Here is a 288,358-nt window from a genome sequence, read left to right as displayed (position 1 = left end):
ATTATTAGTAGTTATTAAATATTAATATGAAATAATGCTTAATATAATTTAGTATTATAATATTAATCATATGAAATATTGCATTATTTAACATGTAAATTAAATAACAATTTAAAGATTCTAAGTTTGACTTTAATAGCAAAACAAACAAAAATAGTTTTAATATATTTTAAAGTATCAACATGTTGTTAAGAAATATTGTTGCTAAGAAATAAAAAGATTGCTCTTGCTATGAAATAAACTTTACTCCAAACTTTAATCCAAAATTAATATCCTTAAAAGACATAGGACATATTACAAAACTTTCTTGTCAAATTATTGTAAAATAAGTCCCTTTTTGTTAAAAGTAGATAATTTGAAGAAAGTTAAAAACTGGTCAAATTTGTAAATCATGTATGAGTCAATGGCTACCAGTTTAAAATATACATAATAATATATATATATATTTTATGGTCAACAGAAAAAAGAAAGAAACTAAAACCAGTTTGGGGTGAACTACCCCTTTAAATGATAAATTCACAAATAAAACGTAAATTATAGAAGATCAGATTAAACTGATCGATGTGCTCTTCTCACTCTATTGATCTCCTGACACTCTAAACACGAGTAGATCATGGGAAAACAGGCCGGCTGACAGAATAATATATTCTCAGCATAAAGGGCCCCACACAGTGTATACACATACCTTAAGCAAGCAAAGCTAAATATAATGTTGGAATGGGGAACACTGTGCCACATATATTTTTCTCTGGCCCCGTGGGATCAGCAAAGATTGCAGTCAATGTTTGGTCTTATCTGATAGAGACTGATGGATTTAGCTTCTCGCTCCAGTTTTACTTGCGAATTCCATGTTCAGCATTTTTTTCCCTTTGTGAATGGTTGTAGAATAAAATAGATGAACTGTTACTAACATTACTGCATGTGCAAAAGCACAATCATCCAAAAAAATGACTAGGTTTGCATTTCTTGCACTTGCTGAAATTACACTCAGCTTTGAGCAACATTTGAATGATTGACTAGCTGTTAAACTCAAGCTCTTTGAAGAAAATACGCCAGGAATAGAGTGATTGCGCAAATAAATTCACAGCCAATGTCCATATTTTACCAAGATAAAATTCACCTCCTCTCATTTTTCAAGAGCTAAAAATGTGTTTGTGAATATGAGCAGAGGTGGCCATGCTTACAACAGAATATTAGCCCTTTCTGGCACTTTCCCAAAGAAATGCACACGTTCTTTAAGGATGGGAAATATACTTTATCCCTGTGGCAAAACATCTGCTCCTCACGTACTGTATGATTCGTAATTTGTAGTGTTTTGAAACCAATAGAACATTTGTCCTCAACTCCTCACCTCTCATTGACATGAACAGGATCTCTTCTAACAATTTTAGCTGAATTGACTCTATACCTTTGAGAATCTGTTTACTGGCCACTGCCTGAGTGCTGAATTATTCTGAATAGTGTTTATTTAAAGTGAAGTATGGAGATATCAGTGACCTGAAGGCTTTAGATGTGTCAGTAGATACATCTAAAGCCTTCTATATAGTTCACAACTATATATAGCTCTATAGAGTGGTTTCCAGTTTCAAAAGTTAATATGCAATGTTCTGATAGGGTCATTTAAATCATCAATGGAAAACTGGTTGAGTAGTTTGACTTATTTTAATTACAGATGATGAATGGATCTTTAACGAAATGTGGGTAATAAATCATCAGTGAGCACCAATAATGGAATTATTTTCAATAATCAGAGTAAGGACTGAATCAGTCATTTTTACGCTACATGTTTATGTCATACAAACCTCATCAATCTTGTTTACATGTAATTGTCATTAGACTGAATATTCCCTAAGAGGTGTAATAATTTTACAACCATTATTCGCATAAACTATGGCACAAATGAGGATATCATATACTTACAAAACAAGAATATAACACGCATTAAAATCCAGCTTAGCTTTTGAAACAAAGAAAAGAATTTACCCAAATGATGGTTGTTTTGTGAAGTTTCACAAAATTTCCTAAAATGTTTGCAATGGACACTCATTTGTTTTGTTTTTTTTCTTTTAAAATAAATGTAGATGATTCATTTATTCTGATGGTTCATGAGCAAAAAATCAAATAAAAAAAGGTACAATTAGGGGAGCATCAAAAAAAGATTTAAAACCATAAAAAGTCTATCAAAAAAACACAACTTAACATTTTACTCTATGCACATATTAATAACAAATCCATGGAACTAAAATCACTTTAAAGTGGTCTCTTCCTCAAAGTAGTAAGCATGCTGGTACACACACTTGTACATAAACCTGTACAAGCATACTTATAACTTTTAAATGCTTATTATTTGTTCATACCCCACCCCAACCCTAAAACCAACCTTCACAGCAAATCTATAGCAAAAATTAAATGTGATAAAACCCTGTTAAGTATGATTATGAAGCATTTTAAATTACAAAGACACAAGGTGTGTCTTCAAAAACCACTTTAAAAGAGAAGAACTAGGTCATACCCATGTCATAATACAAATATCTGTCCTTGTAAACCACCCAAATCTGCACACACACAACAAATAGCAGCAAGTGGGAATATTTCTAAAGTGATGCTACAACAGCAAGTCATACAATATCCCATTCCCTGCACATAAATAATATATTAAACACTGTGGGTCTTTCGTTCTAGTATAAATCATTTAATCATCCAGAATTGAGCTGCTATTCCCTCCACTCTTATTGTGAGTTCAGTCAAATTATTAGTGCACTTAATTTGACATCTGATTAGTCAAAAAAATCTGCTTTCTTTGAAAGGTTCCAAAGTCACAGCAGGTCCAGAGTTCACATAACCTTCACTTAATTAGATTCAACTAAAACCGGGAAGATGAAGTAAAAAGGAAAGTCCCGAAAGGCCTAAATGATTGTCTGCCAAAAAGGACAGATTGTAAGAAATAAACTCTTGCTGCTAAAAGTAAATTAGGAAGTGCAGCACAAGCTGACATTATACAAATGCAATGTCACCAGACCCAGAGTACGATAACAAGGGTCCTGGGAAGAGGAAACCACTCAAGTGGTGTAGTCTGCGTACATTTTTTTTTTTGTGAATGAATGAAGGAATTTGCAGTGATCTATTTGGCCCTAACTGGCACCTTGACCAGGTGCTGACAGCAGCAATGTTGGGTGCCGAGCAAGAAAAACAAAGAACGCAGCCAAGAACATGCTCTGTTTGTAATGCCAATCCAATCCATGTCAACATGATTTCCTTCCTGACTGCCAGAAAACTAAAAAGTACAAATAGTTTTGTTCCTCTCAGTTACGTTTAATTGAAAAAAGCTACTTAGGTGTTGACAGACCGGTAACAACTGTGCAGGTAAAGATTCGGGACTTTAGACAGCCTACATTTATATCCATTGCCAAAATCCACAATGGACAGCTTTGGACATCCTGTAACATTGTAAATAGGCATTGCATAACAAGACCCTTCAAACAGTCATAAATCATTCCCTCCAATGTCATTTCACAGTTTATTTTTGGTTATGCTGACTTATTTTTTTTAATCTTCGGGTACAGTGAACCTCTAAGATGTCAAAAGCAAAAGATCTGTTACCTTCCAAACATTTCAGCACATTCTGTTCACATATTCAAACTATTATCAGATGATTCTTCCTGATCCTTCACATTGCACAATGTCCCCTCATAATAAATGAACAAGAGCAGGATGTGTCTCCAAGAGAGGATTGTGCAACTAATACAAATTTGTGCAAGATGTAAGATTGATCACAGTATGGCTTACATGACCTGCAGTTGATTTCTGAAATGCATGTCCAGGTGTCCAGTTTTCACCAACAGAAACAAAAAATCATAAAACTGGACATGATTCATAGCCTGTGACTCTGTCAGGGTGGATTTGTAGCTGGTTAGACTCATTTAAGTGTTAAACAGGTATTCTCTCTGGACCACTACAGTGAAGTTGCACAGCTTCAACCTTGATTCTTCATGACGTTACAAACTTTGTAGAACATGACTTTACTATGTTGGAACAAATTGGGTCTGAACCCTTGAGGTCTAGCTTAAGGTCTGATCTCTCAAGTTGCTTAAATGACAAAAGGTCTACACAAGCACTGTCCTTTATAATCAGACAAATTTATATATGTATATGCACTTGGCCAATTTATTTAAACCTAAGTAAGTACACCTGCTCTTTTACATAAATATCTGCTAATCTAACCAGCCAATCATATAGAAGCAGCTCAATGCATTTAGACATATAGACACAGTATGCTAAAGTTCAAAACAAGCATTGGAATGGGCTACAGCATCAGAAGAGCACATTGGTGACACAGAACAGAAGGAATCAAAAGCGTTGTGGAAATTCATTTGATTACAGTTGATCCAACAGTTTGATTCCAATTTTGGACTTTTGAAGATCTCAAGAGCATTGCTGTCTATGGTAGGTCAGAGAACTTTCAGATTTCATCTAAAATATCTTCATTTGTTGTCCAATGATGAATAAAGGACTCAGTTATTTGAACGACATGAGGGTGACTATTAATAACAGTACTTTCATTTTAGAGTGAATTAACCCTTTAAAATTCCATAGCCCACTTTAGCATTGCTGTTGACCATGTCCATCCCTATATGATCACAGTGCACCCACATTGTGATGGGCACAGGCAGTATAAAGAAGATCCACAATACATAGCTCAAATCATCTCAAAGTTGTTTCTTGCACACAAAAACAAGATCACTAAACTCAAATGGTCTCCACCGTCACCAGATCTCCATATTATAAAGCGCATATGGGTTCATGGATGCTTTGATGTCTATGAATTGTTTCCAGCACCTTGTTGAATCTCATAGATATATCCACTAGATATTGCATACGGACTCTGAGCATGCGTCAATAGCCCCGCCTCATTTGTACAGTGCTCCCAGCACAATTGTCAAATAAACCGCACTATTCAAGACAGCGTGCCAACGTGAAGATGCTGGACTTTAGCACTGTGTACGGGTGTAGTAACGAGCAAACAAAACAAAGCACAAAGGCAGAACATTTCATAGGAAATATTTTTTTGTTTGTTATGAACTTTTGTGCTAAACAAGTAACGTTATTGATGCTATTATATAGTCTCTTACTGCACTCACCATAAGGCAAAGTAGCACCAACTTGCACTAAATACCAGGCTTATGCTAGTTTTGTTGAATAAAATAAGCAAACAAAGCAAAAGAAATATGACAAGATGCTGTAGTGCCAGAAACTTGTATTATTGTCGGCTAAGTGAATGAGTCGTTCATAATTGAGATTCATTCACAAACGAATCGTTCGCTCTGTTAGAATGAGTACGGAAAGCAGGAGGGGGGGGGGGGGGGGGGGGGTGTTTCAGGACACGGATTAGATTTTTTTTAACAGGTAGGGTGGATAGTATATTTTCATGAACACAAACACATGCTCTTTGCCAGGAATGCCCATGCGCTCACTTATCCATCAATGTCAAAAAGTGATGTTAAATTACAATTTTCCTAATTTAATCAAATATTAGCATACTGACCACTGGGAAAACTCCCGATCATAGATATATGTATATATGTGTATACCTCTGGCTCTGGATGGCCTTTGTCCTTCACTACAGCTTGGTCCCGCATTCATTTCAAAGGAGCGCTACTACCCTGTACTAAAATAGCAGCTCTATTGACACGTTCCTTCCAATAGACAACAACAGGGTAACAACATCTAATGTAAATATCTATGGTTGAATCTATTCTTCAAAGAATTAAGGCACTTCTGAAAGCAAAAGGGGGTCCAACCCTGAACTAGCAAGGTATACCTATTAAAGTAGCCTGTATATATTTTAAATACATTCAAGCATGACAAGATCTAAAACAAAGTCCTCTTTTAGACTCCCAAGAGAACTTTTATTCATTTCATCATCCATGATTAATAAGAATAATATCAACAAATGTCAGTCAATGGTTTTTCTTGTGCTTGACAAAAGCAGCATCTGTTTCCTAGAGTCCAAGCGGGGCTCAGTGAACATTCACTAATGCTGGAAGTGAGGACAGAACTTTGGATTGGCACTCGACTGGACTTCAGGGTCTGTAGTAAATGATCTGTGACTGCTCATTTTTTTGACTTAAATAACTTGAACCTCAGAACCCATGTGGGCGCCCTGCCCTGGGCCAGACAGACAATCTGTAAGCCTTCAGTTTCTTCTAGACTTTAGAAAATATCAGTGGCTCCAAAAGCTGACATGGGCAAAAGACAGAACGATACGGGCGGACAGTTCTTTTGACCTGAGACCTTAAAGTCTGTGACTGAGTTCTGGGTAAACAAAAAGCTCACATGTTGATTGGAAGCGCAGGTCTGTCCCCATTCAATGGCATAGACTAATTGTCCAAACCCAAGGTTAAAGCTTGAGAAAACAGCCAAGGAAAGAAACACTGACCTTTTGAAATTGCAAAGACACCACATCAGTTTGTTTTCCTCAACATCGTAACTCCTCAAAAAAAGGATGTGTGCATCAACTCCTGTGTTGCAACCTACCACAGTTACATTTCCTGTAATCTATTCATGGGATCTCCATTGGGACGCTTCGTTTTTGCTGAATAAGTCACCACACTCCTGTAAAAGACAATGCCACACACATCTGTTTGTCTCATTAGAGATAATAAAGGGCAAGGTTATATCGGGGCACTGAACTCCTCTATTCTTGCATTTTGAGAATGATGCTCGAACATCAGCATTTCTGAATGATGAAGGCCTAATTTCTTCTGCTTATTGTAAAACACTAATTATCCTCATAAACAAAATAGCAAAGACTGCAATTACTTGAGTTAGCTGTATTGCTTCAAGTAGTCTACATACCATCGAGAACACTCATCTTTCACAATAATACATACATGTGTTTGTAAAAGATAACTAAAATGAATGATAGAAAAATGACAGTCTAAAACCTGTTAACTATACATTCATTCATTCATTCCTTTTCAGCTTAGTCCCTTTATTAATCTTGGGTCGCCACAGTGGAATGAACTGCCAACTTATCCAGCTTATATTTTTCCGCACCGGATGCCCTTCCAGCAGCAACCCACTGGGAAACACCCTAACACTTCAATTCACAAACATACACTACGGCCAATTTACCTTACCCAATTCACTTATACCACATGTTTTTGGACTGTGGGGGAAACCGGAGCACCCGGAGGAAACCCACGCCAACATGGGGAAAACATGCAAACTCCACACAGAAATGCCAACTGACTCAGCCAAGGCTTGAACCAGCGACTTTCTTGCTGTGAGGTAAAAGCGCTACCCTCTGCACCACTGTTTTTTTTATTTTTTTGATTGCATGCATTTATTTTTAGATAAATATTAGGGGTGTGACGAGATGCTTACACCACTAGACGAGACAAGACACAAGATTGGGTTCACGAGAACGAGACAAGATTTTTACACAATTTTTATGAAATCTTTATTGATGAAATGCATGAATGGAAAATATTTTATTCAACTGATAAAAAACACAAATTGCTAAATTATTTAGATGCTTTTAAAAATCAACTTTTAATGAATGTTATTTTACTTCTATTTTAATGAATTCCATGCTGTAAAGGACATGAAAACACTGCAAAATATTTTGCTAATATATGAATGAAAAATAGTGTTTATATAAAATTTGTAATATTAGCAAAACATTTGCTAATATATGAATGAAAAATAGATTTTTATTCAACTGAAAAAATTGCAATATTAATTAGGTGCTTTTTTTAAATCAACTTAAAATGAATGTTATTTTACATTTATTTTAATTAATTATGCCACGAATGACATGCAAACACTGCCAGGCGTGTGCAAAGCACTAGATGTGTGGTTCAAATCCAATCCTGCCTCCAATCTTAATAGCTAAATTCGCCCTCACGATCCATCATAACATCACAAATCACAAGACAACTTTTCTAGACAATCTATCTATCTATCTATCTATCTATCTATCTATCTATCTATCTATCTATCTATCTATCTATCTATCTATCTATCTATCTATCTATCTATCTATCTATCTATCTATCTATCTATCTATCACATTTGCAACTAATACAGAAATAAGCCCTCACGGCTAGCCATAAAACGAACTTTATCCATGATTGATTTGATTCTCCAGCACTCAGTGTGTAATACAGTATGTCTGCCGGCTCAGGGGGGTGTGATGCCTCATTAATAGTGTTGACACAGTGAATTCTTTCTCATAAAGGGAGACGTGAACACAAAGGGGAGGAGGCACATGGGAGAGGAGGGAAACTCTGTGAAAGCATGTTTCCTACTGCAGGAAGAGCTCTAAGCCCACAAGACCTGACCATAAAAGTGCCAAAGCTGTATTTAACACACTGATCCATTGAAGATGTCACACCTATATCTGCAGCCTTGCTTTTATTTCTCAATTAGATTTTACAAGTTACCTTAATGTTATATTTTCTTAAAAACTAATTAATAAAATGAATTTTAAATGATAGCACTACTAACAATGTTTTATTTTAACAGTATTTCAATTAACAATGTATGTACTGTATGTAACAGTTTTAGAAGTGAAAACCTGTATGATTCACAGAAAAACACACATTTACATATGGAACAGAAGAAAGTTCCATATGCTGGATAACATAAGCAACAGTTATTTTTACTATGGTGTTGCTGCTTATATGGAGAAGAAAGTATTACTCAAATCAAGCAGAAAAAGCTTCACTTTGCTTAACCTGCTGTACACACCAAGAAAACCAAGTCTATTTCCACATCACTGATGTCACTTCAAAAAGCTTAATTGAGGTTTGAAGCAGATGCAGACTGGACAGAACCTAAAGCCTCCACTGAGCAGAGTGGACACACTGATCTCAGAGCAGTGCCAACACAAGGAGGAGGAATTGGGCTCAGAGGACACAAATCCAGCAAAATGATTTATCTGTGGGCTAAATAAAATAGACTGAAATGTTGTTATTATATACCTGCATTTCATATTGATGATGTACTGCCGAAATATGGAGCTAATAATTTGCCAAAACAATCTGAATTTGTATTGTGTTAATTTGAATTATTGACAATTGTAATTTAATAAATCTGAATTTTTATATGCCGTTAAAAGAATTTAGAATTTAAATTTCTTAATTTGAATTTTAATTTCATAACTTGAATCTTGAACATCTGAAATGTAAGACAACTGAATTTTTCAAGGCTTCATTTTTTATAGACGTATTTTCAAACTTCAGATTTTTCATGTTCTGAATTCACTGCACATATCCAGTTCGTAAAAATACAGTTTCAAACTATCAAGATGAAGAAATTCAGAACATTGAATTCAATATTGTAAAATTCAAAACCAGAAATTCAGATTCAACAGAATGTAGGTCAGGGGTGATCAACAGGGTCAAACTAAGGTCTGAAAAAATACTCTTCACAAACCTGCAGGTGATTTCACACACACTACCACTTCTGTAAGAACGGGGTTTTTTTTAACTACAATGGTCCGAACTGTACATTTCTTGTCAAACCATCCTTCTGCAATCTTATACCAAAAACGTAAATAGAGGCAGCATTAATATCTAAAAATGTGGGAGAGCTTTGCTATTATGTGACTGCATTGCATTGAAGTATGAAGCAACTAAGTGTTGATGTTAAATCAAAAGTAATTCACAAATACTTGAAAATAAAATGATTTAATGGCAATAATTTTCTATGCTTACAACTGAATTAGTTACAAAATAACTACATAAAATGATAAAGCTTAAATGTAAAATAAAGTTACCTGTAAGAGAGAGAGTGGGAGAGAGACAGTGGGAGGGAGAGAGAGACAGAGACCAGAGAGTAGGCCTCAAATGGCCCATTTCCACTGAGTGGTACAGTACGATACGATTTAATTCGGTACATTTTTATGGCCGTTTCCACTGCCAAAAGGTACCTAAAAGCGAACCGTACCGTACCACTACCACAAATGGGTACCAAAAGGCGGAGCTATTGGTTTACAGAGAAATGTCACTCGTGCATACAAGCAGGAGAATGAAAACAAAGATACCGCCATTTTTAAATACACAGCCGAGACATTACATCGTAATACGTTATGCATATAATAACGAGCCATGGTCGACCCGAGCTTAAATAAACCTTGTCGTCGTCTTGATGAACAACCACAAAGCTAAGAAGAACAAAATCCGCCGTGTCCTGTTTTTGTTTTACGAGGCAATCTAAAAGTGCAAGCGGTTTCACTTTCTCCAGACAGCTCGCAATCGCTCGTGTGCGCGTCTATATTTGTAATAACGAACTTCTTGAGCTGATGATAATAACGTGATTATTGAAGCCGCGAGAGTGAAGCGCAAAAAAAAACCAAGGAGAAGCCTGAAAAAACAAAGGAGTGAATGATTCTTTCACCAACCTAAAACATGTAAAAACTGCCATGTTTAATTATTATCATCACCTTTTGGACTATTATGAACTCGGAATGACTCAATTACTTTCTAACAGAAGTTACATGTGCTGATAAAGATACAGATGAGAGGTCTGCTCTGACTGGGTTATGTGTTGCGTGTTATTTTTGAACCCAAATATGGACTAAATGTATGTTGTGTGTAGTTTTTGAACTGAACTTGAACACTACAAACTGAACTACACTGTTCCTATTTACTGTGACCTTTTATGTGAAGCTGCTTTGACACAATCTACATTGTATAAGCGCTATACAAATAAAGGTGAATTGAATTGAAATAGTTTTTCTGTAATTGGTAACATATCGGAGACTGCAAGGGGCTGTATGTGTTCATATATGTTGCATTTATTTATTTACTTTATATAATTGCAGACGTTACAGTAGGCTACTTCGCACAGTCATTGATCTGCAGTTATAATCAAATCATGATCATAGAAAGTTTAGTAATGAACATTTATACACAAGTATTTGTGTATAAAGCATCTGTTTTGTAAGGTTCTTCTCGTATGATATGTGAACGACCCGTACAGCTTTACTTTGAACATACATTAGGACACACAAAGGTTAAACCTTTGTATTTTTCTCTATCAAACCCCTAGGTTTTACCCACATTTGTCAACAAGAGATTTAAAAAAAAGAAATTATGCCATGGTATCCATAATCCTGGACCAGGCCGTATGCTGAGCTGATGCTGTGGTTGTCATGGAGGAGTGGAGTGCATGAAACTGATTCCTGAAAGACCCTAGTGACCGACAAGTCTACGCATTGATACTGTGGGCCCAACCTGAACACCTGCTGGTGTCCTATTCACACCTGCTGTTCTCCAAGATGGACGTCCAGCATTCTCCAGCCTCCGGCGCCTAGACTGCAGCTCCACACAGAAAGTTTGGCCAGAGGAAAAATAGTCTTGGCCAACAGAGCCTGGATTCTCTCAAGGTTTTTTTTTCTTCACTTCATCAATTGGTGAAGATTTTTCCTCGCCACTGGCTTGCTTGGTTTGGGACTTGTGAAGCTGTGCATCAATGGATTTGCACTTCAGTGTTTGAACTTTCAGCAGTGAAAATTTAAACCACACGGAACTGAACTAAACTGAACTTCAACTCTAAAATCTGGACTTTACTAGAACATCTATGTTAAAATGCTTTAACACAATCTACATTGTAAATGAAATATAAATGAACATTAATTGAATTGAAAATCATTTAAAACATACCAAACTGAGACATCTAATCTTTGACCTACAGTGCGTACTGCATTTCAAGAAAGAAAGAAACTCATACACCAACAGCTCCAATGAAATATCGTTTTAGGATGCAGCAGTTCTTTTATTCTTCTCCAAATAACCACTAAACCATTGGCTTTACACTGAATTATGCATCATACGTCTGTTCAGTGTCAGCGCAGCCTCAGACAGCAGACTGGATAGACATGTAGTGTTTTGGGTTGTGTGCACATATCTGTGGTTATTAATCTCAGGCCTTCAACTCCTCCGAACTGTAACCCCCTGGAGCTCAGCCGGTGTATGGGGTCCCTCCAATGCCATTGCCGAAAAGACAGCACATACATCAACCCCTCACACATAGTCAAATTGCAGCCTGGCCAGATGTCTACTTGTAATCATTATTTCCACTGCAGCTGCTTTTTCTCATGTTTCACAACGCGAACATACCTGAGAAAAGTATAACACAACGAGGCCCTTGATTGTGGCTCCAGCAAACTGAGGATGATTGGAGCCCTGTGAGACTCGGTCAAGTCATTTGTATTTCTGTAGTGCTTTATGCAATGATGTTCAATACAAATGCCATGGTTGAAGGATGTGATGTCTCTGCCAAAAATGATGACTATTAGATTTTTACCATGATTTACAAAAGACACCCACTTTAAATAACAATATAGTTTATGTAGCGAAAAAAAATCGACTCTAAATTAGCTTATCTGTCACTTTAAATTTCATCAAATTTAGTATTATTATTAATTTGTTCTTATATTTTAATAGGCACAGGTTTTTACATACACTTAACTTTTTTGCTACTTGTTCAAACTACTTATTTAAATGAGCTGAAACACAATTCTTAATATTTTTTTGGGACAACTTCATTGTTTTATGTTCAATCCACTTAAATTTGTTTTGTTAACTTTATCGACAACATGATTGAATTTTGTAGAACCCTGCATTTTTTAAAGTGTAAATATGTTATGCTGAATGACGATGAAACACTTCAAATTTTTTTTTACGAACATTATGCTTTCTAAGCAGCACAGTGGCTAAGTGGTTAGCACTGTCGCCTCACAGCAAGAAGGTCGCTGGTTCTAATCCCGGCTGGACTAGTTGGCATTTATGTGTGTAATTTAAATGTGGGTTTTCTCCGGGTGCTCCGGTTGAAGTGAACTGAATAAACTATATTGTCCATAGTGAATGAGTGTGTATGGGTGTTTCCCAATACTGGAATAGTTGGTGGTTCATTCCACTGTGCCGACCTCTGAAATAAAGACTAAGCCGAAGGAAAATGACTGAATGAATTTTGCTTTGCGTTCATCAAAATCCCTTTTGTTAATATAATTTGATGCAAATACCAATCATCTTCGACCAATAGCTAATTTTACATTTACATTTATTCTTTTAGCAGACGCCTTTATCCATTTATATTAAAAATTTGTATAAAAGAAGCACTTTAAATAACCAGAGAGCAACATTATATATAAATGCCGGGACAAGTCTAAGTTAGTTTAGCAGTTGAGTTTGCCACAAATACACACATACACATGAATATGTATTTTTGGAACAGAATCAACTTTTATGACTATTATTATTGAATCCTTAAGTGTTTGTAGAAAGTGTCTGGTGAATCCGCTTAAGTCGTGACGTATGGAATACTGTTTCCAGGTCCATACTCATTTGAACTGAGAAAAATATTCGTTTATGACCACTTTTTAGTCATATCACACATTAAAAAGAATTTTATATAACATCATGTTGTACACAACAGTCTCTGGACTTGCTGCATCACAAATAGCAAAATTCTAACAATTTCTACAAAAAAAAAAATCACTTTCTGGCCATCTGATATTTGGCATGGATATATATATATATATATATATATATATATATATATATATATATATATATATATATATATATATATATATTGTGATTGTGACTTTCGAAAGTATTATATCGCTTTGTCAATGTTTATTAATAGCATTTGTTGAATCTCCCCATACAGTGTGATATAGCAACTGGACCCAGTTGCTTCGCATGACGTCAGATATGGAAAGGAAAAGAGTATGTCCCCTACAGGTGGTTTGTCAAACCCACTCACCTACATTTAGAATTGAACAATATTCTCCCAGAAACATGGAGTGCTATTGTTGAACTATTAAATGAGTAAGTATTGATGAAACTGAAGAGTTTAGATGTTTCTTAAAAAAACGGCTCAGCAGTTGTCATAGATAACGTCATCAAGGTTTAAAGCCGCCTTTCCACTGCACACAACATTCGGACACGACTGTCGGAATACACCCCCTTGTGGCAGTCACACAGAATTTTCAGTTTTGATGTGCACTATGCGAGGGAAGCTGATTAATCGCTGTGTCCAGAATGAAGAAGTGCAAAAGCAAAAGATTTTATTCTCTGTGTGTTCAGCATGGTTGAATGAATGAATGACTACTTTAAACTCATAGACCGATAAAACTTTTGGAGGGAATTTGGAGACGATGTTTAAATATAATTTTATTATTTCTCATTTATGAATAACAAAAATTACAAAAAATAACAAAAAAACTACTATTTCTCATGTTGCGAGCACTGACCTGCTTGAACAACACAGAAATACATCACATCCAGGCGATCTGGTCGCATATGGTCTAGTCGCAGGAGTTAAAATATTTTAACGTATCCACAGCTCAAATCGGATCCGAATTCACACATACGGAGATGATCGGAACTTAACTCATGCAGCTCAATGGACTACTCTCCATTAGAAATGAATGCCTTCGGGTCTGTCCCTTGTCGTGTGCAGTGGAAAGGCAGCTTAAAACCCATTAAATTACAGGCAAGAGTCAGAAATAGTTCACGAATCAGTAATGACGTTTTTTCACTATGAAACCAGTTCAGTTCATAAGGCACATTCAGTTCCCAAGAATGCTGGCATTGTTCTAATTAGTTCACTAGTGATTCAGGTCAGTCTAATACAAATGTCATCATTGAAAGATGTAATTCACTATAGGGTAACAGAGAGAGCAAACGTAAGCCCTCTTATAATAACAAAGCAGTTGTCTCTCTTCTATGCTTTATTTCCCATTTGGCTATTATCAGCTATAGCCGATAAATGGGAAATAAAGCGTACGAAATGTCCTCCAGAGAGAGTGAATTGCTGTTTGACACTTCACTCCTCCACACCTTCATGCCTTGTCAACACATATGATCTGAACATCAGTTCAGAAGAGCATATAATGGTCCTCTCAATTCCTAAATAGCTTACAGATGGAATTTAACTCAATCCCGCTTAGCTAATGGACGTGATGCTACCAGCTCATCCAAGCTAAATATGAAGCAAAGGCTTGAGTCATTTATCATCATCAAACTCATGGCAAACCGTTCTCCGCAGCCTTTCCATATGAAGACTGAAGACTTTAATTACTACCATACAAGACGAAAGGACACGTGCTTTAGAGAAGACATGTTATGATGCATTTCTGAGTAAAATGTGTTAATGCAAGTACAGTGAACTGTTGATAAGTGTCCAATCAGTAAATGTAATTGAGCAATCAGGAACTAGTGATTATCCCCATGTGTATAAACAATTAATTCCTGCAAATCAAGACGTAATATGGAATAGTACGTCAAATTATTTCACAGGAAGTCCAGCCATTTGGTCATATAAACAATTTATGCGTTTGTAACTCAGATCTAAAGCAGAAATATTAGATCCTGACAGTGTTGTTTAGGGTTTAGGGATGGTTCACAGCGATCTTCTTACACTCCACCTGTCTGAACTGGAGTTTGTGAAGAATGTGATTGAAATGGAAATGTTTTGCTGCTTGCCTACAGATGTATGAGTCTCATTTCCTTGCCTAAAACTAATCTAGTGTTGGGGTAATATGGATCTATATAATGATGTCTTATAAAATGGCATAAATCTCACTGGACAGATCCCCAGCTCTGATTTCATAAATTATTATCTGTACATGATAAGGCAGACACTAACACAGCTGGATCCTCATTAGGGTCTTTTACACACAAAAAAGCCTGTAGTGGCTGAATCTCAAAAGTCTTGATGGAGTATTCAAGGTTCAAATTTAGCTCAGCAACACTTGTAGTCAGTGTTGGGAGTATTGCATTACAAGTAACGAGTTACTGAACGTAATATTATTACTTTTCTAAGTAATGAGTAAAGCAACACATTACATTTAGAAGATAAGAAATAATATTTGAGTTACTTTTTTGTTTAATTAGTTAGCTATTAAAACATAAATTGCTGAATTAAAATTAAAGTAGTCACAATGAATCACATGCAGTCAATTGTCACAATCACTAGAGATCCAGACTACAAATCCTGTCATGCACCACACACCCACACCTGTTCCAATTTTCCAGCTGATTGCTAACACACAGCTGAAGCTGTTCAGAATTGATTACATGGACTTTAAAAGCAGCACAGACACGGTTACTGTGATGTTATACTGTTACTGTGAACATTACCACACATTTCCCTTGCCTTGTCGTGCCGTGTACCGATCTTTGCTTTGTTTGTTTATGAATACTCTAGATTGCCTGTATACATCTATTTGTTCCTGTTTTGACCATTTCTTGCCTGACCATGCTGTTAATAAACCTGCATTTGGATCTGCACCTCCATTGTCAGCGTCCCCACCACATTACATCAATGAAAGAATGTGTTCATTATTTTGAACGCATCGAAGAAAGAAAAGGGGCTTGTCTCAATAGACAGTGATTTTACTTAAGACAAATAGTACAAAAGTAACAAACATTGCTTTAAACTTTCAATAACCATATGTACGGCATGTATACAGTACAGGGAAAATACAGGAATCAGAAAGTGACATTCCATACCTTTTAAGACCTTTTTTAAGACACTTTCCATATATTTTAAGACCTCATCGCCACTTTATTGCTGTGAGGCAAACATGCTACCCACTGCGCCACCGTGCTTAATTCATAAATATTCAAATATTAATTTTAACTGTGAAAATGTTTAGAACTTTATGCGTTATGCCTAAAAAAATATTTAAGGACAATAAAATGTCTTCCGTAAATTTGTATGTATCCTGTTTATATTTATTTTTGGATCAAAAATAATGACATTTAAACTGTTAAAAAAAAATTATTACATTATTAGCATGATTTGCCAATGCAGCAATAGTTTATGCACCTAGAATCCTAAAAATGACTGTAAAAATGATTTATTAATCTTTACAGCTCAAACAATAGACATGTGTAACAAAAAATAAATGTAAGTGCATTTGTAACATACCTGCACTGTAATCTTCACATTTATTTTTTGAATCCTCTTGTTTTTTATTTTTACTTTCAGTAATCATTATTATGCTTTGATGATTTCTTTTAACATTATTGGTCAGGAATATTCCATATACAGTAAATAGGCATTTTAACCACCAAAACCTCTAGAAACCAGTAAAATCAAGCAAACGAAAAACAAGCAATAATTGAAAATGTAATCGAAACAAAAAGACGGGAGGATTCTATAAAATCATAAGCTTGTTTTTGATGCATGTTAGCTCTGCTGTTGTGCTTAAGCAATCCTTACAGTCCTAAAACTCCTGTACACATCAAACACACACCAAAGAACATTCCTCTAAATAAAATCCCCAGTTGATCTTCACATCAGAAGACTAAAGCTTTTTCTATTTGGATTGCTCTTGAAGACATTGAAGACAGCATTGTGTCTGGGTGGGCATGAATGCAGGCCTATGCAAGCCCACCCATAGTTGTACATGCCTGCTTTGTGCACACACTTATGGGCAAACTCTCATTGCATCTGTGATGTGGTGGCAAAGATTTAGAGAAACGTTTGGGTCTGTGCACACATTATGTTTCCAAGGGGATAATGGCAAGCCAAAGGTAAAAAAAAATAAGAAAAAAAAACCTTACGGTTCACTTCATTTGCTTCAAAGAAATCACATATTAGTCTTCAATCTCCCCTACTGTTGGGGGGATTTTGGCAAGACTTAGTAGTGGTGAATCAAGTGGGCAGGGATTTAAAGTAGAAGTTGCCAATCTCTAGCTTTAGCATCATGACATGCCACAGTGACACACAGAATTCAAAATAAATTAATAATAAAGGCAAAAATGAAATAAAAGAAAGCAGAAATATATCCCTGATGTGGTTTAAAAATGAAGATTATTTTTTGAAATAAGCCTCACCTGACAATGAACAAAAACATGACTAACAGTAATATATAGATAGTTTATCTTAACTGCATTTTTAGTGTACAATTATGGAATTCTCCAGATTTATTTGAGCAATACATACTGTTTGCTTTATTATGTAAACTACTGATGACATTTCTACAAATTCAAAATAAAAACATTGTCAATTAGAGCAATATTTGTTTTTGCATAACAAAACAAATTGTTCACTGTTTTCAGACATGAACCTATACTAAGTGGTCTCTCAATTTTTATATCTTTTATATTGTCTAATATTAACTAATTAAATAAAAATGCAACATACAATATACAATTATATTATTAAATAATATATTTTAACAGTTTTATAAATGTATTGCTGTGATGGCAATCAAAATTTTCTAATTCAGACTTCAATTTTAAATATCAAAATTGCTGATTATCTTGTGTGTCACATGATCCTTCAGAAATCATGATTTAGTACTGCTTAATATTTTTGTAGAAACTGATACATTTTATTCAGAATGTTTTCATGAACACTTGTTTTGGTAAAAAAGTCTAAAATGAAACAATATATATATTTTTTATAAATGTCTTATAAATTAATCATTTATTGATAAATGCATACTTGAACAAACAAACAAATAAATTAAATAAATAAATTAATTAATTAATAAATAAACAAATAAAATAAAAAACATTGTTTGGATATAGTTTACACCATAAATGAAAGTGTGGCTGAACAGGACATAAAGGTGAACCACAACTGTATCAGTTTTACCACCACATTTCTGAAACCATCTGTACATAACGACTACAACCAATGCATTGGCTATACAAGATTTAAAACACTCAATAAACAGCTCAGATCTGCAGGCAAGTCAGATCAGGGAAAATTCCCCCAAGTACAGAGCAGGTTTACATTCCACTTAACAGGTCAGCCTTTGATTCCAAACAACTTTAAGAGCATATCACTTGCTGCGGTCATTCATTTGTAGCTCCACAGTTTATTTGAGTAGGATTTCGCCACCTGCATACATTCAATCTCACACCCAGAGCTACATCTACAGACTAATTCTAGATGCAATTCAAACATCCACTTCCCTTTTCCTACTCTGAGCTTCCCCTTTTCAACTCTAAAAATTCAGTTTGTAAATGTACCAATAATCATGTGTTCATTCCAAAGACTACAGAATACACAAGACATGTCACACAGTTTTGAATGGGGAAAAGTGTAACAGTCAATATGGCGAACGAAGCCCCGTCTACTAGTACAGAATCCTATCCCCGATCGTGATAAACTGACGATTCTCCTGGGGAGGGGTTCGGTCCAGATATGTGTTTCTGCAGATTTTGTGTGATTTGAACATTTATAAATTAAACTAAAGTTGTTTAATTTTATAGGTGATTCCTAATCTAAAATTGAATCGTAAGCTTGGCTAGCAATTTTGGAGAATTTGATGTTTTCCTATTCAGACAGAATGCACGAGTATACTGTCAGAGAAGCATTTTAAAGATGGCCGCCAAGTCAAATGTCTTGCTTTAAAGAGACTTTGGTTCATACAATAAGTGCTGATTCAATGAATCAACTGATACAGTCGATTAATTCATGAATCAGATGGAGATGTTTTTTTTAGTTTTACAATATTTAGTATAACAATATTTAACTACAGATGAAGAATAATGTATAATAATAATAACATGACGTTTAAATGTTTTTTGCAACAAAGTTTAAAATCAATGCTTAAACTTTGTCATTTACATTGACTTTTACCTTAAATCATTTGGCAGATGCTTTTATCCAAAGCAATGACTATAGAAGTAATCAAAGCAACAAAAGAACAATAACGTCAATAAAATTACGATTCCTAGTTAGTATAAGGCAATTTAGAAATCGATTTGATATTTTTATATATATATATATATATATATATATATATAAAGAGAAAATAAAATATAAAAAGTGTTAGTAGCATAGCAAAAGATGAATCGTTTGAGGATTCTGGAGAGTCATGACAATGAAAACTCAATGAAGACTCAAAATCAAGGATGCTATAAGAAGAAATAAGAACAGAAAGTGTAAGTGTTGGACAATATCGTGTTGATTTAGGACCTTAAATGACACATTTAGTTTGTTCAACATAATGTGTTAAAATGGAGAAGATTTATAAATAGATGGCAGCAGTTTTAAAACAATCCCTGTTCACACTGATCTGTAAAACTGCCTAAAAAAGCTGTATTGTGTATTCCAGGCCAGTAGTGATGTCACTTGTGTATAGAATCACTATATGCACATCTAAATATGGTTCTGCGGTTGACTACTGAGGTTTCTGTTGTCAAGTACTTATGGACATCTACAGACTGAACACATAATACACAAAAGCATGATGTCTGTTTTTATAAATTCATATTTATGTGGTTTACATAGATAAAAATAATTGTATCATATTCAAAAACCCGCTTTGTCAAATGTTTCTTATTTAGGTCTCTAAAAATGGCTTAAATGAACATAAAAAGTTGGAAGTTTTTAGTTGAAAATTTTCACATAAACCTTTTTAGTTTTACCACCAACTTCCAGTAGATAATGCAATTAAGGTTTATATTTACTGCTCATTGGGTCTACGTGACATATACAAAGTTCATTTACAATCTACAAACAAAAAGTTCCGCCATAACTCGCTGTGTATATTTGAACAATTTCATTGTTTTGTTTAGGATGCCTGTGCATTTGTGAATGGCTGACTAAGATTTTAATTAAATCCTGTTTATTTTGAACTTCTCTGTAAATAAACGCTATGTATAGAAGGTTTGGTTTTGTTCATAGAAAGCAAAAAAATGATATCAATCTATTAGGAATGAAATTTGCTAAATATGCAGAGCTGATGTAGCTGTGCCGGTTTTCAGCTTCACTTCCTGAAGGATTTGGTTAATAATACAAAGTTCATTCGAGGTTTACTCAGTTCCACACCAATCTATCAATAATCATCTGAAGCTCCACCAAGAAGTAATATTATCCCTCATATTGCATGAAGATCTAACTTTAGGGGTCAGAAAGTACAAAGCAAAGGAAAGAAGTGACAGTTAAATTTATGGCATCATCAGAGGCTCAGTGTTTGGAAGCAATCTAACCTAAGATTCGCACACACGGTCAGGATGATCCACTGAAGCCTCACAGGTGCTGCACAATACAATCTCAAGTGAAACATCTGAAAACAAATCATCACTAAACTTATATTTCGGGTCAAAGATGAAGGCTTTCAAGATTTATGATTTATGGATTTCAAGTTTTAAAAGCATACAAGTTTACATTTGTTACTACTTTATTTATTTAATCTATAAAATAGAATATACCCTGTTTATTCTTTACTGGCAAACAATTATTTCCATGATTTGCAGAAGACACTTGATAAAATGTAATTCATTGAAAAAGCAGCAGTTTATATATCAAAACTCTTGTTATAATCATTTGATTGCATTTGAAAAAAGATTCAATTATCACAGTGAATAATAAAAATATTAATTAGCTGCTACTTTAAATCTTTTTACCTATATCTAGGTTTACTTAATTTATCACAAAAGCATGTTTATTTACTTAAGCTTTTAACTACCCCACCAAGATAAAAAATGTTGGATTGGATTTCTTAACTCCTAATGTTGCTAGTTGACACACTCAATGCATTTTTTTCAACACATCCCATAATTACTAAAATATCAACCTCTACCAAATGGTAGATATGTTGGTTTATGGTAAAAGTACAGGAATTAATACATATACTATGAAAAATCTGAAAAAATATGAAGTGTAAGACCAATTTATTTAAAAACAAATCAAAATAAAAAAAAATTGAATACTAAATCATCTTTATTTTTTTGAAGTATGCCATAAAATATTTCAGATTTTCATTTAACATGTTTTCTTGTTTTGTTTTGTTTTGTTTTTTAACCAAAATCAAGTGTAGTAGTGCAACAGAATTATGTTTGTTTGATTTTTTTTGTAAACCAACAATGCTGTGTAGTGTACACCATTATTTAAAACAGTCATTCTTTAAATGACTTTAACATACATATATACATTATATATGTATATATATATATATATATATATATATATATATATATATATATATATATATATATATATATATATATATATATATATATATATATATATGTATGTATTTGTGTTGTTAACACTTTAGGACCATAGTAGGTATAGCATGTTTTTAAAAGATTAAAATAGAGTGTCAGTCATAATAAAGTCATTATTTAAAACAGTCAAAATAGGGTCAACCATTATTATTATAGTTATTTAACACATTTATACACATTTTTATGCTTTATTTGCATAATTCATTTTTGTCCCATTTCTTGTGTGTATAAAAAGTTTTTTTTTTTTTTTTTTTTGTAACATTCCAACTTCAGAAAAATGTCAGCAAATCAAATAACTTCTATGGACTGTTCCAATATTTAAGATTAAAAATATTACTGATCAGACATGCAAAGCCAAGAGATTATCTTGTAAATCACAGTTCAATCAATCACAAAATTCAAAAGTAGAACAAAATAATTGTAACTATTGATTGATACTTAAAATAAAGTACTGTGTAGGTCTTCAGTTTCACCATAAAGCATTTAAAAAGGGGAGATTAATCAAACACTGGATATATCTGTTAGTACCTAGTAATCCCAGGTTAATACAACGCCATAAATATAATTTCCCTCATAACTGTTGAAAGGAAACATGCAGGAATGGAAAACCTGCCATGTGGAAGAAAACCTCTGACTGCAAAACCCAAGGACTTAAGAACAATTGGATTTGGCTGGCATGATATCACCAGGAAAATAAGTAATAAAGTATCAAAGTTGAACACATCAAGCACAGGATATTATGGACTGCTTGTTTTCCTGGTCGCTTGCTTTGAAGCGTCACAAGCACTGTCATTCATTCTTTCGTCGGGCCATTGAGAAAAGACAAAAACACGATTTGAGAAAACACTGAATAAAACTATTGTACTTGCGGGATTTATTAGCTGCTTCACGCATCCCTTTGCCTCTTAATACGAAAGAACATCGCAGATGATTCTTGTGGCCTTTGCTGCTGTCGAAGTGTGGAAGCATTCGGGAAAAACCATGAAACTATTGAAAAATAAAGCAGTTAGCTTCCGCCATCTACTGACTATTCACTAGAATTACATAACATATTGCATGCAACCAAATGGCTCATATCAATACAAAATAACAGAGAAAGATTTTAATATTTGAGAGTTTTTTTTAGTATTATACTGAATTACTTAATATAGCTCAATGCTGCTACTGTCTAAAAAAAGAGACTGTAAAATTCTAATGTAGATAAATATTGAACTTCTAGCTCTAGAGGGCGCTGCCTGCTCTTGTAAGAAGGGTTCTGTATTTTATGTTCTGCGAAGCCATAAATATGACAATAATCGTTAAAGACTTCCATCCTAAAATGTTAACGGCATCAACATAGTTTTGTTATATAAAAAGAAATTTAATACAGAAACAATATCAAATTAATAACATAAATGAGATAGAATCATTTTTAAATTATTATATATATATATATATATATATATATATATATATATATATATATATATATATATATATATATATATATATATATATATATATATATATATATATATATATATATATATATATTCTCTTTTTTAAATTAATTCTATATCTTTATTTTATTTTCTATTTTTCAATTTATTCATTCATTCATTTTTCTTTTCGGTTTAGTCCCTTTATTAATCTGGGGTCGCCACAGCGGAATGAACCGCCTCAATTTATTTATTTTAATTTCATTTATTCATGTTTTTGTATTGATCAATTTATAATTATTATTTATTAGATTACTTTAACCTATTTTATTTTCATTTTTCCTATTTATTTATTTAAATTTAATTTATTCATATTTTTGTTTTTATCAATTTATAATTATTATTTATCAGAATACTTTAATCTATTTTATTTGTATTTGTATTTATTTCCTTGTCTTAAATAAATGTTTACTGATATTATTTTAATTATTTTAGTTGTCTTTTTGTTTTACATTTTTCTACATTCACACATTTCAGTTTGTTTTCAGAGATATTTTTGTCTTTAACATTTTTTAAATATATATATTTTTAAACATACAACTCAGGCACAGTAGATGTTATATATATATATATATATATATATATATATATATATATATATATATATATATATATATATATATATATATATATATATATATATATATATATATATATATATATATATATATATAAAATTCTACTATAAATAACAACTTCCAACTGAAAAATTTATTGAATTTTAACAATTAAGGCTATTAATTTTTCAGTTTGGGACCACAAAGAAATGTTTTAATAAAAAATAAATAGCTGTACATGGGTGGTTTATTTGTAGTCATATCACTGCCGGATATAATAAACCGGTCCACAGATAAAGTATCTGACAACAGTTCATCATAATATATAATGTTATCGATATAAAAAATTGCCTTTGTTTAATTGTGATTATTTTAAAACGCAATATAATCTAATTACAAGTACTGAATTTAGATGTTTGATGACATATTGCAAATTATAACTAATAATAACATATTAATATATATATATATATATATATATATATATATATATATATATATATATATATATATATATATATATATATATATATATATATATATATATATATATATATATATATATATATATAATTTATTTTATGATTAAAAGCGAAGACTCTCTGGACTTTTATTTTGACATGTTTCCTCGGCAGCTGACATGTACACGGTCACTTAAACTTTCTCCCTTCACAGTTCATTATGCAGTGATTGTATAACAAGTTCACATGCTAGACAGTAGTACACAGAAAATCAACTAAAACCGAGATTTTAATGGATTTCACGATAAACGAATAAATCTTTTGAAAGAGTCGGGTCGGTGTGAAGGTTTGTTGTTTATTATTGGGCTTTTTTAAGTCTGATTTGAGCTGAGTGTAAACAATAATATGCTAGCAGTTAGCATTTAGCAAACTGCACATACTGTTAGAAAAGACACTGGGTGTGTGAAAGAAAAGAATAAAATATCAACACAACCATGGTTGCCATAAAATGAATACGTTCATCGCGTTGGGTTTATGTTACGTAACTTAATGTTATTCTAGCAAAAAAAAAATGTGTAAGGTTATGTTTCTTGTTTTGTTCATTGACAGTCACATTAATTGTTCAAAACACATGTTTTTAGATATTTATACAAATCTTAAAGAGAGAAATACAATTTAAAATGTGACTTCATATAATACGAGCGATTCTTTCTATATAGTCATTTTTATATGAGCTTTATTGTTACTGTTATTTAAATACTGTTTGGTGTTTAGTTACTCAAAAGTTACAATCAAACTTTAGTCTTAAACCATTAGAAAATCAGTGTTGTACTGTAAGAAAAGACTGTAAAATACTGTAAAAAAATAATATATAGTCTTATACTGTAAAAATAAATATATATATATATATATATATATATATATATATATATATATATATATATATATATATATATATATATATGTCAACATAACCATGGTTGCCTTAAAATTACTCCGTCCATCGCATTGTTATTATGTAATATAGTAAAATCTGGGACTGTTGTAATGTTTAATAGTGTATGTCTCTTGATTTGTTCTTTGACAGTCACTGTAATTGCTCAAAACATATGTTTGCACATTTTTGTACACATCAGATACACATTTTAAAATTAGATTTTTGATACAAGCAACTCTTTTAGCTAGTTATATAGGCTAAATATTCTTACATTGGTGTTCAGTTGCTCAAATTTCACAATTAAACTTTACAGTTTTAGACCATTCTAATTCACAGTGACATAGCAATGCCAATAGAAGGTACCGAGGACCAGGCCCTGTCTCCCCTGTCCAGCCCTGTGAGTGCTCTTACTCCTGGAGCTCCAGAAGACAATGGCCTTTCCATCCCTGGAAGTAGTAGAGAAGAGCCAGCGGCTGCCTGTCCGGAGACTGTCGGGGCACAGAATTCAAGAAAATCACAACCTCTGGTCCAGATCAACCGTCAGGAAATCCTATCGGTGGACCACAGCTCTCAGGCCACTGAGCTCCAGGGTCTTGGTGTGGATGTTTACGACCAAGATGTCCTGGAGCAGGGTGTGTTGCAGCAGGTGGACAGAGCAATTCAGGAAGCCAACCAGGCTGCGGCTAAAGCTGAGGCCCAGAAAGAATACGAGTCAGTACTGGATGATGTCAGGTGAATTTATGGCTGCCTTACTTGCCCTTGTAATATTTTGCAATATATGTCAAAAAATGAATTGTTCAAATCTGAGGTTGATCTAATGTGATTGGTTTGTAAAACATTTCAGGTCATGTACAAGTGCTTTGAAACACATCAACAAAATTTTGGAGCAGTTAACCCCTCATGCTGCCTCTAGCAAGGACATCAGTCGGAAAATCGAGTCTGTCAAACGACAAAAGAGAATAAGGTAAGCATATGCTGGATTGTTACTTTTTTGCTGGGTTTTGCCTGTACCGCTGCATTATCTGAAATTCTAGTCGGAAATGCTGTCTTTATTTGATCAAAAATACGACATAAACATTATATTAATTTAAAATTGGCATAATACTATTGGAATCATCCATGCTGCATTTTGTGGACTCCATACAATTTTAAAAAAGTATGTTTTGTTAAGTACTACTTTTATTCATCAACACACTAATCAAAGTGACAGTAAAATCTTGTTAAATTATATTAGAACATATTTCTATTTCAAAGAAATGCTTTTATTTTGAAGTTTGTATTCAGCAAAGTTGCATGTATTTTCCCCCACAAAAATATAAAGCAGAAAAAAAATTATGACATTGATTATATATAAGGAACCCTTATTAATAGAAATATGCTATATATTTAATGATTTAACACAGCAGATCCATAAATTAGAATTCAGAATATTTCTGAAGGTCCATGCAATGCTGAAGACTGCAATAATGATAATGTAAATTCAGCTTTAAATCACAGGAATAAATTCCATTTCAATTCTATTCATAGATAACAGTTATTTTAAAATGTAATAACTCACAATATTACTGATTTACAAATAAATTTAGCTTTGGTAAGGAGAAAATAATTACTTTAAAGTAAAAAATGTTTGACTTTTAGTATATATAATTGGTTCGTATTAATTTAAATATATATATTTGAACTTTATTTTCTAGTGAGATAAGAGCATGCTATATTTCAATGATGCATTGCATTAAAAAAATCTTAGCGCACAATACTTAAGAAGCCTGTTATCCTTTTACAGGAGAAGCAGTTAAAAAAGATCAGAGCCAAGCAGAAGAGATTGCAAGCTCTTCTTGACGGAGAGGATATACAGAAGCTTGAGGCAGAATTATTGATTGAGGATGACGAGGGTAAGTTTGAAGCACAGGCCTTTATATGCATTATTAGCTTTATCAATGGTATTATCATCATATGCTTTTTTTAATCTTGCTGAACAATCACTTTGTGTATATGGGCACCATACATTATACATTTAGAGAATAGTTATATTATAGAAAGTGTAAATCAGTTCATTTATCTCACAGTTGTTGTTATGTTTGCTTTGTTGTTTATAGTATGTGTACAATAGAGTACTATAGACCATTTTGAGGGATGTAAACAAAAACAATGGTCCAAAATGATTCCACATATTAATAAATAATGTTATGATAGCTGTTTTAACATTAAGTTATGATTGAATTGACTCTTGTTACAGTTTTGAAATAGTTTGATAACAAGCAAGAAATGAAGGGTTGGGAAACACTGCCTTAAAGTGATAGTTTAGCAGGGTGTCCGTAGGGTCTTAAAGTTTTAAAATGTCTTAAATTTCAAAAACTAAATTTTAGGCCCTAAGAAAGTCTTAAGTTCACTGAAATATTGTGTTGTGTGTCTTAAATAATTTTAAACAGGTCTTAATTTTCCTCTGTCCAAGTAAAGCTATCCAATCGGGCTGACATCCATCCAATCACCAACAATCTATCTTAATAAAATCAGGGAAAGAAAACTAAAAACAATTATAGTTTCTTATGATAATAACAGAGCAATTTATCCCTTTACGTTATCTTCCATTCAAACAAAAAATATATACAAAAGGGCAAAAATATTTACAATATTTATAAACAGACAGGTTTTATAGGAGAAATCCATTAGGTTGAATAGAAGTTATACTCAATCAGTTTGGACCAAAAGCCAACAAACATATATTTTTGATTATTTATGTAATTGCCTCCACAATAAATGTATTTTTAACAATGTTAAACTTGTCACAAAAAAAAAAAGAAATATTATTAATGTATACAACTAGAGTTTTCTTGTTTTAACATATTAAAGTATGTCTCTACGAAATAATTACATTAGATTTTTTTGTGGCAAGCATTAGAAACAATTATTAGTGTTTAGCCTTGTATAAGTCTAAAATTTTATTCATAATGGTCTTAAAATGGTCATAAAAACTCTTAAATATGACTTGAAATCTGCAGAAACCCTGTTTAGCCAAGAATAAAAATGTACTCACCAATTACTAACCCCCCACTTATTTTAAACCTTTATGATTTTTTTTTTTAACACAAAATAAGATATTCTGAAGAATGTTGAAAACAGCTAGCTATTGGCATCCTTGTTGGAAAATAAGTATTATGGAAGTCAAAAGCTTTCTAACATTCTTCAGAATATTTTCTTTTGTGTTCAACAGTAGAAAGAAAAGTTTGGCGTATAGTTTGATGAACTATCCGTTAATTTTATCCAGATATTGTTTTGCCTAAATTTGCCTCATTGGATCAATAGTGGCACAGTTCTCTTGTGTCTCTTAGAACCAGGCCCATCCACCCTGGGCAGCATGCTTATGCCAGCTCAGGAGTCAGAATGGGAAGAGCTCATCCGCACAGGTCACATGACCCCCTTTGGTTCACGGATCCCCCAGAAGGAAGAGAAGAAAGAGCCTCGAAAGGTTATGCTCAGTGAAAACTCTGGATTCGACAAGTACCTTGCCGACCAAGCCTTGTTAGCAGATAGCAGGAAGAGACCCATCATGAAGAAGAAGACCACCAAGAAGCACTCAAGAGAGACGACTCCTAACAAAGAGAAAAAGAACGGCTCCCTCTCCCGCAAAGATAAAAAACTCCAAAAGCGAATGCGCAAGCTTCAGAGAACCGCTTTAAGGGCTCACCCCAAAGCCAGACCCAAGGTGGAGAAGGAGCCGTCCCGAGTCAAAAAGAGGAAAAGTGATTGGGAACATGCATCAGACAGTGAGGGTTCAGAGTACGTCCCTAGTGATGAGCTGATGGATCCTGAGGAACCAGAGAGAGATGATGATGATGATGAGTTGTGGGTGGATGATCATGAGGAATACCAGCTTAAACCATACAAGAAGAAGAAGGAGCCCAAAACTAGGAAACCCAAGAAGGAGGACGAGAGTGACGAGTACATCCCGAGCAGCTCAGAGGAGGAAGACTCTCAGAAAGGCGGAAAAGTCAAGAAATGTAAAGATGATGGAGATATCGAGTGTTACAGGCAAAGGATTAGGTAAGTTTAGTCTGAATGCACCATTTTAAAAATCAATACAGGCATAGGCCATTCATATTTTGGGTTATTTTACTTAGCATGTATGCTAGAAAAGATAGCCTAATCCACTGATGAAATTGGCAGCTGTTCCTTGACTAAGCAAATTCTATGCCTATTCATATTTTCTCATTATGGTATGCATGTATTTATGCCAGTGTTGACGTGCAAATAGATGGAAGCAAACCTAACAAGATTTATGCATTTATATTTATAGAAAGCAAATTGAGTTGGCATGCTCTTTCTCTCTTTTTCTCCGCTCTTGTTGGTTTAAATGTGAATGCAGATGCTCATTTCTGCTATGGTACAGCGCAGCAATGCCGAGTGGTGTAGGAAAAAAAACGTAATTAACTGAACCAATGCTTAGTCTTGACTTAATTACAAGTGCAGTCTCGGAAGCCCCAGATAAAGGGAACGGTTTCATTGCAGAGTGACAGGACCGACCCCAAATGAAGATGGATTTTTTTTCCCTACACTCCTCTCTCTGTACCTTTCTTGGGGAGCTCAAACTCCTAATTGTCGGTATCAATCTTAATTTGCTTTTCTGACGACACTGCCACTAACTGCTGTAGCTTTCCCTTAAGCCAGAAGTGGGTCAATTAAATCTGGCCTGCTGGAGTGAGGGGCAGAGAAAGGGAAAGGTCTCTCTCTCTCTCCTCTATCTCTCTCTCTTTCAGTCTGTCTGTAGTTCTTTGGCTAGGAAATTAAAAACCGAGGCCGGGGACTTTTGCTACCTGCCTGTAGCTTGCAAAACTTTCCCGTAGGATGTGTCTTTAACGGAGTCCGATTTTAAATGTCAGCAGTAGACTGTTTTAGTTTGAGAAGATTGTTAATCAAATTGAACACTATATGTGAAGTCTTCAGCATGTCTCTGTTGGGTCTGCTGTTCAGAGTGACACTGTGTCCGCATTAGTCGGTGGGCTGTTTCTATTTTTTGACATGCTGCATGCCTTCTTGAACCACTTTGTTAATGAACTTTGTGCTTAGTGGCTGACTGATTCTGGGTTTTTTTTTTTTTAAACAATGGCAAATATAGGGCTAATTAATATATTTGCATTTTCACACATTTTGGCCGGTTCACACCACACCAAGTGGAGTGTGTTTTTTCAGATGAAATATGTTGTATCTTTGTTTTGTTTTTTTGAATGCCTGAAAGGTTAGTTTCTGTACTGTACTGCACTGGGGGTTGTTATCTGGTGGTGGTCAGTATTTATGGGTGCAGTGTGAGTTGGCTGCATACTCCTATTAATATTTACCTCACATAGGGCTGGGCCGATAAACAACATTATATTGAAGATAAAATTTATGTCAATAACAATGATAAGCTCTGGACTTTTTTTTACTTTATATTGATCTAAGAGCCAATAACACAGCAGAAATGTTCAATAATGAGAATCTAAAAGTGTGTTGATATTAGAGCTGTACTGAATTTTTGGTCCACTGAAAATTTATCGGCTGAAAATATGTTATGGCATTTAATGGACCCTCTGATTTTTGTGGCTTCAGTCATTGTTGGGGACTGTTTTAAATCTGTAAGCATTAACAACTGATATTGAAATATATATTGTTATCATTTAATATGGAAAATAATTATCGAGATTACATCTTTGCCATATCGCCCAGCCCAAACCTCACATGATATTTAATAAATAAATGATTTAAAAACTATTCATTAAAATTGTAAATAAAAAATAATACATATAAATATTATTTAGCTCATGCCGTATCTTGAAGAACATAGTGGCCAAAAACATTTCACATTTCTCTTACAATAACCGCGTATTAAATAACAGACATGAATTAAATTCATATTTCAGGGTGTCCACAGGGTCTTAAAATGTCTTAAATCTCCAGTAAAAGTAAAATTTAGGCGTTAAAAAGTCTCAAATCTACTGAAATGTTGTGTTGTAGGTCTTAAATCTTTTTTAACAGGTCTTAATTTTTCTTTGGTCATGTATAGCTACCTAATGTAAAATTCAACACCCATGCAATCACCAACAATCTAACTTAATAAAACTTACAGTACTTACTTTCCTTACAGTAACATTTGCTATAAAGTTCCATTTCTTTACTGCTGAGGATAATGACCTGACCTATATTTTTTATTATTATTAAATTATTATTACTGTAGACTGAAGTAATTGACAGATATGTTTGGTTATAGGCTTTGTGAATGGATATATTTGAAAATTAATTAAAAAAAATTGAACTAATTAAACTAAATTAAACCAAACTAAATTATTATTATTGTATTATTAAATTTATTATTATTATTATTATTTTAAAAGCGTTAGTGAAAATCTTTACTAACTGGGATATTTGAAAAAAAAATCCTTAGCATTTAGCCCTGTTTAAGTCTAAAATGCGTTTTTGCATTACCTTTTCACAGCTGACTGCATATGCACAGCTGCTAGAGAAACAATAAAAGATTAATTATTTAATAAATGACTCAGATATTTACTTTACACTCGGAGAAAACAAAATATACTTACTGCTAAATATTTGTACATCATTAAAATGGCTGATCAACTAATTTGCCTTATTTAAATCATCTACACTTTTTATTCTAGTAATTATTATCATTTTTAGCAATAATGTCTAATTGATTCCTTTTCCTGTCATTTATTTCTCATTTGTTGTATATTTTATTAATTTAATGACGTTAATATATTGCATACTTTATACATATCTAAAATGCTTGCGCAATACTGTAAATGTCATGCCAATAAAGCACCCTTAGAGAGAGAGGGAGAGAAAGAGAGCAGCCTTTACCTGTCAGTGCGTGCACATGGCTCCTAAATAGCATAAAAGTAAGAGAAATAGTTGATTTGTTTTATTTTAACAGCAATTTTAATATAACTTTAACCCATTGAAAAGAAAAGGTGTATAACAGTGTAATAATAAATAAAAATATAGTTAAAAATCACAATATTTTTTGTTTGTCGCATGTAGTTGACCATTTATGTGCTGTGGGTAAAAGGTGTGTTTCAATCCGGCTACCGCAAGTATCTTTCAAACTTGTGGGAAGTACTAGATGATATTAAAAAACACACAGTGAATATGACATAGTAGCAAACTGGATAAATCAAAGCATAGTCTGAAAGCAATTGTCAATGATAATAAAGATCGGCCAATCAGGGAAAAAAAACTGCCCAATGCTAATAATTAAAAATACCAAATGCCAGCAAGGCCAATATTTTGGTTGACCATTACTCCTGCTTAGTGCTGATTGATCTGCATTGCATCTGTATGTTCAGTGATGATATGCCTCTTCAATGGTCTTTAAGCTGATGGCAGTTGCGAAGAAAGCATTAGAAATCTAATGGCAAAGTTGTGGTTTTGTCTTCTTGCAGGAAGTGGAAAAGGCAAAGACTTCGTGAAAAAGAGGCAAAGACAGAAGCAGGCGAGGAGGAATCTGACGAGAGTGATGCAGAGTTTGATGAAGGATTTAAAATACCTGGTTTTCTCTGGAAGAAGCTCTTCAAGTATGGCTTGCATAAATCACACGTACTTTTATAATAAAAGAAAGGAATCAATCGATAAGTCATGATGTTTTTGCAAATGCAATGTGAAATATTAAATGTGTGCGCAAATTACTTACAATTTAACTTTAATGAGTCCCGAAAGGAGGAGGGATGATGTCTTTTAGGCTTAGAAAGTAGGACTGTGCTGCGGTGTTCTGGATGTGTTTTACAGTACATCAATTGGGCAACACTTATGGCCCATTTATCCGGAATCAATAGTGATAATGGCTCTATGATTAATTCATCAGCCGCTGTGTTTGTGTTTGTGCTGGGGCTGCGCTTTGTGTGACAAAACCTTTGCTTTTGTTGTCCAGGTATCAACAGACAGGTGTCAGGTGGATGTGGGAACTGCACTGCCAGCAAGCAGGAGGCATTCTGGGAGACGAGATGGGCCTGGGCAAGACCATCCAGATAATTGCTTTCCTGGCAGGCCTGAGCTACAGCAAGCTGAAAACACGTGGCTCCAATTACAGGCAAGGGACCCTACATGCTTGTACAGTTTCATATCTACTGTATGTTAGGAAATCGGCTTCTGTCTCAGAGTAAGATTTAAATGATATAATATATATATATGGTTAACTATCCTCAGTTTCTCTGAATTTCACTAGGTATGGGTTTGAGTAAATAAAAATCTTGGTTTCATTCCATAAAGGTCTGATTAAATTTATTCTGAATTTCAAATATATAAACTGTCATTTAGAGCATTTTTCCCAGAAAATGACAACTGGACAAAATAACCTTTTCTGTTGTTAAAAATCAAGTTAAAAGAAAGTTAAAATACTGGTATTTTGTTGTCTAAAATATTCTATTGATGTCTGAAAACAAGGCACCTTTTTATTTTATAAAACAAAAACTGAAAATTGACTAAGTATTGATTTTAAATAGTGAAGTATCATCAGTAGATTTTACAATAAAGTTAATTAATTATATCAAATCATTATACTAATTAAGTGCTGGGCAAAAATGATTCATGATTAGTTGCATCCAAACTAAACTTTAGTTTTGAAATTATATATGTGTGTGCTGTGTATATTTATTATGTACATTGCTCAACATAAATGAGTACACCCCATTTTGAAAATGAATATTTTGATCCATTTCTCAGTGAATATAGGTCATATATTTTGATGCATCTAAACAAAACAGATTTGTTAAACATATTTATTTATCAAAAAAATAATTTATTCACCAAACATCTTAAGAAATAGAAATATATTACATTTAAATTCATGCAAAATATTGGAAAAACTACAAAATTGGAATTGCTACAAAATTTCATAATTGTTTTGTTTCTTTTTAATTTGACTCTTTCTACATTTTTTTAAATATTAATCCCTAACATATCAATTTGGGTGTACTTATTTTGGACCATTATCATAAGTTATTTTGTTATATTAGCTCTAGATTTGGCTTCAGTACTGACTAATCTAATGTAATGTAATGTAATGTAATGTAATCTCAATCATATGTATGCAGGTGTGCATATATATATATATATATATATATATATATATATATATATATATATATATATATATATATATATATATATATATATATATATATATAAGACACTTCTATACAGCTTAAAGTGAAATTTAAAGGCTTAACTAGGTTAATTAGGTTAACAAGGCAGGTTAGGGTAATTAGGCAAGTTATTGTATAATGATGGTTTGTTCTGTAGACAATCGAAATAACAATTAGCTTAAAGGGGCTAATAATTTTGACCTTAAAATGGATTTAAAAAAATTAAAAACTGCTTTTATTCTAGCAGAAATAAGACTTTTTCCAGAAGAAAAAATATTATCAGACATACTGTGAAAATTTCCTTGCTCTGTTAAACATCATTTGGGAAATATTTAAAAAAGACAAAAAAATTAAAAGGGGGGCTAATAATTCTGACTTCAACTATATATATATATATATATATATATATATATATATATATATATATATATATATATATATATATACACATATATATCCGCGTCATTCTATGTTGTTTAAGCTGCGATGCGTTTTTTGATGACCCTCCTCCACCCCAGCTCCACCTGTGTTTAGGTCTGCTACTGTGGTTGCATGTATGTTATGTTTGCAGCAGCAGCGTGTTATATTCTCAAACGGTATGTCTGTGTATATACTGGCAGTAGCAGGGCTCGTTACTTGCTCTGCCAGAATAATCAAAGGAGCAGCAGCAGCGTAACAGATCTATACCGCCAATACCCAATACATCAACATTGCCATATACATATTCATTACCATACTAATTCCCGAGAGTGTTCATGACAGAAATATTATTAAAATATGATATACTTTTATTTTGTAAATCTGTGTCAGAAATGTCCAGTGTATATATATTATATTTATATTAATAATGGTATCATATGTTACACCTTATTTTCTGGAAATCTTTTTTTATCTTTGTGTTTCTTTTAACTCATATCCTTTCCCAATCATGCTCATCTTATGTAGTCACACATGTACACATGCATGTGTGTACAAACACTCATAAACACAGACATTAGCCATCTCCCTCACCCCTCCCAGACTCAGAGTCTCAATCGCGATGAATATTTCAGCAGCTGGATTGCTGGTGGAGAGAGGTTTGGCGTGAATTATTAAAGACGTTTCAATTATGATATTCCTCTAATTCTCTTAGTGGCGACATCAAAGGAGAAACAAGGACGTGACATGAAAGAGAGACTATTTGTTGAGAGGGGAGGGTGGAAAATTAAACATGGAACCTGTAATTAAACATGTTTAAAGTGCTGCTATTTTACTTTCTTTCTGCTCTTCTTGGCATGCACTGTCAGGGTGGAGGCCCCCCTAGCTGGTCAATAAGCTGTCTGGCGTCGCCCATCCGCAAATTGATTGTTTGCAAACTCAATTATGGCTCGCTATCAATGGCTTTCACAATCCGGAATATCATATCAAGCCGTAATGCTCCCAAAGCCATTTAGTGCATTTCGTCAGTTCATCTCCTTTAGTGAACATTCACATAGAGAGGAAGAGCAGAACAGCTGGGGCAAAAGCTCATGGGGTTCATCAAGTTAAAGGTAAATGGTGAAACTGCGAGTAAAAAAAAAAGGTGGATTTAACAAAACAGTAATATGGAAAATATATTATTAGTATGTAAAAGGTAGTAAGCTAGTAAGATGGTGAGTCTCTGATTGATTCTACAAAGGACTGGGCCTCTCAATAAAGAACGACTCCTAAGAGAATGTGAATCGTAAAATGCTGGTGGTTGAGATATAGGTTTCCTTATTGAGGACAAATCAATAGAATGATCTTCCTTACAGTTATTTTTGCATTCTCTTTTTTTGTCACACAAAAATGTCTGATAATATGTTTTAGTATATAAATGATTGTTACAGTGAAGGACATCGTAGCATCTGTAATAGACTAATAGAATGGTAAAAGAGTCATTAATTAAATAATAAAAATTATTAACAAAATTCAGAAATCAAGTAATAAGAATTATATATTTTTTTTTATATAATTAAAAAGATAAAATAAGAAGTCGTTAATTATTATTATTAAAATAATTAACAATTATTAAAAATTTAAAACAACTTTAAAGTTATTAACAAAATACAAAAATAAAAGAATAATAATTATATTTATATATAATTAAAAATATAAAATAAGAAAAGAGTAATTAATTATAATTAAAAGTATTAACAATTATTAAAAAAAATAGAAATTATTAACAAAAACAAAAATCAATTAATAATAATATTTTATGTAATAAAAAATGTAAAACAAGAAAAGAGTCATGAATTATTATTAAAATTATTAATAATTATTTAAAAAATCGAATTATTAACAAAATACAAAAATCTATTAATAATATATATATATATATATATATATATATATATATATATATATATATATATATATATATATATATATATATTAGGCTTGTGCCGGTATTCGGTAATGCGATAAATCACGGTAATGAATATGCACGATATTGTTATCGCGGGCACTTCAAAATACCGTGAAAAATAATAGATCCGAATTTATATTCTTAGAACGCGCCTTAGCTTATTTTCCATCAACCGCTTGAAGAAACACTGCGTATATGCTGCGCACTCTGATGTAAACAATCCCCGCATGTAGAAGCCCTGTGTGCGCAGTGCGCGCCGCTGCTGCCACCGCACTATAATCCTCACACGCAGGCCATCTGGCAGACTGGGCACTTTCCCGGTGGGCCGACGTACTTTTTGGGCCGGGCTGATCATCGTCTTATGATCTGATCGGCCCATAAAAGGCTTAGCAGCCTATCGTTTTTTTCTGCCTTATTGATTGACGCTGCTGTGATCTGTGACTCTCTGAAAGTAGATGCTTTTTTCCCGGACAGACAGACCGGGCCGGCCCATGTGACACCCTGCAGCCCATTGGCTCTTTTCGGTATTGACATTGGGCTGGCCCAATCACAAACTCCTATTTTGGACTCCGTGTGAGCGTGCGTCGTCTGTGTGTATTTGTCAAAATAGTCGAGAGTCAGAGAGAAGAAACGCAAGGGAGGCGCAGAGAAAATGCGGGAAATACACCGGCGTTTCATTTAGAGATTCTGAAAAGTTCTCTGTTCATTCTAGCACACGGCTAAAAACGCAAATCACGTGACCATACACTCTCTGCCCAGAGCTGCAGCCACTAGTTCAGCGGGTGAGCATAAACCCCAGGTCAGAGTATAGTGCATGTCAGACAGTTCATCTGCTGGGTGATCTCATCTCACTATAGTTGTTAAATGTGATATTGAATTCATCTTGTTGTCTCTATCCAACAATTCTTATGTCTTTTGAATCACTTGTTCTCAGTTAACTGTTTTGGCTGAGTGCAAAGCTAATATATTAATTTATGTAACCACATACACTGATTCTGCACATTGACTGATTGCTTACCTTTATCGTTTAAATTTAATGTACGTTATACTGTTATAATGGCCATTATTGGTTATTAAAACTGATATTCTGCAAAAGAGACAGGGTAAAGTTCATTCTTTTCAATGGAAATGAAAGGAGACAGTTATATTTAAGCCCTGTTTTGTTATAAATATGCAGTGTGAAGATGATGCTCATAAAAATATGCAGCTACACGAGGCTGTTTGGTGTCTGTTAATCATAATATCAAAATGAAACAAATTTGACTTATATTATGTTTTCATTGTTTAGATAGTGAAACAGCAAGCAGGATGAGGTGAAAGAGGTTAAAATGTAAAACTGTTCCCTTTGAAGATTTACCCATGCATTAGCAGGCAGTTTTTGTTATGTTTATTATTGAATATAGGCTGAGTCAATAGTGTATTGAATAAGCTAAATTGGCTGTAGTGTATGAGTGTGTGTGAATGAGTGTGTATGGGTGGTTTCCAATATTGGGTTGTGGCTGGAAAGGCATCTGCTGCATAAAACATGCTGGAATAGTTGGCAGTTCATTCCACTGTGGCAACCCCTGATAAATAAGGGACTTATGCGAAGAAAAATAAATGAATGAATAGTGTATTTTTTTAGAACTCAACAAATATCTTTATGGACAGCATACAGAAATTAAATTGAGATTAAAGTTTGTATTTATTTATTTATTTCATATATAAGGCTTTTGTGTTTCATAGAATATGAGTTGATAAAAATATTGGACATGCATAGATAGATAGCATTTGATTGAATTTAGTGGGCCGCTCTGGCCCAAAATGCCAGGGCCGATTTTTTTTTTTTTGCCCCAGTCCAGCCCTGCTCACACGAAGAAGAAGCATGGCGGAAGGAGGAACGCTGCCGACAATTTATCCCCCTTCAAAAAGGTTAAAGTCAGAAGTTTGGAAATATTTTGGGTTCCAAAAAAATGCAGAGGGATTACGAAGACGGTTTCCCTTTTGCACATTCACTTTGATATAATTGCTCAAGTTTACTTTTATATTGTGTATTGTTTTATTTATATTTATTTGTATTTAAATGTTTGAAGTACTTCTAGTTAATTAAAAAGTTATTAAAGTTTTGTTATTGAAGTTTTTTGTGTTTTTTTACCTGTTTCTCTAGTAAAATTACAATATCGTGATAATACCGTATACCGTGATAAAAGCTCAATCAATTAATCGCAGCATGAAAATGTGATACCGGCACATGCCTAATATATATATATATATATATATATATATATATATATATATATATATATATATATATATATATATAATTAAAAATATAAAATAAGAAGAATCATGAATTATTATTTAAATGAACAACTGCTAAAATTTAAAAATAAAAAACATAAATTATTAACAAAACACAAAATAAAGTAATAATATATTTTTATACAATTAGAAATATATAATAAGAAGTCATTAATTGTTATTAAAATTATTAACAATTATTAAAAATGTAAAAAAAAAATTAAAATTATTAACAAAATACAAAAATCAAGTCATATTAATTATACATATATATTTTATATGATTAAAAATATAAAATAAGATAGGAGTAATTAATTAAATAATAAAATAATTAAGTAATAAAATATAAGATTATATATATATATATATATATATATATATATATATATATATATATATATATATATATATATATATATATATATATATATATATATATATATATATATATATATATATCAGAGCACATTGTAATATATAAAAAACACCCCCAAACTTAAAAAGTGGTTCAGGAATAGCAATTAATTAGGGATTTGGTTTACTGAAAAAAAAAAACTAGACATTAGAACTAGTAATCCAGCTCTCAAAGTTTCTCCAGTGTTGTGACCACATTTCTTTTGCAGGTATGCTGGACTGGGTCCTACGGTCATTGTGTGTCCAGCTACAGTCATGCATCAGTGGGTGAAGGAGTTCCACACATGGTGGCCTCCGTTCCGTGTTGCCGTCCTCCATGACACAGGCTCCTTCACCAGCAAAAAGGTACATCACTGTTTTGCTCTGTGTGCGCATTAATTTCAACTTTTTATACAAAAAAGCAACATGACAACAAGATTAAGATGAACTGTGTCGCTTCGGCCGGTAACGTTAATGCCAGCGTGAGATTTTCCCCCTTGTCAGCAAATATCCTAGTGTGTGGAGTGGAACTGGCTCCAAGGAAATGTTAAATTAATTAAAGCTAAGGTAGCAGGAGCTGCTGTGAAGTGTTTACTGTGAGTGGTCTTCACTGCCCCCCTCCCCGTCCTGCCTGACACAGTGATTAATGGGGGTTGTTGTCTGGCAGTCCGCGCTTTGCCCTCTAGGTGGAGAGCTGGTCTCAAGAGCTTGTGGGAGAGAGACAGAGCAACGTTTATGCAGCGTTGGCACCTAATGATAACACTAACGCTCCTGTAGAGCAGATGTACCTGATTAATTGGCTACAAAGTAAAAAAAAAAAACAGGAGTGTGGAGGGGGGTCTGGGAACAGAGGTTAGTCGCTTTGCACGTCTGTAATTGGAACACACTTGAGACCGTTCGTGTGAGACGTCAAAGCAGACGTATAGACTAGTCGTTCTGATGAAGACGCTATCTATCGCCAAGGGCCTGATGCCGGCAACCTAGCGCAATTTCCTCAATTTAATTAACAACCAAAAAAGACAGTGTTGTGTGAGTTAGTTTACTTTACTTTACATTTAATTCATTTTCAGAATCAGACAGTCATGGGTACATTATTGCTTTGATTCAGTAAAAAGAGCTGACTCATAACAGTCATTTATTTATTAATCGTATTATGTTGACTGAGTGGTTCTTGTAGCCTGCAAGGACAATAGAAATGTGTTTTTTAACGCATTTAGTTTTAAAGATGTGTGAGCTGACATTATTGACTTTATCAGTCACTTTGCAAAGAAAGAAAAGCATGTCCAAAGCATTCACTGCAGGATGAAGCATATTATAAGTATGAATGAACACGTTTTCTGTCAATGCAACATGAAGTTAAAATTGTTTTGTTAAAGGTGCAGTATGTAAGTTTGACACCCACCTCAGATCACAACAATCACCTCAGGTACACCTCATGTGCTTTATTTAGTGTTAAATGCTAATAATGTTAGTTTGAATATCATTTTACATGACATTTATTGCCATATACTGAAAGCAGCAGCAGGTAGTTCACCTCAGATCTTGAAAATAAAATAAACTATATACCATTTAAAATTGAACTTTAGAACTGTGACTTAGTGCAAGCCAACACATATCAGTGATTTAGCATGTACATGTAATAATGTTAAAGAGGTTTAATATCTATTAATTAGATTATAAACCTTACCATTTTGTTGGAGTGCAGTAAGTGCACTATTCTGTGCTTCTGAATGGATGTATTTAAATTTCTGTCGTGTTTCGTCTGGTGCAAAAAGCCAAATTGCTTATCAGAATCAGAATCAGCAAGAGCTTTATTGCCAGGTATGTTCACACATACTAGGAATTTGTTTTCGTGACAGAGCTTCTACAGTGCAACAGGATTACAGAGACAGGACAAAAAACAGATAATAAATATATTTTAAAAAATAGAAGTAAGTAGTGAGTGCAAATCTAATCACGTAGTGTGTTGTTAGGACACAGGCTCACAATGTAACCTGCTCACCTAATGTTTACATTCGTAATATTTATATTATTTGCTAATTAATAACCACCTCATGTGGAACTCTGAATCTGCGTCTCATTTCAGAGTCTGCTACTATCCAACGGAGGCCACAGTTCGGTCAAGAGCGCATGCTTTGAGAGCCTTCCTGAATGAATGAATGAAATACGCTGTTTTCCAGCAAGGCAACCCAGGATGCTGATATATAATTGGCTAAACTGGCATTGGGCGGGTTAAAGAACCAAAACAAAGACAGCATTCCGTCACATAACAGATATTTTCAAAGCAGAATATCTGACTTTAGCATTGTTTTTCAGATAAACAAAAATGTTCACCTGGCATGATTCTTAAATATCTGCAAACATATTTTGGTATTTTTATGCTTTAGAGGAGTCAAAAACTTAGTTACAGCACCTTTAATAAAAATAAATTGAAACAAAACCAGTGTAGAACTTTTGCACCTCAATGTTTCATATATGAATGAATTTGTTTTTGAATAAATGGAGTAAGTCAATAATTCATTAATCCATTCATAGTTACTTTTGAGTTGTACAAATGCCTTAATTCACTTAGTTTTTCTTATTATCAGGAGAAACTCATTCCAGAAATTGTGGCCAGTCACAGCATCCTCATCACCTCCTACTCATACATACGCATTATGCAAGATTACATCCAGAGGTACGACTGGCATTATGTCATCCTGGATGAGGGCCACAAGATAAGGAACCCAAATGCTGGCGTCACCACAGCATGCAAGCAGGTGATCTTTTCTTTTCTTTCTATAGCACCCGCTGCATAACACATATCCTGGAATAGTTAGTGGTTCATTCTGCTGTGGCAACCCCTGATAAATAAGGGACTCATGGACTTAAGGAAAATGAATAAATGAATGAATTTTTCAACTGTAGGTCAACTATTCATTTTTAAAGCAATGAGTTTACTCACTGTTTTAAGTAAAGTCAACTAAACGTTTTTTACAGTGTACAGTCAGGCTGTTGAATAAAGACTCATGGGTCTCGCAAAACATACAACTACATCTAGTAGACCTTTTAGAAATGATCCTTATGCTCAGTCTGCAGCGAGTTATATGAGCTCCAGTGCTATTGATCGCTATATTAAAAAAATCAATTGGAAATTTTGCAACACTTTGATTTGGTATTGAATAAACTGAAGCTAATGGAGATTTAAATCCATCATAACGGGGGCTTTATATTCTTGTGCAGGTAAGCTTCTAAAACTATTTTGATCGCTTGATCAACTTACATCTCATAAATTATGTCACTGATTTATTTATTTTTCCCTGTTCACAGTTCCGGACACCCCACCGTTTTATCCTCTCTGGTTCACCCATGCAGAACAACCTGAAAGAGCTGTGGTCGCTCTTTGACTTTGTGTTTCCAGGAAAGCTGGGGACTCTGCCCGTCTTTATGGAGCAGTTTTCTGTGCCCATCACCATGGGAGGATACGCTAATGCATCTCCAGTGCAGGTGAAGCACCCAGAGCTCTTATAATAATTATATTATTATTCATATATATATATATATATATATATATATATATATATATATATATATGTGTGTGTATATGTATATCTATATATATCTATATATATGTATATGTATATGTATATATATATATATATATATATATATATATATATATATATATATATATATATATATATATATATATATATATATATATATATATATATATGTGAATTTATGTCAAATATAATAGCATATTGAATGCAGGACACACTGTATATTACACAAGAGATGAAAGTGCCTGTATTAATTCAAAGGCATATAAAACCCTTCTAACAGCATAGTGATGGCGGCATGCTGAATGGAATCTAGATGTGCCATTATTAGGAAACCTTTTTAATAGCACACTTACTTTATGGATTTCATTTCCGAACTGCTTTAAAAGGCTATTGATGTTTCCTTTGCCAATAATAAAAACCTTTACTAATTATTAATGTTATTAAATGGTTGTAGATAGCTAACCCCTGACTCATGGCGCTCTCTGCTTTCCCAGCTGTCTGCAAAGTCCTGCTGACTGGCCTCATACCTTCATAAATTTGATTTTAGTGGATATTCATTTAAGAAATGAGAAAAGACTTTACAAACTTGCAATTAGAATTTACTTAGTACTTTATGCAGTATGCATTTCTTTGCTCCACAAATCCACGCACACAGATAAATATGTGTGTATTATAAAGTGTATTTACCAGTGTATGTCCAGTGCACTAATTATATCACTTTCTCATATGTATCTATGGTGGATGCATATTCTGAATAAACTTTAAAAATCGTTATTTCAGAATTTAATTATGGACGTTAAAAATGTTAGGATTGCAAAAAGTAATTCAGGTGAATTACATTATTTAAATGATTAAGATATTTTTAGAGATATTTTCCTCTCTACAAAATGTGCACATGACAGTTGACATACCACTGCTACATGAAACATTGACCACTTTTTATGTTTTTTATTTTTAAACTTTGAAGAGACTTTAAGTAAATATGTAGGTTTCGTAAATTTTGACCGGTTTAGAGCAATCATGATTTATAAAGTCAATAAACTTAAAGGTGCAGTAGGTCATCTGCCACAAAACTAACTGGTTAGCATAATATCTTTGAAACACAGTCCCTCCCCTGCCGTCCAAAGCCACGCCTCCTAAAACACGAGCACATGCACATTGAAGATGACAGCAGACAACCCACTAGATCATGTCATTTGCCAGTTAGAAACTTTATAGTACTTTATAATACTACAATTCCCAATGAAAAACTGTATTATGTGTAGCACATTTTCAGTTATGTCATAATGGGCAATATTTCATGCATGCGAGGATCACTGGTCTCACTCTCTCATGTGCTTTGTCCCAAAGTGATTACTGTATGCTTAGTGGCTAGCCGGCGACCTGCAGGAATTACACTTGTTACTAAGCCATTCTTACATGCTGTTTCAGACTGAATATTCAGAGTAGCATGGTAAACAATATAGGGCGTGCTCCACAGGTTGTTATTGTGCAAAAATGAACCAATATTATTCATTCATTCATTTTCTTTTCGGCTTAGTCCCTTTATTAATCAGGGGTTGCCACAGCGGAATGAACCGCCAACTTATCCACCACCTGTTTTACGCAGCGGATGCCCTTCCAGCAACAACCCAATACTGGGAAAGACATCCTGGGATTTTTCACGACCACAGAGAGCCTTTACTCAGTTTAACATCTAAACTGAAAGAAGGCACTCACTGAGCAGTATAGAGTCCTCTTCACTATACTGGGGCGTCAGGACCCACACAGACCACAGGTTGAGTGCCCCCAGCTGGCCTGAATAATACCACTTCTGGCAGCAATCTAGCTTTCCCATGTGGTTTCCCATTCAGGTACTGACCAGGCGCAGCCCTGCTTAGCTTCAGTTTGTGACCATGTGAGAGTTGCAGAGAGCTAGCTGCCAGCATTGAACCAATATTTTGTGAATATAAAACCAACTTCACCTCAGTAAAGCAGGCTAGGCAGAATAGCGCAATTTACTTCTGTTTTATTTTTAAGCTAAATGAAAATCAACATTATCGATGCTGTCAAAGGTCCCTCATGAAATTGAAAAAAGTTACATCAATCTTTCGCCGGAAGATTTCAGTGGTTGAACAACACTTCCATGCATATAACCCCTTTGTAAAACAACAAAATCTACATCAGCTTTGCGTGACTAAAATAGTTTTAAAACATAACGTTACCTGTAAAACAAAATACTTCATCCGTCATCCTTCCTCCAATTCTAAAATAACTCTAATATTGATTCTGGAGTTTAAAAAGTTTTGATTAAGCACTTGTTTTTACCGCTCTCATCTCTCTCGTTTGCATGTGTTGTGAACACGGTGTGCGCGCACGCGCAAATGTCGGATCTGCGTGAAGAGATGCGCAGATGTACAAATCTACATTTGTTGACAGACAGTTTGGGCTACTAATCAGAATAATGGGAATTGTCGGCCTGATGATATTTAATTGGATGAACAATTTTAGTTTTATGACTTAAAACTAAATATAAAATATAAAAATACATATAATTACATTTAGATCATTTACTTTATCCTTACTATTGGAATGTGAAGAGACGTTCTACCAGCACAACAAAAATATTTCTGAAGACAATCACCTACTGCACCTTTTAATAAAGGAAAATTATTGAATTTAAAAAGTCTAATTTAAAATTAAATCTGTCCAATAGGCTCATTCCTGTTAATTAAATGTAATTACTTATTTTGTTACAATCCAGCCCTATCTAAATAAAAACCAGGGATGGTTGAAACTGTGTAAAACATTTGGAAAAACTTTCTAATTGAATAATGACAGCTAAAAATTCCAATTCCAGAAACAGGAAACCTGCAGTGTTTTACAGCCAACTCCATTACTGAAGGATATGCTGTATCACTTATTCACAAGTCTGACCAACCCCTCCTCCCCTGCCTCCCTCTCTCCTTTTCTCTTCTCAAATGGGCCCTAATCCGGGTTCATTGTATGCCCTGCAGTGCTGTGGTTCTACTGCAGGCTTTCTTTTGATCTGCGAACCCCTTTAAATTACAGCTAAATGGCATTTGGCCTAACGCTGGATCAGGAGAACATTATTGATAACAGAGTGCAGCCCCCTCTGGAGTCCAGAAGCACTCTTATGAATCTTTAATGTGTCAATCTGCTGATAGGAGGAGAGAAAGAGAACAAGCGGCTGTTGACATGCCTCAGGACACACTCATTTGTTTGCCTTTCACAAAGTGTATTGAAGTCCATGATTGTTAATTGTCCAAAAATGTAAATAGACTTTGCAGTGCTGCTTAAGGTTTGGGGTCTGTTAGGTTTTTATTTTTCTTTTAGAGTATTTTGGTTGAAGTAAATTCAGCTTTAGTGGTAAAATAATCAAATAAATTATATATACATGTATATTTTTTCCACTAAATTATATAAATACTGGAAAAAAAAGAGTAAAATGGCAGAGGTGAATTTTCAATGTTAAATATAGTTGTTCTGCAGAAAATGTTTGTGTAAATTTCTATATTTCAAAAAACATTTGATAAAAAAAGAACATTAGAACATTTTTGTTCATTATTAACATAGGGAATATGTTGTTATTGATTTGACACAAATGAATTGAATGGATTTGTTTAAAATCTTCAGGTCCAGACAGCATATAAATGTGCTTGTGTGCTTCGCGACACGATTAACCCTTATCTGCTGAGAAGGATGAAGGCTGATGTGAAAGCAAACCTTTCTTTACCTGACAAAAATGAACAGGTACAATGATTATAACATGAATCCATACTTTATGAATGCCTTGCATGACTTGAAGTTCAAAGACAAAATAATTGGATTTTTTTATTTGTCTGAAAATAGAAAACTGAAGCATTTAAACACTGGAAAACATATTGTTAAAACATCAATTGCATCCTATAATGTTTTATTGTCCAAACAGGTCCTGTTCTGCAGATTAACAGAAGATCAGCGGCAGGTTTACCAGAGTTTTCTCGACTCCAAAGAGGTTTATCAGATTCTGAATGGAGATATGCAGGTAATGGATTGATGTGTAAAACACCAATGTGATTGTTCAAAATTTAATTTCTTCTGTTCCACACCATGTGAAAAAAGCCTTATTCATTATTCAACCCACTTAAAAGCTGTGACATCCTCTATCTATAAGTTCCCATACATGTTTCAAAGCGTATAGAAAGAGCCTCTTGGTTTAGTATAGTGTGTGTTGGAACACTCCATTTCCTGTTGTGGGATTCATTAGTTCACTTTAAATCATTTAAATATAATTTTTAGGATTTTAACTAAAAAAATGTAAGAAATAAATCATCTTTTGTTAGTCAAAGTAAAGGATCTTTTTACTGTTGATAACAAATAAGAAAAACAACCATAAATAGTAGTAACTTACATGTACATAAGTGATAGAATCATTTATACAATTATTACATTTAAATTATTCAGAAATACTTTAGAGTTTAGTAGAACTGTAGTGAAATTTCCTAATCTTTTTCATTTTAATAAATGAAAAATAAGAAACTTGCAATTGCATCTGCTATAATTTAAAGGTATTTAATTCTTAGAAATAAAGAAATAATTTACAGTTTAGAATTTGACTTAGATTTTGTCTTTTTTTACATTTAATTGAATATAAAATACAAAAATAATACAATTAGATCTGCTTCTCCAATTGATGGTTCTTTTTGTGTAATGCACATACTCTTTTGAGGCTGGAAAAACCTGATCATGGCTTCTACATTTGTTCAAGTCACCTGCCAGTGACAGGTGACAAAATGTTAGATTTTGGATGCATGTACACAGATGTATTTTCTTTACTGGTAATTTAAGAATAAAGGGCACCTATGATGAAAATCATCTTTTGTAAGCTGTTTGGACTGAACTGTGTGTAGGTATGGTGTGTCCACAGTCATATTGGGGTGATATAAAGACAATTAGTCTCCATTTTTTAATTTCCTGGCATTAAAATAGCCGACCAAATTGATTGACAGCCGCGTATTAACATGTTTCCATAGTTACGCGTATAATCATATTAACAAGACAGGACGTGCGCAAAGCAACCGGGATTAAAAGATCTGTTCATCTCTCTGAGATCATCAATCATTATCTAATGTGATCAAGAATGAGTTTACAACTTCAAAAACGTTTTTAAAACAGTGCATGTATGTAATGAATTACAGCGATTTTTACCATCTTTATCACCACAACCGCGTGACAGTACAAATACAAAACTTCAATCCTGGTTTGTGGGTGTTAAATCAGATTTATTTTGTACATTAACATACCGGATATCCACACAGCAGTGGATATAAACCCATTTCCTGTCACGTTTGCCATGCAAAAACAGTGCAAAGTTAAACACACACGCTGTGTGTGTGCGCATGAACTTTGTAACAACATTGTGTGTGACTCATGGTTGCAGAAAGGCTTGAATTAACTCCACAACAAATACATCAAATAATCATAGGGAAAGTTCTTACTGTAGTATTTCTCATAAACATTACATGAGATATGCTTCCTTCATGTTTGTCACTGTGCTGTTTATATGACACAGCCGGAGATTGAAGCACACTTTGACAGGCACATGGGAACCGTGGGTGGGGAGAACTAGCATAAAGAACTACATTGTGTTCAGAGCAGAAAACTCCAATATTCTAAAAGGTATAATAAATAATCTGATGGGGGTTTTGAGCTGAAACTTTACAGACACATTCTGGAAACACAAAAGACGCATCTTAAATCTTGAAAAGGGGGTAAAATAGGTGCCTTTAAAACTACAATCAGTCCACTGTATCTCTTTATGTGCAAAGTGTCATAGCAAGGAAAAGCTCTGTCTTCAACCAATTCATCACAATGTTCCAAATGTGTTTTGTGGATGCAAAAGCTGTGGGTTGCAGAGTAGTTTACAAACCCCTCTTATGTGGTCACAAACTCCATTAAGCCACATATATAATGCAAAGACCGCTGCATTTACTTCAAGGAAGAGACTTTACTTTGCTCTGGTCAATTACCTTCATTAAATTAACCAACTTTATTAATATTAAGATCTGTGTTTCCTATTCCTTACATGGAAAGAGAGCATTGGTTTTCTTCCTCCATTAAATGTATTAACATGCCCATCCGGTGTATTAATCTCCATTCCCCACCCTGTGGCTCTACTGTAGGTCTTCTCAGGCCTCATAGCTCTGAGGAAGATCTGCAACCACCCGGATCTGTTCACCGGCGGGCCGCGTTTGCTGCGAGGAATCCCTCACGATCAGCTGACCGAGGAGGAGCACTTCGGTTACTGGAAACGCTCTGGAAAGATGATTGTGGTGGAGTCACTGCTGCGCCTGTGGCACAAACAGGGTCACCGAGTGTTGCTTTTCACCCAATCCAGACAGGTCAGTGACAAAACAAAAAATAGACGAAAAGTTTGCAATGACGCAATTGGTCGACATTTCGCATAAGCAAATCCATCAAGCCGCTGTTGAAGTAAAGACGCGCGAATGAACCCACAGTATTGATGGATAAGCTGCACTCTCACCATCTCCAGCAGCACCACTAAAGGACCAATAAAGTTATTATGTCATTTTGCCCTCTAATAGAATTCATTAGGAGATCTTATTGCATTGTAGGGTGTCTGTCAGGACCCAGCTGTCTTTGTTCAATAGAAATGAGATTTGGCTTCAGAGAGAAACTAAAACCCACACAGTTGGTACTTCTGTACATGTAATATTAATCTCACTTAATCCTATTAGCACTAATCCTGTTCTCAATGCTCTGTCTCGAACCATTTCTCCCACACACACAGATGCTGGAGATCTTGGAGGTGTTCGTGAAAGAGAATGGCTTCTCCTATCTCAAAATGGACGGTACTACCACTATTGCATCCAGGCAGCCTCTTATCGCTCAGTACAACCAGGTAAACAAGAGGTTACAGGGTGTTGTTGTGTACTTTGTTGTGGTTTTGGAACTTTTAAACCAGCATGTTTTTTGTTTTTGTATCTACAGAACAAGGACATCTTCGTCTTTATTTTGACAACAAGAGTTGGAGGTTTGGGGGTCAATCTGACTGGAGCAAATAGGGTTGTGATCTATGATCCGGACTGGAATCCCAGTACAGACACACAGGTACACACTGCAGCTAAATTCAGTTGTTTGTATACTTTTTTAGTACTTCATTTTAAATTGAAAAGTTTTGTTCACACAAAAATCTAAATTCTGTCATTATTTACTCACCCTTGTTCAAAACCTACCTGAGTTTCTTTTTTCAGTTGAGCTTAAAAGATGATGCTTTGAAAATTGCTGATTGGTGGCACCCATTGACTTTGATAGTATTATTTTTTCTACTATGGAAGTTGAAGGGCATTCTTCAAAATATCCTCTTTTGTGTTCAACAGAAGAAAGAAACTCATAATGGTTTAAAACCACATCAAGGAAAAGAAATGTTTAGGTAATTTCAATTTTGAAGTGAACTAACCCTTTAAATAAGAGTGACAACCACGTTTTGCTACAATACATTTTTGGATAAATCAAGTGTCAACAATCACATTTACAGGAATTTTATGCAGTGTGTATGGATCCATGCTAGCTTTTAATAAGGCATTTAAACATTTAAAAATGACTTGGGGTAGCCAGATCTTCCTCAAATAAATGGAAAATGACAACAAGAAAACAGATAATCAAATGCTTTATCTGTGAACTAAGCCACAAATCAAAATATATGACCCACAGCTACCTGCTATATTAAGTCCAGAAACTGATTTTTAATTAGAAGCCTTATAATAAGAGGACATGGCAACACTTCAACAGTGCACTCTGCAAGCAACCTTCCAAGCATAAAGTCAACAATGATTTAGTTGAAATCAAACACAAAATGAGTATTTAGGGCTTGTCCAGATGTAAATATAACCATCACTGCTAGGCATGGGTTTGTATAAAATTCTAACAGTATCATAACCTTTTGATAAAAATATTGCAGTTTCATGGTATTGTGATTACTTCTCTAAAATATATTCTTTTTTAAATGTCTGGTAAACATTTTTTTTTTTTTTTTTTTTGAACACAAAAGCTGCGTCTAAAATCGCATACTTCCATACTACGTAGTACGCTAAAAACAGTATGCAAGCTGAGTAGTGTGTCCGAATTCATAGAATTTGAAAAGCAGTATGCGAGAAGTTTCCAGATGACCTACTACTTATGACAAGATTATGAAGTGCACATCTGATGGACGCTACACTATCCCATAATGCATCGCAATAGAATTCATGAATGGGAGTGACTCACATGATGATGACAAAATGGCATCTGTAGTACGTCTGAGCTCCATTCATACTACTCACATTCATACTGTATAGAACGTAGAAACAGTCGTAGTAAATTCAATCTCAAATGCAGTACAGACTGAGTAGTCGGCGATTTTGGACACAGCTAATATATTTCATTTTGAGAAACATTTCAAATGTTTTGGAACAATAAACATGTCAGGCTAATTAATTCAAATAAATTCAACCTTTGAGCTATCTTCATTATTTTCAAAAACACCAATTTGTTTACAATTTAAAACGACATCTTTGGATATCTTTCCTGCTGGAGATACTGTTGTCCTAAAAAACGAAGAAAAAAAATGTTTAAAAAAAAATCTTTTGTCGGTTTTAAAACCTTGACTTTTTACCGTACCGAACCACGGTATACCTTGAAAACGATTATCATCCTATAGTCACTGCTGAAACTATAGAGAGGTATATGGTGAGTTTGTAGCATGCAGTGCGGATGCGTATTGATTGAACTGTTGACCTCTTCCTGTAGGCTCGTGAGCGTGCCTGGAGGATTGGGCAGAAGCAGCAGGTGACGGTTTACAGGCTTCTGACAGCTGGAACCATTGAGGAGAAAATTTACCACAGGTTAGTTTCCTCAGATTGGGCGTTTGGATGGAGCTGGTAATGGTGAGGAGGACTATTACAATCCATAATGTCCTACTTCTGTCTGCAGGTGGTCAATAGACAGTAATTGAAATGCATTATTTTTTTAATTAGATATCAACAGAAATATGCTAATTGGTCGCTAAAGGCTGTCGTAGACTTCAGGGTTATTTGTAAGGAGGCAGTGGGAATTTTGAAAGACTGTGAAGAGCGGAATTGTTGGCATATTAATTTTGCAATTTCAAACTAACTTGAGACACACTATGCATTTGTTAAGAAGATAAAGCGTCCAGCCGGGTGAGATTGTGGCAGTGTTTGGGCTATAAGGGAAATAATTCAGGAAATGTGGGACTAGGGTGTATCATAATGACGATTAAAACAAAAAAACAATAGAGTGTTTCTTGTCTCTTTCCATAGACAAATCTTCAAACAGTTTCTCACCAACCGAGTGCTAAAGGATCCTAAGCAGAGGCGCTTTTTCAAGTCTAATGACATTTATGAACTTTTCACACTGAGCAGTCCTGACGGCTCCCAGGGAACAGAAACCAGTGCAATATTTGCAGGTAATTCATGGATGTGTTAACGTATTTCCTGTGCAAGAACAACTTTCATTTGGCTGATGTCACAAAGAAAAGATGCACTGAAGTCAGCCAGTGTAGATATAAAACGTTTTATTGATATACTGTCTGAAAAAATGTGCAAAGATTGTACTTTGAGTTATGAGCATTAAAGTGATAACTTTTGTACATTACTGTTAAAGGTGCATACTTTTTTTAGAAATACGATTTTTCAATTTCTCACACTTGTGTGCTGTTAAGTCAGAATTGTGAGATATAAACAGACAGAAACAAAAATTGTGTTTGTTGCTTGTTCAAACTACTTATTTAAAATGAGCTTTAACAACACAATTACTGAGGGTTTTGGGGGATAACTTAATTGTTTCATGTCCAGCCGACTTAAATTTGTAAAAAAACTAATAAGTTTACCTACCTGATCTATGTTTGGACAACATGAAGGGATTGTGCAGAACCCAGCTTTTTTTACAGTGTAGGAATCAGAGCTTTTAACTCAACTTATAAAAGTTGCACATTTGATCACAATTCTTACTTATTAAATCTGCATCTGCCAATTCAATCTGATTTTCATTTAATTATGACTATTTCTCTCAGTTACAAGTATATCCCTTCCAATTATGTCTTAATAACTAAAAAATGCGAGCTTATATTACAATTGCAAAATGTAAACTTACAAGCATTGAGGACTCTGAGGACAACACGTACACTTAATACACAAATACACTTCATTAAATGTACTCATAGACATCACCTATATACTATATAACTGCAGGTTAACTGTTTATATAAAATAACTTTCACTGTTCAAAGCTTTTTGTTACTAGTTAAATAGTTAAAGTTATTAGTAACTTATAAAGTTATGGTAACTAATAACCTTAACTTTTCTGATTTTGATTGTACTGCAATAATGTGCACCTTTTGTAACAATAATTATTGTTAAAAGTGCTTTACAAAGAAACTTGAATTTAATTAAATTGTGAGAGAGAGAGAGAGAGAGAGAGAGAGAGAGAGAGAGAGAGAGAGAGAGAGAGAGAGAGAGAAATCAGAGCTGTGAAATAAAAACGTTAAATTTACTCTTTGCACTTCTTTTATTGAGTGGCGGTACAGGCCTTCCATCTGTTCTTCCAAAATGTATTTTTAAAAATGGTTTGGTTGGAAATGGTATTGTCTAAATCCACTATCCGATTGACAAGAAATTAATTTATTATTAATTATAAATTTTTATGATTAATTAGTATTCATTTTAATATTTTATTTCTTTTGTTTTATAGGCACAGGGTCAGATGTGCAAGTTCCAAAACGACATAAAACCTCGAGTCCATCTCAGGGAACCACAAGACCATCACTGTCTCATTCCTCTGAATCAGGAAACAGAAACACTACCTCAGTCAATGGTCTCCCAAACAACAACACTTCTGGGTCACCAAACAACAAGCTTGAGCCCCGTTCCAATGCAAACAGCCTTATGAGCAGCACTAGTAAAGCTCAATCTTCAATGAACAGCCCTCAAAAACACAGAGAAAAGAAAAAACACTGTGAAACACCAGAAAAGGGCACAATATCTTCAGACGGACACAAGCGCAAGCATAAAAAGCGCAAGCATTCTGATGATGCCAGGTTTGAGGGCGCTCGGATTTCTCACCTTGTAAAGAAACGGAGGTACAAGAAAGAGGAAGATGAGGAGAAAGAGGAAGATCGGAAAAATGAGAAAAGGAGTGACGATTATGTGCTAGCCAAGCTCTTTAGAAAATCCGGCATACACAGCGTCATGAAGCACGACACCATCATGGAGGCATCGAACCCGGACTATGTGCTGGTGGAAGCAGAGGCTAATAGAGTTGCCAAGGATGCCCTGAGAGCTCTGAAGGTCTCCAGACAAAGATGCAGACTGCCTTACTCACGAGGGTCTGCAACAGCAACCCCGGCTCCAGTCAAGTACGCATACTTTGATTTCATTAAGTTTATTCATAAACTAATTTTGAGAGGATCACATGCTTATGATTTCTTGCAGCTGGTCCCACATTATTCAATTTATGATTCACCAATCAGATGATTCCTAAGCCACTATAAATACCCTAAGTTCCATATATCAACCATCTTCATTTTGAAGAATCCCCCCTTCCACCCCTACTCCTCCTCTTTTCCTAGATGGGTGCCACAGTGGTTTAGTGGTTAGCACTGTTGCCTCACAGCAAGAACGTCACTAGTTCTAGTCCTGAAGAAGCCAGCCGACGTTTCTGTGCGGAGTTTACACCGTGCTCATGTGGGTTTCCCCCGGGTTCCCCGACTTCCTCCCACCGTCCAAAAACATGCAACTTAAGTTGATTGACTAATCCAAATCACCACCATAGACATGCTCCTAGTAAGTAGTTATCTCTTAAGAGCAATCACTATCTGTTCATTAGCTACTACAGCAGGGGAGTTCTCGAGATCTACCTGAGCTCAAACTCCCCTCTCGCCTTGCAAACGGGGAGCCCAAGGCTCAAGGATCTTATGAGCTTAGGGCTCTCTTCCGGGACAGCATGCCAAACAAGCTTTATAATTAATGATCAGCTAAGTGTGAACTCTTGAAACTGAATGTGAAAAAAACTGAAATCTGTGCTATTATTTTCCACAAATTCAGATGTAGTTTTTCCCCAAAAATAAATTCTGCTAAAATGCTCAGAAAGTGACTCAGAACAGCTCTAGAAATTACATTTGTGGGCCCTATCATAATAAGGCGCAAGACGTGTTCGGTGCGATTTGTGGCTATTTTCAGACCAGCGCAACCCTAATTTTCTTGTTTTGCACCACGTTGTTTAAATAGCAAATGTATTTTTAGATAGATTCCACTTTGTGGACTCATGGGTGTGCCGGTCTATAAAGGAGGTTTGTTAAGGCACATTGTTGGCGCATTGCTATTCTGATAAGCTGAAATAGACAGCGCCATTGACCAAGTAAAAGCTGTTCTAAAGTCCAGCGCAGAGCACGTTAGTTATGCACCTATGCAGGTTCAAATGCTTAATTCACACAGGATGTACAGCAATTCACAAATATTATTACATATGAAAAAAAATAAAGGATTAAAATGTTACAAAAATTATTATTTAATTTAAAAAACACTACCTCCATGCCTTCTTCATGTCCAGGGGCTTTTTTAAAGTTTATTCATCACAATTTCCTTTTTTATTAAAATGTTATTATTATTATTAGCAGTATTATTTATTATAAGCATATTTATATTTGTTTTAATAAAAAAAAGTATAGATTTGTCCAGCTGTCAGTTTGGGGGCATATGAGGACATGTGTTTGGATAAAACTCTTCGTTATTATTGTTCATTTATTCGTTTGCTGGAAATTAGAACTGAATTTAGAAATAGTTTTGAAACAAATCTTAGCGCTTAACAAACTAAATTAAATATGTAGGCTAATGAATGTCTTCAGCAGAGTGTGTACAATAGATTTCTTATCCATAAAAGTAAAGGAGTAAAAGTAAAAAAAAAGTATAGAGGCTGAATGGAGGAAGCTCGTTCTTTATCCTCGCGCTGCAGATCCTCCGTTTACCTGTTTTCTTGCCAGTGAAGCATTCAGTTTTTTCCATTCAGTTTTTCCACTTACAAGTCCGCCATGTAAATAGAAAATGCACCATGGCACGACGCAAGTGACTTTTAAAGGGAATGGGAGATGAGAGTCTGATTGTTTTAATGCACGTTATGTTCAAAACACACCCAAAACTCATAAAGAGAATAAGCACAACCTTTTTAGACCATGCACCAGGGCGCAAACCGTATTTTTTCATCCTTAAAATAGCAAAAGTGGATTCAGACACGCCCTTAATGCTTTTGCGCCATGCGCTTTAGACTTTGTGCCTCGATCTTTAAAATAGAGCCCAATAACTTCAGTGTAATAAACAATACTTTTAAAAAAAGTGTAGAACGTGCAGACTTTTTATATTTGACGATTAATATTCAATATTTTAAGTTTGGATTAGGTGCACAGCACTACTTTCCATCCAAAATTGGTGACATTCTGCATTTTTTATTAAATTTTATTTTGAAAGCAGATATTGCAATTCCAAATGCATTTTTCCTGATTTTGGAAGTAATTAATTTATAACTACAGTAATACTACAGTTTATTAATAATAATATGCAACTATTTAAACATCTGTTTTCTTTTTAGAAAAAGGTTTGGCCAGAAGAAAAACTCACTTCTTTCTCAGTCTTCTGGGACAATGACAAAATCAGCAGAGAAATGCAAGGTACATCTATATGGAAACAATATCCTGTCAAACCCCTGAAGAATAATAAACTGTTATTAAACGCTCTCTTTTTTTTTAATACAGGATGCAGAGATTGTAAAGAAGTCCATGGTAAAGAAGCCAGGATCTGCCGCTCACTTCAGTGGTGAAGGAGCGGAGGATGAATCTGGATCTCTCGCCTCATCTTCTCTCCTCGCTCGAATGAGGGCTAGAAACCACCTCAATAAACCCCAGAGTCAAGAGGATGAAGAAGAGGAAAATAGTCAATCTGCTGCCGTGAATGCAGCTCCTACAGAACACGATGAGCTTTTGGTGGACCTGAGGAACTTTGTGGCCTTCCAGGCTCAGGTGGACGGCCAGGCCAGCACCAAGGAGATCCTGGAGTATTTCACTCCCAGGCTCACTTCCACACAGACGCCAGTGTTCAGAGAACTGCTGAATAATATCTGTGAGTTCCATAGGCTTCCTGGGAAGGAAGGGATGTGGAAGCTTAAAGCTGACTACAGGTAAACAGAGCAGAGCATATTAAAAGCTATTAACCGAGACGCTCCAATCAGAATGTATACCTCACCCTTGGGAATGCAGGTGATTTAATGCATCGGTTGTTTTTAGATTGCAAAAATGTTAAATGCAGTTTATTTCAATAAACTTTCCAGAACTCCAGGTTGGCTGTGAAAGGTACAAAAAAAGGTTTGTACTGGCTCAATTGTAGTAAAATGTTCATATTGTATGAAAGAAATGCATGTTGTCTTCATTTTTTATTTGCTGCTCTTTTGTTTGTTTTTGTACAATTCCTGGAAATTACTTGAACTTGTAAATGTGTTATTTGGGTACTTTTGATGAGAGCAGATATATTACAATACTGTTAGAATAATATTGTAATACTGTTGTATTTTTGGCAATAATGGAAAATGTACATTCATATAGGGATTCCACCCTATAAAGGTGCTTTGTGCCAGTTTTTTTGTTTACATGATATTTGCTATGGTTTTGAATTTAAAATCTGAAATGAGATTATTTAATGTCTTGAGAGTATCTACCTCTACCTCAACTTCCACTTACTATTTGTTCACTTAGAACAAATGAGATTTAATGTAATTGCGATGTGTGAAGCAGCCAGCGATGGTGTTTGGGGAATACTGTGTACATTTGAACAATTAAACGGATTCATTAAAAGTTACACAATAAACATCCTCCTTTACATCAACTCCTTAGTATGTTTTATTAATATGATCTAGGAAATTGAATGCATCACTAGATGATGAGCAGGAAGATGAACCACCTTAAAAAAAAACATGATTTTTGTGTTGTTGCACATTAATCACAGTGCCTTGGGCTCTCAGGGACCAGGGTTTATTGTAAGTTATTGCATCAAATTGCTGTTTGTCCTATAATGTTTGTCAGTGTGAGTTAGAACATAAGCAATGAAAACATTTTCACAATTATCTCGCATTTTTAGTTTTTAGAATTGCTTTTGTCTGCTTTTCTTGTCAAACTGCAGAAAATTAATATTTTAAGAAACTATATTTAAAATGCATTTTAATAACAAAATATTATTATTATAAATAAAGATTTTTTATTGGAATCTTTGATTAAATAAAACATTTTGTATAAGCACAAAAATATTTAAGTAAAAAAAAAAGATTAATGTAGATTATTGAAATATTCTTTACTAACCAAAAAAAAGGTTCTTTTAGAAGTTTTGTGAAAATAATAATTGAAAACTTTATATGTACATACATATACTTACATATGTCCGCTGGGTCTAAAAAAACGTCTTAAAATGTCTTAATGTCTAATTTTAGGCCTTAAAAATTCACTGAAATATTGTCTTGTATGTCTTACATCATTTTAAACGGATCTTAATTTTCCTTTGTTTATGTAAAACTACCCTTTTAATTCAACACACATCCAAACACCAACAATACATCTCAAAAAACTTTCATAAGACTCTATCATTAATATTATGCCAGTTTGTTGTGCATACATTTAGTTTATTAAAGTTTTTTAAGAGTTTTTAATTAGTATGTATACAACTAGGGTTTGCTTGTTTTGACATGTTATTTAAAATATGTGGCTGAGAAATAACTAATTAGAATTCGTTTTTTGATTGGGCAGGTAAATAAAAAAATATTCTGCTAGACCAGTTAAAAAATCCTTAACGTTTAGCCCTATACAAGTCTAAAATTTCAATCTTGATGGTCTTAAAAGGGTCTTAAAAAGTCTTAAGTTTGACTTTGTGAAACCTGCAGAAACCCTGTGTGTAAGCGCTCGATTTCCAACCTCACTTTAAACTTTTCATTCGTTTGTTGTAAATAAAAAAGGCTCAGAAAATAAATATGTAATTAATTATTCATTTGTAGCGTATTAATCAAAAAGATTCTTTTTAAGTTGGACATCTTTGTGCACGAGCATTTTCCTGTCGCTGGCCGTGGTACTGAAAGTTTCTCTTTTCTTTTCCTATGAGAACAAAATAAATGAAAAACAGCAATTATTCAGTCGCACGTGCACTTTTAAGACGTGAGCGCTTTATGACATTCATTTGAGCTGGCACATATATTACTGCAACACTCCCTCTCGTCTCTCCCCGCAGAAATCAGTCGATCTAAAGCTTGGATCTGTCTAAATATATCTCCGTTCAGAACAATAATACAAATGTCAGGAAGTTACACAGAGCTCGTCCCCCAGTTTCCGATGCATTTTGACGAGATCATAATACCAACTTTATTTTCAGCGGTGCATAAATTAATTACACGCATTTAATAACTAAAATATCATTATATTCCCCTCTTAATATCATAAACGTTCTACGCCAGGGAAGCACTTAATAGTGCAGGGGGCCATAACAGGCTATTATCCTTGTGTAATGCTATTAGAGAACCAATTATGCACCATTACACTTGCTTTTTTGCAGTTTATGTGATTTCATCCAATACCGTCCCGCACTTCAAAATTTCAGCTGCTACTCGGAGCCTCATTTCCAGCAGCAGAGGAGCGGCGGTGTCTGCGCGCGGCGTCCCGCGTGCGTTTTAAAAGTAATTGAAAGGGTCCCGCTGCATATCATTTAAGCGAGAGTGGGAAATAAATCCTCGGACCCCTTGCTGTGAACAAAATCAAAATTTGGACCTGCGAGCGCGCAGCCAGTGGATTCTCGTATAAAGTGGACCCCTAACCCATATAATGAGCAATTACTGGTCTGACAGCCAATTTTAAATTCAAAAACAGTCATCTAGATTTTTAATATAAAAAGCAACTGTGTAAAAAGTGCATCGCGCGTGTGCCCGCGTGTTTGTGTTTTGGGAATAGCATGCATGCATCGAGCTAAAGTTACACTTTTGGAGTAGCTCGAACACCTCGGAGGGTTTTGACGTTTACCACCACGTGCGCGATCCGAAGAACCTATCCAAACGACTTGAAAACCCAAATCTGATTAATTGCAATTACGTGTGAGATTATAAAGGCGAGTGTTGTCATGCTGTAAACAGTCACAAAGACATCTGGTCACTCCCTCCTTGCGCGCGCGAGAGCGGATAAACCGGAGCGCTCCGTGATTGACGGTGGGAGTGAAACTGCGGTTGAGCAGGAGACGCGAGGAAACCCTACTGCATACGGACCGTCCACTGGTACGGATGCGTTTTTTATTACTTTATGTATTGCAGAAATGTATTAGCGGCGTTTTAAGTTGTTTGTAAGACGCAGGTGAGAGTTGGAGAGCTTTACATCTGACGTTTGGCTGTTTTTCTTTGCAGAGTGAATTATTCTCTCCACTCGCAAAGCACCATGTTTTACTTTCACTGTCCTCCACAGTTAGAAGGAGAGTGCTGCAGGACCAACACATGTAAGTAAGAATCGAAAGGTTAACTTTGCAATTTTATGCTATTGGCCTATTTTAAAGCTGATACAAATGAAGCGCTTTCTGTTTGTGTGTGTTTTTCGCCTTCAATGTAACTCATGTTGTTGATGTGCATTATTAAAGTTACTTAATAATTATTAGCATGTGCTTTTGTTTTGTTTTGTGGACTTTAATGGTTAGCCACATGGTACTGAGATCGCGCGCTTGACAGCCGCCCAGCTGAGACCTTTTGTTGCAGTCTGTCTGAGAACAGATGTTATATGTCATGCCTTTCAGCTGGCATTTTGTTGGTCACGGTTTCCCATTGTGTAAAGTGACTCTGTGGTTTCCACAATGAATCAACTGCTCTCTGTGAATTAGTCCAGCACTATTAAGCAAGAGGCAACGAACGGAAATAATAGAAAACGCATATTATTGTCCTGTTGAAATGTTCTATTTTAAAAGTTTTGCGTTGCTATTTAAAACAGTGAACACAAATGGGTTCGGGAATCACGCCTCTGGAGACTTTGATGACGGTTTTCTGCGCAGAAAACAACGAAGAAACAGGACGACTTTCACCTTACAACAGGTACCAAAACAGCGAGTAGCAAAAATTACCGATTGATACTAAATTGAACTGTTACTTGCATTATAATGACATTTTTTAACAATGAATGGCATTTTTAAATGTACGTAAACAAACATTTACATCGCCTTTTGGAACTAAACTTTTATTTTATTGTAAAGCAAAAAGGAAAACCATTTTGTTAAACTCATTTCCATAATAACATACATGTAACATTTCCAAAAAGTTTATATATATATATATATATATATATATATATATATATATATATATATATATATATATATATATATATATATATATATATATATATATATATTCTACATTGTTTTTAGAATTGTTCTCTTTGAGGAATCTTCTATTGCATAATACGAAAATTCCTTTATTTATTAAACCTTTATTTTTAAAGTGTATTTAGGTTAAGCATTAATTGAAACAGATGGAAACGTAAGATATAAAGGCCGAAGTGCATGCAGGCCTAGACACTGTCAAATGTTTTTATTTCTTTATGTATCCATATAAAAAATAAATGCTATAATAATTGTAAATAATTGCGGTGTGATGACTTTCTACCACTTTGTCATCACCTTAATTGTACTAAAATGTAAGGCAGTTTTTGTAAGTTTTAACTAACCATTCATAATCAGGGACCGGATAATTGTTTCTGAATTATACAGCCTAAACTGACGCAACGAACACAATTCAATCTTTTTCACAGTTGGAGGCTTTGGAGGCGGTTTTTGCACAGACGCACTATCCAGACGTGTTCACGAGGGAAGAGTTGGCTATGAAAATCAACCTGACAGAGGCTCGCGTCCAGGTAAGAATCTTCCCACAACCGTCCAGATGCACAGACACATCACGTATAAAGGCGCTCACAGCACGTTTGGCCAAAGAAAATAAATGAAGCCACTCTGTCATTTTCGTGATGCGCTTTAATAACATCAACATAATGTGGAATATTAGATTAGGTTGATTAATCGGTCATTCATAATTAACTAGTGGTAATCTTCTCCACTAATTTGCCCTCGTCTCTAAGGTATAAAAATTGCTTAGATGCACTGCCATTTCCGCGTTTCAGCAAATGGAGCGAGGATGCGAGACAAACGTCCCGAGAAGGCTGCACCTGAAACCTCCGATTTCATATTCTGCGGCCTTGCAAATAACATCAAGTCGGCCACGTGTAATTGCATTCAATGTGTCTGGATGCAATTTCCTGCATTCCAGATTTGCTTTTGGGTTGCCTTCTGAGCTCAGATCTAATTGTCGGAAATATAATAGTTTCCCTTTTGTTCCCCAGGGTCATCTTACTATCGCTTAAAACCAATGACTGCGACGCGATAATGGAATTCGCGGCTGTAAATTAGGGATTGTAAACAAATTATTTCTCTCTAATCGGATTACCCGATTCCTATTATTAAATCTGAACATGAATCGGTCGCAGCATGCAGGGATATTAAACTTACGTTATTATTAGGAAATAAATTTTCTTTTTTTTGTTGTAGTATAGTGGGCGCCTCGCCGTTTTTAAAGTGTCAATTGGCTTGTGCTGCATTAAGAACAAACTGCAAATTGAGATTAATGGTGCAATTACGGAGCATTCAGTGCAGGGGGATCATGACTTCTAGCTGGAAGGTGCAAGGGTGAGATAATGTTGCCACAATTACATTGTGAATATTGTTGTCCTGCCAGTAAACTGTTGTGTCATATTATGTGGAGGAGAGAGCAGCAGCTATAGGCGTGTATGTGTGTGGCGTTTTGTTTGCTCGCATCATTGTACCTTTACACAATGCTGGCCAGGCGGTGGAGATATGGCCGCATTATGCAACCTTTCCCATTCAAATATGATTAATGCGTTAGAGAGCACAGACTTAATCGAATCTGATGTTGTCAAACAATCACTAAATAGAGAAATAAACGACTTCATCATGGTTCTCTCTCAGAAGCAGGGAGACTGTCAGTAGGAAGTCATTAAAAAATGATAATGAAAAATTGCTCAATTAAATGTTGTTATAGGCAATGACCTTCATTCAATTAACATACAAGAACTTCGCTGCATATGCTCAGCAGTTGTGTTCGTCAAGTTTGAAATAAGTCACTGGCTTTAAGACTACATGGGCGGCACATTTAAAAAACATTATGAAGCTTAAATGAAACAACTGATGCTTTGGGTTATTGTAAGTTTTTTTTTTTCTTCCTTGGAAAATAAAAATAAAATCCATAATGTTTTTGAAGAAATAAATTTGAATTAACATTTAAGTTTTAATGAAATTCAGAGAATAAATCTTTGTTACTCATTAGTTTTTATTCCTTGTCTTTAGGTTTGGTTTCAAAACCGAAGAGCAAAGTGGAGGAAAACAGAAAGAGGAACTTCGGAGCAGGATGGAGGCAAAGAACAAATGAATGAAGGCAATCCTCCTGCACGAAACCTCAACCAGTCTCCTGTTGACCACAGCAGAAACAAGAAAGAACCAATGGAGCTCCAGCAGAAGTGCGTACATCATCTAATCAAACATCATGTTTACATGCAATGCCTGTTTGTTATTCCAAAGAGGTCTAATGCCAGATTCTTTCCATCATGTACAGCATTAACAGAGTGGTGGGTTCAGGAGGACCTTTTTTCCCATCCTGTCTGCCTGGGACTCTGCTCAACACAGCCACTTACGCACAAGCTTTATCACAAGTGGCAACTTTAAAAGGTAAGACCCGCCATACTGACTGTCATCATGAAACCATTCACAGATGTTTCAGATATATTTGATATTTTGCATTTTTTATTTAATATGTTTTCTTACATACGACTAAAATGTAACAGTGGATAAATATTTAAAATAAATATGTTGTAACCCCCAGATAGATAGATAGATAGATAGATAGATAGATAGATAGATAGATAGATAGATAGATAGATAGATAGATAGATAGATAGATAGATAGATAGATAGATAGATAGATAGATAGATAGATAGATAGATAGATAGATAGATAGATAGATAGATAGATAGATAAGCATTAATTAACATTAGTTCATTTTATTTTCATACTAAAATCAACAGTGTAATCTGACTATTTAATGCATGAACATGAGTTTTATAACTAACAAGCTAAATAAATGCTGTAAAATATATACTTGTTAGGTTATTAATTCATTAATCAATCCTATATTATTATCTGATCTTAGTTAATCATTTATGAATATTACACTTATTCATATGATATGAATAAATGTGATCTTTTTGTAAATGTTAATGATTGACAGATTTTTAGACAGTGAATTAATAACTAATAGATTATATTTTAAGATGAACATTTTAAGATCAAATGTTGTGTAAGACTAGCGAAAAGATTGTGAATGGATATAATCCCATATCTTTTCGATAATCAACACCGACAAAAGTAAATAAATGTTGTAAAATATATTACTCGTTAGTTGACTTATGCAATTAAATTAGATTAATAAATGAGATCTTATTATAATCATATCGACAGACAGACAGATAGTTAGATAGATAGATAATAAGCATGAATTAATATTAGTTCATGTTAATCTCATATACTAATATCAACAGTGTATCTGACTATTGATGACTATGAACATGAGTTTTATAACAGTCTAAATAAATGCTGTAAAATATATTATTATTGTTAGTTCATTAAAGCATTATTAAATCATATTATTATATTATCTTAGTTAATAATTTATTAACGTTACACATTCATATTATATTAATAAATGTGATCTTTTTGTAAATGTTAACGATTGACAGATTTTTAGACAGTGAACTAATAACTAATAGATGACAATGGGCAATACTTCTACAGCATTTATTAGCAATAGTTTGTTAATCTCTGCATTTACTGATACATTTTAAGATCAAATGTTGTGTAAGACTAGCTAAAAGAAACTAATATAATCCCATACCTTTTCATTAATCAACACAGACAAAAGTAAATAAATGCTATAGATGGATGGATAGATAGATAAATAGACAGACAGACAGACAGACAGACAGACAGACAGACAGACAGACAGACAGACAGACAGACAGACAGACAGACAGACAGACAGACAGACAGACAGACAGACAGACAGACAGACAGACAGACAGACAGACAGACAGACAGACAGATAGATAGATAGATAGATAGATAGATAGATAGATAGATAGATAGATAGATAGATTAGATAGTTTACAGATGCACACATGGAATAAGACATGGATAAAGGACATTTTCCATATGCTGTCCTATTATGACCCATTACTGTGGTTTGCCTCATCAGGAAGTCCGCTGTGTTCCTGTTGTGTGCCTGACCCAATGGGCCTGTCCTTCCTGCCACCATACGGGTGTCAGAGTAACCGGACCGCCAGCGTGGCTGCCCTGCGGATGAAGGCCAGAGAGCATTCAGAGGCCGTGCTCCAGTCTGCCAACCTGCTGGGCACAGGGTCTACAACCGGGCCCGCAGCGGGGCCAGCGCTCGCCCTCAGCCAAAACACTGGAGGAGACTCCAGTCCAAACTCCAGTACCTCTAAGATCACATCACTACGGAGAACTCCAGACAAGCATCTGCACTGCCAAAAGGAGGGTCCGGATAAGAAATGAGGGATTCTAGGTCGATTGGTTTTGATTTTTCCTAATTGGAGGACAGTCTTTGGATGAAGGATTTATAATCAAGCATTGAATGCCTGCTGCCTTTTTTATTTTATTTATTTTTTATTTTTGAGTGCACTAACACACCCAGGCCTGGACTGGTGTAAAGTGCAATCCCTTCTTGTGTATTTTGTGCGTATGTATGTGTCAGACTACTAATTCCTTAGTCATTTTTCCTCTCCTCGTTCACTTTTACTCCTGATTCTTTGCTTTGGTTTGGGTGCACATGGGCGCCCCAATGCTGTAATACCATTTTCCTGGTGGAATGATGAATGATTTATGGTTAAAAAAAAAGAAATCTCCCTGGTTGCCAATGTGAACTTACTTAATTTTTCACAATCCACTTTGATGTTTGACTTGTGTACTGTGAAGTCAGGTGATGATAGACATTCTGCATTTTGTCAAGATATATGCCATGCCGAAATATAAATGTACTAATGTGAAATAATATATGTAAGATAATATCAAGGACAGAACTGTATATTAAGTGGTTTGTCATGTTTTATGATATGATGCGGGTTAACTCCTATTTATTCATGCTGATGGGATGACAACTGTCATCACATCTGTCCGTCTGCGATCGGTCGCACGAGTCCACACACTGGTTCTGTTTTGACATGTTCTATAAAACAATTAAACATGTAGGCAATCATGTACATCTCCTGTTGCCTATTGCTCACACCATCTGGCTGTGCTCAATTATTAATAAGTTCACATGCGGTAGGCCTGTAAAAATGGAAGCAATGGCTGCTCTTATTATTTATTTACCTTAAAGTACATTATGAATCTCTTGTATCATGTGACTATATTGCATGCATCCCTTGATGACAATGATAATTATGACATTACGACAAAGCTCTGATGCCATTAGGTTTAGTCATGCTGCTTTTAGAATTTCTTTATATTGCAACAAACAACAAAAACTCTTTTGAACAAAAGCATAAATGCAATTATACAGTACCGAGCGATCATTTATGAGCATATGAACCATCAAACAGATTATTAAAAACAAACGCGAGTAGCTGCTTTCATAGAAACACCTTACAATATTCCAAAAGCAACTTAGATTAAGAACACTTAACTGTGCTACCTTTGCAAAGAAAGCTGGGCTGATTAAATTCTTGTCCTTGAGGATTTTCAGGAAATTACTTTTGATAGTCAATAACACAATTGAGTAAACTGCACACACATTAGCATTAATAATTGATGCTGAATTATGTATTATCACAAAGTAGTGATTTAATTATTCATGATGTGACACCCCGGTGACAAAGCAGAGCCGGATAATGTCAAAAGTCTTGCCTGATGAAACCATGCAGCTTGGCATTTGTGTTTTAAGGCAGTACAGTATTATATTCTTTGCTTGAAATGTGTGTAGAAAATACTGTTATATTTCGAGCACATCCTCAAAGAAAAAAAACGAAAACTCTGTAGCACTTCATTTTTTAATGCGCCGTTTTGTGTTTGCATAGTTATCACAGTAATTGCATGAACTGGGTGATAACTACTATCTCTAAACCTAACCTTAACCCATGCATCACCCAGTACTTTCTTAGGTAAGTGCAGTTGAAGTCAGAATTATTAGCCCACATGAATTATTAGCCCCCTGTTTATTTTTTTCCCCAATTTCTGTTTAAGTGAGAGAATTTTTTTTTTCAACACATTTTTAAACATAATAGTTTTAATAACTCATTTCTAATAACTGATTTATTTTATCTTTGCCATGATGACAGTAAATAAGATTTGACTAGATATTTTTCAAGACACTTCTTTTCAAGTGACATTTAAAGGCTTAACGAGGTTAATTAGGTTAACTAAGCAGGTTGGGGTAATTAGGCAAGTTATTGTATAATGATGGTTTGTTCTGTAGACTATCGAACAAAAATATAGCTTAAAAAATCATTTTGAACTTAAAATGGTTTTACATAAATTAAAACTGCTTTTATTCTAGCCGGAATAAAACATTAAGACTTTTTCCAGAAGAAAAAATATTGTCAGACATACTGTGAAAATTTCCTTGCTCTGTTAAACATCAGTTGGGAAATATAAAAAAAATGAAAAAAAAATGCAAAGGGAGGCTAATAATTCTGACTTCAACTGTATATGCACTGTAAAATACATATAAAGTGCAACTGAAAAATACGTCACTAGTATAGTTAACATCAAATGCACTAATAAGATTCGAGAACATTAAGTATGATACAGGCTGCCCTATTGAAATTGGTTATATGTTAAAAAAATATATATTATTAATTAACTGTATAATAATAATTAATCGTTTTAGTCTATACCTTTAATTTAACATTGAATAAAAACTAATTTCACATATGAAAAAATATTAAATAAACATTCATTTGTCTAGACTTAAATAATAAATGAGAATCGTGCTGTACATACAGTTGAAGACAAAATTATTAGCCCTCCTGTGAAATGGGATTTCTTTTTTAAATATTTCCCAAGTGCTGCTAAATTTAAAGTATATTTGTTTTAATAACTCATTTCTAATAAGTAATTTCTTTTGTCTGTGCATGATGACAGTATATCATTTTTAGTAGATTTGCAAGATGCTTTTATTTAGTTAAAAGTGCAAAAGGAGGTTAATTAGGTTAACTATATGCAAGTTAGGTTAATTAGGCAAATCATTGAGAAATTGTGGTTTGTTCTGAAGACAATCAAAAAAAATCTAAATAATTTCTTAAAGAGAATTTAAATGACCTAAATTTGATCATTTTTACCCTTTTTTAAATTCCAGTCAAACTTAAAGAAATAAGACTGTCTTCAGAAGAAAAATATAAAGGGAAATACTGAGGAAAAATATTCTTGCTCTGTTAAACATCATTTGGGATTTAAAAAAAAAGAATTAAAAACGTTCAGGAGGGCTAATCATTTTTTAGATAATTTAGTAAAATCATATATTATGACTTTTTATATTATTACCTCTTTTTTTTCTTGCTTTTTTTCTTGCTTTATTTATTTGTCCTTAGACAAAAAGGTTTGTCCTCAAACAACACGAGAGCAACACTTGCAACTACAATTGCTGCTAAATACATCACAGAGACCTCTAGACCAATCACTGTTCAGTTTCTTCCATCACACAGACTGACATGAGACTGAGTGGCAGACCAGTTTCCACCATTCTGCGTTTTTGGCTAAGTATTCATTTCTACAGTTTGAGTGTGTGAGATTAGGTGTTATTGTGTGTTTTTTTTATGACTGAAATTTGAAACTCAAATTTGAAACAACATGAATCCTAAACTTTTTTTTTTTTTTGGTGGATATCATTTGAATTTCATTTTGGCTAAATACACTGAAAAAAGAATAATATTCATTGGATTTACTCTTAATATTTTTAAGGTAACTGATTGTAAACAATTGATATGGGCTGAAGTTAAACAAACCAATAAAATTTAGTAATGTTCAACTTAAAGAGGTTTTTCCTCAAACAACAAATAATCAAGAGCATTCATTCATTCATTTTCTTTTCGGTTTAGTCCCTTTATTAATCTGAGGTCGCCACAGCGAAATGAACCGCCAACTTATCCAGCATATGTTCTATGCAGCGTATGCCCTTCCAGCTGCAACCCATCACTGGGTCGAACCAGCGACTTTTTCGCTGTGAGGCGACAGCACTATACCTACTGCGCCACCGTGTCTCCCTTAAGCAAGAGCAACAGGTTTCAAATAGGGTCCAACTTGTAACTACAATTGCAGCCAAATTCATCACAGCACCCTCTAGACAAATCACTGTCCAGTTTCTTCCATCACACAGACTGACCGAGACAGAGTGGCAGAGCAGTTTCCACCATTCTGCGTTTTGGCTAAGTATTCATTTCTACAGTTCTTACATTTCAATTTTTATTTTTATTCTTTTTTCTTTAGATTTAGTAAAACCTGCACTAAATACTAAACTTTTTTTTGGTGAACTCCGACATTAATTGTGATATTATTTAAATTGCATTTTGGCTAAGTACACTGAAAAAAAAATGATTCATTGGATTTACTCATTTTTTTAAGGTAAATGGCTGTAAACTATTTATATGGGCTGAATTTGAATATACCAATTAAATTTTGTAATGTTCATCTTAATTTGTTTGTTTAAATTCAGATTATATAAAATGTTTGCAACAATTTGCAATGAACTATTTTTTTCAGCGTATTACTTTCTATAGTTTTTAACTAAAAGCTCCCTCTAGACTAATCACTATCCAGTTTCTTCCATCACAGACTAAAATGAGGCCAAGTGGCAGATGAGTTTCCACCATTCTGCGTTTAGGCTAAGTATTCATTTCTACTGTTCTTAAATTTTCTTTTTTACATTTATTCTTAATCCTTTGGATTTAGTAAGACCTGCACTCAATCCAACATTTTAAAAAACAGGAGAATGTCTGATTATGTGAGATTAGGTGCTGTAAGAAGTTCTTCTTGACTGAAAAAACTTTTGTCCTTTGTGACAGAAGTTCTATGAACTGAGGTGCAAATTATGTTGCGTTAAATCAATTGATTTAAGAAATATTGTTATTTTCTCTATAATTAAATTGGCCAAAAGACTTTTTAAAAATAAAATAGTAATTAATGTCCATCATGAACAGAAAGACAGAATACCCAGAAAGTTTAGCTTGCAGTGATTTTATGAAAATCTATTCTTTTATTTTTATTTGCAAAGTAGTCCATGGGAATCAGACAAATTGGGTTTGCTCCTCATCATAAACGGCACGTTTTTGTAATGATTTTATCAAAATATTGTTGAAAACAGGCGAGACGTTGGTCAAAATGATTATGATTTTCTTATATCTGAACCTAAAACATGTTTGCTCCACATGAGATGTTGTCCTCTAAAATAAAAACGAACTAAAACTACTATTATAAAAATACCATTGTAATTGCACATTGCATCGGCTGATAAAGATGCCTCCGCTTTGAGAAAACCCGAGTCAGGGGAAAAATCAATTTAGACACTGTTGCTGTTGTTAATCTTTTTTTTTTCCCCCAAAATGAATTCTCGCACAGCAAGCACACAGAAAAACAAATGGCCTGTAATAGTTTTAAGTCATTTAGAGTTATTGTAGTAGTATATTTAGAAGATTGTTTGTAACATTCAGTGCACGTGGATTATTGATTATTCAGTGTAGTAATTCATTCTATTATGAGAAGCATTGTTACATCAAATTAACTGGAGAGAGGCCAAGCAAAAACCCCCTAAACTAAACTAAATAATAACACAAATCATTTGTTTCAAATTGTGTTTGAATGAAGTTAATGAGTTCTTTTGTTGCATTAATGATACATTGTCAGTGAAGTCAAATCCAAACTCTGGCGCTCCAGTTGTTTGAGATATGCTTCTCCTGCATAGGTCAAGATACGGTCAACATCTGTGCAGTTATCAAAGCTGCATGTGCTTATGTTAAAAAACAGATCAATAACTCAATACATTTATTTTGACAGAAAGACAAGACAGAAATATTCTTAATGGATCTGATTGTCTTTCTTATATTCATTTATTCATTCATTTTCTTTTCGGCTTAGTCCCTTTATTAATCCGGGGGTCGCCACAGCGGAATAAACCGGCAACTCATCCATCATATGTTCTATGCAGCGGACGCCCTTCCAGCGCAACCCAACACTGGGAAACACCCACACACTCCCACATTCACACTCATACACTATGGGCAATTTAGCGTATTCAATTCACCTGTACCGCATGTCTCTGGACTGTGAGGGAAACCAGAGCACCTGGAGGAAACCCAGGCAAACACGGGGAGAACATGCAAACTCCACACAGAAATGCCAACGGACCCAGCCAGGGCTTCAACCAAAAACCTTCTTGCTATGAGGTGATTGTGCTACCCACTGCGCCAACGTGACACCCGTCTTTCTTATATTGTATTAAAAAGGTATTATGCACAGTTCCAGATAACATAAAAGAAAACTGTAGTTTTAAAATAATTACAAGTCATATCTGCAATTATTTTTTGTAGATACAGGCCTGTAGCTGGGGTGGGGGTTGAGTGGTTCAAAAGACCCTCCCACTGACAATGTCAGAATTTGGCCTCTATATGATCTCATTTGTCCCATTTTCGACAGTGTGCCATCATAAATTGTGAAAATAACCAACAGAAGAAGGCTTTAAGACAAATAAAAATTTTAATTATTCAAATTTACAAATTCTGACTGAGGAAATGAGCTGGCCAGTTTGTTATTTACCTACAGGCTACAGTTTTTAACATGTTCTTAGTTGGTTTTTAATCAGTTTTAATAGATTCCTATTTTTTTAATGATGGATAATAGTAAATTTGTATTTATTTATATAAGTTTTTTTTTCATACTTCTTCATTCTAAATTTTTAATTTAAAATTCTAATCTCATAACATTATTTATAAAACAGTTTAAATGCACATTTCTAAATGAATAAAATAGTATGGTAAGCACTTTGACAAAAATTGTAGGAAATATTTTTGTGCATCAAAAATTGTGGTTATAATCACCGTCCGACAAGCTAATCCAGCAAAGATTAGCGCTTGAAATGTCACTAAAATGCAGTATTTGAACCTCATAATTTGATATAAATTGAGGAGAATAACTCCAAAATGCTCCACTTTTTAAGAAAAAAGAACCACTCCTTTCAGTAGGCTGGCTACAGGTCTGATATATAAAAACTGTAGATCTCATTTTTCGAGATGTGCTCAAAACATAATTGATTTACTTCGGAATACATACAAAGTGCAATGCACCCTCTGTCCACTAGAGTGGTCTATTGTGCAGATACTGAAATCACTCAAACCCACTAAAATTTCTGTAGATCCACAGCAACTGGGTAAAGTGAGCAAATTGCAAAGGCCTATTCCAGAGTTTGTTACATCAGGTAATACCAACTTTTTTATATTTTAAAATACATTTAACTTTTTAATGGGTTTTGTGTGAGAAAGGCAATATATTTTTATTTCACATCTTTCTTTAATGATGTAATGAGGTTCTGAAAGACTATAGAAAGTAGTATATTGCAAGGAGTTGTTTATAAAGCAACGATTTCACAGCCATACATCAATGACGATGGCAAGGTAAAGACAGACTCCTCTTTTTAATATGTGATCTGCAAAAGAATATCAACGGATAAGTTGCCTTAATATGGCAAACAGCCTTAAACAAATTTTTTAACCTGACAAACTTTCAGTTTTGGCGACCCCTGATTAATAAAGGGACTAAGCCAAAAAAGAGAATGAATGAATGAATGAACTTTCAGTTTTCATGTACAATGAGAGCCATTAGGAAAACATGGCAAAATATATTTTTTGAAAGATCAATAAAGGTTCTGACTATAGGTTGTAGGGTGTATTTAGCATAAAATACTAAAGTCACTTCCCCTGAATGTATTGTGTGCTGCGTGGGTATGGTCTTTATTAATTCATTCATTCATTTACTTTTCGGCTTAATCCCTTTATCAATCAGGGGTCGCCACAGCGGAATGAACCGCCAACTTATCCAGCATATGTTATTAGTACTTCTAGAGCACCCGGAGGAAACCCACACGAGCATGGCGAGAACATGCAAACTCCACACAGAAATGCCAACTGACCCAGCTGGGGCTCAAACCAGCAACCTTCTTGCTGTGAGGCGATCATGCTAACCAATGAGCCACCGCACCGGGTATGGTCTTTATTGTATTATAAATAAGAACACTGCAAAATTATTTTCAACATAACATAATTCATTGGAATGCTTCGCAGATCTTCCCTTGACTTTTTCTGAGAATAAAGAGCCCATGCCCTTCCCTTCGGCTACAAAACCCAATGCAGTTTAATAGCAATCCTTGAATACAAATTAAACACCTTTAATTTAAAAGTCACATTTAAACAGCTTAGATATACAGTCATAAAATAATAGATTTGTGTACAAACAGCATTTACCTATTTAAACTATCTTTCCTTGTCATGTGCTTTCCATCGCAAAGTCCTCTAATTCACTCATAGTTATAATGTCTCTGTGTCTGTCATTGTCACCAATGTTGTTTTCGGCATACAAAGCTGGGTTGTGAATTTGCTCATGTGACCCATACTGTATTTCAGGGTATTGCTGAGAACCTCTGCTGTGATTCTGAACATTCTGAGTCCACGGTTCGCTACCCGTCTCAAGCGTATCCCGATGAACTGTTAGCGCAGCCGGTGTTGGCATTTCAGATGATGACCTCAAGGGTGATAATGAGGACGCAGCCATTGGCAGAAAGCCACGATACAGCATGTAAGGAGCATTTAACATTTCGACTGATGCCGGCTGCGTTAGAGCACCCTGAGACCTCTGACGAACATTCAACTGTACATATTTACCAGTTTCAGGGTCATAAAAAGTCTTTGTCTTAACTGGTAGAGGTACGTCCACCATAAAATACTGCCCTGAGTTTGGGTCTTGCAAAAGCTTTCTCTGTGTCACGGGGAAAGGTTGCGCCACTATACTGTGTGCAGGGGGGGAGTAATTTGGCTGGATGTCATATTGTGAAAGAGGGGGTGAATCTTGTACCTCTTGATGTGATGACGGTGCATCCGATGGTGCAGAGGGAACACTGGAGTTGATACTGATTGATTTGGATTCTGGTTGTTCTTGATTTTCAGGTGCTAACTTCGGAGTCTCTGACTTTTTCAGACGTCTTGTTGCAAGTCTTTGCGCTCGCCGAAGGGCTTTTTCAGATTTGGGGGGCACCACTGGAGGTTTACCCAATGATCTTATATCACTACAGGCTGATTCTGGCCTTTCATAGCAGACTGACTCTGGTCGTTCATAGCAGGCGGATGCAGGCCTTTGGTAGGAATCTCTGTAAAATTCATTCCTAGGCATGAAGGCCATACTTAGGTCGGCCAGATCTATAGGTCTTGCTGTATAGGTTTCCATATCTTCTGACATTGTGCTGATGACCGAATGAGTTTCTTCTTCCTCAAAATGTTGACTTCTTCTTTGATAGCTTTTTGATTTATTTGTTGCGTAATCTGCTATGGATATGTTGTTGTGGAGTGTTTCCTTTTCTTTCTGGAGCGGCTGGGTAGCAATAGCTGGCTCATGTAAGAGAGGAGGGTTAGAAGACTCTTGATGAGTTTCATCTTCTTTCTCTGAACCGCTCAAGTGTTCCTTTGGGGAACCAATCCTCAAGTCATCAGAGAATGACCTGTGAAAGCGTGGCTTCACGGTTTTGGTCACAGAAGACGGTCTGATGGTATTATCCTTCACTCTGAACATGGTGGGTTTCCCCATGGCTGGAGAAGAAGAGTTGGATCGGGGTCCTGTCATGTTAGCTTTACCATAGTCTGTTGGACTCTGCAAGGACAAGCTGTCTTCCTTTTTGTCCTCCTCTGATTTGTTTTGGGAAATTTTGGGACTTTCATGAGGTGGCTCAGGTGTGTTATTTGGCTTTGGTTCAATTTCAAGAGCATTCACTGTGTAATATTGTAGTTCTTCCATTTCTTCTTCTGGTGGTGATGCCATATTTATTTGGTTGTGTGCTGGTTTTACATTACCAGACACTTGTCTTCCAGAATGAGAAAAGCTAGTATTTTCCGTCATTTTATCATGAGCCGGTTGTCTAGATCGGTTTATTGTACTTTCAGCTTGCAATGCTGCAATATTGTCTCCTTGGGGATTCCTGGACTGGTACGTTTTGTAACTTTCTCCTGTTTTTGTTTGCTCCACAGTTTGTTTAGTATTTGATTTCCTATAAATTGCTGGAGTCCTTGGTTGAGTTGAAGCAGCTCTACCTTGTGAACCTGATGCTACCAATGATACAGGAGTTGTTTCAGCTATTCTTATACTGGGGTTGTGCTTTTGGGGCAATGATGGTGTTTGCTTGAGATTTTGACCTTTCTCTCTTAAAATGGCTTCTCTTTTTGATTCTCCTCGTATATCTTCTGACGCCTTTCCATGAGAATCTTTAGAAATTCTTGAAGCCGGCTGATCAAAACTGTTGTAGAAGTCAGTTTTTGGAAATATTTCAAGGTCTTTTGTGTCATCTTCTGCAGCAATAACTTTCAGTCGAGCATAGTCTGCAATAGCTGATATTTCAGGTCTAGTCACCTTCTTGTTCCTCTGTGTAGCCTCAGTTTTGGATAATATACCTTCTTTCTTAGCATCCTTTTGACTTATCTGAGCATGTTCTAGCTCATAGCTTGCGCTTCTTTCTGTTTCAGGCTCAAAACCTCTCCCTGGCTGATTCTGGTTTGTATTAGGTTGATGAGCTTGTTTTGTCTCAGTAGCTTCAATATGTTTTACTTGCTTTCCTTCGATACTGCTTCTGTTTTCATTTCGAACTTTAAAATTAACATCCTTTTGTCCATTCTGACTTAATACAGGCTGTTCTTTCTTCTTTTCCTCACTATTCAGTGCAAATTGTTTACTACCACAGACTTTTAGATCTCGAGACTGAACTGATTCATCTTGTGCATTAATTTCTGGATTTTCTGATTCACTTGGACAATCTTTCTTAAGTGGGTTGGGTGCCGTTTCACAGAGCCCTTTCATAATGTCCACAGTTTTGGGTTCATTTTGGGCTGTAAGGGTCTTTATTGGTAACTTCTTTGGCTCTGCAAAGTCTTTTTCACTCACATGTTCAGCCACGACAGTTCCCTTCTTTCCTTGTAGAGTTTTCCTCTTTATCACTTCATGTTGGTTTTTGTGGCCTACCATGAATTCTTTGTTTGATGACACTTCCTCTGTAGACACTTTTATGTCCTCTAAGTGAATTTTTGGGGCTTCAAAAGAGGCCTGGTCTTGTTTTACAACAGTACACACATCCTCACCAATACTGCTAACTTGCTCCTTGTAATTATTAACATGTGTTGCAGCGGCATCTTTTGAAACCATCTTCATCTTGTTTGTAATTTCATGACTCTTGTTCATTTCAACTTGTAACTTCTCTTGTGACCTTTTCCCCTCCAAATTCCCCTTTCCATTAATTTGCAGAGTTCGGGTATCTTTGTTTGAGACAGATTCTTGTTTCAAAGCAATTGTAGTAGCCAGTTGTTTTGCCTCGTGAATACTTTTCTGATCTTCTGAAATAAATCTTTCTCTTCTGTGTATTTTATTCTGATGTAGCATTAATGTATCAGTATGATTAAACAGTTTCTCTTCATCTTCCACCTCTTTAAGCTTCTTTTCAGCTTGGGGTATTGTCCTTCTGGGAATTTTACTTTCAATGAGCTCGGTGTTGGCAGTGTCCTTTGCCAAGGATGTGTTAGAAATGGATGTTTTTATAACATCAGATTTTGCTGCTCTTGTTGATTCACACATTACAGATTGTTTAGCCGTTAGGCATTCATTCTCTGTTTTCTTTGTGGACTTTGTAGAATTAGATACGTCATCAATAATGTTTCCTGTCTTTTTCATACTTTGTACTTTCTCACTCTTTCTTACTTGCTCTTCAACTTTCTTTTCCTTCGATTGAATATTGCTTCCCCTACTCTGACTTGATAGTTCAATTTTTTGTGTATCTTTGTCTTGTTCAACATGTCTATTTCTACTTTTTGGTATTAGGGTGGTATCACTGGTAGAATGGCCAAGGCTTGGTATACTATTTCCTGAACTCTGTTGCTTTTCAGCGATGTTGTTTGAAGGGATATTGTAGTGTTGCAATTGCTTGATTTTTCCCTCAGCTTCCTTTAATGGTTGATTTGTAACAGACGTCTTCTGACTGGAAGCTTGCCTTGAGTCATCTGAATGTGTTTGTTTGTCACCTGAGCTTTTTTCTTTGGGTGCCAGAGGTTTGGTAATACCATGTTTTATTGGTTTGTTTGAGAGTTGAGTTTCAGTGTCCTCCTTTTCTTTTCTCTCTCTCTCTTCTTGAGTGCATTTTGACATGAGATGACCATGGTAATCACTTGCCGGAAGCCCATATTTAGCTAAGAGGTCCTCATATGATGTAGTGATTCTTCCCATGACATTTGACTCATCCATAGTTGCCGTCGGTTCACATTTTCCAATCTTGTCTTCTTTTTCTTCAACATTTGAAGACACTTCAGTCTTTCTGCGAACAACCTCAAGCTCATTTTCTGCTCTGTCACCCTTTACACGTCTTTCAGTTCCAACAGAACTCTCCTCTTCTTGTTTGACTGAATTTTGTTGCTCATCAATATGACACTTACTTGACACGCATATAGTGTAGATCATGGGCTCATCATCTGAGGCTGCTTCCGTTTTGCTTGACACACAAATATTGTAAATCATCGGCTCCTCTACAGACTCCACTTTGCTGGGTGTAAGAATGTTTGATACATCTGCTGTAGATTCTACATTCTGTGTTGAAACAGGTTGTGTATTGTCCTTTTGAGCTGCACCCTCATCTAGTTTTACTTTATGTTGGGATGAAACATTTGGTTCTAGTTTATCTTTAGCTTTTTGGGGTTCAGAATAGCTTGGATTCTTCTCTTGAGACTCTGTTGATTTGTGATTGTTGTTCTCTTTTGATTTTACTAATGGTCTAGGAAGTTCTTTTTGTTTTGGACTTGCACTTTCTGGCCTTTTCTCTACCTGTTGACTGTTACTTACAGTTGCTGAAGCATCTATTATTCTGGACATGTTTTGACTTTTAGAAAGTTCTTTTTTGTCAAATAATACTAAATTCTTTGTATTTTCTTCATCTTTATGAAGTTCTTTTTGATGACAACTTTCCTTAGCTTTAGCTGATGTCTTGTGTTTTAGTGATTCCTTATCTGAAACTTGTTTGGACCGACTGCCCACCATTTGATTTGCAGCGGTAGTTTCTAGAGACTTTCTTTGTGATGCGTTGCTTTGTTGATCATCCAAAATATTTTGCTTTGTTTTATTATCTTTGATTATTAATGCTTGTCCATCTTCCTTATTAAAACTTAGCAAAGACTTTGTATTTTCATCATCTTGATGGAGATCTTTTTGCTCACAGTTTTCTTTTGCTTTAACTGATGACATTTGTGTTAGGGATTCTTTACTTGTTTCTAGTTTTGACAGAGTGCCCTTCTTTTGATTTGCAATGGAGGTTTCTACAGCCTTTCCTTGTGATGCACTGTATTGTTGGTTAACCAAAACACCCTCCTTTCTTTTAATGTTTTTCATTAATAATGCTTGTCCATCTTCATTATTGAAACATAGCATAGACTTTTTATTCCTATCATCTTGATGGAGTTCTTTTTGATCACAGTTTTCTTTTGCTTTAACTGATGTAATTTGTGTATATTTACTTGTTCCAAGATTTGGCCGACTGTCCATCTTTTGGTTTGCAGTGGTACTTTCTATAGCCTTTCCTTGTGATGCACTGTTTTGTTGGCTATCCAAAATATTTTCCTTTGTTTGAATGTTTTTGATCAGTAATCCTTGTCTATCTTCATTATTGAAACATAGCAGAGACTTTGTATTTCCATCATCTTGATGGAGTTCTTTTTGCTTGCAGTTTCCTTTTGCTTTAACTGATGCCATTTGTGTTAGGGATTCTTTGCTTGTTTCTAGTTTTGACCGACTGTCCAATCTTTGGTTCGCAATAATAGTTTCTGCAGCCTTTTCTTGTGATGCAATATTTTCCTTTGTCTTAATGTCTTTGATCATTAATGCTTGTCCATCTTCATTATTGAAACATAGCAAATACTTTTTATTTTCATCATCTTGATGCAGTTCTTTTTGCTCACAGTTTTCTTTAGCTCTACCTGATGCCATTTCTGTTAGGGATTCTTTACTTGTTTCTAGTTTTGACTGACTGTCCAATCTTTGGTTTGCAGTGGTAGTTTCTACAGCCTTTGCTTGTGATGCATTGTTTTGTAGGTTTTCCAAAACATTTTTCTTTGTTTTAATGTTTTTGATCATTAATTCTTGTCCATCTTCATTATTGAAACATAGTAGAGACTTTTTATTCTCATCATCTTGGTGGAGTTCTTTTTGCTCGTAGTTTTCTTTTGTTCTACCTGATGCCATTTCTGTTAGCGATTCTTTACTTGTTCCTAGTTTTGACTGACTGTTCAATCTTTGGTTTGCAGTGGTAGTTTCTGCAGCCTTTGCTTGTGATGCATTGTTTTGTTGGTTTTCCAAAACATTTTCCATTGTTTTAATGTTTTTGATATTTAATTCTTGTCCATCTTCATTGTTAAAACATAGCAATGACTTTGTAATTTCTTCATCTCTTTGGAGTTTGTTTTGCTCACAGTTTTCTTTTGCTTTAGCTGAAGACTTGTGTTTTAGTGATTCCTTATATGATTCTGGTTTTGACCGACTGTCCACCATTTGGTTTGCAGTGGTAGTTTCTGAAGACTTTCCTTGAGATGCATTGCTTTGTTGGTTATCCACAATATGTTCTTTTATGTTATTGTTTCTGATTATTAATGCTTGTTTGTCTTCATTATTTAAACATAGCAGAGACTTTGTATTTTCATCGTCTTGATGGAGTTCTTTTTGTAAACCGTTTTCTTTTGCTCTAACTGATGGGATTTGTGTTAGGCATTCTTTACTTATTCCTAGTTTTGACTGATTGTCCTTGATTTGGTTAGCAGTGGTACTTTCTTTAGCTTTTGCTTGCGATGGATTGTTTTGGTGGTTAAATAAAACATCTTCCTGTGTCAAATTGTTTTTGATAATTAATGCTTGATCATTTTTATTATTAATACATTTGAGTGTTTCTGGTTCCATGATTCTTTGTGATCCTGAATGGTTTGTTGGCATAGATTTGACTTTGGCTGTAATTTCCATCAATGATGCCTCTGAATCTGAACTGACCCCGGAATTATGTTTATAGGTTCTATTTACAAGCTGCTCTACATCTGCACTTAACGTAATGGTTTGAAGGTTTGAGGTGAGCTCTGATTTGGCAGATTCGGTTAGTGGTTTAGCAGGTGGAATTCCATTTTTAAACTTCATGTCACTTGATGAGGTTGTCAGTTGACTAGCTGTAATCTCGGAGCTATTTTTGATTGGTTCAATTTTAGGTTGCTCCACTGCAGCATCAATCTTACTTTTATGATGTACATTAAGTTCCTCAACTCTTGGCATGTTTCTCTCCAATCCCAAAAGGTCATTTTTATTCAAACTGCTGGTAGATTTTGAAGCCTCTGTGCTTGCAAAATCTTTTTTGGTTGTATCAGCAGGTTTAGTTGAAGCCTTTTCAGTATATTTACTTTGACTACTCCCATACAAATTTTCTTTCTGATCATGTTGAAATGTTTGCTTTTCATTATAGAGTACTGGGGAATTTTGGGATGTGCATTTCTCAGGTTTGTGTGCAGTTGTCATATGACCTGACATCAACTCGTGACTCTGTTTTAGAGATTCCTTGTTAGTGTTTATATCCTCTGAGCTTGTTACAATCATTTGCTTATCTTCAAAGATTCTGGGTTGCTGGTAGTCTTTCTGGGCATTATTTCTCTTATTTGACACTATTGTACCTCCTTGATGAGAAAATGTTTCTTTCATTAAAACTTTATCATCAGCTGGATGTTTGTCATTTTGCCTTTCTACAGCCAAAGGTATACATTTTACTTTTTCGTTCCTCATTTCAAGTGGTGATTTCTGATTATCTTCAACATTTAGAGGTTGCTTTTCTGTTGATGGTGGCGACTCATTCTTGAGATGATCATCTTGTGTTTTATTTTGCTCTTTGTACTGGGTTACACTGGAATAAGTGATATCTTGAAACAGGTGATTTAGCTTGTCTGCTGTGATTTCCTTCTTAATTGAATGACCTTCTTGGCCATCATTATTGATAGTCACACTTGGTTTTGTTGTATTTCTTGCAAGAATGCCTTGTTTGGCAAGTCCCTTTTCTTTAATTGCTGATATTTCCTTTTGGGCATGTGCTTTCAATTTCGACGTCAGTAATTCTTGTTTGCTTTGGCCTCTTTCTTTGTAAGACATGGCTCTTGTTGTAACCTTGTCTGTGTCTTTACTCATTATTCTATCTTTTCTGTCATTGCTGATATTTGTTGCATTGTGGAATTCCTTTCTAATATAGCCAGGTGATGGACTTATAACATCCTGCACTTTGTAGCCTTGTTGTTCTTGCTCCTTAGCAGGATCTGTTGTGGTTAGTTTTTCAGCTGCATCCAATTTAACTTGATTTTGTGAATTTTCCGATTTAGACATACTTACTGAATTTTCCTTTAGTCTTCTTGCCTGCTCGTTATCTCTGATGGCAAGAATATCATTAATGCTGAACCTGTCTTGTTTAGTTGAGTTATTTTGATCTGAGATGTCAGTTGATGACTGATGACTGATGGCTGATTCTCTGTCCTGCAATCCAGGATTTGGTGCACCTTTGCTAGTAATGAACTCTGTTGTACTTGACAATGTATTAGAAACATTATAACTCTTGGCACCAGTTTGTTCCATGGTCTCTAATTGTTTTTGCATCCACATGCTTTCCTTGGTGAGCCTGTCTTCACTTGTTGCCATGTGCCACTGTTTGTTACGCTCATACTTATATGGCTGATAAGAGTACAGTTCTTCATTCTTTTGGGCTTTATGGTCTTGTAAAGGTGCATACACTCTCTGATCAAATGTCTTTTGCATTGCCATACTGTTAGAAGACACATTCTGTTCTGGTGCTTTAACAAGATCATTTGTTACATTAAGGCTTTGTAAACCACCATAGACTTCTTTTGGAGGATGTGTTATAATCTGCTTTTTTATAATTCCATATGATTCAGCATGCTTTGAAAATGTGTTTAATTGATTGTCACTGTAAAATGTTTTCCTGGGTGATATAGTGTCTTCTCTGATCTCTTTCGCTTCCTCCTTTGAAAGTCGACCAAGTTTTATGTCTTCATTCACTTTTTGCATATAAGTTTCCTTTCGAACAGAATAATTATCATTGGCAGAATATTGCTTGGCGGTGGCCTTCCTCTGTTTGTCCATCTCAATCAGAGCTGCTATTTCTCCTCTAAATGGCCCTGATTCAGATCGGTCGTCTCTTTCCTTGACTGAATCAAATTTGTCCCAACGACATCTTTCTTTAACAGCCTCATTTTGGCTATGCTCAATAAAAGTTTTTCTTCCAAAATCATTTCTTTGTTGTGCATCATTTTGACTCAAGTTATCACTCTGGCCGTACTGCTCTGATGTCTGAGCGGGCAGAGAATGTGTTGGAGGGTAAGCCTTTGGAAGCATGTTTGCTATTTCTGGCCTTGCAGGACTAAAAGTATAGTTGAGGTCTTTTAATTGACCTTCTGAAGTCAGAGAGCTTTTATGCTGTGCTGATAAATTGTGTGTTGAGAGCCCTACATTAGCCAGCGATTCTCTGCTGGGAGAGTGACCCTCTGAACTTCCATAGACTGATTTGTAATTAGCTACTCTTTCCTGAATTTGAGGTGAAGTTAATGTCAAATTATCATATGATCCAAAGACATCAGTATAATCTTTAAGGGTGTTAGGGGCTGCACTGGGCTCTTGGATTGAGTTGCATGAGGCCCGTGCATCCGTTCCAGACAAATTCTCATGAGCAGTTTCTTGGGATACAAATATATCTGAAAATCTGGATTCCCGGCCCTCCAGCTTTGAGGTCTGCTTATTTCGGTCTGTTATTTCTAGCCCTTTAAATCTAGTGGGACTGTATGTACTCTTTACTCTTTTTCGATTGTCTTTGAGGTTGAACAGAAGACTTGAAGCTTTGGATTTGTAGCTGTCACGCAGATGTTTGACATCAGTCTGAAGTTTAAGGTCAGCTTCACTCTGCGAGGAATAATCAGAAACAGAAGGAGTGTGTGCAAACCGCAGGATCTCAGACGTCTCTGTTTCTTGTCTTGTGTGAATGACCGGTGTGAGAAGCTGAGTGATACTGAATGGCGTCACACTGCTAGGCAGGGTGCTTTCAACCACTATCTCGTGTGTTACTTTGCTATTGCTAAATAAGTTTGAATCCGGTCTACATGTCCTCTCATTAGAAGGTGAGACCGTGGAGGGCCGGTTGACTGGTTTGTTCCTTACAAAGCTGTTGTTTTTCTTCCAGGGTGGGTAGTTGGATGCTATCTCGGATTCGCACCTTTTCTCAATTGCAGAGGCTTTCTGGATGACCGTGGACCTGGAGCGCTGACTAGCCACAACATCCTGAATTTGTCGCTGACTTAAGCTCCTACTTTCGCACAGAGAGTTAGGAACTCTGTGGTTGTCTTTCAGCTCTTTGTACATGGGAGAATCATACCACCTTGGGAATTCATTAGCTGACATAAACCCTGACACGTTTGTACTTTCGAAGGAGAATCTGTTGTATTCTTCCCACAGCTGAAAGGGACTGAATTCACTATGAAAAAAACAGTTTGTGGAGTTCATTGTCAACTTACTTTTCGAGGTTTTCATCAGGACAGTTGTGTCCATCTGGCCCACTGCACTAGCCATTTCAGATGCATAAACATTGTTTCTGTAAGACTGAAAAGAGCCCAGCTTAAAATTATGATGGTTTTCTGAAAAGTCAGAGAGTTCCCTCTGGATGCTCAGCAGAGCTGATTTGTCCCATGATTCACTGCCAAAGTCTCTGTACCTTTCTCTTGCCAGAATAATGTCACATGTCCCACTGTCACGGTAACACTCCCCTGCACTAAAGGCTTTGATTAGAGATGACACTCTAGATGAGCTCCGGCCCTGCTGCCACGCCACCTCATTGGAGCCATTGTTCATGTAAGGCAAGCTTCCTTCTCTGAAAGCCTGTTCCTGATGGGTTACATCCACATAGGAATGCTGGAATGTTGAGGTCATCTCGGGCTGTGCGTCTGTCTCCCCATATTTCTGAATGCTATATGAAAATGTCTCCTGGGATGCTGTCTTTTGTTGGGTTTCCTCAGCAAATGCTTTATGTCGTTCGGTAGGAGATGAAGAGAATTCTGAGTCATTGTAAATGGCCTCTTCTCCAATGCACAGGCTCCTGAAGGCACGATCGGTAAGGTTGCTGACCTCCCTGTCCGTGTCATCCATAAAGCTGCCGCAGCTGGATGTGTCACTGAAGCCATCAGAGTATTTACGGTGGCCCTGCATGCTTTCCCGCTGGCCTGTGTGGCACTTTTCCAGCGAGCTCATTTCAAGTGCTTACTCTCATGGACAGGGTGCAGTTGTCCCTGTCAGTCTTGGAGGTGGCTGACACGGGGTGTCTTGCATTTAAGTAGCTCACCTTCTAAAAGGTGATCAAAATGCCGTCCTTTCCTGCAAGAGTAGCAAAGATGTCATAAACCTTCTGTTCACTGTAGTTCTCGGAAATCAGACTACTCCTGGAGAGTGATTCAGATGTCTAGTGAACATTTTAAAATTTATTATGAAGTATGATATCCAAACACTTTTCAGATCTTTGACCTTTGAATCTGATCATTTGTGAGTTGAGCCACATACCTTTGCCTTGCATACTGCAGATTCATATCACGTGAGTTATATTTAGAGAAGGAAACGGCTTCCCATTCTTACACAAGATCATATATTAGAATTTTTTAACACTTGCTTAAACACTAAAATAAGTCCCTTTGAAACCCACTGTACATGGACTTGTCATGGTATTGCTAGCATAGTAAATTGTTTCCAGCATTATGTTTTTATTCCTGAATACACCAGTGTTTAGTATCAACATACTGTTGTTATTTTATTATTTTTTACATTTTAGGAACTTGTGTTGCTTTGTTTTTTAATGCATCTATATTTTTTCTATTATTATAATAATAATTATTATATATATTTTATTAGTTTTAATTTGTTTATCTTGTGTTATGCTCAATTTTGAGTTTTTGTTTTTTTAATGAGTCTATATATTTTCCTGTTTTTATAATAATTATTATTGTAATTTAGATTTTTGTATTAGCTTGAATTAGTTTATATTTTCCATTTTGTTATGATTTTGTGGTGTTATGTTCAATTTTTTTGTTAGTAATAAGTAATTGTGTTTGCCTTAACTTATCAGAGCTATTGCGACAACTCTGAAGCCTATACTTAATATTTACTTAATATTACACTTAATATTCAGATTATCATTAAACCAAGTTTCAGATTAGTTATATTAGAATTTTTTAAATGACATATTCCTAAATTACAGGCTTAGATTAGGTTGCACTTAGTATAAATTTTATCTTTTATTAAAGCACAATAAGTAAATAAACTTAAAACCATCATGGCTTCATTGTAATGGAAATGTTTGATAGATTAAATTGACCTGGGTAATTATTAAACCTGTTTAGCATAGCAATTTCATTTCCTGATTAAAATTTAGAACATATATACTGTACACAAGCAATAATACATAAAACATATTCTGCATTGCTCAATTGCATCTGTCTATAAGCCATATTATAATAATATGAACATTGAAGATAAGTTTAGTCTTACCTTTTGCTCTTATATTTCATTTTTTAGTGGAGAAAGTAGATCTTGTGCTTCAGAAAGCCATTCCTTATTTGCAGCATACTATATGTGGCAAACAGCATCAAGAAGTTTCTTTGCAACAATTCGTTTTCTGAGCCCTCCTTAAGTTGACAAAGTGCAGTGGTAAAGGCCACTTAGTACAAAGCCCCTAAGAGAATTTTCAGAAGTAGCAACACTGGAACAGCAGTGAAATCAAGCAGAGACGATAGAGCTGGAAACATGGGACGATGGCTTGAGGCAGCTCACATATTGGAATAACCATGTGGTGTCAAGTGTCAAGCAGATGGAAAAAAAGTTCTGTAATTCTGTTGTGCCATGCCAGGTCTTAATAGTCAAACATCTGAACAAGTGAAATTTCTAATGCCAAAAAGAAAAACAAATCCCTGTTGTTTTGTAGCTTAACATGTATCCACTTGTGAGGTGGTTGTTGTGGTAGACAGCATGTATCTATCCAGATGAACATATGCCCACGGTGTAAAAATAGCTTGTTGCTTCACTAGCAAGTGTCACCCACTTCTTTTGGCTGAACCGTGCTTTAGACAAGTCAACAGATGATATGCGAGCCCTCCTTGGGATTTCATGAGTTAAACATGTCCATTAGTTTTTCCATTCTGAATTTTTATTTCCATTCAATTTTTTAATTATGCTTAATATGAAAGAAAGGCCAGTTATAAAAAAAAGCAGCACAGTCTCTGCTGTCATTTATGTTAATAAAAAGTTGTAATAAATGGGTCACAATAGGAGGGGTATTTTTTGAGCCGTCTCCTCCCCTTCTCCATTTTCGAATGTACCCCTGATGTCAAGCAGTCTCACTCCAGTCTTAACTTTGCAGCCAGCCACTGCTATAATAGGACATGGGTGCAGTGAGCTCTTTCCCAGGAGTCTTGGCTACTGCAGAGGGCCTGGTGTGTAAAGATGATGGACACTCACACATGGAGCAGCAGGGCCGCCCTCTCTCCTCTTTAGAGCTCTGTTGCTAAGAGCACTCTCGCTCACTACTTCCTCGCCACTACCAGCTGTACTTTACAGCACTGTCTGATACAGAGCCATTCATTATCCTCAGCTGAACAAGATGACATGTTATGTTCAAAACAACATGATCCTGACAGCTGAGAACACAGTTAAAGTATTAATACAGTATTAAAAATCTTTCATTTATGTAATTGTTGTATTAATGTTTGCAGTGGTGCTTCAATCCACTGTGGCAATCCCTGATAAAGCAGGGGATAAGCAGAAGGAAAGTGAGTGAGTGAATTTTTGTAAAATCATATTGGTTTTTGACCTCCGTGAAGTTGGCACCCCATAAAAACAAATAATCCTCAAAACGATGCCATTCGTTTGTGCTGATTTGTGCCGCAAAAAACAAACGTTTGTGCTGGTTTGGGGTCTGAGATATTAAGCATAATTTTTTTTGAACGTGTGATGTCACTCCCCCCCCCCCCCCCCCCCATGTTACTCAAATCACTTCAAATCAGCACAGGTCATTTAAAAAGCTCTCAGAATAACCTACATTGGACTAGGCTATTTTAATATCTAAAACACAAAGCATCATAAATGAAAATTCTACCAGCACAAACAAATTACAATATTTTAGAATATCATGCATGTTGTGGCTGGTGATGTCATTATCTTTAATTCAATATTTTAATAATAGAAGCAGCAATAACAAAACTTTCATAGGTACAATCCAGCACAAATGAAACACAAGCGTGACTATTTTGGTAAATATGAACCAACTAAGGTAAAGAAACCTCTGAATGATCTATTATTATTTTATTAGGCCTACTAATAGTATTTTTAAAAAATAAAAATACCAATATCAATATAAATATCTGATGTTCATTTCAACAGCACAAATTGGGCACAAACAAATGACAGCACTTTCTGTGAGATTTAGAGGAACTGTAGTGAACTGCTCCAGAAATATTTTGGTTATATCTAAACAATAAAAATAAAGTGTTTTTTTATTTATTTTTTATTGGCATAAGCATAAATCGGGCACAAAAGAATGACACCAGTTTTGTGCGATTTAGGAAATAATGGGGTGGACAGTGACGTCACGGCTCCTGAAATACTTTGATAAGGCAATATCTAAACAATAAAAAAATATAAAGTGTTTGTTTTAATGGCACAAACCAGCACAAATCGAGAACAAACGAATGACACCAGTTTTGTGCGATTAAGAAAACCTGGGAAGGAGAGTGATGTCACGACTCCCAAAAATGTTGGTTATATCTAAACGAGGAAAACAGATACGGTGTTTGTTTTAACTGCACAAACCAGCACAAATCAAGCACAAACGACATGTGCTGATTTGAAGTGATTTGTCCAACATGGGATGGAAAGTGACGCCACTCGGTAAAAAAAAAAAAAAAGCTTAATATCTCAGACCCCAAACCAGCACAAATGTTTGTTTTTGCGGCACAAATCAGCACAAACGTAGCACAAACGAATGGCATAGTTTTGGGGATTATTTGTTTTTATGGGGTGCCAACTTCACAGAGGTTCGCTCTTGATCATGAAAAATGCATTTTGCTTTACACTGCAAGAGTTTTTCTAAGTAAATAATTGCAAAAAAATACTTACTCCTTCATTTTTTTTGTTGTGTAATTTGCATATACATACAACAAATAATAATTTGTTTCATACAGTATAAGCACACTTGAAGTAACCCAAAACAGCAACAGTGTGAGTTTTGGGGCTGGACTATCCTACTAGTTGAGCATGACATTAGCAATGCCAAGATTGTGGGTTCAATTTCAAGTGAAAGCAAGGACTAATAAAATGTGTATCTTTAATGCTGCTTTAGAAAAATCATCTGCCAAAAGCATAACTGTAATGTAATGTTAACAAATGACAAACAGAGTGTGTTTTGCCAAGACAGGTAAATACACAGAAAATAATCCTAATTGGAGATGCAGAGAGTTCTTACAAATAAATGTATATAATAAGCATTTTGTTCCTAAAAAATGCTGATTTATTTATTTGAGTGCAAAAGAAACTCTGCATTGTATTCCGTGTGAGGCATTGCAGCAGTAACTGCCGCTATCACAAGATTTAAGATTTAAGGGGGCCCAGTGGAGTATACTGCACTCTTGTAAAAACTCTGATTATATTACATGTGTATGTTTGGTTCTGAAGGATCGGGTAGGTGCTGAACCCTATAACAGGTCAGAATGGTCTCTTCCAAACACTGGTCATTCCCTCTGTGAATCACCCCTCGTCGTGACATTTATGGGATCGTACTGCAATTACAGACCCTCTGCTTGTCAAACGTATCTGAATGCTTTATCAGGGACCAAATACCAGTTCTCTTTTAATACACTCCGTTTATTGTTGCACAGCTGCAAATGCAGAGTTGTTATCAAGGTATTAAGCCTCTTATTTTTAGCTAAAAATATCAGTCAATGCAGATGTCTATTTTAAAACCTTATAAAGGGCAGTGGAGTAAACCAGTTACAGTTAGCTCCAGTTACAACAGTTGTGAATGGCCTCTGATCCTGTTATAAATGTTAAAAGTCCTAATTCAGTTTAATTTGCATTGTGTTGACTGCAGGCAAATAAAGTGCAACAGTCTGGCTCCTGAAGTAAAAGCTCCATTTATTTTCTCCATTTGGAAATTGATTTTTACAAAACTAATAAAGCTTTAAAGACAGACCTCTTAAGGGTTCAGAGGTTGTTAATCAATGGTATATGCTTTTCTGGAACCCATCATATTATTTCAAGTTTTTTTTTTTAAAACAAACGACATTAAAGTGTAATATTGAAATTTGTACTGAAAAACTACATTACCCATGATGCTGTACAGATAACTGCATCACAGCACACCAAAAAGGTCTTTAAAACTACTGTGCCAAGGCATTTTAGTTAAATACATAGTCTAGATCCTTTGTCTTTTTTTGCCAGATATTTATATAACTTTTACTTCATTTAGTTCAGTTTGCAATGTGTTTCACTTCATTTTGATTGGTTGATTTGGTTTAGAACTCACAACACTTGCAAGTCTTTTTTTCCTCTGGAAAGTAGCTTTTAGCACTAGTTCAACCAGGAAGACCTAATGTCATATCACTCAACACAATCAGTTCCCACCAATAGCCACGAGACACAAGGAAAACCAATTGTCACGTCACTTATCACAATCAGTTCCAAACAATAGCCACGAGACCACAAGGAATCTATAAGTAATTCATTCATTTCATTCATTCATTTGGTTGCTGCAGATACTGATACAGACATTCAACCACCAATCATGATTCAACATTCTCCCCACCACCACCAGGTTGGCCCTGTCCAGGGGGTAAGCTTCGCCCCTGCATTCGTCCTCGCCAAAGAAATCCTATGTTTTTGTTAAATAAATCTTTTGTCATATAATACTCATCGAATAAATGAAGCGTTCAGGTACAAAAACCTCTAAGTGCCATCTGACATTTCTATTGAAAATGAAATTTTTTCTCAGCCTCCTTTGTATATGTTGAGTTATTTTACTTTAAAGACCAGGAAAAAGACTCATTCCTTGCCATAAAAGTGATATTACTGAACATACACATAGGAGCTTGATAAAAATACTAATTTTTGAGGAAAATTTGAGACAGCATTAAGAGGTTTTTGCATCGAAACTCTTCAAATGTACTTCAATATCATATATATCCTATTTATTTTCCTACTCTTTCTGGTAGAATCAACACTACTAAAAAAGTGGGGGGGAACTAAATTATGAATTTATAAATAGCAGAAAACAGCACCTTTGCCTCAACCAATGGCATAAATTGGGGGTATGACTATGTATTTATCTAGATAGGGAAACTGTATTCTGTAACTATTTTAAGCCCACACAATAATCTTAATAGAAATGTCTCCTGTTCTGTTATTTGCCTATAAAGGCAAATAATTAACACAGTCAGTTATCGCACTGACTGAAAGTATGCCATCAAATATTAAACTACGTCACCGTTTCCCGGCTCATTTACAAAATGCCGCTGAGAGAAAATAACGCATAGCCCTTCTTATGGCGCCTGTAATGTTCTCGGATATTGATTGTATCAGGGATATTAGCTGGTCTGTGACTTAATCAGCCACCGCCCCCATCTGAATAAAGCTTGAGCTAAACGAGTCCCTCCTGAGGGGCACGCTCTGTCTCTTTTTATTAAAACCCCACAGTCATTTCAATGAAAATGTCAATAGATCTTCTCTTACATGCCTTTTCAAGAGAAAGAACTAAATCCTAAGAGACAAAACACTTTGATATACGACACTTTCTTTGTTTAATTCAATTGGAGGCCGGCTACAGCAATTCAGTAGTTCACAGCTAATCAAACTGGTTCTAAATGTACCACATGATCACCGACATCCAAAGATCGTGATTCAAGAGTTTTATTCGCAGAAATGTGCGTCACGGTTTACTGATTCTGGAAGGCTAGTGGGAAACGGCAACAGGCTATAATATGTAAATAATCTAGGTCATTAAACCGTCCCATTTCCACACTGGGTGTTTTTTTAGAGTGCCACAATGCTGGTCTTCTGCACATCCAGTGGTATAATTATAAAACCAATTAACTGAGAATAATTTGCCCTAATGGCAGAGCCAATAAACAAACAAACTGAGCGAGTGATTTAATGGAAGGGTGTCTTTGCGTTGCTTTGTTGCCTTGCGAGTGGCCCAAATGAGTTTAACAAGAGCTCCCTCGAGATGCTACATATACCAGAGATATGAGAAAGCATCTCCTTTTGATTTCCCCTGATCCTCCACTCCCATTAAAAACTTTAAGAGGCATCTGTGGACGTCGGACGCCGAGCACCTTACTGTAGCCAACACTGACCATATCAGAGATGTCCACAGCAGAGGCCGGACTCTGAGGTTTTGTGCAAGGTAAGATGTTGTTGATGCGATGCGTTACTGTGCCATCTCTCCCGCTGACTCGTGTATTACATTAACAAGCCACTTACTGATTGACTGAGAGCTTCTCTCCATGAGCCCTTTTAATCTACTCTGATATGAAATGCATGATTTCGCTGCAGGAGTCATGTCTGCGGGTGGGCAATGTCTTAAAGTGTAATTGAATAAGTGAAAGAATCACTGTGTCTTACGTTATCTACAAGGGTAACATGAAATAAGTGATAACCATTCAACCTTTTTATTTGGTGAGCTCACATCCAACTGGGACCTTTTTGTAAAATTGAACACTATAAACAAAGTAAGTCATTTTATATCTTCATAAACTATACCCACCATACATATATTTGCATTTTTGTAGCCGTGTAAGAGGATCTGGCATCTTCTGTATTGTAGCCACATGGAGTCAGTGTAGAGTCCTGATAGCAGGAATGAATGTGGTATGTAATTATTTTACAAAGTGTTGAGTTCCTCTTGCATTAGCATCCTCCTGATTAACTGTTCATTCTAAAAAACAGGTGTTTTGCAAAATACCATATTAACTAATACCAATACTGTTTGCAAAATAGTCTAAAGCTGTTTAGTACAGCATTACAACACAGTATTCATTATCTACTGCAGAAATAGCATGGAATATTCAGATGACCTAATAATTATTAATTGCTGTATTCCACAATGCAGTGCACTCAAATTGATTTTACATTTCCAATATGATAAAGGAACCATTTTCTTTAAAGTTAATTAGTGACATAGCCTGTATGTTTTGCAAAATGCTGCTCCCTGAACTAAACATACAAGCTAATGCCATGTTTTAACTGCCACATGTTTTAACCGCCCAGGCTCATTCTGAAAACATTGCTCCATGTACATTTCTGGAGACAGCCAAATACGTGCCAGGAGGTATGTTTTTTTACAGTCTTTGTTTTTGCTAATCCACGAGAGTCCGCTGTGTACGCTTTTTGAGATCTCAAATTTCTCTCACGAGTGCCATTCGCGCCTGCTGTTCTCTCGTAAATCCACCAGAGGCTGCTGTCAACTGACTGAACGACTGACTGACTGATCGACTGACCCACCCTCCCCCTTCCCTGAACCCAACCAATAGTATTTTAAAAGCAACACTTGTTCTATCTGCTTTCTGGAACTGTTCTTCACCGGACTCGAACCCCGTTGTTGTTGTCATCTCCTTTCTGCATCTCAAGTCCACCGACATTACATGGCGAGCTACTGGACAAACTGGTAACAGCGGGAAAGCCGTACATAAGGAGATAAGCAGTCAGCTGGTAAGTGCGAAAAGGAACGGCGTCATACCATCCCATAGCGTTCGTTTAAAAAATAAAATGCAGCTGTATGTACTTCTGGCTACATAATTTACGATCTCCAGAAATGTATATAAGGCTACATTTTCAGAATGAGCCTATGTTGCAACATACAGTCAGTGGTTACTTTGTTAAGTGCACCTTTGCCAGTGTAACGTTGGCCACAATTGAGACAATTGAGTAATATATTGTAATATCGAGTAATACGTGTTCAGAGATACTCTTCTGCAGACATGAGCTGTTATTTTAATTACTGTAGCCCTTCTATAAGCTTCAACCAGTCTGGCCATTCACCTCTGACCTCTATTAGGGCATTTTTAGCCCAACGACTGCTGGTGTCTGTATATTTTCTCTTTTTCAGACCATTCCCTCATAAACCCTTAGAGATCCTTGTGCATGCAAATCCCACTAGATCACCAGTTTCTGAAATACTCAAACCAGCCCATCTGGCACCAGCAACCATGTCACATTCAAAGTTATTAAATCACCTTTCTTCCTCATTCTGATGCTGGTTTGAATCAGCAGATCACCTCAATTACGTCTATGTGGCTAAATGCAGCCATATGATTGGCTGATTAACACCTAATAAAGTTATCCAGTGAGTGCAATGAATAAAATTGTGCTAGTGTTCAATTATGATTGTAGCCAAAGCTGTGAAATACAGTGCTTATTCCTTATTTCTATCAGTAAGTTAGAGGCAGTCCTGAAAGCTAAGTAGTAGCATTTGTTTATACACAGAAATTCCTACTTGTTTAGACTGTCGAGACTCTGATCACGTGGCTTGTGTGCGTAGAAAGAATGAAAACATCTGATTTATGTACAGACTGACTGATTCCATCATGTCAACGTTTTGTAATAACTGGCATTTTCATGCCCATGTGGTTTGTTGATTCAGTTCGTGTTTTATATATTATTGTAGGCCGTGAAATTCACAACAGGCTTCGTCTCCAGAGAGCATATTATGGCATGTTGTGTATATGCTTTCAATTCATTCTTGATCCAGTAAGAACAAAGTTTTTTTTCTCAAACAATACAGAGTAAAAGACAAAAGCTAAAGTATTACACTGGCACGACACGTGTTAAGCAGTAGTCCTATATTCTGTTGCTATATATAAGCACATTGTGTAATTCAACTCCTCTTGGCAGCCGTTCTCAGTAGGAGAAACCACTAGCTCAGCACATTACCCTACCCAATAAACCATTATGCTTCAAACCACGAGATGGGTGGACAAGAACTGTGAAGACAGAAAACTGCAACTGCAGACTGTAGACATATTTTTATTAGTAAAGCTTATATTTTCAATAGTAAAGCTAGTTCCCAGAAAAAACTAAGTATGTATAACTTGTATCAATCACTTTTACACTTTAATGATCCTTTAGCATCCACAAACCTTAAAAGACTCAGTCCCAGTCATTCTAATTGCATGGGATAAATTAATAAACTAAAATATCTCCTTTGTTTTTAACAGAAGTAATTCAGTCATATCAGTTTGCAATTAGATTCATTTAGATTTTCATTATTATAAGTTATTATTTTTTGTACAGATGAATAAAAGTAGGCCACAATCTAAACACTTTCATAATAGATACAGACTTTTAAATATATACATTTTAAACTGGTTGAAAATTTTAGGTTTCTCAAGCTTGTTGGTTGCGTTTGAGTAAAATGTAACTTTTTCTATAAAGTACTGATGGCATTTCTTCCAAATGTCAAATAAAAATGTTATATTTTAGAAGAGACCACTTGACAATCCTAAGTTTGTCAAGATTGAGGGTAATAAATAAATTGAAATAACAAAAATATATACTTTTTTTAAAAAAGGTAACATTTTAGAATAATTAGCCATTGGTTTATGTTGGCTAATGTATTTACTAACGTTAACTAAGTATGAATAACCTTGTAAGACATTTATTAATCATAGGTCAACATTACCTAATGCATTATTAAAATCCAATGTTGTACTTGTTAATATTAGTTAATTCACTGTGAGTTAATATGAACTAACGTTATTTAACTTAACATTAACTTAAAAAAGATGAATAAATACAGTAATAAATGTATTACTAATTGTTTTTTTATGTTAGTAAACACATTACACACATTAACATACATGTTAGTAAACACACGTTAACTAAAAAAGATTAAAAGATCACTTGAAAATTCTAAGTTTTTTAAGATTGATGGTTGTGTTTGAGTAAAATGTAACTTTTCTCCAAGTAAAAAAATTACTGATGAAATGTCTTCCAAATTTCAAATAGAAATGTCATATTTTACAGCATTAATTGTTTTCTCTTTTTTGCTTGAAATAACAAAAAAGGGTTTTCAGATGTTTATATTCATTTTCGCCACTGGCTTGCTTGGTTTGGGACTTGTGGAGCTGCACATTGATGTATTTGCTCTTCAGTGTTTGGACTTTCTGCAGTAAAATTTAAACCACGCTCAATTGAACTAAACTGAACCTCAACTCTAAAAACTGGTCTGACACAGTTTCAAATTCAATTTACTAGAACTTCTATGTTAAGCTGCTTTGACAAAATCTACAATCTGAATTTAATTGAATTTTAAGACAACAAAACGCCAGTTTTAGCTTTCGAGAAATTAAGAAATCAGGATTTTGTAGAATAACCCAGATTTTCAAATCAACACTTAAAAACATTTTCTTAAAAAAAAAAAAAAAAGATATATTTAAAATTTGGATAAAAAGCTATCAGAACGCTATAGAGTAAACCCAATTTTAACATTTTACTTCAACCCAAATCCAACGAATCAAAGAATATCCAGAGGAACAGAGAATTTGTCTCCTCTCTCACGAGAAGTGGTCTCCTGATTTTTTACATAACTGTATTTAAGATTCTTTCTGCTTGTTCTAGACGGGCTACTCATTATCTTAGACAAGGATGTAAACCTGGCCTCTGCATGGTCCTACTTTCATATGGTGTAGGTCCAGCTGAAAAAAAAAATGCTACTTCCAAAGGTTTTTCACAGGAAATGACATTTCCTACGTATTTTTCAATGGCAGGGGGAGTGATTACAGGATAGAGAAAGAAAAAGAGAGTGGGTAAAAAAAAATAAAAAAAAAGACTGGGAAAGAGGGGTGTTTCTAACCGGGAACAGAGCATGCACTGTTTCAGATTACACACACAGTGAGAGGGAGAAAAGAGAAAGAAAAGGAGAGAAAATCCCTGGGACTCCTTTCTTTTCTTGACGTTTAGTCGGGTTTATGGAGCCTACGGGTCTGCAAAATGAAGCTCTCCGCTGTTGCGATAGTTCTCCTGACTAGAGTATTTATTGGAGGTAAGATGTTTATATTGGCCTTTTAATATGCAATGACGAAACTACTTGCAAAACAGCTTTCAGAAGGTACTTGAAGAGTGAGATGATTTTCCAGATAGCATCTCCATGTTTGTCACACACTTTATGCCGTGTTCATCTGCATAAAACTATTTTGCATGCTAAAACGAGTTAACAACTTTTTTTTTTTTCAACAAACTACTTTTACCTCATCTTTTACTCCTGCACTAAAAACATATATTACAAAAAACGTCCGACTGCATTATGGTGTAAACTAAGTTTTAACAAAGCAAAGACACATCTTCTGGTCAAGATGTTATTCAGCTTTTTTGTTTATGTGCAGAACTCTCTTATGATGTGGTTTAGCATTGAAAACAGAGCCCCAGTTGACCCCTGAGGGACGCAAGTAATTGGCACACAACATAAACACGACGAAGCCTTTTAACAGCTGGATATAATCTTGTTGTCGTGTTCCCTGCTCTGTCCTCTAGTTCAAGAAGGCAGACAAATGTTTTCCACCTGTAGTATCTGTTTGACAGGGCATATTGAGCCCAGATGCATTCAGATATTTTACACCCTAAAGGGGTCATGGATGTGGGCCAGAACAAAGATATCTCCTCCAATATGGGTCCAAAGCAAACTGAAGGATAGCATACAATTAACTGTAGATACAGATATCCTATAAATATACAATTGTGGAAAAAAATGAAGAGGCCATTTGAAAATTCGGTTTCTCTGGACTTACTAGGTTTTATATATATATATATATATATATATATATATATATATATATAGGTGAATTAGTGCACTGTGAATTTTCTTTTTCAATTATCTCCCAAATTAATTTAATTTTAAAAGTTTAAGCAAACTATTTCCTGTAATATTTTTTCTTCTGTAGAAAGTCTTTTTATTTTATTTTGGCTGGAATAAAATACGTTTTTTATCTTTTTAAAAACGTTTTTTTATTATTAGCTTCTTTAAGCAATATTTTATCTGATCGGCTGCAGAACAAACTATTGTTACACAATAACTTGACTAATTACCCTAACTTACCTACTGTAGTTAACCTAATTAATCTAGTTAAGCCTTTAAATTGCACTTTAAGCTGAATACTAGCATCTTAAAAATATCTAGTAAAATATTATGTACTGTCATTATGGCAAAGATGGGAAAAGAAATCAGTTTTTAGAAATGAGTTATTAAAAATATTATGTTTAGAAATATGTTGGAAAAAATGTTCTCTCCGTTACACAGAAATTGGGGGAAAATATAAAAGAATAAAAGTGACTTTAACTGCATACATTTATATTTATAACTGATAAAGGTCTTTTCTTAATTTGCTGGCAATTTTATAAATGCAGGTGTTTTCTTAAATTGCAGCAGGTTAAGCTCTCTCGGCCACCGTACCCAATTAATTCATTCATTCATTTTCTTTTTGGCTTAGTCCCTTTAATAATCTGGGGTCGCCACAGCTGAATGAACCGCCAACTTATCCAGCATATGTTTTACACAGGGGATGCCCTTCCAGCTGCAACCCATTACTGGGAAACATCCATACACACTCATTCACACACATACACTACGGACAATTTAGCTTACCCAATTCACCTGTACCGCATGTCTTTGGACTGTGGGGGGAAACCGGAGCACCCGGAGGAAACCCACGCGAACACGGGGAGAACATGCAAACTCCACACAGAAATGCCAACTGACCCAGCCAAGGCTCGAACCAGCAACCTTCTTGCTGTGAGGCGACAGCACTACCTACTGCGCCACCGTGTCACCTAATTAATTGTTGATCCTAATTGGAATGTTTATAAATAAATAAATAAATAAATAAATAAAAACTAAAAGAGTTTTCCTTTGTAAACTACAGTACTAATGACATTTACTTTATTTTATGTTTCAAAAATAATATTGTCATATAGAGAATTTTATTTTCTATTTTTGGATGTTATCAATATTTTAACTTCCAGAAGATAAATCTTTATTTGGTGAAATAACCACACCAAATGATAATGAAAATTATTTTGAAAATGTAATTCTGAAAAAATATTCCAATTAGGATCAACAATTAATTCCATGGGTACGGTGGCCGAGAGAGCTTAACGTGCTGCAATTTAAGAAAACACCTGCAATTATAAAAAACGCCAGCAAATTAAGAAAAGATCTTCATCAGTTTGCAAATCCTCACAATGCAAACACATTTTAAAAAAACGTGCTGCATTTTCTCACAATGCAAACAGATAAATAAAACACGCTGCATTTCCTCACAACGCAAATAATTTATAAAGCCGCGCTGCATTTCCTTACAACACTTTCAAATAGCAAGGAACACAGCGGAAATGTTTCAAGGGGACCCTTAAACATGACAGACCGGCTATTTAGGTTATGATTATTTAGGCTAATAAAATATAAAAGGCAAAGGAATCAGAGTGTTAAAATAAACAAACAAACTCACCTTTCAAAGATCACCCACAACTTCACTGAGCAATAGTCACGACACAGTGGTCAGTCACGTTTTTGGGTCCCCTTGAAAAGTGTTTCTGATGTTTTTGAGAAGATGCTGTGCGTTTTCATGAATTGCTTTTGTTGTGATAAAATGCAGCACATTTTATTAATTTGTTTGCGTTGTGAGGATTTGCAGCATGGGTGCTATCAAACGGATGAAGATCTTTTCGTAATTTGCTGGCGTTGTTTGTAATTGCCCGTGTTTTCTTAAATTGCAGCACGTTAAGCTCTCTCGGCCACCGTACATGGGTTTTACTCAATATCACTGCATTTGTAACAGTAAAAAATGTAAGCTTTTTTGTTTTTCTTCTTCCTACTTCTTTTTTCCCAGAGCTGAGTGATGCTTTAAATGTGACCGTCACGCCTGGCCCAGTCAGCATGTGTATGGAGGGAGACAACATCACTTTGTCCTGCTTAGTGTCTCAGAAGAAGAGAAGCAGCAGTGTTTTAGTTCTGCGCTGGCTCTACTTCCCCACCCCTGAAGACGAGCATCTTGTGGTGAGGATGGGCATGAAGAAAGCCAAGTATTATGGCAACTACAGCAAGCTCTTTCCTCAGACCAAGTTTCTCCTTTGGGAAGAAAATGATGGACAGATCTACCGTCTGCTGATCAAAAATGTGTCACTGGAGGATGGGGGAAACTACACCTGTAAAGTGCAGGAAATACGGAAACACAGAAACAAGTGGAGGGCCTCGTCCAATGGTACAGGGAGCACGGAATTACGAGGTAACGAAGAATTTTTTCCTGAGCTGTATCTTAAGTGAATTAATAACTCCACAAAACTAATATTGTCTAAAATATTTTTTTCCTTCTGCTAATTTAACAAATCCTCTGTGTTCATATAGCTTTAACGTGTTAGCTATAAGCTCTTAAAATGCTGGTTTGCATATTGTATTTAATCTTGAAACCTAAATCACACGGTGAATTGCTAGCTTCACCACAAAAGTTTTGGTAAGTGACAAGTCTACTATCTTGGTTTTTTGTTAAGCTAACATTGTGGCTTCATAGTTTTAATAGCATATGAAAGCAAACTACTGCATACTTTACATTCTACCCAAATGTGTTGAACTACAACATATTTAATAATACTACAGAACAAGTAGCCTTCACACTATGCCCCATGTAGTAGTATGCACACAGGAGGTTAACACAAGACACTGTCATCCTTATCCAGTGGCTGCGCTACTGCTCTCCAGAAATTATGATCAATGCAAATGCATTACAGATATTTTCAGTTGGAGTTGCATTTATCCCTCTCACCCAAGTGAGTGTCAATACACTTAAAATACAGGTTCCATGCTGGCATAAATGGCTCCATGAAGAACTTTACAATTCAAACCTTCTACTCCACAAGAGCTATTTATAGTGGAAAAGGGTCTTAGGTTTTTAAAATGTTATTCATATTATAAAAAACTGTGGGTAACCCAAAATGTTTCTTCTTTGGCATCACTGCCAGTCCTATACTATCCCTTTTAGCAGCCTTTATTTTCAAGAGTCCTCTGTTGTCATTTGTTGTCATTTCAACAGTCCTCGGTTGTCATTGCATTTGTATCTATTATTTTCATCTTTTGTGGAATCGTTGTGCAAAAAGTAGGTCTGCTCATATAAAGCATGCACATACTACACTGACGACAATATTTAAATCACACACATGCTACACAAAGCTAATGCAGGGCTTTTCAGGGGAGGCAAGAGATTGCTAATTGGTCTGTGGAAATGTTTGGAGAATCTATTTTTAAATGTAAAAATGAATGAAAAATAGTAACTAAATACTTTAATCAAATTAAAAGATTAAAATAATAAAGCATTCAAAAGCATGGTTCATCCAAAAATGAAAACTCTGCCATCATTTACTCTCTCCCCTTGATTCAAACCGGTTTGAGTTTCTTTCTTCTATTTATCAAAAAACATACTTTGAAAAATGTTAGAAAATGATATCCATTGACTTCAATAGTACTTTTTGTTCCTACAATGGATGTAAATGGTTACCATTTTTCAACATTCTTTAAAAAAATCTTTTGTGTTAAAATAAAAACCAAAAAAAAATCATCCACTTAAACAGTAGATGACGGAAACAAACAAACAAAAATAATTGAATTATTAATTCTACAAATTATATTACTTCTAAAATATTTGAAATCTTATTACAATTACCAGAACTGTATTTTACAAACATTTATATGATTAAAATAAATAAATTCAAATGTTATTCAATAAAAAAGGGATTTAAAAAGTAAATAAATTGATGCATGCACTACTATAGTAAGCAAAAAAAATTTACTTTATAGAAACGAAATGCTTCCAAAGTATATTTTAGATCTCTTTATAATATTAAGATTGTACAATATACATTTGGTTTTTATATAACAATCTACAGTGAAACATTTAGTATATATGATAGAGATTGTTAGTATAGATTGTTCTTTTGCACAAGGATGATTATATTTGGGGGTCCATGGCATCTAAAAGACTGAAACCCTCTACCCTAGCCACATATGCATTAAAAATTAAAATCAGTAAATAGATCAAATTAAATAAGCATACTTTATCTAGTGTACTTTTCAGTGTAAACACACTCCTCACACTACTTATAGTATATAACAAAATGTATATATAACATATACATCATATAGTAGAATGCAGATGTATGGAAAATGTAAAAATGAAAGCTTTTTATGCCAGCTAGCAATCTGGGCAATTCGAGAATAAAACTAATAGCCTATAGTCGTGCTTGGAAGAGTGATATCTTGCTACGGTCAGGGCTAACCATACAGCAGCTGTTTCCTTCAGTTCACTAATCCTTCAGTTCATCCCGCACAGGGTCAACTCCAATTCGACTATTAGTGACAAAGTTCATTGTTGGCTGTTTGTAAACGTCTCTTATAGAGGGGGCGGTCTGTCTTTACAGAACGTCACAAAAGAATGACTGCATCAGATTCTCATAGTGACATTACTCCATGCCAACGCTTCAAAGCCCAAATCCAAACAGTTTAAGAACGGCCCATAAATTGTCAAATAATCAACATGAAAATGCAGCGTAAACGTTCCCATTTCCACATTGCAGCTTTTTTTTAAACACATGCTAGGGTTCCACCTTCAATATATACATCATTTCTACTATAAATGTGTTCTGAGCCAACAAAAACAGACTATGAGGCTGTTAACGAGAGCAACTTGGACATGCTGAGGGGACAGAGTTAGGAGACTTGGCAAAGACACAACTGAAAACATTTACTCTGGCTGCAGTATGAGTTTTCCTAGGGTGTTCAGACTGCGAGAGGTCCCGATGCTTCAGCGTCCATTGGATTAATCATCTGTCTGATAAACACTGATTGGCTTCTGCTAGCAACAATAAAGAGAACAAAGATGTGTTTGTTGTAATCACTTATGGAACAGTTCAATCAAAAAATAAATATTCTGTCATTATTGACTTAATTGCTGTAATATGACTTATTTCTTCCAAGTTAAAAACCACTCAAAAGCACTATCAAAGATAATTCATCAGCTTTTTTTATAAGAGTACTTTGTGTGAACAATATTATGAAAAAATATAGGCTATTCCCCAATAATCTTCATTTTCGAGATGTTTATTTGATCAATCTACTATAAATTATAGTAATAAATAATAAATTATCCTGATTTAGCTAATTGAATTATTATTTATTTAAGTCACCTCAAAATAAGAACTTGATTAAAAAGCAGACAGTGTTAATTCTCTTTTAAAATGTGCCAGTGAGAACTGAGAACTAGGGCAGATGTAAAGATTTTCAGCGAGTAATAAATTACAATTCAATCAGTTTCTCACCCAAAGCTATTATTGGTTTCAGAAGACTTGGAATAAAGTGCACAAGTCATTTTTCTTCTTTAAAGCTCCATTGAGAAAGAAAGCCATAAGGGGTTTGGAACAACACGAGGATGAGTAAATGATGACACAATTTTCATTTTTGGATGAACTATTTCTTTAAAGTATAGCTCAGTTCTTTACACTGTCCAAAAAGTGAAATTATTTATGATTACCATTGGCAATAAATCCCCATTGTAACTTAATGTTTTCTTTGCATAACTGATGCCTTTGAAGTTAAATCCAATAAGCTAAAAGCAACAAGTATGTGAATTTGTTGAAAATGTAGAAAGTTAAACTAGAGAAAAGATAAACGTATATTCTAGTGGGGTCTTCATTGTTATGTTGAGTGTTGTGACTGCATTTTATTTTACTATTATTGTTTAGTTTCATACTGTATGTGTGTTATGTTTATTTGATCTTGTACGTAAGGAGCCCCTTAAAAATGAGATGCTACATCTTAAGGGGTTAGCCTTAAGAATAGCATTTGTTGTTGCAAATGTAAAAGTAAAATTATTTTTAACCCATTCCATCGAGTCTATATATATGTGGAGATTTATATAATGGAAAACACGCCTGTACAAATATGAATATGTGGTATGAGGAATATAAACAAAGAATACTGCTGTAGGGGTTAGACTTAGACACACAAAAGCAAAAGAGCAAACAAACAGCAGGCAATAAGGAAGGAAAGGAGGTCGTAGGTTGACTTAAACCGGGGAATTTGTCTTGTGAAAGATACAACTAAACAATGTCAACCAGCTGAGATACCCCATAAACACAGACCCAACAGGACCACAGAGCGGGGTTAACCACTTCAACCAATTCTACAGCCACAGGGTCGGCCAGCAAATGACTTAACGCTTTTCCAAAACAAAAGCGGCAGTCAAACATACACTGCTCCCCACCCGTTTGACTTTGGATGTAGCGTGCTCATTTTTTTCCTCACAGCATTTCTGCAGATCTGAAAATTCGCTGAACCCTTCAGTTTAGCAGGGGTTTTATAGAACGCCTTTGACTTGAAAGAAAATGTAGATCAGATGTGTAACAGTATACCTGGTGCGGACGCAGTCACGGCCGTTCTGGTATAAATTTGAAGTAGAGACAGTGCTAATGAAGTGCATGTGAGCAGACATGCAAACCTGGATCCAATAGGACCCAGAACACAGGCAATAAAAAAAAATAACTTAATATGCTGAAGCTTCTATAGTTTTTTTTTTAACCTTAAAGAATGAACGAAGATTTTCTCTAGAGTTCAGCTCCTGCATTTTTACTACACCAAGTAATTATCAAGCAAGGGATTTTATAAAAGTAACAGTGTAATTTCTGTTTTAAATACTTTCTGCTAACATAATATAGATTATTTTTTACAATAACATGCAAAGGTAACCATATTTGTAAATTGATTTCATTTGAAGTTTCTTTAGCATCTTGAAGGGAAATACTCAAAAAATATATGTTTGTTATTTACTTTAAATGAGCTGAAACAACAAAATTCTTGAGTTTTTTGGGGGGACAACATAATTCAATCCAATTAATTTGGAAAAAGTAACATGATTCCTTCATGTTGTCCCAACACAAATCGATTGTGTGAAACCCAGCATTTTTACAGTGTAGTTCACCCAAAAAAGTACAATAACTTATTTCAAGAAGTAGTAAAAGTAGAAGTAGATTTTAAGCTGAAAACATGGTCCCTGTTAATTCATTAAATGCTGCAGTAAAAAGTAAATGGCTACAGACACCAACAGTGACTTGTGGCTCTCTGAATTTACATTTTATTCATATTCGCTATAGCTATATCTAAATCTTATTCATCTCATTTGAAGTTTTTTCAATGCTTTTGAAGTTTGAGTTTGAGTGAAGTTTTGAAGTTGAAGTCAATGAAGTTTTTTGAAGCCTTTTTAATGAAATTTTGTCCAATGTAGCCCTCAACATCTGCAAGTACTTTTCCCTGACCTGGCATGTTTAAACAGAAATACTAGACAGCAAGCACTGCACTGAAAGAAGTCAACTTAAAGAAAGAATGAGCAAGAGTATGAGTCTTTCCCTAAATTCTCTGGACCAGGTAAAAAAATATTAACAGTAATTAATAGTGGCCTACGTTATTTAAACAGTGACGTAATGTGTGTCTGTTTACAAAGCTTTCAGTGATAGATTTATTAATGCCACATTTCTTAGGGTCAAAGGTTAAGTATTTTTAGAGGCCTCTAACACAACTTCCTTTTTAAGCTAAATGTCCTTGCCCGGTCATATTGAAGCCTCATCAAGCACAACCCTGCAGAAAATACACACAGAATACAAGATGTTGGGCAGAATTTCCAGGTTGTGCCTTGAACCAAATATGAAGTGATATGTTTATACAGTTCATTCTCGGGCATGTTTTTTTCCCTCTAGACTTGTAAAATTGCAATAGAAATGCAAAAAAACTCCCAAAATCATTTTGCATGTTGTAAAAAAAAAAAAAGCTAACCCTTAAGGTCAATAGAACCAGATTGATTGCAGTGCTTTTCTTGCTTTTTTTTAAACTTAAATAATATTTCTTAGAATTAATTAATTAATTAGTTTTTATTTTTATTAAATGCTTGCTTCATTTATTTATTTACTTATTTATTTCCTTTATTTTATTTTTTATTAAATGCTTGCTTCATTCATTTATTCCTTTATTTATTATTTTATTAAATGCTTTATTTACTTATTATTAAATGGTTGCTACATTCATTTATTTATTATTTTTATTAAATGCTTGCTTCATTCATTCATTCATTTATTATTTTTAATAAATGCTTCATTTATTTATTTATTATTAAATGCTTGCTTCATTAATTTATTCCTTCATTCATTTATTTATATATGATTTTTTTATTAAATGCTTAATTTATTTATTAACTAATGCTTGCTTCATTTAATTAATTTATTTATTTATTTTATCATTAAATGCTTGCTTTGTTCATTCATTCATTCATTTATTATTCTATTAAATGCTTCATTCATTCACTTAATTATTTATTTATTACTTTTATTAAATGCTTGCTTCATTCATTCATTCATTCATTTATTCATTTATTATTTTTATTAAATGCTTCATTCATTCACTTATTTATTGCTTTTATTAAATGCTTGCTTCATTTATTTATTTATATATTTATTATTTTATTAAATGCTTTATTTATTTATTTATTTGTTTATTTGTTTAATTATTTATTTATTTATTATTTTATTAAATGCTTGCTTCATTCATTCATTCATTTATTATTTTTATTAAATGCTTCATTCATTCACTTATTTATTGCTTTTATTAAATGCTTGCTTCATTTATTTATTTATATATTTATTATTTTATTAAATGCTTTATTTATTTATTTATTTGTTTATTTGTTTAATTATTTATTTATTTATTATTTTATTAAATGCTTGCTTCATTCATTCATTCATTCATTTATTATTTTTATTAAATGCTTCATTCATTCACTTATTTATTGCTTTTATTAAATGCTTGCTTCATTTATTTATTTATATATTTATTATTTTATTAAATGCTTTATTTATTTATTTATTTGTTTATTTGTTTAATTATTTATTTATTTATTATTTTATTAAATGCTTGCTTCATTCATTCATTCATTTATTATTTTTATTAAATGCTTCATTCATTCACTTATTTATTGCTTTTATTAAATGCTTGCTTCATTTATTTATTTATATATTTATTATTTTTATTAAATGCTTTATTTATTTATTTATTTATTATTTTATAAATGCTTGCTTCATTCATTCATTCATTTATTATTTTTATTAAATGCTTCATTCATTCACTTATTTATTGCTTTTATTAAATGCTTGCTTCATTTATTTATTTATATATTTATTATTTTTATTAAATGCTTTATTTATTTATTTATTTATTATTTTATAAATGCTTGCTTCATTCATTCATTCATTTATTATTTTTATTAAATGCTTCATTCATTCACTTATTTATTGCTTTTATTAAATGCTTGCTTCATTTATTTATTTATATATTTATTATTTTTATTAAATGCTTTATTTATTAATTAATTTCTTTGTTTAATTATTTATTTATTATTTTATTAAATGCTTGCTTCATTCATTCATTTATTTAAAATAATTTAGATTCTTCAAAATTATTTGGAATGTTTAAAATAAAAACAATGGCATTTAATTTTACTCGTGTCTTTCTTAATGTTTCAGTACATCATACACCGAGCACAGGAAAAGCTGATGTCATACGGCGAATGTTTGAAGGTAAGCTGTTATTTCAATATTGTAATAAAACAAGGCAACATGCCGTTTATTGCAGTCTGGCGTATGGTCTCTGTCACTGATAAAGACTACACATTTGTGTGTGCTGGATTGGATCATGACTTACAATGTTAGACAGCTTTTGGCCGGTGTGTTATATCTCCTCCCTTCTGGCAGAAAAACACCAACCAAATTTAACCAAGTGTAAACCAAGTGTGCTTGCAGTGCTCGGTTTATTTTTGTGGTCAGCTTTGCCCAAGCTTTTATTGGACTGAAGATTATTCCTCTGTTTATGACACATTACAACATATCCAGAGTATTATTACAAATCCACTATTCTGAATATGAATTATATAATAAAAAATGAAAAGTTTCTGTAAGAATAATTTATAGTCTGTAATAGAGTTGTAATATAGTTCGTAATGTTTAGTAATTGCATTAATTCTAGCTTTAAAAAAACGTTTTCTTCTAGGTCAGTGCTCTTGTAATTTAGTGTTTTATTGTGATGTTTTTTTTCTCAGATTTGTATCTGTGTGCTGTGCTCATCTGCTCTATTGGTCTGGTCTGTATGCTTGTCTTTGCCTTGACTATCACATGTCAGCATCTGCAGCACAAACGAAGACTACGAGGTGATAAACTTTTACCCTAGTGTCCAAATTATTTACATTATTACACATTCAAATCTACCTAATTTTTAACACAAGAGTGAGTCTGACAGTTTACCTTAAATCACCAAAGGCTTTTGATATCATTCACCTCACATAACTAAACAAAGACAGTCTGTATTTGGGTCAAATATGAAGGTATTAATACAGGGATGTTCAAACTCTGTCCTGGAGGGCTGGTGTCCTGGAGAGTCTAGCTCCAACTCTAATCGAACACACCTTTGGACACTCCTGTATTAATACAATAAAAGTGCAACAGCATGGTTTGTTTGTTTATGTATGTATGTATGTATGTATGTATGTATGTAGGGATCTATGTATGTAGGGATGCAATGATTAACCGGTTTTACTTTTAACCGCGGTTTAATTTGTCACGGTTAATTAATGGTAAAGGCTTCTCAACACCGCATTTCTGCATGAAGCAAAACTACTGCAACTAAACAAAGTTATGCCAACAGTGCACTACTTTAAAGTTAGCTAACCTACTACTTGATTGACTATAGCTGAGGCTATTAACTAAGGGTCATTCAGAAGTTTGTTATTTCTTTTCTTGCACGCATATTTGGAGTGACGTGTACAAGGTAAGCATGTGGCATGACGCGCTCACTTTTTCTAGGCACACCTAGTTCAAAGAATGGCACAAGAGCACCGCGAGTCTCGTGACAAGAACTGACCCTTCAGCTTCATATAGAATATACACATTTCTACTCCAAAGAGAGAAAACTACTAAACAAGTTCATAATATAGTTGATCAAAAGTGCCTTTCAGACAGAGGTTCAGCAGCCTTTGATTACATTTGTTCTCTTTAAAAGGTAAATACTTGACTTATATCATGCTTAGATTTACATTAGACAAATAATTTTTTTTAATTTGATCTTTTTTTATTTTTTTATTTTTATTCATTGTTCTGTCATTTATTGTCAGTGTAAAATTATTACTGTTTAAATGACAAAAAAAAAACTTTACTTATTTTTAGGTTCAAAGATAAATAAAATAAAATATAAGGAGTTTTCATGTGATTTTCTAAACTAGTATTCTTTAGAACTTAATGAACTCATAATAATGATGAAACAGTGATTATTCCTCAGACTACAATTATACAACCAAAATCTATAATCGTTGCATCCCTATATGAATGTTTGTATGTGTGTATGTATGTATGTATTTGTATTTATTGTACAAATATTTATTTGTATTTATGGATGTATAGTATTTATTTATTTATTTGTTGTTTGTAAATTAGAATTTTTCTTATATAATTGTATTTCTTTTTATACCAAAAAACTTGTCAGGCATATTTATAACACAAATCATTTGTTTACATATTAAAAGTCCCTATTTAAAGATCACAGAGCTCAAAATACTAATTCATTTTCATTAGTTGTCAGCTTCACTTTTTAAAAAAATGAAAATATGATCAAATTTTTTATGAAGTACAAGTGAAAATAAGTGTGTTGTTTCAGCATTACATAAAAATATCTATATATTTATTGTAATGTACATTTTTTTATGCAAACACCACCAAGGCACTCATATCTTTGAATCAATGTTGTTTTTATGCATAGTTATGTCTGTAGGCATGTCTGTAGGCATGGGTCGGTATAAGATTCTGACGGTATTATTACCTTGGATAAAAATGTCACAGTTTCACGGTATCACAGTTTTGTGATTACTGCTCTAAAATATATTTTCTTTTTAAATGTCTGGAAAAAACTACTTTCTTTCCCTTTGAACACAATATATTATATTTTAAGAAACATTTAAGATATTTTGGAACAGTAAACATGTCCAGTTTAATATTTAAAATAAATCATTGATGTCTGCTATCTTCATTGGTTTCAAAAACACAGATTTCTTTACAGCTTGAAAAAGCATCTTTGGATATCTTTCTTTTCTTTAAATATAAAGCCACTGCACTGTTTAGGTCTAGCATGCTTAAATGTTGGTGCATAAGGTTTGTTTTTTTAAAGTTTGCTGAATTGTGAGCTGGCCAATAGCTTTTGATGTGGAAGGTCCTTAGCAGCTGGATATACCGTTGCTAAAAAAATAGTGTAGTTAACAAAAAATTTTTGAAAGTTAATTCTACTAATTTAAAAAGAGTTTTGAACTCCGTGTTGAAGGTAATAATTTAATTAAATACCTGATTACCTTAACTCAAATGGATTAAGTTTACAGTACTCATTTAGATTCGTTTTTTGACTCAAATGGTTGGTAGCAATCGGTGTCCTCAAATGGTTTGAGTTGCCGTAACTTATTGGGTGTTCCTGTGCTCAAATTGCTTTATTTACTCAAATAGATTAAGTTCACAGTACTCATTAGGATTAGTTTTTGAACTTAAAAGGTTTGCTGCAATCGGTTTCCTCCAATGGTTTGAGTTCCCTTAAACCTTGGGGTTTTACAGTGTATAATAGAAAATATTAGCACTTAAAACGGTGACTTTTCCTTGAAACCAGTAATCATTCCATGCCTACTGTACATGTCTAGCAATTTCTTTACTCTTTACTTAGTTATAGCAGCTAATGAATCAGAAGCCTCACTAATTAAAAAAACAAAACAGCTCACTTCTGTTTTGCAAAGGTGGATTTAATGTCATTAACAAATAAAACGATTCTTTAATAAGCAAACTATTTTGTTATTGCCATTTTTTTTTCCGTGTTACACATTTATTTACACTTTTATGTTTGTTCAACTTTGTCTCCATCTAGCCAGCTATAACCTGGTCAAGTGTCCAGAAAACAGGTAAACTTATATAACAGGATTTACCACTGCTTTACTCTTATTTATGTTTGACTGATTCCATGGCTAACATTGTTATGTTTTATATCTCCAGTTCAGGAGAGACAGTAACCAGTGTGTCCAGCTGCTCTCCTACAATGCACAGAAAAGAGAAACGACACAAACCACAGTCCAGAGAAGTCATTGAACCACCGCCACCACCACAGATACCAGCTAAAGGTAGCAGATCACACATTTTCAAAGCTACGTCATAACACCAAATCACAGACAACTGGGTATTGTTAGATCATAAAACATTTGTTGGATTTAATCAATAATTGCACTGGGTGTCAACAATGAGTGGTGGGTCTTAAGTTATGATTTGCCCTTTAAAGACTTTTATTTTAGTATGTTGATGCACTTATTACATATTGAGTAGGGAGTGGAGCTTTATTTTTACAAATCAATTCCCTAATAGCAAACTAATAGAGGAGCTTGGTTAAAATTATTGTCAACAGAGAAGGGCTGCCACTCAAGGCGCAGAAGCAAATGGTCAGACTTTGAAAACTAACAAAACATTTTTTTCTCAGTAGATTAACTTGCGTAGATGTTTACTTAAAGAATAACAAAGTGTGCCAGCAAAATACACATTGTACGGTACATTTTGATTTTACAACTTTAAAGCCTTTGAAACTGTCTCCTATTTGAGGAGAAAATCTTACATTTATAAAGGAATGTCTTACTTCTTAATCCAAATTTTAATTTTAAGTATTGTATTCTGAGAAAGTGAACTAAATTTATGTTTACTAAACTTATGTTTGAAACAAGAACAAATATCTGTAAATTCAGATAGAAAATTACATTATCATTCTTGTCTTATAGTTCAATTCTTGTATTGCTAATGCAAATCATTAGCTACGTTTCCATCCACCTATTTTTATGCGCATTTTGGATATGCACATAAGAAATCAGTTGATGGAAACGCCAAGATGTGCATCAATTTTGAAAATGTGCTTAAAAAATATATACACATAACTGAGTAGGAAAAACTTTTTAATCGATAAGAAAAAATGTGCATAAACTACGATGGAAACACTTTTACCGCACAAATTCCAGTACGAGCGTTAAAAAAGGTCATGTGATTTTTTTATAAGAGATCATGTGATGATAAAAATGTGTGCAATTGGATAAACCAGCAGCCTGAGCACACTGTAAAACATCTGAAATGTTGTTTTGGTCATTCTGAAATGCCTTAACTGTTTCCGTATAGTGTTATTACATTATTAATGACCTCCAGAATGGTCAAGAGCATCTGTGCTCCGGGTCTCACCTTGGATGGAAACATAGCTTCTTTCTGCTCCCTATAAATTTACATTTAGAAAACACATTGACGTTTTGAGTTCCATACAGATTATTAAAAATATATACATTCTTTTCTTGGTAAAAAAATGTCTTTAAAAATATTTTTACCCTGAATTTTAACCTTTTTGCAACGCTGAATAAGCATTTTAAAAGGTTTTGCTAATGTTAATTATTCATAAATACAATATTGCGATCACGTTTTTTGTTGATTTTAAATTCATGTCAATTCAAACAGCCCATACCTAACATTAACCAATAAGTTAATACAGGTCCATAGCCAAGGGGGGTTCCGGTCGTTCAAAAGACCCACCCCCAAGTCCAGAATTTGACCCCTATTTGAGCTCATTTATCCCATTTTTGACTGCTATGCCATTATAAATTGTGAGAAAAAAAACAGATCGAAGACTTTAAGACAAATTACATTTTTATTTATAATTTTAATTAAGTAGGACTGAGAAAAATTTAATGAGCTGGCCATTTTTATTTGCCTATAGGCTAGTTTTTATTTTAAAACCGGTTTTACCAGATTGCAGATTTTTTTAAATCATGCATGACAATAAATCTAAAAATAAAATCTTAAAATCTTAAATAAGTAGTTTTTCATATTTCTTTGTCAATTTTTTGTAAATGCTAATTTCATAACAATATTTATAAAACTGGATTAACTTACAGTTTAAATCCAAATTTGTAAATAAATACTTCGTAGTAAAATAGTATGATAAGCACTTTGACAAAATTGTAGGAAATATTTTTGGTGCATCAAAAAAAAGTGTGGTTATGATCAGCATCTGACAAGCTTATCCAGCAAAGATTTGTTCTTAAAATGTCACTAAAATGCATAACTGAATAAAAATGAGGTGAATAACTGCAAAGAGGGACTATTAAGAAAAAAGAACCACCCTTTCAATTGGCTGGCTACGGGTCTGTATTAAATGCTTTATATTATTAGTATGCCAGCTATTTTTAACTAACATGATATTTTTCGTTATTACCTGCTATTTATTTTAACTACAAATCCTTAATGTAAATTGTTCTCAAATATTGAAGCTATTGTAAGTGTTTCATGATTTATTCGTATTTTGTTGGTCTGTCTTCTAGCACCTGCACCAAGAAAACCCCGCAGAACCAAACTTTTAAAGGCACAACCTACAAAAACGGTAATGCTAACTCCTATTGAACAGAATTATTTGATTTCATGCTAAAACATTCAAAAGATTAAGTGATGCTGATACAGTTTCATAATTGTCCTAAATATACATCTAGCTAAATCACTTGTTTTATAATTAATTTTTGCACCTATAATCCATTTATGCACAATTGTGTAATATTTGCATCTAACAATGCACTTTCTTTAGCCTCTCAATTGAATTTCCACGAACCAGAAACATGCAAGAGGGAAATAATGTGGCTTTCTCATACAGCTGCATGTTCGCCACAGTTATTGCTATACCTATCTCCATTTATGGCTGTTATAATTTTATTTACTATTATTGCTTTCCAAAGTGCGATTATTTATTTAACGTGCTTGATTCTTATTAGATTAGTTTCCAGGGAAATCATCGCAGAAAAGCAGCAAAAAATGGAGAAAATGCTTTATGATCCTGCATTGCGTGATCCGATTTAAATTCAGTAGGTCAACGATGACGAGTTTATGCGCTCTATAGTCAAACACAGACTTATTTAAATAACGAGTGTGATTCATACAGAATTGGATGAACATGAATATTATTTTGTTTATGTTACAAGTATGCTTTGACCAGATGAAATATCTGTTGTTCATACATACTTGAGATTCATAGTTTCAACCGTCTAGGAACAATCCTAAAATTATGCCTATAATTTCATGTTGTTCTGGCCCCAAATTCCCCAGTGAATACTAAACTCCTCTTTCAGACTTCTGACCACATACTGTAGTCTTCATATATCTGAAACGCCCTGTTCTCTTCTCTTTTCTCGTCCTCAAGTCAAGGGTTTTAGAGGACAGTCTGACATATGCAGAGCTGGAGCTGGTGAAACCCAAGCCTGTGCTTAAAACAGACATGACTGGATGTGCACAACTTGAGCCTAAAACACACTGCAGCGGGACTGTATACGCCCAAATACTCTTCGTGGAGAAGCAAGTGTAAATATGTATATTAAACGGAAATTATTTATGAGATTTTGTTTTATATTTTGTACCTACAGTACATACTGGATGTGTTAGGTATGCCACGTGTACTAGTTTTACTAGTATAAAATCTTTAATACAACAGTAGCATTTTCTTTTATTATGTATGTGGGCACATTATTGTACCTATGCATTTGATACCTTTTTTAAAGAAAAAAATAAAATGGTGGATTTATATCCAAACATGAATCGTTTGATTATGCATTTTTTAAAAAGAAAAATATGTAACAGTTTTATTTTTTGCTGTGTTGTATGAAATAAAGATTACTCCTCTAAAATCAGAGGACAATTCAGTATGAGCAAAAGAGAGCACTGATTTATTGTCTTGTTTATGCCAGCTTAAACAGGCAGTTGTCATAACGCATTGTGTAATAAAGCACACTGAAGAACATTTAACTCTCAGATGTAATCAGAATAAGATCTATTGTTACATTTCTGAATATACATGTCAAGCGGATGCCATGCATACGATTCTATATAGGGAAAATTGCATTTTACAATTATATTTGAACGCATGTTTTTCATTTTATATGCATAATATATCGTGCATTATAATACAGGATATATTAAAAGAATGTTTTTTAGAATGTTTTGTAGAAATACATATTACTAAATATGCAATTACTCACAAGTTGGTTCAGAAATATTTGGGCTTAATCCATTTAATTAATGGATATTAATGCTTTTAAATGGTAACAAATTTGGAATAATTTCTAATTGTGCAGTTATTATTATAGGAATTATACTTTAGGTTTCTTCATCATATATTGATTGCAGAATAATTATTTAATAAACATCAATTGGTTAGCTGTACATACAAATTACAAGTAGATACAAAAATTAAGTATAAATATACAATTTAATTTACATTTAGAGAGATTTTTATACACATATTTAGTGCATGTATATCTATGACATATCAAATAACTTTTACAAATATTAAGTGTCAAAATATGGGTAGAATTATACTCCAACATTTAGAGATGTATTTGTGTACAAGAACACAACATACTTATTTTGACCTGTACTTACTAAAATTGATAAAAATGAGCTTTTTTATTATTCTGCCTGATAATTTTGAATAACCTAATGTTTTGAAAGATATTGCCAAGGCATAAAGTTTAAAAATACAAATAATTCATATTATGAGAATGCAATATGATTCAAAAAAATGAAATTCAATAAAAATGACATACAAAATATGCCCGTCAAGATTTCGGAGTATAAAACATATTGAGCAGTATTTTTTGCAGTATTTCCTATAATATTTTTTCTTCTGAAGAAAGGCTTATATGTTTTATTTCTGCTAGAATAAAAGCAGGTTTAAATATTTTGAAAAATATTTTAAGGTCAATATTATTAGTCCCCTTAAGCAATATATATTTTTTGATTGTCCACAGAAAAAACTACTGTTATACAATGACTTGCCTAGTTACACTCATTAAGCCTTTGAATTGCACTTTAAGCTGAATACTTGTATCTTGAAAATATGTAGTAAAATATTATGTACTGTCATCATAGCCAAACTAAAAGAAATCAGTTATTACAAATGAGTTATTAAATCTATTATGTCTAGAAATGGGTTGAAAAAAAAATCTTTCCGTTAAACAGAAATTGAGGGGAAAATATAAAGGGCCGCTAATAATTCAGGAGGGCTAATAATTCTGACTTTAACTGTATATATGCACAGTTATTTTACTCCCTGTACATAAGAAAAGGGAAATTAATACAATAGAATAAAAATATGAACAAACTGTGCTTTAAGTATTCTCACTGTAAGAAAAAAGCTTTAATGATAGCTACAAAAATCCTTCAGTCAAGAGCAGTGAGTGATTTTGTCCAATTGTCGTTTAATTGATAATGATAAAAACAGTTGGCAGCAGGAATATTGCGCACTGTCACCTTAAGAGCAGTGCGGTTCTGATTTACGGTTTCACTTACACATGTCTTTTGATTCTCGTTTGTTAATTACATAAACAAGGGTTAATATGAATAATCACTAAACACCACGTTTTGACACAAATTTGCATGTATTTGACCATTAAAACTTTAGACGTGTGTGCTCTGCTCGTCTCTAAGGCTGAGCGCGCATACACACGACAGCATGCGATCTCTTTCGCACTTTTAAAAACATGAATGATTCGAATGTACATCAATAAACGATGCACATCCCATGCTGCAAAAGTCACATTACAGTACATGCTTTCAGTAATTTTCACGTGAAACTGAGCTTTGCGGAGCAACAAATGTGTACAACTGGAAAGGGGGCGGTTTATGATGCAATAATCGGATTATTTAAATAATTTTATTCTTCCTGAAAATTTTGAAAAACCTGATGTTTTTGCCATTAGACATTGACAAAGAATAAAGGTTAAAAATACGACTAATTCATATTTTGGGGACGCAATAAGATCCTTAAAAATAAAATCTTTTAATGTGTCATAAAATGAATTTTGTCCTAAATTTTTTGGGTATAAAAAAATTTGTTACACTGACTGAGTGATATTTTTGTTTGTGTGTGTGTGTGTGTTTGTGCTTGTAATATATGATCGACAATCTGTATAAAAAACAGCCTAAATTATAAGCAAGTAATAGACACAAAGCACATGATGAGCTCATTCTGTCCTCTCTCATCGTCCGCTCTTGAGTTTTCAGTCCGTCTCTCTCTCCCACACACAGCTAAGAGCCAGTGACTGTGATGAACCCTATAATGGTTACATTTATTAAAATCATACTAATTGTAATCATGCTTAATAATTAGCTTTACAGTGCATTATAATTGGGTTAGTCTACAAGATGGTTCTGCCTAGGTGCAATAATTTATTTGATTTAATTATTCAGAGGAGCCCAAATGGTTTGACATTTAATATCATAAAATCACCGACGTATTAAAACTGAGATGGCTATTGTCTTTTGAGAAGGTCATTTGCTTCTCTTTGTGAGATATATGGTGATTATTTTCCAGTCTATTAGGCGCCTCTACTTAGCACAATTAGCCGCATGCACAAAGGTTAAAGAGAGAGACTCTCCCCCTTCATTGTGGTCACAGCGCATATTAATGAGCAGATGCAGCATTCGTGAGGATGGCAGAGCGGCCTGAGATGGAGATGCAGAGGGAGTCGGAGAGAAAGATACGTTTCTCCTGCGCTCAGAAACATTACGTTAGCGCTAAACATAAACACAGCTATTCTTCATCAAAGCCTGTCTTGCAATCTTGTCTTGCAGTCTATGCAATACAGTAGTAGTTATTTTGATGCTACTAGTACTTATTTTTTAATACTAGTATGCTTTCCAGTAGCTACTAGTGGTTATTCTTTACTTAATATTGCTAATACTGCATTAATTTCCCTGTGAAATCAAAATAATGCATTTTAAGATGTTTCCGTTGCTACAGATGCTACAGTGTCCAAAACAGTAAAACAAAAATGCATTTAGAAGTTATAAACACCTAAAGTTTGCAGTTTGTCACTTCTGACATCACCTCATACTTCAGATTATTATCAAATCTTCTGACCAATCGCATGTTGTCTAGTATCTGACGTGTCCCGCCCCATTGAAGACGTTTCTCATTTGCTTTCATTTGATGTGCTTGAGCTCAACCACTCTCGCTGTCAAAGCTGTGCAAAAAACGCTACTCTTTGCTCTGCCCTGTCTTCATGGTTCAGTTGAAATTACTTCTCACATCGAGCAAAAAATGCACATTTCAAAGCAGTTGACAACCTTTAAGTAAAGTTTAATTTTAAGTTAAGTTCAAGACCTTTAAAGCATATTAGCACTTATTAATTGAATACTAGTCTTTATTTATTAGATTCCAGTACATATTCATTAGATTTTTATTCCTATCATTAGATTACTTATTTGTTACATACTGCTTATTTGAAACCAGGAAGTATGTGATAGATACTAAAACATATTAAATAGATGTTTACTTTTTCCCTTTCTTTTGAGACTAGACGCATAGTGACTAGAATTACACTGTAAAACCCAAAAAGTTCAGGTAACGCAAACCATTTGAGGAAACCGATTGCAACAAACTATTTAGGTTCAAAAACTAATCCAAATGAGTACTGTGAACTTAATCCATTTGAGTAAAAGAAGCAATTTGAGCACAGTTAAACCCAATAATTAAAAAGAACGCAAACCAACTGAGTACAAATCTATATGAGTACTGTGTATTTACTCCATTTATTTGAAGTAATGAGATATTAAATTAACTCATTACCTTCAACACTGAGTTCAAAACTCTTTTTAAATAAGTAGAATTAACTTTCAGTAAATTTTAAGTTAACTACACTCATTTCATTTGATAAAGTTGACTGTTGGGTTTTACAGTATTAAACTGAACTAAATCAGTTTTAATTTAACTAGAACTACACCAGTATTTTTCCACAACTCTACTCACTGCCTGATATGCTGGAATGTTCCACAATCCGAAATATTGTTAAACTGCTTTGACACAATCTATGCTGTAAAAGCGCTATAGAAATAAAGATGACCTGATTAGAAACTATGCTGAACTATTATAGAAATGCACTCGCTAACAAAACAGAATTACCAATTATTTAATATATAAGCAATTCCAGCGTTATGAATGTGGCATTTGCAGCAAAAACTCAAAACATAAATTCACAGAGAGTTTATGTTAACACTTTATTGAAACATCTGTTTATATTTTACAAAACATCTAACCTTCCAGTTGTGGGATCATTTTTTTTTTAGATTTTAAATGAGAAAAATAAACATGCATTATGGATGTGAACAAAAAAGTTAGTGAGTTTACAGTATACAAAATACTTTGTAGAAATTCTTTGTAGTGAATTAACCTGCATAACCTAAAATAAATATTGCTTATCAAAAGGATACACCTTGGCTTACTATAGAACAAAAATTATGGATTTTATTTTATTTTATTTGACATTTTTGCATTTATGAAAAAAAGCTTTGTTATGGATGTGACAAATGTGAAATTGGCACCTGTATGTCTTTGGGTAAATCAAATATAATTGTTTGAAAACATTTTTAAAGTACTGTAAAATACTTGCTTACACAAAAAAACTCTTTTATTGAAATCTTAATTTTATCATGTCAAGGTTGAGATTTGCATGGCTCCTTCGCATATCTAATAAATACAATTAATTATAAAGTATGATAAAGATCTAGTCTCAACTAGATCAGTGGTGAAAACTAAATTGATAGCTCACAAGCAGATCACCATAGAAATGAATGGCAAAATATATTAGATTAAGTCCCTTTAAGTGTATTCTTTAGTCTTTGCTAGTAAACAGAACAAATATAGTCACTTATGAAATATGCAATAGCATGACAAAAGCAGTAATAAGTGGCAGTATCTTCATTAAAGCTTGCCTGTCCGTCTCGACTCATCTAAACTTACGATGACCTTCTGCTGTCCCGCTTTGTTTCTGCTCTGCGGGAGAGCCATGCAGTGTAGCTGTCCGGATTTTCTCAGAGAAAAAGGCCTCTGTACACTGTTTTGTATGAAACTTGTGCAGATGTTGCGAGTACAAAAGCCCAGAACAAAGCGAGAATGTTCGCTGTTCTCAAGGGAGAAAAATCCACAACACAGCGTGCCACAAAAACTACAGAGACGCGTACATATTAGGCCATCAGAGCGAGTTCATCTGCTCTCAATTCTGCTTTGAACAACACCCTTGACCAAATATAAAGAAAAAAAACACTCGTTTTCCGCACTGCACTGCACATTCATTGAAAAACAAAAGTCTGTGATTGTTTACTCACGCACATGTCGTTCCAGAACACATTTTCGTTGAGGAACTCCAACGGAGAAAAGCTGAAGGTTTTTTACACAGCTCTTTTACTGACAACTGCAGTTCAAGTGTCCTATGAAAGAATTGTAACAGAATTATTTCGAGTCATTTTCAGTAACTTACCGAGACGAAACGTTTAAAATTGCAATTCTGTAAATGTCACCTTACCTTTCTTTCTTCCAGAGAAACTCCAAAAGTTCCATTTTTAAATTTGTTTCCTCAAAAGTATAACGCTTAGGCCACACGTTTCAGCAGAGACAATCGCGTTTAATTATGGGAGTGAATCCTGTAAAATGGTCTCTTAGTGTGTAACGTTTAGGGATTAATTCTAGAAACATTCTAGAAACTTTGACAGTGGATAGGCTACGTGGTGGTACGACACCCATAGCAACGTTCGACGTCTTGGCATTTGGTATGGCTGTTTTTGACTTAAGTAATATTCACAGCAACTAAAGACTCGTTATGGTAACTGATTTTGACTTAAAGGCAGCTTGTTTTGTTTGAAGGCTGCTTTGCTCTTCAGAGGTTGCCATGTCCACTTATTTTAGCAATAGCAATTAAGCGTCATTTAGCTTGAGTGCTTCAATTTAAGAGTTAAGAGAGAATTTAACAAATTAAACAGATGCATGTGGCAGCATTTATTTTTTTATTATTATTATTTTGGTTAATTTATTTGTTTTGGGCAGTGGCGCAGTAGGTAGTGCTGTCGCCTCACAGCAAGAAGGTCGCTGATTCAAGCCTCGGCTGGGTGGCGTTTCTGTGTGGAGTGTGCATGTTCTCCCTGCGTTCGCGTGGGTTTCCTCCGGTTTCACCTACTGTCCCAAGACATGTGGTAGGCGACAGGTGAATTGGGTTGGCTAAATTGTCTGTAGTGTACAGTATGTGTGTGAATGAGTGTGTATGGATGTTTCCCAGAGATGGGTTTCCCAGACAAGGGCATCCGCTGCATAAAACATGTGCTGGATAAGTTGGCGGTTCATTCCGCTGTGGCGACCCCAGATTAATAAAGGGACTAAGCTGAAAAAAAATGAATGAATGAATAAAGTTTTGGGGTTTATTATGGACTTACTATTTACTTATTATTTTTAATGTAGGCTGTTTTTGCACCTTAAGGCATCTTTTGTGTGTGAAGACAAGTACCTAAGATAGGCTTACTTAACAGATGAATAGGTAAATTCCAGTACGTTTTAACATCTCGGTTGTTCACTTACCTGCCCTGTCAACCATCTTGTTGTCATATATTCTCCACGTTTCTTATATAATTGATTTCCTACCATACTGTAGTTGAAGTTGCACCTTAACCTGCCATTTGCAGATCTTTAATGCAGAAGACTTGCACGTTAATTAATGTTGTTTGTTCATTACTTTTCACCATGTTTGTAGTTATAATCAAATTCACATGCAGAAGGCTATATTTTGTGGGCAATATTAGCCATTAGAGTGTGCATATCGAATTTGCACCACAAATATGTTAGTATACCATCTGGGTAACTTTGGATTAGTCATTTAATTATAGTTAAGGACACACTTTAAAAAAAATATTATTTAGGTAGATAGTGTGCAAATAGCCTATATCCACAGGGACTTTAAATAAGCCAATAGGCCAGCTCAAGCACTTCAATGAACTGTTATGCCATTATAAAATTGCAGCATTTAAAATCTGGTTTATTTAAAAATATGATCTTCATGGCCTGATTGACATACAATAAAAAGAGGGTCTCAGACTGGACAAGAAGCACTGAATTAATTTCCATTGTTTTCGCATCATGTCTTTAAATTATGGAAATTTATTTCACCACAGTATTTTCAATGGAGTTTCAGTGCTCTCCTGTTGCTTCTGATGGCGCTTGTGTTGAAACAGCCCTTCATCCCGTTTTACGCTTGAACAACTAAATGAAGGCTTTAACTGATTATATTTGAATTAAATTAAATTAAATTACATTAACTGAAACATAAAACTGAAAATAATCACATCAACCTTTTAATGGAAGTTTTTCCATGGCTGAAAAACCCTTTCTGTCCACAAAGTATATAGCCCAATGGGACAAAGCATGGTTTGCACTTCTGGTTTGGGGTACATCAATTAAAAAGAACTGAAACAAACTATTGAAAAATTCTAAATCCAAATCCAAATCTAAAGTAATCCATACAGTGAAATTGATGAAACAAATGAAATGTGTGCTTATTATCCACCATGAATTCACCATTATGCTTGTTTTTAATGAAAAAAAAGAAGACTCGCTTAGATAGGTAACTCACGTTGCTGTTGCGGCTCACTGACTGACAGAATGCACATTGTTTTATTTTCCGCATTTTAAAAGCAAGCACATTTACACCGATCTCCCCATTCACACCAATGCGCAGTGGAGATATAACCTTATGGAACGCTTGATCTCAGATTCCCCATTTTCTTTATGACCGACCCCCACCGCTGGATTATTCATGCTGCTTAATGACAGCTATTAGGAGAAGACAGTCTCCAAAGGTTGGAGGGGAGCAACAATTAGCCCTCTTCCCCAGAGAGCCAAGTGGAGCGTGGCCTGGTGGGAGCTCCCAGTAATCACAGCTCCTTCCCTGCTGTCTGCCAGACTCTCCCCACTCACATGAGCCAAAGAGACCCTTGGCTAACAGCAAAGTTACACAACACATCTGGTTTAATTTTTTTGTAGATAGAAAGCCTGTCCAACAAGTGAGTTCTGAAAAGCTCTAGTATAAGAATACAAGACTCCATGTTTTTAAATAATATATGAGACATAAATAGATGTATAATACATACAGTTGACGGCAAAATGATTAGCTCTCCTTTGAAATTAGTATTTTCTAATATTTCCCAAGTGATGTTAAACAGCACAAGGACATTTTTACAATATTTCCTATGATATAAAATTAAATAAATAAATTATTATAATTAATCGATTAAATTGCACTTTAAGAATATGATTAGTAAACTTAAAATAACTTATATCTTGTTTGATTTGAAAATTTAAAGACAGTGTAGCATTTTAAATTGACAAATGTTATGTACTGTTTGAAAAGACAATAAATTGAATAAAGACCATTGTGAGGGATGTAAACAAAAACAATGGTCCCAAAGTATTTCCTGTTTCACATTTTTAATTTCTAGCTTCTGAGAATCCAAATAGAGCCCACATATTGATAAATAATGTCATGATAGCTGTTCACATTAACATGGCCTCTTTTTACAGTTATGAAATAGTTTGATAACAAGCTGGTAATACTATTGGGCCAATGACATGATCACATTGAAATGGTCTATATGATTTAGATGCATTAAAGGGATAGTTCACCCAAAAATGAACATTTCCAAATATAATTAGGAACAATATGCCCGGTTAAATTTAGATTATCATCATCAATGGTCATTTCTTGATGCTCAAGGTTAACAGCTGTGCTTTATCACAAAAAAATATAAAACTCTTTTTATCTTTATTTTATTCAAACCCTTTAAAACCCAAAATATATAAATAAATGTGAAACTGTTCCTCAAAAACAAAATTGCATCTTTAGCTGAATATTAGTATCTAATAACTAGGAAATTATTATTTACCGTCAACATGGCAAAGACTAATAAATTAGTGATTAGAAATTAGTTAATAAAAGTATTATGTTTCAAATGTGTTGAAAAAAATCCCTCCATTAAACAACACTTGGGAAATATTATTTTTTAAATTTTAATTTCACAAGAGAGCTAAAAATTTTGACTTTGACTGTATATTCCAGTGGCAAAGACAGCTTAACGTGCTGCAATTTAAGAAAACGTGCAATTACGAAAAACGAGAGCAAACTAAGAAAAGATGTTCATTCATTTGACAGCACACATGCTGCAAATCCTCACAACCTATACACAAGTAAATGATAAAAATATCTGTTGTAAATATTACTCAAAGTATAAGTAAAAAGTAGCCCTTTCAAAAGTACTCAAGAGTATTGACTAGTGAGTATTACGCTGTAAAAAGCTGATGCATTTACATGTAATTTGTGGATGTGTGTAAACGTAACATTCTGTAGTGCATTTAGTGATTGCCCAGCACGCACACAACATCATAAGATGTTAATATTAGGTTTGATTTAGGTCATGACATCAGGTGACCAAATGATGTTGATATTTGGTTGATTTTAGGTTGTGTTACAAAGTGACCAAAATCCAACGTCGAGCCAACATCATATTGATGTCAAATACTGACGTTTATTCCTCAGATATGGCATCCAAAATCACAAGTCATATTGGTATTGTCCACACAACGTCAAGCTGTAACATCATTAGACATTGATATTTGGTTGATTTTAGGGACATTGACATCAGCCTGACTTTGAGTTCTAACCTCAAACCGATTTTCATTTTCAAACAAAACACAATGCCCCACGACGTTGAGGTACAACGTCAATCTAATGTCATGTTGATGTCTTCTGCCTGCTGGGTGATTAAAACCATTTCGGTCATTATACAGTAAACATCTGTCACTTGACTGATTTTTCTGATCACCATGGACAAGAAAAAATAAAGTAATGACTGCAGGTTGAAGGAAAGTAGTAGAGTAAAAGTACCAATACTGCACTAAAAATGTACTCAAGGGAAAGTAAAAGTACACATTTTAAAACATTCGCTACTTAGTAAACATGCACAACTAAGTAAATTAGAATTTCTGAGAAAAACTACTCCATTACAGTAGTTTGAGTATTTGTAATTTGTTTCTTTACACCACTGGCCGTGACTATTATAACTCTACTTCTACCTCTTTGCAATATTTGTATATTACACAGCATTTACAGTTTAATACAATGTAAGAATTAATTGTACGCAAATGCGCATAAAAGCTTTAAACATCAACTCCTTATCCAGGATCCATATTACAGTTCTGTTGTGTTGCTCTGCATGTAGTGACAGACATCTGTGTTGATTCTATGGATTTAACTACCGCAGTAGCCCAGACAACTACCAAAAACATTACATCAACTGCTGGATGCTGCCTGGGGACCACCTGTACAACTGGACAATTCACAGAAAGCCTAAACACGTTAGCATTTGTGTAGAATAAACACACTTGCTCATGACTCATTAAGGATGTCAGAAAATACCGGCTATTATTAATCGGGCTGCATGCAAACAGAAGCGTCATTGAAGGTCATGACTAAATGATGCTATTCGAGTCATAAGAATCATTAGTACTACTGGCATCTTTAATAGATGATGTTACACATTTACACTTTATGTGTTGACGACGCCGGTGAAATTAATAAGATTAAATATGCATTAGCGGGTTAAATAGATATATTTTTCATTCTAAAACTGGTGATTAAATGAACAATAGTTGCATTCGCCACAACAAGGCAATGTTTGATAATGTTGGGGTGAGGTTTAGGGTTGGGCGGATTGAGGGTAAGTAAAAACAGGCAGTACAAACATGTTTTTTGAAACTAACAATACAGAATGTAAAATATATTTTACCAAAATATGCATGAAGAACGTTTCATCGTCATTTAATGTAACAGAAACCTATTTATTCATTTAAAAAACAACCTTATTTATTCTGTACTGTGCTTAAAATATATAATGGAATATGTGAACAAAAAGCTTTATGTTAATTTTTATTAATGTAAACAAATTCAAACTTAAATGTAAGCAACATTAATTATTTACAATTAAAACAGCATATCACCATTTCTTCCTGTATGCCATAATTCAGTGGCATTTATTTCAGAATTCTCCCGATCGTGGAATGTGTGTAAATGCAGCTTCACAGATCCGCACCCTTCACGGCAGGAATCTGAGGCATGATGCCAATGGAAAGTCTGACTCTAATTGGCTGAGGAGGGTTGATTCAGCCCTTTAAAAGTAGCGCTTTCCCAGCCTGAGATAGCATGATCCCATTATAACCAGCAAACTATTTTATTTTGATTTCATTACACAGTTAACTAATAAAATCATACTGATATACCATGTATACAGCATTTGAAAAAATCTTGTGTGCAGCATAAAACACAGCTATTAAGCAGAACCCTGCTGCTTCACGAGCGCACATTCAGTACGTCCATCAGTGTGATTTAAAACAAAAATACCAAATGGCACACAAGCGACTGGCTTTGAAACTCCAGCATACCGGTGTTTATAAAATAAACATCCAGAACGTCCAGCGAGAGGAACAGAGCTACTATACAATAAAACCGAGACTGATTTTTCTTTCTTTCTTTTTTTTTAAATGGCATCATCTCTCATTTCTTAAATAAGCAGTGTTGTGTTTCCGGCCCCGGCCAGCGAGCCTCACCCAGTCCAAGAAAGAATGCGTCATCCCTGTAATTCACCAGACCCAGAGCGGCTCTCCTGAAGTCAGCAGTCCTGCTGGAAGTGGTGAGAGCAAAGTGCAGACGTCGGCAGCACTTAAGCTGGACTCTCTGCTGCCGTGTGGCTGCAGTTACAGCCTACGTGAACGCTGACTGACGGATGATGGATTGATCCTAGCTCTCGCAGGACCAGCCGAACACCCTGCCCCAGGCATCACCTACCAGCAGTGTGCCGTGCGTTCTGAAATCACATTAAAGCCATACATTCAGATTGCTAATCATGCTGAGCTCAAAAGTGTCATAGATTGAAAATATGGATCCTGTATATACCTATTCATGTCACCGTAGAATGCAAAATATGGAATATATATAGATCATAAATTTATTCTGTGCCACCCGAAGAAGCATAAGGTCTGTTTAACAGTATATTTTTTTAGTTTAACATTTATACTGTGAAAGTTGCCGATGAGGAAGCAGAGAGGTGCACTTATAAGGAAAACACATGTAAACTGCTCACTGTAAGTGTTTACTGAACATTTATGCATCATGTCATATCACTTAGCCCTTACTGTGATTTTTCTGGAGTGAAAGGACAGCAATAAACTTAAAAAAGGCATCTGTTTATGTAAAGGTTGATAGAAATTGCTGCCTGTGCTTTCATATTTCACACTACTCTAATTAAATCTGCGAATTAGTTTGTCAAGTGTAATTATGATTTAGCCTATATTTCATCCACAACTCAACTTAAGACTAAACTAGGTTCCTCTGGTGGCATAAATATAGCTAGCTCACTCTTAGCAAAGATAAACCTTACAACAATTTTTTATGACAGCTGAAAAGATTCTCATTTAACAAGGAATCCATCTATTTGTTGAAATATTTTTTTGACAACTGAACTATGATTATTTTGACCGCGTGTATTTCAGAGTACATCATGCTGTGTGTGTGAGCGTCAGTAACTGACAGTCACTGCATTATAGCAGAGCTCATTAATATTCACAACCCTTCCAAATATGGTCAAACCAACCATCTCATATTATCGCTTATTCTCAGGGTTGGAAATAGAACTGGTTTGCACTTACCTAAGCCACATACCTTCTATGTAGAAATCAGATAACAATTTAACATGTATCAGACCCATAGCTTTTCATGATTTTCGTGATTGCTAAATCAGAATCAACAAAAAGTCGCAAACTTTTCTATTATCCTGCAAAATTCTTAATTTTTTTAACTCAAAATAATCGCAAAAAATTTAAATAATCTCATAAAACATCCAATTCCATACCATATAATCAAATTTTATTTATTTCAGTTCGCAATTAATTGTTTTACATGACTAATAGATGTTGCAGCTACAATATGTATGTTGCGTTGTTTTGCGGCCTGTGCAGTGAGCAGACGCAGATGAATCGTGAGTGATTTACATGTGAAGTCAATGCAAAGATGGGATTAGACATCCTATGGCATTAATAGGGCATTTTGTGGATTTGACATGCTTCAGACTGCAAAAAAAATGGGAACAAACAGAGCAAAGGCACTGACAGAAAAACAAGCAGCCTACAATGATGGAGATTGGTTCAAGGATGACGGCCTCTGGATGTGGCCAAATTGAATGACATTATTTGTGCTTTACATGTATAGCTGGTATTATGGTGTGCATCAAATTGCTAAATGATTTTTTAAAACGCTTTCCCTGCAGTTAATGAGAGAAAACCCTTCCCAGCCAGGTGTTTTAGGTGTATTACGGTAGGAAAAGCCCTAACGCATGTCCTAAATGTGAGGTACATGATGTCAGATGCTCAGGGGAGTGAAATCTGAGGGAGAGAAAGTAGGATCGTGGATAAAAATAAGCTTTAACTTTGTCAGATTGCAAACCTACCATAGTAGGCTACCTAATATGATAAATAAGATTTCATTTATAAAAAAAAAATAATAATAATATATATATATATATATATATATATATATATATATATATATATATATATATATATATATACAGTTGAAGTCAGAAGTCAGAATTATTAGCCTCTCTTTTCATTTTTTTTCTTTTAAATATTTCCCAAATGATGTTTAACAGAGCAAGGAAATTTTCACAGTGTGTCTGATAATATTTTTTTCTTCTGGATAAAGTCTTATGTGTTTTATTTCGGCTAGAATAAAAACATTTTTTAAAAATCATTTTTAGTCCATAATTATTAGCCCTATTTAAGCAATTTTTTTTCTATAGTCTACAGAACAAACCACCGTTATATAATAACTTGCCTATTTACCCTAACCTGCCTAGGTAACCTAATTAACCTAGTTAATTAACCTAGTACTTCTCTCCGTTAAACAGAAATTGGGGAAAAAATAAACAGGGGGGCTAATAATTCTGACTTCAACTATATATATATATATATATATATATATATATATATATATATATATATATATATATATATATATATATATATTATTTATATATTATATATAACATATTAAATATATTTAAAATTATATATTTATATATATTTATATATTTGTTTACTTATTTTATTTTTTTAAGTATATTTAAAAATTGTCAGCAAATTTCTGGGAATTACCACCACAAAATCATCGGTCATTTTTATTGCAAAAAAAATAAATAAATAAATAAAATAAAATTAAAAAAAATCTACAAAAAAATTTGTGAAAAACTAGAGGGTCTGATATATTATTAAGGCATTCTATGGCACCTTTAAATGGAAGGTTCAATCAAAAATGAATAGTTGCTCACCATTTACATACCCTCAAGTAGTTTCAAAACGTTCCTTTTAGTGTTGAGCACAAAGGAACATATTTTGGAAACTGGTAGCAATTGACATCCATAGTAAAAAAAAAAAAAATCTATGAAAGTTAGTGGCTAACGGTTGGCTAAAACATCTTTTGTGGTCAACAGAAGAAAAAAAACAGGGTGAATGTTGAGTGAATTTTCATTTTTAAGTGAAGTATCCCTTTAATAACTTTAAATGGATCCAGCTTACAGACCACATTTTGGTCTGGCCTTTTGTCAATACCTGGATATGCCCAGAGCTGTAATGGCAGGGTTATTTTTGCAGCGTCGACGAGAGATGGCCTGATTGCGGTTTAACTCTCGACAGAGCACCAGGTGTCTTTCCCACCTCCACGAGCCGCTGTCTAAGAAAAGCAAAAGCAAGAGTGAGATATGAGACAGAGATTATTTACGGTCAGCATGCTGCTAAATTGAGAGAAATACATCTAATATAAAGCCTTCACTGTTACAACGAGTTCCCCCAATTTAATTTCAACGTCTTGATACTTACACGCGCTGACGCTGTGCTGTAACCAATGTGTACCAAATTGGATTTGGTTATTATTGCTTTCTAAATTGCATGCCTACATCAGCAAAATTGCTCATCAGTGTTTACAGGCTGTATGTTTAATAACTTTGCCCCATAATTCCTCGCAGCTAGCCCTAATGTGTCGCACGAAAACAGTAGATCATTATGAACTTTTCTTCAAATCGCTCAAAACCCAACCTCCGGCTGAGCGCTTGCACCATCACACTTAAAAAAAGACCTAATCCGATTTGCACAGCAGTTTTGAAGGATGTCTAGTATTTGTTCTGGCTATTTAATTTCAAACATTACTTGTATATTAGAAAATAACGATCCCCGTGACGTCATAAAGCGCATTGTTTTCCAATATTCCTGGCGAGTTCCTGTTATTTCACGCCGGCCATTAAGGAAGCTCCTATGACCGGAGGCGAGAGCAAAAGCACATATTCACGCTCTAGTTCAATTCTGCACTTAAGGTAAAGTGTATTAGTGTTACCTGCTTCCTCAGGAGCAGATGACAAAACATGCCCTTGAGACACCGAGCACTCCTCATGTCCAGGTAATTGTACTCTAGTATATTCAGTCTTCCATATCTGCAACAGAACCACACGGTTAATGAAAAAAAGAAAGAAAAAAAATCGAATGCAATTGAAGCTATATTCATAAATCAAATCTGCTGGCCAGTGATGTCGCAGGTCCGGGCTCCAATTGATGCCTAATTTAAGAAGCATTTTGATTTAATAACTGCTCCTCCCTCATCTAAAGTGAGCACATGTAACTATTAATGCTTCTGTGGGACTTCTCAGCCAAGCCTGTGAGCCCCATTTCAATATCCCAGTTACCATATTTTAATATTTTGCAGCTATATTACCTGACTATTAAGCACAAAACGCTACAGGAAAGATTTATTGCTTAAACACAAAGGTGTAGTCTTTGGAGGAGACTTCTCATTTAAGCGCTCTCATTATAAAGTTGGCTACTCGAAAGCTACGCCCCATCGTCTTTCAGTCTTTCTGAGAGAAATGTTTCGTACCCGGACGACGCCATCAGCGCTGCCGGTGATGATCACGTTGCGAGGGTCCCATTCATGCTTTTGACTGAAACAGCAGCACAGAATGTTTCCTTCAGGTTCATAGTAAGTGTTTAAGGAGGCCAGTAGCTGCCCCTTCATGGTCCACAGGTATAAATGTGTGCCTGCGCAGGACACAATCTCACCCTGACAGAGAAAGAAGAACAATTAATCAAGCATAAACCAGTCAATGATCTATTTATACATTTATAAGTCCAAAAATTAGGTCTCAGTAAAGAAATTAATATTGATAATCAAATTGAATGCATCTTTTTAAAATAAAATTACAGTAAATATTATTATCTTTTGAACTTTCGAATCACATAATCCTGAAAAATAAATGTATTCACAGTTTTCACAAAAAAAAAGCAGCACCTGTCACGGATTGGTCAGGCTCTCACGATCCCCACTCACGAAGATCACCATCACCTGACTTCTAATGAGCACACAGCTGCATCACATTCACGAGCACCAGATAAAAGCACAGCACTCCAGTCGCTCATTGTCCGGGCTCGTCTCGACGAAAGCGGACAACTGAGCGACCACTCAGCGTAGTCATCCTCAGCTAAAACAAACGCTTTACTTACCTGTTCTCTTTGTATTCCTCCTAGTCTTCCTGGTCCACCCGAATCGTCCTGTCTTCCAGTCCTTCCAAGTCTGTGTCATCCTCTGTCAGCTGTATCTGGTGTGTGCTGTCCATCCTCGTGTATTCCTGTTACCCAGCCACGGAGGAAAAGACCCCAACATCATTCCTGATCCTCCTGGCTATCCTTCATGTGCTCCTTGTTGTCATTTAATAAACACCCTAACGTTTCCTTACCTCTGTCTCCTGTCCGCTTCATAACAGAAGCCCGGACCAATAACGACGACAACATGAGCACCCCCGATCACTTTCAAGAGCTGGTGGACCAGTTGAAGCGGATTCTACAGCCACCAGCTCCACTTTCCAACGCACCACCAGCACCGAGCACTTCCGCCTCCACAGTTTCTTCTTCGGCCCTTCCTTCCAGTCCCATGGCCCGACCAGCGCCCTACTCAGGCGGAGCGGGGGAGTGCAATGGTTTTCTGTTACAATGTTCCCTCATATTCGAAATGCAACCTTCTCTATATCCCACAGATAAGTCAAAGATCGCCTACATCGTATCACTACTCTCTGGGCCTGCACTTAAATGGGCTGAGACGATCTGGAACCAAGCCGGGCCGGTCATGAATTCCATCACTACCTTCACGGAGTATTTCAAAGAGGTGTTTGGACGTTCTGATGGGGAAGTAGCCGCTGGAGAGCAGCTGTATCATCTAAAGCAAGGTACTCTATCTACACAGGAATATGCTCTCCGGTTTCGCACTCTAGCAGCTGCAAGTGGATGGAATGAGAGATCGTTGTTGACCACGTACCGGCTCGGCTTGGAACCCACTCTCCGAATCCAGCTGGCCACATTAGATGATACTATGGGTCTGGAGAGATTCATCCAACATTCTCTCCGATGTTCCGATCGTCTCCGTTCCTATCAACAGGACACCATCACCCCCTCGTCTGCACTCCTCCAATCGCCTGAGTCAACAGCCTCTCCAGAACCAGAACCCATGATAATAGAGTCTGGAAGACTGACATCAGCGGAACGACAGAGGAGGCTGACCCGGGGTCTGTGTCTATACTGCGGTGTCAGTGGACACACCCGTATGGAGTGTCCCCTTCGTCCCATTCGGACTTCAGTGAGTGTATTCAGTACGAATATTGAACAATGTAAACCACTTACTACCACCGTACAAATAACTACTGCCTCTATTTCTCTCCTTGTCACAGCCCTCATCGACTCCGGGTCAGCAGGGAACTTCATCTCCCAATCCCTCTGTCGTCAACTCCACCTACGTACTGAGGCGTCCTCGCATATATACCAGATACAACCGATAACCCAGTGCACTCGATCTTCGACCCGTATCCATCGACAATGCGAAGACATCCTTCTTCAAGTGGGGTTGTTACATCAAGAGAGGATTCAATTTCTGGTTCTGGAGGGTGCAAATATGGACATCATTCTAGGGCGCCCGTGGCTGGTGAAGCACGATCCCATCATCTCTTGGGGCACAGGAGAGATAAAGAAATGGGGATCTGGATGTACACCTACCTGTTTTCCAAATCTCCCTCTTCAAGGTCGGAACCCCATTTCTTTGTTTACAACATCGGTCGAGAGTCCTCCTGAGAAGCAGTCTATCCACATTCCTAAGGAGTACAGCTCCTTTCATGATGTCTTCTGCCCCAAGAGAGCTTCCCAGCTACCGCCGCATCGGCCATGGGACTGCGCGATCGACCTAGTTCCAGATGCCCAGTTGCCAAGAGGTAGGATCTACCCGCTCTCGCTTCCAGAGAATCAGGCAATGGAAGATTACATAAGGGAGGCTCTGAGTCAGGGGTACATACGTCACTCAAAATCACCAGCCGCCTCAAGCTTCTTCTTTGTGGCCAAGAAGGACGGAGGGCTGCGTCCATGCATCGACTACAGGGTCCTAAATAACGGTACAGTAAAATACCGATATCCCCTTCCTCTGGTACCAGCCGCTTTGGAACAGCTCCGAGAAGCTAAAGTCTTCACTAAATTGGACCTCCGCAGCGCGTATAATCTGATAAGAATACGTGAGGGGGACCAATGGAAGACAGCATTCGTGACCCCTACTGGCCACTATGAATATGAGGTCATGCCTTACGGTCTGGTCAACGCCCCCTCCGTATTCCAAAACTTCATTCATGAAGTCCTCCGGGAGTTTCTTCACCACTTTGTAATAGTGTACATAGATGACATCCTCATTTACTCCCGGAGTGAGGCCGAACATCGCCAACACGTTGCGGAGGTCCTACACACATTGAGAGAACATCACCTCTACCTCAAAGCGGAGAAATGCTCATTCCACCAGAAGTCGATTCATTTCTTGGGATACATCATTGACCAAACCGGTATACGTATGGATGGGAAGAAAATTGAGGCTGTTCTATCCTGGTCAGAACCCACTTCCATTAAGGAGCTCCAGAGGTTTCTTGGGTTTGCTAACTTTTATAGACGGTTTATCAAGGACTACAGCAGGATTACATCACCTCTCACTAATCTCCTCAAGGGTAAACCCAAAGGACTGGAGTGGACCAAAGAAGCAGCCGCAGCCTTCCGCCTTCTTAAGAAGGAGTTCACAAGGGCCCCACTCCTGACTCATCCTGACCCAAATCTTCCTTTCGTGGTGGAAGTGGACGCATCCACCACCGGCGTCGGGGCAGTATTATCCCAACATCATGATACACCGCCCCGACTGCATCCCTGTGCCTATTTCTCTCGGAAGTTGAGCCCGGCGGAGCAGAATTACAGCATAGGAGACAGGGAGCTTCTAGCAATCAAGCTAGCCTTGGAGGAGTGGCGTCACTGGTTGGAGGGAGCCAAACATCCGTTCCAGGTGATCACAGATCACAAAAACCTCCAATATATCAAAGAGGCCAAGAGACTATGTCCACGTCAAGCCAGATGGTCACTTTTCTTCTCACGTTTTGATTTCTCCATTTCCTATCGTCCAGGACCCAAGAATCTAAGAGCAGACGCTCTCTCTCGTTTACACGAACATCACGATCATGAAGAACTCCCAACGAAGATTCTTCCCGAACACATCTCCATTTGTCCGATCACCTGGAACGCTCCTCCAGTCGTTGCCACTCCGGAAGCCCCTGCTCCGCCGGGATGCCCTCCTCATCGGCAGTTCATACCACCTGAACACCGGGTAGATCTGATCCACTCCTTACATACCTCGCTAGGCACTGGACATCCAGGGATCAACAATACTCTCTCGCTAGTATCCCAACGATTCTGGTGGCCAAACATGGCAAGGGATGTGAGGCAATATGTTCAGGGCTGTAAGGACTGTGCCCAATCCAAGAGCCCACGTCATCTACCCGCTGGAAAGCTCCATCCCTTGCCGATTCCGAACCGTCCCTGGTCACACCTAGGAGTGGACTTTATCACTGACCTCCCCTCGTCAGAAGGTAATACCTGTATTCTAGTCATCGTAGATAGATTCTCAAAGTTTGTCAAACTAATCCCTCTGAAAGGTCTTCCCACAGCCTTTGAAACAGCCGACAATATCTTTAATCAAGTCTTCAGGTCATTTGGTATTCCAGAAGATATTGTGTCGGACAGAGGTCCACAGTTCATCTCACGTCTATGGAAAGCCTTCTTCAAGCTCCTAGGTGTGGCCGTCAGCCTCTCTTCTGGATATCATCCCCAAACCAACGGGCAGACAGAGAGGAAGATTCAGGAGGTGGGACGGTTCCTGAGGACCTTCTGCAGTGGTCACCAGAGCTCCTGGAGCCAGTATTTGGGCTGGGCAGAATATGCCCAAAATTCACTGCGGCAACCCTCCACCGGACTCACGCCATTCCAGTGCGTCCTGGGCTTCCAACCACCGCTCTTTCCCTGGGATGGCGAACCATCTGATGTCCCCGCAGTGGATCACTGGTTCCGGGAGAGCGAGAGAGTCTGGGACGAGGCTCATCAACATCTGCAGAGGGCAGTCCGTCGAAGCAAGGTAACCGCCGATAGAAGAAGGTCTGAAGAACCCAGATACACACCCGGACAAAAGGTGTGGCTATCCACCCGGGACATACGCATGCGACTGCCCTCTCGCAAGTTAAGTCCCCGATTTGTTGGTCCCTTCACCATCGTGGAACAGGTTAACCCCGTCACCTACAAACTACAATTACCCTCTCACTACCGTATTCACCCTACATTCCACGTATCACTCCTGAAACCCTATCACGATCCTGTTCTTCCCTCCACAGAGCCTGACCACGAAGAGGAACCCCCTCCTCCACTGCTCCTAGAAGAAGGAGCCGTCTACGCAGTGAAGGAGATCTTGCGTTCCCGACGTCGTGGTGGCCAGTTGGAGTACCTGGTGGACTGGGAAGGGTACGGCCCCGAAGAAAGGACATGGGTTCCCAGAGCTGATATTCTCGATCCTAGTCTCATGGTGGAGTTTCATGAGAGCCACCCTGAGTTCCCAGCGCCTAGAGGCAGAGGGAGACCACCACGGCGTCGGAGGTGTCGGCCCTCAGGAGCGGGCCCTGGGGAGGGGGGTACTGTCACGGATTGGTCAGGCTCTCACGATCCCCACTCACGAAGATCACCATCACCTGACTTCTAATGAGCACACAGCTGCATCACATTCACGAGCACCAGATAAAAGCACAGCACTCCAGTCGCTCATTGTCCGGGCTCGTCTCGACGAAAGCGGACAACTGAGCGACCACTCAGCGTAGTCATCCTCAGCTAAAACAAACGCTTTACTTACCTGTTCTCTTTGTATTCCTCCTAGTCTTCCTGGTCCACCCGAATCGTCCTGTCTTCCAGTCCTTCCAAGTCTGTGTCATCCTCTGTCAGCTGTATCTGGTGTGTGCTGTCCATCCTCGTGTATTCCTGTTACCCAGCCACGGAGGAAAAGACCCCAACATCATTCCTGATCCTCCTGGCTATCCTTCATGTGCTCCTTGTTGTCATTTAATAAACACCCTAACGTTTCCTTACCTCTGTCTCCTGTCCGCTTCATAACAGCACCACTGTTTTTAACATTTATAATAATTAGTAATTAATAATAGGGATGCTCCGATCAGGATTTTTGGAGCCGATACTGAGTACCGATTCTGATACTTTATATAACTAAGCTTTATATTACTTTAACTTTGCATAAAGCACATTTTCCCTCTAGTATGATACTTCAGTGGGGATCTCTCCTTACCTAAGAGAATAAATGAAGAATGTTGCATATAATCCCTTAAACAAGTCTCTTATAACAATATAGTGTGGACATGTCATGGTCAGAAGCAGCTTTACAGAAAATAATAGATAATACATAAAAAATTAAGAAAAATTACTAACAAAACAATTTGGAAACATTATGCATTTTTGATGCATAAGAAGTTAAAAGGGATTTTCTTCTGCTTGTATACTCCTAAACAAACACTTGTGATTGATTTTTGTGATTGGCCAGACTAGTGAGTGGATTGAGTCATAAAATGTGATAATTGGCTGATACCGATCTCTGGCCGATCGATCGGAGCATCCCTAATTAATAACAATTATTACCAAACTACCATATTAGAATGATTTATAAAGGAATGCTTTGCTTTGCCATGACAAAACTGGATTAAATTACATTTTGGAAAAAAAAAATTATAATAAAAAATTATATATATATATATATATATATATATATATATATATATATATATATATATATATATATATATATATATATATATGTGTGTGTGTAGTTGAAGTGAGAATTATTCAAACCTCTTTAAATATTTCCCAAATGATGTTTAACAGAGCAAGGAAATTTTAACAGTATGAAGAAAGTCTTGTTTGTTTTATTTCAGCTAGAATAAAAGCAGTTTTAAATTTTTTTCTAAACCATTTTAAGGTCAAAATTATTAGCCCCTTTAAGCAATTTTTTACGACTGTCTACAGAACAAACTATCGTTATACAATAACTTGCCTAATTACCCTAACCTGCCTAGCTAACCTAATTGGGGGAAAAAAATAAACAGAGGGGCTAATAATTCATGGGGTAATAATTATGACTTCAACTATATATTTTAATAATAGTTTTTTCTTTTACAATAACATTTTACTGTAATTTTGTCAAATGTATCAAATAAATGCACCCACAAAATACATAAGAGACACCTATCAAAAATAATAACGAGATAAAAATCAAATCTTACCAACTCTAAACTATAGAACACCATGAATATTTCTTTAGAAGATTATTCTTAATCTATTTATAAACTTTTTTAAAGACAGCTACTCTTGATAAATGTTATTTTTGTAGTTCAAAAATGTAAGTAAATTTTTAGAATCTCAATTTTTTTATTTTAATATGCGTATATTGTCTTACAAGGGATGTCTTCAAGTTCTTCTCAAGTTTTTTCAGACATTCGACTAATCTTTTAAGCAATCTATTAAGCACTTTTAAGCAATATTTAAAATGAATGAAGAAATAATACTAATAATAATAATAAAAAAGAATTGTTATAGCAAAATTTTTTTATTAAATTATCTATATCTGAAATTATTTGAAGTGTGTTTAGAATCACGCATCAACACTTTTGTGTTTTGTAGCAGTAGGTATGTTTCACATTGTGTAACAGGGGTTTAAGCGTTAAAGCAGGTCTGAAGGGAAGGATGTGCCCACCCTTCCTTCACACAGCTGGCTGAGGGGAGTTGCAGAAACCACTCTGCGGGTGCAAATGAGCCGGTATAAATGTGTCATCTAGATGGCAACACGAGCAGAACAGCCCTAACCAAATTAAATGTGCGGGAGTGAGATGGATGGGGAGAGATTTGGGAGCTGAAAAGTGCACGCTGACCTCAGAGCGCGCGTGTTTTTGCTGGAGGCTACTCACGGTCAGGTCATTAATAGCCAGGGCAGACACGGCAGAGGAATGTTCTGGTAACTGCGTTATGTAGCTGAGGTCCTCCAGGTCCCACAGGATGCAGGTCTGGTCCAGGGAGCCGCTAATAATCATGCTATGAGCTTCAGATGCTACCAGGCACGTCACTGTGTCAGTGTGTCCATACAGGGTCTAGGATGGATAACAACATGTCTGCTTTTAAAAACAATGAGGGGAAAAAGTCATCCTATTTGATTATTTACCACTAGTTTACATTTTGAAGTTGTATCTACTTTTCAAACCAAATCAGAGATCACATTTTAGAGTTCATATCAGAAGTTTCAAACAGCTCACCAAAACAAACTTTCTGGAATAGTTTGCTCCAGCTGGTAAAATCTTTCCCATTCACAGCAATTACATGATTGGTTTTCTCTGGTTTATTACCTTGGTTCAGTGTTTCAAGGTCAGATGTTCGCACGTCTGGCTTCCTGACTTCATAACAAACTTTGTTTTAACTTTTGGCCAAAACTTTTGTTCTAAATAATCAAACTAGCTCTCTATTTCACTGAAACTTTGCCTTAAGTATATCAGGGACAAGCGTGTGAACTTGGCTCTAGATCACTTGCTCTGTAACAAAACATTTTATTTGTTATTTGTTTGCTCTCTCAAGTCTGTGTTCTTCATACAACTACAGTTGCAATCAGAATTATTAACCCCCCCTGAATTATTAGCCCCCCTGTTTATTTTTTCCCCAATTTCTGTTTAACAGAGAGAAGATTTTTTTTCATCACATTTCTAAACATAACAGTTTTATTAAATCATTTCTAATAACGGATTTATTTTATCTTTGCCATGATGACAGTAAATAATATTTGACTATATATTTATTAAGACGCTTCTATACAGCTTAAAGTGACATTTAAAGGCTTAACTAGGTTAATTAGGTTAACTAGGCAGATTAGGGTAATTAGGCAAGTTATTGTATAACGATGGTTTGTTCTGTAGACTATCGAAAAAATATATATCTTAAAGAGGCTAATAATTGTGACCTTAAAATGATTTTTAAAAAATTAAAAACTGCTTTTATTCTAGCTGAAATAAAACAAATAAGACTTTCTCCAGAAGAAAAAAATATTATCAGACATACTGTGAAAATTTCCTTGCTCTGTTAAACATAATTTGGGAAATATTTGAAAAAAATAAAATAAAGTAAAAGGGGTTTTAATAATTCTGACTGCAACTGTAACCCAAGTGTCAAGTGCGAGTCCAGCATCATCTCATTGGTCAGAGCCACCAGTTGTATGTTCTGGGAATAAGCTCACATCAGTCAGCTTCCAGAATGGACAGACAGATGCTACACAGCCTAATGTGTCTTTGTTTATAGTTGTTCTTATGTGTGACTCTGGATCACAAAACCAGTCATAAGTGTACATTTTTGGAAATTGAGATTTCTAAATGATCTCAAATTTTCCATTGATATATAGTTTAATAGGACAAGACAATATTTTGCCTAGATACTGTACAACTATTTGAAAATCTAAAATCTGAAAATTAAAAAGAAATAAAAATGCTGAGACAATCATGTTTAAAGTTGCTCAAATTAACTTCTTAGCAATGCACATTACTAAACAAAAGTGTTTTTGTTATACCATACAATATTTATAAGTTTTAATATATTTAAACAAAAAATATCATTAAAAAAATCATCAAATTTACTTAATATTCATTCATTCATTTATTTTTCTTTGGCTTAGTCCCTTTCATCAGGAGTTGCCACAGCGGAATGAATCACCAACTTATCCAGCATTTGTTTTACACAGCAGATGCCCTTCCAGTTACAACCCAGTACTGGGAAACATCCATACACACTCATTCACACACATACACTACGACCAAATTAGTTTATTCATGCAAACTCCACACAGAAATGCCAAATGACCCAGAGAGGAATCAAACCAGCGACCTTCTTGCTGTGAGGCAACAGTGCTAACCACTGAGCCACCGTGTCATCTACTTTATATTGAATAGATTTTTGGCATAAGATTAAAAAATAGATAATTTTGACCCATAAAATGTATTTTTTGACAAAATTATTGATTTTGGTCTTGTGGTCAAGGGTCACATACATGTACCCTGCAGGCACAGGACATCAACATGACGTCATATTGACGTTCTACCCCAACGTCGTGAAGACATTGGATTTTGTTTTGAAATGAAAACCAGGTTGACATCAGAACCCAACATCAGGTCGACATCAAATGTCCAATGTCTAACCTAAAATCAACCAAATATCAACGTCTAATCACCTTGACGCTGTGTGGACGTTACCACTATGACATCTATCAGATGCTGGATTTTAGTCACTTTCCAACACAACCTAAAGTCAACCAAATATCAATTTAATTTGACGTCATTATTAGACGTCAAAATAACGTTGTCCTTTGACGCTGACTAGGCATTGAATTTTGGTCACCTGGTGTCATGACCTAAATCTAACCTAATATCAACGTCTTATGATTTTGTGTGCCTGCTGCGAATATATTTTAATAGTTCACTCATCACACATTAAGATAAAGCCTGGTTTGTGGTTCAGTTGGGTCATACTGCTTTTTCCACACCTCCAGATCCTCCAAGACCTCCTTTTTCTGGTGATCTTGTACCATTTTATTTGTTGCAGATCTGAACATGATTGCTATGTTAACTTATGGCCAAATGAACACCAAATAAGGAAGAAAATGCTCCAAATTCAAAAACAAACACTTCAAACAAGCTAAATGACTGAAAACCAGTGTAAGACTGACCTGTTTTAATCTCATACGTTTGAGTTTGTCCTTGCTAATTAAAACTTCCCACACACACACTACAGTGCTCGTCCCGGCTGTGATGATGGTGCTGTTGTTGGGACAGGCAGCACACACAGGCTCTCCCCAGTCTGACAGGCTCTCACACACTCCAAAGCTCTGAAGCAAAGGTAAGAAAGCAAGCAGACTTTAACAGCCAAACAGATTCAACCGTATTAAACAATAATTCATTGAGACAACAGGAAAATGTGAATGAACATAACAATTGGTGACTCTAGTTGTGGTGCTAGACAAACAATAAAAGCAAACCTTTTCTCCAGTGTAGCTTCCAAAGGAGCAGGTCTGGTCATAAGAGCCCCAGGAGAAGTACGTGTTCCACTGTGAAGGGATGAGAAGTTTGTTTTTTTCCACGACCAGCACATCCTTCTCTTTACACACTATCTGACCAACAGGCCCCAATGAGAGCTCTGTAAAAAGAGAAAATGGGAAAATCAGCATTATTAACATGCTGCAGCAACAATTTTAGGGCAGTTGGGGAAAAAAACACTGCAATATTATATAGCTGGACATTCTATAGACATTTCAATGTGGTCATGTCATCGGCCCATGAACATTTTCTGCTTGTTATCAAACTATTTCATAACTATAACAAGAGGCAGTTCAATCATAACTTAATGTTAAAACAGCTATCATAACGTTATTTATCAATAAAGTTATCAATAAACTACCAATCAAAGATTCGAGGTCAGTAAGACTTTATCATGCTTTTGAAAAGTCTTAGACTAAAAGGCTGCATTTTTTGGACAAATAAAATAATAATGTAAAATATTCCAACAGTTTAAAGTAACTTCTCTAATATACAGTTGAAGTCAGAATTATTAGCAGTTCAGAGCCCCCCCTCCCCTTAACAGACTCAAGGATTGTTTGCTATGGAACGTTTATTATCTGCTGTGTAAGTTAACAAGGCACCGACGACATCAGTTAACTTAATGAGATTAGAGAGATCAATTTGCTCTTTAGACAGTTAACGCTATACTTCATCTGTGCTAGTATTTCATGCACATTTTATGTATGTAAGTTATTATATTCAATTAATGATGCTCAAATGTTTTGCTATTATGGGGAAGTAATCTTAGGCTAGCTGTTAGTGAGTAAATTTTTTTTTAAATGGAATAACCAGCTCATATACTCTCTACAGAAAAATGTTTTTAGATCGATTGCTGATTTTAATGTGTAGGTATGATAATGGATATTTTTATTTAGGATAAATGTATTTTTAACTGGATCAGATGTTACCAGACTTTTATAATTTTGCATAGGGTCAGTTAAACATGAATAGAAAGGGTGAGATATCAGGCTTATTTATAAAGAAGCAAAAACAATGTGCTTTTTTCTTTTCTTTTCTTTTAAATCTAGGTCTGTTTGAAGACTGCTCGGTGTAATTGCAGTATTTTTTTTTTGTTTGTTTTTATTTTCTTTTACCCTATGTAAAAAATTGTAGCTCCGCCACTGGATATTTTCACTTCAGTTTTTTTAAATGTAAACAATCTGGTAAAAAAAATACAATAAAACAACCTAAAATAAAACTTTAATATCTGTGAGGTTGTGAGGTTATTAGGCAGAAGTAGTCTACTTTTAAATGACCTATATATGCGAGGGCAAGTAATTCCCACTCACTGACAGCAGAACAGCAACAGAAATCATAATGAAGCCTGAGATGATTGCAAATTTCACTCAAGACGCCCTTTAAATTTTTCCTTGTTGGATTTACTGATCAGAATGATAAAGTAACTCCAGATGTGAGAACAAGATATTGAGTGAGAGACAAGAGATGGAGCGGAAGCGAATCATCTCATTTTACAGAGAGATCCTTTTGGGATATTCCGATTATTAAATAAGCCTCACTGGCTGTATCATCAAGAGCGGCCTAACAAATAGCTGGAGCTGAATGGAGCTACGGCTGAGAAAATGAGCCTGCAAAAAGTCTAGCCAGCATCTTCTGCCTTGCGGCTCCTATTGCTCCCAGTAGACGTGGCCCCATCTTGTAAAAAATAATTGAGGAATGGAATAAAATAACAAGGTGACTATGAATGATTAAATGGAGTGGGGGGTTCTATCACAGAGCTGTGAATGTTCATATTAAGAATGCAGTGTACCTTTTACTGCCTGAGCGGAGGGCTTGAGCTTGTCCAATTTAAAGAAAAATGGGGTTATCTGACTGGATACCGAAGTCTCTTTCCCAGCAGTACTCTTGTTGGACGTACGGCTTGCGTGTGGTTTTGTGAAGATCTGGAAAAATAAAACATTTTATTATAGAATTTAATATACAGTACAGAAGAAATAAATGATTGAAAAAAAAAGTATAAAATGTTGTAATTTTAGCATATATATATAGCTGATATTGGCTACTTAAAGTCCGTGTGAAATCAAAATTTACAATGTTTATTGCTATTTATGTTTACAAAGCAATGTAATACTTTAAAAAAAAAATTAAAAAAAAATCACAAATCGCAATATATATATATCCATGCCTAATATCAGGTGGCCAGAAAGTGATAAATTTTTTATAAATTGTTAAAATATTGGTGTCTGTGATGCAGCAAGTCCAGAGACTGTTAAGACGTCACGTCTTAACAAGCGGATTGCGTTTCAGTTGGAACATAAGTACATCAATATATTGTAACAAAAGTCTCAGCAACTTCTGGTTCACATTGATTTTAATGGTGCATGCTCATTTCTCGTATTTCTACATGTAGATTACCTTTGCTGTATTGTAAAACTCAATTCATTAATCTTCAAAAATAGTAACAATTTAATAATTAATTTAGTTTCCATACAACTTTGCAAATGTAACTTGAACACTGTATCTTAATTTGAGACTTAAACACAATGTCTTCTCCCTGTGTTCAGTAGAAACAAAATCATCATAAAAAAATGCCGGCAGCTACCTCTCTGCAACTCTCACATGGTCGCCCACTAAAGCTAAGCAGTACCTGGATGGGAGACCACATGGAAAAGCTAGGTTGCTGCCGAAGTGGTGTTAGTTAGGCCAGCAGGGGGTGCTCAACCTGCACTCTGTGTGGGTCCTAACACCCCAGTATATTGATGGGGAATCTATACTGCTCAGTGAGCACCATCTTTCAGACGAGACATAAAACCAAGGTTCCGCTGCAACTGGAGATGCCATAGTAACTTTATTTTTTTTAAAATAAAAAGAATTTTGCTTATCTTGCATTCAGAGGCTAGTTTTTCCATTGTTTTATTCATGTATTTAAAAACAAAATCTGCCTCAAATGAGTGCATAAGTGTAGTGTTTCTTTAAATTTTATAGTCATTTATATGTCATGTATATCTGTGTTTTTAATCCCAATGTATGCATTCAAATATTTGGATGGATGCCTAGCTAACGTAATACTTCACATATTCTTTTGTTACTTCTAAATGAATATATTCGATATCTAAAATAATTTTAAACTGATGAATTACATTGTCTTATTTTTAAATATTTAGGCTAAATATAATATAATACAAGAAAATACTAAACATAAAAATATTGACCATTTATCCATTATTAGTTATGGATCAAAAAATACTCAATGGCTTGTCAGGTAGGAGTTGTAATAGTTACACATCCTTAGTACACTGTAAAAACTGCCGGGTTAAACACAATTCATGTTGTCCCCACACACATTTATTAACTTAACAAATTTAAGTGGATTGAACATAAAACAATTAAGTTGTCCCCCAAAAAATCTCAAGAATTGTGTTTTTCAGCTCCTTTTAAACAAGTATACATTTTTTGAGTGTATATAATGTTGTCAAAAGCACTTTAAATTGCCACTTCATATGTACAACAAAATCAACAGACAACAGTGTATTCAACTACCCTACCTGTTTTGGCATTTGGCCAAAGTTGTTTATGTAGCCAAGCACAGTGCTTTTCATGACAGGATCCTTCATGCTGGCTCTATCGTGTTTGTCAGTGTAAAAGTAGGGGTGAAAGGTGTTGAGGGCCTCGACTGCAGGCATTCCCTGCTGCTTGTAGCCGAAAATCAGATCAATCCAAAGATGCAGACGTGCGCTCACATAATCACTCTCAAGAGCCTGTGGAGAGAGAGCGAACTCTGTCAGTCAGCAGATCTGGACGGAGACTAATATGCTATCAGTCACCTCGTAACTTTTATATCCAAAGAAGTGCAGGTGGAAAAGCTGTTTACACATATCAGGTCAAAGAGATTGCACAATAATGCATTTAAAAAAGATATTATTCCATCTGAGCCACTGATTATGGTTCACAATCTTATCTATGAATTATAGTCTAAAAGTTTGTATTCCCATTCCGTGTTATTATTCCAATATTTGAGTATTTTAGAATTGGCTAAAGTGTCCAAACATGAGCAAAAAATCCTTAAAATAACAAGTATAATCAAAGCAGCTCATAAGCACTAAATTGTGGGAGATCCCTATATTTCTCTTTATTTGCATACGAAGGAAGGCGAGTAGACAGAATAGCTCATTTCATGCCATTTAGAAATGATACAAATATTGCTCTGTAGATTGGGAACAGATAATGCCTGGCCTTTATATGCCTGCGGGCGTAACATGGTGAGAAAGAAAGCATTCATTCCAATAACCAGCAGGCTTCAGTAATGGAGTAAAGGAGAGTGCAGATATTGTACTTGCGCTGAATTGGGCCTGTTATCTTCTAATTACAACGGCGTTAAACAGAGTAATGGGGCTTCCTTGATCAACTCAACAAGTGCTTATTATCTCAAGAAAGGCAAAAAAAAATTATTTAACTATTGCCAAGTTTAGCTGGGTATGAATGGTGCAATGACACTGATACTGTAACTCCTATGCTTGTTTTCATGAAGCGTGGTATTGTGCTCTAATTGCACTGACTCTCATTGTCTCATGTAGAGCCTAAGTGTATGTACAGTACAGCAGGAGTTGATTTACTGATGCTGGTGGCCTATTTTGAGTGTGACGGACATCTTTGATAGAATAAACTGACCTCTCTGTGTACTCTGATGAACTCCTGGGGGTCTCCTTTGGCCCATGGTGGCAAAACCACATCATTTAATAGTGTCCCATCCTGCATGCAGCCTATAGTATCAATACACATATTTAGAGGCTTATTATTCAGGTCATTTACAGGTGCTTTGATAACTTTACAATAACTTTGACATCAAATTATGGTCAAAAATACAACCAAAACAAATTTACCAAAGTCAAACTGGTTGGAATTAACAAGAAAGTCCGGGAGGTAGAAAAATTCTGGGATGAGCTCCCTGACATCACTCATGTTGTCCTTAGATGCAGATTCCCACTCGTTCTGAATGCTGTGGAACATCCGTTCTGGAACATCAAATGTTCCACCCTACAAATAAAGACATTGACAGTTTAAAAATGTAACTTGCTGATAAATGTACTCACCCTCTTGCCATCCAAGATTTAAATGATTGATTTTTTTCTTTAGAACTACATTAAAGAATTTTTTTAGCTGAAACAGTGGCCCTTATAAAAGGCAAGTCAATAACCATTGGCATTTTGACAAATATATGCACAAATGGTACACCTGGTACACTACCTGACAAAAGTCTTGTCCAAGTTTTAGGAACACCAAATAGTAACTTGACTTCTAGTTGACCATTTGGTATCAGAAGTGGCTTATATGAAAGGCAAAAGCCTCTAGATTACACTTATTTTACCAAAATAAAATATGATCATGCCTTGATTTTTAATTATTTAATTAGGACAGTAAGGTCTGACTTTGCTTAGACAAAAGTCTTGTCACTTAACAGAAATAATGTACAGTATAGAAAATAAAGTCATGGTGCAGTGGAAAAAGAATTAATATAGAGTATGATTTCCATGACATTGGATGACTGCATCTATACATCTCTGCAATGACTCAAATAACTTATTAATAAAGTCATCTGGAATGGCAAAGAAAGCGTTTTTGCAGGACTCCCAGAGTTCATCAGGATTCTTTGGATTCATCTGCAATGCCTCATCTCCATCTTACCCTAGACATGCTCAATAATGTTCATATCTGGTGACTGGGCTGGCCAATCCAGGAGCACCTTGACCTTCTTTGCTTTCAGCAACATTGATGTGAAGCTTAAAGTATGAGAAGGAACGCTATCCAGCTAAAGATTTTGCCCTTTCCTGTGGTTTGCAATGTAATGGGCAGCACAAATGTCTTGTTACCTCAGGCTGTCGATGTTACCATCTACTCTGCAGATTTATAACATGCCATCATACTGAATGTAATCCTTAAATCATGATTTTTCTTTCACCAACTTGACTGATTTCTATGAGAATCTTGGGTCCATGGGGGTTCCAATAGGTCTTCTGCAATATTTGTGATGACTGGGATGCAGTTCCACAGATGATTCATGTGAAAAATTGGTCTTCTGACAGTTTTCCAAATGATCGACTAAAAATCAAGTTTTTTTGTTGCTATTACAACTGGGATTGATGACAAGACTTTTGTCAGGTAGTGTACATTGAGGTCTTATAAAGTGAAAAGATCAGTCTGTGGATTGTTTACTACAGGGAGGACATGTTTGTTATACTGTTGATCTAAGTGGTATAAATTTGTGCTTATTCTAGAGCTGCAATCTATTTATTTTTGGTCTAAACCTGAAAGCCTCATGGGCAGAGAGCTGACATGCATGAATATTGTGCTTCAAACAGTTCAAGTCCCGACTAACAGGCTTTTCCCAATCCTGCACTGACCCCTCTCTATCTCCATCTTCACTTCCTGTTCAGATAATGACCTATCCTAATAGGCAAAAAAAAAGAACCAGAAATAGGTCTTTAAGAAAAATATACAATTCATGTGGTTTTGTACATTGTTAAAAAAGGAGAGGATTATTACTAATAATGTTGTACATCATGTTAAGTTTCTTCCACAAACTGATTACTTCGCTTTATAAGACCTAAATGTATGGTCAAGAGATGGGGGTATTCATTTTGTATTGCCTATATATATTTTTTGATCTTAAAAAGTGCCAGTTACTGTTGACTCACTTTATCTGAACCGGTTTCAGCCAAAAATCTTGGGTAATATAATAATTAAAATTTTGGGTGAGTACAAAGCCTGCATTTTCTAATTTAATCTGGAAGTAAAGTATCTGAAGGAAAAACACCATAAAAGTGATAGAAAAAGAGCACAAAAAATAAAGAAAAATTACACAAAGGATCAAAGAAAGACTTGCCATCATATATATGTTTGTTCAATGCATATGTAAGGCCGAGGCTCTACTGGAAGCAAGACTAGAACTCCAAAATGGCCCCATGAGTGTATGAATCACAATCAAAAAAACAATTGCTTAGATCCAAGACATTTTCAAGCAATTGATTCAGGCTTTTTATTTTTCAAGGGAGTTTATCCATCCACACGAAAATCTCTGGAGAAGTTATGTAATTTGCAGTAAAAGCAAATGCCCTCATTGAATGAAAGTAATATACTGTTAGTGGCACAAATCTGATTATGAATATTACTGTACGGAGGAAAGCTGCTCAAGTGAAGCAAATATCATTGCAAAGTGTTATCCTGATGTTTGCATTACGTTACATAGGGTATCAAATATGCATGACATTTTTATTTTAATCAATTGGTTCCATGTGTACAAATGAGATATTCTTTAAAAACAAAATGTGGTTTTGCGCGCAACTGACGTAACAGAATTTATTTGCATACATATTAAAATCGTACCCTAATTCGGTTTGGGAAAGGAAAAAATAAAAAGCGTGCACAGCCCCAAATAAGGCCAAAAACAATGAAGCTCATTTCATCAAGTAAGTTCAATTTAGAAAAATCTGATTTTAGGGGAGAAGCTGACATGTTTGTGCTTGATTTGGTAAAGAACAGGCCAATGGAGATGTTATTATTTCAGTTTCTGTAATTCTGCTTCAATATAAGAAGTGCGATATAGGAGAGATTTGTGAAGTTTACCTGCAGCTGGAGGAAGGTCTGGGAAAAAGGCTCCATCCTCACCAGGTATGAGGCCACTATGATGGCTGAGGAATAGTGTGTGCAGTAATGACACTGAGCTGACAGATCACCTGCGAACATGACGTTCAATATATAAGAATATATATGAAAGTGTTATTTAATCACACAGTGCACAAAACTGTAAAATGTAAACATTTAAATGTTAATAAAATTTATTATTATTATTATTATTTCATTTTTTAAATTATTATTAATAATTTATAACTTAATGCAGTTATCAAATCAAATCCTTTTTATTGTGACATCATCAGCAGCTCATGTACTATGATGAGTGAAAAGCTTAGGTGCTGGCTCCAGACAGTGCAAAATATAGACTCCAAACACAAAAACAATATACTATTAACAACGTTGACAATAAATATGAAAAAGACAATAAATACATAAAGAAAAACACACATTACACACATGTAAACACAAAGACAAGTACACAGTCAAAAAGGTGTACATATAGTTTGACTATTGGTGGAAAATTATTGTAGACAATATTGTTTTAAGTACTGCTGCAGGTCACTGTTTAAAGTTGCTCTTGCAAGCCCTAAAAGTAATAGGTACAAGATAATGGCTGTTTATTAATCATTTCATTAATGCAATTTACTAATTGCAATTATTATTATTATTATTATTATTATTATTATTATTATTATTATTATTATTATTATTATTACAAGCAAATATAGTGGTAGCTGATATAGTAATAATCACAGGATAAAATTAAATATATCACTAAAGAAATATCCTCATAATACTTCTGAACTGCAAAGTTTTACATGATAATAATAATAATAACAATAATAATTAACCATTATTAAATAACTATTTTTTATAATATTTATAATAAATAACTATTATTACTATTACTATTATTATTTTTATTTTAAACGTATGCAATAGTAAATATATCCTTTATTATTTTTACTCTTTAACTTTTGTCTTCTATTTTTACAAAGTTTGATTTGAAATGTTAAAACAGCAAACTTGTGCTTTTGAAATGACTCAAATTAACATTTGGTTCATTTAGCACTTGGCAAGTATAAATTTCAGACTGGTATACCGAATCAGAATTGTTCTTTTAGAGTTTAGTAACAAAACACTTGTGACTTTCTAAAATAATTGCATATGAAAACAGAAAATTAGGGTAGTTCATCTTGCTGGGGCGACCCCTGATGAATCAGGGACTAAGCCTGAAAAGTGAGTGAGAACAGAAAAGTACATAAACAGTTATGGTTTACCATCATTATTTTCCACTTCAAGGTATCTCTGAATGAACTTCTCTTTTCTCTTCTCAGTTTGAGCTCCCATTGGTTTAGACAGATCTCTGAATGTAGCAGGACTGGACAGATCCAGAGTCTAACAAGTTCAACAAACAAACAAAACAATTTCCAGCATCACAAAAAAAAAATCTTTACAATTTAAGCATCTCAAGTTTTCATGCATGTTCATTTTACCTCTGATTCATAATCAGCGATGATCCATGGGAAAATAGGATACTGCATCAAGTCATTGTACGTCCGTCCAGCAAGTGTGTTTAGATGCATGAGGTATTCAAAGTTGCTGATTTCACCCCTCTATGGAAAGAAATAGAATAAACATGGTCAAAAACAGTACAGATTAAGACAAAATATGTTCAGATTAATGTAAATCAGAGAGGAAAAAATATAGGATTCATTTTTACTGTAAATGCAGTATGCATATACTGTAATAAATAACAATTAACAGGGCCGTCACGGTGGCGCAGTGGGTAGCACGATCGCCTCACAGAAAGAAGGTCGGTTCGAGCCCCGGCCGGGTCAGTTAGCGTTTCTGTGTGTAGATTGCATGTTCTCCCCATGTTCGCGTGGGTTTCCTCCGGGTGCTCCGGTTTCCGCCACAGTCCAAAGACGTTGTATAGGTGAATTGGGTAGGCTAAATTGTCAGTAGTGTATGTGTGTGAATGGGAGTGTATGAGTGTTTCCCAGTGATGGGTTGCAGCTGGAAGGGAATCTGCTGCATAGAACACATGCTGGACAAGTCGGCGGTTCATTCCGCTGTGGTGACCCCAGATCAATGAAGGAAAGAAAATTACTGAATGAATTACGGTTAACTATGGGAGATGTAACTGATGGTTCACATTACCTGCCATTTAATTAAGACAGTCTTCTCAACTGCTGATGTTTTTCTGTAAGAACAGAGCAAGACAAATTTTATTAATTTTTTTATTGTTATGCAAAGAAATGTGCTATCTAAATAAATCTGACTCAATAACAAATGTGCTGTTAGGCCCATTGCATTTGTTTACTTCTTTAAAGTTAGTGAATTTTCTAGTCATCTAACCCAAGTCTGCTATGGCTGCATAGCAACAGGTTGAGGAACAGAGAAAGCTCATGGTCTTTCAGCAGACAGAAGAGCCAAAAGAAACATACACATTCTTGTGGAAACAAGGGCAAGATTTTTCTCCGTCATCCCACTTCAGCCCTTAAAAGGAGTAAATACTGCCATCTATAGGTTTTTGAAAATAACTATAAACACAAAGTATTACCATAGAAGATTGTTTTGTCGTTCACACACATAAGCAGATGACAAAAAGAGACCCCAAACATGCAAAATCACAAGTGATTTGACATGCGTGCAAGTTGATCATGCATTTCTCACTACTCCCACATGTAAAGAATGAAAGACAGAAAAGAAAATATGAAGTTTGCTCATGGCTAATGGGTGAAACTATTAATGTCCTGGGCCTCAAATAACATTCTGGAAATGTAATCTGAGGGAGTGTGAAAACACAAACACTGCAACACTTCTTACTCCCCTTTCTTTTGTGCAGCTCTGGTCACAGGACAATAAAAACTCCTGGAGCTCTGTGCTGGCGTTGCTTGGTAACTAAAGTTAAACAGGACAAAGCTTCTTTTTGGTCTACAGTCTGAAGATCCTCCCCAGACTCTCAAGCAATTCTGTTGTGGACCTTGTATAAAAACCGTGAGTAAACGAAACTTATTTAAGTCTTCATTTACACCGGAGAGGGCATGAAATTAATCCTGAGTAACAATAGTGGGTTGGGGCAAAATTATGTTATTTTCTACACTTTTTTGTGTAATCCTATTAGCGTTAATTATTTTAACTTTTCTGAGATTGTCATAAAGTGCTAAACTACAGAAAAAATAACAAAGGTCACACAAAAGTTAAAAGATAATAAAATATGTTTCAATGCATCTATATTGAGTCAATCTAGCGTCATATATACTTGCAAATTAAATAAAAGTTTTGCAAACAAAAAATAAAGTATTGAGCAAAAATAAATAAAGAAATGCAAATCTACAAAAAAAAATCACAAAGCAAAACTATATTTTTGAGGAAAAATAAATAAATTTGATAACAAAAATAAAGAACTGCAAAGGGAAAATTAAGTTTTGAGAAATAAAATGAAGTTTTCAAACAAAAAAAAATAGCAAAGAACAAAATAAAAATAAAGCAGAGAGAAAAAAAAATTAAACATTTGCAATAAAAAACTACATATATTTGCAAAACGTTTTTTATAGCATTGCCTTTAAAAACCCATCACTGATTTGACAAGGGGGCAGAGTCAAGGGAACTTGGGCATTTACGGCAGGCCCGAACTTACTGAGCTGTAAGACCACCTCAGTGATACTGGGGCCACAAAGGGGCCACAAAGTGAAACGCGCAAAAACGTGAGGTGCAAAGTGAAAACAGCATTGTGAACTCATGGTTGAATATATTTTATTTATTTAATTTTTATTTATTTATTTATATATTTAGTTATATATGTATTTATATATTTATTTATTTATGTGTGTGTGTGTGTGTGTGTTTTGGGTTTTTTTTTTTGCTCTGCTTGATTTTGCAACTCTTCTTTTTGTTTTCAAATTAAATTTTTATTTCTCAAAACTTAATTTTCCCTTTGCAGCTCTTTATTTTCATTCATTCATTCATTTTATTTTCAGCTTAGTCCCTTTATTAATCTGGGGTCGCCACAGTGGAATGAACCGCCAACTTATACAGCATATGTTTTACGCAGCAGGTGCCCTTCCAGCTCCAACCCATCACTGGGAAACATCCACACGCACTCATTCACACACATACACTTTGGACAATTTAGCCTACCCAATTCAACTATACCACATGTTTTTGTAATTGTGAGGGAAACCGAAGCAGTTCTTTATTTTTATTAGCAAAATACATTTTTATTTCTCAAAAATACATTTTTGCTTTGTGATTTTTTTTTTTTTGAGATTTACATTTATTTATTTATTTTTTGTAAATACTAAATACTTTATTTTTTGTTAGCCAATCCTTCTTTTATTTTAAAAGTATATATGGCCCTAGATTGACTCCATACATCTACGAACTGATATAGTAAAGTGACTAGAGATACAAGTAGTGGTACAACCATCAAAGACAATAAATGTTAAACCATCATATTGTTTATATATATATATATATATATATATATATATATATATACATACATATATATATATATATATATATATATATATATATATATATATATATATATATATATATATATATATATATATACACACATACATACATACACACAAAAAAGGAAACTATTTTAAACTAGTTATTCGCATATCATTTTAAAAGCAACAAAAAAGTTGATAATATTGGACACAATCAGACTTTCTAATGTTTACGTTTCACATAACATATAACATTTTTAAAATCACTTTTACTGAATTAAATTCCGGTTTACACTAGCCTCACTAAACAATTCCTCCAAAAAAAATCCATATTCCTCAGTTAGAAAGTATATCCCATTTACAAACGATTCCTGCTTCGAAATCATGTAGTTGTGACATCTATTATATTCCATATGTCACGAAAAATAGCAAACATCGTCCAATTTTCTCTGCGTTTGGAGGGGTTCAGAATCAGCGAATCACAAACAACATGAAGATGGATCGCGCCGATGGTCAGCTCTCTGTAATTGCACCTCTCGGATGCAACGGATTCAAAAACAAAAGGTCTAATAGAAACAGTACGAACCGTATTAGCCCATCTACCAATGTGATTAATGAGTCGCCAAAGGGCTTACAATGCAGCCACTCCTCCTTTTTAATGGGAAGATATGAAGGGAGCAAGTTTAAATCTCTTTCTAGTGTCATTTATCAAAGCACTGATTTGACTCTCTCCATGCAGTCACATGGATAGCTAGAGCCGCCCCGGATCAATCAGACGGAAAACACAAACAGCTTTTCCCTAGATATGTGTTGGCCGCTGTTATCTGGTTTAGCCTTAATTAGAGAACGACATTATCCTAAAAGATACCTTTAGGGTGAGCTGGGTGAGTGAGTGAGTGAGTGAGTGAGTCGGGTGTAAATATTAATGGCCAACACCTTCGCGGCCCCCAATCTCGCCTGTGGGCATACATGATTTCCTCTTTCCCAGTGCAAACAGCTAAACTGTCCCATCATTAAGTCGTACATGTTTAAAGCTACAAGGTCCTGAGATAATAATTACATGACTCCAGTTAAGACTTAATCAAATAGATGCTTCAGAAGCGTTTAACCATTAATCTGTGTCTGTGCAGCTCCATGGCTAAAGGGAAGAGAGCGGCAGGAGCCAAAGGTACGAAGATCACATTGAAAATGGCTAAAAATGCCCTAAGAGCAACTGCAGAAGGAAAACTACGACTTGATCTGAGCAACATAGGCATTGCCACATTTCCCAAATGCCTGCTAAAGTTACGAAATGTTGAAGAACTTGACCTAAGCCGGAATAAATTGAAAACAATACCCGAATTCATTGGCCAGTTCACTGGCTTGCGTTGGTTAGACCTTCACAGTAACCAAATCGAGCGCCTTCCTGAAAACCTCGGACTTTTGAGATCATTGATTCACCTTAACCTCTGTAACAACAACCTGGATTCTGCTGGTTTATCACCTGAAATAGGAAGTTTAAAAAACCTGCAGGTTCTAAACTTGGGTATGAATCGTCTAAACACTCTTCCTCCCACTTTGGCTGGGCTGACAAACCTGACAGAACTCGGACTTTTTGATAATTTGTTCACACAGTTGCCTGAATGCACTCGCGTACTGCCTAACCTGACGAAGCTAAACACCAAACGCAACCCTGTGGTCTCCAGGCAGCGGGACGGACAAGATTCCGATTCTATGAAGACGACTGGAAGTCTGTATTTGGCAAGAGAGGGAGATTTGTGCCACCCTTGTCTAGAAAGGTGCAGAAAGAAAAAGCTAGATAGCTTGCAAAAGAAGAGTAATTTTTCAGGGCTGATCTCGCCAAACTCTGTAGCGCGAGGTAGTCAAGAAATCTGGCGGCAGTGGATTACTACCTCACCTCCTGGTTTTCACAAAGAGCAAGCCAGACCTGCCGGAGATACCAATAAAACAACCTTTACACATAATGACAACACTCTTTAAAAACGTCTCCTCCTGTAATTTTATGGAATTAACTAAAGGTTTTGCAGGGTTTCACCAGTCATTGATTGATTTCAATCTATCTTTAATGAAAGGGGAAAAAAAAAGAAATGATGTGTCAAACTAAACTTTGTTGTGCCTCTAAAGTTAGAGTGAATGGTTTAAATGGAATAAAAATGTAAAATATACAGCGGGGAAAATAAATATTGAACACGTCATTGTTTTTCTCACACAACATATTTCTAAAGATGCTGTTGACTTGAAATTTTTCCCGGATGTTGATAGCAACCAAAGATATCCATATATGCAAAGAAAGCAAATCTAATTAGTTTACAAATTATGTTATGCATAATAAAATGAAATGACACAGGGAAAAAGTTTTGAACACATGATGAAAGGGTGAAAGGGAGGTGTAGAGAGGCAGTGAAAGCCGAGACAGCAGCTGAAATCTCTCAGTAGTTATTCAGCAACCCTCTGCCCTTCATCATTGTACATTAATATTAGCTGCTTCAGTCCAACATCTACAATATCAGGATGATGAAGATGAAACCAGAGTGGACATTTCAGCAAGACAAGGATCCAAAACACAGCCAAGGAAACTGTCAACTGCTTTTAGAGAAAGAAAAATCAAGCTGTAGAATGGCCCAGCCAGTCACCTGACTTAAATCCAATAGAAAATACAAAATAAAGATCAGATTTGATAGCTGAGACCCACAGAACCATCAAAAGTTTTACACTCTGTTGAAGTCTGTGAAAAACTCACCCCTGAGCAATTAATGTGGCTTCATTCTCCATACGAAAGGGGTCTTTAAGCTGCCACCATTAAAAAAAGCCTTTTTTATAGAGTTTTAAATACATTTAGCAGTTCAGTACTTTCTCCTTGTGTCATTTCATTGTTATTACACATACAGGTAACTCATTTTTCAGATTTTTTCATTTTGTTTTATTTTTATGTTTGTATTGCTCGGGTTTTTACAAAAATCTAGTTCAATTCCATTTTTTCAGCTCCTTTAAAAACATTATTCTCAAGAAAAAAACTTGACATGTTCAATACTTATTTTCCGCACTGTATATTTTAAGATGTTAACACCAAGGATAATAACTGTAATGATAATTGTAAAATTAAAAATAAATCATGCCTGATGTCATCAGCTGACGTGGACACAATATTTCATTCTAATAGTGAACGGGACTTTAAATGACAACAATTTTTCAAAGTATGTTTCTATGCATCTTGGTCCTTGGATCTGTAACCTGTACAGCATCGTTAAAAATACATGCATTATATCACTGTACAATTCTTCAACTTTGAAGCCACTGGGAAACACTGTAAATATTAATTCCGTTTCCTCTTCATCATGTCAAAAACTGAGTGGAACTAAATATGATACATCTTACAAGAGTAGAAATTAAAACCCTGAATGAAGGAACTATAATTTGACCAAAGCAACATCTGAAATAACATATAGGTAAAAGCTTATTGCACCCTCGCAGATAATTAGCAACTATAAAATTCAGGGTTGTATCGGCTGTTTATGACTTTGAAAAGTTACTGAGGTTTTTTTAATTGGTGGGAAGTGCTGAAGATGCAGTAATTGTAGTTTCACTGTAATGCCGGGATATTGTTTAGGGGATTGAGAGTCTTACTGTCAATATTTAACCGCGCACGTACGAGAATGTGTTTTCTAGAAACTTTGAAACCACAAAACTCTGGTCTGTTTCAATTGAAAAGCATCACAGACTCTCTGACTGAAGTGGCAGCTGTCTGCGAAATGCTTTTGACACTCACCTCACATTAAGCACAGTCTCTCCCCTTCCCTTTAATGAGGAGACCACAGAGCACAACCTGGAAACAAGACAAAGAAAGAGAGAGAGAGAAAAAAAGATAAATCAATTTAGCTTGTGCTGCCTTACAAACAGTTCTTTACCTGCTTAAATCACAAGCACTCTCTTGTTTCACCTTTTATATGCATTGACGTGGTCATTGTTGAAGAAAACTAGAAACACTGAAGTTCCGTTCTTTAAAAATATTTCCAGAGCATTGTCCTGAAGATTTAAGAAATTAATTAGTTGAGCAGATATATTTACGTAGACATGCGTGTTTGTCAAACATCAAAAGGAAAATCATGATTTGCACTGTGAAATAATTATTTGAACTGATGAAATGAATCTCACCTCAAGCAGAAAGCGCATGAAATTGGCCTCTTTGATGTCATCATATGACCAGCGCTTGCAGCTCGGTGTCAGTGAGTTTTTCTCTTTATTCATCATGCTGCAGATGTATGAGTCTCTCACACTATGATAAAAATAGAACATTTAAGATGTTATCTGTTGTTGTACCTACTGTATGCACAGAAATAAATTCATCTTAATTGTTTTAACCACTATGCAGTAACAGAGTAATTAATCTTTTGGTATAAACTTATATAAATGTACTTATATATTTAGTTACACTTGTAGTTCATTTTCGCATTAGAGATATAAATACACCATATTAAGGGGCTTTTGCAATAACACATGAAAACAATAAGCACACTGTACCAAAACTGCATGTAACATTATAGTAATCAGACGCCTTATTTAAAGATCGACAAATAAAGCTCTTTGATCACAGTAAAACAGTAATGTTACCTTCTTATTTACAACGTTTTATTAAGAAAATGACCAATTAATACATAATTATATACACAAAGACCTTCTACTGTTATATATGATATACAATTTTTTTTAATTACATAATTTTATTGTCATGTATGTAAAAATTCAAATATATAATAATAAAATAAAAATAATGTCCAAAAACATTGTGTCTAAAGACTTTAAGTGTCTATATATCTCTTGGGTGCCTGTATATACGTATATGTATGTGTACATGTATATGTACATATACGTACATGTATCCTCACCTTAGAATTATGAGGTTCTATTTCACATTTTATCAAAATTGAGTTATTCACATATTCTTATTAAATGACAACTAATTTACATTATGTGATGTTTTTTTTTTTTTGTAAAATGCAAGTTGTTTACATTTTGAGACTTTTTATAAAAAAAAAAAAAAATTAGAAAGGTTTTTTCTACAACTCTAGCTTGGCTCTATAAGGTTCTTTCTGTGAGCCAATCCGCATTTTAAATGCACGCACAAGGACCAATCAGGATCAGCTTTCATTGTCATTTTTTTTTCAATTGAGATGAAATGTTGAATTTTACATTGTTAAAAAAAATGTTACATATTAAATGTGAAATATTTTTATTTGTATATATAGTTAGTGAAGTCAGTGTTATTAAACTCATTTGCTCATTGTCTGTTTTTGAGTCCATTAAGTTTGTTTCTTTAATCTTTAAACTTCATATTAATCCTTGAAGGGCAAATACGTAATTTAATTCATGGGGCATAAAATTCATTAAATATAATTCAATCATTCATTTAAAGCAGATAATTCAATAAATCTTACCATAATAATTACATAAAATTAACATCTGCACTGGACAAAATATTTAGTACAGCCTTGTACTGTATGCTTAATTTGAACAAGAAAAAATATTAATCCTAAAACAATAACTTTTTCAAACATCAACATATTGTTAAAACACCCATTAATAAGCAGACTGATTGTATTTCTTAAAAAGTAATGCTTCAATGTATGACCTGCCAGACAGAACCTTATAATTCCAAGTGTAAATTGCTTTTTTTTTTTTCCCCAATTAGCAAATTTAAGAGAGTTTTGATAATTTGCACTTAGAGTACATTTAGGGTCTCTGTCATGTTAATGTATGAAAGAGAACTGCTACACATACTGTTTGTTATATGGAATGCAAAAATTATGAAGCTCAATATCTCAAAATCATTTAGAACCTATAGCCTATAACCTATAACCTCATAATTCCAAGGCGATGGAATATGTATATGAATATGTACATGTACATGTATATGTATATGTATATGTATATGTATATGAATATGAACATATGCAGCACTAAAAATTTTGTAAGGTTTTGGTAAGTAAAAAAGTTTTAGTTTTATTTAGCAATGATGCAATAAATAAAATACCAAAACATTAATAACGTAGCAAAATTATTCTATTCCAAATGTAACTGTACTTTTAAACACCAAATACTGAAAATATTAATAAAAAATAATAAACAATTAGTATGATGTAACTAAGCAAACATTAAATTACAATAATATCTCATCATTACTAATTCACTGCATTAGATATCAAGAAAATGCAGCCTTGTTGAGCATATGAAAATTGATTTGGTTTTTACTTGGTCTGATGATGGTTTCTGCAGCACACATCTCCTGTAGAGGTCAGCGTGAAGCCTTCACATATGTAGAGGTCAGCTTTACCGAACAGCAGCGCTCCTTCAGTCACCACGTGCCCACTGACCACCACCACGCAGTGTTTGGCTTTGACCTGAATTACAGACAAAGTACAGCAAACAGTGTTGAATATCAATCAAGCAGCGTACAATATACAGGAATTCCCATTGCGCATTCAACTGTTCAAACTAAAGCTGTAACGTGTTTTACAATCTGCCGAATTCAATGAATGAGTAAACACCACGTCAAGCCAAGTTTTCAACAGTCGCACAAAGTGTCACCACCAAATTGAGCCCTTGGGCAAAGGTGTCAAAGAAGCAGCACCCACTTCGTGATTGATCACTGTTACCACTTCATTATCCAAACAACACGGCGGAGAGACAAAAACGAAGGGGAGAAAAAAGGCAAGACGCTGAATGGATGGGGTGTTTGTGAAACAGGGCCAATCGTCCGCAGGCGGAGTTCGCACGAAACCTCTCGATTATGTGCGGCTAATTGTATTGTCTCCCTTCATTTCACACCAAGCAGCTGCACCTGGACTCGGCCCTGAGTCACCGTGACTCTGGGCTCCGGGGATCTGCGTCCCCGAAACATATGGGGTCCAGCCGTACCGCCAGCCGCTCCACAATTAATACAAATCAAATCAGAGAGAGAGAGAGGGGGAGAGAGAGAGAGAGAGAGAGAGAGAGAGAGAGAGAGAGGGCCCCACTGTTTATTACCAGAATTAATCAATGACACAGCAACAATAGCAACATGCTAATTGATTAAGGCCCTGTTTAAATATATGGTCCACCTGGTAGGGTTTTGGTTTCAAACAGGGCTTTAAAACAGAATCAAGCCTGACCCTGAGTCGGTCCTAATTCTGTCTGGTCTTGGGGATTTACAGCGGTGACATATTACACCCTGCTGGAGGATGTGTTTATGAGTGCACTGCGAGAGATGAGGTCAGAATCCCTCCCACACACAGCCTCAGAAAAAAAAAGTAGTGAACTAGAGTATATAATCTGGATTATCTACATTTAGTACTTGCAATTAAATTAATATTTCTAATTACTTTTTTGTTGATAACGTGATTATCTATTATTGACAAAATTGGCAGTACATTATTTATAATTAATTGATTCTGCCTGCTTCAATGGCTGTGTATTTGTCTAATGTCTCATTTTGTCTTTCAAACGAATAAAACTGCATTTATTAAATGCTATTTTGTGTTTGTTTATTTCTGGTCATTCAAACTTTTCTGCAGCTCAACTCAATTTCTTTGGCAGGATTAAATATTTTATAAGATTTGTCTTTATTCATTCTTCTGTATTTTCAATATGGTACAAGACTATCCAATATTACATTTGCTTAAGTTAAGTAAAATATAATCAGAATACAGTTGCAATCAGAAATATTAAACTCCCTGAATTATTAGCCCCCGTTTTTTTTTCCCAGTTTCTGTTTAATGGAGAGAAGAATTTTTCAACACATTTCTAAACAATAGTTTTAATAACTCATTTCTAAAAACTGATTTATTTTATCTTTACCACGATGACAGTAAATAATATTTTACTTAATATTTTTCAAGACGCTTCTATACAGCTTAAAGTGACATTAAGGTTAGGGTAGGGTAATTAGGCAAGTTATTGTATAATGATGGTTTGTTCTGTAGACTATCGAAAAAATATATAGCTTAAAGGTGCTAACAATATTGACCTTAAAATGCTTTTTAAAAAAATCAAAAACTGCTTTTATTCTAGCCGAAATAAAAAAATTAAGACTCTCCAGAAGGAAAAATATTATCAGACATACTGTGATAATTTCCTGTGATAATTTACTTACTGTAATAATTGACTGATTTATTAAACATTACTATTTTACACCCCTTATTTCAAGCAGCTATATAATTTATTTCTATAATGTTATTATCATTATGGCCGCCATTATCCATTTGGAAAATTCTTTGCTCAGGAACTCAGACCTGAAACGTGCTCAATCTAAATCCAGCATCCATCATGAAAACTATTATTATTATTATTATTATTATTATTATTATTATTATTATTATTATTATTATTATTATTATTTCTTTTCGGCTTAGTTCCTTTATTAATCCGGGGTTGCCACAGCGGAATGAACCACCAACTTATCCAGCACATGTTTTACGCAGCGGATGTCCTTCCAGCTGCAACCCATCATTGGGAAACATCCATACACTCCCATTGACACACAACCGGAGCACCCGGAGGAAACCCACACCAACAAAGGGGAGAACATGCAAACCCAGCTGAGGTTCGAACCAGCAACCCTCTTGCTGTGAGGCGATCATGCTACCCACTGCGCCACCGGGAAGCCCATTTTTATTATTACATATTTGTTAATCATTATAATTATTATTGATTATTACTGGAAATAGAAAAATTATGGGCAGGTGAAGGATTGATGAATAATATGCGATGAATTAAAACACACATTGCCCACACAAGCACCACGGCTCACAATACAAATATGCACTAAATGTCACACCTCGCCTCTGCATAAAAACAACAAGTAATTTTAACAAGTAATTCTGCATCAGTGAAGTTATTTCCTGTCTGAGCAATAATGAAAAGCTAAGCCTCTGAAGGCCTGATGTCTGTAAATTACAGTCATCACATTGCCTTTGGAACTAAGGCGTAGGCCGCATGAAGCGTGCGCATTTCTGTATTAATAAGCATGGAGAGGGCCATTGGGGTGACACGCAGCACAGCAGGACACACCACCTACTGAATGAATACAAGACAGCAGACATCAACCCCTACTGTTCCTTATTAATACTTCTGACAGACGCTCTCTGCCCTGTTAATGCTGAAGTGAGCTGTCAGACTCCACACACACACATATAGGCACACACACACGCATGCACTCACAGAGACAGAGAGAGAGAGAGAGACAGAGAGAGAGACAGAGAGAGAGAGACAGAGAGAGAGAGAGAAACACCCCCCCCACACACACACACACAGAGAGAGACACATATACACTGAAAAACACATACAGATATACACACAGAGAAACACAGACAGACACACCAATAGACATACACACACAGAAGCACAAACACAAACATACAGACAAAAACACAGACACACAACCAGATAGACAGACAGAAACACACAAAGAGACACACACACACACACACACACACACACACACACACACACACACACAGAAACACAAACACACAGACACATAGACAGACACAGACAGAAACACACTCACAACCAGACAGACACAGACAGACAGACAGACACACAAACACACAAACAGATAGACACACACATACAGAGACACACAGACAGCCACACACACCAACACATGCAACACACAGACACAAACACAAACACACACACACATAGAAATACAGACATACATACATACATACAGACAGGCAGACAAACACTCACGCGCACACACACACACACTCGCATACATCCACACACACTGTACTTTTTTGCAAACTGCTACAGATTTTCAGTAAATTTTGGGAACTTTAACACACATTCAGCCCACTAGACGTAGGCTATGTGCATTGAATCAATCGCTAAACTGCTAGTTGCTATGCAAACTACGCATCTGTCAATATCAGATAGTGAACCAGCACACACCCACACACACTTTCTGTCTGTGAGAGTGGGAAACTTTCAAGTTTCAATGTACTTTTGTTTCTGACTGCACTTCTCGGTTTTTATATGTTTAAATAGCCGTCAAATAACACTTAAGCCTGACACTGTACATCATATGATATCTAGTGAGAATATGGAGGAAAGAAATCCTTTCTATTTAAGACCACACATGGAAATCAACTATAGTTTCACAAACTTGTAGCAGACTACTTCAATAAAATGCATATACTGTAAATATCCAAGTCCCTTTAAGGCAAGTCATTTCACTTGGTGGCCATTGAAACACCTCTTTGACAGTATGCTCGGGCATTCCTGTGGGGAAACCTCAAATTCTCCAAAACTACTTGCCAAGCTTACTACTAAATTTCACATTACGAATAACCAATAAAAATAAACAACAACTGTCTATGTAGTTTTATTTCTAAATGTTCATATCACACAAAATCTGCAGAAACTGCTTCGAGACCCTCCCCCGGAGAATTGTCATTCTATAACAATCGCTGATTGGCTACTGTACTAGAAGGCAGCCTTTATTCACCGTATAGCGATTGCTGATTGGCTCCTGTACTAGAAGGCGGGGCTTCATTCACCATATTGACAGTTACACTTTTCCCCATTCAAAAGTAAATGAGTGACATATCTTGTGTATTCTATAGTCTTTTGTAAATTTACACTCATTGGCCACTTTATTAGGTACATCTGTCTAACTGCGCGTTAACACAAATTTGTAATCAGCCAATCACATGGCAGCAACTCAATGCATTTAGGCATGTAAACATGGTCAAGACGATCTTCTGATGGCTACTTCCAGCAGGATAATGCACCACGTCATGAAGTGCAATCTCAGACTGGTATCTTGAACATGATAATCAGTTTACTGTACTCAAATGGCCTCCACAGTCACCAATCATCTCAATCCAATAGAGCACCTTTAGGATGTGGTGGAACGAGAGATTCGTATGATGGATGTGCAGCTGACAAATCTGCAGCAACTGCGTGATGCTATCATGTCAATATCATGGACCAAAATCTCTAAGGAATATTTCCAGTGCTTTGTTAAATCTTTGCCTCGAAGGATTAAGGCACTTCTGAAGGCAAAAGGGGATCCAACCCAGTACTAGAAAGGTGTACCTAATAAAGTGGCGGGTGAGTGTATTTTTGTTTCCCTAATTCTACCAATAATCTTTGACTTTCACGAAGACATTTAAAGTTTTACAGTGAAAACAAAACACCATTTATATTGTATTCGATAAAAATATTTGTGTATGATTTTGGTAATGCTAATATTTGGCTAATATACAGGAGATACCTATATGATTAACAAAAATAAACTGTAAACCCTATTGTATCATAGGTAAACACTTAACTTTCTATTTGTTTCTCCCATTGTTCCCTTTATACAAATTATAAAGGTTGAGGTTAAAAAGTAATACATTTATAAGATTGTTATCTGTATTATCTCTGCAAAACAACACTAGAAATGTTGGACACAGGGTCACCCTCACCTCTTCACTGGGCTTCAGCTCGTTCAGTATGAGCTGAGTGTCCATGCACTGCTCTGAGAAATCATCAGGGGTCAGTGAGGCATCGTTCAGCACAGGGAAGAAGGTCAAATGCTCACAGTCTAAACCAGGCTCCTCCTCAACCACCCCGCTTGCCTCACACAGGATCCTGGGGTCTGGAACACACACAGACAACCCAGTTTGAAACAGTACTTAACATGTTATTCCACCAATCACAAAATGGACATTAAAATACACCTGAATCTGCATCAGTTTCAACAGGTCCTTTGCTTTCTTCAACAAAATTCTTCTGGATGAGGCCAGACGTCAGTGTTGGAATCTATAATAAATAAACAAATAAATAAATAAATAAATAAATAAATAAAGAGTATTATAATAGATGGAAAGCTTTTTATTTTAAATGTAATAATTTGATTTTAAAGCCTGATTATTCTACAGTGATGTGAAACAACTATGAAAGAAATGACAATAAAATATAGCATGAATTGAAAAAAAAAGATGACTGTGAATCTGGCATAACGTGCTTTGATTTTTTTTATTTGAATAATAATCAATTATTGTTGTTTTCAAAAACTGCAAAAAAATAAAAATAAAAGTGCATCTAATCTTGATTTACTGTTTTCTTTTTTATTTAATTAAAACATGTTATGATGTCAAAATTTGTTATCTGAACATTATTATTATTATTAATATTATTATTACTATTATTATTATCATCATCATCATCATCATCATCAATATTATTATTATTATTATTATTATTATTATTATTATTATTACCATTATTATCGTTATTGTTTTTATTATTATTATTATACTATTATTATTATTACTTTTGTTATTTTTTATATTATTAGATTATTATTATTATTTATGATATTATTATTTTTATTGTTATACTACTATTATTATTTTTTTATTATTATTTATTATTATTATTATTATTATTATTATTATTATTATTATTATTATTATTACTACTACTACTACTACTACTACTACTATTACTACTACTAATACTACTACTACTACTAATACTACTCAGTGGTGGAAAGGGTACTGAAAAATCATACTTAAGTAAAAGTACCATCACTTGCCTAAAAATGTAGTGCGAGTAAAAATATCTGTTGTAAATATTATTCAAAGTATGAGTAAAAAGTAGACCTTTTATACATTTACATGTAATTTGCGGATGTATGTAAACGTAACATTCTGTAGTGCTTTTAGTTATTGCCCAGCAGGCACATGTCATAAGATATTAATATAAGGTTAGATTTGTCAGGCAACCAAAATTCAACGTCTAGCCAGCATCTAAGGACAATACTATTTTGATGTCCAATAACCATGTCAAATGATGTTGATATTTGGTTGATTTTAGGTTACTAGGTGTTAGAAAGTGACCAAAATCCAACGTTGAGCTAACATCTTAAACCAATGTAATATTAACGTTAAAAAATCCGACGTCTGATAGACGTCATAGTGGTAACGTCCACACAACATCAAGCTGAATCATCATTAGATGTTGATATTCGGTTGATTTTAGTTTGAACGTTGGACACTGACCCGATTTTCATTTCCTAACAAGATGCAATGTTCCCACGACATTGGGGTACAATCTGACGTTATGTTGATGTCTTGTGCCTGCTGGGTGATTAAGGCCATTTCGGTCTTTACATAGTTAACATCCAAAATCTCTGGGTCGATGCGTGTAAAGACTTTGGACATCTTCTTGGACACTTTTAATGCTTCCAAACAGTTTGCTGCAATTATAAATCACCCATGTCTTGAGGTAGTTCAGTTTGATATGATTTACCTCTTCTATGTGTGATTTAAATGGACAGGAATTACAGGACTGAATTTTTTAATCCCCATAGACAAGAAAAAATAGTGACTGTAGGTTGAAGTAGTGGAGTAAAAGTACTAATACTGCAATAAAAATTTATTCAAGGGAAAGTAAAAGTACACATTTTCATAACTACTTAAATTACAATTCCTGAGAAAAGCTACTCAATTATAGTAATTTGAGTATTTGCAATTTGTTACTTTACGCCACGGCTACTACTACTTCTACTACTAATACTAATACTAAAATTACAATAAACCAAAATAAAAATAACATAAGGTCTTTAATTTACTTTACTGATAAGAATATTATGTTGTCAATATTTGTAACAATAATAATAACTGTTGCTGTCATTGTTATTCTTATTTCCAAAATTAGTGATCACTTTTTCTTTTGCTGTCAAATATTGGCAGAAATGAATATGAGGTGCAATTAACAGCTACAGCAGCATTAAAAATCCACCTTCTTGGAGCGCCGGTGTTGCTTTCTGCGAATCCGGGAGCGTGTGCGGTTGCGGCCCTCAGCGGTGTCCTGCACCCAGCCTCGCTTGAGGAAAACTCCAGGACCAGGCCCAAACAGACCTCTCTCTCGGAGCAGCTCTTCCTCTATTCTCAGCCACTGAATGGCCATGCGATCATTCTCACTGTGCGTCATCTACACAAAACAAACAAGCAAAATAATCAAAACTGTCAAATTAAACAACATTATAAGTACCAGCAAACTAAAAACACACCTGTATGTGACTCCTCAGCATGCTGTCAAAAATAGTCTCACAAGTTTGCCAGTACGTTTCCATATCCAACACGAAGCCCTAATGGAAACAAACACACACAAAAGGCACACGCATTATAAAGGTGAAGAAGCAGACAGCTATATGTGTGCAAACGCTCCTCTGTAGCTATTAGGTTTGCACACAGTTACAATAACATTTCCTAAATTGCATTCATGTGGGAAAAACAAGCTAGTGGCTATTTAACCATACAATAAAGCTGTCTCCAATAGTCCTCAGTGTGCTCTAATTAACTTAAAGTATAATATAAGCGCAGTGTGAGGTGGCTGCATGCTCTGTGTCCTGCTGATTTATTGTACTGATAGGCATTAGCCCTTCAGGAAGCCTGTGTACTTCACCGCCGACCTGCTCATATCCAGATTTACTTAAAGCCTCATTAAAGCAATCATCACAGTGGTGTCCTCTCAGAGACAACACAACACTGACTGCAGATCAGAGACCACGACTGAACCCGAAGAGGACCGGACTGCCACAAGATAAGACTAGGATTTAGTTTTTTCTTACTGAAATTGACTGGAGGGTTATTGGTTATTGATGTTTACTAGGGTGTGATTGTCCACAGTTCAGTACCATAAGTCACTGTGAAGTCAAATTGTGTCTATAAAATAAATTGTAACTTTATTATGGATAAAAAAATTGCACTTTCTATGAAATCTGTATTTATAATGGTATTTTTTTAAGGGATAGTTCACCCAACATGTAAAAAACATGTCGCATCACTTATATCATTCACCCTTGACTTGTTCCAAACCAGTTTGAGTTTGTTTGTTTTTTTGTTCTGTTGAACACAAATGAAGGTATTTTGAAGAATGTTGAAAGCCACTGACATCCATAGTAAGAAAAACAAATACTATGGAAGTCAGTGGTTACAGGTTTGCAACATTCTGCAAATTATCTTCTTTTGTGTTCAACTAAACCACTCAAACTGTTTTGGAACATGTCAAGGGTGAGTAGATTATCGCAGAATCTTAATTTTGTAGTGAACTATCCCTTTAATGTGTTATAATTCATGCATAATGCCTTACAAACAAAGTGCTGTGTTCTCCTGTTTATAATCATAACAACAGTACTGAACATAGGGTTATTTACTTTAGTTATAATGAATTATATATATATATCCCTTAGTTTCACATCTTCTGGTTTCCTAAGTGATCACATCTTGACCAAGCGGCAACCTCCCGCTCTTCCTCATGAAGCAAATACGTAAGTAACTGAAACTGCATTTCATCGAAATTCTGTTAGTCCTGGCTCCATAAAAGAGCAGATTTCTATTGAGCCCAATGTTAAAATGGCCAACTTTATTGCAGAAAAAAGGTGTTTACAGTCTGGTAAAAGAACGATTTTGGTTCTAATAGTTTGGTAGCTAATATTACCCTTCATGACAGCTGTGAGGGGGTTGATTTTTTTATAACTCTCCCGTTTCCTTTATATTAGGTTATATTAAGTCTGCATAATTAAGGGCGTGGTCACTTGAGTGACAGCTAGGTCTTGCTGGTCGCCGTCACTTCACCTCAGCTGATTCCGGCTGATTAGCCGCTGAACTCAGCATATACAATGATATTTTGTGTTGTTTTATGTGGCTTTACACAGCCAGTTGCTTTTTGGAATTATTTCTTACAATTATCAGATGATATGGCATGCTGTGGGCACTTAATTGTGCTCACAAACCATTCACGTGACCTCCATTTCCCAGGTGAGTGAAATGATAATCTTATACCATCGCTATAAATGTATTTTTTATTTAAGATAATTTATTATTTATATTTTTCTTTATAACTGTAATGCACTCCAGAATCTGACAGACTGATTAGCTGTAGGCTCTAGAACAGTCATCAGAAATGTTGTCACACAGCATTATGATTGGATTTCATAAATAGCCTTGCATTTACTAACACAGACTATATTTGAGGTATTTGGAAGTCATTTGCGTTTTCCTCCAGTGGAAAAACATTATATGAACAATGCTTTAGTGGCTCAATGTAATATATCAGTATTTTTAAAGGACTAAACACTTTATTGCTATAGTATACAACCAAGCACATGTGGTCAGAACACAAATGAGTCACAGTTAATGAAGTATTAAGCGTTTCTCCTAAAAAAAAGTCAGTCTAAGCAAAATGCTAGCAGGTGTCTGTAGCTCCGCCTCTTTGCCCTGATTTGGTTACCCCCGGTTGGAGTGATGACGCGCGAACAAAATGGCGCCGGTTGGCCACGCCCACTTGTAGCTTTCAGAAACCTATGGGTGACGTCACGGATACTAAGTCCATATCTTTTACAGCCTATGATCTTGACACATGTTTTCTTTCTAGTGAGATTTTCATTTATGTTTATGTTGTGCTAGTAGTAGTATTAAGAAGGAAGAAATGACCACGGTCACTAGTTCTTTTGCTGCCACTTGTACTGATGTATGATTATTGAATAGTCTAGTTAAGTTTTATTAATATAAAATAGAAACAGCATAGACTGAAAGACTGAACTTAGGATTTAAAAGTTAAAATGACGATATATAAAATACTAGACATTTCAAATGATCAAAAAGACAAACTCTAATTGAGTTGGTGAAAACAACACTGCACATGCATACTGAATCAAAGAGTGATCCGATGCTTGAACTGTTCCATTTCTAATATTTACTATTACTATGAATAAAAAAACACTTGAATGCGTAATTAGGTAACAATAAATTCTGAACAATTTGTACAAATGACATTTTGACATGGAATAATTTTTTCAATTTTTTTTGTGTAAAACAATATTTTAAAGTGATACAACATGAAAATGTCCTAATGAAAAAAATATATGAACATACATACATACATACATATATATATATATATATATATATATATATATATATATATATATATATATATATATATATATATATATAAAACATCTAAACTATCTGACTGCATTGCATGCCATAGCAAAATGAAAAAAACCCTGAAAAAAATGCAATTTGGGAAAGTAGAAATAGTGACAAGTTATAAAACTAGAGAAAAAAAGAGAAAATTGTGCATTTGTGACTGCCAAATGGATGGCGGGATTAAGAAGTGTTACAAAGGAGTTCACAGGAGTAATTATGGCCCTGTGCTGACAGATAAACACTGAATCATGGCCTAATCGTATTCCTTTATTTAGGGAATCATAAGTAATATATAGCATTAATTACTCCATTTACCCAAACAGCAAACTTATTTGCCTTGTACGCGCGCCACATTAAACAGCAGCCCCTCTGCAATTAACATCACATTGATTTCCATTTTAATTACTTTCCGCAGAAAAAGACTACCTTTGATGATAACATAACATAATGTCAGCTTCATTTTAGGCTGTTGGTGAATGTGTAATAAACTTAACGTGATCATTAGCTATGTTAATTATCTTTCCATTATGAAGATATAATTAGTTCGTAGCATATATCTGAAATGAATCCAGAGGAAAAGTTTGCCCTATGCTGTGCAGCAAGTCCTCTGGAGAACAGGCAAATGGATTAAACTGGGTTTCAAACTGAATAAATGTTTGAAAAAGGACTGAAATTGATTTATCATGTATTAGAAACAAATGAGGTAATAATAACAGAAATAATAGGTTAACATCGTCAATTAAAAAATGAAGCTTTTTATTACGATTTGCTAGTAAAAAGGGAAATGAATGGAGTAATCTAGGTAACTAACATAAACATTTTTTACTGTTTAATCTACTTAAATTAGAGAAAGAATCTATTGTATAGTTAAATATTAAACATCGCATATTTGTTTTACTGATTACTCAAATTGAATTGAACCTTTACAGTGAAGATCAGAAAAAAAAAGAAAAGGAAACAATAAATTTGGTGGGAAAAGAAAATAGATTTGTAATGTATTGTGGAAACCAAAGAACTGATACCAGCTATCAGCTATCACTGATACCAGCTATAAGAACTGATACCAACAACAGCACACCAGCTATAGGGGGACAGAGAGGCAGTGATACAGATACATTCAGTGGATGGGGATGTTTGGAAGACCATGATCTCTATAGGCCGATAGAGGGAATTTGGCCAGGACACTGGAGTTACACCCCTACTCTTTACTTGAAGTGCCATGGAATTTAATGACCACAGAGAATTAGGACCTCGGTTTAACGTCACATCCAAAAGACGGCACTCACTGACAGTGTCCCCTTCACTATACTGGGGCATTAGGACTCACACAGACTGCTGGCAACACCAACACCACTTCCAACAGCAACCTAGTTTTTCCATGTGGTACTGACCAGTCTCAGCCCTGCTTAGCTTCAGTGAGTAATCAGTCTTGGGCTGCAGGGTGATATGGCTGTGGCTGTGACTTGATGGAGCTCTAACATTCCCACAACCAAATATTAATATTTTTTTAAAGTGTTAAAACAACTTAACTGATATTAAAGGCAAGCTTTGTTATTGCAAGTTAAATAATCAAATAAAAATATGAACATAAAGGGAAAAAATAATTTCAAATTATTATCTTGTTGGAAAATATTTAGGATGTAAAATATTTAAATATTAATCTTGTAGGCACCAATGGCATAGCGGTTAGTGCTTCGACACATGCACTTCGGTGCTCACAGCAACCAGAGTTCGATTTCCACCTCAAGGTCCTATGCCAATCCTTCCCTTCTCTCTGCCCCCCATGCTTTCCTGTCAATACTCTATACTTTTCTATCCATTAAAGGTGAAAACCCTGAAAAAGTAATTATTTAAAAAAATCTAATATTCATAATAGTTGCAAAATAATTATCAATGTTTTGACAGTAATAATAGTGTTTGTAACAGCATTTTAGAGCAAGAAATACTATGACACCTGACATAGCTTCAAATCAATCTTAACTATTAAAATAAATACTTTAAAGTAAAGGTAAAGGGTTTTAATGTAAATCTTTCTCAATTGACCAGGAGTTGCTAACTGTCAATTAAATAAAAAAAAACTACAAATAAACAACCAAATAAATAAATAAATTAATACTTAAGATTGATCTGAAGAATCTCTGTACCTCATGATGCGTCTGTACAGTTTGACAAAAGAAAATCAGAATCCACAAAACTCACAAAATTTCAAGCGGCACATTTCTGAGCAGGACAATTCATCAAGACAGCTGATAGGCTGTCACAAGCTGATATGATACAGAGTAACACAAAATGAATGTTTTCCATCTGATCGGGACTGCCTATAATTACCGCCCCCTGTTTCTGAGGCGGAGACGGAGATAGCAGCAGTTGCAAAGAAACAGCAATTTCATGCCCTTGTGCCTGAGTAATATCTCTGTGCATCTTTTCCAGATGGCGACGTCTTCAGCAGTGGGAACTAATGATGTGGGCCGCGTTTCGGGGGGGAAAAACAACAATAACAGCGTCTTTAACCTTCAACAGCAAACGCAATGTTCTAGTGAGTGTTCCCATGGAAAAAATTAACAAATATCAATTACATTGCCCACTGAGGTGTATTCAGCTGTAATAATCCAAATTGATTTAGAGACAGGATTGAGACAGTGCCACAGGGTAGGTGGCGCTTTCCGGATGCGGTGACATTGGGATGGCGTGAGGGCACCTGTGAAGGGATTCTCATTGACTGGACCACTTACTTCCTGTCTGTCTATCGTATCCCTCATATACAGTGCTGCCAGAGTTGCATTTTTCCCTCACAATTGGGCTCTTTTAAAAACGAAGTTGCAGGAAAAAATATGAAGTTGCGGATTGTGTTTTTTCAGGCAACTTTTATAACGTGTCACCACCACTAAAGTATTTTTTTCTCACGATTACAAAATCTAAACAGAATTATTTCTTAAATGACACTGATCTCAGAATGCATACCTGGCAACCCAAAACCCATTGCAACAAAGTATTAGGGAAGATATGGAAACCCAGCCATTGACTCTGATAAGGTAAGAAACAGGTACATGTAAAAAAAATAAATAAATAAATAAAAAAGTGGCCTACTTTTCCTTTCTTTTTGGGAAGGTGTCATTGTGCTGGAGAATTTCTTGGACCTGGCAACCCTGCTCATGAATGCCTTTTCTACTAGCATGAACTGGTGCTAGTTTAGAGATTTTTGAGTCTTGTTCAACTGGAAAATCTCCGAAAAACTGGTTTGCTTTTCCACTGGCTAGAAACCCATCATAGTGTCTTACATAACTGAATACATGCTATCTTTTACACTAATGCTTGTGTGAAAGCGCCAAATGCAAATACAGCATCAACAATGAAGGATGCTGTCGGAGCCAACGGTGTAGTGGTTGAACCCCGGTGCTCACGGCGAACTGAGTTCGATTCCCGCCTTGAGGTCCTGTGCCAATCCTTCCCCTCCTTCTGCTCCCCACACTTTCCTGTCAATACTCTACTGTACTATACATTAAAGGTGAAAATCCCGAAAAAATAATTATAAAAAAAAAAAAGTTGGCACAATAGCCTAGTGGTTAGCGCGCCGACATATGGTGCAGTAGCATGTCAGGGCCTCCCGAGTTCGAATCCCAGGTCGAGGACATTTCCCTACCCTACCCCCCTCTCTCTCCAACTATGCTTCCAGTCTCAATACTGTCCTATCTAATAAAGGCAAAAATCCCAAAAATAAAAAAAAAAAAAACAATGGAGGATCTTGCTATGTTCATAGTTTTGTGAACCTACATCAGCAGCATCTAAATGAATCCAATGTGATTGTGTACAACCTACAATAATTTGTAATGACAGAGATTACAAGCGTGAATAAGGTCAGAAGTTTCTGATTATCTTTTTGGTCATTCTAACTCCGCCCACATGCCCTGACTCAAGCTGTTCTTACTTCTTACTTACAAACCACTTTTCCTGGTTCATAGCTGGTGCTTTGGGTGTCAAAAGAAAAATAATTTGGAACTAGGCTCTAGTTACAAATTATACAAAGGCAAAAGAATACCACAAAAAAACTAAATATATAAAGTGCACACAAAATACATACAGTGCCTATAGAAAATCATCATACCCTGTGAAAATGTATACCTTTACTCATTTCAAAAGCCCATTAGGATAAAGTTGTAGAAAGGCACAGGTCAGTAGAAGGCTACAAAAACATTTCAAAGGTTGGAAAAGTTATTTGGAATGTGATTTGATTTCAGGTTGTTTAACAAATAAAGCAATTCTTATTCAAATTCAAAGAGGTATGATGATTTTCTATAGGCACTGTATGTAAAATCTAAAAAAAGGTGCTTTTCTACCTCAGCACTGCCGACTGAATCCTTCCCAAACCTCTTTTGAACAGATTGCAATGCGCTGCTGAGAAGTCCTGGCCTCTTCTGGTGACTGTTATTTGCTTTTTTCTTCTGAGAGTCTGAAGGAAAAGTTTCAATGTAATTATATGCATTAGCATGTACAGGAAAATCATACTTTTTGCACAAACAGTATAAAATGAATAGGACACTTTAATGTATTATCTTATATCAGTCAAACGCAACAGAAAAGATCGGTAATCTCAGATCTCAGTGGCTGACCTATAAACAGCTGCCAAGATTTGGTTGCCTGTTCCTCCCACAGAGGACTCACATCAGCCATAGAAACCTGGCCCTCCTTGCCAGACGATTTAGCGGACAGGTCGATTTTATAGGCCTCTTCTAGTGTTTGTCTCCGCTCCAGCATAACTCTGCTCCAGGTGCTTTCCACAAGCGTCATCAGCTCCGACTCCACTACAGATATTAAACATATCAAACTTTTACTACGGTGCATTGAAGATTAAGATAAAATACTAACTAACAAATGTATTCATTCATTCATTCATTTTCCTTCCGCTATTTTAGAGGTCACCACAGCGGAATGAACCGCCAACTTATCCAGCATATGATTTACGCAGCAAATGCCCTTCCAGCCACAACCCCGTATTGAGAAATAACAAATATATAAACAAACAAACCTTCTGCTGAATCAGCAAAGTCAGTCTGTGACATCACCCGGTTGCTCTTGAGGGGGAAGAGATGCCTCCAGATGTTTCTTGAGGGTTTTTTATGGACTTCACATCCAAAGCCTTCAGGAAAGCTAATGTGAGAATGTGAGCACATATATTTTTATCTCCAGAGTGGTCACTTTACAACAATTTTAGCATTTTATTTAAGAAAAACTATTGTCATTTTCCAACACAGATCTTCACAACCCATTAAAATAAAAGTGTGATTTCAGAAATTGTGACAGAAATATACTACTGTTGAGCAGTATAATTTATGTCTAATACTACTATACTAATTACTTAATACAGATCTAATATTATTATTATAGACTTTTCCAGGGTTAAATCACACATTTTAATTTTAATAATAATAATAATAATAATAAAGTTAAAAAGATAATGATCAGTGAATGGAGATGCTGAACTGAAATTGTTGATCAAAACTAAATATTAAACCAGTTGCTTTATTTGACATATTAGATTTAGCACCCTATTCAATGACTGGAAAACATACAGTTTAACCATAAAACATCATAATTTTTACATTTTATTTATTTACTTGAAAGACACCGTGTCCAAGTTTTACAGTTTTTTACAACAAATTTCAAACCATAAATAAAAACAAATCAAAACACTAGCTAATAATTATTTATAATCTCATGTTTTCCATAACCTAAATGAATAATTGTTTCAGAATTTTGTTAAAACTATTTCAGATTCAAATCTTTTTCTTATCATAAATCTTTTTAGTCACACTTTATTTTAATGTACAATTTAACCATTAACTAAGATTATTAGTTAGACTTTTTTTAATTTTAAAGAGCTATGTTTGCACCATTTTATAGATATAGTTTACTTAGAGTTCTCTACTGCTTTAAAGAATAGCGAAATGAAAACAACTATTCTGCAATGAAATTATTACCCCCTTATTTTTCAACATTTGTATATTTTTCTTTTGATTTTTAAATAATTTATCCTGACATAGGAGTAGTTTTCTTATTTTTTTATGTACAGATCAAAGTCTCTTCTTTTTTATTTATTATTATTTAGTTTTACTTGTTCTTACTTCACACATAAAATAAATCTGGCATTTTTGTCGTTAACCATTAATATTGGCAACTTTGCTTATAAGAAAAGCCCATCAAAATAATTTGATGTTAGACTTTCATAATCTCAAACCCAGTGATATTTACACCCACCTGCCAGAGCGAATAAGAACGAGGCAGTGCATGAGGCAGTTGATGAAGTGGACATTGGCATTGTATGTTGCCATAATCACATCCCAGTGCTCCTGTAGCACATGGAGCGTCTGGATGATGAGCTCCAGCTCGGCTGGAGTCTGTCTGGTGCGAGACAGGAAGTACAGCAGGCCTCGATTCAAGCTTTTGTACAGAACGCTGACTGTTACCTCCCGATGACCCTGAGCTCTTTCCAGCGCCTGATGTCAATGCAAATATACAATGTAAATACGGATTTATTCAAGGATACGGTACAGGGGAGATTAGAAGATAAACTCACCACTGCGATCTGTTCGGCTATGAAGACCAGGAGGTTTTGCGGTTCGACCACAAACATGCCAGAGTAGAGCTTTTGAACTAGCTTTTTACTGAAGAATGACACATTCTCGACCAAAACGGCAGCTTTTCTTTCCTGCTTGGACTTGGATTGATCTTTGGGAGAACATGTGATATATGAACATTTGTTTGGACTAACTTTATGTATTTTCAGTGTAAAATAATAGTTAAAATATAAAATTAGGATCAGTAAGATCGTTTAATGTTTTAAAAGAAACCTATTCTGCTCATCAAGGCTTTATTTTTGTGATCAAAAATAAAATAAAAACTGTAAATATTAAAACTAAAACTTAGTTTTACAAAATGTAGTTAAAATTGTTATTTACTCTTGTTATTTAAATAATTTTTGAAGGATCATGTGACAATCAATACTTGATTGAATAATGATTCTGAAAATCTAGCTTTAAATATACTTTAAAAAATTAATTGAAACTGAAACTATACTTAATAACAAAACAGTTCATTTAAATTGTTATAATATCACAATTTTACTGCATTTTGTGATTAAAAATACAGTAAAAACTAAATACTAAAACTAATACTTTAAACTTTTTTTAATTAAATGTAGTTTAAATTTTTTTATATTTTTGTTATTTAAATAATTTTTGAAGGATCCTGTGACAATGAATACTGAATGACACATTGATGCTGAAAATCTAGCTATAAATACACTTTAAGTATAAATTGAATATTAAACTACATTCAATAGTTCATTTAAATTGATACAGTTTTACTGCATTTTTTATTTTTAAAAATTTGGTGGGCAAAATTAGCCTCTTTTAAAAACATTTCGAAATCTTACCAATCCAAACTGTTGACCGGTAGTGTTTATGGTGTATGTGTGTGGTGTATTTTACCATCTCTGGCCACATGTGTAGACTGGCCCTCTTCCTGTCCTGTCATGTGGATGATGTCCATCACAAACTCCAGAAGTTCAGTCTGAAAGCTCTGCCTCTGCTCTTGACTAACACCATCAGGGGAAAACTAAAAATGAAGCATTCAGAAAGCTAAAATAACACATGGAAATAAGGTGTTCACTACGGTCCACAAGGGTACCACTGGCTTGAGTGTATAAACCACATGTTATTGTCCTCCTGTGAGCAGTGAATCTCATCCTCAAAACTGAGCAAAGAGTGGCACCTTATGGAGGAAAGATTTTACACACAGCATCGGATGAGTTTAACAGCTTGGATGTAACTTCTGCATTATAAGCGCTCTACTTTATTATTAATAATTTATATTGTAAATTAAGAACATTATGTATAGTATGCAATTATTTAGTGCATAATTTTATTATAAATTAAAATATATGATTTCATAACATAGCAATACTAATTATTGTCATTATTATTAAATAATGGTATGACTTACTATATTTTTGCATACTATTTAATTCCCAGAAGGAATTGATGTAAAAATGTAATAATATAACATATGTTATTATTATTATTATAAATACATACATAAATGCTTTATTATTACCAATAAAAAAATAGATAATAATAATAATAATAATAATAAATTTAGAATATATGCTTAGCAATTTATATAAACAAAATTTTGTGCAGTTTGATTAAATTTCTACACCTATATATATATATATATATATATATATATATATATATATATATATATATATATATATATATATATATATATATATATATATATATATATATATATATATATATATATATATAATGAATATAGGTAAATACATGTTTACATTAATAATTAAAAACATTTCTATGTATTATATTATTGTTTTTCCTAAGGTCCTTAGTATAATTACTTTATCACAATCTTGTACAAAGCTGATTGATTTATTAAATGTCATGTTTTTACATCTATAGCAGTATAGCAGTCTAACAATCGATTGTATATTATTATTAACTAATATAATTACAATAATACATGCATGAATGCATGCATACATACACTCACTGGCCACTTTATTAGGTACACCTATCCAACTGCTCGTTGGACATGGTCAAAATCTGCTGTGGTTCAAACCGAGCATCAGAATGGGGAAGAAAGGTAATTTAAGTGACTTTGAATGTGGCATAGTTGTTGGTGTCTCAAGGGTTTACAGAGAATGGTCTGTGAGCTGCAGTTCTGTGGGCTCAAATGCCAGAGGTCAGACGGGAACGGCCAGAATGATTTGAGCTGATAAAAAGGCAACAGTAATTCAAATAACCTCTCATTACAACCGAGGTATGCAGAAGAGCATCTCTGAACACACAACACGTCTAACCTTAAGACGGATGGACTACAGCAGCAGAAGACAACACCGGGTGCCACTTACGTCAGCTAAGAACAGGAAACTGAGGTTACAATTCGCACAGACTCACCAAACTTGGACAATAGAAGATTGGAAAAACGTTGCCTGGTCTGATGAGTCTCAAATTCTACTGCAACATTTGGATGGTAGGGTCAGAATTTGGCATCAACAACATGAAAGAATGGATCCATCCTGCCTTGTATAAACGGTTGAGGCTGGTGGTGGTGTGTAATGGTGTGGGGATATTATCTTGGCACACACACTTTGGGCCCATTAGTACCAATTGAGCATCGGGTCAAACAGCTCAGCCATGCCACAGTATTGTTGCTGACCATGTCCATCCCTTTATGACCACAGTGTACCCATCTTCTGATGGCTACTTCCAAAGGATAACACGCCATGCCATAAAGCGTGACTCATCTCAGACTGGTTTCTTGAACATGACAATGAGTTCACTGTACTCAAATGGCCTTCACAGTCACCAGAGCTCAATCTAATAGAGCACCTTTGGGATGTGGTGGAACAGGAGATTTGAATCTGCATCAACTGCGTGATGCTATTATGTCAAGTGATAAGGCCGTTCTGAAGGCAAAAGGGGGTCCAACCTGGTACTAGTAAGGTGTACCTAATAAAGTGGCCTGTGAGTGTACATACAGTACATACACAAAGTGCATCTAAATCATATTTTACATCCTCACCTCTAGCAGTTGCATTAAAGGATGAAGACCATCTTTGGCGGGGATGTTAATTAGGCTGTCCATCAAGAGGATGCGGATGAAATCACACACCTGTTTCCTGCCTGGGTGAGGGGGGCGAAGGGGCTCCCCCATCCCCTCGCTACTGTCTTTCACAGCCAGGACACCTGTAGAGCTCTGCAGGAAAAAATGTTCAATATCACTTCTGTAATCTACCCAACAATGTCTCTTGAGTATATGGTAATGTACGACACAGTCCAATAAAGTCTCACCTCAGGGGTCTCAAAGGGGAAAACAGCACTAGCAAGAGAGCTGAGGAAATCAGGGGATGTCCAGAGAGGATCTTGAGGAAACAAACTGTTCACCAGGCAGAGAAACTGCATCACGCTGCCTGGGTAATGGACTTCCCAGCCATCTGCACTTTCTGTTACAGGCTTTATAGAGGAAAAAACACATTTACAATTAGAGAAAAGCTGGATTTATTTGTACAACAAAAATGCTTATGCAATGGATTATTCTACCTGTTCACAACAAGAAACTGCCATCAACGGTCAGCCAGATGTTATGTACAAGATAACATCAAACACACATTCAGCTTTGTGTCCATCCATTTTAGCAGTGCCTTTTTTTAACACTAGGTGGCACAGTTGTAGTCTTTACTCTTTACTATCTAATAAAACTGCTGCAACGTTCAATAATATCCAACTACAGGAGCGCAGACCCACATGTTTCAGGCCACACTAGATTCAGACAACTAGATGTAGGCTTTCAAGTGGGAGGGACTTACACAGCAAGCAGGTTTATTAGTGTTTCAGCTGGGGATACTGAGAATGTGCACATACATATAGTATACTGCTGTTTTTGTAATGCAGTACAGCAAAAAACACTGTAAGGGGTAGGTTTGGGGTAGGCGTAAATGTAAATATGTAAATGTAAACATTAATAAAACTTAACAGGATACTAAAAGGGGTAGGTTTAGGGTTAGGGTTAGTATCTGGCTGCAGACTTGCCAGTGCAAGCTGAGACACACAGGCTCAGACATTAGCCGCAATCTCAGACACAGTGCACTCAATGGAGCTAGTGATGTCACTGTGTGGGGTAGGGTTAGGGGCGGGGTTAGGTGTGCACATTAAATGCACTGCATGCAGCTCAGCTTGCATCTTCACCCAGTCTGCAGCTAGACCCTTATTTGATAGGGCAAGTGTAGACAGTAATAAAATAAACATGAACTAAGTATATTATTGAAAATGTTATGGTTCATGATATTGATCAAAATTATTATCAATAAAAAAATCTAATTATGTATTTGTAGTATTGTGTGTATTTTTAATAAATTGTGTAATGAATACACAGTAATTCATGTTGACATTCTTGGGATAGCTCAATTAGCAATATAAAACCTTGAACGATATGGTTCGGCCCAGCCTAGATCTAGTGGCCTGAAACCTGTGTGGGTCTGCAGGTCTGCAGCTGGATGTATCTCGCAACATTAGGAAATAAAAAATAAAAAAGTTATCTTGATGAGTGTAGATATACTTACCTTAGTGAGAATAACCTTAATCAACTCCAAAAGGACACAAGCTGCATCTGTACACAGGTGAACACCCTCGGTTTTGTCACCACAGCTGTCAATCAAAGTCTGGAGCACCAGGTCAACATCCGCCTACCATTCAAAAGACAAAGCATAAGTATAAATCTTCCCATATAAAAACGAAAGGTAAGTAGGAAAAATACATTTTTATACATGAAATCTACCTTTCACTCACAAGCAACTTTTTAAGCAAAATTGTTCAAAAGCTTATTAATGCAAATAACTTATAAGTCCAATATGGCAAGGACTCAATGCATTTAGGCATGTAGACATTATCAAGCTGATCTAATAAAATTGCAAACAGAATGGGAATGGATGTGATTTTTGAGAATTTGAACAAAGCACTGCTTTTAGGGCCAAACAGGCTTGTCAGTACAACCATCTTTAGTGTTTCCAGAGAAAAGTGAATTAAAAACATTTCCAGTGAATGACAGTTCTGCCAGGAAAATTACTTGAAATGTTGATTTCAGAGGAATGAATGTATTTATATACTGATTTTACTGTGTATTGCTAAAGCACTTCACAAATAAACTGTATGAGGGGGTCTCTCTCCTCAACACCACGAGTGTGCAGCTCCACCTGGATGGCGTGATGGCAGACACAGTACATTGGTCCAGTGCACACACCACACACACTAGCTATAGGTGGAGAGGAGAGGAGAGGAGACATCGTGGAAGTGCAGGCTTTAATTTTTTTTAAATCAATACGGTTTAAAAACCTCTGAGAAATGTTTCCAGTACCTTGTTGTTTTGAAAGCAACCCAATACATTCATTCATTCATTCATTCATTCATTCATTTTCTTTTCGGCTTAATCCCTTTATTAATCAGGGGTCGCCACAGCGGAATGAACCACCAACTTTTCCAGAATATGTTTTATGCAGCAGATGCCCTTTCAGCCACAACCAAACACTGGGAAACACTCATACACTCTTGCATTTACACACACACACTGCGGCGAATTTAGCTTATTCAATTCACCTGTACCGCATGTCTCTGGACAGTGGGGGAAACCGGAGCACCCGGAGGAAACCCACGCCAAAACGGGGAGAACAAGCAAACTCCACACAAAAATGCCAACTGACCCAGCGACCTTGCTGTGAGGCGATCGTGCTACCCACTGCGTCACCGTGACGCCCCAACCCAATACATATACAATATAATATAAATACAATAGCAAATTGAACCTGATAAAAGTGTCCTGTTATTGTACATTGCAACAGAATAAATGTTGGTTAACACTTTATAATAACTGCACACTATCAATTATTCATTAAGCATTTGCAAATAGTTAATTCATCATTTATTAAGTCTTAACTCTACATTAATATTCATTAGTAAGTAGCTACAAATGCTGTATTCTTTACTTATAAGCACATGTATAATAATATAATGATACTAATTATAATGATATAATGATTGTAATTTCATAATTTGTAAATGATTCATTTTCCATTTCTAAACGGAATATTTTATTAGTTACGAACCATCAATTTAAGAGTAGTTTGTGGTTTTAATGCTATTCTGTGGTTTTTAATGCTAATCTTGATTTATAAGAATATGCATGATGTGCTTAATGATTGTCTCTTCATACTATGATTAATTTTTCTAAAAAAAAATTATAATAATTTTTTTTTCAAAAAATATTGTATTATTTAAGAGTAGTTTGTAGTTTTTAAGTTAATTTAGAAAGAGTAAATAAATGATTAATAAACTATTCAAATTAATATTTGTATATCTTATTATTCAGGCATATAGTAATAATTACTTTATATGATAATAATTGCTTCATTAACACAACTTCATGCAGTTTAGTGACCTAATCTAAAGTGAGGACTATTTATGTTCTGTAAATCCCTTAAAAATCCCAAATGTTGTTACATCAGACACAATGCAACCTCTACCTGTCCAGCAGGAACCTGGAAATTAGGTTTCCCAATAAGCAGTGCAGCGAGAGCTCCATAAATTTGAGGCAGGTGAATATGATTGACAAGAAGCTTCTGCAGGACTTCAAACCCAGGGCAGATACAGCTCAAACACTCAAACGACCAGGAGCGACACTTCAGATTATCTAGAAAGTTGCGAAAAATATATATACAAATGTTCTTGCATTATTTGAAATATTTGCACATACTGTAGCAATCACAAGTAAACATGATGGGCATCCAATTTCATTCAGAATTACCTGTGATACTGGTGGGCATGTCCATGGTCTCCACTAATGTTCCAGGTGACACCCCCTCTCTGAACTTGGCCAGAATGTTGGGAAATGACAGGAAGTGAGTGAGCAGTGTGAAAACCAGCATCACAGTGCTGGTGTGGATATGACCCTGTAAAAAGAGGAGGAACCAATCCGAGCCCAGTGCAAAGTACACCTCCTCCTGGTTACTGCCATTTGAGAAACATGAACACTTTTAGAATACATGATTCAATATACACTCAAAAAAATAGTTTTGCTTCTTGTTCATTCATTCATTAATTTTCCTTTGGCTTATTCGCCACAGCAGAATGAACCGTCAACTATTTCAGCATATATTTTACGCAGCGGATGTCCTTCCAGCCACAACCCAGAACTGGAAAACACTGCTTGTTCAAACTACTTAATTAAAATAAGGTGAATCAACACAATTCTTGAGGTTTTTTTTTTTTAGACAACTTAATTGTTTTGTGTTCCATTCACTTAAATTTAACTTTAAACAATTAAGATAACAATCAATTTGCGTTGGCACAACATGAAGCAATTGTATGAAAGCCAGCCTTTTTAACAGTGTACACAATTCCTTCCTGTCGCTCCAATGCATATAAATTAGGTTAACTTAATAATTTTTACAGTTTTAAGTTGACTGAACACAAAATAATTAGGCTGTCCCAAAAAAAACTTAACAATTGTGTTGTTTTAGCTCATAAGTAATTTGAACAAGTAGCAAAAATATATATTTTTAATTGTATCTTTTGGTGGGATGATGAAAACAAGGAAAAAGAAAATAAAAGTGCATCCAAAATTTGTATTTGCACTTACTTAGTGACGGTTAAGGACATATGTTGTATGAATATGAGTAGACTGAATGAAATCTATATATAATAGAATGAAATTATATATATATATATATATATATATATATATATATATATATATATATATAAAATACTATATTATAATTGCCTCAGTAGCTTCATTGGTATTTGGTAATAAAGCATAAAATACTGTTGGCAATAAAGCATAAATTAAATGCGAACTTCTAAATCGTGATGGAATCAAGTGGTTCATTTAAAGTGATTCAGACATGCTTTTGCTGTATTTCTCTTGCAAGCTGTAAAACAGGAAGTTTATTTTGGACACAGCACGAAACTCTTCATTTGTCCATTTCTAAACGGGACTCACATGCTAGAAGAATTTGAGAAGATTAGAGAAGACATCATGGAGAGTAACTGGTTCCTGATCCAAACTGATCTCCCAGGGGTTTGACTCCAGCCTAGAGTGTTTAAAAGCATTTAAAGAGTGAGGTTTTTCCCCAAGAGTCACCATTGTGGAAAAAAATACATATTTAAAATCACAAATAAAGATTTGTGTGCAGGTCTATTGGAAAAACCGGTACCTTGTGATTGATCATCAAAATCCAAATCAGAGAAAGCGTTTTGCTCATTCAAAGTCGGAGGCAAAAGACTATGAACTAAGAAGAGTCCAAGCCTGATTGAACAAACAGAAATGTCAAGAAATCATTTTACTTTTTATTAATTCTTTTTATTTAGTTCTGTTCATTCTTTTATTAATTCTTAAATGCTTTGCAGATTGACTTCATGAAAAATGAGTTGCAATGATGATTCAACTAAAACTGCACATGCAGAAGTTGACAGACTTGCCTCTTGATGTCTGTGGTGTTGAAATGTTCCTCGAGGAGTGATTTGATGATGGTACAGATGACTGACACCTTCCTGCGGGTCACGTTGGGATCATGCAACAGGATCAGGAGTTTGTTCATCATGTTGAGTCTGTGCATGATGTCAGCATTCTGTTGACTCCCACTAAAAACAAACTCGTCATCAGATGTGTATCTACAGCAAACTGGCACAGCATGTTTCCAGTAACAGTTTATGCGTGATTGAAAAACAGGAAATGAGCCAAGTGTTTCACATCGCTTTATGCTGCACTAAATTTAAATAACAACTTGAAATCGAAAGCCTACAATGTACCTTGATGACGTCAGGATGTCAGACAAATGATTTAAAACACAAACGTCAAGGTTATCTGGAGCCTTCTGCCACACCTACAAACAAAGAAAACTGATTTAAACAAAAGTTGCAGATTTTAAAAAGATGCTTCATCTCTCCTCATCATTTACTCATGCGATATTAATTTTTTTTGGAGCCAGATCAGTCTCAATAATAAAACATTTGCATTAATAAAACTCATGAATGCACAACACTATTCATAAATCCACATCTCCAATTCGTTAATTCAAAACAATTCATCAATTCAAAAGTAAAAAGCAAAAATATTTCCTAAATGCTCACACATATGCATCTTACATAAGTACATTTATAATGTAAATATTAGTAATATTATATCAGTATGTAATATGTATATATCAGTAATGTTATCAGTAATATTGAGTACAATGACATTATGTCATTTGCAAACGGCGGGATTTAATGCATTCAGTAGCAAATCTTAGTGAAGACTGATATATAACGTTACTCAGCTTATTAAATTTTTTACAAATGTCTAATAATACTGCTAAAACAATTTATTTTATATCAAATAATAATAAATAAATGGCGGAGCTTCTTCAGTTTGTTCAGTAAGGAGTACTTTGATTGGTAGATTAAAAACTCACTGCGATTGGCTAAACAGAATATCCTAAAAAAAGACATCTGGTTTACTAGGGACTTTAGCCAGAGACATTCTTGCTGTGAGGCAACAGTGCTAATCACTGGGCCGCCGTGTCGCCCATCTGGAAAAGAGGGGGAGTAGGTGTGGGTAGGGGGGATTCTTCAAGACAAAGATATTGAGATAAGAAAACTCTGGTTATTTATTGCGAATTAGGAATCATCAGATTGGATAATTAATCATGAGCTGACACGGGACCAGCTGAGAACAATCATAAGCACGTGATCCTCTCAAAATTAGTTTAGAAATAAACTTCACAATGTTCAAAATGATCATTTCAAATAAGTGCTGATGGGAATTCAGCTTTGTTATAGCATGGGTAAATAATATTTTACAATCTGTTAAAATTTAAAACAGTAATATTAGGTTAAAATAATAAATCACAATAATTTTGTCCCATTTTGATACTGTCTATGATTTTACCAATTATAAAAAATTTTTTTTACAAGTGTTGTTCACTCAATTGCACATCATTGATCATGTGTGACCTTGTTCTGCATACAGGAAGTAGGGTTAGGTTATTTTTAAATTTGCTAGCCCATGTATTGAATAAATGAAAAAAAAAATTCATGAACAGAGCCACTGAGCGCAGTTTTAAAAAAGTGAATTTCTATGAGGCATCCACTGTCATTCACAAACGGCGGGATTCAATGCATTCAGTGGCAAATCTTAGTGAAGACTGATATATAACGTTACTCAGCTTATAAAATTTTTTACAAATGTCTAATAATACTGCTAAAACAACTTATTTTATATAAAATAATAATAAATAAATGGCGGAGCTTCTTGAGTTTGTTCAGTAAGAAGTGCTTTGATAAGTGGATTAAAAACTCACTGCGATTGGCTAAACAGAATGTCCTCCAAAAAAGACATGAACGAATCATGTCCTGCCAGGAAGGTCTCAAAAATACAGCACACAAATTCAAAGGACTCCATGCTCGTGTGAGAACTTTCAAAAGCATATTCAGTGCAAATGTATTATTACTGAGACTGATCTGGCTCCATAATTTCTTTTTTCAGTTGAACACAAAACAAGATATACTGAAGAATCTTGGGGAAAAAAAACATTGACATCCATCAATGTCTCAATGAACTCCCCCCAGCTTATTTCTGGCAAATGACAGATATAGGATGGCTGAGGAGAGGGGTACTCGCTATAAGCTTGGCTATGGTATCAATTTGGTATGTTCAGTTTACTTAGGTTGCGTGTTTTTTGGACTGTGGGAGGAAACCAGAGAACACGGGGAAAAACCATGCAAGCAAACTCCGCACAGAAATGTCATTTGGTTTACTAGGGACTTTAGCCAGAGACATTCTTGCTGTGAGGCAACAGTACTAATCACTGGGCCGCCGTGTCACCCATCTGGAAAAGAGGGTGAGTAGGGGTGGGTTGGGGGGATTCTTTAATACAAAGATATTGAGATAAGAAAACTCTGGTTATTTATTGCGAATTAGGAATCATCAGATTGGATAATTAATCATGAGCTGACACGGGACCAGCTGAGAACAATCATAAGCACGTGATCCTCTCAAAATTAGTTTAGAAATAAACTTTACAATGTTCAAAATGATCATTTCAAATAAGTGCTGATGGGAATTCAGCTTTGTTATAGCATGGGTAAATAATATTTTACAATCTGTTAAAATTTAAAACAGTAATATTGGGTTAAAATAATATTTCACAATAAGTTTGTCCCATTTTGATACTGTACTGTATATGTTTTTAACAAATATTACTTTTTTTTTTTTACAAGTGTTGTTCACTCAATTGCACATCACTGATCATGTGTGACCTTGTTCTGCATACAGGAAGTAGGGTTAAGCTATTTTCAATTTGCTAGCCCATGTATTGAATAAATGAAAAAAAAAACATGAACAGAGCCACTTTTAAAAAAGTGAATTTCTATGAGACATTCACTGTAAATAGAGTGTTTTTACTTTATTCACAACCTTGGTGTTTGAAGATGATCACATTTGCTTTGTAAAGACACTATAAAAATTCCTCTAAAAGCATTCATAATGCTAATAACCAAAGCAAATAACATTGTAGCTATCAAGTAAAACACTACAGCTCTCCAATCTAAAACCCACCTCAAAGTCGCATAGAACATCTTGAAAGGCAGAGACATTTGGTATGCAAACTGTTACAATGCCCAGCTCCATTGTACCCACGATGGCTAGAATGAGCTGAAAAATCCTGTTGGTGATCAACTGAACCTTCATCTTCAGCAAGAATGATAAAAGCTGCCAACAAACAAACACACAAAAAATCCAATCTCTATCTTGTATTTGTTACAGTACATCTCTAAACGTAATTTATTTGACAGCACTACCTTATACCCATTTGTCCGCTTCATTTCCTGCTCCATTGCAGGATTAGTCTCCAAAACTGAGAGCAGAACTTTGATAGAAGCATATAAGGAGCTGTCGTCAGAAGCCATCGCCACCAAACTCAAAATAGCACCAGGACCACCAATATACTGGAAGCTACTAGAAGCACTGTATGATTTGAAGGTCCTTACACCTAGAAATCAAGAACAAAAACAAACCAAATTCACAAGTTTACTTCAAAAACAAATGCTGAAAAATCCTGTTTTACTACAGAGCACATGGCTGCATGATATTGAAAAAAATCTGACATTGCGATATTTAGTTTTTCAGTGAAACATATTGCGATACGAGTACAATTTCACAAGATTACTTAAATATCTCTATTTAGAAATTGATTGGGATGGTTCTGTATGGGAGTACATCTGCATGAAATATACTAAACCATTTACAAGCATAAATAAATACAATAAAGATGTATAATATGTAAAATATAAATGAAATAAACAGTTTTATTGTTTTCCTGAGAAGTGTAACAGCATTTAGATAAGGTAATTTAATAACTATATGTAAAATAACACTGCGTAGTCTTCGTTTTATAAACAATTCAATAGAATCTTTTAGAATAGTTATTAAATTAACATACGGGTACAATTTCTTATCCCTGAAAGCTTTAAAAATCCTCATATGGCCTCAAGACCCCCTACAAATGATAAAATTATAATCCAGATTCAACATTGCACATCATGGGATATGAGTAGGCCCACACTGAATCTGCGCTCACAGAATTCTGCAGATTTTTTGCAGATTTTCCGCAGATTTCAGCAGATTTTTAGCCCATCATTAATTCTGTTTCTTTACTTGAGTAAATGTATGTAAATTTATATTTATTCAATTTTTTTATTAATTTCAGTAATATTATTGACTAATATGAAAATGTTCATCTGATTTATGTACAATGCAGTTTGTACAGTAATATTTTCTGTCTTTTAGTAGATATATTATATAAGAGACTTGCTTTGTTTACCAAATACAGTAAATCTAATTGGATTTGCATTGTAAACATTAAATAAAAATTAAAAATGTATTACATTTTATTTCACATATTAAGGTTTTAGTCATGACAACCCTAAAATCATTCCGCAGAAATCTGTAGATTTTTACCAAAATTCTGCAGAAATAGCAAAAAACGTCTGCAGATTCCGTCTGGCCCTACTGTAGATATGACTATTGAATGATCACATTGCAATATTGATGCTGAAATTATATATTGTGCAGCCCTAATTGAGGATATCTGATGTTACCAAAACAACCAACAAGGGCTGCCCCAATCGTCCGGGAAGTTCCACTAAGGTGCTGACTGATATTATGAGCCAGGAAGACAGGAGTGCAATTGTCACGTGATGTAATCCCCATCTGCAATCAAAAATAATACATTCATTAATCATGACTGAATAACCAAAACGATTGATTTTGTGAATGGAAGAGAAATAAAATCACCTCTTTGGCTATAAGGCGACAATCCACTTCATTATATGTATCTCTAATATCCACTACAGTAGTGATAGTGGATACCGCTGGGTTTATGGCAAAGGAAATCCTCTCTGGAGAAACCATCTTTGTATGGGACATCATACCATCTGTCTTGCATCCTAAATAAACACTGTAATGAATAAAGATTTCCATAAAATTGAAAACTAAGACGGAACATCTTTCACCTTGAACATTAAGAGCGAGGTAGTTGCCGATGTATTTGGTGCCTTGTCCATAAATAGTCTCCACCTGATCAGGACTTAACACTTCCTCAAACAAATATGTAGGGCCGACCCGCCAGACTAGAGCAGCATGCTGTTTCCATAGGGATGGAGTGCCAATAATTCCACACACATCAATGACTGCAGAGGGGTCCATTGAGATGGACTGGCCAGGAAATGGCTGAATGTATTTGATCTGAAAAAAAAAAACAAAAAAAAAAACATGAAGATGTTATGTCTGTTGATGCTGCCTAACATTTATTCATTTTGGGAGACGTATTTTTTCCTTCAAAGTGTCCATTTCAGGTTATGCACTTCCTGGGAATCATGCTTTACTGTTTGACCTACACAAATCAGTCAGAAATAGAAGTAACCCCCGATACACAAACAAACAATTATGTCATAGTTTACTCATATTTGCATAACAGTAAGATTCAGTAAAGACATTTCTCAATTAATGTGGGGAAGCTTCGAAACATCTGTTCATTTGTCTAAAAATATTATGCAAAACAATACAAAACAACCCTTTTTTTAATATCAAACCTTTTGAACCGTCTCTTTATCAAAGAAAATGTATTACAGCTTCCTACAAATTAAACAAAAGTGCAGTAAAAAAAACAGTAGATGTCTCTTGAGCACCAAACCAGCATATTCAAATTATTTCTAAATAACACATTAAAATATATTGTAAAATATTTTATTAATCTATTTTAATTTGTAATTTAGAAATATATTAATCAAATATACTATTAATATATTTGATTAATATATTTCTGAATTGCACATTAAAATGTTAAAACTTTATTTTAAAATAAGATTTTAATAATATTTCACATTATTCCTCAGTTAACTGTATATTTTAATATAATAATTATAACATAAAAATTTTATATAAATTTAGCTATTGAGAAGTATAAGTCAATATTATTTTACTAGGATCTTACTGATGTAAAAATTTTGAATGGGAATACATTTGTATTTTTATTTATTTATTTTCTCGCCAAATGTCATTCAAGCTCATATTACATTACATGGAGACGAGCAAAAAATTATGAATTCAAAATGTTGGGTATACCATCCTTTTAAAAATGATAAACACTAACCTTTCCTGTTCCAATTGCTGTTGCATTCAGATAAACAGTGACTAAACAGCTCTTCTTGATTCCTTTGGCCATAACCAGACAAAGATGGTGCCACTGGCCTGGGATCAGGTGTTTGGCACATTTAAATCGCACTGAGGCTGGTAGTGTGGTGGGAGTCTGCACCTCCGGCTCCATCATGTCTGTACAGCAAAATAAACAACGTTAACAACACAAACTAGTTCGAAAAGTTTTAAGAACAATTAATCTCAAGGAAAAAAAAAACCTAAAAACTGGTAGGCTTCCTCCTCAGTGGAGATCACCAAGCAGCCGTCAGAAGCAGAGATACTGACAGACAGGCAACTGAACTGCTGCTCGGCACGAGACATGTGGCGCACCACTGTTAAAAGACGCACAGGGTGGGATTCACAAGCCGAGCTGAATCTACAGATCATAAACCAGCAGGAGAAAGACAGGCCTGCTGAAGGAGGGAAGCCTCTGCAGTCTATGGACACAAAATGTATATACGATAAAAGCATTTATACATGCTCTAAACATTCCTGATAATGCAACCTTGCTGAAGCAGATACATTTATATTTATATCTGATTTTTAAAGCAAACATTGTACTTTTATCTCTTATGTTATTTTCAATGGGGTATCTCTTTCAATCTCTGGTTATATTTAGTAACAGTGTACTGTAATTCTGCTGTATCTCTTACCAGTGCCCAAGCCTCCTGTGGAGATAAAGTCTGCACTGACACCTTTCACTGTGGCAAGGGATGGCAGAAAAAGACAACTGTGGAGACAAAAGAATACTTGTAATTTAGAAGATTAAATAGGGCTATGTAAGAATATAAAAATGAGAGCTATTAAACAGTTATAAAAAATTTTTTCACTTTATAAAACACTTTATTTAAAAAAAAGCAGTTTGCAACCTTTTTGATAGCCATACCATAGTCTCCAGTCTCGCATAGCCATACCCAAGACTGATGGATGAAGGTCTGGGAATTTTGGCTGCTTTAAATGGTCAAGAACCACACACTATGCTGACTGACAGGTTAACAAACCAACCAACCAATCATGTTGTTTTGTGATTTAAAGTTTTAGAGGTTTAAAAAGATGTAAAAAAATTCAATACCTTTCACCAATGTAATCAGCGCATTTAGGTGTTATATTTAAATTGGACTATTATTTATTTAAGGTGCCATAGAATAAAAATCTGGATATACTTTGCTAGCTAGCTAGGCAAGGCAAGGCAAGTTTATTTATATAGCACATTTTATACACAATGGTACTTTAAAGCACTTTATTAAATTCAATTTAATTCATCTTTATTTGTATTGTGCTTTTACAATGTAGATTGTGTTAAAGCAGCTTCACATAGATTATAGTGAATTGAAACAGTGTCGGTCCAGTTTTCAGAGTTTAAGTTCAGTTCAGTTTAGATTAGTTCAGTTCAGTGTGTTTTAATATTCACTGCTGAGAGTCCAAACACTGAAGAGTAATCCATTGATGCGCAGCTCTACAAGTCCCAAACTATGCAAGCCTGTGGCGACAGCGGTAAGGAAAAAACTTCACCGATTGGCGAAAGTGAAGAAGAAAAAAAAAAGAACAAAAAACCTAGAGAGAAACCAGGCTCAGTTGGGCATGACCATTTCTCATACGGACAAACTTCTTGTGCAGAGCTGCAGTCTAGGCACCGGAGGCTGGAGAACGCTTTACATAAACAACAATAAAAAATAGCTGAATAATAAGAGTTCAGTACGTGTAAATGGCATGGTATACGTTGAGTTAAATAACTATGAAAGTCAATGGGTCACAGCAAAAAGCAATGCTTTTGGATTCAACTGAAATAACTCATAATTCAGTTTTCAGTGAACTAACCCTTTAAGTCCCATACGTACTATGTGGATATCAGGGAACAATTTAAAGGTCCCGTGAAGTGCTTTAAAATGTGCATTTTTTATCCGTTATTTGCCGTAATCTCAACTGAAAAATTAAGAGAGTAAATAGCATTTCGTTTTTATCACAGCTCTGCCATTGAGAGTGGTTGAGTTCAAGCGCATCAAATGAATAGCAAATGAAAAGCGCCTTGAAGTGGGCGGGGCATGTCAGATACTAGAGAGAATTTGATTGGTCAATATTTGATGAGAAACTCAAGTAGTAAAAATCATTGATCCATTTAGGTGGAAGTGACAAGCTTTGGATGTTTATTTCAGTTTTATTTTTTCTAAACGCGAATTATGTCTCTGTTTTGGAGCACACTAGCTAATGGAGATCCTTAAAACTAACAGACTGAAACTAAAAAATGTTAATTTCACAGGTTCAACATATTGAATCCATGCACTCTATGGCACCTTTAATAGGAATACTACTGTTGGACCCTTTTTTTTTATTTTCTTGTGTTTCTCAAAAGCGGAAGTTGTCATAGCTGGGTAAACTTAAGAGCACAGTGAATTAGAGAGTACAACAAATCATTATTTTACAATCCCATTTGCTGAAATAATAAAAGAAAAACTCCCCAATGGTGTTATCAAGACTTTCAGAAACAGGAAAAAGAAAATAGCGTGAGTCTAATTTCAACGTCAAATTTACTGTCCCACCCATAGAAACGGCATTAGAAACACCTCACATAAGCGATTGTTTTTAATTTTTTTATAAAAAGATGATATAATGCATTTTAATACATTTGTATAATGCATTTGCATTCATTTTAAAAACAAAATCTACATATTAAAAACTTTCAAGGATTTAAGATGCTGATGACCGTTAAACACGCCATAACAGTCTTGTGAAATGGACCATATTAATTGTTTATTAAACACTTACCCATAGCCACTGTCGGTCATGTCGAACTCCACAAAGGAAGGGGAAATGGAGACTTTGTGTGGCTGAAAGTTCCGTGGTGACGTGATGGAGACAAGACTTATGATTCTGTGAAGAGGAACTACCATCCCACTGTCTAAAGGTGTTTTCAGTAAACTAAAACTTCGTTTCATTGCCCTTTTCAAGGATTTCTTGTTGTTAACCTCAGAGTCTTTGGTCTGATCTATGAAAGAAAAAATCAAAAACAATGGCAATTAAACCATCATTATTGTAACAAAATCCAAATGGATGTAACAATGAGACCAAATGTTTTTCACGAAACAGGAAGTAATCCAAAAAGGAAGTGCAAGAGGACTAGGAGGAACTATACCTGTGCAGTTGGCCTCTTCCAAGGTGAAAGAAGGCTGATTTTCTCCACAACACATCAGAGGATCCCCAAGACACAGGAAGTGCCTAATATAAAGCAAAGCATACTATTTAACAGCATACAATCATTTAATCATCTATTTATCATTATGCATTTTTCAAGAGGATGTTAACTGCAAATGAATGCTGACCTCAGGCACTTCTGATCCATAGACTGAGAGGCAAGTTTCTCAAGGATCCGGACAATGGGCAAGTGTAGCGAATGGGAATTGTCGATGAGGATGTGTTTGCAGTGAGTCAACAGTGTAGACAACAGACCAAATTCACACATGATCTGCCTGTTTCTCTCAGACTTCACCAGAGACTGGACATGATGAGCCACAGCCAGCTGCAGCTCCTCTGACAACTACAGGAAAGAATGGCTAGCATTAATGTAGCTTATTAAATAATTACATAGTTGCATATTTAGCATAGAACAATTCTGAACTAATTAATGCGTTCTTACAGCAAGGATGCATTAATGTGATTAAAAGTGGCAGTAGGGACATTTATAATACAACAAATAAATTGTGTTCTTTTAACTCTTTCTAACAAATGAAAGAATCCTGAAAGAAATTCATCATAGTTTCTACAAACAAATTAAGCAGCACATCAGTTTTCACCAATTCAGCAAACTTAAATAATATATTATGGATTATTTAACACTGAGCACATCCTGCCCTGAGGAGCTCAAGATATTCATTTAAAAATATATATTTTTAAAAATAATTAGGTTACTGTATGAGGTTGTGGTTTTACTTACACAAGGGTCACTGGGACAGTAAATACTAGGCAGAAGAGTCATGATGAGCTTAACAGCTCCAGGATGAAGAATTGTAAATTCACCGTAAATCCTGAATACAGAATGTAATGTTTAACAAGTGAAACAAGATAAAGCAAAGCAAAACAGTGGATTCGTGGATCCCAAGCATTTATTTACTTTTCTGGTCCAGGCAATGGCAAATCCATAGCAAATGCATACCATATTGTATTGCACAAGAAATCAAATAAAATAAAGTAATAAAAAAACAAAACAAAACAAAACAAAAATAAAACTAAACAAAAAACTGAATTAAATAAAATAAAAAAATAAAATAAAAAACAAAATAAAATAAAAATTTAATTTAATTTAATAAATTTTATTAAATAATAAAAAGTAAATTAAATAAAAACTAAAGTGAATAAAAAATAAAACAAAACAAAATTAAAAAATTAAAAATTTAATAAAATATTAAATAAAACTAAATAAAACAAAAAAATTAAATAAAATAAAAAATTAAATAAAACAAAACAAAATAACATAAAATAATAAAATATTAATAATAAATATTATCTAGAAATAGTATGCTATGAGTGTACCAACCTCCCTGATTCTATAGATACTACAGACACACTTTGAGCCCTAATGTGATTCAAAGCTTCATCCGTATTGGTCGATTCCTCTGGTGTCTGACATGAGTCTGTGATCTGAATCTCGCCAGCTTCATTATTATCCTGTAAGCCTGTGCAAGGATCTGTAGCCAAGCTCACACCAGTAGCAAACTGTTCTAGGAAGCCCAGCAGCTTAACACAGTCTCCTAAAGGTGCTGGCAGCTGAGGTCCTGGCTTTTCCACTGCCTCCACGAACTGCTGGAAAGTCCTGTAGGCCGAACTGTCTTTGTCTGATTCCACAGGATCCCCTTTCTGAAAACAGCCAAGATGCAGCAGGGCCTCACCCAGCTTCTCACAGACTCCAACTGTGTGGAAAAAGTGTGCGTTGACTGGATGGATGTGTACAGCAAAGGCAATGGTGTGTAGGGTGAAAAGAAGCAGTTCAACGAGGCTCTGGCGGCTCAGTGAAGCCCACAGACCCGCTGGGGTTTCCAAAAGGGATCCTTCCATGTCCACAACGATGGAGAGCAAGCCGGTAAATCCTCCAGCAGTGCGGAAAGCATTCCAACTGTTTGGGTTTTCCAGAACTTTCATGATAGACTGTGCATAAACAAGATGGAAAGGAATTATTACAAAATAAACTACAGTAAGTTTGGGGTCTGTCAGAATTTTTGATTTTTTTTTGATGAAAGAAATGTTGGTAAACCTTTAATATAAGGGAGCCTTGTTTTACGTTCCATGCCCTTACTTACTATGGTAATTGCAATTAATAATGCATAATTACATGCAACTTAGCCTAGACCAAACCCTCATCCTAACCCTAACCATATAGTCTGTACATGTAATTAATTAGTTTTGCTCAGTAGTTAAATAAATAGTTACACTGTAGGACATCTTAAAATAAAGTGTAACCAAATGTCTTATGATCACTAAGGTTTTGTTTACTTATATGCTAATAAAACACAGATAAATGTTTTTGAAAAAGCATGTAATTTATGCCTATAATGGGAATCAGAATTTTCCGAATAATTACTCCAGTCTCCAGTGTCACATGATCCTAATTCAGATATGCCAAATAGGTCCTCAGGCAACAATTTATATTACTATCAAAGCTGAAAACAGTTTTGTGGGAGCTGTAATACATTTGTTTAAGACAAATTTCTTTAGTCTTACTTTTGATTTATTTAATGATTTTTTGCTGAACAAGTTTTGATTATTTAATTAATCATAAAGAAATATAACTGACCTCCAAACATTTCAATACATCATTTTGAGGAATGTAAACAAATAACAATGATCCTAACGTATATATATCGTGTTTGACATTTTTAATTTCCAGAACTTCCAAGAATCCAAAAAGTTCCACATATTGTTAAGCAGTGCTCGAATTGAGGGAGGATGCAAAATAACAGAATGCATTGCATCCCCTTTGTAAAACCACCATCCCCCTTACCATCCCCTTTAGATTAACAACACTGTGTGTGTTGTAAAGCTTATCATGTAAATTAAATATTAAAATTCTCTATTTATGGTAATTTATGACACTCACTCTAAAACACATTTATCAAGGCTTGCTAACATTTACTTTAGCGACCCAAGTTTTGCCATTAATATCTAAGCTACAGCAGATTCTAGGTTCCCCGTTTCTAAAATGAATCATTATTGTTATCCCTAAAATCAGAACGCAAATGATATGAGGCATTTTTTGAATCACTGTTGTCCAAATGTTACTCCGCTTTCTCGAAAATGCTTCCAAACAGCTCAGCCGCTGTACATCTCCATACTATATTTTGTTTATGAATGAATCTTGAGTTTGATATGAGACAATGATTCAGTCATCCATTCAGAAAGACATTTGTGAATGAATCAGCTGTTTGAACAACTTAATTAAATGAATCGTTCAGTGACAAAGACACAGACTTCACTTACTGGCTGTTTTAGTTTGATTTAAAAAATAATATCGCATGAACATTTATATGCATTTATGAATGTATTATATCATCTTTGCACCAAATTACAAAAAACAAATTACTGCTTGTGCGATGTGTTTCTAATGCAGTAAATTTGACATTATTCTCTCATCAGTCTCACTCAATTTTTTCCCTTTTTCTAACAGTCTTAACACCATCGTGGAGTTTTTCTTTTATTTCAGCAAATGGGATTGTAAAAAAAATATTTGTTGTACTCTCCCATTTACTGCGCTCTAATTCTACCCAACCATGACACCTTCCGCTACTGAGAAACCCGGAAATGTGAAAAGGGTCTATTATTAATTTTATTGCTTATCTAAATGCTAACTTTGTTTTTTTTCTCTGCCATCTTTGTTGTGTCAAGAGGAATTTTGTTGATTTAATCAGATTGTAAGATATTCTACCTGATATTATTCCAGTTTATATAAAAAAGATCATGTAGTTGGGCCACATATTGTAAACAAAGTAAATAAAAAGGTCAATTTATGTTTGGTCAATCAAACAGTTGCTGGTAGTCAAAGACTTACATAGTCAATTAAATAATTGTCTCTTTTAATTTCATGATTTTCTTAAACATGGCATGCTTAAGATTATAAATGGTTGGTGGTTATTAAAAAAGGATTTTCTTAAACCTATTTTGTTATCATTGTGTGTGTAGCTACAGGACACCACACAAGCCCCCCACCACCGTACCATCGCCCTCATTTTTTTTTAATAATTCGATCACTGTTGATAAGTAATGTTATGACAGCTGTTTTAACATTAAGATGTAATTGAATTGTCTCGTGTTAGTTATGAAAAAGTTTGATAACAGGCAGGAAATGTTCATGGACAAATGACAACACCACATTCAACTGGTCTATATTAGTTTCAGATCATAATCCTTTTAAAAACTTGCATTTTGAAATCACAAAAGAGGCTAAATTAGTTACTAGGCTTTCTTATTACAGCCTAGGATACTGTGGCGAAGTCAGATTCAGTTTTCAGTTGAAACAGTTAAACAGATTTAAAACAATAGCAGCTTGATCTCAGGTATGGTAAATGGGTTTGGTGGGCAGATACGCATGCATTGATTAGTTTGAACACACAGATGTTTTGACAGCACTAAAGTTTACCATTTGCCATAGAATAGAAATGCACAATTAGAAAAATCACAGCTCATCCACCAGCATCTTAACTCATGTTTTTGAGCAAATGTCAGCAATTTCATACATTTTTAAAACGTATGCATCAATTTTCTTCCTTCCCACAAAAAAATAAATAACCTGTCTCATTTTATTAGGTGCACAAGCCATCAATCTGAATGGGCCGGTGCCACCCTAAAGTCTCACCATGAGTCGCAGTGTTAGGATGTGTTCAGAATACTATTCAGAAATAATGCATCATACGGGAGGGGTCTCATGTTTCAAAGAGCCTAGCACAAAATGGATTAGCTCTTATTCAATCTACCATGCTAATACATCAAAGAGCTAATGTGTCATAAAATGAAGCCCAAACCTAATTAGGACCAATAGAAGTAATCAGAATGGCTTTGACACATTTCACAGAGTGGTCGGGGTGAATCCAATTGTCAGCAGCCTTAACCCAGTTACACTTTAATGGTCTGCAGGTTAGTATTCCTGCGCTTGAAACTAAAAAAATGGACATGTACAGTAACTGAATAACATAGTTATGCATAATTGGATTTCTCTCACATTCTCTGATCCGATATTGCTCATAATTTTGTGTGTGTCGCACCACAAGGCTGCAGGCTTAATCGAATGAAGCCTGAGTTAACAGCTAAATGTATATTAGCAAATCAATCTGAATTTGGCTATAATGGAATCAGCTTCCCAAAAGCTGATATAATAAATTCACTGGCTCATTATGCTTTAAACATGTTATAATTTGTTAGAATTAGGGATGGAAGCTGAATTTACAGACAGGTAAAGGTTACCTGAGCTCACTTTTTAGTTTGTAGTACAAGTAGGAGACTTCTGTTATTATCCCATCAAGATTTACAATAAAAAAAAAAAACTGTTTCTATTTTAACATTTCTAAATGCATAATATAATATAATATAATATAATATAATATAATATAATATAATATAATATAATATAATATAATATAATATAATATAATATAATATAATATAATATAATATAATATAAGCGTTTCATTCCGCTGTGGCGACCCCAGATTTATAAAGGGACTAAGCCGAAAAGAAAATGAATAAATAATGTAATGTAATGTAATATAAAAGCAGCCCAAACCAGGAAGACCTAAATAAAAATGCAAATGCATATGGTGTATTCAGCAGCAATCGAGAAATGGAGGAAATGGAGTAAAATACCTGTAAGAGATCCTGTTTGAGTTTGATCTCACTCTCAGTAGAGGAGCAAAGAGCTCCAATGGCAGTACTCATGTATTCCTCTGGATTCACCTCAGAAAGCTGCTCCAGGATGCAGAGAGCGGGACTGCGGAACTGCTCAACATCCAGAAAGATTTTCACGTAGGGAATCATCCCCAAGTCCCTGATGAACACTGTAAAAACCCAATGAATCGATCAGATGCCACGACTTTAGATGTACTGTACTTTTTCAAACTTTAAAGGGGTCAATAACTGAGAAATTACATTTTGACATTCTGCATGAGAGATCAATTTAATATAAAAACACCTTTTGAGATTCATATTTAGTCCCAATGTGCTGAAAAACACTTCTTTATCATTATTCCCACCCTCTGATTCACACATTTAGCAGAAACAAAATCAGTAACACAAGACAGATCTTTTTTAAATCTTTGCTTCGCCTTATAACACTTTTTGTACTAGGCATGAGCCGGTATAAGTTTCTGACGGTATGATAAACTTGAAACCGGTTATAGTCCCATGCCTATTATGTACACCAGACGCAACCATTGATGTGTCACATGACAGTTATTTCAACTACATAATTCTTGATTTGTCTAGACACTGTGCACTGCATTCAGTGTAAACAGAATCACTGAAAATGATGTGTTCTATTGGGTTTACACAGCAATAAATGCTTTTCTTATTTAGAGTTTTTGTCTTAAATTTAAATTTAGTGCACATATCTAAAAATTATGAAATCAAGAAGCATGAATTATTTTAATGAGAAAAAACACCTTGTTTTTAGAAATAATAAGTCAAAATTAAGTATGTTTTACCTTAAAACAAGCAAGATAATCTGTAGTGAGCCCTGATAATCGGGGACTAAGCATAAGGAAAATAAATGAATGTTAAGGAAAAACTCCGCTAATTTTGACATATTTCTGAAAATAAGACAATATTTTTGGCTTGTCAAAAAATTCTTCCTGATTTAATAATGTTTAGATATTTGGACTGAAAACAAGACAAAAACTATAAGTAGGAAAAGCATTTTTTTCCAGTGTAGTTGTGTTGTGCAGCTCGTATCTGTTGAACACATAAGATAACATTAAGAAAATGTGCTCCAGTTCATGTCAAAAATAGCTCTTTTTCATTTGCAGGTACAGTTCATTACAGCTCACTTTTGAGGGGTTTTCCTATTGTGTACATTACCTAGTATCTGTTACTTTTTAGTACTACCTCGGTTGAAAGCCGCATCGATACTAAAATTGGAAAATCAACTTTATTGCACTCTTTGTTTCTTTACTTCAGATTAACGCAAACAAATTTTTTTAACAAAACAGTTAAATGCATGCTTTTGAGAGCGAGTGAATGTAAAAGATCAGCGTATTAACATAGCGGTGACAGCTACTGTATACAGTACTGCATCCTACAGAAATGTCAGAAAACAAAAGTGTGTGCTTTTTACCATGCAATTGCAGATTTATCTGTTACAGATCATTTGATATGATATCATATGTGACATGATATGTATTTTTTTAGAATACATCACAGTATCAATCTATTATTTTTATATGCAAAATCGTTCACAGACGTGGGAGTTCTTTCAAGTGCTGAATGCAACACTCTCAAAGAAAATGACTTATTAGTTCTACTGTATTATGATACTGTAGAATTTTATCATCTCGCTAACACTCTCAGGGAACATTATAATATATAAAATTCAGTTCATGACCCCCTTAATTGGTACTTGTGCTCAAATGCATGAGATAATAGAATTTTTTTGTATTATTTATTTGAATTTTGTTTAATGAATTTTTTTTTATTTACAAACGCATTTTCTCATTTTAAATGAACTTTAAATTAAAGTGATATAGTTCACCCAAAAATTAATTCTTTCATCATTTCCTCACCCTTTGCTTGTTCCATTCAAATTTAAGTTTTTTTGTCCTATTGAATACTAAAAAAGATATTTTGAAGAATGTTGGAAACCTGTAAGCACTGACTTCTATAGTGAAAAAAATAATAGTATGGAATTTAATGGTTACATTTTTCCAGTATTCTTCAAATATCTTCCTTTGTGTTCAACAGAACCAAAAACTTAAACTGGTTTAGAAGAAGAAAATAAATCATTTTTAGGTGAACTATCTCTTTAAGAGCAGCACAGAGAATGTGCTACCAAACAAATTAGTTCCACAAACCAGTGTTTCTGACTGACTGCAAGGCCAGGGCTGCAACCACGTTCAAAATGTTGGTTGTCAACATCTTCTGATAGTCGTCAGCCTTCTCTTCGTCCTCATTTACTGTTAGTAAATAAGATATCAAATCAGGATGATGCTATTAGATTTCAAACTGTCTTGTTTTTGTAATTTATAAAGCTCACCAGCTGAAAACTCACCAGCAACACCTGCCTTTCGGATTATCTTGGCCCTTCTTTTAAGCTCAAACAGCAGTTGCTCCATCAGTCCTCCATCACTCAGCACTTCAGACAGCAATCCACTGTTCATGATTAGTCTATAGAAGCAATCCAGAGCTGCGACATTGAATGTCTCCGAAGAGCCCTGTTTTAAAACAGTTTGGACCTTCTTGAGGGTCTCGTGTGGGATGTAGGAGAGCTGGAAGATCACCGTCTCAAGCAGTTCAAAGAAAATAAAGTGAACGGGTGGTGATTTCTGCCACACACACTCTGCCAGCTGTGCCAGAGACTGCAGAGTCCACTCCAGCAGGAAAAAGTTAGCCTTTTCCCAAGACCAGATCATCTGGACGGTCCGCAGGATTTGGCTGCAGATCACAGTGTTGCTTGAGCGCAAGAATGAGGATTGGATGATTTTAAAGGCTGTGAGGTTCTTCACTGTTGAACCTGAAAATACATGCAGATACTTAAAATGAAGGGAATAAAATAAAAAAATAAATAAAATAAATAAAAATAAATAAATAAATAAATAAATAAAATAAAATAATTGACTAGACAAAAGGAATGTTTGATAAAAAAACAAAGTAATATTAAAAAGTTCCAAAAATATATAAAAAAAGATAAATAAAGCTAGATAAAAATAAATAAATAAAAAAATAAAAATAAAAAACTTTTGTTGGTTTTCTTCACTGTCTATAAAAAATAAGAATCGTCTTCAAGGCATCATTAATTTGTGCTCAAAGATTTTGGGAGTTCCCCTGCGAAGTCTTGCATACTACTAAGAACAGCAGGTGTTGAGGATGGCACATAAAATACTAGGAGACAGTACACACCCCTTAAATAAACATTTTGAGTGGATGCCCCTTGGTCGACATCTAAGGAAAATAAGATGTTCCACAAATCGTTATAAATTTACTTTTGTGCCCGAAGCAATTCAGTTACGTAATAAATGTAGTTAATTGAAAAATTTTTGAACTTGATGTTAAGTGTTGATGTGTCATTCTTGTTATATGTGAAGCTCCACCATGTCGGAATGAATTGCCCCAAGGGGATTAATAAAGTTTTAAACTAATAAAATAAAATAAAATAAAATAAAATAAAATAAAATAAAATAAAATAAATAAAATAAAATAAAATAAAATAAAATAAAATAAAATAAAATAAAATAAAATAAAATAAAATAAAATAAAATAAAATAAAATAAAATAAAATAAAATAAAATAAAATTAAATTAAATTAAATAAAATAAAATTAAATTAAATTAAAAAAGACTGGACAAAAGGAATGTTTGATAAAAAAAATAAAACATAAAAAATAAAACATAATGATGTTCCAAAAATATAAAAAAGCTAAATAAAGCATTAAATAAAATAGACTGGACAAAGAAATGTTTGATAAAAAAAAACACCATAAAAAGTAATATAAAAAAGTTCAAAAAATATAAAAAGGCTAAATAAAGAAATTAAATTGACTTGACAAAAAGTCATAAAATAAAAAGTCATAAAAAATAAAACTTGCAATAAAAGATAAAAAAAAAAAATTGCAATAAAAGATGCACTGTAACAGATTGTAACTAGACGGGACAAAAGAGCTGCATTATTTTTGATTAACCTTAAATGACTTAAATGACATTTTTGATAATAGTACAAGCTTATGCAAATTATAAAACTGCATCTACCCAGTCATTATTCACTCTTATGCTGGCAGAAACTATGTTATACGGCATACATCAAAGAGATTAAAACCAAATTTGCACCTATACCAACATTCAAATGCGTCAACATATGAAAAACGACAGATTGGCTGTTTGGACAAAGGTGCACTGATGTTTATGGCAAATAACTATAGCTGCAGAGGGTAATAGGATTGAAATTCACCCATAATTAAAATCACATCAAAGCCAAATGAAATAAAGCTTTAAAAAAGTGGGCTCGGGAGTGAGGTGCTCTGGTCATGATGAATGGAGAATTGCTGTACGGATGAGGAGAATGGATGCTGGGCGGCTTAACCGGGTTAGTGAGGAGAGCTACACTTCATCATCCCAGACATAATTGCCTTTCCGGTGGTGGAGCAGAGATGCAGAGTGCCACTTGCTGTCTGTCATGGAGGCTTACCGGTAGTCAGGGTGGGGTCGAACCTGAAGTTCGGGGGTTGGGGGTTGCTCACACATATGGCCACCTTTAATTCTGTCTTGCCAAAAAGTGTGAATGACGCGATGAGGCCCAGAAGGTCTTGAACAGTCAAATAGTGCTCCGCTGTCACTTCCTCCTCACAGCTGCAAAAGGAAAATAAATATTAATCTCTAGTCTAGTCTAGAATGGAGTATTTATATCTGTGCATGGGTCACAGATGAAGCATCGGAACTATAAAAGCGAAACACAGCTTACTTTTTCTGGTTAATGGGCTCTATGCACAGCTAAAGTTGTAAAGCCAACGATAAACTTCTGGTGTTTTTACAGCATTGATGTTGTAATGTAATTACAATACATTCAGTTTAATAGACTTATGCATTCATTTAGTTGTTCAAGCGTAAAACGAGATGAAAGACAGTTGTAACCACTAGCGCCATCAGTAGCAACAGGCTAGAAATTCCATTGAAAATACTAGGGTAAAATAAGCTGTCATATTTTAAAGACATGGAGGAGGGAAATGGGATTTAATTCAGTGCTTCTTGTCCAGTCTGAGACCCACTTCATATCATATATCTAACAGGCAATGAAGATCGCTGATTTTCAAAGAAAAAAACATCTTAAACGTGACAATTTTGTAATGCAATGAAAGTTCACCGGAAGCCCTTGGGCTGCCTGGCTGAAAATTAAAAGTCTGTGTGCATATTATTTAATTTCTGCATTTATTTTCTGCGCAATAATGAATGACTACCATACATACTTGTACCTTGATCGCTTTCTAAAATATCATTCAGTGTAATTGCAGTTTAAAAAGGTCATAGATGAAGCATCAGAACAATAAAAGTGAAACAGCTTATTTTTTTCTTTTTATATGCAGCCTGTTTAGTTTAATTTCTGAGCAATAATAAATCCTTCTTGTACCTTGATCAATTTCTTAAGTATCATTTAGTGCAATAGCAGGTTATACAGTACATTTATTTTACTTTATGACACAAATACAATTTTTATTTAAGGATCATCCCCAAAGTATTAATTATTTTATACCATTATAAATATTTATACTTTGCCACTATTCTTTAATATTTGAGGTTTAAAAATTTTTTTTTAATAAAGCATACCCTTTATTTGCATTTAAAATGCTTTCTATGAGTCTAAAATAACTTTTGTAGATTTTTTTTGATGGTCTGTTTGTTGAATTTAAGTTACATTGCATCTACATGCCAACCAAGGTTGGGGTTAGGGTTGGGGTTGGGGTTAGTGTAAGTTGACATGTTCTTGCAAAGTTTCTTATAGTCAGTTAACCTAGTTAATGTCTATGGAAGGAGCATATCAACAGATATTAAGCAGACAGTCTACTAATACTCAAATGGAGCATCAAAATAAAGTGTTACCGATTGATGCAGACACCAAAATGGAACGTCTCACACATTTCACAAGAGTCTAAATATATATAGTAGTCAACATGTGGATCATAAAAGTTTGTCAAAATTGTGACAAGAATGAGAGTTGTTTAGTAATTTTAGGATCACATTGATAAAAGGTTTTGACCCACTTTTTTTTGACTACTGTATATATACACATTCATTCATTCATTCATTCATTCATTCATTCATTCATTCATTCATTCATTCATTCATTATCTTTTGGGCTTAGTCCCTTTATTAATCTGGGGTTGCCACAGCGGAATGAACCGCCAACTCATACAGCATGTGTTTTTACGCAGCGGATGGCCTTCCAGCTGCAACCCATCACTGGGAAACATCTATGCACTCTCATTCACACACATACACTACGGAAAATTTTAGCTTACCCAATTGGCCTGTACCACATGTATTTGGACTGTGGGGGAAAACGGAGCACCCGGAGGAAACCCACATCAGCACGGGGAGAACATGCAAACTCCACACAGAAATGCCAACTAACCCAGCTGAGGTTCGTACCAGCAACCTTCTTACTGTAAGGCAATCGTGCTACCCACTGCGCCACAGTGACGCCCTTATTTTTGTTGTATATTTATTTATTTAGAATGATATTGAGCAAAGACATTGCATTACATTCACTTTTGCCACAACAGAAAAATTTAATTTTTAAAGTGTATTTTAGCAGAAAACAATTACTGAATATTAACATTTATTTAATTATTTTACTGTATTTGTGACAAAAAGAACAGTGTTACGACCCTTGATGGAAAATGTCTAGTAAATTAAAAAGGAGCAACACTGAGATGACCAAAAGAATAAACTAATGGTAAAAGTGGCAAGAGAAGCACAGAACATCAAATATAGCACCGCAAAAGATTTATTGCTCCCACAAACCATACATTTACAATATGTACAAACAATAATAATATAAAATGAAAAACCAAAACAAACAGGAGAGGGAACTGAAAGTAGCGCTAAAATATTTCCTCCCATTTCCTCTCTCCTCCCATTCCTCTAAAGAAGAAAATATGCGCCCTGAACTTACTCAAACTAAAAAACACTTTAGTTTATTCTTTTGGTCATCTCAATGTTACTCCTTTTAATTTCCTAGACATATTTCCATCAAGGGTCGTAACATTTAAGTAAATTAAAGACTTTATAAAAAATGAAACCCAAAATTATTTTGGTATTCAGGAAGCAGTGGTTTCATATGCTAAGTGTGCAAAAAAGATACAATGCACAATCTATGCACAAACAAAATAACATCCATCTACAGGTTTTACATATAAGCACATATAGACACACATATAGTGAATGAGAGCCATTGTTGACTGAAAGCGGTCTTGTCCTGCAGTGACCCTCGCTGTGAGGAAGTGCAGACACACAGTGCGTTAGAGAGAGCTGGCATGTTCCGTAATGTGATTGAGCTCAATTTTCTGCTGATCTCATTACGAGCTCTTTAATTATTGAATTCTGCAGCTTTAAAAAAGAAACTTGCAGCAGGAAAGAGCTGAGAACGAGAGGAAGAATGAGAGATGAAGAAAGGACTGTAAAGTACCTAAAAGACAAGCGCTTCCTGGAGGTGGTTTCATATCTGCAATATTTGCTGACAATCCTATCTATAAGTGATGATTTTCCAAATAAAGGGATGTATTTACCGCAGTATGATGGTCTGTAAGATGTCGTAGCCATCGTTGTTCTCAAACTCCTCAAAAAGAGCAGAGTTGATAGCATAGGAGTCCTTTACGAAGCTGAAAACACTCACAGCCACCTCAGCTAGAACATGAGCAGGGATGTCCTCGCTGATCTTATGCATGTTCTGGATGCAGATCTTCATGCAGTTGCTTGCTGAAGGAGACAAAGCACCAAGTGTAAAGATGCTTGAGTATATACCTGAAGTATATTCTAACATTGTATATTTTGACTAAAGAGGCAGCAAAAAGTTTTATGCGTTCCAATATCACATATTGTCTAACTAGTTGGTCCCAAGCCAGCTCTAAAATCACTTCAATCACTTCATAAACAGACACTTAAGTATTTGATCAGAAGGCTATTAGATATAATCATTGTAATTTAATACAATGCTCATTATTTATTGAGATTTGATAATATTAAATATTTGACTGATCCTTGTATGAATTTTAACATTTTAACTGGATATGATCCACCTCTATTAGGTGAGTTTGTGACAATGAAGAATATTAATGGCAGAGCATCATGATCTATTAATAGAGGAGACTGTGCTGTGCAGTTTAGAGGTTAAGGTGGTTTAACAAATTAAGGGGTATTGCACATTATTCAACATTTAAATACAAGTTAAAGAAACGTCTAAAAGCAAAACAAGTTTGTAATCATGTTTAACTTGAAATTCTTATCAATTGTTGTATATTTTGTTGTATGTAACTTTACTGATATTGTATGTGTAATAATGAGTTTTTCTAGGTTGCCATTTTGTTTGTTTTTTTAATCTGGCAGGGGGCAACAGATGAAAATTAGCCCTTGCGGTTAACTCAAGCTTATTTACAGTTTTAGTATTGATAAATGAGTACTGTCTCGGTTAAATAAAATAAATAAAATAAAATATATACAATACAATCCCAGTTCAGGAACTAAGGCACTGTTTCCACCTGGTGTCAAAAATATTGTTCACCCTACAATGCAAATCTCCTCAGCCGTTATTTACACTTGAGTGGTTGTAAATGTTTAGCAGTTACCTTCTTCTGCTATTCAGATATTCTGATGAATGTTGGAAACTAGCAGACATTGACATTCATAGAAGAAACAAAACATCTTAGAGAAAGTGAATGGATGATTTCCAGCATTCTTCAGTATTTCTTCCTTTGTGTTCAAACAGGTTTGGAACAAATTTTCATTTTTGGGTGAACTATCCCTTTAACTAGTTTTCAGTGATCTGGTAAGGTACATTCTTGTTTTCATCCAGTATTAGCATGTATTCCAATGTGTCTGTTGTGATCATTTATGTTCACAAGGTCCTTTTTTTTAATGATGCTCAACATCACTTTTGTAGGCACACACATTGGGACACACAACAAGAGTAGAAGTGAACGAACCTGTTAATTTACCTGTAAATAGGATAATTTCATTTATGTCAAATACTCACATTAGTACAGCTGCTTTTGTCCCAAAGACATTGTGAAAAAATGAGAAAAATGTTGTCGCTAGCATCTGAAGACAGAGGTGCTATGCAAACACAGAGCTCTTTGTGAAGTACAAGGCAACATCATCCAGTACAGAGGAAATACATATTATAGGAGCCATATTGCTTTCATTAATAATAATGTTTATTTGTTTATCGATTGGTTTGGTCTTTTCACGGTGACATATTATGTTTGGTCACATAGGCATACCTAGCGCCTGCTAGAGCTAATAAAGCACACACACTCACACAGGTGGTTGGAGAAGAGAGTGGGATAGCCGCAATTTATGTTGACCGCAACAGGCGTCCAACAGCTCACAACCCCCATTTTACATCTTGCGGTCATATACTGTATGAGCCGATGTCATATTTCATGTTTATATAAAGTTTTGCTATTTACATTTTGGACTCAGGTGTTGTCTCAAGTTGACTACAGAGTGACATAACTGACTCTCTACTTCTTAAGCGTAATGGAATAATGGAAGCGATAATGGAAGTCGCAATACATCAATATGTTCTGATATTGTGCATGCTCATACAGGTAATGCGATTTAGAGTACATTATATTATAACTTCTCATATTTGTAACTTCCCAAAACTAAATTTATCAGTATTTTTTGAAATGGTTCTGTTTGCACATGATATCCTAACAGTAATTATCTGTAAACACTGTGTGTGATAAAAGGGGCCTGTCAAAGAAATCAAATAAAATGCATTTTGACTACTGTAACTCTAAAAGGGGTCAAAAGTGGACATGTGCAAAACATTTTACACCTTGGATGTGTCTGGATGCATATAATGTACCAGATCAAACTTTCTAACATAGATTATTAACACACCATATCTTAAACTGGTGGTTCTCCAGCTTTTTTACGCACAACCATCTCTAGGGTTTACAGAGAATGGGTTTAAAAGAGAAAATATCCAGTGAGCGGCAGTTCTGTGGGCGCAAATGCCTTGTTGATGCCAGAGGAAAATGGCCAGACTGGTTCGAGCTGATAGAAAGGTAACAGTAACTCAAAAAACCACTCGTTACAACTGAGGTAAACAGAAGAGCATCTCTGAACACACAACACGTCCAACCTTGAGGCGGATGGGCTAAAGCAGCACCTGTCAGCTAAGAACATGAAACTGAGGCTACAATTCACACAGACTCACCAAAACTGGACAATAGAAGAATGGAAAAACGTTGCCTCGTCTGATGAGTCTCAAATTCTACTGCAACATTTGGATGGTAGGGTCAGAATTTGGCATCAACAACATGAAAGCATGGATCCATCCTGCCTTGTATCAGCGGTTCAGGCTGGTGGTGGTTGTGTAATGGTGTGGGGGATATTTTCTTGGCACACTTTGGGCTCATTAGTACCAATTGAGCTTCATGTCAATGCCACAGCCTACCAGAGTATTGTTGCTGACCATGTCCATCCCTTTATATTGACAGTGCACCCATCTTCTGATGGCTACTTCCAGCAGGATAATGTGCCATGTCATAAAGCGCAAATCATCTCAGACTGGTTTCTTGAACATGACTGAGTTCACATTACTCAAATGGCCTCCACAGTCACCAGAGCTCAATCCAATAGAGCACCTTTGGGATGTGGTGGAACAGGAGATACGCATCATGGATTTGCAGCTGACAAATCTGCACCAACTGCGTGATGCTATCATGTCAATATCATGGACCAAAATGTCTGAGGAATATTTCCAGTACCTTGTTTAATCTATGCCACGAAGGATTAGGGCATCTTTAAAGCCAAAAGGGGTTCCAACGCAGTAAATTAAATTCACAATTGTTTTGGGGATTCCAGTAGTTATATTTAATCCACTATGTGATAATATATTTATTTTTAGTATTTTTCATTACAACGACAATATTATAACAGAATAATAATTAGTTAATAAAAACAATTTCGGGATAATTCTTTTCCAGTAGTTATATTCAATCCACTGTGTGATAACATGTTTATTTTTAGTATTTTTTTATTACAATGACATTATAATAACAGATTAAGAATTATTTCATTAAAATACTTTCCGTAGAAAATATTTCCAGAACCCCAAACTATTGCCACTGTCCTAGACCAAGGACCACCAAAAAGGGGAGAACAATGGTCATTTTTGTACCGTGCTCTCAACATTTTCTAACGGCAGCCCTGTCTACACTCAGTGACCGTCTAAAACCAAAATGTTATGCAATCAGAAGTCTGGCACAGCTAAGTAACTCAAATCAGCATCATGTGAAAGTAAATCAATATTACCGTCATCTGACAGTGTACATACAGTGCCTATTCACATTTAGCCAAAACAAAATAAATGTGTTGATAAAAATAGATATTACCTAAACCATTTATTACGAAAAAAACAAATCTAATAAGACACATTCGGATGGATGAAGAATAGTCTGGGTTTTGCTGACCTTGGAGTGCAGATACAGTGTTGTGAGCTTGTGCCGTAGACACTGATCTAAGGACTCGAGATGCCTGCTGTCTCCATGAAGAGCTGCACTGATCCCACAGTAGAGTAAGAGAGATGATCACACTCGACAGCTCCTGGGTCTCCAGCAAAACCTCCACAAAACACACACGCCTGCAAAGCTGCAAAAACCCCTATACACAAAACAAAGAGACACTCAGTATTAGACATACAGTAGCTGCAAACTTTGTACACAAGTTAATACACTGAATATTATTATATAAACAAATACATAGCATTCAGAAACTGGATGTGCTAATGGAGAAACATTATCAATCTGACCATTTTATTATTGTTATTTATATTTCGCCAATAAAATTGTCCTTGATTCCATTTTTCCAACATTAATTGTTTCCATATGGTGAAATATGCTTTTTTTTAACATCATTTTTCTTTTTTTCATTTAAAATCATGAGAATTTGTTACTTTTTATTAAAGTATTTTTAAATATAGTTTATATTATTTCTATTGTTACAAAAAAATTATTACTAAATTAATAAGGGGAAGATTCTAATGATTCTACTGTACAATGGTACTTCTGTCACAATTTCATGGACGAGAATTTATTAGTTTTAAACAAATATTTGTAAGTTTAGTTTTGTATTATTGCTATGATTACTATAATTATTACTAAATTAATAACTGTTAGAAGTACTTTGAGAAGTACATTTTATTGTACAATGGTCCTTATATTTCTGTCACAATTTACTAAACTTTAATTGATGTCGCCAAGTTGCTTGACTTCCTATGTTTACATGATATGACAAGTTTTGTTTTGGTTGTTTTTTTATGAAACAAATTCTCATGAAGTGGCTTGAGCAGCTCTGGGGTTGAAGCGTTGATGTTAATGTAATCATATCATCATCTATGTTTTAGGATGTGTAAAAATGTCATTCGTTTACACAAGGTCACATGCAGACTTTTTGCTTCAACATATTTACAGACAATAATACATATAACAGTTTGCTTAAGTGAACAGCACTACTTTGATATATTAATCTAAAATTTGCCAAATTTAGTGGCATGCCACATTATACAGCATAATATTTTTAAATGACTCCGTTCCATGATTCTATCTTCATTTTCCAAATTGCAGAAGTGACGGGCCCTACATAACAAAAGGATCTAGGGTGCATCTGCTTCGCAACATCAAACAATACATGTAAAAGTGTAAAAACCTGAATAAGAGTGTCCTGAAAAGAACAGTTGACATCCTCTTTGACATCTTTTGGAGAAGATTCAGAACTCTCTTTTCGGGGAGGCAAAGCTACAAACAGATACAGAGATTTGACTAGCGCCGCAGGCAGACCCGTCTTAATCATAACACCAACCTCCTGACAAAAAAACACAACAACGGCCTGTCAAAACATGACTAGACAGGATAGAGTTAAAGATAGGAATGCTCTCAATGACATGGGCTGAAAACTAAATTGTGCAATAAATCAATGACAAAAGGGTTTTTCAAAAGAAAACAGAGTAAATCGAATACACTTTTGTCTCAGCAATCATCACCGTTGACTTACAGAAACTTAAAATAAAACTACATGTTTAAAACAAATGTGTAAAACACTACAAATGTAATTATGGAGCTGCTGATTGCAAAAATGTAGGGTTAATAGTGTAACTTACAGCATCTCGGTTGGACAGGAAAGATATTGATTTAAGCAGAAGCCATCCTTGGTTGCTTTTGACCTCTGACCTCTCAAAAAACTGCTCCAATTCATACCGGGCTTCCTCTGTTTTAACAAAAAGCATATGAGCAACAGAATCAGAATTAAAGCCATTCAATATTACATCTGCACAGCACTGACAAATAAAGAAATTAATTCCTTTGACAGATTCATTTTATTAAATAATGTATTTTCAACCATGTATAAAAATGAGAACTGAAAATGACTGCCTAATATAGACAACAGTAAGAATCGACAATGTTACCAAGCAACTCATTTTGTTGCATGTTTGTGAAATAAAGAAGTGGGCAACTTCCCCTCAAACACAGACACAGTCTCTCTGTTTGCTTTTTATACATTATGACTTTCAGTGACTTCACTAAAGCCACTAATGACTGCCACTTTATTAACACATTATGATAAACATCATTTGGGGTACCTGCAGGCTTTTCTGCTACTCTCTGCTGTACATGAGAGACGAGAGCTTCTCCGACCTGCAGTGCCAAGCCCTGAAGATCCAGATCATCGAGAACGCTGCCACTATCTGACACCTTATAAAATATTAGCAAAACAAATTGTTATTCTAAAACAAAAACACAGTACATACACTTAGTTGGCCCGCCTATAACTTTTAACTTTTAACTATTTACAGCATATATTCACCATGACATAATTTCAATTATATGCATCGCGCAACATTTATTATGGTTTAGATTTGCATTAATCTTTCGCCAAAATTTTGTTTTACTTAATAGGGTTAGGGTCTGGATTCTGTGGTGGCCAATTCATGTGTAAAATAATATCTCACACTCCCTGAATCACTCTTTCACAATGAGCCTGATGAATCCTGGCATTGTTTTCCTGGAATATGTCCATGCCATAAGGCAACAAAAAATCAATTGATGACCATTTAGTATATTCAGGTAGTCAGCTGATCTAATACTTTGGGCACATAACATTGGTAAACTTAGACCTGACCAACTGCAGCATCTCCAGATCACAGCACTGCCCCCATCGTTTGTTTGGTAGGCACAAGGCATGATGGGTGGATCACTTCATCTGTCTCTCTTCTTACACTGAATCGCCCTCCACTCTGGAACAGGGTAAGTCTGGACTCATAAGACCACATGACCTTCTTTCATTGCTTCAGGGTTCAATCCTTATACTTCCTAGCAAATTAAGCCTTTTTATTTAGCCTCGCTGATATAAAAGGTTTTCTTAAATGTTTTAGTTCCAATGCCTTGAGTTCCCTTTGCACTGTGCATGCGTAAATGCTCACTGTTAAACACCTGTCAGTTTTCCTGTTGTTGTTTTTTATTTCACCATACAGTGCATCCGGAAAGTATTCATAGCGCTTCACTTTTTCCACATTTGAATGTCCTTGAGTGGCCCAGCCAGAGCCCAGACTTAAATCCTATTAAACATTTCTGGAGAGATCTGAAAATGGCTGTACACCATCGCTTCCCATCCAACCTGATAGAGCTTGAGAGGTACTGCAAAGAGGAATGGCCAAAAATTCCCAAAGACAGGTGTGCCAAGCTTGTGGCATCATATTCAAAAAGACTTGAGGCTGTAATTGCTGCCAAAGGTGCATCAACAAAGTATTGAGCAAAGGCTGTGAATACTTATGTACATGTGATTTTTTTAGGTTTTTTATTTTAAATAAATCTGAAAAAACTTTTTTCACATTGTTATGATTGGGTATTGTGTGAAGAATTTGAGGAAATAAATTAATTTAATCCATTTTGGAATAAGGCTGTCGCATAAAAAAAGTGGAAAAATGAAGCACTTTGAATACTTTCCACTTTATGTTTACACTATCAACAATCTTGATCATTCAACTTTTGTAGCACATTTTTAACTCAAAGACGATGGTTTCCAACTATCCCTCCAGTTTTTAATAATGCAATGGACAGTTCTTAACCCAATTTTAGTTATTTCAGTAATCTTATTAAATGTTTTCTTGGTTTTAAGCATGCCAATAATTTGATTCAGACCTTCCGACATGGTTGTTTAAGAAATGAGTAGCACCAGATAGGGTTAAATACACTCAAAATAATATTTTCTACTTGTACAAAATAAGCTAAAACAACATATTTCTTGAGATTTTCTTGCGACAACTTGATTGTTTTATGTTCAGTCCACTAAATCATTAATAGTTTACTTAATCGGTTTGTGTTGGGTCAACATGAATGAATTGTGTGGAACCCTGCATTATTACAAGTTAACTTGTTACCTGTTGTTAACTATTTGCTTAGTTCAATCCAGATGCTGTTATTTTATTTTAATTTTTTAACATGCATGTTTGATGTGTTACAAAAACAACTACCAGAAGTGAAAAATGCAAAAATTTACATTTTCATGACACAAGTTTAATTTTCCTAAGCTGTGTAAATATTTCACCCAACATTCTTTGCTTCAATCCTCGTTTGTTGCTTTTTTCAGGCCGATGTGGTGCCTTACTCCTTACATTACTATGGTTGGTTAAATCCAAGCAAGAATGCAGGAGGTGTGAGTCAATGAGTCACACGTGTGTAAACCCCCTTAAACATGCGCACACGCACTAAGCCTACGAGTGTGATTGCGTATCAGTAGGTCATCATGAGTGTCCGTCAATGCAACCAAAAATGAGATCAATAGTCTCACAGTTACAGATAACTGCAGGAACTGAAACAGGAAATGCAACATTTTATTTGTATCGGGGTCCGTGTGAATCTGGACAATTTAGTTTATTCAGTTCACCTAAAGTGCATGTCTTTGGACTGTGAGGAAACAAGAGCACCCAGAGGAAACTCACGTGAACACAGGGAGAACATGCAAACTCCACACAGAAATGCCAAATGACCCAGCCTGTACTCGAACCAGCGACCTTCTTGCTCTAAGGCAACAGTGCAAACTACTGAGCCACCGTGTCGCCAAGGTTATTACAGTTGTCCATTTTAAATGTTTTTATTATGATACCATTTTTGAATTTGCTGTGAATTTCAGTTTAGTTTAAGTTTGTTTCATTAATGTTTGTGTGCATTTTAGATTAGTATTTATTTTGTGAATACATTTTTATATCTATAATTACTAAAACTAATTATATTTTAGAACACATACAGTGTCGACTGAAGAACATTTAAATGTTTGCATAGCTTACAATAATGCAACAAATAAAAGTAAAAATTATGAAGTATTAGGAAAAATGTCTTCATATTAAAGATCATGTATGTAGTTTAACATGCTTAGTTTACTTTTTTTGGCAAATTAAGAAAGGTTTGAACAGGTCGATTTTTTGTTTTATTTTAGTTATTAAAATTTTTTGACCAATAGTTTTTGTCTTAGTTTTAGTTTAAGTTCACTAAAATAACTCTAGTATGTATCAAGTGTCAATTTCCCAACATGGTTTGTTGATTAATGCTAAAATTAATGAGGCTAAATCACAAAAACAAGCTGCTAATCACATATAAACTGGTCAAATTGTGTATTTATTTGGTTGTCATTGGCTTTACTGTCAAGTACAATTTATGTTTGGTAAGCAGCAAGAATCAACTCTCTTCACTTTTTTAAAACCATGCATGTACAGTACCTTCCATTCAAACACACAAACACACACATATAGTGAAGTCACTAAAAACTTTGTACAATAAAAGTACAAACTTTTCACATTTTCTCATGTGTCGCTCTTCAATAGCAAAGATGTAAACCGCTACAACTGTGATACAAACTTATTATTCAGAACCAAAAACCAACGTGTGAACACAGTCTGGGTAGGAACTGAAGTATGGACAAGTGTTCAAAACCAAGAGAAAAAGCACCTTAAGTGTTATTTCCCATGTTTTTCCTCAAGATAATTATCAGGGAAAGGCTGTTAGTGTTTAATGCTTGGTTATGTTGGAATTTATATGGGTTTCTGAGCTGTCTGTGTTTTTTAAGGTTACTACTGTGTTGAAGAGTAGATACTGTGGTTAGGGTGACAACTAGCCAAAACCCAGTAATAATGCTTTATTTAAAAGGAAATGAGTGTGAACACTTCAAAACAGTCTCTTTGCTAAACAGAAAAACAGAAGCTAAGAAAATTAAATTATTAGCTAGAAGCTAATTTAATTGAGTTGCACTTGTACATTTATGAGGAATTCAAATGTAATCTTTTACTATGTGGACACAAATGTAATAAGTTTACAGTAGGGCTGCACAATATAACTTTTCAGCATTGATATCGTAATGTATGCATTTGCAATAGTCACGTTGCAGGATTAGCAATGTGGATTTACCGTTAAAATTATAAAGCAGTTTATTTTATGTGTAGCCTTGCTCTACTGTATTTATTAATGCTTGTTATCGGTTTATTATAGTTTATGCAAATGCTCTACAACATAAGTCTCAAACTCAATTCCTGGAAGGCCACAGCTCTGCACAGTTTTGCTTCAACCCTAATCAAACACAGCTGATCCAAATAATCAAGGTCAAAGCTAATAGACACTACTAGATCAGCTGTGTTTGACAAGGGTTGGAGCAAAACTGTGCAGAGCTGTGGCCCTCCAGGAATTGAGTTTGAGACCTGTGCTCTACAAAATTATCGCAATTACTCTAAAATTATTTTTTCTAAATCGAGTCATTGGAATCATCTGGTGAAATTATACTCAATATCGAAATGTGTATTGCCGTTTACAGTACTATACTTTTTAAATGGTTTAAGATAATCTGTTTCTTGTCATTTTTTGAGTTGCCTTTATTTGTCGTAACTATGTGTTTGTGTGTGTTACATATCTTTAGATAATATTGTTTATACTACAGTTCTGTCTAGTTCTCGAATCTGAATGGCTGATAGCCGTGCTATATTCTGCAATATCAGAACTCGTACAGCCTCCTCACCCTTCTGTTTTACTCCGCCCCCAGAGAGTGACAGCAGATCAATAGACTCTCTACAGTTTGACAAATATTGCAGCTGTTGGACAACATAATGTACTTTTGAGGCTTTTCTGGCGAGAATGTTGTTGTTTAGATTGCATCTCTGCAGTTTATTTATATGGATAGTGCCTATTTTAAATATTTCTCATTTCTGAGATACAGTGCCTCGGCGGTGATTAACCTGTCATTGAGCAGAGCAAAGACGGTTGACGTTCCGCCACAAGATGGCGACACAGGCCGCATAATAAGCCCTTAGAGGAAAAAAAAAGATTGGCGTATTTTCAAACTACAGCTGATCAAAACATTATAAAATTGGTGAGTGACTTTCTCTCTCTTTTTATGTTGTAGTGCTGTATTTTTACCATAGTAATTGTAGTGTATTGAGTGTGAGATGGGACTCACTTATCAGGAATGTACGCATTTTGTGTTGGTCACTATTTGTATAACCCTGTGTTACTTTTTGGTTAGCTATCTGTTTGTTTCTAATGCCGTCTCCTGTTTTCGTTGCTGCAGACTAGTTCAGTAAAAAGAAAGAAAGAAGAAATGCCAGCATGTGTTTAGCGTTTTTCTTATCACAAACACAACAGTAATCTGGTAGTGACTGCATTGCTTTGTCTTTTTCAGGGTTAATTATTGTGATATCTCGATTGCAGCAGAGAAATACTGGGAAATCTCTGTAGACTGATGGTATTTCATGCCGTTCAGGCTTATAATCTTAAGATGTGAGCAAAATCACCTGTTTTTCATCATTTTAGATATTGCGCTAGAGAATCTCTCAGATACTAGCTCTAAAGTGACGTTGGTGAAGTAGCAATGGTTTCTGCTGTTCTGACGTCAGCTGCAGATGTGAAGGAATAGCGGAAGAAAGAAGTTCGTCATACAAAAAGGTTTTTAGACTCTCGTGTTTGATTTTCTTTTTTGTATAAATGATTATACCATCAAAATGTTGTATAAACGCAATATCACACTCGTAGCAGTGCGATGTGGCTGTATATCATCACTGGTGGGACACCAGCATCACCATATCCCACTGCTACTCGTGTGATATTGCTCATGTAAAATACGAAGTTGTTTCTGTGACAAAATAACATTTGTGCCCAACATTTTTATTTAGTTGTCTCACTGATTTACTGTACCTGAATGAACAGACCCAGGAGTCGGCTGAACTCTTGCTCTCTGTGTTCTGGTGACTGTTGGTTTATGGTATCCAGCAGAATTAGCTGCTCTCTCAGAACCACCTCTAGATCATTGTCTTCTTTCAGGTCCCCATTTTTATCAGTGCTGATTTGGCTGGCTTTCACTTCTATGCTCTCTGCGCTCTCCCCTGATGCACTGAGTTCCCCATTCTCCTTACCGACTCTGTCCATTTCCCCACCCGGCTCCTACACAAATAAAAAATAAATAAAATTACAGGAAGACACTTACTGTTGATATCAATAAAAGATATTAAAACATTTACTCGATCTTCAAGAATGTACCTGCAACAAGGAAATTCTTCCACAAAAAGAACCTTTTAAGATTTTTATCCATCAAATTCTTCCCGAAACAAATGATCTGGGCTACTTTTACAGTACAGACCTGAGACTTTAAGGTAAAACACACTCTCTTGAGTTATCTGAAATGTTTTAACACTAAAAATGAGTACAGTACATAAATATTCACCATAAAAATCTCAAAAAAAGATTTTCACAATATAATAAGATAATCACAAAAAAGGAAGTGTTTGACAATCAAATACTGATCTTCAACTGTCTTCCTTCAAATGCCAAATCACAGCAGTAATTCAATGGGGTTTCCAGCATCTTACAATCAGCTGTTCGCACGTTAATGTGATCTTGTGATGTCAAGATGTGGGCTTGTTTTGCTACAGGGAGGACAACTCGCATTCCAGGAGAAATGACATGTTTGCACTGCACAATCCCTCACTAGTTTCTTCGCTCACTATCTAAATACAGCACTTGAATGTCATCTTCTTACTTTATTTACAGCCATAACTGCAGTAACGTTTCTTGACGCTCTTCATCAGTTGCCTTGGCTCTTATGCAATGAAATCTGTCCAAACAAATCAGTTTGAGGCAAACAAATGAGGCTTATGAAATACTTAGCTAAAATCGGCCAAGCTTCCTTGTTTATCTCTACCTTTAAGCTGAGTCTCCAAGTGACAGAACAGGTTTGAATGCACTTACAGTAAAACAAACGCCTCAAAATAAACGGCGACCTCTCAAAATAAAGCTGTCAACATCTGTTGTTATTATACTCCAGATATAGGAATTAACTATTGTAAGTATTATGTGAAACTTCAGTTCAGCAGGCTGCAATCTAAAACATACCTGTTGTTTAGTAGGTGGCATCTCAAGTCATTGATAAGGCTTGTGTACGTCGTTTTATGGCTGGACCGAAGGCTTTCCTCTGGCTTCCCATGTCACAACAACGCTAAGTGAGTGAATGGCCAGTTCATACATGCCTCCTAATCTGCCTTATCCACACCGGCTGGTTGAACTTTGCACAATGTGAAACTCTGACATCAGCTGCGCCTGGTCATGTGCTTCACTTCCTAGTAAAAAAAAAGCAGAAGAAGGATTTTCAAAGCGCATATGTGCCTGTGTGTTTTCCACACTTCAGTAGACTCACAGCAGAAGACAAACATGGCTGTATTAGTTGTATTATTCCAAAATGAATATTCTAAATCGACCAATCCAAAAATTAGTCTGAGGATATGTAAATAGCGTCTATGCCCTCTGGTGTTTAAAGTGATTCTAGTAATTGACAGTAAGCGATTGTAAATAATTCAAATGTTGAGCAATGGCGACATCTTGTGGTGATTTGAGATATTACAAAAATATTACACTGCAGAAGGGGTTTCAAATATATGGGGTCCAACTATGAAGGGGACACAACAGGGTTATATTATATGAAACTAATAATGTTACAAAAAATAAACACTATGATATAAGTAAGTGAAAACCCAAGCAATAATACAACTGTTTTATCTATGAATAGTTACAAATACATTCATATGTTTAGGGAACAATTAAAAATGAATGACTAAACGAAATAATAGCTTAAATATTTATATCATTTTAGAATAAGTTCCTTGTGATTTTAAGATCATTGATCTGTTGATCGAGATGTTATTTTATGTTTTAAGTATAAGGCCCTGATTTAACTCCACAGGGTAATGCTTAATTTATCTGAGAATGGGATTTTGGTTGGTTTACTTCTGCACAAAAACCAATACCAACATGCATACGTTCTGTCTTACCGTGGACATGAACAGATGTAAACAGGACAGATGTGTTACAGAACAGATATAAAAACAGTCCGGGCCATATAGAACGATATATACAAAACAATGCCAGAGGTATACAAAAAATGGAAAGTATTTAAAAAATGATATAGAGGTACAAAAACTCAAAAGGTAAAACTAAATAAAATAGCAAAAAAATATAATAAAAAATATTACAAATAAATAATGCTAGGCCTTGCTAACTCACAATTACTTAAAGTGTCAAACAAATGTATGGTTTTAACAGCTTTTTTTTGTTTGTAGATACTCTCCTTAATGGTATTTATATAAATATTTAGTTATTTTAGTACCACTAAAAACAGAGGTTTCTGATTGCTAAACTTACATCGATGGGTACGTGACGCTTCGACGTGATCAAGGTGGACCAATCAGCGTATTTAAGGTTTTATTCCTTATAAAGCAAATCAATAATTGCAAGCAAATATATTTTAATCGAGTTTGCTTATTACTATTGCCTTGGGTGAGTGAAAACAAGTACTTTGGGCCTCCGGGCGCCCACTAGAGGATGTTTAGGCATTACAGACGCTCTGCTGATTGGTAGAATCCACCTACAGAAGGCGGAGCTTTCCTCAAATCAGAGCTGTATATTTACATATTATCAGATTGGCTGTTTTGTCGGATCGGATGACTGATAATCTAACGGGACGAGTATTATGATGGACGGAGACTTATTGTCCGCAATAAACAAACAAAACTTTTCAAATATCATTTAATAATGAATATCTTGCTCTTAGGCATGGGTTTCTTCAGCCGAAAGAAGGCGTAAATGAACGGTTGGCAGAATGCTGCAGGTTTCAGGAAGTTGTATATTTGAATCGGTTCAGCGGGGTGAGATCGATCGAGTTTCCCATTTATTACAGCAGGATCGAGGAGTCCTGAAACAAAAAGGTGAGTGTTGTGTTTTAAAGAAGGAAGATGCAGATCTACAGTAACAGATGAGGATGATGGTGAAGGGAGAGATCGTAACGTTACTGATACTCAGTTAACATTTCACTTTCTCCTTCCTGATCCTGTTCAGTTCATTTTTCTACTCTATCACCCACACACATCGTTTACTTTATTGTGTATTTCTGGCCTTATGTGCTATTTTAACAGTTTGAGTCTGTTTCTGATACCTGTTACACTTAATACATTTACATTTTCTTTGGAAACAATACTTGGTAACCATACAGTATAATGTTATCTTTTCTTAATTGTAGTAATAATAATAAGAATATATTTAATTTTAAAACAGAAACAAACTGTTTAGTCTGTTTATAAATAAACTTAAAATACATATTTGATTATGCAGGTATAGAATGGTATAAAAGTTGATTGGTTATTCATTAATTTCTTTTACAAATATTTTAACACGTTAGCATTTACTGAATTAGTTCAGTTACGGATATAAAAAATGAATCAAAATATACAAGATCATGTTTTATAATGAAATGTTAGCTAAGAGCAATAAACATTTATGAGTACAAAATAAGAATCTGTTAGTTCTGCTTTAACTTTTGTTATAGATTACTTCAGCTTTAGTTTTATGTTTGCCAACATTATTCAGGTTCACACTTCAAAACACCATAGAACTTATGAAATTTGTGTTTAATAATGTCTCAGCTTTGTATTTGCTGTTTTTTTTTTCATACTTGCTCAGACTGTTTTCCCATCAAAATTATGTCACTTTCTGGTAAATCATGCCATATAGAAATGTATTTTTTTGTTTCCTAAAGGCAAATCAGAAAACTAAATGAAAAGTGAAAATTAGGAAAATCCTATCCAATCGTGATTCCTAATAAAATGGTATTTCACAGAAAATAGTTTGCTTGAAGTCAAGAATGGAAAATATACAGAAGCATTGAAATATATCTTCATAAAATTCAACCCTAATTTTACTTAATATTATATATGTCTTTTAAAATATATATTTTTAATTATTAGTTTATTACATTATTAACTATATTAACAGTAACACTTACTGCATACTAGGAATCACTGATATTAGTTCTCTTTGGTTTCTCAATATACTATATATATATATAAACTATACTATCAGCCAGCTCTAAAATGTGCTCTGTATGGACAATTATGCATCCACATCATGAAATTCAGTAATGTGAAAAGACTTGACAGTACATTTTATAACTAATGAGAAATACAGATAAACCACCATGACATTTCATGAATTTGTTGTAAACCTTTCTCATTTTCCCAGGTTGGGGAGGTTTCACAGCCCTCCACTTTGCTGCTCTGCATGGAAACCGGCCGGTAGCTGAACTCCTATTGAACAGTGGTGCTGATCCAAACATCCCTTGTGATGCAGGACAAACCCCTTTTCACTTTGCTTGCAGGTACAGTAGCTCTGGCCCTCCTTTATCTGATGTTTGTAAATTTAATTACAACATCCATCATAAAATATTGCTTCTTCTAAAAGATAATGACACCGGTTTCCTATGAATAGGGCTTACTGTACTGTGTTATTACTGCGTTACAGAAATGGCAATATTTATATCATGCACAAGATGATGCAGCAAGGTGCAGATTTGCGCATAGCAGATGAGCAAGGGAAAACGGCTCTTCATCATGCAGTTAGTGGTGGAAGTGTGTAAGTAACTGTGCCTTTTACATTAGTGGCAGCAAGGTGTCCGCTGGGTCTTAAAAAGTATTAAAAGTTGATAAATCAATGCAGAGAAATTGAAGGGCCTTAAAAAGTATTAAAAAGTCTTAAATGCTATTTTTCAAGGTATTACATTTTATATTATTTTTGATTATGCAATGTATGGTTGTATGCTAACGTATGCCTGAATTAAATCTGTGAATATCTATGCTGTGTCAATGAAGTCAATGAGTCAATGAAATCCTACTAGATTTGACATCATGCTGCTTTGTTTACTGCAGTAACCAAGGCAACATGTGTCACTGCTTGCTTTCGCTTTGACCATTCTTTGAACAGATTATTAATTGGCCTAACGTTAACTGTGTGCGCGTGATCATCCTTTCATTATCAATCACGGTATGTTTTTCACCTGCTTTCTTTTGCTTATAGTTTATAGTTATTTTTGTTAATATGGTTCAATTATCATTTTTTTCAATAACATTACTTTAATATGAAATTAGCTCCCCGTCTATGTGTAGTTAACTGGTGATCTGGGACATTTAGCCTGCATAGATTACTGTGCATATTTTAGATACATGACTATAATTATTTTTAAAATGTCAATTGTTATTTTGTTTGTTTTTTTTTTAAAGAAATGTCTTGTTAAATATAAAGTATACTATGCTGCTATATTTAGCTTGTTTTGACACATTTAAAATTTGTGGCTAAGAAATAATGATGTATTTATGTTTGGTGTGGTCAGCGATAAATTGTTAAATCTTAAATTTTGAGCTCTGCAATACGACATTATAAAAGCATGACCCATTTGCTCATGCACATTAAGCAAACTATACGTGACACAAAAAGTGAAATGAATGAGGAGGCGTCTGGACATAACACAAAATCTAAATCAAGTCATTTTAGCAAGTCATATTTATGCATATGAAATATATTTTATAAAATATATTTTCCCAACAACAAAATTGTGGCTAGTGAAAATGCCGAGTGGCTAGTGATGTTGCAAAACTACTAGCCACAGTGTCTGGTGAAAAAAGTTAATGTCAAGCTCTGCTACCATAGTATGGGTAAACCGTGCAGCTCTACTATAAACACTGTAAAAAATACAATACCTTCATGTTGTCCCAACACAAATCACAGTTTTTAGAAATTTAAGTGGATTAAACACAATATTTAATAATGAAGTTGTCCCTAAAAAACCTTAATAACTGTGGCGTTTCAACTTATTTGAAATAACTAGTTTAAACAAGCAGCAAAAGACATTTTTTGAGTGGAAAAAAAGTGAAAAAAAGAAATAAAAAGTTTTATGGTTTTCTGAGTATTCAGATACAGTAATTAAATAATCACATGTAAAATAATAGTGCATAGTCTATGCTGTATAAATAATTCAATAAAATTAATGATATAATTTCTTACGCAGATCCTGTGATGTGACTATTGTGAATGATCACATTGTGATATCGATGCTGAAATGATATATTGTGCATCCTTTATTTTGATGCCTGTTTTTTTGTCTCTGTTTATCTATTGTTTTCTTTTTTAGTATTGCCACACAGTACCTGTGGGAGACTAGAATGTTTCGTTTCTCAGATCCAGATAACTATCAGGTCACCCCACTGCATTTGGCAGCTTCCACAGGCAATACTGACGTCGTCCGATATCTCCTTCGAGCAAAGGTAAGCACTTTTACTTTTCCTTTTTTGAAGCAATGCTTTTAGTACAGTGCACAATTAAGCTAAATGGCCACTAAAACACTAATGTAGAATGCTTGAAAATTGCTATAAAGTGCTCTTTTGCTATGGAATTTCATTGTATTGTACTTAATAAAATGTTTTTGTTTTAAGTTTACTTTGGTAGATTAAAAAAAAATAAAATTTGCTGATAATTTGCTCAAAATTCATCACCTACCTTCCTCCAATCTCATCTTACTATATCAAGTTAAGCATGCATAACTGTAATAATAATAATAATAATAATAAAATAATAATTCTTTCACTCATTCATTTTCTTTTCGGCTTAGTCCCTTTATTATCTACTATTAATCTTTATTATTAACCTGGATTTTTATATAAGACATTAACATATTTATACACATAGCTAGGCCTGTAATCTTTATTGGTGCTGTCAAACGAATTATTGCATAAAAAAAAGTTTGTACACATGGATGTATAGAAATTTTTTTTATTACATGCGGCATTTTCTTCTGTTTTTCAGCCAGTTTCTTAAACTTTCTCGAACCCTTTATGAGCTAAAACTTTTGGAAGTCTATAAAAGTTGTTTGGCATTTCTTATTTTGGCCGATTTAAACAATTATAAACAACATAAAACAGAAACATTTTTCCGTTCTGATAGCGATTACTATGTAGAAGAATCACTTCCTGCCTTCCATCTGAATTTTGTGCATCATCAATGATGTCATGTGAAAACAACCTATTTAGTGCTAAAATAAGAGTAAACGAATAGCAGATTTTCATTCATTCATTCATTTTCTTTTCGGCTTAGTCCCTTTATTAATCCGTGGTCGCCACAGCGGAATGAACCGCTAACTTATCCAGCACATGTTTTTACACAGCGGATGCCCTTCCAGGCGCAACCTATTACTGGGAAACATCCATACACACTCATTCACATACATACACTACGGACAATTTAGCTTACCCAATTCACCTATACCACATGTCTTTGGACTTGTGGGGGAAACCGGAGCATCCACAGGAAACTCACGCGAACACAGGGAGAACATGTAAATGCCACATAGAAACGTAGCAGATTTTCATTTCTAGGTAAACTATCTTTTTTAGGACTATTCACACCAAGTATGATGACTATATTAAGTTATTACAGCAATGTCAGACTAACAATATATTACCCTAAAAGGAGGTTTTAAGCAGCATTGTGCACTTAAACATATTGTTGTTATTAGTTACTTAGAGTTAGCTGCTCTTTTCCTGAGGTTTTCTTCAATTGTAATCTAGAACAGACTGAGATTAAAGAGACTTACAATAATAGGCTTTGCCACGGCACCATCTTAAACTCATTTATGCTTTAAAGCTGGTCTTTTTCATTGCAGTGACAGTCCGAAATCACGATTTCATGTTTTAGATAAGTATTTAATCTGTCTATTGTTTGTATAATGCATGTGTTTGGGGATTTGCTTTATCTGTGCATCTGATCGGCAGTCCTTTTTGCCTGTTAAATCTTTAATCAGAGATGCTCACCAGATGCCGTGGACCATCAGGGGGCAACAGCGCTTCACGTGGCAGCAGAGAAGGGCATGATTGAGGTGTGCTGGCTACTGTTGAAGAGTGCCGGACTCCACATTTTACACATGACAAACCACACCGGCCTCACGCCTCTAGACCTCTGTAATCAAGGGAATACTTTTAGGTCTGTTGAAAAACAATAAAAAAAAATGTTAAGGCTCAAATAATTCAGTTGTATAGATCTATATATGCATAAATATAGTCGTAAATACTGCTAAAAAAATCAAGATAAATTTCTGATGTCCTGCAGTTGACAGTTATAACGATAGTTCTGCCAAAAAAAATTGCTGTTAATTTACTTACTCTCAGGTCATCCAAAGGGAAAAGATGTAGATTTTTTTTATATGAACCTGTGTTCTTGGTGATTCATAAAATCAATACAGCAGCTACCAACACTTTGAGAGTCAATAAGTAAATAAATAAATAAAACAAAACAGCAATTTTTCATTTTTGGGTGATCTATCCATTTAATGTATATTTTTAAATGGGACACACATAAAATCTTGCTGTATTGTATGTCGTAGGGCTGCACGATATTGAAATAAATCTGACATTGCGATATCTTGTTTTTCTGCAATAAATATTGCGATATGAATACACTGGGTTTTGACAGGTTTTATTAAATCATATTTAAGAATTTTAGGGCAATTTAAGACCATAATGAATGACATTTCAGACTTACACAAGGCTAAACGCTAAAGATGTTTTTAATGGGCAAGTTAAAACATTTAAAAAACATTAAAAACAAATGTTATTGTAAGGAAGATAATTAAACCATATTAATAAGTAAATAGAGTTAATAAATAAACGTTTCTTAAAACTTTTATTGAAATAGATTGTTTGGATGAGTGATTGGATGGGTGTTGGCCCAATTGGGTATAGCTTTACATGGACACAGGAAAACTAAGACCCGCTTAAAATGATTTAAGACCTACAACACATTTAGAGGATGTAAGGCTTTTTAAGGCCTAAAATTTGGTGTTTGAAATGTAAGACTTTTTAAGACCCCACATATAGCCTGATACAGTTTCATCAGATGCCTTGAATAACTAATTTGAAAGTGTTCACTAATTGCACGAGATTTAATCATGCACAAATATAATAAACTAATTACAAGCCAATGTTACTTTAGGGTTTTGTAAAACAGTATTCAGGTACAGAAATAACACTGCGTCGTCTTCATTGTATAATTAATAAAATAAAAATGATTGGGTTTAGTTACAAATGGTATAAGTTTCTTGTGCCTGAATGCTTTATACTATCTTGAAATGTTTATATAGTCACAGGCCTTAAAATACAGAGAGATAAAGGCAGACTTCCACTTTAAAAAGCTAAATAAAAACAACTATGGCTCCTGGTCAACTAAAACCCAACTCAACATTACCAATCCTCTGATGTGACTACTGCAGATGCACAAGTTGTGATATCAGTGCTGAAATTATATTATATTGTGCAGCCCTAGTATGTTGTGACTATTTGTATTTTATGTAATATTCATATTTCTTAATTTCATACTATTAATTAAACTACATTTTCTTTTGTCCTTTACTATTTGTCTAGACATCAGCAGCTCTCCAGGATTTTGACGGATTTCAGTCAACAACCAAAAGATCAGATTCCTAAGGATTCATATGGTATTGTTGTTTTGCTTCCTGTGGGTTTGTTGTATAATGATATGTCCATGGGCTGTAATAATGCTTATTCATAAAGTGGTCTGTTCTGCAGTGATGTACTTATGGATGCTGCTTTTGCCGTCTCTCAGCGGGGTTGCGGTTCTCGTTATAGCTGCTGCTCTTGGTGAATATGGGGCAATCTTCTCTGCGGTGCTTTTCCCCTTCATGGCAAAAACCATTCTGTCTCAGTATCACAGACTGAGCAGCTTTCAGAGGTTAAACATTATGATTTGATGAAAACTGCATTGCTTTGTATGATGCTGTTGTGATCTTATTGTTACTTTTCCTTTTTGTGTGTGTGTGGATGTTGACTATAGGTTACCAAATCCTGTTTACCTGGGAACTCTGACTGCAGGCCTAATTCATTCCACTGTTTGCTTTCTCTATAAAATTGTACCTAATATCCTTTGCATGTCAATAGCCACTTAGAAAAGTTAAGTTTTATTAATGAAGTTTTATGTCAGTGTTTCCTTAACAGCTTACGTTTCTGGCCAGCTCATACACTCTTACACATTTCACTGGTCCATTTTTGTGTGCTCGTTGGACTTTTTTGGAAGGTTTTAAAGCAGAGCCCTGGACAACTCAAAGACGCTGATACTGATTCCCGGTTTTCCAGCATAGGAGACTTAATGGAAGCTGGACAGAGCCCAGACAGATTCTGTATTTACTGTGAGGTGAGCACTTCATTAACCAGCGCTGGGTCTGAATCTGCTGACTTTGCTGATACTGCATCAAAATGTTTATTTGTTAAGGGGTTGAAGTATGAGTACAAAAGAAATCTTTAAAAAAAAAAATATTATTATTATCATTATTATGCTTAATTTTGTACTAACATTTAATAAGTAATAAGTTACATTTTTATAAAAGTCAATGGATGAACAAGTTAGATTTTTTTAATTTACACTAACACATACTACATATTTTGAGATTTTTTTACTGCATCAAAATGTTTTTTTTTTACATTAGTATTATTATTGCTGTTACTGATACTAATCATTGTTAATAATAAGTACCAATATTTAACCAAAAGGTCTCTCTCTCTCTCTCGCTCTCTCTTTCTTTCTCTCTCTCTCTCTCTCTCTCTCTTTCTTTCTCTCTCTCTCTCTCTCTCTACACACACACACACACACACACACACTCACTGGCCACTTTATTAGGTACACCTTACTAGCCCCGGGTTGGATCCCCTTTTGCTTTCATAACTGCCCTAAACCTTTGTGGCATAGATTTAACAAGGTACTGGAAATATTCCTCAGAGATTTTGGTCCATATTGACAAGCTAGCATCATTCAGTTACTGCAGATTTGTCTGCTCCACATCTATGAGGCATTGGTGCTCTATTGGATTGAGATGTGGTGACTGTGGATGCCATTTGAGAACAGTGAACTCATTGTCAAGTTCAAGAAACCAGTCTGAGATGATTTGAACTTCATGACATGGCGCGTTATCCCCCACACCATTACACCACCACCACCACCACCAGCCTGAACTGTTGATACAAGGCAGGATGGATATATGCTTTGCTATATGCTGACACGATTGACACCCGGTGTGGTCTTCTGCTGCTGTAGCCCATGTGCCTCAAGGTTGGACATGTTATGTGTTCAGAGATACTCTTCTGCATATCTCAGTTGTAATGAGTGGTTATTTGAGTTACTGTTGCCTTTCTATTAGCTCGAACCACTCTGGCCATTATCCTCTGACTTCTCTGTAAACCCTAGAGATGGTTGTGCGTGAAAATTCCAGTAGATCAGCAGTTTCTAAAATACTCAGAATAGCCCGTCTGGCACCAACAGCCATGCCACGTTCAAAGTCACTTAAATCACCTTTCTTCCCCATTCTGGTGCTCTGTTTGAACTGCAGCAGATCGTCTTGACCATGTCTACATACCTAAATGCATTAAGTCGCCGCCATGTGATTGGCTGATTAAAAATTTGCATTAAGGAGCAGTTGGACAGGTGTACCTAATAAAGTGGCCAGTAAGTTATTTTTTAGTAATACTCCTTTCAGTGAGTATTAGTAAGTTATTATTAAATTGAACTTTTTATTAACAATAATCAAAGCAATCATTCAAAATACGTATGTAAATAATAATAATCAGCATTGTATATGTTTTCCGATTAACATATTTTAAGACATTTAATTTACATACATTCATTCATTAATTTTCCTTTAGTCGCCACAGCGGAATAAACCACCTAATTCGCATATCTGTGTGTGAATTATAATTATTATTAATAATAATGCAACACATCTAATATCTACACTCCATTTTCTTTCAGCTAATCCAAGTGGAGAACTGCAAACACTGTCGTCTGTGTGACATGTGCATCCAGGACTACGACCACCACTGTCTCTTCATCAACCAGTGTGTGGGACGGGAAAACCACCGCACCTTCATCCTCTTCCTCATGTCTATGGTAATGGCTCATTTCATCTTCATCCTCAGTGCCGTTTTTTACCTCTACCTGAAAGTGTCAGGCCTGCAGCTGTCAGACTGGGGCTCGGTGGCGGGGCGAGAAGCCTGGGTCCTCCTGCTGACCCTGCTCAACCTCCTCTCTCTGCTCTGGGTGGGATGGTTATTGCGAGAGCAGCTTGATGCCGTTTCCAGGGGGACCACCACCTATTACAGGAGGTATGACCTAAAGGGCCCTTCCAAAAGACAGCGGTTGGGTACAGTTGTTTCATTCCTGCTGGAAGGGAAAAGAAGACAGCAGCGCAGTCAGTCTTTTAGCATATAGAGACTTTTTTATGGGTATGTGATATTTATTGTGTATGTGTGGAGCCAGTCAGAAAACAGTTCAAATGCTTAAATTTAAGTTATGAAAGCATAAAGTATCACTGTATAGGATTTTGTTTTGTAAGATATGACGATGTTTACTAATATCACACAAGCAAGCGAAGCGTTATTCAATATCAACACAGTCACAAATGTGTTACTGATTTTATACAACAGTAAAATAAACTAGAAGTTACTATGGTCACACTTTCTTTTAAGGTACAATTTTCACTATTATTTAACAATGTTTAACATTCACTTTTGCCTCAACAAACTCCAAATTTGTTGGTTATTAATAGTTATTAGACGGTAGTCACTGTAGTTTTAGGTAATGTGTACTATAATGTGTACTTTATGAGTTCTAATAAACAGCCAATATTAATAGTGAGAATTGGTACTTAAATTAAGTGTTATTGTTAATATTTACTGAGTTAATTTTAAACACAGTTTGTCATTTATTTCTGTTTTGCCAACAAAAAGAGTTCCAAACACTGCCAGAGATAAATGTTTGTTCACTTTATAGCAACAATGTAGCCTTTTGTTCCTGATTTTTAAACAAATCAAATTTGAATTAACTATTCGTTGATACATTCACTTGCTTCATTTATGAATTAGTCAGATATATAGATTTAACTAAATATATTACAACTATCACTGTTGCCTCACAGCAAGAAGGTCTCTGTTTCAAGTCTCGGCTGAACGAGTTGGTGTTTTTGTGTGGAGTTTGCATGTTCTCCCCGTGTTGGCGTGGGTTTTCTCCGGGTGCTCCGCTTTCCCCCTACAGTTCAAAGACATGCGCTATAGGTTAATTGGAATAACTAAACTGGCCGTATTGTATGGGTGTTTCCCAGTACTGGGGTGTGGCAGAAAGAGCATCTGCTGCGTAAAACATATGCTGGAATAGTTGATGGTTCATTCTGCTGTGGCGACTGCTGATAAATAAGGGACTAAGCCGAAGGAAAATTAATGAATGAATTATACAACTTTTTGCCAGTTTTTACACCAGTTTCTAGGCAATGCTAGTTACCAAAAGTCGAAGCCAATCAGAGTTTACAGACAAGGAAAGATTGTGTAGTTTATGATGGATACTTTCTAGATTCAGACTATGATTGTATCCAGTCAATTTTAGAACAAAATGTGCATAAACCAAAAACCTTGTACTGTATGATCCTTGGTTGTTGTTGTTGTTGTTGTTGTTGTTGTTTTTTCCTGTAACACAAAGTGTATGTAAATCTGTTCAGATTTGAAGTGTATTCTAGCCTCAATTTAGAAAGAATATTCTGTAAAATGTAACACATCTAAACATTTTAAACAAAAGAAAATCATTTGGATTACAATAGTTTCTAAGACCAAAGAGGAATTATATTTCCCAGATTAAAAAGTCTTACAATAATGCTTGAGTTGCTTCTGTCTTGCCACACTGTAATTGTACCATATCTGTACTGTTGATCTTTGTTTATTAATATTTTTATATAAAATATTCTAAATAAATGCCTTTCAGTGTCAATTAATGCATTTTAATTTCTTATTTAATATTTGTAGAAAATATTTAATACACTGAATTGAAATGGAAATGCATATCAGTGAAAAATGAAAAATTGATGCACAGTAATTTATTGATATTATATTGGCACAGGGTCTGAAATCTACAGTATATGGGCCAACATTTGGCCCCTGGAATTGATTTCTTGGGGATTTTTTTGTCTTATGTGCAAGTGCCTTATTGACTGTAAGTGTTGTCTTTCATGTGAAATAGGTTTGTCTTATTACATTGATTATTCAAAATATTACGAAGAGTTTAAAATTATATGTATATTCTACAAAAAAGGAAATCATTATAGTTGGGCTGCAGTGATCTCACAGATCTTTTTTTTTTTTTAATATCGCTCTTCATTATTTAGTATTTATTAATATTGATTAGTAGAATACAAATTGGAAATGTGCAGAATTAAGACACGCATAACAAAACACTCGTGACTAATAGAAATTAAATCTGATAGGCTTCTGCAACTAGAAATCTGTGTGATTGTTTATAAAGCTCAGTGCATTATAACAAAGACTCTAGAATACACAAGTCATGTCACTCGTGTCTTTTTGAATGGGGAAAAGTGTAACAGTCAATATGGTGAATAAAAACCCCGCCTTCTAGTACAGGAGCCAATCATCGATCGCTATATGGTAAATAAATCCCGCCTTCTAGTACAGGAGTCAATCATCGATCGCTATAGACTGATGATTTTCTTGGGGAGGGGCTTGGACCAGATGTGAGTTTCTTCAGATTTTGTGTGATTTGGATGTTTAGAAATGAAACTAAATAGACATTTGTTGTTGTACTTTATTGGTGATTCCTAATATGAAATTCAATCGTAAACTTGGCAAGTAGTTTTGGAGATTTTGATGTTTCCCCATTCAGACAGAATGCCCGAGCATACTGCCCGAGAGGTGTTTCAAAGATCCCCCTTTAAGGGACTTTGATTATAATCAATCCCTTGTGAGGCATTTTGTTCATTTTTGTGTCATTTGTGCCATTCTTTTCCAACACTGGGATGAGGTACATGCTTTTATTATTGCAAAATCTTTTATTATATCAATCAGAACTAGTTTAACACTAAATATATCTAATAACTTGAACATTTCGTTTTATCAGAGCATGTCTTCTGACTGCATTAGCATAGTGAAACACTCTAGCTTCATTTCCAGCCCTGCTTTTAAGATGTGTCCGTCATTAATCATCTGCAAGGCCTGTGCAGTCTGCTGCTAATTTTCCATTGATTTTTTTGCAGCGATGCAATTCAGTAGGGGAATCTGCACGCTTATATCATTGCTCTAAGTGACATGGCAGCGAATAAATGCATTTTAGAGCTATTGTGGCATAGTCCTACTAATGCAACTAAATATTCAAGGTTATCCATGTGACATCCAGTAGAGGGTTTGATTCAGGCCATTTATTGTATTTTCCCAGACACTGTTAGTCTGCACAGGGGATCAGTTTCTGAAAAGTCTTTCACAGTGAATCACTGCATCATGTGCTCATCTTCAGTCCCACAATCTATTACTGGATTAAATGCTAATTCAGTCTAACTGCCGGTTTATTTGGTCCCACGCTAGGGATGGGCAATATCTTATTGTTTGAATATACTCAAGATAAGAATTAGCCTTCCCATATTATTAATGATAAACCCTACAATCACTCCGTGCAACGAATAAATGTAGTGCAGAAGCTATACAGTTCAACTATACGGTTTTGCATGCATGAGGCTGTTTACAGATTTACTAACATACTTTCATCACAAATTCACTTTAAAGCATCAGTCAAGTGTTTGAAATCACTTTGGTATACTATAAAGTGTAAAAAGCTAGGTCAGTTAGCATTTTATTATACAATTACCCAGGATGGCCTGAAGAACAAAAAACATGTATAATGCCAAAATCAATGGGGTAGATGCACAAAGACGTCTAATTTTCAGTAAGCCAGCTCACTTGCTTTCGGTGAACTGTAATGCCATTACAAAATCGCTGCATTTAAGAATCAATGGCTGTGTTCGAAATTGCATAATTCCATATTGTATAATACGTCAAAAACAATATGCGAACCAAGTAGTATGTCCGAATTCATAGAAAAACAGTATTTAAGAAGTACCCGGATGACCTACTATTTCTGACAAGATTCTGAAGTGCACATCTCATGAGAGAGGTCTGGATGCAGACCTGGTGCAGTGCAATCTGAGCTACATCCAATGCTTTTTAATGGGCTTACCCCTAACCCTACCCCTCACAGTCGTCACTCGCTCCGAGTGCGTTGTGTCTGACACTGCATCGCTGAGTGATGCAATCTCAGCTTGCATCATAAAGGCTGCATCCAGATACTATTGGCATCTCATGGACGCTACGCTATCCCATGATGCCATGCAAGAAAATCCAAAAATGGGAGTGACTGACGGTAAAGTCTAGATTGGATACGCGGCCAGCCGGAAGTGCGATATGCACATTAATATAGCAGCATTTATAGCAGACACTGTATAGCAATAATTAATATTTTGACAGTACTGTGACGGTTGGGTTTAGGGTTGGGGTGGGGGTAGGCGTTAAAAAATACAATAAATGTGAAATTTAATAAATAATATAAATAATTATCGTAAACTTCCGGCTGCATCCATATATGATCTAGCAACAACCGTGACTGACCCCGGTAGAAAACCTTATTAACATTCATACTACTGACTTACTCCCAGGGCTGTTTATATCGAAGTTGATATTTAGCCACAGCATGTTGGTGTTTCATAACATCTCGATTTTACGAGGTGGGTCATTAGCCCAACGCTCAACCTGGTGGACCAGGACATACACACATACACTACGGACAATTTAGCTTACCCAATTCACCTATAGTGCATGTCTTTGGACTTGTGGGGGAAACCGGAGCACCTGTAGGACCCGTAGGTTCCACGTGAACACGAGGAGAACATGCAAACTCCACACAGAAATGCCAACTGACCCCGCCGGGACCTGAACCAAAGAGACCTTATTGTGAGGCGACAGCGGTGCCCACTGCACCACCGTGCCGCCCATATTACTGATGCCTCAATCACACTAGCAGCGACTTTATTGCTGCCTGTCGCTCTGGGTGGTGACCTGCTGCAAACGCAGGTCTGTTTAGGTATATACAGCACAAATACAACCGGCCTCGGAGCGAGCTGAGAGAGGATCACGTGAGCTCTACTGGTGCTTCAAATGTAGCACTACCTACTCGAATAGTATGCCATTTCAGATGCAGCCAATGATCTTCACTGTCTGATATACTATATAAAGCAGGTCTCAGATTGGACAATAAGCACGGCATTAAATTTCAATGTTCTGTGCCATGTCTTTAAAATATGAACATTTGGAGTTTCTGTGCTTACCTGTTGCTCCTGATGGCACTTGCCTTTAAACAGTCTTTCATCTTGTTTTATGCCCTAACAATTAAATCAAGAGTGCCCAAACTTTTTCGTATGAAGGGCCAAAAACCAAATATCATTGGGAGCCATGGGCTGAAGGTAAATATACCAAGTTTCCATAGTTAATTTCGTAACTTATTTAATAATATTTTTAAAATAGAAAACAATACTTTAAATTGTTTTAACTAATGGAGTATAACTTTTTAAATGATAACTTATTGCAATAAAAACATAAACATTCACATTTATAGCACAGTGGAGTTCAATGCTGAATGCAAGCAAAATCTGCCTTTGACTTGATTTGCTCTGCATTGTCAGGTGACAGTGCATTTAAACAAAATCTGATTAATTTGCACCATTCAATTGAAACATTTAATTTCAGTTTGCTTTTAATAATAAAACAAACAAAGAGTTAAACTGAATTAAAACTGACAATCTCTAAAGCATTCCTATCGTTCTCCCTCTTTTCTCAGATGGGATGGGCCAAATCAAAGATTAACATGGGCCAACTTTGGGCATCTCTGAACTAAATGTACGCTTAAGTCTATTTAACTGAATATGTTTTAATTACATTACAACATCGACGCTGTAAAAGGAACCTTATGACTAGGCCCACACAGAATCTGCGCACGCAGAATTCTGCAGATTTTTCGCAGATATTTAGCCCATCATTAATTCTGTTTATTTACTTGAGTAAAGTGTGTAAATCTACATTTATTCAGTTTTTTATTTAATTACAGTAATATTATTGACTAATGTGAAAATGTTCATCTGATTTATGTACAATGCAGTTTGTCCAGTAATATTTTAGTAGATATAATATATGAGAGACTTGCTTTGTTTACCAAATAAAGTGAATCTAATTGGACTTGCATTTTAAACATTAAATACAAGTTAAAAAGATATTATTTTTTATTTCATATATTAAGATTTTAGTTATGATATTCCCAAAATAATTTCACAGAAATCTGCAGATTTTTACCAAAATTCTCAGCAGAAATAGCAAAAAAACATCCGCAGATTCTGTCTGGCCCTACTTGACTTTATATGGTATATCAGACCATTAGTTTTTAAAGAAACCATATCGTAAACATGGCGGTTTTATAATTGAAATACAGTTCACCAGAAGCGCTTAAGCTGGCTTACTGACAGTTAAAAGTCCTTGAGCATACCCTATGGTTTGTTTACATGTTTGATCAGTTTATCCATTTCTATCTTGCTTTTTCTCATTTTCGCCCTCTAGTGTCCAGTATGAATGAAAGAGACATTACATTAGGTAATATTTTTACTAAAAAAAGGAAAATAGTACATTTATAGTATGTCTAAAGCTACAGGCCTTTATGACATATAAATTGTAGCCATTTATATTGTTATCTCAATAAATACTAGAAACAGGTTTCCCACACTTCTTGAAAGTACTTGAATTTCAGACATGAATTCAAGACCTAGAAAGTTCTTAAAAACAAACACAGATCCTTGAAAGTGGTTGAATTTTATTTAAAATGAAATTAGTTTTATGGTGTCATTTCAACCATTGTACTGTGCTGCTGTCAAAAGCAAAATGAAAATAATGAGAAATTCTTAATTTAAAAACCCATATTGCCCACCCCTATCGTATGCTTAGTTTCCTGAGTCTTACTTAAACTAGTAGGATATGTGAAACTGTAATGTGTTAAACAGCATCCAACTAACAGCAAAATAAGAGGCCCTATACCACTGCACTGCTGTTTTCACTTCTTCTTTAGCAGTCATCATTTCCTTAGATGTGTCTGTCAATCCACCAGCCTTTTTGTGACTTGACATTTTTTAGCTTTGAGAGATTTCCTCTTTTATAATGCAGTTCAGCACATGAGTTTTTTTCTTAGACTTGATCATGTGAATTGGATGGGTTACTGAGTAATTTTCTACCAAGTACCACTTTTGTTATTTTTTGCTGGTACACTTTTGTCTTTATGATGTACATTAGATTCGTTAGATCTTCATTTGGCAAAAATCATTCTCCTCCCTCATTTCCTTAAGACATTGAGTGGGAGTATCTTGCTAGATGTCACATTGGTGAACATTAAAATCTTTAGTTCTCCATTTGCTTGCACTAATATTTGAGGCTGTTTGATTCTCGTCGTAATTTAAGATGTTACATAGTAAGCTCTAATGTACAACTCTGAGTGCTCACCACTACCAAAGAAACAATGCAGATTTTTAGGTAATTATGTGACTTTTCAATCATCTTGTTTGACTGAAACCTTAATAGTAATTTGATTTCCATGTCTTGTAACCTATATTACTAACAGTGTGAATGGAAAATTATTTTAACAGTCATAACATTAGGATAACGGCTGTGATGTGTTCGAGCTGATTAACTGAATGCTAGATTGGTATTAAATGAATGGATTCTTTGCAACTATTGGGAAATACAATGTGTAATATGGATATTGTAATGTAAACTGTTACTCTCTGATTAATTAAAAAAATTAGGAATAAATAAAAAGGTTAATATTTAAAGCAAAAAATATCATATAATCATATCGGATATTGGAAAAATGTAAATATTCTTTTTTTAACTGAACACAACAGCAGAATGTTTTAGAGGGGAAACGCCCATATAAATTCATCAGTATATTAAAGTTCTGGATTTTTTTTTCCAGATGTTTTTTTTAACTAATCTGTGTTTGTCATTTTATTGCAATTTTTTTTAAATCAGTCAGCACAGTCAGCTTTTCTGAATTTGTGGTTAAAATAAATATTAGTAATCAAAATACGTGTCCAGTTATAGCTATAATAATCAAGCAATTTATTGACTACTTTTGGTTTACTTTTTGTTTGTTTCTAGAGCTAGATCTGTGTAAAAAAATATCCATGAGAGTGCAAAAATATTTTTTTTGCTACTAATATACTATTATTTGCTGTTTAATTTACATTTACATTTCACATGAATATGTCTGAATGAGAAGGCATTCATTTTTTCTTAAAATCTAGGTTATTTGATTAAAAATAATAAACAAATTAAATGTAATAAAGAATGCTACATTATTTTACTCATATTTTTCTATTACTTATACAGATTATACATACAAAAAATAATGTAAAAGTATGGGTAAAATAATGTTACATTCTCGTTCAGATAAATTCATGTAAAATGTATTAACACAATTCTTTGTCAGTTTAATCTGATGAAGATTTCACCTACTGTATGTACAGTGCTCAGCATAATTGAGTACACCCCATTTTGAAAATGAATATTTTTATCAATTTCTCAGTGAATATGGGTAATATATATTGGTGCATTTAAGAAAACAGATTTATTAAACAGATTTATTTGTTAAAATTATGTTTTAGTCACAGAACATCTTTACAAATGGAAAGATAATACACTTTAATTCATGCAAAATATTGCAAAAAAAAAAAATTTTAATAACACATTTCAACAATATTGTATAAATATTTTGGTTCTCTCGATTTCTGCTATTTTTGAAAATTTTATTTAATAATTTTCCCTAACATAAATTTGGGCTAGTCATTTTTGCACCATTATTCTAAATTATTTTGTTAGATTAGCTCCAGATTTGGCTTCAGTACTGATTAAACTAATGTATATGCACAAATATAATATTGTAAACATCCTATAGAAATATTAATTTAAATGAGAGATTTGTGGAGGGTGTACCCATATACAGTTGAAGTCAGAATTATTAGCCCCCCTTTGAATTTTTTTCTTCATTTTTAAATATTTCCCAAATGATGTTTAACAGAGCAAGGAAATTTTCACAGTATGTCTGATAATACTTTTTTCTTCTGGAGAAAGTTTTACTTGTTTTATTTCAGCTAAAATAAAAGCAGTTTTACATTTTTTAAAATCCATTTTAAGGTCAAAATTATTATCCCCTTTAAGCTATTTTTTTTCGATAGTCTACAGAACAAACCATTGTTGTACAATAACTTGTCTAATTACCCTAACCTGCCTAGTTAACCTAATTAACCTAGTTAAGCCTTTAAATGTCACGTTAAGCTGAATTGTCTTGAAAAATATCTAGTCAAATATTATTTACTGTCATCATGGCAAAGAGAAAATAAATCAGTTATTAGAAATGAGTTATTAAAACTATTATGTTTAGAAATGTGTTGAAAAAATCTTCCCTGCGTTAAACAGAAATTGGGGAAAAAATAAACGGGGGCTAATTAATTCAGGGGGGCTCATAATTCTGACTTCAACTGTATATATATATATATATATATATATATGTGTGTGTGTGTGTGTGTGTGTGTGTGTGTGTGTGTGTGTGTGTGCGTGTGTGCATGTCCAGTTAACTACAATAATCAAGCTATTTATTAAAAAAAAAAAAAACATTTTTAGCAAACCTACAGAACACATTTTACTTTTATTTTCGAGTTTCATTTACTTACTGTTAAAATTAAAACATGGAATAATTGTGTAAATATTCAGACAAGTTTTAGGCTGTAAAAAATATTTACAATGCCGTTTTTGCTGATTCTTGTAAACCTCATACAGACTACTTTTGGTTTACTTTTGAGTTGTTTCTAGAGCTAGATCTGTGTAAAAAAATTCTCATGAATACTTTTTGGCAAACTACCCCTTTAACAGCAATTTCTTTTGTTATATTAAAAAGTGAAACACTGAATACCGGCCAATAAAAAGACAAACATAACAAAGACAAATAGAGAAGTACAAACAGTACAGTAGTAGCGTAAGCACATGCACATTCACCAGGCTAAAGAGCCAATTAGGATGAAGGATAAAAGGCGGGAGGAGGAGGAGGGTAAATGGCACAAGGCCTTCTGTTTCTGCTTCACTGAATTATTGAGTGTAACCATCCAGGCCTTTAATGGTCGGTCCGGAGTGGAATTAATTTGGCTGCTGTGGGGTAAGAATAAGGCTGGATGTGAGTGTCTCTCTCTCTCTCTCTCTCTCTCCTCCGGCTGCCTCTGCATGATGAGAGTGGGAGGAGCCGCTGGTGTGGATCTGGCCAGTGGGACATGAAAACAGGAGAGAGAGAAAGAGAGAAAGACGTAGGAAGGGAGGGAGGGAGAAAGAGAGACAGATGCTGTCCAGAGCAGCCGGAAGAGGTGCAACAGGGCGAGGTTCAGGAGGAGAGAAGAGTGCCCATCCCAACATGTGGATGCAGGACAGCAGCGCTCAGAAATGAACACCATGCTAAGTCCCAAAATCAGACAGTCTAGGAGAGGTAAGGCTAGTGTGATGTCTTGTTTTTTGAGAGCATTTGTAGCATCATCACCCTCGTTCGGGCTGTTTTCAGCTGATGGGATGTGTGTTTCTGTGGCAGTGATCCAGCACACTGGGCGGTTGCTTGGTAACATCGTTCAGCTTGATTAGTGGTTAATGAGTGTAAGTGGGCTTTGGATTATTTGTGTCACACTCTTTAAGCAGGAAGTCATGATTGAGGTCTTGACACATGATCATATCGTTGATTTTTTAATTTAGTTTCGCATTTTCAAGTAGAAAAAGCAAGAATTCTTGTTGGTCAGGAACTTCTATTTTTCTTCTATCAGGAAGTATTTTGGGGCTGCACTGTGATCCTTGTTATGTCTATTAATGTCTTTGTCAATATATTCTCGTAAATACTGTATGCATGAAAATCTGTGAATAATCACGACATATTTTTATGTACACTCTCGGAAATATAGGTACGCAAGCTGTCACTGGGGTGGAACCTTTTCAAAAGGTACACATTTGTACCTGAAGGGTCCAAATTGGTACCTCAATGTATATAATAGTACCTAAAAATGTTAAGAGGAACACTTTTGTACTTTTTAGGTACTAATATGTACCCTTGAGGTATTAATATGGACCTTTTAGCTACAAAATTGTACCTTTCGAAAAGGTACCACCCCAGTGACAGATCTTGTACCTTTATTTCTGAGAGTGTACAATTACAAACATATACAGCTATTAAAAAAATTAAGAGACCACTTGAAAACTGTCAGTTTCTCTCAATTTGTTTGTAAACTATGTATTATATTTATTTCTAAGTTCAAACAAAAAGCGTTGTTCTGTACATTTTTTACATAGAATAAAAATGTTTTCAGACATTTATTTAAATTTTTAGACAACACAATGCCAATCGATTAACTTAAGAAGAGTTTGGAAATCAATATTTAGTGGAATGAACCTGAATCTCAATTGCAAAAATGAAAACATTATTGTTTTTTAAAATCTTTTAAAAACATTTTATTCAAAATTTAAAAGAATTTTAACATTGATGCAAATAACAAAACAAAACAATACTATAATAATAATAATAATAATAATAATAATAATAATAATAATAATAATAATAATTAAAGGAAGAGATTGTCTCTATAAACAGAAATATACAACACATGTAGCATACTGTATACAGTGCTCAGCATATATAAGTACACCCCTCACAAGTCTTTCTTTTAAATTCATATTTTTAATAGGAAGCTATACAATATTGTATTTGTGCATATACAATAGATTAGTCAGTACTGAAGCCAAAATCTGGAGCTTATCTAACAAAATAACTTACGATAACGGTCTAAAAATTTGTACACCCAAATTTATGTTATAGAAAAATATTAAATACAATTTTTAAAAAGAGGAAAAGTCAAGAGAAGGAAATAAATAAAAAAATGTAGTTGAAATTGTGTAGGTTGTAATTTTTTAAGCAATATTTTGCTTGAATTTAATTGTTTTATCTTTCAATATATGGTAAGTAATAATAAGTATAATAAGTATGGTTGGTGACTAAAATATTATTTTAATAAATATATATGTTTAATGAATCTGTTTTGTTTAAATGCACCAAAATACATTGCCTATATTCACTGAGAAATGGATAAAAATAAACATTTTTAAAATGGGGTGTACTCAATTATGCTGAGCACTGTATATTCAACATAAAAACAGAAGATGACAATAAATAGTCAGCCAGCGACATCAATATATACGTTAGAACTTGTATTTTTCTATTAATAAAGTGCTGTAAATTCAACTAAATTAGTGGTTAATGAAGTGCAACTGTTTTTTAGCTAACCAAGAAATTCTGATTCAGGTCTTGACACATGACGATCATGCTTCACATGGCTGATGTTTCGTAGTGTGATTTTTCATGCAGAGAAATCAAGCATAAGTGATTATTTTTCCATGTCATTTTTTTTCTTGTGCATGAACTCTACTTTTGTTCTATTCTTGGTCTATGATGAATTGTAGTTTGGACACTTAGAATCAAGGGACTTGCAGATGCAATAAATCATAAGAGCTGAATGTCAAACTGTTTCACCTGCACGAGAAAAGCTATTAGGGGATACAATAAGACATGTAAATATGTAAAATACACAGAACTGTATTAATACACAGAACTATAAGGTCAATTCACACTGTACCATAAGTTTTAATGTGAAATAATTTATGGATTAGATCAATAGAACAGCACATATACAGTTGACGTCCAAGTTATTAGCCCTCCTGTAACATTTTTTCAGATATTTCCCAAATGATGTTTAACAGAGAAAGAATTTTTCACAGTTTTTCTTCTGGAGAAAGTCCTATTTGCATTGCATAAAATCGGTTTTTATTTTTTTAAAAAGCCATTTTAAAGTCAATATTATTAGCCCCCTTAAGCTATTTTTTTTCGATTGTCTACAGAACAAACCCGTTATATGATAACTTGCCTAATTACCCTAGCATGCCTAATTAACCTAGTTAAGCCTTTAAATTACACTTTAAACTGAATACTAGTATCTTGAAAAATATCTGGTAAAATATTATTTACTGTCATCATGGCAAAGATAAAAGTAATCAGCTATTAGAGATGAGTTATTAAAACTATTATGTTTATAAATGTGTTATACAGAAATTGGGGGGGGGGCTATCCAGGGGGGCTAATAATTCAGGAGGGCTAATAATTCTGACTTCAATTGTATATGATTTTATTATTATCATTATTTGCAATGACACTGATACAGAAAAAAATGAATTTGTTAAATCAGTGTCATTCCAACAAATATTGATTTTTTTAAATGATTCTTAAAACATTGGTATTGTGCTGTCTAAACATAAAAAATTAACATAAACATGTTTAAAAACATAGCAACTTCTACTTTATGCAAAAAATATAATTTTAAACAACATTAATAATGGCCAAAATGTATTAACAGTAATAAATGGTCGATAGGTGCTTTTGTATGAAGTGCAGCATTATCACTGATCAAATTTGCACAAAAAAAAATCCAATTCAACGTCACGTTTATATCTGAATGAACAGCTACTGCTTGATTTTTCAGGTGGTTTCTCCTTCTAAACGGAGAATAGGCTTGTCTGCTTCAGCAGTTGTTGTAAGAGGCTATTTGTGGATTGATTTCTGCCCTGCTGTGCAACATAAAGCAAACAGGAGCATTTGAAGCACCCTGTCTATCTGCTTGGCTCTGCGTTTGTCATCCTGCATATGGATTGTGTCACTTTTGATGAGGGTTTTGGGTTCACTGTGTTTTAAGCAGCTACAGCACATATTCAGCACAGCAGGTTTAGAGACACTGCCAGCTTTCATTTGCAGACTGCTGTGATTTTTTCACTCTGAGAACTCTGAGAAAATGATGAGAGTTTATAATAACCTTTCCGATGTGTGCTTTACCTTTGTGCATTAATTTTTTTTTTATAAAATCAGGGTTATCCATCAAAAAAATTTATAAAATAAAATGTTTTATTAATGTTATATTTTATATTAATATTATTATTTTAAACACAATGCTATCTCATTGGATTAAATTGACAAAAATAATATTTGCGTTATTTATTTTTTACAAGTGAAAGTATGAATGAAATAACGTTGCATTCTCATTCGGATAAATTCATGATTACATTTAATAACACAAATAATTATTTGTCAATTTAATCCGATGAAGATTTCATCTGTGTATTTATTTTTAAGGGAATAACCCTGATTATTAAGAAACAATGTCAATGTCATAACTTTGTCATACTTATATTCATGTAAAAATGACCTATAACACCCATTCTGCTCTATACTTAATAAAATATATAATAATAGATTTAATACTTACAAGTAAAATATATTTTATTATAAAACAATGAGTAAAACAGTTTGAAGGCTTTAGTGGCAAAGTATAAATATTGTGTATTAAATGTAATCAGTATTTTGGGGCTGCACTATCCTTAAAATGTTAATTTTGTAATTGTAGAATTAATTACTGTATAATATAAAAAGATACATGTATAACTATAGACTAATCCAAACCAACTAAGATCTGCACAGCATTCATTATTATTCTGTTCCTCAAGCCACACTCAAGGTGTCCTCATAAAACATGTCTTATATGAAACTCTTTATTACATGGCTATTTTAAGCAGCCTGATCACTTCAGGCAGAGATTAATTGTTGATATTAATTCTTAATAATTCTCCGCAAGTCTTTATCTCTTGGATGGATATTTAAGGAACAGACACATAAAAAAGGCTAATTTATCATTCCAAAATATGAGTGTGAATGAAATATGCATGGACCCCTTAGACTTTCTGTATTTTTAGGTTTTGAGAGCAGAAAATCAGATGAATGGAGGGAAAACATCTATGCTAGATCCTCTGTTTATTCCAAAACCTGCAAGCTACTGAGAGTTGGCCACTTGGTTTACGAGTAATAAGGAGAAATGTTATTCTGTGTGTCCCTAGGGAACGTTGTTCAAGGGGCGGGATGATTTTAGGGGCTTTTCTCCCACCCTCTTCCTCTCTGTGAGGTGTACATTAACACTGATGAGGCCTCCATTACTTACAGTGATTGAATCAGAGTGCCAGTATTTGTAGCCCTTCATTCAGATGCACAGTGCTCAAGTCATTTCTATTATACTCTGCGTTTTCTGCTTCAAACGAAAGAAAAAGAATCGACTTATAATATTTTAAGAAAGTATTAAAGTAATATCTTGAGGAAAATAATTATTATAACTTGAGGATAGTAATTCACTTAAATGAGGTTATCTTTTTATAAATACATTTTATATAATGTTATATTTTTGTATTTTGTAATACTTTTTGTATATTATTTGGAAATTTAAAAAAACGTACATAGAACATTTTAGAGTAAGAAAAACCAAATAATTAAAAAGAAAAATATACAAAAACAGAATTCACCTATAAACCTAATTCTTGTGTTGTTTGTGTTGACATCACTTCCTGGAGGATGTTAACACTGAGAAACTGGCTAATGTTAAAATGACTTACAGAAAGAGAAGTTATAATAGTTTTTTATAATAATATATTTTAATATGTGTATATATTTTATATAATCTTATAGGTATTTTGATTATATGTATTTCCAATAAAATAAAACAAAGGTTTAACAAATGTATTTTAAATACTTTTTTCAACTATATTTAAAGCTTTTCAGATATCTTTTTATATATTGAAATAACATCAAACAAAATAAATTATAATAAACCATAATTAAAATTACCATAATAAATTATATTTATTATTATTATTATTATTATTATTATCATTCATTCACCCATTTTTCTTTTTGGCTAAGTCCCTTTATTAATCAGGGCTCGCCACAGCGGAATGAACCGCCAACTTATCCAGCATATGTTTTACACAGCGGATGCCCTTCCAGCTGCAACCCATCAGTGGGAAACACCCATACACTCTCATTCACACACATACACTACAATTTAGCTTGTTTTGAATCATGTCTGGACTTGTAGGAAAAACTGAAGCACCCGGAGGAAACCCACGCGAACACGGGGAGAACAAGCAAACTCCACACAGAAAATCCAATTTCTTGATGTAAGGCGAAAAGTGCAACCCACTGTGCCACCGTGCCGCCTATCATTATTATTAATAATAATAATAATATATTTATTCATATTTAATTCAGTCAATAAGAAACTAAACAAATCATATTTATTAATCATATTAAAGGCAAGGCAAGGCAAGACAAGTTTAATTATATTACACATTATAAACAAAGTGGTAATTCAAAGTGCTTTACATAGACAGGAATAAAAGATACAAGCATAAATAAAATAAAGACCAATGATATAAAAATAGCGTAAAGACAGTTTTTCCATATTCCAAAACACAGGTGTATTGTATTTTCTTATTTTACTCTGGGACTTCCCCATTCTGGTGATCACCCCACCTCTGTGGACTTTTTCGGTACCTATTAATCTATTGGATGTCTCCAAGAGATTCGATTATTCACTTAAAATCGAGAAGTTAAGCTTTACAGCTCTAATTATGATAATTAACAATTAAATATTTTTTGTTATTCATTTTAGCTATTATTATATATTTATTCAGTCTAGATAATAAATTATATTAAATTTACATTAATATAAAAAGTTTATTGAATAATTTAATTAAATAATGAAATCAATCAACAATATTAACAACAAAAAAACAAAAGTTTGTCAAGACCGAAGCTTATATTAGCATAAAACAAAATGTAACAATTTTTTCTATGAAAATTGTTTTATTGCTTTTATATTATTTTAGATTATTTCTACAGTATTATTATTTTTGTGTGTGCTGATTTTTTTCTTATATTATCAAAGGGCAGACCTTTTTTCTTTGTCATTTTACTGCAGGACAGTAGAGCAGAAATGACCCAGCGATTGTAAACCACTCTAATAAAGCCCAGAGAGAAAAAAAAAATCAATCATGACTTTGCAAATAAGAGCAGTGAAATGAAACATAAAGAGGGAGATCCAGATTGATCCTAAGCACGCTTGTACAAATGAAGATGGGGAGTGACTCTCTCTTGCTGCTCTCAGCACACCGGAAAGACAGGATTGATTTTTCCCTTCCGGCCCAACACTATAATGCAGCTGCTGCTTATGACACTGAACACACCTCTCAAAAACAGCTGCCCGAACCCTTCGCTTTACTGTGGTTTGTGGTTGTCTCTGGTCAACACAAGGGGAATTTCAATTCAAGAATAAACCCAAAAATTGCCCTTTACATAACTGTCATAAGGCACGCATGATACATCTTGTTTTCAGCTGTGGTGAGCAAATTGCTTGCTTTGCCCAATACTTCTACGCATTATTATGTGCATACACTGTACAGTGCTCTTTACTAATATTGGCATATCTGCTAAACACTGTAAAAACAAAGATGGAGAAAATGGCTTTATTGTGTAACCTATTGATCTATTTACTTATAATATTAACCATTAAAAAGAAAATGCTTGAGTTTGTTTTTGGTTGAAAGCAGAGGCTTTTTTCTTGTAACCCTTTCAAAGAGTTTTTGCTGATGTAGACGATGTCAGATTGTAGTTTTGGAGATTTTCTGACCTCAAGACTCATGTAGCTAACTTCAGCATTTCTGCAGCTGTGATTCTTGATAATTTTTTTGGTTATTGATTTTGCCTCCTGAAATTGTGTTGGGTTGAGATGGGCACTTGCAAACCTACAATTTTTCCCGGTAGTCTCCCGTATTTCAGACCCATCTCCTGTTTTGTTGTCTCCAGAAAATCTCCCGGCATTTCACCCCCACCCCCCACCACCCCAGTCCTCAGCTTTTTGGTACAGTCCCCGGATTGCCGAACTTGGTAGTACTGACCAGGGACCCAGCTCTTCAGTTTGCTTCTCGGCCAAAATACCCATACCCCTCCGCCCCCTTCCCCCGCTCTTCAGTTCACGACATACAAGGTTTATTGTAAAACCTTGAACAAAATCTCAATAAAGAGATGTTATACAAATGAGTAATAAGTGAACATGCATAAATAATCGTGCATGTGTGTAACAATAAATTGGACTTGTGTTGCTCTTAAAGTGACAGCACACTCAATTCCTGCTGCCAAACATGATTATCATTATTTTAAGTAATTTTCAAATAAATCAATTAAAAAGTTATGGTCATATGGCCACTCAATAGTTTTAAATAATCTTGATTACAATTATAGACCAAAAAAATAATCGTGATTATGATTTTATTTTTGACAATCAAGCAGCACTTACATATATTTAACCAAGATAATTGTTCTTGATAAAAAAATGCTGTTTATACAAATGATGAACATAAAATAAAGACATTTTCAAAGTTTTGTTTGCTCAAATTTACCAAGGATGCTAATAATCACAGTCCAAAGTCATGTGCTATAGGTGAATTGGATTAACTAAATTGGCCATAGTGTGTAAATGTGAGCATGTATGGGTGTTTCCCAGTAATGGGTTGTGGCTGGAAGAGCATCCGCTGCGTAAAATATATGTTGGATAAGTTGGCGGTTCATTCCGCTGTGGTGACCCCTGATAAATAAGGGACAAAGTCGAAGGAAAATGAATGAATGAATGAATGATGAATATTAGTGGACGACACTATGCATGCCCAAACTCACAGAGGCTGATACACGTAGTTTGGATGAACTGAATGTGAACATAACTGTCATAAAGTCTTAACCTGTTTGTGTGTGTTTACTGTTTCAGCGAGGTCTAAGAGCATGGTCATGGGGGAACTGTCCCGTGGGTCCAGCAGGCCATCGTCCCCAAGCCTCCAAGAGCAGGTAGTGAAGGCCGGCTGGCTGAAGAAACAGCGCAGCATCATGAAGAACTGGCAACTGCGCTGGTTTGTGCTCCGAACCGACCACCTCTACTTCTACAAGGATGAGGAGGAAACCAAACCACAGGTACAGCGTGAAGAGGACAGAGCAAATTGAGAATAAAAATAAAGACAGGCAGATGATTTATTACTAAATATTTTCCCTGAAATATAAGGTTGTCGTTTTTTAAAAAGCATTAATCAAAAAAAAAAAACTGACCCCATTGTGTCTAAAGAAGGTGATGGTTAATGTTGCAAAAAATAAATAAAATAAGACCATGACCTTTTATTTCATATCTGATCAATAACTGTAACTCTAAAATAATCAATATGTTATTCCTCTTACTGATTTAAGCATTGATTCTGAGATATCTAATGACTTTACTCTTTTCAAGTTTAACCCAAAAAACACACACCATCTACAAATTAATAGGCTCAACCTGAATCATGTGAGAGGACAACAACGTATTTTCTCAGGTCCTTATGATTATTATACAGTGCTCATAAAAATCACTCCCAAAATATATGAATTTCACTGCATTATAATCTAAAGTGTTTACATAATTATTAATAACTATTATGAAAATATGGGCGTCACGGTGGCACAGTGGGTAGCACAATCACCTCACTGCAAGAAGGTTGCTGGTTTGAGTCTCGGCTGGGTTAGTTGGCATTTCTGTGTGGAGTTTGCATGTTCTCCCCGTGTTCATGTGGGTTTCCTCCGGGTGCTCCAGTCCACAGTCCAAAGACATGCTCTACAGGGCTCGACAGTGCGACCATTTTGCTCGCATTTGCGCCTAAAAATAGACGTGTGCAAACTGGAAAATTTATTTAGTCGCACATGTGCGAATTTATTTTAATAAGCTTAATTGATGACTTAATTCACTTGGTCACGATAAAACAACATGTTCCTCACACTGTTTTTCACTGTGCGTTACGTTGGAAATCTACTGACCGTAGTTCTCAGCAGTTTATTTCACGTAAAGCGGTCTTTACATAGGGTGTTTTGTACATGTTGCTAAGCAACGCAAGGCACCGAATGGCGGCAGAGCTGCACAGTGGGCGAGGCCTTTTAGAAAACGTTTACAATTAGGTCAACACCAGAGCTTTCCACAGTCCACACCTGAACACTTCCCCAACAGACTCACGTGTTGCGCAGGCCCACAGAGACATGCTGGACACAAAACTGTACCTGTTCTGACTTTGGTAGTAACTTTGAGAAGAGCGCGAGGACACGCGGAAAAGAAAGGCCCTTTAGACTGACCAGCTCATTATTTAGGGTGACAATACATCCTCTTTTTTTCCGGACATGTCCTCTATTTGGGATTTTAAATTGCATTGGGCCGTGATTTCTAAATCTCCTAAAATGTCCAGAATTCTGCTTTCGCTTTCGATATATGTCGTTAACTGAATGTGTTTTTGCATTACTTTATACGCAAACTTTGGCCGATGCGACTCAATCTCTTAGCAGCACCAACAGTACAGCAGAGAGAGAGAGCAGATTTTACCTTTCAGTCATGGACATGACTCTAAGAGTAAAATAGTGGATTTCTTATTTTTTATTTCGAATGTTTTTTCACATAAACACGCTGAAAGAAACTGTGTCATGTAAAAGGTGTTAAATACTGAACTTTTTATAAATTTGTCAGATATAAGAAAAATTAATAATAACAGAATAAAAAATTATTCTGTTGCTAAGAGCCATCAACGTTTAATAGAAAAGAAGGTATTACTTGGGTTTGATCTGTGTAATATATTATGCAAATAAAATAATTTCTGCTAAATAGAAATATTCTTGAAAGTCACATTATTTTATCCACCATGAGGAAAATGTGTTTCAATCTAGCCACCACCGCAAGTATATTTCAGACCTGTGGGAAGCACTGAACACATTCAATTTGTTGCACTCAACTGCAATATGGATGTCTTTAATGCATTGTCTATCTTATGAAAACAGGGTTTAAGGTTTAATTTCTATCAAGAGATTAAGTTGTACTTGAATCCTTGTATCTTTCTCACTCACTTTACTTATATATCATTTTGACAGAATAAAATGTTCTGTCTTGCACTCCAGCAATATTTTTGAGAAAGCATCACAATCAGAACTTAATATTAAAACAAATATTGTAAATTATTATAATAATATATAAAATATATATTATAATAAAGTTAATAATGTTTTGTTTGGGACCATTGATACAGCCATAATCTTCTTATGATACAAACACAGACTAAATTCGCTCTGGTCATGTGAATGTTTGCATTAACTATGTGATACTGCACATTTTTATACCTTAATAATAACTCCCTATTTCTGCTGCCCACTGTGAAAGATATTTTTTCAGCTCAAAACTGGATAAAAATTGAACAAGAAGCTGTCTAGGCATGTCCATAACAGAAGACTTGATTCAGATCAGTTTAGAGAGGCCTTCATTAGAGCAATTTGGTCCCAGTCCTGCTGTGGACCGCTACTATAATGCAGCTTAAATTATAAATAATTATTAAATACTATTTAAGCTGCAGTTACAGTGAAATAAAACCTAGTGTACTTATTGTATTCAAATGAATGAAACTGCTTTGCTATTAAAGATCTCCTCGAGTACATTTATAAGGCAAAAACACTATTTACTTTATACATTTTCACTGCGCTTCTAAAATTCTTTAATGTGCTCCTAAACTTTTTAACTTAGGAGCGCATGTGCTCCTTCTTAAAAAAGTAAGCGTCAAGCACTGCTATAGGTGAAATGGGTAAGCTAAATTGGCCGTAGTGTGTGTGTGTGAATGAGAGTATATGGATGTTTCCCAGTGATGAGTTGCAGCTGGAAGAGCTTCCACTGCGTAAAACATAAGCTGGATAAGTTGGCGGTTCATTCTGCTGTGGTGACCCCGGATTAATAAAGGGACTAAGCAAAATAAATTTATTTAAATTAATACAAAATAAATAAATTAAATGAATAATTTATGAACATATTCTGTAGACTAGGATTTAACCATTTAAAAAAAACATTTAGCTTTCCATAAGAGGAATAAATTACATTTAAAATAAAATAAAATAGAATTCAGCTGTTTTAAGCTTTAAAATATTACATTATGTTGCTCCAATGTTTTGTTTAGCATTAAAGAGATGAAAACATTAAACCAGGGGTCAGGAACCTTTTTTTAACAAAGTTTGAGATGCATTTTTTAAGAGCCATTGGGGTGTATATATAAATATGTATAGGTATATACAGTTGAAGTCAGATTTTTAGCCCCCCCTTTGAATTTTTATTTTTTTAATATTTTCCAAATGATGTTTAACGAAGCAAGGAGCAATTTTCACAGTATGTCTGATTTTTTTTATTTTGCCAGCTTTTAAAAGCAGTTTTAAATTTTTTAAAAACCATTTTAAGGTCAAAATTTTTAGCCCCTTTAAGCTATATATTTTTTCGATAGTCTACAGAACAAACCATTGTTATACAATAACCTGCCTAATTACCCTAACCTGCCTAGTTAACCTAATTAACCTAGTTAAGCCTTTAAATGTCACTTTAAGCTGTATAGAAGTGTCTTGAAAAATATCTAGTCAAATATTATTTACTGTAATCATGGAAAAGATAAAATAAATCAGTTATTAGAAATGATTTATTAAAACTATTATGTTTAAAAATGTTGAAAAAAATCTTCTCTCTGTTAAACAGAAATTGGGGAAAAAAATAAACAGGGGGGCTAATAATTCTGACTTCAACTGTATATATAAACAAAATGTATGTCCATGCACAACTCAAAAATAAACAAATATGAAGCGTCACATGTTGAGCAATCCATGAATGAAGAAAGGTCAATTTATAGATTTTTTCCCCGCCATGTTGTTTCAAATGTTGTTTAAATTTATGGGCGTGAGGTTACCAGAAAAACATGAGATGTTTGCCCTTTATTAGTGTTGCAATGCAAGTTTATCCATTGGCTGAAACATGCTTTCATTTTAAACTTTTTATTCATTTTGCTGTAAAAAATGACAATAAAAAAGGGAATTGAAACTGATTTCTAGTGACATATGTGAAATATTATTGAAGGGAGACAGCTGGATAGCTACATATTTTTCTCGCGAGCCATAGGTTCCCTACCACTGCATTAAACGCTTTTGAATTACTGTACCTTAATTATAAAAACATATTTCAAAAAATACTCGATATTGCAAAAATTGTACAAAATATGATCTTTATATTTTGTTGCACAAAAAGAATAAAAACTGCTAAATACATTTGAACAAATATCTGCCTAGTCAACTATATTAACTTAGTTAAGCCATGTCACTTTAAGCTGAATACTAGTATCTTAAAAAAAATCTAGTAAAATATTATTTACTGTCATCATGGCAAAGACAAAATAAATCAGTTATTAGAAATTAGTTATTAAAACTATTATGTTTAGAAAAAAATCTCTCCATTAACCAAAACTTGGGGAAAAATATAAAAGAATTAAAATTTAACAGGAGGGTTAATAATTCTGACTTCAGCTGTAGTTTATGCCAGTGCTTCTTTCTCCCCTGCCAGCTCAGCTACAGTACAGTATATCCTCCGCCGTCTCCATTACACTAGGATGACATCAGCATGCTGTTAGCCTGACAAACTAATCTGGAAACACATTGCCCTCCTGCTTGGCTGTAGTGTAAGTCAAAGCATTTAGCGGATCCAGAGCGGCTGACCTGTGGCCTCTAATGCAGCCTGACTTTCCTCATCGAATAGCACCCGCTCAGATCCATCCATCCTTCAATTGTGGAGCCCATAAACTGCCTGTAATTCTCCACCCCCACCCCATCTCCAACCCTAGCTAAATTCAATCTCCACCGCAGAAATTTGCCCAGCCTGCATTTGAGCGGGTAACCCTATAAGCGTTTCCCCTTCCAATGCATTCCCTCTGAAATGTCATTTAAACTGGGATTTTAGTTGAGCGTTGCTGTGTTAATGCTGGGCCAGCGAAGGATGGAGGATGAGCTAAAGGAGGCTGGTGCATAATTTATGATTTGAATGTGGTTGGGTCTAATTATGCATGACTCAGCATTGCTGATTACAGCGTAAAATTGGGCCAGGCAAACAACAGAGAGCTATAATCCCACACCGCCTTATCTGTCTTGAAGGTGAGCCTTGCAGGCCATTATTAGCACTGCGAATCAATTAACAAATTAAATAGCCTAATGAAATACTAATCTCTATTTATCCCTGAAGAGAAATTGTTCATTCAGCTAATGCTTTCGTGGCGTAAAACGTTAAAAAGTTCTAAGGCAGCATGAATATTGCATGCCCTCCACTAATATGGGCACCCTTGGTAATGTCTTTATTGTTTAGTGGTTTTTTTTCTGCTTTCTTAAATACTTCTAAATTTACAATCATGACATTCCAAAGCTATTGGTATTCCAAGATAACAACTGCTAAAAATGAATAAAACAGGCTCATCCGATTACTTTAAAACATCTTGACCATAAGTGCACTGAAAAAAATTATTCAAAGTTGATTCCTTGGATTTACTAAATTTTTTTACGTTAAGTGGTTGTAAATAATTTATTTAAGCTGAATTTAAACAAACAAAATAAGTTGAACATTGCTGAATTTAATTTGTTTGTTTAAATTCAACACAAATAAATTGTGTGCAACAGTTTTGCATGCAACACTTTTTTCAGTGTGGATACATTCATATTACATTTATACTGTTATCCTTTCAGCCACGGTTTTTGACTTATTTTGGTGTCATCTTGTCATTGAATAATAAGTAAATTGGTGTAGGAATAATTCAGCCGTTTTTGTTTCTGTCAGTTTTACGTTTAATTAAAAAGTTAATTAATTATTAGATCAATGTTTGTGTCTAACTGTTTAGTTTTGTGGCAAGTAGCGGTTTAACAAGCGGGATGTTGTATATCTAGCTTGTTGTTTTCGCACACTATAAAGAACTTCTGTCTTCTGTCCAACATGTACAGTTGAGGGGAAAATGATTAGCCCTCCTGTGAAATATTGATTCTTTTTCAAATATTTCTCAAGTGATATTTAATGGAGCAAGAAAAATGTTAGTATTTCCAATAAATTTTTTTCTTATTTGTTTAATTTTGACTGGAATAAAAGCATTTTTTAAAACAATTTTAAGGTCACTATTATTAGCCCCCTTAAGCATTTTTTTTAGTTGGCTACAGAACAAATCACTGTTTTACAATGACTTGCCTAATTAACCTAATTAACTTGGTTAAGCCTTTAAATTGCACTTTAAGTTGAATACTAGTACAGGGTTTCTGCAGGTTTTGACGAGTTAAATTTAAGACTTTAAGACATTTTTAAGACTTATAAATGAAATTTTAGACTCATAAAGCGCTAAAGGCTAAAGATTTTTTTAAATGAAAAAAAAATTATAATTTAATAATAATAATACATTAATAATAAACAATTAAAATATTTCAAATTTTATTACTTAGCTAAATATTTTAAATATTGTGTAAAACAAGCAAGCTCTATCCATACACTTTTTCCCAACATAAACGTCTTGAAAATAAAAAAAAATAAACAAATGTTTTAAAAGGTTTAAAAACTATAATAAACTAAATCTATGATCTAAACTAATTTCTTACTAAATAATAATGAAAAATATTGTATTTTGTTTACAAATGTGTTGAAAACGTCTTTTCTCTCTTTAACAGAACCTGGGGACAAAAATAAAAGAATTAAAAATGAATAGGAGGGCTATAATTCTGACTTTAACTTCACATTATCCCTTACTTGAGCTTTTGCACAAAATATTAACAAAAAACTAAATTAGTGGAGGGTATGCTATATTTACGCTCCTTTAGAACTTTTTAAGTTGAGAGTAGAGGATTTTTTCTTTTAACCCTTTCAAACGGTTTGTGGTGATGTAATGACATTGTATTATAGAGTTTTGGAGATTTTTTGACCTCAAAACCCAATTTACTTCTGCATTTCTCCAGCTGTGATTTTTGGAGAATTTTTGCCCATAACAATTTTGGCTGTAACATTCATAACACTTACTGTACAATTGACTGGAATTTCTCTTATTGCCCTGATGATAGTATTTCTAAACACTTACAGTTGACTGGAACACTTACAATAGAATTTTTTTAATTGCTCTGACGGTGATTTTTGGCCGAAACATTCATAACACTTACTGTACAATTGACTGGAATTTCTTTTATAGCCCTGAGGGTGGAAATAGGCATTGTTTGGTATTTCTTAACTGACTGGAACACTTACAATGGAATTTCTCTCATTGTTCTGATGGTGATTTTTGGAGATTTTCTGGCCATAACATTCATAACACTTACTGTACAATTGACTGGAATTTCCTTTATTGCCCCAATGGTAGAAATAGGCATTGTTTTGGTATTTCTGCTGTATTCTTATAGCTACCTCCTATATTGTGAAACTCAGCAATCTTTTTGAAGCTCTGTTCTTCGGTCTTCTCTATTGTGTTGAATTAATGAGTGAGCTTGGCTTATGTGTTATATTTATAACATTTACCCAGGTGTACTAAAAGTCTGTGTGCCAACAATTGTTCCATGTATATTTAACAAATATACTAGTTTTGATAAAACAGTGCTTGCAATTGTTTGTTCTCAATGAGATCAGTTTGTTTAGGTAACATTGTGAGGTTAAACAACAAAGCGATTTTTCTCAGCCTTCTTTGCTCATATTTATCAAAAGTTGCATTAGTGAAAGGCACAGTAGGAGACAGAATGTGCCCATCGGAGCTCTTTTCACTGTTTAAAGTCTTTTTTTTTTTCCTCCTCCAGGGATGTATCCCGTTGCAGGGTAGTCAAGTCAACGAGCTGACAGCCAATCCTGATGAACCCGGGCGGCATCTTTTTGAAATAGTTCCAGGTAGGAGATACAGTAATTAAATCTACCTAAATCTTCTGTGGTCTGATTTAATAAGTCTTTTAAAGCTTTTGTGGCATCGGGATATCATATGTGAATGTTGTATTTCATACTGTTTGTCACTCAAGGGGGGATATTTAGGCAAAGCAAGAAACAAACAAGGCTCTGTGCTTGCAGGCTGTAAAGAAGAGCTTTGCATATGGTTACTGATGAAATACAGCTTCCTCATTACAGGAGTTAATCACTAGAGGGCATGAGGCGTCCTCTGAGGAGACACGAAGGACATTTGGGAGGACTAAAATCTATTCATGTGCAAAATGCTGTCCACCTACTGTGAGGTCCAAAAGTCTGGGATCACATTGAACATTTTTCATTGTAAAATACAATTATAGAAAATAAAATAAGATTAACAATAAAAATAAGTATAATAAACATATATATATATATATATATATATATATATATATATATATATATATTAATATAAATAATAGTAATAAAACAAAAAGAAAAGAGTACATCATTTAATGAATATTAAACATTTTAACATTATTTCAAGGTCATAAATGTATGACATTATAGAATGATTATCCAATTAGACAAAAAATCCAATTGCTTAAGTTCGCATCGAATCATTAATTCAAATGTTGTTATTATGCTAATAATACATTGCATTTTTATACTTTTTACTATATTATAAATTGATTTAAAAACATTATAAAGACTTGAAGTATTTTTGTATGGAATTTTGTAAATATTACTAATAATATTTAATATTACAACTTTTAACATTTTATTTCCATCCACAGAACAAATACTATATTAAAAATCCCTTTGCATTATTAACCTCATGCTCCCTTTGCATTATGAACCTCATGCATCCATTTTGGTCAAGACTACTGTTGGCCTTGGTGATCTTATAGTGAAATGCTGTTGTCTTTGCTGCTTCACTGTGATATTTCATTAAAATGCCTAGCAACGCTTAGACTTTCTCTATCGTCTTTGTCGTAAAATGACTGATGAGAAAATTCTTCCATTTACAACAAGTAAATATCACAAGCTGTTGCTACAGCAATCAAACCTGAACATAAAAGTTCAACCTATACGCTAACACATGGCTTCACATAGCATTCAAGTCCAAGGTGTCCATATTCTTTCCAATGACTCGTCATAATTAATTTCATGATTTCATGCTGAAGTGAAATCAAAGCATGAAGAAGGACATGATGGAATTAAAAAGAAAAGAATAAAAAGAATAAATCATTAATTTTGTTTACTTTTTTGTTGAAAGATTGTGAGGTCATAACATTTTTTTGTAATGGTGGAGGAGGGGATTAAAATAATAATTTACCTCAAATTCAGTGAAGACAAGTGAAATTTATATGATGCATAAGATTGTGATTTTAAATGACGTTAACAGGGTTTCTGCAGGTCTTTTAAATATCTCAAGTCAATTCACTCCACCGCATATAATGGCTGTAAAAAGATTTAAATCAAAGCAGAAAGTGCATCACATTCAATGAGTCATGACGTTAATCATTTCAAAAATGTGTATCTTACAGACATATCAAAACATTTGCTTAAAGTGACTTGCTTGATAAAGACAGCTGATTTATTAATTTTATTGCATTTCTTTTTATAAATTTCTCAAAAAACAGGACTTTTTATCTTATCATTTTGCTTCTCAATATATCTTGATTTGAGAACTTAATGTTTGAACTAAAATTGTTTATTATTTATGAAGGAATGACTGTTGACAATTCAGCTTTGCTATCACAGGAATAAATTACATTTCAAAATTCATTAAAATTCAATTTACATTGCAAATTAAGAAATGTTATTATTATTGCTGAAATTTTATTTTATTGAACCATTTACACACATTAGGGCTGCACAATATATCGTTTTAGCATCGATATTGCAATGTGTGTATTCACAATAGTCAAATTGCAGGATCTGCAATGTTGAAATGGGATTATAGTTGATCAGGAACCACAGTCATTGAAGATTTTTCCCATAATGGAGCAAAATATTATCATTTACATGCGTTTTAAGGCATTTGTAACTTTATTTTAAAAATATATTATTATTTATTCAATGAAGAGAGGGCCATTTTACATTTGGTTATTTAATTTCTATACCAGAATTCTTACCAAACAGAGCTATTTAAGTCTGGTGAAATTGTATTCATATCGCAATATATATTAATGAAAAACAAAGCATTGCAACATCCAATTTTTCCAATATCATAGAAAACACATACTTAAAAATCTATACATTCAAGCATGTCTCCATATGAAATTATATGAAGCAACTTGTATGTAACACGTAAGTACAGTATGTTCAAGTATAACAATAATAACTTAAATAAAACACTAAAGACTAAATATTTTTCATTTTAAATTGTAAAAATATTTCACAATATCACCGTTTTTAGTCAATTGCAACTAATTATATAATTCATACTTAAATTAAACAAATGAAATAAACTGTCAAGCTTGAAAATGACACTTTTTTCCATATTTGTGTAAAAACTAAACTGATTATTCATTGATAACTTGCCATGAAGGGTGGACACAAAACAACTGTGATGAGTCTTGGTGGTCTTGCATCCCAGATTATTAAAATTAAGTTAATACGCAAATAAAGAGCCAAATCCCCTGTCTGTGAGAGTCTTTGCTCACTTCTTAGCAGTCAGAGAAAGAATAGCTTTTAAAAAAAGGCCAAACAAAGGCAAGTCTTGGCAACTTCTGCTGAGAATGAAGTGCGCATTAGTTGTTGGGATTCAACACAGGCCTCCATTTATACATACTTCTTTTACACTTCACTATTATTGTCACCCCTATAATCCATTTTCAAGTAGGACGCTGTGAGCTTCTCCATGTAATGGTGTTTTGTTATGTACAGCAACCTAAACCCGCTTTCCACAAGTCCTGCTCTCTTTATACCAGTCACTCAAACAATGGCTCTATTTACGCCTGCTCTCAACCCAAAAGCGTGACTGCAGACTGCAGAACAGAGGTCTGATCCGAGCATGTCTTTACAGAAGCATCACGCTCTGTCTGTGAAGACTGCACTTTTGGTACATTAAAAGCTCTGATCTAAAGCCTTCTGGCAATGTGCAATAAAAGCATCTGTGTAGCACATAAAGCCCCTTGTGGTCTCCGAAATGTCTTCAAAGGGGGGGGGAAGTTTTAATTAATAAGCCGTTAGATTTAATAGGGGGAAAAGATCCAGGCAACATGCAGAGATGTGTGCGTGCAGAAATGTTCATCCGCCCCCCTCATGTGAAGTCACATCATCGCACACACACACACACACACACACAGATTGATTAGCCAGGTCTGTTTGTGTTTGGGGGGGCAATGTTTGGCAAAGATGAGCACTTGTGGTGGCTCTGCCTATGAGGGTGAGCGAGGGCGAGTCTGACAGACCAGGGGGGCGGGGAAGAAAAAGGTTGGGAAAAAAAAGAGGGAGAACACAACAAGTTCTCTTTTTTTGAATGAATCAATGAAGCAGACGGAGGACTTGTTTTTCGGGTTTGTGGCAGTGATGGTACGGTGGGGTTCTGATTTTTTGTGCTGCTTATTTTCCATCCCATGCATACTTTTATGCTTTCTTAATCGCATTCTCCCGGGCGGCACACACCTTTATTGCATGTTCACCTTCCAGGAGAGCCAAATATGTACAGTAACTAGGATGACACATCTGTAGCACTGCCCTCTTTGGCGCCCGCGTGCCAGCATGGGACTCGGTTGCCGCAAGCTGCAGGAACACCGATCCGTTCACGCGAAGGGTAAGAACAAGCTTTCCTCATAACTTCGGCAACTTGTATGGATCGATTTAACCATTGGCGTTTATAGCACAATAGGAATTTATGGACGATGGGAGCTTGTTCTCGAACCTGTAAATCATCTATGCTGGCTCCAGCTGTGGCTTGTAGGGTCTGTAACATCTGGAGTGTCAAACGCATGAAAAAAGCTCCAGGAAGCTGTGGCTTTGTGAGCGTGTATTTTTGGAGCAGGCTGTGAGGAGTGGAGCTGCTGCTGCTGCTGGTGGTGAAGTAGTGTTGCGTGAATGTGAGGGCCTGTAATTTTGCCTGAGCAATGCTGAAAGGTGTTCGTATGCTCTCAGATGTGAGACTGACACTTTAACCCTTTCCTTCCTCTCTTTTAAGTTTGTTTCTAGATGACTGTGATGTGATAATTCAGCTGATTCTTTGTGGTATTATTCTGTTACGATGATGTCTGCGAATATAATACATTTCATGATGCTAATAAAGGGACTAAGCCGAAAAGAAAATGAATGAATGAGTGAATGAACAAATGAATGAGTGAATGATGCTATAAAACTCAATTTATTTTAGAACTAGAAATAAAAGAAATGTTGAGGTTTTCACAAAACATGTTTAATTAATTGCTTAAAATAAAATTGGAAATAATAAAATAACATGCCTTTTTGTTGATTGTAGAATATATTTAAGCATATACAGTATGGGTCAAAGTTGGCGTCCCATTTTGGTGTGTGCATCAAAATAAATTCAAAAAGTGGTTTTATATAGAACACATATTAAATGCAAGTAAAGTGTGTACTTTACTGTTTCAGATAACTTATATATGGGTAAAATAATGTTTCATGATGTTACAAATAATGCTGTTATTCAGTTTAATACACATTTTATGTACAAATTCAACAGCATATTTATTCTTCTAACCTGTTTTAATAAAAATATTTTTAAAAATAGTTATATTGTGTATTTAAACATGTATAAGTAATATGAGGAATTGCACAAAGTTTTATTAGATTTTTAAGTTTTTTGCTGACAGATGGGTAAAACCTAGAGGTTTGAAGGACAGCAGCTAAGTATACATTTTTAATATCAATGAATTATTATTTTGGCACTGCACTGTGATCCTTAAATGGAGTTATTTTAATATGTCATCAAATAATATTTGATCTAAACTGACAATTCAGTATATAAGCAGGTGTTTGGCCAAATGACATTTTAGTCAATGTCTTGTAAATCATGGTAAACTGAAAGGTATATCGTAATCGTATCATATATGGCAATCGTTGTCATCCCACATTGTATTGATTTGGCTTAAGCTATGTTTTTAAAAATATTATTATACTAACCAAGGCTGTATTACTTTGAACAAAAACACAGTAAAAACAGCACCATCGGGAAACATTAATATAAACTACAGTGCAACTATTACTGTATTTTTGCAGTAAAAATTCTATTTAAAATCCAGAATCAAAAAAATACAATGAATAAACCTCACAGACCCAAACATCTGAATGCAATTGTATATATTATATGTGCCTATATGTATATACTGTGTGTGTGTGTGTGCGTGTGTGCGTGCGTGCGTGTGTGTGTGCGTGTGTGTGTGCATGTCTTTATGTATGCCTTCGTGTTTTTTCTTTTGCATTATGGTAGCAACAAGTTTATACATTATAGCAATTTTTTCCACATGCCTTAGTTCTGTGATTTAGTACAGCTTCTCTGGGTCTTGCCACACAGGAAGAGCTACAGTAATGGCTGTCAGAATGTAAGGAAACCACTGGGGGTCAGTTGATTTTATGACAGTGGTATTCATGAGGGCCCATCAGGAGAGCAGAGACTCACAACATTAGCAATAATCAGAACCAGAGAAAACAGCCCCACAAAGAGACAAACATCCAAACCAACAGGACTGATAAGAGCTTCCAAATGGCAGTTGTTTGGAGGATAATGGATTTGTGGCAAAGATTTAGAGGTTTATCATGATCAAACTGTTGTACAAAAATAATTGAAACATCATTGTCACATTGTGCTAGCGATTAGAGGTTAGTTCTATTTTTCCTAACAAAGTGAACTTAATGATGAAGATGAGGTTTTGTTTGTGGCCTCTCTAAACTTGACTGTTTTATTTTGAATGTTTTAGATTTAGACTGTAAAGTCTGAAAGACGTTCAGGTAAAACACTGCAACTAGAAAAAGAAGATTTGTCAAGACAGACTTGAAATGGCTTGACATGCATTTCTTTAAAACAATTTGAAGTCAGTCTGAAGTTTGAAGCAAAATAAATCTTGTGTAGTTTGAATAATTTGAGATATGTAAAAAAGTCTTTTAAGGTGCTTGCTGAGATTTGCAAAGGCTTTCTGTCTGTCTGTGTGGAATTTATACACAGTCTAGGTTAAAGATGTTCCATGTTAAAAGCAATTACTCTGTATTTAGTTTTTCAAATAACCTTTGTTAAAATAAAATGTCAAAATATGGAAAAAATAAAGTTCCAATGTCATTCAGCATATTTATGTAAAAAATAAAACTTTAATATAACCTGTACATATAAAAATATCTAGAAATTATATATGTATGTTTAAAGTTATATATTTACTGTATGAGTGCTTTTAAATATAAAATAATATACAGTACATGATCATACTAAATTAAATGAAAAACCTCTTGCAGACAAGTAAAACTGTTAAATCAGGGGTCACCAAACTTGTTCCTGGAGGGCCGGTGTCCTGCAGATTTTAGCTCCAACCCTAATCAAACACACCTGAATGAGCTAATCAAGGTCTTACTAGGTATACTTGAAACACCCAGCCAGGTGTGTTGAGGCAAGTTGGAGCTAAACCCTGCAGGGACACCGGCCCTCCAGGACCGAGATTGGTGACCCCTGTGTTAAATGAAGAATAGTAGCAAAGTATAAAGATATAAAATGACAATTAATAAGTATTTTGGGACAATTGCAGTTTGTATTTAGTTAGTTACTCCCATCTTTTATGGATGGATGGATGGATGGAAGGACAGACAGGTGGATCGATAGATGGATAATTAAAAACTATTAACAATCGATGCATATTTATTTGAATAAGCCTAATCTAATCTAAACTAATCTGTTAAGCAAACATAAAACACATAATAATAATAATAATAATGATAATAATAATAATAATAATAATAATAATAATTATTATTATTATTATTATTATTATTATTATTGGCCGTCGCAGTGGCACAGTGGGCAGCACAATCGCCTCACAGCAAAAAGGTCGCTGGTTCGAGCCCCAGGTGGGTCAGTTGGCATTTCTGTATGGAGTTTGCATGTTCTCCCAGTGTTTGTGTGGGTTTCCTCCAGGTGCTCCGGTTTCCCCTATAAGTCCAAAGACATGCGGTGTAGGTAAATTGAATAAGCTAAATTGGCTGTAGTGTATGTGTGTGAATGTAAGAGTGTATGGGTGTTTCCCAGTGATAGGTTGCAGCTGGAGGGGCATCCATTCCGCTGTGGCGACCCCTGATTAATAAAGAGATTAAGCTGAAAAAAAAATATTAATGAATGTATCATTATTATTATTATTATTATTATTTTTATTATTTATTAGTTTTGCTCATCCTTGGTGTCCCTTTTCTCATTTAGTTAAGATGCAGACTTTCGCCTCTAAAAGGCAAGTTTGTCTGCACAGTGCTGGATTGAAAAAAAAGATCTTCATCATAAAGCCTCAGGCCTGTGGAGCTGGATGTTCTCCCAGTCTAACGCTGGCCAAACCGCACACTGCGCCTCAGGCTTCGCTCTGCCTCCTGTCTCTCTCTGATACATGAGAAAAGAAGACACACTGCAGCCACAGAAAAACCTGCTGACTGCGCACCTACTGGGTGATTTCATTTAAGGTGTAAACACATTACACTGTGTTTTTTTAAAGGCATATTTGTAACACTCGTTTAACCAGTAAAAAAACCCTGTACATTTTTAGAGCCCAAAGACAAATAAAACTAAAATTTGAATTTGAACACATATTGCTAGTAAATACTTAAAAATCAATATCCAACCATTTTAGTATTCAAGTTTTCACCCCTTTAGGGCTAGAGTACATAAAGATTATTTATTTGTTTGTTTATTTGACCTAAACTTTTCTGTAAAAATGTCCCTTTTTTAATTCCCTGATATGTGTGACACATGGTGCAGTGAGGAAAATGTGTAAAAACTCTCCAAGAGATGAAATTCCCAAGTGCATGTTTTATCTCGAACAATGCATCATGTATAAAAGGGTGGGCTGCAAGGCATGAAACTGTTTGGTTCTTTCTACAAATGGAATGCTAAACATGCACGTCACTTTTCAGTCCTTCATTTGATAACCAGTCCATATCCATGACCTTCCCATGGAAATATGCTGAATGTCATAGTAAAATCATTGTTTGGGATATGCACACTAGGAGAATGTGGATGTGAGCAGTTAAACGCGGCTTTGGGAAGCAGATAAGGGACAGCAAGGCCATCTAAAATCCTGAGAATTCAAAATTACCCGATATTAGAGTGTGTTGTAAATGCGGAATGATTATTTCTGACCTTGAATTTGGCCTCGCAGGAGTACAAAATGAACATTTGTCTGCTGGAGCCTCAGGAGACTTGCGTGCAAAATCTGTGGGTTGATACCAATGACTGTATGGTTGATACCTGCCACACACAAAAAGCATCACTTTTTTAACGGTCATTGAGGTTACACTGAATGTACAAGTGAAGGTGATGCGATACACTTGCAGTTCACTCATTCAATCACATTTAATAAAACTATAGCTATAAAACGTTTAATAATATTTAACAAGAAAAAAATAAATAAAACGATAGCCATGTAAATTGATAGGTTGTAATTCACAAGCAACGATTATATCATTATTATGTTTGCAAATGTAAATATAAATTTGTATTAAAATACATATACTGTATAGCTAAGATTAATTAGTCATGGTAAAAATTTGTAAAAATGTTAAACGCACCCGCCCATCGATTTGTGTAACGGTTACGTCATTTAATATTTCCTACATATCACAGATTATTATGAACATGATGTGGGATAAAAACTCACTCTGTGATGGAGAATGCAGCTGTCAGCCAACATTTCAAATTGCTGAGGCAAAAATGTCCCGTTTGAGTTTCTGTAGCTAAGCGATATCAAATTGCAAATATTCAGATTAAACTGAGGGAGGGTGTGATAACAGACTGTATACAACAGTTCAGTGAATAAGAAGTTAATATTCTGCCATATTATTGACGTAATAGTGTCAGTTTGTGCTCGGTTTTGCCAAAGAAATACCTTTAAACATGTTCGGTTGCATCAAGCGCTGTGAATGATTCACTTCCTCGTTAAACGGCTACCGCCACCTAGTGGCAGTTAAAAGAGTACTTTCATATTATTACAAAAATGAATAAACAAATTAATTATTGAATGGATAGATCACCCAACTCTGAGAAGTTTGTCATTATTTACTTCCTTTTGTATATAGAAAATATATATTGTGATATTGATAATACATCAACATAATTAACATAACGTCATTTTCATTAATTTGGCCTGCAGTGCTCAAAAGCAAAAAACGGGGGCAAAAACAAGTATATGCTCAGCAGGTAGAGTGAATTTGTGTATTTTTGTCAATAAAATATTATGGGGCAGGACGAGTGCTTGGTAACTTATTTCATTTACACCAGTGCTATGAATGTGAGCATTTGCTGCTCCTCATAGTTCAGAAGTGTCACTCAGGGGAGCTCAGCAGAATGTGTGATGTCATAAACAGAATTCTGTTCTGGAACACAGAAACTGCAGTTCTGATTCTAAACTGTTGTTGGTGTTTGAGGAGTCTAGCGATTGATAGCTACTTTAGTCACTTGACGAATTCATTTTTGGCCTTTAGCGTTCACGATGGCGCTGTTCAGCAGTTTTAAAAAGCTTTTTGACTTTTTTATCCCTTGTTGGTATCGAAGGGAAGCACAGCAATGTGCAGCTCAAGAACTGGCGGCAGTGAATAAATGTTCAGAGAGTGAGGCCTTCACTGCAAATCCCAACACGTGCAGGAAGAAATGCCGCAAGGGGGCTAAAAAGTGCAGAGATGTCAGACCCTTTCTCTTAAAGCTCATAAAGGGAAAACGAGCAAAGCTTCCCAGTGGCTCTGGAGACTTCATCGTTCCAGCTGCTTGCTTCAAGCCCCTGCCACCAGTGAAAAGACCACAAATGTGTCCTGTGCAAGGACCTGAGCAACAGTTTGTCCTGCCTGGGTGTCCTCTATATGTGGACCAGCCCAAACTGCTGGCTTCTCTTCCACATCCTGTTCCTGCACCAGATGAGCTGTTCTCTCACCAATTCTCCACAGTGCATCCTCTGAGGCCCATTCCTGTGCAAGAACTTGAACATGAGTTTGTCCTGCCAGGGTGTCCTATTCAAGTGCATCCTCCCAAACAGCTGACTGTTCTTCCTAGTCATGTTCCTGCACCAGATGAGCTGTTCTCCACAGTCTGCCCCATTCCTCCTCCTCGTGCATGTGCTCCTCTGAGATCAGTGTGTTCTCTCAGCTCATTGTCTTCAAGTTCTGTCAGGTCTGCATCTGGTTTAGACCACATGTTTTCTGATACTGAAGATGAGGAAAGCGAGTTTGCAGAGAACATCCAGACCTTCCTCAAGCCAGAAAGACCCAGACTAATGAAACAGATTCTTGCCTGGGAGGAGGAGGAGGTGGAGCAGGAGGTGCTGGATGAGGAATCATGGACGAGTGAAGTGTTTGAGGACCTCAGTGAAACCGGGGACTCTGAGGCTGAACATGATATCGCCACTCTGACTCCTTTTGATGGTGGTAAGAGCCGGCTCAGTGGGAATGTCCTGGAGGAACCAAAGAACAGGCGAAAAGTGCCAATGGTTCTGTTCACCTGGGCAGAGGAGAAGGTGAAGGAAAATGTGGAGAGGAAACTCCAGAAGGAGAGGGAGAGAAGAGAAAGACAGCTGCTGTATCACCGTTACAGAAATGATCCTAAACTGAAGCACCTGTGGATCAACAAACACAACCACAACTACATATGATGCTGATGCTTATCATCATCCCTCCCCAAAGTATCCCACTTACCCTTCACCCACTGCACAATCCTGCTTGTAAATAAACGCTGTGCAATGGCTGAAAGATCTGTGACTCTTCTTGTTTTTTTTTTTTTTATAAAGCATCATTCAAAAGCATCATATAAAAACACACATAATTGTTTTAATCTTATTCTAAATGCAGAAGCAGGGCTTAAATGATTAATCAAAGTTCACATCAATTAAATTTTAAATTAGCGATGTGTAGGCCCACACGGAATCTGCGCACGCAGAATTCTTCAGATTTTTAGCCCATCTTTAATTCTGTTTATATACTTGTGTATATGTATGTAAATTTATATTTATTCAGTTTTTATATAACTTTAGTATAATTATTGACTAATATGGAAAGTTCATATAATTTATTTATTTATTTATTTTTTTTTTACTTTTTTTTTATACATTAAAACATTTTACAGAACTGAACATTCAATGACAGCAGCGATTATAAAAAAAATACAACAGAAAAAAAGGAACCCTAGATATAAATAAAAACTAATTACAAAAGGAGAAAAAAAAGTACATTATTTTCAGTTTCAAAGGAGCTGGAAATACTATGTCCTATTCAGATACAAAGTAACAGGTGCCAATTTTTGTTTTAAAATATCCATTTTTAATTGAAGTTGAGCAGTCATCTACTCCATTCTATAGATTCAAGTTTTTCTATCCACTGTACTATTGTTGGAGGGTGTGGCTTCATCCAATTTATTATAGTCTTTCTTGCACTAAGTAAAAGTATATGTAGTATATATCTCTGGCTTTTATTATATATATCATGGGGTATCCCTTTAAGCAAGAAAAACAGGGGAGTAAAAGGTAGATCTAACTGCATAATTTTCATTATTTCAATCGTTACCACCTGGCCAAAATGCACGCATCTTCGGACATTCCCAAAATATATGTGTGTGATTACCCACATTCCCGCAACCCCTCCAGCATTCCTCTGACTGTGGACGGTTAGCATGTTTTGACCATCAATGGTGTTCTCCAAAACTTTTTTTTTTTTTTTTTCCAGTCAAACTCTTTCCAATTATGGCTATTGATACCCTTATGATATTCTGAACATATGTTTTCCTCAAATTTTTCATTAAGTTCGGATTCCCATTTTGCCTTAATATGAAGGGTGTTACCTGTTGAATCCAGAATTAGTCTATTATATATCTGTGATATGTGTCTTTTATGTAGTCCTTTTTGGTTTTTTATATCAATAAAATACTGTTCCACATTAGTTGGGACTATTAGTTGGGATATTTGTAATATAGCTTCTTAATTGCAAGTATTGAAAGAAATCGCTTGATGACAACATATATTTGTCTTTAGATAAGAAAATGAGTGCATAGTGTTTTCATTAAATAACTGATCAATCATATAAATTATTTACAATACAGTTTGTAAAATAATATTTTCTATTAGTAGATATATAGAAGACTTGCTTTGTTTACCAAATAAAATGGATCTAATTGGATTTGCATTGTAAACATTAAATACAAGTTAAAAAGGTATTATTTTTTATTTCATATATTAAGGTTTTAGTTATGAAACTCCCAAAATCATTCCGCATAAATCCGCAGATTTTTAACAAAGTTCTGCGCAGAAATAGCAAAAAATGTCAGCAGAATCCGCCTGGCCATAGCGATGTGTAAATGGAGACTTGAACTGTTTTCTTGGTCTTTACAGTATCCAGCAGGTAGGCAAAGTGAAATGTGTTCTGCTTGGTTCCTCAAATACTTTCTTCCCTCATTTTAGCACATCCATTTAATATGATATTAATTCGATTAATTATAGACTAACACATATTTAAAATTGGATTAAAATGTTGTAATCAAGGGCGACACGGCGGCTTAGTGGTTAGCACTGTCCCCTCACAGCAAGAAGGTTACTAGTTCAAGTCCCAGCTAGGTCAGTTGGGTTTTCTGTGTGGAGTTTGCATGTTCTCCTTTTGTAGGTGTGGGTTCCCTCCGGGTGCTCCAGTTTCCCCCACAGTCCAAAGACATGTCCTATAAGTGAATTGAATGAACTAAGTTGGCCGTAGCGTATGAGTGTGTGTGTGTGTGAATGAGTGTGTATGGACATTTCCTCCTTGTACTGTGTTACAGCTGGAAGGGCATTCGCTAAGTAAAACATATGCTGGATAAGTTGGTGGTTCATTCCACTGTGACTACCCCTGAGTGAATTAATGAAATCCGAGAGCTTTCGCATCCTCTAAAAACAACATCGGTTTGGGATTGTCCATAAAAATACAGGAAAAAAAGTCCAGAAAAATGTATTAAATCTTTAAAACAAACCATGTGAACCACATGAAGTGGTTAATTCATAATGTATTTCTAAAATAAGCTATTGATTGTCATGTTATCAGTATTATAAGATTACTTTTTTGCACACATAAAACAAAAATAAGGACTTTTTACAACAGTTTATATTCCTCATTGTCAGTATAGGGCACACATTCACGATAGCGCTGTGCTCTGTATACATTAAGCTCTTTGTTGCCTGCTGGTGTATTTCCTCAGGTGTGCCTGTGCTTTGAAAGACAGAGGCAGGTGTGTTGAGGCAAGTTGGAGCTAAACCCTGCAGGAACACCAGCCCTCCAGGACCGAGATTGGTGACCCCTGATTAAAAAAATAATATCTCACATTATTGTAACATTTGTATAAACTAATTTAATCAAATATCATTTTACACCATTCAAAAGTTAATATCATAGTTGAAAGGGCACCTACTGTATGATGCATAATTAACTTTTCCCCGCCTTCTGAATTGATTGACAGGAGTGTATTAACATGTCTCCATTCAGTAGTAACACAAAACAGGATTTGCAAAGAAACTGGGATTTAAAGATCTGTTCCAACACTCTGTGATCAGCTGCACTTCAAAACAGTTCATGTTTGTAATAAAGAAAATAATCACCACAGCCACATATGGTCAAATTGATTATATAGGAGAATGCTTCGATCATAGAACAGGAGTCCCGGTTTGTGTTTATTCTGGGTTATTTTGTACAGTAGCATAGATTTCGACATTTACTACAAGTAGACATGCAAAAACAATCCAAAGACACATTCTGAAGACGTCAAAAAATTATTTTACCACTTGTAAAAGGGGTAAAATAGGAGCCCTTTAAAGTAAAAGGGCTCACTTCAAAACAGAAATAACAATCAGTCACAAAACGGGATCAACAAATTTTGTCTTTTTTTTCCAAGAGGCCACTTACTTCTCCTCAAAGTCAGGTGTTTGATTATTGCCTTTACATGTGAGAGACAGACAGCTGAACCAAGGGCACAAACACAGAGGCAATGCATCATCCACTCACACAATCTTCCAGACTGGCAGACAGAGACAGTCAGCATCTCCTCAGGGACTCCTACGTGTGCCGTCTCACAAAGACACCTGACAATACTCGGCTCATTCTGCAGCTGCGCTCAGACACATAATGGAACCATCCATCCAGAAAAACTAGGTTGAACAGAATTTTTGCTGAGAATATTTTCAGGAGGTGGTGAGGGATGACTATTTGAAGAAGGAAATGAAAATGAGTCACAGTTTTATGATGCTAGGAGTTTAACAAGGTATGATGATGTGCTTCTGAAAATCATCTTAAAACAAATCAAGCGAATATGAACTCTTATTTTATTTGAATATAAACATTTATTAAGAAATCAGTTTCAATTTACAGTAGGTTCAGATGACGGCTTCTGCAAATGCCATGGCACATTTCAGTTAATCTGATGTTCTTCATTTTAAAAAATGAAAAATGACTTTTTCTGTACAGCTTTGGTAATGTCTGCAATGAAAAATGATGTCATAAAGACAAATTTTGTCCACATGAGACTTCTAGCATTGCTGTGGTGCCATCTAGTGGTTAGTTTTTTGTGGTCACTATAAAATAATAATAAATATTGTACTATAAATTTTTTATTAGATGTACATATATTAGATTTTTTTGGTGAGGAAATTGTTGGGTCAAAAAAAATCTTGTTGGGAAATATTATGAAAATGTAAATTATAACGTATATGTATTGTATTTTGAATCACATTTATTCCTATAATGGCAAAGGGTGTGTGTGAATGGAGGGGGGGGGGGGTCCATGTGTTCTTGTGGGCCTCTTATTATTATCTTATTATATTATTATGACTTATTATATACATTTATAAACCATGATACCAGGATTCTTTTCTGAATAACAGAAAAGCTTTTATTCAAAATATAGATCTTCTGCACCTTTTAAATGGCTTTACTGTCCAAAAACAGTTTACTATATAAATAGTTACTAATACCTTTATTCTTCATTCATCCTGCTGGCATTGCAATCAATCTTTGTTAACAGTATTGATTTCAATATATTCGTCTTATAAATATATTTGTTTTACAACAGAATGGTATTTTTTGTGGTTCATTCCGCTGTTGCGACCCCTAATAAATAAAGGGACTAAGCTGAATGAAAATGAATAAATGGGAATGGTATTTTATCATACATTTTTAACTTTTATTTAATGTTTACATTGCAAATCCAATTAGATCCACATATTTGGTAAACAAAGCAAATATTTTATATGTCTACTAAAAGACAGCAAATATTACTTTACAAACTGAATTGTAAATAAATCATGAACATTTTAATACTGGTATTATTATATCACAATTATATTATAGAAATTAATTTAAAAAAACTGATTAAATATAAATGTACACACATTTACACAAGTAAATACATAGACTCAATGATGGGCTAAAAATTTGCAGAAATCTGCGGATTTCTGCATGTACAGATTCCATGTGTGCCTAGTTATAGCCTACTATATCACAGAACTGCCATAATGTGATTTTAATGATTCCCCAAAATATAATGAATAAATGTATTTAAAGTGTTCTTTGTACAAACAGTGGGGGCAATTGCAAGGATTAAATAAAATTATTCATGTTTTGATATTTATCTGTCATTCAAAGCATCAGGGGACTCAGGCAGACTAAATGTTATCAGTGTCAATCAAATGATTTATTCGATTTTTTTATCCCCTCTCTGCCTCCATAGGCTGTACAGGAGAGAAGGACAGATCGGCTCTCAGCCATGAAGCTTTCCTGCTTATGGCAAACTCCCAGAATGACATGGAGGATTGGGTCAAAGCCATCAGACGTGTCATCTGGGCTCCCTTTGGAGGAGGTAACTCATATTTATGGACCACACACAGTGTGACATGGACACAAATGAATCATTAGCTTCATTCAGGCAACGTCTGCTGCTTTCAAGAAAGCAATACAAAATAAACCAGCAGCAAACTAACTTTACTGCGGTCTCTGGTTTATGCTGCATCGCTCATATACAGGCTAACTAAAATAACAACAGCACCAGCGGTCTGAATGTCAGTGTCTGAACCTTTGGCCATTATGTTACAGTTCTTTAATAACATGGCTTATTTGGGGGGTCTGAATGTAATATTTTAATATACATTTAATGATTTTGAAAATCCACCAAACACAGTCTTTGTTATGTCCTATGATATGCAGTGCTAGCTTAGCTCATAGTCACACAACAGGACCTCTCAGTCTCGCCATTAATATTCAAATCTTACCTCACAAACCTCCAGGTGAAGTAAAAAGGCCAACTTGGTTTGAAAATAAGCTTGTAGATACAAGTTAGCTCAGTCATTAGTTTACAACAAACCTGTGACAAATCGATATGGTCACACAAAACTATTTCTGATAAATTAGTTAAGCTGACATGGTAATCAGTATTGCCAGATATAGCGGACTTTTTACAGCCCAAAACCCGCCCAAAGCACAAAAAAACATTAGACAAACAAAGCCCAAAACATTAGATTAATATACTATTTAACCAACACCAGCAGTCACAGATCCAAAACATAACCATATCAAATTCAAAACCCGCCCAATCTGGCAACACTGATGTAACTTACCGCAGTTGAAAACCAACTTTCCACACAGTAACATTAGGCTATGTTGCTCAAAACAGGAGCTGGAGGGATTTGTTCCCAAATGAATAAGTGTTTTGAATGAATCATTAGCAATCCTGAAAAAAATTACTTTGTTCTAGAAGCAGCTGGTTTAAACAACTTCGTATGACTGACTGAAAATAAGACTCTCTCAAAAAAAACTGTCACCGTATACGCAAAAAAAGATAATATGCAGCTACGGAAATAGTCCACCTAAAATGGAATTTTACTCGTTCTATAGGCTATACAACGAGTATAGCCCCCCACCCCCCCCCCCCCCCCAATATGAGTATAACCCCCTTGAGCTTGATTTCCGTGACCGTCACTTAATTTGAAGAGGACCTATTATGCCCCTTTTTACAAGATTTAAAATACATATCTGATATCCCTGGAGTGTGTATGTGAAGTTACAGCTCAAAATACCCGACAAATAATTTTTATAACTCTTTAAATCTGCCTCTTTTAGGCTTTGATCCAAATTGTGCCATTTTGGTGACTTGCTTTAAATTCAAATGAGATTTTCGAAAGGGGTGGAGCTACAAATGCTTATGTGTCACAACAGCAACAGATTCAAAACAGAACTAACATCTCTATGAAAAACTGAAAATGTCAAAAGAAGTTGCCAGAAGAAGGTAGACTATGGAGACTACCGTGTTCATTTGTGCATCATAAAACTTTACATTTAAAATCCTGTTGGTTGCTGACATTATCTTCAGCAGGTATGGTGTGAAAACTCTAAAGGCGGATGTCTGCTTCTCACTCAGGGCTGTTTATGCTAATAAGGGAGAGATCGTCACTAATGGGCGGGACTTTCACCCTCCGATGACGTACAAAGGGAGAATATCAATCAAAGGTTTCTGTTTCTATCAATTGTGATTATAAAAAATATAATTAATACATTTTTACTAGTAGAGGCTCGCTATATTCGCACAACCTGTTTAAACCCCTTATAGAAGTGGTTTTTGCATAATAGGTCCCCTTTAATGTACCATAACATATATAAAAAAACAATTATTACTTTAAAACAGAAAATAAAAATTGTCCAAAAAGTTAATGTGTAGTGATACACATTAAAAAGCCACAATGCTGTTAATAAACAGTCACCCTAAACAGTACGTCTCTATAAAGAATTGTATAGGCTAAGTAATTCTAATCAAGACATCACCGTGAAAGAATGGGTTAAGCAACATGATACTGTGCAATGACTTACGCTCATCCCACATTCTCTCCATGCACTGAGACTGAATTGTCATTACAGTCAAAGAGGGCAAAAGCAGGTGTGAGTGTGATCTGATAGGCTGCACACACACATTCATTCTCATGCATCAATGTTCACTTGTGCCTGAAGTGGACTGATGCCTATGCCAGCAGGGATCTGTTATGTGTTTCATGCCTGAAATTAGAGCTATCTCTTGTCTATTTGCTCACTATGACTTATGTGTGCTTACTGAAGATTGTAGTATACGAGGCAGATCCAATATATTGCGAGGTAGGATTGAATACTGTCAATTTACCTTGATTTTGTAATAGTAATTGCTTTGATAATATTACAGCAGGTTTATCAGTGTGTTTTGTGCAATATTACAGTTCTGCATGTTTCTCTGGTGCTTGTATTGTGTAGGAATTTTTGGTCAGCATCTGGAAGACACAATACAGTATGAGAGGAAGTTTGGACCTCGACTGGCCCCTCTGTTGGTGGAGCAGTGTGTGGATTTTATACGGGAACAGGGTCTGAAAGAGGAGGGTCTCTTTAGGATGCCAGGACAGGCCAACCTGGTCAAAGAACTTCAAGATGCTTTTGACTGTGGAGATAAGCCTCTGTTTGACAGGTACTTTTTTAACCGAACTAAAACAACGTCAAACTGAGCTGAATAAGATTTTATTTTTTAAATTTGTATGATTAAAAAGTGCTTTAAAAAGAAACATGATTTGACTAGCCTTACAAAATAAGTATTCTTCAAGTTTTGCAATTTTAAGTATTTTTGTAAAGTATTTTAAATATACTTTATGTAGTAAGTGTACTGTTAAAGGTATAGTTCACCCAAAAATGAACACTCTATCATCATTTACTCAACCTTCACTTGACCCAAATTTGTTTGAGTTTTTATTTTTAAATTACCAAAAAATGTTTTATTAAAAAAAGAAAATATTTGGAAAATGGTATTTGTTTTTTCTAATATGGAGGTCAATGGTTACTGGCTTCTAAAAAGAAACTCTTAAAGCTTTGGAACCACTTGATGGTGAGTAAACTTTCTTTTTGGGTGAACTATCTATTTAATGCACTAAGAATAGTACTTGTAAATATACTATTTCAATGCAACTTGGAACTAAACTGGCCCATTTGATAAAAGTATGCTTTGTACACAGTAGAAAACTCTCAACTCCACCCAGTGTATCTACCTACAGTATATCTAGGCTGGCTTAAGCTGATTAAGTGCTTGTCAGTGTGTGCTGGGACAGTTTACCCACACTCAGCTGGTCAGAACAATTAAACTGCATCCCCCTGACTTGTATGTGTGATCTCTTGCAGTAACACTGACGTTCACACAGTGGCATCTCTACTGAAACTCTACCTCAGAGAGCTGCCCGAGCCTGTCATCCCCTTTAACAAATATGAGGACTTTTTAACTTGTGCACAGCTTCTGCTTAAAGATGAAGAAATGGTGAGTGCGCTGCAAGTCTTTCAGATTAGATTTCATAAATTCTCACTGCATTTTCCCACCAAAAACCTTGTTTTCTGGATTTCTAATTATGTTCTTGTGTGTGTCCTAAAGGGGCTCGGTGAGCTTGTGAAGCAGGTCAGCACTCTTCCTCAGGCTAATTATAATTTGTTAAAGTACATTTGCAAGTAAGTTAACAAATCGACATGCCATCAGTTTTCGGTCTATGGTTTTGAAACAATTTCTTTATTGATTTAAATGAATGAGATGTTATATCCTCTATGTTTTCATGTAGATTCTTAGATGAGGTGCAATCACACTCGAATGAGAACAAGATGAGCGTTCAGAACCTTGCAACAGTTTTTGGACCAAATATCCTTCGGCCTAAAATAGAGGACCCTGTTTCAATGATGGAAGGTTGGTACGGATATAGTAGTAAATTTTACAGCTATAAAATGGGATCCAAATCTGTTCCCTTTCTGTTCCCAGGGTTTAGCTCAAACCCCAATTAAGCACAACTGAACTAGGCAAACAAGGTCTTTAGATTCAATAAAACAGATGCTGAGGAGGCCAAGTACAGTCTAAATATGTTCACCTGAGTCGATGTATGTTTGTCATCATTTCAAAGTGTTTGTTTTACTTTCATTTTATCAGAGCAAGCTAAATTCTGGCCTATTGTCTGAAAAACATCACCATCACAGGTGAACAATTAATTTTAGGATGATCTAAGACATGAAGGATTTGTCGATTTTAACCTAACTGCCCGGGAAATGAAGGATGCATTTGGAGGCCATATTTGAAGGAGCCTTCAAAATTGGGACAGCCTTCGTCACACCACAGTGATGCAGTCAGCCTTCTAATGTGGCCTTCAAAGGATGCAGCCTGTGAATTGGGACACAGTTAGATATGGTCTAATTATTGGGATACAAGGGACCATAGCTCTACCACTGAAGAATGGGAAGCAGACAAATTTGATTAGGTCTGCATCACATTGCAGACATAAAAATCAATGAATTTCTTTCAGAGTTGTGCATTTCAAAATGGGAACGGTCAATCACTGTTTGTGGATACCATAGAAATGAATAAGAAGTGCTTTATGCTGTATTCTATACCTGTCACAAAATTGACAGTGACTGCTCTAACATACAAAAAAAAAAAAAACTAAAACAGCATGTAGGGGAGGGGTCCGAGATCAGGGTGTTCTTAAGCGCCCCCTGGAAAAGGAGGAAAAGGGGGAGATGGGGTGGACAGGGGGATTTTTCAAAAATTAAGATATGGGAAGTAAGGTGAAATGGGCGATTTATTGTAGGCTTGGATTAATCTGATTGATATATCGATGATTGCAGACGAGAGACCAGCCGCGATCAATCATGTCACGTGCTCCTCTCGAAATTAGTTCATAAAACTTTACTTAAAGGCAAACAAGCTGAAGATCTTTGAGGAACCAAACCATTTTAGTTCATCAAGGAACCTTTTTGTGATTGTGATTGCCACAAGAATCATTTTTACTAGCATTTTAACATTCTGAAGAACCTTTTTTGGATTAAAAAAATCAAATGAATGTCAAAGGTTCTTTATGTACCCCTTGACATTATTAGAGAACCTTCAGACAACCTTTTCGCAAAATAATAAACCGTGTCCCAGAAAAGCTGGGAAACATTTAATTCAATGTTCCATTTCATTCAATGTTACATGCTTGTGAGATGATCTTCCCATTCCCACATGGACTGCGGATTCACTGATATCCTTCAAATGACCTTAACCCCAGTGAATAAAATCAAGACCACCTTTTGAAGAGCTTTGTTCTAGAAGAACCCTCCCTCTCTCTTATAAAAGCACTCTTACTCTAGCACTAAATTCTCTGAGCACAAACATGTTTCTTTGTATAAGCACTTCTTGTGTGTATTTCCAATTCTTGTATTATCCCTGAATGCCTCCTTGTAAGTCGCTTTGGACAAAAGCGTCTGTTAAATGACTAAATGTAAATGTAAAAGCTGTTTATTCAGCATAGTGAAGCCTCTCGTCCATTGACATTCATCCTGGTCTCCTTCTCTGCAGCACAGCTTTGACAGAAACTTCCATACAACTGTGTTGGAGCTGGTTATTGTTAATACCATCACATATTTCCCCTTGAGGAGCAGATTTGAACAACACTGTGTTAGAAACTCATATCTAAGCAATTTAAATCTGTTTTTAGGAACCACCCAGGTGCAACAACTAATGACGGTGTTGATCAGTGAACATGAACGTCTGTATGTGGGAAACGAGAGAGATGTGTCTTCTGAACAGACTGGAAGTTGTCTTCGAGGCCAGCGTGGCATGGTAGAGTGGATTTCTGATGAGGAATTGCTGAACTGCTCGTCGCCGAGTCAGATATCCAAAGTGGTAGAAAGTGTATCTGGCAGTGCCACGTCTTTAGATGTCAATACGGGTGCTCCCACCACTGCCAAAATGACACCTCAGGGAAAAGTCGGACTGACAGTCAGCCCTAGCAAACAAGCGAAATCCCTCCCATCCTGGAAATACTCCTTCAAGAGCGGAGGGGTACGAGCTCAGCCTGCGAAAATCGGAGGCTCGTCTGTAGATGTGTCCACTTTGCCCAGTACAGGCAACTGGTTCATGAACGGCATTTCTTCATTGCGCAGCCACCGGCGTACGTCATCAGGAGAGCGCATGGGCAAGGATTCAGCCTTATCGCATCGTCTGTCCACTTATGACAATGTAACCTCATCCAGTCTTAGTGTTCCCAGCGTCGCCAGTACACCCTGGTCCACATCCTCGTGTGAGATCCTAGTGGGCGACTCTGTGGGCAGTGACCCCTCAGGACTGAACTCCGTTAAGGACTGGTCTGTCCAAGGGCAAAGTGAAGACAGGAGTTCAGAGGTCACGGAGAGCAGCGAGGCACTGGAAATGTGTGTGAGTAGCGCTGGATGCAGCGAGAATGGAAATGTTGAAGATAAGGGGAACGTCACAGGAGATAATGACACTAGCACGACAGCACTTAACAGCCTGGTAGCAGAGCTGAAAGGCGAGTTGAAGAAACAGAAGGCCAACTATGAATCAAGAATACGAAGGTATGTTTGACATCCACAGCATATTGATTATATGTATTTATCTTGACACATTACAGGGGAAATTTAGCTAATTCAATTGAGCTTTCTAGGCTACAAGGTAGCTTAGTGATTAGCACTGTTGCCTCACAGCAAGAAGGTCGCTGGTTTGAGTCCCAGCTGGGTCAGTGGGCTTTTCTGTGTGAAGTTTGCATGTTCTTCCTGTGTTCATGTGGGTTTCCTCTGGGTGCTCTGGTTTTCCCCACAGTCCAAAGACATGCACTATAGGTGAATTGACTAAAATAAATTCACCGTAGTGTTATGAGTGTGTTTGTGTGAATAAGTGTGTATGGATGTTTCCCAGTACTCGGTTGCAGCTGGAAGGGCATCCGCTGTGTAAAACAAATGCTAGATAAGTTGGAGGTTCATTCCACTGTGGTGACCCCTGATAAATAAAGGGACTAAGCTGAAGGAAAATTAGTGAATAAATTAAGTGAGCTCACCAGATTTTATGTTGCACTTTTATCATCATTCCGAAAATTATAGGATCTTTTTCAAAGTTTAAAGGGAAAGTTTACTAAAAAATGAAAATTTACTCACCCTCAGCATGATTCCAAACCTTTAAGAGTTATATAATAATATATTTTAAAGAATGTTACAAACCAGTAACAAAACAAATACTATGGAAGTCAATGGTTACTTATTTTGTGCTCAACAGTAAGAAAGAAACTCAAAGAGATTCGTGACAAGTGAAGGCTGAGTATATGATGACAGAATTTTCAGTCTTGGGTGAACTATACCTTTAACTATTTCAATGTATTTTGATTCCTGTTGTAATGATTCTATGTGTGTAATTACCTTTTAAACAAAACAATGTAGGATGGGACCCTGTGCCTTATTTTGTTGGTTGATTTTGTTTAGAAAGATGCTTGGATGTGGATTTTGGTCAAATTGGTTTGTTTAAAATCTGTGTGAAATCAAAATGTACAATGTTTATTTTGCTAGCACACATTGTTAATCTTAATGTGAGCAATAGATCTTTGCAAGTTAATTTACTGAAAAAAAGCAATTTTCGTCACCTTTAATCAAAGTCTGAGCATTTAATTCTGCGTTTGGACTGGTGATCTTTCTCTGTTGACATCAGTTTGATGACTTCAGCCACAATATTATTAACCATACCCCTCTTGTCATTAGTTTGCTGAGGAAATGATGCACAAAAAGAAAGCCCTTCCTCTTACTCAACCTCCATTTCTGTTGGATTTACATTAACATACTGAAAAACAGTCTCATTAACTTATAGTTCGTGCAGACTTTAAGGAATACAATAGCTCAACCAATGGTATGTATGGTCTGAGTTTGGGGCGTGGTTATCTTTCTCAATAGATAGTACTATAATAGAGTACTTTAATGTATGCATTGTACATTGATGATCGGGGGGTTGGATATATTGAGTGGTTCTCAATGACATTTGTGATATTAAATATACAGTGACAGGTTTGCATTCTTACACCTATTAATGGATGACCATGAAAGACTGCACATATTTTTTATTTTACTGTTTAACTGCCATGTGTGAGCCAGTGTGTGATCAAACACAAACTATGCATCTAGTTTTACAGACACCTACAGTACAAACCCCTATTTTGCAAGAAATATGATATGTGAATACTTATGCTGCCTAGATTTGCCAGCTAAATTAATTTTTTTGGCGCAGACATGCATTGACAATGTTATAAACCATTATAAGGATGGTTAAATGTATATCGTTATCTGTTATTTTATTTAGTAATACTATTTAAGATACAGATCAGAGCAAACTATTTCTTCACTTTTAAAGGACAGATCCCCCCACACATCTTGCTTTGATATTCTTCAGGGGGGATTAAGCGTTAATTGGGGGGTCAGAGCCCCCCTTAACAAAAGCATATGGAATTGAAAATCAAAATCAGAGCTCCATTTTTTTACAGGTCTATCTTTGAAGGTTTAGGAGTAATAGAAGAGTTAAGACGCGAAAACCTCTAAAGGCCATCTGAAATGTTCTCCTATGGGCATTTTTCTTAGCCTCATATGTTTATGTTCAGTTATTTCACTTTAAATGCAATTTATTCATCTTTATAAAAATAAAATTTCTGAGCCTACTTACAGGAGTTGGAGAAAAATGCTAATTTTATCATAATTAGATTTTTAATTCTCAAATGCCATTTAGAGGTTTTTGCATCTAAACAAAGGGTGCTTAGTTTAGCGGGGTTTTTTTTTTACTTTCTTTAACACGCCTGCCTGGAAGTTTCTAGCATACATAGAAAGAGCTTGATCAGCTGGTTCAGGTAACTAACTGGGGTTGGAACTAAACTCTCTAGGACACGGGCCCTCCAGCACAGAGTTTGGGCGCCCCTGATCTAAACTCTTCAACTGTAAAAAAAACAATGACAATACTTTTAAAATGCATCTGTTATCATTTCTTTTTTAAGGCTAGAGGAATCAAGTGTCACTTTGCACAAGCAAATGGAGAGGCTGGAAGAGGAGATGGACCAGGAGAAGAAGAAGTATCGCATGTTGGAAATTAAACTGCGCAATTCTGAACGTGCTCGCGAGGACGCAGAGACCCGCAACCGCTTGCTTCAGAATGAGATGGAGGAATTCTTCTCCACTCTGGGGGATCTTACACTGGGAACAAGAACAAGCAAAATTTGACTGGCAGCCCTGCTTATTTAACTCTGAGAGACTTCTGTGTTTGTTGTAGATAGAATTTCAAAATCTCGTTGCTCATGCATCATGGGTACTCAGAGGTCATTTTGTGCCGTTTTATTTTTTTTAACGGCAATTTGATTATGTGTAGCATTTTCACCTTTCTCTCTGATCCTCAGACTTACAGTTTTAAATGGATAGTTCACACAAAAATACAAATCCTCTGATTATTTAAACTTTGTTCTCAAGCCATAAACTGTTTTGTCTGCAAAAAAACCAAACAAACAGAAAAATTAATTTTGTGTGAAAAACAAATGTAAAAAAAATCGGACAACTTGCCCCTGTTATTTGTAAATAATAACAAGTTATTTTGGGGTGAACTATTCCTTTAAGGTTCAGTCCAGTTATTACACTGAAAATAAAATAATTGGATTTACTCATTTTTGGGGGGTAAGTGGTTGCAAACAATTTATACTGGTTGAATGTAAACAAACAAATAGACCCTTTTCAGTAAGGGAAGTTGTCAGTGTTGCCAGATGGGGCGGTTTTGAATTTGATTGTGCTGGTGCAAAAAGGCATAGGCGGATTGACAAAATTTGGGCGGTTTTGGGACGTAAATTTTATATGCAACTTATTCAACAAAACCTAACCGTGTGCTCCTACTCCATTCAGTTTATATAGTGACCAGTGCATAGTGCAAACCATGTAGGCCCACAAATAAGAGGTGAAGGAAAGTTGTATCAAAATTTGACTCCCCTTCGCATGCACCGCATCACACATCGCCTGCAGTAAAACCCACAAGGGTTTAATCATGACACTTCAATCGATAATTTTTTTCACAGTTGACAGCAAGAACAAACATAGAAGCTTTGTCTGGTTGACAAGCAGCACCAAATTAAGTTCAAGAGAATTATAAACGCTAAATAGGAAGAATTTATACAACATTTCAAAAGTAAAACATACGTTAACATTAAGTGCAGTGTGCGGGTGAGAGGGGGCAGTGTTTCGATGACACCTGGTTATGTGGTTCTGTGACTGCTTGCGTTGGTTGCTGTATGTTTTTAAATTATGACAGTTAAAGTAACTAGGTTAATTTTGGTTAAAATAAATTAATTAAATATGATTATAAAAAATTGGGCGGTTTTTTTGAGTGTTTTAGAGGGTTTGGGACAGTTTTTGGGCCAGAAAAAGTCAGCTATATCTGGCAACACTGGAAGTCGTCAAAGTTGAGTAAACTTAGAGTGCAGTGAATCGGGGAGTTCAATTTTTTTACAACCCTATTTGCTGAAATAATAAAAGAAGAACTCCACGATGGTGTTATCAAGACTTTCAAAAAAAGGAAAAAAAAATGTTTACGGATGTTTACATGTGTGGAGTCCCGTGAAGGAGCTCCGGATGGAGATCTGTTGTTTTGTGTTTACCTTATGATTAAAGTTGTTGCACGTCCGCCGGTTCCCGCCTCAAAGTAAGCGAATTTGAGCCACTTGAACATTAAGGAAGCGTTCAGAAAAAAAACAAAACACCAGCGAAGAAACTCGACACAGAGGAACATAAACACCTACTGCCAGCTAGCGTTTCGGAAGTGTATTGCAGAGCAACAGAAACAGCACGCAGAAGTATAAATGCATGGCTACGTGCAAGGCTTGCGCTGTAGGTCACGCCGACCACTTGATGCAGAAGTATAAACCAGGCTTAAAAAGCATTGGATGCAGCTCAGATTGCGCTGCACCAGGTCTGCATCCAGACCCCCTCGGTTTGTGAGCACAATTTAGTGCACACAGCATGTCATATCATCTGATAATTGTAAAAAATAATTACAAAAGGCAACTGACTGTTCAAAGCCACATAAAACAAAAGTAAAATATGATGTATATGCCGAGTTGAGCGGCTAATCAAATCAGTTTCAGTTACTTCTGTATTTGCTTCACGAGGGAGAGCGGGAGGTTGCCGCTTGGTCATAACAGTCTTGTGAAAACTGTCCACTCTTAAGCCTGTTTCACACCGCAAGCGTCAGCAGCGCGTGTTTTTTCGGCGTCCATGTTAGCCAGCGCCGGGACGAGGACGCACTGGGGTGCTGTTTTTTCACATGTCAGTATTTATGAATAGATTACACCAAAAAGAACACGAGTAATCTTGACAAACTATACATCAGTCTAAAGCTACAACCCTCAAGCAGCCAATACTGCAAATTGTTTTTCAATGGGAAGCTTATGAAAGAATGTATTTGCTAAATTTGTGCACAAAACGCGTATTAGATATGGAATATCATCGTCATGACAAGACACACGCATTCACTGATGTACATCACGGTTTATTTTGAAAGGTAGGAGTCCACAGTACACCACATGCAACACATTTAGTCCAACGACACAATAGTTTTGAATTATGGATGGTTATTTAAGTCACCGTTTCTGCCGGAGACCTGTTGTTTACATTGTTTACCATGTTACTTACACGCGAAAAAGGTGTCTTTGTAGTAAAAAGCAAGTCAATGTCATAGCTTACAGTGTTACAGATAAAATGAGCTGTTGAACATTGCTAATTGTTGTTTAAATTCAGCCCATATAAATTGTTTGCAACCAGTTACCTCAAATAAATTTAGTAAATCCATTTCTTTAATGTAGTAGTCATCACTTGCATAAGCTGAAAATACCAAAGCATGACTTTTCTGACTGTTTTGCGATATTGGCAGTTCGTGGTAATGGCATTTCCTGTTAATGCATGGTAAGAAAGTAGTCCTGCTGAGGTTTTGATGAATTTGTCACACAGTCATTACCATACACAAGCTGCATCTTATCACACTGTGCCTCACACTACCAGACATAGACATCAAGTCACACAGGCTCATATAGATTACAAACTTCACCAACTCGTTTCAGCAAGTCCCTTTATTGTAAGTAGAATGCACTATGGGATAAAATACTTTTTCAAAAATAGATGTGGTGACACCATCCCAAGTGTACAATATTTTAAGTTAAACTGTACTTCAGCCACAAGATTTCCAAGGCTAGGATTTATTTAAGCTTATTAATGAACTATTTCTCAGGTGGTGTTTTTTTACACTCGACGATGGATGAGTGTCTTTATATAAGATAGACGATGGAACTAAAGCTGACATATACTTGAATGTGTTTTATTTCAATATGCACATATGTTATCGTTTTGTTTTTTGATTGATTGCTGAATGCAGAAAGTGCCAAAGTAGAGGTTTCCAAATAAAAAAAGGGGTTTTATTTCAGATAAAGACTGATTAGTCTTTGAAATAAATCGCAGTTGTCATTAAAACTGCAATGTTGTAACTTTTTATGATGCATCAAGAAAAGTCTGAAGTGGGATTATGATTGATATTAAAATTGAAGAATATACTGACTGAAAGCAGTGGTGTACACTTTTTATATATTCAGGATGTTTTCGATCAATCTATCAAACCTTTTTGACATCAAAAATTAAAGTGAAGTTTCATAAACCAAATTTCGAGAGGAGCACGTGATATGATTGAGCACGTCTGGCCACTCATCTGTAATCAGTAATAATCCAATCAGAGCGATCCTAGTTTACTATAAATGGATCATTTTCTCCCTAATGTTTTATCTTCATTTGGAAGAATCCCCCCTTCCACCCCTTCTCTCCTCCTTTCCTCCCTTTTCAAAAGGGGGAACTCTCGAGACCTACCTGATCTCGGATCCCCTGATATGCTTATCGACCGGGCGGGAGCCCTGGGCTCAAAGATCTCCGAGCTCAGGGTTCTCTCCCGGGACAGCATGCCAAACCAGCTTTATACGCCAAGCATATCTAAGTGGGAACTCTTGAAATATAAATAAAACAATTGTGCAATTTGAACAAGTGATTTTACAAAGTGCATTAAATGTAGGTCGTGTCTACTTAATATTTCAAATAACATTGTAACATCAGCGCTTTATGCATTTTGCTGTGTCTTTTCAGAAGACTGAAAACCACCGAAATCATATGAATTTTCTTTCCTTTAAACATATCTTCCCTTCTTTCAACAATACAAGAGTGTGTAAACATGACAAAATTGTACTTATGGCTGATTTCCCCTTTTAATATTTAATAATTTACATTGCTCAGCAAATATAAGTACACCCCTCACAAATCTCTCATTTAAATGAATATTTTATATTGGAAGCTTTACAATATTGTATTTGTGCATAGACATTTTATTAGTCTGTACTGAAGCCAATCCTGGAACTTATCTAACAAAATAAGTTATGATAATGGTCCAAGGTAGTACTCCCAAATATGTATGTTGTAGAAGAATATGACCTACAAAATGTAAAAAGAGCCAAATCTATAGAAACAAAAAAACGTTGAAATTGTCGTTTGCAATTTTTTTCTCCAATATTTTGCAGGAATTTAAATGTAATATCTTTATTTCTAAATAAATTTGGTGACTAAAGTATTTTTTAAATAAATATATTTGTTTAATAAATCTGTTAAATATCTTATTTTAATAAATAATAAATGTTTAGTTTACATGCACCAAAATACAT

The 288,358-nt window shown here is 35.0% G+C and overlaps 7 protein-coding genes across 10 annotated transcripts; 5 read left to right on the top strand and 2 right to left on the bottom strand.

Annotated features, from left to right (window-relative positions):
• Window positions 1-24,713: 24,713 nt before the first annotated feature.
• ercc6 (excision repair cross-complementation group 6) lies at window positions 24,714-58,060 on the top strand. The gene is given in 20 exon segments (XM_056470475.1): window positions 24,714-24,840; window positions 25,768-26,163; window positions 26,276-26,399; window positions 27,218-27,323; window positions 28,761-29,472; window positions 32,862-32,993; window positions 33,347-33,505; window positions 39,828-39,963; window positions 42,186-42,356; window positions 42,907-43,083; window positions 46,779-46,895; window positions 47,074-47,169; window positions 49,307-49,525; window positions 49,936-50,046; window positions 50,136-50,255; window positions 51,933-52,027; window positions 52,463-52,608; window positions 53,892-54,555; window positions 56,781-56,859; window positions 56,944-58,060. Coding segments are annotated over 19 exon segments (4,176 nt in total). The 5' UTR covers window positions 24,714-24,840; window positions 25,768-25,777; the 3' UTR covers window positions 57,370-58,060.
• A 2,368-nt stretch (window positions 58,061-60,428) lies between these two features.
• Window positions 60,429-66,611, top strand: drgx (dorsal root ganglia homeobox). Its single transcript, XM_056470920.1, has 7 exons — window positions 60,429-60,482; window positions 60,609-60,697; window positions 61,180-61,280; window positions 61,996-62,097; window positions 63,599-63,768; window positions 63,864-63,976; window positions 65,560-66,611. The coding sequence occupies exons 2-7, from the start codon at window positions 60,640-60,642 to the stop codon at window positions 65,877-65,879; spliced, it is 864 nt and encodes a 287-aa protein (XP_056326895.1). The 5' UTR covers window positions 60,429-60,482; window positions 60,609-60,639; the 3' UTR covers window positions 65,880-66,611.
• A 6,372-nt stretch (window positions 66,612-72,983) lies between these two features.
• On the bottom strand, window positions 72,984-86,681 carry LOC130240194 (uncharacterized). Its single transcript, XM_056471633.1, has 2 exons — window positions 86,202-86,681; window positions 72,984-85,037 (listed from the first exon to the last, which is right to left on the bottom strand). The coding sequence occupies exon 2, from the start codon at window positions 84,912-84,914 to the stop codon at window positions 73,851-73,853; it is 11,064 nt and encodes a 3,687-aa protein (XP_056327608.1). The 5' UTR covers window positions 84,915-85,037; window positions 86,202-86,681; the 3' UTR covers window positions 72,984-73,850.
• Window positions 86,682-96,557: 9,876 nt separating this feature from the next.
• vstm4a (V-set and transmembrane domain containing 4a) lies at window positions 96,558-114,562 on the top strand. Its single transcript, XM_056471530.1, has 8 exons — window positions 96,558-96,738; window positions 99,578-99,973; window positions 107,298-107,351; window positions 107,870-107,977; window positions 110,719-110,752; window positions 110,844-110,968; window positions 113,189-113,247; window positions 114,055-114,562. The coding sequence occupies exons 1-8, from the start codon at window positions 96,687-96,689 to the stop codon at window positions 114,214-114,216; spliced, it is 990 nt and encodes a 329-aa protein (XP_056327505.1). The 5' UTR covers window positions 96,558-96,686; the 3' UTR covers window positions 114,217-114,562.
• Window positions 114,563-125,637: 11,075 nt separating this feature from the next.
• wdfy4 (WDFY family member 4) lies at window positions 125,638-221,193 on the bottom strand. Of its 2 annotated transcripts, XM_056470325.1 has the most exons (63): window positions 220,997-221,193; window positions 219,803-220,048; window positions 214,213-214,324; window positions 213,733-213,839; window positions 213,282-213,437; window positions 212,048-212,237; window positions 208,133-208,322; window positions 205,039-205,199; window positions 202,910-203,371; window positions 202,713-202,814; window positions 200,515-200,705; window positions 196,202-196,809; window positions 195,602-195,692; window positions 194,991-195,205; window positions 194,804-194,886; window positions 194,437-194,656; window positions 192,327-192,403; window positions 191,892-192,110; window positions 191,630-191,808; window positions 190,491-190,722; window positions 190,273-190,424; window positions 190,077-190,188; window positions 188,778-188,968; window positions 188,536-188,688; window positions 185,748-185,821; window positions 185,418-185,579; window positions 185,153-185,244; window positions 184,939-185,029; window positions 183,742-183,944; window positions 183,461-183,627; window positions 181,508-181,630; window positions 180,240-180,401; window positions 179,971-180,144; window positions 177,849-177,975; window positions 176,936-177,087; window positions 176,617-176,855; window positions 175,388-175,509; window positions 174,972-175,163; window positions 174,699-174,811; window positions 167,442-167,519; window positions 167,171-167,362; window positions 165,103-165,184; window positions 164,848-165,020; window positions 159,644-159,792; window positions 157,550-157,670; window positions 157,335-157,420; window positions 157,164-157,220; window positions 155,295-155,324; window positions 151,092-151,134; window positions 150,425-150,544; window positions 150,209-150,326; window positions 148,920-149,029; window positions 146,180-146,333; window positions 145,968-146,059; window positions 144,845-145,057; window positions 143,110-143,242; window positions 141,263-141,420; window positions 140,954-141,112; window positions 138,165-138,344; window positions 130,697-130,879; window positions 130,160-130,256; window positions 129,382-129,502; window positions 125,638-126,584 (listed from the first exon to the last, which is right to left on the bottom strand). In XM_056470325.1, the coding sequence occupies exons 1-63, from the start codon at window positions 221,015-221,017 to the stop codon at window positions 126,518-126,520; spliced, it is 9,579 nt and encodes a 3,192-aa protein (XP_056326300.1). In that variant the 5' UTR covers window positions 221,018-221,193; the 3' UTR covers window positions 125,638-126,517. The 2 variants fall into 2 exon arrangements, with proteins under 2 accessions (XP_056326300.1, XP_056326301.1); XM_056470326.1 differs by lacking the exon at window positions 155,295-155,324.
• A 1,377-nt stretch (window positions 221,194-222,570) lies between these two features.
• On the top strand, window positions 222,571-233,791 carry si:ch211-223a10.1 (uncharacterized). Its single transcript, XM_056471545.1, has 10 exons — window positions 222,571-222,861; window positions 224,171-224,306; window positions 224,450-224,560; window positions 226,113-226,245; window positions 227,778-227,956; window positions 229,393-229,466; window positions 229,558-229,720; window positions 229,823-229,905; window positions 229,989-230,179; window positions 231,788-233,791. Exons 1-10 carry the CDS (start codon window positions 222,756-222,758, stop codon window positions 232,244-232,246), a joined length of 1,635 nt encoding a protein of 544 aa, XP_056327520.1. The 5' UTR covers window positions 222,571-222,755; the 3' UTR covers window positions 232,247-233,791.
• Window positions 233,792-242,216: 8,425 nt separating this feature from the next.
• arhgap22 (Rho GTPase activating protein 22) lies at window positions 242,217-287,211 on the top strand. 3 transcript variants are annotated; one of them, XM_056471314.1, is made up of 10 exons: window positions 242,217-242,422; window positions 250,659-250,858; window positions 258,536-258,623; window positions 274,534-274,662; window positions 277,074-277,281; window positions 277,983-278,115; window positions 278,227-278,300; window positions 278,408-278,529; window positions 280,310-281,186; window positions 283,631-287,211. In XM_056471314.1, exons 1-10 carry the CDS (start codon window positions 242,380-242,382, stop codon window positions 283,851-283,853), a joined length of 2,097 nt encoding a protein of 698 aa, XP_056327289.1. In that variant the 5' UTR covers window positions 242,217-242,379; the 3' UTR covers window positions 283,854-287,211. The 3 variants fall into 3 exon arrangements, with proteins under 3 accessions (XP_056327289.1, XP_056327288.1, XP_056327290.1); XM_056471313.1 differs by having other exon boundaries at window positions 277,983-278,300; XM_056471315.1 differs by lacking the exons at window positions 242,217-242,422; window positions 250,659-250,858; window positions 258,536-258,623 and adding an exon at window positions 262,207-262,416.
• Window positions 287,212-288,358: the final 1,147 nt, after the last annotated feature.

This window comes from Danio aesculapii, chromosome 13 (genome assembly GCF_903798145.1).
Source record: "Danio aesculapii chromosome 13, fDanAes4.1, whole genome shotgun sequence".
NCBI classification, from domain to species: Eukaryota; Metazoa; Chordata; class Actinopteri; order Cypriniformes; family Danionidae; genus Danio; species Danio aesculapii.
This window is presented reverse-complemented; position numbering and strand designations above follow the sequence as displayed.

Bases quoted from the DNA above. Each gene is read 5' to 3' on its own strand.
- LOC130240194 (XM_056471633.1), bottom strand. From the start codon at position 84,914: ATGAGCTCGCTGGAAAAGTGCCACACAGGCCAGCGGGAAAGCATGCAG.
- si:ch211-223a10.1 (XM_056471545.1), top strand. From the start codon at position 222,756: ATGCTGCAGGTTTCAGGAAGTTGTATATTTGAATCGGTTCAGCGGGGT. The intron at 224,307-224,449 runs GTACAGTAGCTC...ACTGCGTTACAG, and splicing joins CCTTTTCACTTTGCTTGCAG to AAATGGCAATATTTATATCA. The intron at 230,180-231,787 runs GTGAGCACTTCA...ATTTTCTTTCAG, and splicing joins GATTCTGTATTTACTGTGAG to CTAATCCAAGTGGAGAACTG.
- drgx (XM_056470920.1), top strand. From the start codon at position 60,640: ATGTTTTACTTTCACTGTCCTCCACAGTTAGAAGGAGAGTGCTGCAGG. The intron at 61,281-61,995 runs GTACCAAAACAG...TCTTTTTCACAG, and splicing joins CGACTTTCACCTTACAACAG to TTGGAGGCTTTGGAGGCGGT. The intron at 62,098-63,598 runs GTAAGAATCTTC...CCTTGTCTTTAG, and splicing joins TGACAGAGGCTCGCGTCCAG to GTTTGGTTTCAAAACCGAAG.
- vstm4a (XM_056471530.1), top strand. From the start codon at position 96,687: ATGAAGCTCTCCGCTGTTGCGATAGTTCTCCTGACTAGAGTATTTATT. The intron at 99,974-107,297 runs GTAACGAAGAAT...TTAATGTTTCAG, and splicing joins AGGGAGCACGGAATTACGAG to TACATCATACACCGAGCACA. The intron at 113,248-114,054 runs GTAATGCTAACT...CTCGTCCTCAAG, and splicing joins AGGCACAACCTACAAAAACG to TCAAGGGTTTTAGAGGACAG.
- wdfy4 (XM_056470325.1), bottom strand. From the start codon at position 221,017: ATGCCACCTACTAAACAACAG. The intron at 203,372-205,038 runs GTAAGCCTCCAT...ATGTATTTTCAG, and splicing joins CGACCCCACCCTGACTACCG to GTTCAACAGTGAAGAACCTC. The intron at 196,810-200,514 runs GTATTTTACTCC...GTTTATGCACAG, and splicing joins TCAAACAGGATCTCTTACAG to TCTATCATGAAAGTTCTGGA.
- arhgap22 (XM_056471313.1), top strand. From the start codon at position 242,380: ATGAACACCATGCTAAGTCCCAAAATCAGACAGTCTAGGAGAG. The intron at 242,423-250,658 runs GTAAGGCTAGTG...TTACTGTTTCAG, and splicing joins AATCAGACAGTCTAGGAGAG to CGAGGTCTAAGAGCATGGTC. The intron at 278,301-278,407 runs GTAAGTTAACAA...GTTTTCATGTAG, and splicing joins TTGTTAAAGTACATTTGCAA to ATTCTTAGATGAGGTGCAAT.